This window comes from Sinohyriopsis cumingii, chromosome 3, assembly GCF_028554795.1.
Source record: "Sinohyriopsis cumingii isolate HCF-2022 chromosome 3, ASM2855479v2, whole genome shotgun sequence".
Classification (NCBI taxonomy): domain Eukaryota; kingdom Metazoa; phylum Mollusca; class Bivalvia; order Unionida; family Unionidae; genus Sinohyriopsis; species Sinohyriopsis cumingii.
This window is the reverse complement of record NC_142963.1, coordinates 1,542,710-1,831,067: the sequence shown is the minus strand read 5'-3', so window position 1 is coordinate 1,831,067 and position 288,358 is coordinate 1,542,710. Positions and strand designations below refer to the sequence as shown.

At 36.5% G+C, this 288,358-nt stretch overlaps 5 protein-coding genes and 1 pseudogene across 7 annotated transcripts; 3 read left to right on the top strand and 3 right to left on the bottom strand.

The window, feature by feature from the left end:
• Window positions 1-41,375: 41,375 nt before the first annotated feature.
• Window positions 41,376-46,525, top strand: LOC149802339 (alpha-protein kinase vwkA-like). Of its 2 annotated transcripts, XM_089951552.1 has the most exons (3): window positions 41,376-41,709; window positions 42,528-42,700; window positions 45,178-46,525. In XM_089951552.1, exon 3 carries the CDS (start codon window positions 45,191-45,193, stop codon window positions 45,917-45,919), a length of 729 nt encoding a protein of 242 aa, XP_089807678.1. In that variant the 5' UTR covers window positions 41,376-41,709; window positions 42,528-42,700; window positions 45,178-45,190; the 3' UTR covers window positions 45,920-46,525. The 2 variants fall into 2 exon arrangements, with proteins under 2 accessions (XP_089807678.1, XP_089807677.1); XM_089951551.1 differs by lacking the exon at window positions 42,528-42,700 and having other exon boundaries at window positions 41,378-41,709.
• A 31,634-nt stretch (window positions 46,526-78,159) lies between these two features.
• LOC149802338 (uncharacterized) lies at window positions 78,160-112,895 on the bottom strand. Its single transcript, XM_089951550.1, has 4 exons — window positions 112,801-112,895; window positions 107,355-107,525; window positions 100,196-100,349; window positions 78,160-83,570 (listed from the first exon to the last, which is right to left on the bottom strand). Exons 2-4 carry the CDS (start codon window positions 107,394-107,396, stop codon window positions 81,523-81,525), a joined length of 2,244 nt encoding a protein of 747 aa, XP_089807676.1. The 5' UTR covers window positions 107,397-107,525; window positions 112,801-112,895; the 3' UTR covers window positions 78,160-81,522.
• Window positions 112,896-128,553: 15,658 nt separating this feature from the next.
• On the bottom strand, window positions 128,554-201,806 carry LOC149802337 (serine/threonine-protein kinase 31-like). The gene is made up of 14 exons (XM_089951549.1): window positions 201,703-201,806; window positions 197,638-197,727; window positions 194,936-195,046; window positions 193,071-193,319; window positions 190,074-190,172; window positions 189,160-189,240; window positions 182,738-182,851; window positions 177,143-177,250; window positions 166,790-166,879; window positions 162,524-162,676; window positions 157,871-158,014; window positions 149,499-149,567; window positions 148,349-148,647; window positions 128,554-143,143 (listed from the first exon to the last, which is right to left on the bottom strand). The coding sequence occupies exons 1-14, from the start codon at window positions 201,802-201,804 to the stop codon at window positions 142,597-142,599; spliced, it is 2,256 nt and encodes a 751-aa protein (XP_089807675.1). The 5' UTR covers window positions 201,805-201,806; the 3' UTR covers window positions 128,554-142,596.
• Window positions 201,807-203,474: 1,668 nt separating this feature from the next.
• Window positions 203,475-264,955, bottom strand: LOC149802335 (serine/threonine-protein kinase 31-like). Its single transcript, XM_089951503.1, has 13 exons — window positions 264,857-264,955; window positions 261,099-261,187; window positions 254,737-254,847; window positions 250,462-250,535; window positions 241,257-241,330; window positions 225,610-225,768; window positions 222,687-222,761; window positions 218,351-218,500; window positions 215,491-215,771; window positions 210,532-210,655; window positions 208,771-208,877; window positions 206,936-207,101; window positions 203,475-203,687 (listed from the first exon to the last, which is right to left on the bottom strand). Exons 1-13 carry the CDS (start codon window positions 264,917-264,919, stop codon window positions 203,475-203,477), a joined length of 1,686 nt encoding a protein of 561 aa, XP_089807629.1. The 5' UTR covers window positions 264,920-264,955.
• Window positions 243,934-245,596, top strand: LOC149802336 (uncharacterized; annotated as a pseudogene).
• Window positions 264,956-265,037: 82 nt separating the features above from the next.
• Window positions 265,038-280,232, top strand: LOC149802334 (palmitoyltransferase ZDHHC4-like). 2 transcript variants are annotated; one of them, XM_089951546.1, is made up of 6 exons: window positions 265,038-265,154; window positions 267,251-267,435; window positions 272,953-273,026; window positions 274,142-274,446; window positions 279,045-279,289; window positions 279,894-280,232. In XM_089951546.1, the coding sequence occupies exons 2-6, from the start codon at window positions 267,307-267,309 to the stop codon at window positions 280,218-280,220; spliced, it is 1,080 nt and encodes a 359-aa protein (XP_089807672.1). In that variant the 5' UTR covers window positions 265,038-265,154; window positions 267,251-267,306; the 3' UTR covers window positions 280,221-280,232. The 2 variants fall into 2 exon arrangements, with proteins under 2 accessions (XP_089807672.1, XP_089807674.1); XM_089951548.1 differs by lacking the exon at window positions 265,038-265,154 and adding an exon at window positions 270,282-270,382 and having other exon boundaries at window positions 267,296-267,435.
• The last annotated feature ends 8,126 nt before the right edge of the window (window positions 280,233-288,358 follow it).

Genomic DNA, 288,358 nt, shown 5'->3' with positions numbered 1-288,358 from the left:
ATCCCATCTTAAGAGAGAGCGAATGATGACCCCTCCTAGAGTACCGCTCCCTCCAGGTTTCAAAATGATTTGTTTTTTGGTTTGAGTGTCGATGCGGGGATCGGCCAGTTGGACCAAAGCGACTTTGTTTCGATCGAAAAAGCGTTTGGTTTGATGAGGAATCTGAATGATTCCTTGGAGTAATTGACGTGCCGTCACCGTGAACCATCGTAAGACTTCTTTGAGACTAGCTTCTAAGACACGGGCTCGTGTTTGTGGATTTTTTTCTCGACTGATGCCATACAAGGCACGAATCAATTTGACGGGAAGATGCGACTGAAGGGACGTCATGTTCACACTGTGTGAGACAGACGAAAAAGGGTCTGAGGTTTTTATAGATTTTTTTTATGGGGAGTGAAATGAAGTCGAGGACGGAGACGTGTACAGGACAGGCCCTCCGTCTTGGCACCAGTGGTGAAACAAGTGGGTACGAAATCGCAAATCCTCGGGAGTCGTAGGTTTCAAATCGACGAGTAAATAGGCGTGTGGTGTTTGAGTGGCATCGTCGTACGCCTGAGTCAGCCAAGGCGTTCCTAACTGTTTGGCCAAGACTTGCACTTGCGATTTATCTCGAGGGCTTTTAAACAAGACCACGTAATGCGCATTGAGACTGATGGTGCGATGGGCTTTACTTTGTTGAAACAAATTTTGGGTGATGTAAACGACACTAGCATTACGGTGATGCCCTTTGCGCGTGAACCTCAATTTAATTTCTTCTTCGTCTTCTCCTAACATGTCGTCGAAAATGACCAAATGGGTTTGACGGGAGTCAGAGACGATGCTGTCGTCTTCTTTAGGAATGCCTTCCACAAACACGATGGAATCGCCTTGACTTTCTTGCAAGAGGTTGTACGCCGATTGCCACTCTTTGTAACACCACACGATTCGTTGAGGTGGCCGATCGATCAAATGATGTTTATGTTCGATCAAACGTTTGACGAATTCGGTTTTGCCTGAACCGCTAGGTCCAGCAATGAGCATGTTAAAGGGATGGCGAAGATACAAAGCCTCCCAACTGGCACGATCTAAGTGTTCGTCGATGACTTTGACAGTAGAGGAAGAGGGAGCAGAGACAGCAGAGGTAGCCATAGTGTGAGGAATGTCACTTGTGACACGAAAACAAAAAAAACAAGAGTTTATATACTTTTTTCAGAACACGTTTATTGAATGTTTCAAATATAAACACGAAAGACAAAAATACATAAAACCCAAATAGTGATGTACAGGAATAAAAAACACATCAAAACGATCAAAGTGGAATATAAACAAGTGTCTGTACAACATGTTTTGGGTAACCAAGATGTCCTAGGGACAGTGTGTAATGTTCTTACAGTCTCTACATGAGGTATTGTCACACAAGTGTCCTCCCGGAATGACCTTTCAGGCATGTCCATGACAGTCCTGTCCTGAAGCGAGTGGTTGTTCTCGGTGACGGGTTCTTCTGGCACCGTCACTAACACAGGTTGAAAAGTAACTTTTTTCCTTGAGCAACTCTTGTGCATACTGGGCCACTTCTTGGGTCCAAGCCTCAAAACCCCCCTTTTTCCAATCACGAACATCTGTCCAATGGGGGTGTAAGTCACAAGCTACACACACATCGTCATACACGTCTTGGGTAGCTAAAAGTTGACGAATCTTTTTTTCCTGTTGAGGTCGAGAAGTATCCAGATGAAAACGCAAGGCTTTGAGCAAAAGGAGTTTTTCGTGACCATTTAAGGCCATTGAGGTGGTAAGTACTGATCGTAAATAGTCCACAAAGAATCGGCTCGTAAAAGAAATCCCAGAAAACAAGTCACTAAGACACACACCACTTGTCGTCCCAAATTGAATGGATACAGTTCTTGTAATAATTGATGGTAATGATCCACGGTTTGAATATGATCATTGAGTACCTTCCACGGAATCTGTTCAATGATATGTGACATAATCCGTGGCATGGCAACTTGATTTTATAGTGTCTTTGTTTCGGAAGCAATAAAGGTAATTTCTAACGAAACATGTTCGTTCTCCATTAGGGAATTTAAATGTTACATACTGTAACTGAAACGTCAGAGTTTGTCTAGATGTTTCGTCTTTTTCTAAGCAGATTCCATGTAACAAATGTTGGTAATCCTTTAACTCGTCTTCCTCAATACGTTGCAGTAAGTGAATCTCGAAGTAACCAAAATTACGAACGTCTGGTCCATCATCATTCACAAACTGAAAGTGTTCAACAAGGTCTGACCACTGAAAAAATTTCTGACGAATCAGTCCTCTTATACCATTCAGGTACCAGTGGTTAAAGATCTGGTGACGTAACGGATGCAATTGTTCTTTACGTTTCACTTGTATTTTCACCAGCTCTCGGTAGATCCTTTCTCTCAACTCCTCAGGCAAGCCCAAAATGTTCTCTTGTAAAGTATCCATAAGTATATACACTGTTTTTGGAATCGTTGGGTGGTGGCCAATAGCCTCGTTTAACTTTGTGCCTAATGTAATATCCACTCATAATCAGTCTTCTTGTACTTTGGAACAAAGCATAATTTAAAAACGGATGAATCACTTTGAGTTTGCGTTTCACTTGTATTTTAATCAGTTCTCGGTAAATGCTTTCTCTCAACTCCACAGGCAAAGCACGAATGTTCTCTAGCAAAGTATCCATGAATAGGTCATACTAAATCCTCTTTGGTCTGACACAAGAAATGTACTGTTTGCACAAACATGGTTTTACTTCAGTGTCGAATTTAAATCGTTCAGTCACTAATTTGCACATTACAATTCGTTCAGAAGTTTCCTCTTTCACTAAGTTGACATTGTGTTCAAGATGTTGGTAATTCGTTAACTCTTCCTCTGGAATTCGATGCAGTACGTTTACAATGATGTAGGTAGAATCGCCCATACCAAACCAATCCTTTTTAAAACTAGAGGATCGTTGATCAATGTCTGTCCGATGGAACACTTTCAATTGAATCAATCCTTGTATAGCCTTCAGGTACCAGTGGTTCAAACACCGGTGACGTAACGGATGCAATTGTTCTTTACGTTTCACTTGTATTTTAACCAGCTCTCGGTAAATGCGTTCTCTCAACTCCACAGGCAAAGCACGAATGTTCTCTTGTAAAGTATCCATCAACAGATTATGGTAAGAAGTTATTTCAATGTCTCGGTCCCACTAAGGGTAAGTAATGACAATTCGGTGACCATCGAGCATGTTCTACGTAGGCCGAATCTTGCCGTTCCCAGTGGTGAAGTGACACACCGCAACTGAAGCACTTGACTTTATCTCTTTCGCCCAAGTAGAAAAATCCGGCTGTGGCTAATTCTTCGGGGGTCGGTCCTCCCAGATACTTAGGCCATTTTCCTTTGAACGATTGAAGACGATTTTCAAAGTCGCAGTATTCCGACAAACGCACAGGAAACGAATATTAGTCTTTCACAGGTTCGTTTCGATGAGGGTTGGTTGACATGAACAGGAGTTTGCTCAGGGCTGGATGACATCCGTAGGGAGGTAAACGTCAAGGTCGACATTCCCCTTTAAAACGAAACTCAGTAAAATGTCCAAGAGAACGAGCGGCATCCCTTTCGCATCCCACAGGTTTGACACGCACAGCATCACTTTCCATGATAGGGGTAGGGACACTAAAGTTCCCATGATGTTTTACGCCATCGCTCAGGTCACAAGGTACAGCATCGTATCCATCGCAAGGCTCACAATCGCATTCCACTTCCGAAGTCTCACACTTGAATTGTGCCTTTCTAAATAACTTGTTCTGTGTTTCTCTGAAAGTATTCATCTTGTTCGCTCGGTCTTGGTAGTCACAATGAACTATCGATCTTGCCTAGGGTTCCTTTTTATATACAGACCAATACCGAGGTGACCGTACGGCAACGTAAAGTGATTGGGAAGTCGCACTCGCTTCGGGTACACGATTTGATAGACTTTTTCCAAGGGTCGACTGACGATGTGGTGAGTGGGTAAACGTACAATCTTGTTCGGTTGATAGGTGGTCACTTTAAAGTTTCCATCCTCTCCCGATTGCAAGGCTTCTTTCAATACCCCAAAGTTGACCACTCGACTGGTACGATGATTCAGAGTCAGTCCTTTCACTTTGCACGTCGTGTGCACTTCTCCTTGTTTGTCACGGTATTCGTAGCCGTAATTTTTGGGACCGCCACTGACAAAACTTAGAATCTTGTCGTCGGGATGCTCGTCTGTCCAGGCTCCTAATCGGTCTCCTTCGATGTCAGGGTGATGTTGAATCGGGTGATGGATGTAAATGCAACTGTCCGTGTCAAAGTACAGGACGCGTTCCCCTAACAGTTCTAAAGCTTCGTACAATTTTAAGCCAGCATGAGCTGTCACGTAAGCCGCAATGATGACATTTCCAAAAGGGTCGTCTTGTACAAAGTCCAGATCTTCTTCGTAATTGACCAAGATCAAATCCTCGCGAACGACGTCCACGTGTTTCATGTATTTGGTTTTGTCGTGAATCATCTGAAAGTAGGGGAAAGGTTCTGTCAAATATTCCGTCTTGGGTAAACACGGTCGTTGTGCCATTTTACCCCACAAGCAATTTAACATCACTTTGGCAAACGATCGCCTGCCTTCGTTTTTTTCGATGTGGTCTAAAGAGATGCCTTCTTGTTCGTAGTATTTCTCTTTGAATTGTATTTGGTCTTCGGGAGTGTGACACCAGGAAGGATAGCCGCTGGCTTCTTGTTTCAGTTTCAAAAAGGCATCCACGTAGTCTGCGAAAATGCCTTTTTGACTGGGATCACCCTTGTGGTATTGTTGTGTCGTGGGAAAGTGGCAAATTTCGTACACTTCTAACAGTTGGTATCCCATGTCCAGAGCTTTGAACAATTCTACGCTGACCCAGGTTCCCGTCAAGGCCCGTTCTTCCTGGCTGTGATGGCAAGGTTGGTCTTGGTTGCACGTTTCGGCACAAGTACGGCACAAGGGAAACATCAGTTTGCCTTGACAATGGTGAGGTAAGACGGGATGGTATAGGTTCGTGGGAGGCAAAACTTTGCACTTGATCAAGCCGTCGTATTGTCGAACGTTTTTCAGGTCGATGTGTTTCGTCAGCAATTGTGGGTGCCCGACAGGAAAGCGACAATATTTGCACACGTAGGGATACAGCGAACACACGTCCAAGTATTTGATTTCTTCTCCTTTCTCTTCGTCGGCTTGGTACAGCAAACAGGTGGCATTGGTGCTATCTCCGTACAAACTATCGCTCGGATTCAGCGGGTCCATGAACTGGTAACTTTCCACGAGGCGTTTAAACTCGGAATCGGTTTTCATACGGTGATCGTACTCGTGTTCCCACATTTCCACCACTTGGTATCCTTCCTGTTCCAACTTTAGGCGTAGCTGACAAGTGTCCTGGTACAGGTCTTCCATGGTCCGTTGTAAAAACTGATTTTTAGTGTCACGGTCAGGGTAGCAGACGGGACATCCGTGAAATAAGCAACCGTTAAACTCGTACACGATCTTGGGGTTTTCTAAGTCCCAGCCATCGACCGAATACGTTCCGATGGTCTTTTCGCCTCCTCCGTTGCGGGCATGCTGAATACATTTATCTTCCTTGTCGCACAAGTAATGTAACCAACGTAGGGCTTTGACCGAGTATTGACGCTTGACATAGTGGGTCGTTTGAGGACTGATGACAGCCACGGTCTTTTCAGGCATGAATCGTTGTCGGTACACTAAGGAACACGCTTTGGCAATGGTGCAAGCTTCTTTCAAAGGATCGACGCCTCCGTGTTCCATGAACAGTTCTCGAAATTTTCCACAGCAACGTCGTAAAATGTCCACGTCGGAACGACAATACTTTAACATTTCTTCCTGAAAGTCGAAAGGGTCAGAGGCATGAGCCTGGTACCAAGCGTAGAAAGCTTCTCGTTGTTCGGTACGCATGTTGTCGGGGTCGTAATAGTGAGCCTCAGGCAAATGGGGTAGAACGGCATGTTGATTGGCTTCCGTATTGAAAAAGTGTGGAAAGTACCCTTTAGCCATTTCTGTCATTGCAAACGTTTTAGGCATTCGACTCAAAGGCATGGCCAAATAGCTCATCGAATCTTTAAACTTCACTTGTCCCACTTGCATGAAAATGATTTTGGCTCCGTTCAAAGTGACTTTAGGACGTTCGGTGCCTTGTTCCGTATAGTACCTCAAAAGAAACTGTCCATCGTATCCGGAAAAATTGTGAGCCATCACCGTGGCATGACGATGACAATCTCCGTAACGTTCGATGTCCTCTTGGCTCCACGTCTTGTTGATGGGGTCTAAAACCCATTGGGCAAAATCGGCTAACGTGTTCGGTCCCCGAAAGATTTTTTCACGCCCTCCAGGAATCTTGCTGCAGTGAGGGCAATGACTGAAGATAGGTTCTTGAATGCACTTCTCGCACGCTCGATGAGCCACGCAAAAATTAGGAATGTGAATGCCGGTCTATTGCATGCATTCGAAATCGAAAAAGATGAAATTGCCTTTCTTCTTGTAGCCGTCCTCTTTCTCTGGTGGGGGTTGGTATTTTTGCACGTAGCATTGGTGTTCCAAGTCCACGATGTGGTGACAAATGTGACATTTTTTATTTCCTCGACATACGTGTGCCTTGGCATTATTGGTAAGTATGCCTTGTCCACACGTAGGGCACAATCTCAGGAGTTGACAAGCACATTTCTTCTGTGAACCTTGCGTCTTCAGATGTTGTTGGTAACAGGTAGGGCTGACAAACGTGCGCAAACAAGTTGAACAAGGTACTGGTTCTTCGCTCAGACAGGGTGGAGAGGCCAAACATCCTCGGCATTTCTATCCACAAGACTTGTGTTGCTCTCAATTGTTATAACCATAATCACATTTCTCACAATAATAACCGTATCGCAGGAATGAAGTGATACTGGTAATGGTATCGAAATGGTCATCGTGATGATAAAGGTGAATGTATTTTCCGTCCTTAAAATCTTGCCCTCGAAACAACAGAGACCCACGCATTTCTTGAGGGTGCACTTTCAAGGTGTAGCGTGGAGCTAGGGCATCTTGCAATTTTTGCATCTCAGGAATGCCACAGGGTGTGTCTTTGGACAGGCCAGCTTGTTGCAACAGGAGTTCTGCTTCGTTTCGTTGTTTGGCTCGATCGGATCGTTGAATAGTTTTCCAGTCTCTTTTCCATTCTGCCGTGTCGTTCTTGTTGGCATAGGTTCGTCCCACCACGATGGCTCGGGCTAAACACATCTGGTCTTGAGGGTTGTTAATTCGGACGAGACTTGTTTTGGTGTTGCGAAGATCGTCCACCAATAACATCTTTTTGCGTCCAGTCCCTTCAGGAGGAGAGACGTGGGCCATTTTCAGTGTGGCTTTACCATCGGTGATGTCAAACTGGTCATTAGATTGTTGTACGTGTTGAATCTTGTCCATGACTTTGGAAGGGGTCAGTTCTGCGGGTCTGCTAAACTCGATCCAAACAGGGGATTTCAAACCGTCGTGATCTGTGGATAGTGTCAAGCGATCGTCTTCTTTGGGTTGACATTGTCGCTTGAGTGCAGTGAGCAAAGAATCCCACATCTCGGTGATGAACCCTTCTGCTTTCTCCAAGGGTACGTCGGCCTTGAAATCTTTAAGCTTCACCGTGTAGGTGTAAGCCGTGGTTCTAAATTTTCTAGAGGAGCGTTTTTCCGTCTCTCGAATGGAATAGTACTTTTCAGGGTTGACTAAGGGTGGTGAACTTGGTTTAGAGGTTTCAAATTCTGGTTCACTCATGTCCTCTTCAAAATCACTGGCATGAATTTGTGCCAAGATTTCAGCCCTGGTACGAGGCGATAGATCACGTTTCTGCCTCTTACTTTCTTCTTCTTTCTTCTCGAATGAATAGGATCGTTTCATCTTGAGTGCAAAACGTCAAATGACTCAAGTTTAAACACCATAGACTAATTTATAGTCATGGCAGACCAGCGTATATAAAAGGGTGTGTGTCTTGTCGTTTCACTATTCATTTCACTCTCAAGCTGAGCACAACGATGGAAGAGACTAACCAAATCGAACGTTTCGTCAGAGCTTTGCGAGGGGTCATTAGAAAATTCTCTTCAGACCAGCCTACGGACTACTCTCCTTCCTTTCGAGATAAAAGTCAAGATGCTTGCTATATCTGTCAGAAGAAAGGGCATTGGTCTTCAGAGTGTCCAGACCGTCAAAAAAGAACAAAAACAGGGACTAAAAAAGACAAAAGTCAAGATACCTGTTATTATTGTAAAGAAAAAGGACATTGGTCTCCAGATTGCCCAAAAAAGAAACAAGAGGAGTCAGAAGAAAAGAAGGATTCTTCAGGAGAGGGATTCTTCGGAAGAAGAGAGGGATTCTTCAGAGGAAGAAGAGGAAGAAAAAAGACAATTCTATTTACAAGAGGCAAAGAAACAGGAGAAGAAAAGAAGAAGGGAAGAAAATGAGGAAAAGACGGTCAAGAAATTTAAAAAACAGAGAGACTAAAGAAGAAGGAAGAAGAAGTCAATGAACTTTTTATTAAAGTTATGTGTTGTGAATTGTGAATTGGATTGTAACAATGGAGAAAAGAATAAATTAATGATATAAGGTAAGTGTCTTTGAGTTTTGATTTTAAAATAAGAACGTACACTCACGCACTCATACAAAGACACGTACTATAAGGGTAAAATGGGCTGTTTACTATTTTTTTTGAGTTATTGGCAAATTGAAATTGTATTTCTTTTCGAGAAATGTGGCTGGCCCTGAAAAGGGCCTTTTTTCTTTATGGTGTAGGGGTGAGTTTAAGCAATCAACTTTAACTGCCTTAAGCCTTTGCCACGGCCATGACCTACTTCTGGACTGCGTAATGTTGATGATGATGATGATTGGGTTGAAATCACTAAGGGTGGTACGGTAGGCTTAGTCACAGGGTTAACGTGTTTAGCTCGGGAAGGTCGTATTCTCTTCGGTCGTAATAAAGAAGTCTGATACATTTGTTTCAGACTTCTTAACTCCGCTAAAATGTCCAACAGTACCGTGACCGTTTGATTTTCACCCTCCTGTTTCTTTGCTGCTACTTCTTCTTGCTGTTGTTGCTGTTGTTTTTTTCTTACCTCTTCTTCTTGCTGCTGTTGCTGTAGGAGAAAAGCCTGTTCCGCTTCCTTTTGTCGTTGTATAAATTTCTCCAATTCTTCTTTCTGTCTCTGTCTAAAATTCTCCACTTGCGGTAATGAAGAAGGTAACGAAGGTTCCGGAACAAATTCTTGCGAGGAGAGAAAATCCACAAAATCCCAATTCACCTCTTCTGTAAGTAAGTCCGGGTTCACTTGGGCAGTCTCCCCTGTTGGTGCACCCCAATGGATCGTTTTCTGAGTTTCCGTCATGTTGAATCACTGTCGCATAGATTGACTGCACACAAGCGCTAGCGAATCTATATAGAGTCCGTGACGTTACAGACTGCTCTCTTCGGATTGGATGCAGGCTGACTGAATTTTGTAACGCGTGTTCGGATTGGTGAATGAACTCAATCCGTTTCAATCCTACCTCTACCTATAAATAAGCGCAGTTCACTGCATTGATTCACCTGTTCTCGTCGCTTCAAGATGTGGACCGATGTGCAATCTTCTACGCTTGTGTCTTCCATGATGTTCAGGACGGACATGCTCATGTATGTCCGATCCAAGTGGACCGTTGTCCACAGGACAAAAACCAGTCTGTGGATACGTAGGATCTACGTCGAAAGACAAGGATGCCTCAAAAGAGTGCTGATTTACGGACCAACAGTGAGACGCAGCCTAAGGACAAGAAGAAGACCAATGCGGTGCCCTTTATGTTAATAGATACATTAACATAAACCTAAAGGCCCTTTTCAGGGCCAGCCATATTTCTCGAAAAGAGAATGACTTTTCAATTGCCTACCCCTTTTTTAAATTTAAATTTAAATTTGAATTAAATTTTTTTTTTTTTTTAAAAAAAAAACCATGTTCAATTCCCCTTGAGGCTAGAGTGACCCAAGCCGCGAGTTGGACAGCACTGCACCAATCGATAGGTGAAAGAGCAGTTCTGAGGCAAGGGGTACGGAAGGATGTGGCACACTTCCCCAAGTTATGAATTTCTGGTGTAATTTGCTTTTTTCTTGGCATATGGCAATCATACATGTTGTAGTACTGGTGGTCGTGATAATTTTATTTTCCATATGGTATGACAAGCAATTACATATATGTTTACCTTGAATATGAAAATTTTGAGATACTCCGACAAAGATTTTATGCAGTTTATTTGATATTGGTATTGGTACAGACCTATCATGAGATGCAAGTAGTTAAGTGGGACGATCTGGCGACAATGGGAATTAGCATTACAAGACCCCTTGGGACTGTCTAGCGACAAGGGAAATTAACATGGGAATAGAGTTTGGAACTGTTGAGCGACAAGGGGATATTAACATGGGAATAAATCGTGGGACTGTTGAGCGACAATGGGAAATTAACATGGGATTTTAAAAAAAATGAAATAAAAAAGGGGGTTGGCAATTAAAAGTCGATCTCTTTTCGAGAAATTAGAGTGGCCCTGAAAAGGGCCTTTGGGTTTCTTCTTCTTCTTCTAACTCGTCCACTTCTTTATCCATCCCCTTATTTTTTCCATCATTCCTTTCTTCTTCTTTTCATTTTCCGGTATCCAGTCCGGGTGACCCATGGCTCGGAACTTCTGTTGGATTGGATTTTTATCCAGTTAGCGTTCAGTTTCTCTAGTTCTTCCTTTTTCTATCTATTTTCTTCTTCTTTTCTATCTTTTGCCCACCTGTCCTTTATTTTCTCCACTTCTTCATCTATCACCTTTCTCATCTTTTCTTCCCCTTTTTTCAATCTTTCAACACTCCTTTTGACAAAGGGCCACTCTGACCTTTTTTCTATCTCAACCAAAAATCTTCTTACTTCTTCTACCTTCTCCAGGGCCTCTTTTAATGTCCCCACTCTGACATAAAGGGGATTTATTAGCCATCTCAATCTCTTGACTTCTTCTTCAATTAATCCTTCTATTATCTCCCTGGCTAATTTTAGTTCGTTCACGTAGTGCACACTGGTTCTTAACCTCCAATCTCTTTCAATCCTTTCAACTCCATATTCACCATCCACCATCCAGAAATAAACATGCCTTAAATCATTAAACAGTTGGGACACTTCCATCTTCTTTTTTTTATTCCTTAGAATGGTGCGAACGACGAACTTTGTGGGTTGTCATAGTGAAAGCGCGGACGTGATGGAAAACATCCCCCAAAACAAAATTGATATTACCTAGATCATGACCAAACAACGCGCGGACGTGAAGGAAAACATTCTCTACTTTTCTCATTTTATATTATCTATTATCCACATACGTGAACCAGCAATAAACAAACCCCAAATCTACTATTTACACACAAATCATTAAAACTAAATCCATAATCTACTATCCACACAAACGTACGTGAGCGCTTACAAAACCCCATAATCTACCATTCACACAAACCTACCTGATCACTTACAAACACTAATACATACACTCGCAATTAGAAAAAAGAGTCAGTGTTTATATTCACACTACTCTACCTACACACATTAGCAAATCGATTACTATATCTTTTCTAGAGATTGGGGTAGCCCTGAAAAGGGCTGTTTGTTTTTTTGAACTCCATGACACCTGGTTAATGATGGCACCTTCCAGGCCTGGCACCACACACACATCTTCTTCCCCAGTCTTTTTTCACTCTTTTTTGGGAGCAGAGGCGGGATAAGTGGCTTCAGAATCCCAGTTTTCTGTCTCTGGGATTCTGAAATTTCCTCTCTCCTCTTCTTTGTTTCTTCTCTCCTCGTCTTTTTTGTTTCTTCTCTCCTCCTCTTTCATCCTTCCCTCTTCTACGATGGCCTCTGCAGCCAGCTCATTCACTATACGCCTGGCATATTCCAGGTGTACATGAAGTTCAAGCAGTTTAGCTAGTCTGGTGTTCATTCTGGTGGTGTTGATCAATCAACAAGGTAGCTAGACAACCGAACGATTTTTAATTTATACTGAAAGCGCGGACGTGATGGAAAACATCCCCTTAAACAAAATTGATATTACCTAGATTATAACCAAACAACGCGCGGACCTAAAAGAAACACTCACTCACTTTTTCATACTACCCATTACTAATTTCAAAATTTTCATTAATCACTTTAATATACTATCCACATACGCAAAGCAATAGACCCCAAATCTACTCTCCCCACACGTCAAACAGCAAAGAAACATTATCATAATCTACTATCCACACTAACTTACGTGAGCACTTACAAACACACAATCATATACACAAACACATACACTCACACTATGAAAAAGAATTAGTGTTTATATTTACACTACTCTACATACACACATTGGCAAATCGATTGTTATTTCTTTTCTAGAGTATTGGGTAGCCCTGAAAAGGGCTGTTGTTTTTTTTTTTTTTTTTTTTTTCTATGGCAATCTTCTAGTTTCTGAGAATGCGACGTCCTCTGAGGATAGACTTTCTGACGATAGGTCTGCTTCTTCGGAAAGAGAAGAAGAACTCTTTGGTGTCGATACGACAATCGACAAAGCCTCTGTCAGCTTCAGGTTCCTGCTGCTGTTGTTGCTGTTGCTGCTCTCTGCTGTTTCTGAAGTCTGTACTTCTGTACTTCTCTGTCCATTCTTCTTTCTCCCTGTTCACTTCTTCTCTGAAGAGCTCTTCTATCAGGTCTTCAGTGACTTTTAACATTCTCACATTCTCTATCTCTTCTGGCTTCGGTATCAGACTGTGTCTGACCCTATGCAAATTCACGTAGGCTTCGTTTAGCTTAGCTAGTTTGGAGGACATCTTCGTAGGAGGATGAGTCGACAATGGATGGTTAGACTGGAAACTACCCCGGCTTTTAAGTCAAAGCGCGGACGTGAAGGAAAACATCCCTCCACGGTTTTCGAGCCGGACCGTTCAATGAGTGTCATGAGAGGGATAGTAAGAAGTCAAAGACCATGAATCAAGATTCCTATAGCCAAACAAACCACAAAGGCATTTTTTTCTTCAAAACACAACATTTTTTATTCAAAATCACTTAGCACTAACAAACAACTCTAACATTTTTAACAATAACCCAACAATATAACATCAAAAATTTTTTTCAACTCACACATTATTTTGGACAGGGTTGACAACGTTGTGAATGAAATTGTGATTTTGTGATTTCCACTATTGGAAGTTATTAGACCATTGATGGACACTACGTTTCCTAGCTTGAGACAAAAGATAAGCATAATGGTCACAAAACCATTGATCTACTTTCACATCGTTTCCAGAAGAAGAACGAGGATCAAAATGAGTCACTAAATGTTCTAAGGAATAGCCCAGGCTGCGATGATGCAGAAAATACACACAATATTGTCCACACACCAAGGAATCTGTGCCTTGTAATTTCACATTATTGAATCGGGTGGTTTGAGCATTTCTTCTCATAAAGTCAATGATATCGTCTTCCAAAGGAGGCAATCCGTACGAATCGAAATATTCCACACATCCTTCTTGAGGAAAGTAGACGGCTACCCAGTGGGTTCCTGGGAGATGACTGTCGTCCGTGTTGATGACATAAGCTAGATGGTCTTGAGGTTTGCGATGAGGGAGTTCATCTTTAGCACAGACGACAGGATTCCAAGAACCCGTGTACGAACTGTGGTTCAAAAGATAATAAAGTTCCCAGGTATCCATTGATTTGTGGGTTTTTTTCTTCACAGGTAATGATAAGTTATCAATTCGATCCTGACTTTTTGCTTGAAAATGTCTGACAAGTAAAAGGCGTTTAGATCCGACTTCTTACTCTGGTCAAAGAGAGATTCGATGCGACAGCGCTCCAGAGACGTTAATGGAGGAGAAGAATGTTTATCCAAGCCTTTATACCACTCGTTCAACACGAATTCTATCTCGATGACACCCCAAGCTTTGTCCAGATATTCGTCCAATTTTTCTTCTTGGCTCAACATCAGACATTTGTCGTGTTGAATTTGACTGGGATGATCGTTGTGACATCCATAGCACTCTTCCTTGATCAATTCTTTCATTACCTCTGTCAGGAATGTAGCAAAACAGGAGACTAAATGGGCTTCTTGTTCTGGCCATCTTGACTTCATCATGATAACTTCTTCGTCTTGGGATTCTTCTTCTTCTTCCACGGTCTCTTCACATTCCATTTCCAAAGTTTCTCCACTAGGTAAAGAGGGATATCAGTCTTCCATGGCTTCTAATAGTCTAGAATGACTTCTCTCAAACTGTTGATTTCTATGGTATTATCGAATTCTGCATACAGGAGGACGTTCACCGTCTGTGCTGGATTTGTAGTAAACTGAATTTCCACACGAATTTGGCCAGATTTTATAGGGTGGAAATGTCCCTCGTCGCTGCCTTGGTCTGGAGTGAAATCGAAAGCCCACAAAGCGTAGCCTCCTGTGTAATCCTCGTACGTAATGCCGTGACTGGTGTTGGTTCCTAACTGACCGGTAGCTTCGTACAGGGACAAGTACGACCTCAAGTAATTCTTCGTGGCACCAAAGTTAGGTTCGAAAGGTCGGGTACACAAGGTTTTGCCATCGCGACTGACTTCAGTTTTGGACACATTGTAGGGTTGAAACTCAAAAGGGTTTTCGTTGTAGGCTCCGTTGAAGGCTGAATTCTTGACGATACCAACGATTAAACGCTTGGGTAAATGTCCTTGGAACAGATGATCTTGGATCATGGATCGCTGTCCAGTGGGAATCGTGAGCGTTTTCACTTCCACTCGTCGGATCGGATACTTGGCTGTCGTTCTGCTCAACGTCTGACTGATGTCGTTTCCCACTTTAGGCAACACTTCCACACATCGCACGTAGAGTCTGGCTTCTTGGATGATGGTTTTGTAAGTGGAACCATCAGCAGCCATCAGATGGAAAGCGGCACTGCTGCGATTCAGTCTCAGGCGGATACCCACCCCGTTCAACAAATATTTTTCTTGTAACCATATGTCTAGATGCAAGCGATCCATCAGTTCTAAACTACGACTTTGTGCAATTTTCGTTCGTCGTTCTACAAATCCCGTTGTATTTTGAGCATCCCCAGCAATTGTAAGGCTGCTGAACTTAGTCGCTTTGTCAGGTTTCCATACCACGCAAGCATCCAGATGAGTGTTCTTGGCTTCTTTTCCGTACGTCAAGAGATTTTCCAGGTAGGCCAGATAAGGGTAAGTATCCATGCTGCTGCTGACCAGTTTGTTATTCAAGTACAAGTCCACTTCGCTAAACAAGGAATGCATGAAATTATTGACGGGAGCTACTGCTTCATCAGCGTCTAGGTTAGCGTTGGGTGGTTCGATCACTTTAACTTTCAGGTACAGGTAACTGCTATTCAGATCGATGTAATCTTCGGGCTGTCCTTTGATTTCAAACTCGATGAGAGCGGAATCCGTCAAAGATGAGAGGGGATGAAATTCCACCCACTGGGATTCTTGCATGGTCATCATGGTGGGGGGCATGGCAAACATTTCGTTCCAGTTCTGACCTGGAACAAGCACAGGACTCTCGGTGCATCAATTTTTTCTGTTTTTCAATAAGTCTCGAACGGTTCTTCTTTTCTTTGTGTTTCTAGCTTTAGACGTGTGAAGTTTGGTGAAAGGGTGTTTTCTTCGTCGTCTCTTTCTGCCTTGTCCTTGCTGAATGCCTGACTCGGTAGCGTGCAGGGCATTTATAGGTGTGTCTCGTCGGCCCAAAAGGTCCTTACCCGTTTGCAGCAACACATTTTTGCCTGCCATCAAGAAAGCTTCTTTGGGGTTTTGTTTGTCGATGATGACATTTTGGAGAAATTCTTTGCCTTGTGTCAATGCCGCATCTTTCAAGGCGTGCAATCCGGGTGTCACCATCGGTTTCAAGACCGGGGCCACCGAACGAAAAGCCGATTTTAGCATATCTCCTAAACAATGTCCTCGCTGTCGGGCAACGCCTCGGTACAGTGGATATATGACTTAAAACTCGTGAGAGAACCGTTTTCGAAAAAGGAGTTTCACCGTGACTTTTCCTTTGGTGAATGGAATATTTTGTCCCAGATCTCCTTTTATAGCAATGTCGACCGTGTCCAAATACGACTTGCTGACCGGCAAATAGTGAGGATGTACAAATTCGCGGTGGACGTGGTAAGTGTTTCCACCTTCCTCGTCAGCGACCTTGGCAGAATCCACTTTGAAAGGAATGACACGCAGTAACGGTACGGAGGTGTGTCCCACCACGTTGTACTTCACCACATCGGAGTACACAAATATCAAATTCAGTCCTTGGTTCAGTTCTACCGGGGCACGAAAAAACTTGGCAAAAGAATCGTTGTCGTAAATGACTGATGATTCGGGTTTTTGTTCAACTATCTTCCTCAGCTCCATGTCCCCGCCCAACATGGCAAACAATTCAGGACAAAATAAAATGGACATGATTTTACCCCCTTCAGGAAATTCCATGAGGAACCGACGAGCTACTTTATGGTACTCCAGGGTGACACTTTTTTTGACAGTCTCCAAAGCTTTCAGAAACACGACATTAAATCTGGAAGCTATGGTGCTCACCAAATGTTGAACACTAAAATAACAGCCTGGGGGAATGAACAAGTGATAGGTGGTCCACTTTTGATTTTTTGTGCTAGGGGTTTTCTTGTCATATTTGACATGGGTATCCAAGAACTGTTGCAATGAATCGTCATGAACTTCCCCGTAAAAAAATTTTGATTGTTAAGGATATTGACGACTTGGGTTGGGTAAATGATTTCTACTAAAGCCACTTCCCAATGGGCTTCGTGATCTAATGGGATGGTCTGAGGTAATTTGGCCGTGTAACAGCACAACGTGTTGTGGGGAAACACCTTCATGGAACTGTCACTGGGTAAGGTTAAGTAAAATTGGTTTTGGTGACTCATAATTCCAGAGTTCTGTGGCTGTCCGAGGGGTTACTGGACGTCAGAGGCGTGTCTCCGCCTAAAATGGGGTTGTTGTTGTTGTTATTGGAGTGGAGACTGGCACTGGCACTGGACACAAGGTTCCCGTGGTTCCCGTTCGAGGAGAATTTCACGGAGGGATTGGGAAACAGGTAACCGATGCAACTGCTTAATAAAATGGTCCACAATTGTTTGTCTCCTTGTTGCAAATTGGCAATGGCTGCCCCGATGACACAATACACCACGAAGATTTGGCAGAAAAAGACGATTTGCGTTTTAGGCACACGTTCTCCACACCACACCCACAAGGGTTGTTTTTGTAAATCTTGCAGAGAAGAACTGGGTGAAGGAGGAGTGGTCGACGTAGCTGCGTCTGTGTGAAAGGGCATGATGGTCACTTCTTTTTATAGTCGATGACTTGCGAAGCGTCGATCCAAGAATCAAAACTGCGTGGATATCCTTTCCAACGTACTTTGACTTCTTTGACACGTCGTTTACCCACTTTACGGGTTCTGCGTTCGAGAATGCTTTCGATGTCGTACACGTCGTCTTCTTTTTTGGTGACACGTTGTAACTCGGGCAAATAAAACGTTCCTTTCAGCACTTCTCCGTTCATGTCTTCCAATTTATAGACGACAGGATGACGGCCATGCACTCGTCCAGTGACACGAAACAATTCGGTCGTCCAGTTAGGTAAGTAACCTTTGTCGAAAGTGCGTTTGGTTTTGCCAATGCGTACCGAATCTCCTACGGTCAACTCTCCACTTTTCTTGGGGGCAGCCCTCGTCGGGGACGTACCAAACAGGCGCTCAAACACCAGCACTTCGTTGTCGGGAGTCACTTCTTGCGGGGCACGTCAATTCTTCGATGGTAATATTCGTTGTACGCTTGCACCAGGTGCGGTAAGATGTCGATGTACTTCAGAGTGTAGTGATGCGTAAAATATTTCCACATGCGTTCTTTCAAAGTGCGTTGAAAACGTTCCACGATGCTGGCTTTGGTTTCGGGATTCTCGGTGGTAAAAAAATGAATGTCACGTTTCTTTAATTCTTTTTGGAAAGCTTGGTTCAGAAATTCGGTGCCTTTGTCCGTTTGCCATCGAAGAGGGTGACGACCGCTTTGTTTCAACACCCGTTGCAGGGCTCGCACTAACTCGCTGCTCGATTTGGAAGTCAAGGGTACGACCCAGGCAAATTTGGAAAAGACGTCGATGACACAAAACAAATATTTGTAGCCACGATTGTAGCTGGCCAAACGAGAGACATCGGCTAAATCGGCTTGCCATTGATGATCGATGCCTTCCACTCGGGTGCGACTTCTGGAAAACTTGCGTCGAATGGGTTTGTGTAAAGTGTAGGTAGCTTGTTCTTGTAACCATCGTTGCACTTGAGGTAAACGGAGACTTTTCAATCCAGTTTTGGCAGCGCGATACAATTTTTGAACTCCTGCGTAACCTGCAGGATGCGAGGGATCGTAGTAAATGCTGGCTAACACCTTCTTCATTTTTTTTTGGTGTGTTAATAAGTCACCCACTCTTCCGTGATGCTACTTTGGGTGGGACGAAAGGGTGGTTTAGAAACGGATTTACGTGTCCGATGGGCTACGGGAGTAGAAGTCGAAGGTACTGGTGGTGGAGGTGGCAATGGAATGGCTTTGGTCCTCTTTTCTTTTTTCACTTCTGACTTCCCTTCTTTCTTTTTCACTTCTGTCGAAGAAGGAGTGGACATCATCTTTTTAACCTAAGCTTTCATTTCTTCCCGTTGGGGTGTGGGGGACGGGGTCAACAAGGATGCTGCAATCTTACTTGAAATGGGTGCTGCTGACGGTGTTTGAAACACTTCTCGCATCTCTTCTTCCTCAGGTCTTCGTGGGGTAGCATCTCTGGTGACCCCTGGGGATGGTAGTAGTGGTGGTGGTGGTGGTAGTGATGATGGTGCTGGACTTTTCATCAAGGTCTTAAAATCTTTCAGAGTGGGTAGAGTTGTTTCGTCTAAAGCTTTCTGGTGAAAGAGTTGCAGTCGTTGCAAGAGTTGACCGTACTTTTGCGATTTTTCTGTTTCGGACAAATCTTGGCGATCCATCAAGGACAGCAATTCGTGTTGTAACTGGGACATCTCGCTCAAATCGGGATTGGGAGGTAAATGCGGGGTGTGTTGTTCTTGCCAACGATGGTATTCCATCCATCGTTTGTAAGGCACTAAAGCTAGTTTTCGTCCTTCCATGGGGTTGTCAGGGGTCGATTCTGAGATCTTGGGACTTCAGATGGCCTTTTTATCTTGCTCCCACCAGTCCTCCCAACATGGTTCCCAAGACTCCTTTCAGCAATGGACCTAACAAGAGGGGTAAAATACCTCCACGTTGGACCAACATCTTCTTCTTTTCACGAATGGGAATATTCTTTTGAACCATTTGGCGAAGAACGTGACGATGTTTGCCTAAGCATTGTTTCTGGTGTTTGGACAAAGGGATCGTTCCTTTCAAAACGTTCAAACAACATTCGCACACGGTATCGATGACCTCTTTGGAGGCCGATTGAATGAGTTTTTTTCGTAGGGTTGGAGAAGCTTTGGACAGGACAGATAACATATCCCCATGCTTGACTAAACGAGGAGGCAGTCCTTTCCTTTTCTTTCCTTGGGGTTGTTTAGAAGAGGGCTGTTTTCTGGAGGGTGACATTTTTGAGTCTTCAGCACCAAAAACACTGATACCCCGACTTGGTCACAGGCCTTTTTTATACTGGAACGCGTCGCCACTGGTTGTCTTTACGGCGTATCAATTTGAGGACAGGCATGACACGTCGTGCAGGGGTACGCAACGGACTAAATCGAGCCAGTTCTTGCTTGGACAAATCCAGTAAACTTTGTAACATGCCCGATCTTTCTTGAACTTTGATTTTGGGAGCAGGTACTTTGTGAGCAGCAGCCACTGCCACTAAATTGGAGGGTCCTGCCACTGGGGAAGTTCTTCGGGTCATCAACGGAGAAGTTCTTGGTGTGATCAACGTCTCCAAGTACTCTTCAGTTCTTGGTGTCATCAAGGGAGAAGTGGATGAACGTGAGGGTGCCGGAGACGCAGTCACCGTCGTGGCAGGTCGTGGTTTGCGAGTGTAAGGTTGCGTCCTGGCCGAAGTGCCTCTCTTGCGACTAGTTTTCTTCTGTGGACTTTTCTTTTTCTGGGGACTTTTTCTCTGTTTCTTTTTTTGGGGGCTTCTTTTCTTTTTCCGGGGTGGTGTCTGGTAAGAGGAGGGTCCCTCCACTGGAGAAGTTCTCCTTGGGGACCTGGTCTTTTTCTTCTTCTTGGAACCTCGTTTGACTTTTTTCTTGGGGAGAACTTTTGGGGGCATTAGGATCCCATCTTAAGAGAGAGCGAATGATGACCCCTCCTAGAGTACCGCTCCCTCCAGGTTTCAAAATGATTTTTTTTTTGGTTTGAGTGTCGATGGCACTCGGCACTCGACAGTTGGGTCAAAGCTGTCGGCCAGTTGGGTCAAAGCGACTTTGTTTCGATCAAAAAAGCGTTTGGTTTGATGAGGAATCTGAATGATCCCTTGGAGTAATTGACGTGCTGTCACCGTGAACCATCGTAAGACTTTTTTGAGACTAGCTTCTAAGACACGAGCTCGTGTTTGTGGATTTTCTTCTCGACTGATGCCATACAAGGCACGAATCAATTTGACGGGAAGATGCGACTGAAGGGACGTCATGTTCACACTGTGTGAGACAGACGAAAAGGGTCTGAGGTTTTTATAGATTTTTTTGTGGAATGAAGTTAAGTCGAGGACGGAGACGTATACAGGACAGGCCCTCCGTCTTGGCACCAGTGGTGAAACAAGTGGGTACGAAATCGCAAATCCCAATGGACCGTTTTCTGAGTTTCCGTCATGTTGAATCACTGTCGCATGGATTGACAGCACACAGGCGCTAGCGAATCTATATAGACCACGTGACGTCACAGACTGTTCTCTTTAGATTGGATGCGGATTGACTGAATTTTGTAACGCGTGTTTGGATTGGTCAATTAACTCAATCCGTTTCAATCCTTCCTCTACCTATAAATAAGTGCAGTTCACTGCATTGATTCACCTGTTCTCGTTGCCTCAAGATGTGGACCACAGTCGAATCATCCACCCTTGTTTCTTCAGTGATGTTCAGGACGGACATGCTAATGTATGTCCAATCCAAGTGGACAGTTGTCCACAGGTCAGACACCAGTCTGTGGATACGAAGAGTGTACTTGGAGAGACAAGGTTGCCTCAAGAGGACTCTGATTTATGGCCCTGCAGTGAGACGCAGCTTGAGGACAAGAAGATGCCGCAGATGCCCTTTATGTTAAGGGCATATTAACATAAATCCAAAGGCCCGTTTCAGGGCCACTCCAATTTCTCGAAAAGAGATCGACTTTTAATTGCCAACCCCCTTTTTTGTTTCATTTTTTTTTTAAAATCCCATGTTAATTTCCCATTGTCGCTCAACAGTCCCACGATTTATTCCCATGTTAATTTCCCCTTGTCGCTCAACATTCCCAAACTCTATTCCCATGTTAATTTCCCTTGTCGCTAGACAGTCCCACGAGTTTTCTCCATGTTAATTTTCTATTGTCGCTAGACAGTCCCAAGGGGTCTTGTAATGCTAATTCCCATTGTCGCCAGATCGTCCCACTTAACTACTGATGCGAAAGGTGTGAGGATTTATACAAGGTAATGTTGAAGTAGCTTCCATTCATTGTTAAAATAGTTAAAGCGCTAAAAAGGTTGTTGTTGTTGTTGTTGTAGGGTTTAACGCCATTTTTCAGCACAAGATAGGCTATACATGGCGGCCAGTATTAATGGTGGAGGAAGAACCCGGGAAAACCCCGGAAAGAACCACCGACCCACGAGAAGCTACTGGCAAGCTTTCTCACATGCTAAAAAGGTAAATAATTATATCGAAGATAAATATCATTACGTCTTAATCTACTATTTCAATTACTCAAAAATAAAGACTCAGCAGCTCTTAAATACCTAGGTCAAATTAGTATAATTATGTTCTTTTTATTTCTGTTATACTCTGCTAAAGAGTTGAATTGTAGAGAGTTCCACCTAAAATACTAGGACACTTAATAATTATTAAATATTGACAAAAAATGGTACATTTTAGCAGTAAGAACTATAGAAATTTTACATGATATTTTAAAGGCAGAATTTATTGTAACCCCCCCACCCCAAAAAAAAAAAAAAAAAAGAATTTCACGGATAGTAGGAATTAATGAACTTTTAGCAACGCAAGGTTTCGGAAACAACAAGATCAATGTTAATGTTACAATTAGTAACGGAACTCTTGAAAAACAAACTAAACAAACGAAGTCTAGGCTTGTTTCTTCTAGTAGAGCAGGGCGCAAAAGTAGCCTTCATAATAAAGAATGTCTACCTTTTAATACTATTAAGAATAGCACTCTATATTGCGAACACCATCTTAAAGATTCCGTGTTACATAAGCTAAGCCACAACTGGTATCATATAAAAATCAAACATGTCGTTTATGCAATGTGATGGAGAACGAATATTATTTCGCATTAAATTATCAGTGTTATATAGAATGTAGTCGTAAGATTATTCAAATCTAACAGGAGGAGTCCTAATGTGGTCGAATTAATCTGACTAATTCCATGTAATAATCAGAAGATTATACAAAATTTAGACAGTTTTATATTTAGGATTTAAGACTTCACAATAAATTATTGAATGCTGCGCCATCTCTCTCTCTCTCTCTCTCTCTCTCTCTCTCTCCACGCAAAAATACATTTTTCTGACATTTTGCTTTTGGAATAATATATGTTATTTTCTGTTATATAAGTAACAAGTGGATATTAATTCCGAACAAATAGATCTTAAGTCCCATGTCAATCAGAGAGGTGAATATGGTACGGATTGCACAGACATACCTAGCATTTCAATTTAAAAAAAAAGAGCAATAAGTAAATAAATCAGTTTGAAGTTTAGTTTTATGGACAGATTAAAAACACCAACAAATCAACCTGTACTCGGACTGATCGGTTTCTTCCGTATGTGTTTGGCTCTATATGTCTGCAACAATCAGGATGGTGAATGTTTTTCAAACAACATAATTTGTAAAGTGCAACGGATTACTTAACGTTACAACAAAGACCAATAGGAAGTTTAGTTTTAATCTGAGGTCAACATAATTTCAAACAACCACTCGAAATGTGTTTACTTCTAAATTCAGAGGAAGAGGGTTGCATATTTAGTGCGCTGTGAAGCAAACAAGTAGATCTGTAATGTGACCATCTTTGCAAGCCATTGGCAACAATTCGCTATACTCCTTTATTACCGTAGCTGCCTCTGCTAAAATTTCCTATTTTTCATGATTGTACGTACACAAAAATACGTCATCAACAGTACAATATAAGTCTCCTAAACATAAATGAAAGTACCCGTTTTATCGATCGGTAAGAGACTGTATTTGGATGAGAAACTTTGATGGGCTAGTCAAACGGCTTGAAAGGTGATATTGGTTAATACTGGCAAGAAAATTTTACTTGTGCTTAGGTCTCACTGGGTAAATTCTTATTTGACACCTATCTAATTATTTAAGGTAGAAGGCATGAGCCTAATTATCACAAGCATGGTGTTTATAAATTCACACATAAACTAAATCTGTAATGTGGTTTAGATTTACTTTGAGTTAGGCTCGAAAATGAGTTGGCTTGTCTAGTGACTGCCTGTCACAGTTAGACTAGCATCGCAGATCAAATGCGTAACTTCGGCTGCAAATGAACAGCCGACTTGACTTAGTATTCAAGTATGTCTGTTACAGAGGTAAATATCTTGAAATCGAGATGGTTTGAGGGGTGATGAAATGTATCGTAATTTGTTACAGTACTAGTGAACTTTAATTACGCATACGACATACACTAATTTTTTTTAGCCGTCATGTCACAGGATAATATTCAAAATAGATCTTTGCTGTCAAAAATGAATGAAACAAAAGGGGTTGGTGGTAGTGTCGGTTCAGTATCAAAGCCACCAGTTGTAAAAGGAATAAACCTGAATACCTCAGGCAAAATATCACAAGCATAATTTCTACAAAATCATTAGTTAGTTTTTATTTGTATCTTTATTGTAAAATTATTCTCATTTTTCTGCAATAGGTCATTGTCAGAAGAAATTTCACCTAAAAAAGTGTCCAGTGAGGCCTCAGAGCGGTACCACACTAGTGTCAATCAAAAGTGCATATTCACGGCACATATATATACGAGGACACACACACACACACACACACACACACACACACACACTGTACTAAAAGAACCCGGTGAGTATGATGAAATATGCACATAAGTTCGAACATGTTTTCTTGTGACAGCAAAGGACTCAAAGTTGGTATGGAAGAAATTGTCTGAAGTGATCCCCTTCTGTAAATCGTTGATGCATCATTTAAAAAAAATCATACTGCCAAGAAAGAACGAAATACTTTTGAATTTATAATTCATAGAGAAAGATGTGACAGCCAAGGGAGATTTATTATTTTAGATATTACAATTAATGGCAACAGAATAACCCTCGTGAATTTGTATGGTTATAATGATGATAATCCTAGCTTTTTTTAGAAAGTTAAAGGAGGAGACTTTATTTTTTGAGAACTCATCAATTATAATGTGCGGAGACTGGAATACAGTTCAAGACTTAGATTTGGATACTTATAATATTTTACATGACATACACCAACAGTCTAGGGCAGCGATTCAAGACCTGAAAAACGAATTGGAATTAATTGATCCCTGGCGAAATTCCAACCAAGACTTAAAGATGTATACCTGGAGGCAAAAATATCCCTTGAAACGAAGTAGACTAGATTACTTTCTTGTATCGGATGACATTTATATGAATACAGCTGATGCATGTATCTTACCAGGGTACAAGACGGATCATTCAGCTATTGTTTTGAGTGTGGCGTTTTCAACGTTTCCAAGGGGAAAAGGATATTGGAAATTTAATACCCAACTGTTGAGGAACATTGAGTATACTGATTTGGTCAAAAAGTGTATAACTAACACTGTAAATGAATTTTATGTAGGAAGAAATAAAGATGACTCTCTCCATGTTTCTCTTTCCTATAACGACCAAATGTTCTTTGAAATTTTGAAAATGAAAATAAGATCTGAAGCTATATGTTATTCTATTAGGAAATCAAAAGAGAAACGGGAAAAATTAAAGAAAATTGAGCAGGAAATAATAGAAATTCAGGGGGGACTGTCGAATAACATAAATGGGGAAATTCTGGAAAATTTAGAGAGAAAAAAAAGCAGAATTAGAGGAATCTAGGAAAAAATACAAAGAAGGTGTTATATTAAGATCTAAAGCTAGATGGTATGAATTTGGGAAAAAAAGCACAAAGTACTTTTTAAATCTTGAAAAAAGAAACTATGTTAATAAGACAATAAAGGAAATTATTTTAGATGATGGGACAAATATATCTGACCAAATAGATATTTTAGAAGCACAAAAACAGTTTTATATGGAATTGTTTAAAAGTAGAATTGCTCAGCTTGATGACGAGGCTACTCAAGAAACTCGAAATAGATTTTTTAATCACTATATTAAACTTAGTCGAGAGGAAAGAGAATCATGTGAGGGTCTGCTTACAATTAATGAATTCGGTATGTCTCTAAAACGGATGGAAAATGGAAAAAGTCCTGGCTCGGATGGATTCACTGTAGAGCTCTATAAATTCTTTTGGAAGTCTCTGGGGGGATTTATTTGTAGATCAATAAATTACGGATATACTGTAGGAAAACTTTCAGATTTTCAGACTCAAGGAGTCATCACATGTCTACCAAAGGAGGAAAAAGACAGAAGATATTTTAAAAACTGGAGACCTATATCACTTTTAAATACTGATTATAAGATTGCTTCGGGAGCAATTACAGCTAGGATTAAAAAGGTTCTTCTATCAATAATCAGCGATACTCAGAAAGGATATATGAAGGGTAGATTCATTGGAGAAAACACCAGACTATTATATGATATCATGGACCAGCTTGAGAATGAAAACAGATATGGTTTATTATTGTTAATAGATTTCGAAAAAGCATTTGACTCAATTAACTGGATCTTTGTGGAAGAAGCTCTACAATCTTTTAATTTTGGTGATTCCGTTTGTAAGTGGTTTAAGCTGTTTTGTAATGACTCTAATAGTTGTGTTATAAATAATGGACATATGTCATCTTTTTTTAGACTTGAAAGAGGATGTCGTCAAGGAGATCCCCTTGCACCTTATTTGTTTATCATTGGGGTTGAGATTTTAGCTATAACTTTAAAGCAAAACGTGGATGTACGGGGAGTAATCTTTGACGCCAGTGAATATAAATTGGGTCAGTATGCCGATGACGCTTTTATTCTTCTTGATGGATCTAGTTTTTCTCTTGAAGCAACTATGAATATCTTGCAAGGTTTCTCTCTATTATCGGGACTTAAATGTAACATAACAAAAACAAAAGCTATTTGGATTGGAAACAGGAAATTTTCTAATGAAAGAATATGTCCCGAAATGGGCCTAATTTGGTCCTCTTCTAACTTTACACTCCTTGGCATAGAATTTTCTCCAGATTTACAACAGATGGTGGAAATTAATTATATGAAGAAACTAACAAAGGCAAAACGAATACTGGCAAGCTGGAGTCAAAGACATCTGTCAATAGTTGGTAAAGTAATTGTTGTAAAGACTCTTGTTCTGCCCATATTCATACATCTTTTTTCAGTACTTCCTAACCCATCAGCAAAAGTTGAAGCAGAACTAAATCGCACGTTATTTAAATTTGTATGGGGTGGAAAAGTAGAGAGAATAAAACGTGATATACTAGTTTCCCCAGAAAACGAGGGAGGACTAAATATAATACACATATTTTCATTCATTAGGTATATTAAGATAAGATGGGTTAAAAGATTGCTGGAAAAGGAAGATGGAACGTGGCAGAACTTAGTCAATACAAATATACTCAGAAATAAAAAGAATATTTGGAATTTAGGGAGAAGGAAATTAGAAGAATTTAGTAAGTTCATTAAAAACAGTTTTTGGAGAGATGTAATTTTGGCAGTATCTAAATGGAAAGAAGAACCGCAAAGTCCTAACGAGTATCTATCCATGAGTATTTTAAATTTTGTCCCCCCTCCCCCTAAAATGATTTATCAATACAAATCCTGGACAGAAGCTGGTTTTGAAATTCTGAACGATCTAGTAGATGATCACGGTAATTTAATACCTTTTGAGATAATAAAACAAAAAAACTGGAAGCGATGATTTCTTGAAATACTTCTCCTTAATATCCAGAATTCCTAAAGCATGGAAAGATGCCATAAAAAACCACAGTACATAATAATTCTGATAAGCAGGAGGATAAAATAACCAACTTGCAAAAACAAGATTCACTCAAGTTTGTTTACAAAGATCTTTTACAGGAAACTAAAAGGCAACACACTGCGAAGCAAGAAACTTGGATGCAAGCATTTAATAAAAATATAAGCAGTGAGGAGTGGTCTGATATATATAGCCGGGCAAAATGCTGTACCAAGGATACCAAGTTGATCTCTTTTAACTTTAAATTAATCCATAGAATAATCGCTACTAATGATTTTCTTAAAAGAATTAACATATTTGATGACAACAAATGTACTTTCTGTAAGAGTGAAACTGAAAGTATTGAGCATCTCTTTTATGACTGCAGTATTACTTCACAGTTTTGGTACCGTTTTATTGAAGTTTTTGCACCTTTTTGCCCAAATATTGTACATCTGTAAAAAAAAGAAACATTTTTAGGAAGTGAACAACTGGACAGTTTGGGTAATTTTCTGCTTATTTTGGCAAAATATTATATTTATACTTGCAGATTCAATATGAAAAATCCTTCTATTTTTGCTTTTAAGCAAATAGTTGCAATGCATAAGAACATTGAAAAATACACTGCTAAGGTAAATAAAAAAGAGGACCAATTTCTTCAAAAATGGACCTCAACAATGAACATTTAACTTGTCTCTGACTTGATGGCAAACAGGAACAAAATATTGTAATATCACAAAGGCCATGTCACCTAGATTGTGTGCCATATGCATGTGTATATGTGTGTGTGTGTGTTTTCTTTTTTACTTTCTCTGTAGATTATATTTATTATCCCTAGATTATCTGATAACCAGAAATGTTTGATTGTAAGGTGACCCTGGGATGGTTCCCCGACCCATTGGTCAACCTATTACGGGGTTAATATAAAAAAAAGAAAGAAAGAACGAATCTATTCCTAAGTAGCGGAGATAAAAATGTATCGGCTATTCATTGTTCATAATCCGTGTAGAAGGTAAGCAACCTCATACAGTTGTAAAATATTGGGATTAAAATTCAATACAAATCGATATCGTTAGTATTCAGATTTTTCTTTTAATACTAATCAAGTAAGGTTGTAAGTTTATGGAATATACACAAACGTACGAACAGTCAGACAGAAATGAAATAATAGTTATAAGAACTAATATTAAAAATAACATCTTAGATAGTATATAACATTTACTTAATGCAAAAATACTTATTGGAGGCTAACCTGTAAACCAGTTATGCGAGTGTCAGTAACAGTTTCCAATAATTCTCAGTATATGGATTTATTTATAAATAAAATATAAAAGGTGCGCTCCACTCTTGTAATGAAGAGGTATAGGCACATATCTTGGTTCCCCACTGTTTACGACCGATTACCAAATAGGCACAGATCTTGGTTCCCCACTGCTTACGATCGATTGCCAAATAGGCACAGATCTTGGTTCGTACTGCTTACGACGGATTACCAAATAGGCACAGATCTTGGTATCCCACTGCTTAGGACGGATTACCAAATTAGCACATATCTTGATTCCCCACAGCTTGCGACGGATTACCAAATAGGCACAGATCTTGGTACCCCACTGCTTGCGACGGATTACCAAATAGGCATAGATCTTAGTTTCCCAGTGTTTGCGACGGATTACTAAATAAGCACAGATCTTGGTTCCCCACTGCTTGCGACGGATTACCAAATAGTCACAGATCTTGGTTCCCCACTGCTTGCGAAGGATTACCAAATAGGCACAAATCTTGGTACTCCACTGCTTGCGAAGGATTACCAAATAGGCACGGATATTGGTTCCCCACTGCTTGCGGGGATAGATCTTGAGTTAGTCCTGTATGTCCGTCTGGGAAGCGTGATAGCAATATTGCGCAAAAGCCGCTTAACGTAGACAAGTGAAATTTGTGAGGCATTGAATTCATATTTATGTGACCTCAGTAGATACTGAGACCTTTGTATCCATATGTAGATGACCTCAATCGATACTGAGGTCGCTGCCACAATTGTTCTGTTTGTTTTAAGCACTTTTTATTTACTTTTGGTGCTTGAACTTTTTAACAATAAAATCCATGTTAGCGTGATTAGGAGGAAAACACTCAGAATAGAGAAATAACATTTGGTAGACATATTTGCATTCAAAGTTAAATGGCCTGATTAGATTTTTCATGTCATTCAGTGGCGTAATAAGGGTAAATGGCGCCAAAAAGGGTTTGGGCGCCCTAATACCTCTCGCACGCGTGGTTTTGGTGCCCCAATCGCACCACCCCACCCCACCCCACCCCACCCCCGTTAGTACACTACTGATGCCATTGCATTAATTTTGAAACTTGTACAACACATTTCTTAACTATTTGGACCTGGACTTTCTGGAACCTGGACTTTCTGGTGACAAAATACTTCGAAGCTTGATTGTCAGATGTGAGGGATGTTTGATCTTCCCACTCCTTATGGTGTTTTGGTTATAGTTATCTAGGGGAATGATCGACCACGGTGTTATTGCCCGGATCGAGCAAACGATAAAGTACAATATGAAATTAATTGAGGGGAAAACGGAGATCTGAGCAAAGATATAGAATAGAACAACACGAACCCCCGTATATATATAATACGTATATATAATATAACAGTTTAATCGATTACATAAACAAAATGAAATTGAACAGGACATTTGAATTATTCCCTTTCTCTTAGAAATAGTTGCAAAAATTATGCGAAATTCAGATAACTGTTCTGTTATACCGATAAAATAAATTTCATCATATAATCGAGTGATTTACTGAACTCAAAGTGCTGGCATGTCAGCATCACCTGGTTGCTTCCGGTGTTTTCCAAATCACTGTTGGTGATGGGTCGGCGTTGCCCCCCCCCCCCCGTTTCTCTCTCTCTCTCTCTCTCTCTCCCCATGGTTGTAGACCGCGCTCTTTTCCACTGTGCAGTGCAGGTATGATGCTAGCTTTTTCCTTTGTGCTTCATGATCCCTCGCATGCTCATTATCAGCGAATTCTCTCTGTGTCTTCTCCGGTTTCGGGTCTCTCAAATATTCCCCTTTGGACAGTTTATAACGAGAGTACATTTCCTACTCCCGGAGTCAAGAAGTTCTTGCTTCGGCAGAAACATTTGGACAGCCTAAAACGTCATTATATGATAGTTAAACATGAAATTTCTCCAGGGGAACACCACCCTCCTCATTTAGCCCAGCCAACCAAGATTAACTTTCTTTAACCGTCAAAAATTTGATAACACTCCCATCGACGTCAGAATAATTCTCTCTAGACCGCCTGGCAAATTTAATTTTATGACACCTGTTTCTATGGCCCAAGATTTCCCAAACATTTTGTGTCTGGTTTGCCTTAGCTTTATCACTTCCAGCTATATGACCTTACGTTAATATATCTATCTCACTGTTATCGAGCGGATTCTAATTAAAATTCACTTATGGCTCTAAACAAGAGAGGCTAACTATTACAAGCTGCCAAGTTTTGGCGAGCCTAGTTCATACGTCCATCTTAAAGACTACATGTCACACTGACCACGACAGAATGTACTGCGAAATTATCTAAATACGTTTGCACCATTACATTGATTAAAGAAAAACTGGATGAGGTAGACCAATAAATTGGTTTGGGCATAATGTAGATGACCTGATTTCATTTTCAGGACATTGTATAATTCTTTCAAATTTGTAACACATTTTTTTATAACTTGGACATAGATGTTTCCAAAAATTGGTTAGCACGATTAAGCAAATCCCACTTGATGTAGACATCTGAGATTTGTTATGCGTTTTTGTATGCAGATGTAAATGGCTGGATTAAATTTTCAATCAATTATATAGATTTTTATAATTTGTTTGAAATTGTGAACATTTTGGACTTTGACGTTTGTGGTCTGGAGCGGGGGCATATATGCAAAATAAATCTTGGTCATTCCATTTTAATTTGTTTAGATAAGAATTGATTCATTTAGATTTGTTTTAACACCATAAAACAAGTTTGTTCGTAATCCTGAAAAATATTAGTTTCTACACATGAACTTTTTTGTTAAGATAATTTGAACATTATTACATGGAAGAAAAAATATCTCGCGAATTCAGATTGGACAGTAATTAAACTTTTACTCGTAAGCATAACATATTTCTATATGTACTTAATGTTGTTGTAGCAGCTTTAGAGGTGCATTGAATCAATGACAGGAATATAGTTTCAACCACAAATTGCTAAATTTTGTGAAAACTACAAATTAATAAATATTCACAATTACAATGTCGCTAATTTAAATATCAATTAATGTAGAGAGATTGCTAATTCGTTTTACAAATTTAAGCTATACCTTTATTTTCCTCTTTCTTTGGGTTGTTCAGCTTTGAAAGTTTACAGTTGTATCTCTTGCAGTCATTTCTGCGCGACAGTTAATACCTTGACGACATACAACATATTTGGATCCATGGGTACATGATTGTAACTATGAAAGGTCTTGTGAACTGTATTCAAAATAGAAAGGGAAGGGCACGAGGTATACAAAGTACATGTTTTTCACAAGAAACAACAAATCTGACAAGACGAGCTAGAATGTTTGTCCTGTGCGTTGGGAATCAAATGTTAAATATAGTCTGGATCGCCAGCCCCATATATAGGGAATCATATGTTCAATATAGTCTGGATCGTTTGCCCCATATATAGGGAATCATATGTTAAATATAGTCTGGATCGCTTGTCCCAAACGTTGAGAATCATATGCTAAATATAGTCTGGATCGCTTGTCCCATATGTTGGGAGTCATATGTTAAATATAGTCTGGACCGCTTATCCCATACGTTGGGAATCATGTTAAATATGGTATAGATCACTTGTCTCTAACTCTGGGAATCATATGTTAAATATAGTCTGGATCGCTTGTCCCATACGTTGGGAATCATATGCTAAATTTAGTCTGGATCGCTTATTCCATACGTTGGGAATCATATGCTAAATATAGTCTGGATCGCTTGTTCCAGACGTTGGGAATGATATGTTAAAAATAGTCTGGATCGTTTGTCCCATACGTTGGGAATCATATGTTAAATATAGTCTGGATCGCTTGTCTCATAAATTGGGAATCATATGTTAAATTTAGTCTGGATCGCTTATTCCATACGTTGGGAATCATATGCTAAATATAGTCTGGGTTGCTTGTTCCAGACGTTGGGAATGATATGTTAAAAATAGTCTGGATCGCTTGTCCCATACGTTGGGAATCATGTGCTAAGTATAGTCTGGATCGTTTGTCCCATACGTTGGGAATCATATGTTAAATGTAGTCTGGATCGCTTATTCCATACGTTGGGAATCATATGCTAAATATAGTCTGGATCGCTTGTCCCATACGTTGGGAATCATATGTTAAAAATAGTCTGGATCGCTTGCCCCGTATATTGGGAACTATATGTTAAATACAGTTTGGATCGTTTGTCCCATACGTTGGGAATCATATGTTAAATGTAGGCTGGATCGTTTGTTCCATACGTTGGGAATCATATGTTAAAGATAGTCTGGATCGCTTGTCACATTCCTTTGGGAATCATGTGTTAAATGTGGTAAAAGCTCGCCAAAGACGCAAATTTAACGTTTAATAAAATGAAGGTTCACATGTGTATTGCACTAATAATTTTAAAACCACGTTACTTAAAATAGAACAATCATGATATAACTTACAATGCGAATGAAATGCAGTTGTTTCAATTATAAGGTTTTAAGCAGTTGAGATATAGTGAACATAGCAGACATGAAATTTTAAAGAAAACTAAAAATGAGATGGAGAGATAAAGTTATAGTGAATATAAAGTAGCATGTGTGCTGGAAAATAAGGAAATGTATAATCTTGGAGTTAGATCTTCTATTTGTTTAAAAAATTAGTGATAATCGAATTTGTTTCTCTCTGGTAACGTCAGCCTGTGTCTTATATAACCAATCATATACAGTACTTTTTTTTTAATAACACCCTTGTCAGACCGTCACATCTCTGTTAAGTATTTAGTTTACTTCAGCTTCTCGTGCTTTTTCTCTAAGGTTGGAGGGGTGGTCTGTGGAGCTAACTTTGTGGGTGATTGTATTTGTCACTTTTGTCACAAAACAGGTAATTTTTCGCGAGTATGCTTCTCATCACAACAACATATCGCTGAAGTCACAACCCCTGAAAGGGGCCAGGATGTCATCATCTCTTTCTTCCTCTCTTTCGATCTCCATTAGTATCGTTAAAATTGGTGGAGATCCTTTTTAACTGGAAAAAAATGGCATGAAGTTATGTGTCACTCCGCAAAGACTGAGCTACTCTTCTGTGATTTTCGTACCTTTCGCCCACAAAAAGGGACAGTTCTTAACATCAGCACCAGGAACATCATTGCGACAAGTAACACAATTACCATTGAGAGGATTTCAAGTAGCAATAGATATATAGCCGGTGAGAATCTTCCCGCAGTAACACCTGAAATCTGCGACACTTCCAATGCATACAGTACCAACGTCTAACCACGCCCCGAATTCGAGCTACATGCAACCCAGACTGAATTACTTATATCCATGCAATAAATATAGATTTGCAGGGGTCTAACAGCGACATCTCCGTCAGGCCCCAAATCAACGACAGCCGCATTGACAGTTTCCTTTCCAGTAATAGTGACTTTAACTTTTACAGTTTGAACTCTTTCTAAATTACAGACAATACGTGTATTGTTTACCGTTTATTTAATACATAATTCGTTTCATAGGAAGAATATTTCTGGACTGTGGTAATTCTCACACAGGTCTGTCTTTGCTATGTCATATTTTGTTTCTTGAAATACAAAATTACAAAGAGGATAGTGCGTCAATTTAAAAATATTTCCAAATAACTGATCTAATTTATGCTGTATTTTTTATTCAGTAACTATAGTTTTTTTTTCTGTACCTATTACAGTAACATTCATCTCAGTTGCTAAGGTTTCTACTACCGAGAGTGTGAATGAACTTACAGATCTTGAATTGCATTTCATCGACCAAGCTTTTACATCAGAATTGTTCTTACTGAAATTTGAAACCACCGTAAGTGTGTTTCATTACTAACAATCATAACAAAGTCTTACCGTATTTGCCTATCTTAGCGGGAAAAGTGTAATTTCCGCCTAGCCGTCTCAAACATATTGATGCAGATGTTGTTTTGTTTTGTCAACCCAATAGAGTTCGATAATGTCAATGAGGGTTTTCTCTCACGTTTTCGCATGAGTCATATGAATGTCTCGGCGATAAGGCCATAGAAACGGCTCTAATTCCTTCAAACCAGTCAGAAGGGGTGTTTCCTTCTCTAGTTTGGCAACATCAATCGATGTTGTCGTGTTGTTCACTATATATGTGTGCTTAAATTATAGAATAGTCGCGTGTCGGAGCTCGACACTGAGTTGCATGAATCTTGCTATAGCTCTCATAAGGCATGAGCAGCTTTCGGCCAACAAACGTCCAATTTCTGTATCGAATTTGAGCAGCTATCGGCCAACAAACGTCCAATATCTGTGTCGAATTTGTTTGAAACGATAGGGCGATACATTTTCTTCCACGCATCAAGGTAGTTTCGGTGATACACGTCCATTTCAAGGTTATACTAGACCACACCGAACCAGTTTTACTATTTTAATGATATTTTCACTCGTTGCTCTCAGGTTAGTTTAAATGCAAGTATTTCCATCTAATATACACCCATGTCAAAGTTAGAATGAAAGTTAACTGACTTCATTGTTATTAGGGTAGCAACAACACAAAACTAAAATTCGTCCCTTTCTTCCTCGTCATTTATATTTGATACTACTCACTCTTTGAAAACATTTTAAGTCATTGCGTGCACGCACTTCAATTTATTGATATTATGTAATGCAATAGGAAGATACACTCAGTATCGGCTTATTAGTTACATCCATAAAAATGCGAATTTCTTTTTCCACAATGCGTTGAATCAAAACAATAACATCCGTAGTCACCCTAAAGATATGTTTCACTGATGTTATAGAAAGGAAAATAATATAAAAAAATAATTTTAAAAAATAGTAAAATAATATACAAAAGAAAAATAAAGACAACAAGATCATCATGCTTAGAATAGTTTCTTATAATCGTTTAACAGGCTTGTATATATGTATTTTGGTTCGTTTAAATTTCTGTTGAGCAGTTTATAGTCATACTGTATTTTTTATGACTTTTTTTATCTCAGTGTGATCCTCGAGGACTTGGCATAAGTATCCAGGAGGGTATTGTTACGATGTAATTTTTAGGAAGTTTTAGAATGTATGAATTTTGGAATGTATTTTGAATTCATATAATTTTAATAAAAGCGTGATTTTTGGAATTGTAATTTAAATTCACATAAGAAAGAATATATTGTTATAATTTTGGCATTATCTGATTCTTCTATGGAGAGTTTAATAAAGTCAACAGTACTAAAAATATGTATTGTAAAATAAGTAGATGCTATTATTCATTGTATATTGGGGTTCTACGCCAGCTTGATAAGACATCATATATATCTAATAAACTATATCCATTACAAACTATGATTCACGAATTCCTAGACATTGGTGTAAACAAAAGGTAGTCAGGGTCTGAGTGTACAGAGTGCTTCTGACCTAGCCAGGTTTCACTGTAGCATGAAGATCATGCGTGACCCAAGGGTAAAGAGAAAGTGGAGATTGTAAGGCATGCCCTATTATGGCAAAGTCGACGTCTCGCAGAATAGACAGCGACTATATATACTATATGCACCCACGGCTTCGTTAAGAATTGTCGTACACTTAGACCTCGACTTCCTGTTTTCCAGTTTGATCCCGTACCTCTATTAGCAATGTAACACCTATATCGCTAGAGTGACACCGACGCTTAAGGAAGTCAGAATGACACCTTCTATCCTCTCTTTCGATTTACGACCATAACAATAAAGCAATCAGAACTGTCAGCATTCCAATTTCCATTCTTTCATTAAAACTCTAAAAGAATGCAATATATCCCCACGAAAAGCGAGTCAGTCCACACCATCTAACAATATAGAATAGCGGTCACTCGTTGTACGATACGAGTTACCTTTGTTAACTGTCTGCACACGTAAGATCAAAAAGCGCAGCGATGATCAAGACTACCAAGTTAAATAACGAGCATTAAAAACAACTGGCAACTTAAACTTGGTTGAATCTGATGTCTTTAGAGAAAATTAATCTCATAGAAAAATACTGCGTGGAAACATGTCAAGAAAAGAATCAATGTTAAATATTCTGCAAGTTAGGTTCTGCCAGTTATAGAGCATTGTGTGTCTTATATTTGAAAATGTACAAGTATGATAAAAAGAGAAGATCGATGTCAATTACATCTTAACAATAAACGTATACGCAATTTAAATTTAAATGAAATTAATAGTAAAAGAATAATGTTTCAAATAGGTCTATTCAGAGCATCCAGTCATTTACAATATCTTTATAATCTGAGTAAAACCTAAGTATTTGGAAGGGTAAGATTTGCATTTCTCAGTTATATTGTAAACTGTCTGTTAATGTTTTAAACAATAAACGAAAAAAAAATAATTTTGAATTACGTACTAAAAACTACATCAGTCTACCCACCTATTTAATCTCTCTATCGATTTATGTATCTCTCTACTTAATACTCTCTCTCTCTTATTTACTTTATACAGTGAACTGTATTCTTCGTTCAACAGAGAAAATAAAGTTATTGATCAAAGATCCTCTCTGCTCTGCCTATATTTACTGTATATATAAATATCATGGGCGCCCGCGACGTAGGTCAAGGTGGGTCACGTGACCCCCTCCCTGGAAATCACACTGCATATATATATATATATATATATATATATATATATATATATATATATATATATATATATAATAATAATAATAATAATAATGAGGACTTTGTATAGCGCCTAATCATTAGAAGCTCTAAGCGCTTTCCAACATTAGACACCTATAAGGTAAAAAACATATAATAATATGATTACAAAAACAAACAACATGAAACTAGAAAACATTTTTAAAAAATATGCCGAGAATATTTCAGGTAGGAAACATTATTATGTCTTTAAGTTTGTTCTTGCAGTCGAAATAAGTGAGCTTTGAGAGCCCTCTTGAATGTGAACACTGTGTCTTTGTGTCTAAGTTCAGTGGGCAATTCATTCCACGTTGCTGGGCCCTGGTATGCAAAATAACGCTGTCCATATGACTTTGTTTTCATAGTGGGAATAATGAGTATACGATTGTCAGAAGAGAAGCGTAAGTATCTTGCTGGTGTCTACACATGAGTGAGGTCAGACAGGTATGTTAGACTAGAGTCTGACAGTGAAACGTAGGACAGAGAACAAATTTTGTGTTTGATTCTGGATCGAATGGATAGCCAGTGTAGGGTACAGAGCAGCGGGGAGGTGTGCTCTGATCGTGGTACTCGAAGTATGATCCGAGCAGCTGTGTTTTGAACTTTTTGAAGTTCTTGGAGCAGATATTGAGATGAACAAGACAGAATTGAGTTTCAATAGCCCAGTCTTGAAAGTACTAATGAACACACAAGTGTTTTAGTGGCATCAACTGAAAGATATTTGCGAATTGAGCTGATGCGTCTCAGCTCAAGATATGCAGCCTTGCATATGTTCATGACATGTTGGTGCAATGTGAGAGTACTATCCAGAGTAATACCTAGGTTTCGTACTGATTGTGTGAATTAAATGTTGGCGTTGGTGATATTTATTTTTTGCGGTAAAGGATGTGAATGAGAAAGTCTTTGTGTTGTGATCAGAATGGCCTCAGTTTTATCATCATTCATCTGCAGCGTGTTACATGTCATCCATGATTTCACATCAGAAATGCACCTCTCTGCACCTTGGATGGTAGCATCAACTTCAGTTGGGTGGCTAGATTTGTATATTTGGGTGTCATCAGCGTACAATTGGTGAGACACTGGATGATGATCTATGACACTTGAGAGCGACTGAGTGTACAGAATGAAGAGAACAGGTCCAAGAACAGACCCCTGTGGAACACCACAACATAGATCAACTGGGCTGGAGTGTATTCCATTTGCAGATACAATTTGTGTCCCGTTGACCAAGTAGGACTTGAACCACAGTAAGGCTGTATCATGAATGCCAAATACATGCTGGAGCCGGTGAAGTAATATGTCATGATCTATTGTGTTAAATGCTGCAGACAAATCAAGGAGGGTGAGGATTGTAATCTTTCCGCTATCCAACGCAGAGAGAATGTCATTAACTACTTTTAGAAGAGTAGTTTCAGTACTGTGGCAAGGGCGATATGCAGATTGTACACTGCTAAAAAGACTTTGAATAGTTTAGATGAGATACAAGCTGGGATAGAACAACCTTTTCTAAGATTTTTTATATGAATGGGAGATTACAAACTGGGTGGTAGTTCTTTAAATCATTATGGTCTACTGTTGGTTTCTTCAGCAGAGGCTTTACAATGGCAGTTTTGAAATATGATGGGAATTCCCCGGATGAGAGAGAGGTATTAATACCATCAGTTAGCGAAGGCAATGCTGGATCTAAGCACTCAAGCAGCAGTGATGTTGGAATTGGATCAAGTTCACATGACTTTGGTGCACTCTTCATCCCGATGGTACGTACGAAATCTATAGAGACAGGTTTAAATGCTTCTAATGGTTGCCGCTCAAATTCTGTATCCCAACTGTATGGTGACGACGAGTCAATTGAAATTGTGGTGTCAAGCTTATCTCTAATGGTATGTGCTTTGTCACGGAAGAAATTTGCAAACATGTCCAGAAGGTCGAACAGGAGAGAAGGTAGCTGGAAGTGGTGTAGATTTGTTCCTTGACATTAGCTTGTTAGTAATCTCGAAGAGCTCTTTGCAGCTGGGACTTTCCATGATCTTAGGCTGATTTCGCTGCATGGACTATAGTTGTGACATGTTAGTGGCTTCATAGATTAGCTTATGAATAGTGAGTCTGGTGGAAAGCCAGAGCCTCTCAGCTTTACGGCGGTCTCTTTTAGCAGTGCGAAGCTGGTTCCTAACACTGCTATACCATGGAGAACACTTTTGAATTGATACTCTGCACTTGGTAACTGGGACATGTTTATCAAGCAATGAACGCAGGCAGTTATCGATTTGTTCTGCTGTAGGAGGTTGTTAAGTTAGCTTGGATGTCATGCATTAGTTTGGTTCTACTTATCATACGGAGGTTTCTCTTAGTATCAGATAAAGGTGGAGGGTTAGGGACTGATACGTCAAGATGGCATATAATGCAGATGTGATGTGATGCAAAGTCATGGGATACCAAGGGGGACCGTAGAATGTTATCATCAGGTTTATGAAGAATCCAGTCTAGAATGTGACCATGTTTATGAGTGGGTTGGTTAACTGACTGTTTGAGGTTGAAAACATTAATGAAAGCTATGAGTTTTGATGTATTTGAGTTTCCGGGACAGTCAAAGTGAAAGTTGAAATCTCCGAGAATAATCAGGTTGCCACCTATCGAATTTCCCTAGTCCAGGAGATTCGGAAACTGCTCCAAAAGAGAGAGTCAGTCTGCTTGTTTTTTCTACTTGGAGGAGGGCGGTATAGGCAGAAAAAATGGACTGACCTTTGCTCCAGTGTGAGTGTGGTTTGGACTAGTTCAAACGATGTGTGGTCCAAATTTAATGTTTTGGTGTGGTTAAGACGTTTTATCATTGAGTTCTTTGTAATGACACCAATTCCACCTCCGCGAGAATTACGAGGGAACAACTTGATGGAGTAACCAGTGGGTGTTAGATTCGCACACTTGGGCTCATCGCCTGATGTTTTTAGCCATGTTTCTGTCAGGAAAAATACGTCAGTAGTCTGGTCGTTGATAAAATTAACTATTTCTGTGCGCTTTTCCGGTGGTCCTACTGACTGAGCATTGAATAATGCAATGCGCAGAGGTATTTCTTGGATAGTTGACACAAAGGTTGACGAATTAATAAGGATTTGAATTCAGTTATCTAAATTAACGGTCGAATTTTTTTTAAAATTGTTGAGCCGAAATAAGGGAGATAACTGGAATTCTTCTTCCTGTTCTACGCCGGCCAGCTTTGAAACAACGTTTCATTTTTCGCTTCTGTTTACATTTAGGTAATGATGAATGAAGTCCCAGTTCGTTTAGTCTAGAGCACAATGTAGTGTGGAGAGCCAAGGAGTGATCATTTAAAGCAATTAATGAGGGTCCATCGTAGCATAAATGGGTTGATTGGCGAGTATCACGTGATGGCGGTTTGTTCAAAAACAGTGGAGCAAGAGAGCTGAGAAAAAGTCTAATTTTTCTCATTTCCAAAAACAAGGAGATGAAGAAACACATACGAATTTAACAGCCAATGCATAATGAACACAATAACGACGATGAAAACAGGCAACAAGCACAAATATCATGAAAACGGCACTAAAAAACGTAACAGCTGTTTTTCAAGCCGGTTAAGCGATAGCGGCCATCTTGTTGGTTATATATATATATATATATATATATATATATATATATATATATATATATATATATATATATATATATATATATATATATATATATATATATATATATATGAATGAAGCTGACTAACTCTCCCGGCCGGGACTGACTGACCCTCCCCCTGCAAAATATACTGCGGGCGCCCATGATAAACATGCACATTGATTGTTCAGTTTATTTCCAGTCATTTTATGCCAGTATTTGAAAATGTCAATCAACCACTAAGTTAAATGTACAATCAAAACATTAAACCTGGCTTGGCGTGTTTACTGACATAACCGCGATAAATCTGTAACTGTTATTGCCTTCACAAGAGCTGTCCTTAATCCAATTTAAGTCTGTTTCACATTGGCTCTGACCTATACATAGGGATTTTCCCCCACATCTCCCACAAAACTATTTTTAAAAGCCGCAGACTATGATGAATTAGGTCACTAAGTGTAACTCCCATTACATACTGCTTACTTCCCACTTGATAAAAACTTTTAGAACTAAAACATGTAATGACTTGAAAAATAAACTCGTGAGGAAAGAGAAATTACTTCTTGTTTAATATGGGATCCCAAAGATGCATATTTACACACTTGATATCTTGAACGAATTATCTAGGAAGTGTTCAGGTTGGTAACAGATGCATGCGTTAGAGAATAAAATTAGAATGCACGTAATGATCCACAGGTTTAGTAACAAATCTGCTATAATGGATAAACCCATAAACCAAGTCATCCGAGTGTCAACAATGCAGTTTATAATCAAATGCAACGCGTGGCTTTATTTATAAACAAATTATAAACAGTGCGTCCAGTTGCTGGAATTCAGAGACAGAGGAAGTCCAACCAAGCAGTACTGTGAACATTTCATTGGTGAGTACTCATTTCTTCGTTTATTTATGCAAAATGTATTGTACTCTTCAACGAAATTTTAAAAACTTTATGACCCCAGTACTTGAAGCTGAGGTGTTTTGAGATGGTCATGTCCGTCCATCCATCCGTATGTAAGTCCGTTAAGAGACGATTGTTATCATGCTAGCCCTAAAAGAACTCAACTAAGACAAATTAAAATTTCCTAGGCATATTTGTATTCATATTCAATTAGATTTTAACCTTTTGGACATTTACTTTAATGTTACTAAAGCCTTGATATCGTAATTAAACAGAAAACACTTCAAGTAGGCGAACACCATTTGGTAGGCATATTTGCATTCATATTTAAATACAATGATTAAATTTTTCATGCCATTATATAATTTTCTTGTTAAAGTTTTAAAAATATTTTTTGTTTTTTGTATACTTTTGGGAGTATTTTTGGGCAAATGCAGCCTTTGCAATATATATATATATATATATATATATATATATATATATATATATATATATATATATATATATATATATATATATATTTATACCACATCCATTAACAATAACATGGCCTTTGAAGTGTTGGTATAAAGCAACTTGATATACCAATAGTATTGGTATATCAAATTGTGATTTGCCCATGGCGTATGAATACGCATAATGAAGATGTTTTTATAGCTATTATACTCTCTAAACATGGATATGAATTTCTTGTAATATTACATTTAAAAAGGAACAAATAACAAAATAATGGTTTTCTTGTAAAATATTTTATAGAAACTAACATTTTTATATAAAAAAAACAACAATACTCAATTCAGGAAATAAATATTATTGAGCTCCACCCTGTGTCGTCTGCTGTCATCTCTGTCAACACTGCTGTTTCAAGTCTCTCCCTCTGGCAAAAATCAAACACTGCAACTCTGTGGAAAAAAGAAAACAAAGACATCAGATAAGGAGCAAGATCAAGAAGCAACATTTACTCTACTAAACTGTGAGTTAATTGGAGAGGTTGATAGAGACATGGCTGAGACATTTGTAAATGAAAATGATCATTGTGTTAGGCAAGACAGATTTGTACACCAAGAGCCTGATGATATACTGAAATTTATAGAAAGTAAGCAGAATGAAAACACTTTAAAAAATACACTTTTTGATGTAAGGCTAGTGACAGAATTCTTGCAGTCAAAAAATGAATTCAGAAAGTTAGACAAGATAAACCCATCTGAAATGGATCAGTACCTGGCTTGTTTTATACTCAATGTTAGAAGAAAAGATGGATCTGAGTTTGAACCGAACAGCTTAAGAAACATCATCAGCTCCATTGATCGCCACCTTAAAATCAAGAAATATGCAAGTACAATCATGAGACGAACAGACACAAATTTTGCATTAACAAGGGAAGCTCTTCGGTCTAAGCAAAAAGATTTAAAATCTAAAGGAAAAGGAAATAATATATATATATTGATTGATTGGATTTACGTCGCGTGCGCCCAGAAGGGCATGTGTGATGTGTGACGGGATATATATATATATATATATATATATATATATATATATATATATATATATATATATATATATAGATTAGTACAATTTAATTCGCACATTTGTATTTGTATGTAGATGGAAAAAGTTTTCAGAGTTTATCATACATGAAGCTAATATCGTTAAAAAATGTAGCACCACTTAATATATGTGTATATTAATAGATTTATGCGTGTGTGTCTCCTTACATGTTTGTTAAGTATTATCCATTAATATACACATATTATATCTCTTATAACCTTTAAAAATGACTCATTACTGGTTAATTATTTTTTATATTCATAGAAGGGTAAAAAAAATAGAAGAAGACATTGTATATTATGCAAACATCTTTTAAATTAAAACATACAAATTTCTATAATTCATTATTCAAATGTGCACATTGAAAATCTCTGATATGTATTATTATCTTTTCGCAAAAAACAATACGCTAGGTTTATTGTCATATTTATTGGATGCACTTAACAAGACGCTAGGCTTCTTGTCATATTTATTTGATAAACTTAACAAGACGGTAGGTTTATTGTCGTATTTATTTAATACACTTAACAAGACAGTAGGTTTATTGTCGTATTGATTTGTTACACTTAACAAGCCGCTAGGTTTATTGTTGTATTTATTTAATACACTTAACAAGACGCTATGTTTATTGTCGTATTTATTTAATACACTTAACAAGACAGTAGGTTTATTGTCGTATTTATTTGCTACACTTAACAAGACGCTATGTTTATTGTCGTATTTTTTTGATACACTTAACTAGACACCATGTTTATTGTCGTATTTATTTGATCCACTTAACAAGTCGCTAGGTTTATTGTCCTATTTATTTGATACACTTAACAAGCCGCTAGGTTTATTGTTGTATGTATTTGATAGACTTAACACGTCGCTAGGTTTATTGTCGTATTTATTTGATACACGTAACAAGTCGCTAGGTTTATGGTCGTATTTATTTGATACACTTAACACGACGCTATGTTTATTGTCGTATTTATTTGATACACGTAACAAGACGCTATGTTTATGGTCGTATTTATTTGATACACGTAACAAGACGCTATGTTTATGGTCGTATTTATTTAATACACGTAACAAGACGCTATGTTTATGGTCGTATTTATTTAATACACGTAACAAGACGCTATGTTTATGGTCGTATTTATTTACTACACTTAGCAAGACGATAGGCTTCTTGTCATATTTATTTGATACACTTAACAAGAGAAAATGTCTCAGCAAAACAGCAATATAGTTATCACCACGACTGTTATATTTTATGAACACTATGAATAAATAAAACCACACAATTATATTGATAATAGTTCGAAATTTTATTCCATGTAGAGAGATTGCTAACTCATTTTCAAAGTTTTATTTATAACTTTTAATTTTTGTTCTGTCAATCTCACCTTGAGATCACAAAACTATTAAGAGTGAGTTTCAGCCCGAGATTTTGCTTTTAGCAATCACAAATGAGGTTACTTTTCAAAGCTCGTCTTTTTTTTTATTGGTAGATTGTAAAAAAAAATAAAGCTCATTGTTTATTGTTTATCTCCAGCCCTGGTACATTTCTCTGCATTTAGAAAACTCCCCACTATCGTCATTAAATTCATTATCATAGTTATCATGGTTAGGAAATGCAGCGTTTATTACAGTAAGAATTGAGAGTCGCGGTGGCACAGTGGTGATTGTGTCGGACTCAAGACCGAAATGATGCGGGTTAGAATCTTACACGCGGACCAACCTGGTTCAGCCACAGTAGTGTATCCTTGGGCAAGGCACCTTACTCCAGTTGTGTCGGCACTAATTAACCTACTTGTGTTGCTGTGCCATAAAGCACAAAAAACCCAGTAAGAATTATAAAATAAATGTTTGGTTTTTTTTAAACATATGATAAGAGTTCATCTTTATCTCTTGCAGTCATTTTGGCGCTATGGGCAATACATTGACGATAAACAACACGACATTTCCCACCAAGGAACCATTGATACACAATTGCCACTATCGGAGTTCGTTTGAGCTATACCCCAAATGGAAAGGGAGGCAGCACGAGGTTTTCAAAGGGCATGCTTTTCACAAGAGAAATTATATGACACGTACAAAGGTTGTGGTCAAAGCCATGATAAACTGTCATGCTCGTCCCGCACATTGGGAATCGTACGTGAAATGCAAGCAGGAGGCTGCAATCCTTGCCAGTGAATTTAATAAACGTTGCCATGATATTTCTGGCAAGATAGCATTTATCAATCCAGCAGTTGCAACCATGGATGACATATCAGACTTCATGAAAATCTTCAAAGTCGTCAAGAGATCAAAAAAATTGTTTCAGGAGGATGAGGCTGTTTTACTGGAGGAACATTTGCTAGGAGATTTCAGGCATTTCGTGTCTGCTACAGGACTGACCTTTGGGGAAGACTACGAGGAATTACATGCCTACTTGCATTTTACCTACCAGATGACAAACGGACAAATAGTGATAGCTGACTTGAAAGGTGTTGTTCATGACGGGGTCTTCAGTTTGACAAACCCAACTATTCATTCTCGTGACAGACGTTTTGGGCCAAAGGATGACGGGGAAGCTGGTATTTTAAGAGTATGCATAAATCATCAATGCAACAAGATCTGCCAGAGCATAGGACTTGCTCCAATATGCTTCGGTTGATTCTGACTAAGACCTTATAGAGTTATGGCTTTCGTATCAAGCCAGGAAAGCTGACATCCGCGATAGTGACGTGGTATCCACAAAAAAGCAAACGCCAGTTGCAAGGAAAATATCAGATACACATTGTCTCGTCATGTACTATTAAGTTATAAACTGCAACCGTGTCGTCAATATGTACGTAAGAAATAAAATATTTGGAGAACCACTTTTTCAGAGCGGACGACACATACAAAGAACAACTGTAAACACATCAAGGAAAACTGTTCTCGTAAGGTGAAACCAAAGTCACTCAATTTGCTACTAATATCAGGAGTAAAAAGTTTTGTTTGGCTGTTGTGGTGATTTACGGTACAACAATACAAATAGTGCATTTATTGCCTTGGCAACTGAACTAAAGTGCCTTGCTGAAGGACACGCCACGGTAGCTGACACAGGCTGGTCCGGCGGTAGGATTCGAATCCCCACCCTTTCGGTCGTGAGTCCTGCACTCTGAATCAAACTACTGAGCCACCACGGCTTCCGGATAAAGCGCGTGTGTGTGTGTGTGTGTGTGTGTGTTATACATGGTAAATTTCACAGTGAAATAAAGATAAATCAGAGGTTTAATCGGTCTTTGTTTTGAGGTATATATAAGAGTATGCAAAATTACACGTCTCATAGGCGTACCTTCCATTATAATTTCTTGAAATACGAAGTCTAACTAGTATGGGAGTGGCGACTGAGAGCTAATTAACAATGATATAAACGCCCAAAGGTTTATATGGGAGGGATACGATTGAGAGCCGATCGTGAATCTAAAATGCTGATTCATAGCTAATGGTAGCAGTGTCAAACGTGGTTGACGTCAATGGAAGTTACAGATCCAAAGTTTACAGAGCCAGTCGTGAATTAACATTATTCCGTAAGTTTACATTAATACGTCATTTGAGAGCCAAACGGAAAATCATCTTAAAATTCTCCAAAGGAGTAGCATTTAGCGTAAATGGTAACATTGTTAGAAGTTGTTTACCATAACCATGGATACATGGAAATCCTATTTTAACTTTGGGATAGTCATTGGAAGTTTCCTTATTTAAAACTTTCTAGAGCCGTATTGGAAACGTAATGTTAATATTTGTTGACATTCGATGTAACACACACACACACACACACACACACAGAGGCACACACGCCACATCACACACATGCACACGTGTGCACATGCATGCACACACATGTCACCACCACACCACACACACACGCATGTGCGTGCATGCATGCGCACTCAAATGGATGCATGCACACACATTCATACATGCACGCACTATCTAACAAGAGGCTTAGAAGTGTTTAGACATACACGTTGTACATACATACACACACACACACACACACACACACACACACATGCATGCATACATACATACATACATACATACATACATACATACATACATACATACATATGTACAAGCATAAGGGAAGGGATAAAGTTTTTTATGTTTGAGTCATAAACACAGACACACACACAGACACAGACACACACACACACACACACACATGAAGAATAAATTGGAAATAACTGAGTAGTATCTCCCTTTTAATGAAATCTGGATGGTCATGTAAAAGGCCGCGTGGTTTCTATCACAATTCGTCCTTGACGATCAAATCTCGAAGGTCGGGCACCATAGTCCACGCATTACATACTTCCATTAATTCCAACCCGAAGGATTAACGAATACGGGACAGGAAAGGCAAGAATGGTTAACCTCAATTTCCCAGTCCTCCATTGGTGGAATGAGGGGTTCCGGCTTATGATGTTGATGTTTGCTGTCGTGATTGAAGGAATAAATTGTATTATCCATTCTGTTATTCATCTTGGCCGTTTTTCTTTTTTCTATATTCTCTTCTTCCTCCAACAACGAGACTACTAACACCTTTGTTGTATGAAATGGCCCATCTTCCTCTTGAAAACTTTCCCATTGAGAGAGAGAGAGTTCCATACATTCCACTTGACCTAGGAGATGATGCACATACTTAAGTTTCTTTTATCCGTCCTTATATTCTGACAGCTCATCATTCGGCCTTGACAAGTACGGAAAGGCTGAATAAAGCATCGCTTTATATGTGCGGCTGTGATGGTAAACATCCCTTCGATTCGGTACTCGAACGCAAAAAAAAGCAAAAACATTGTACATGTGTTACGACTATATGGTCCTAAACTATGATGGATGAAATCCTAAATAGTCCTAAAGTTCTATCACAAGTCCAAAAGGATCGAGTGAACCATAAGAGTCCCAAAGGTAGTCTGAATGAAGTTCTATATATTGTGCCGATGTGCCAATTGTCTGGATGTATCACATCGATATAATTTCAAACGTCTTTAGATGAATTCACAGTAACTTAATATAGCTACTTAATCCAAAAGTCGAAACACTTTGTAATTCCAAAGAATATTTGAAATAAATAAATCCTTTAAACTGAATAGATCACAAATACTTGTCTCTTCTAAGATTGATGATTAAACTAGGAAAAACTAATTTTCCGAATAAATCATTTCGAAGTCACTGTCAACAAGGTCAAGTACCTTAACACCTACCCAATCAGGAATTAGGTCAGCTAGATTTCCCTAGGGGGAACCCCATTACCTAAACTCTTCTCATCAACATGTTTACTTCGAATGAAAATACATCCCATTATCTTGAAGCCATAATGTGTTTGCTAAACTCATGACCTCATTTTAAAGTATAAACAAAGTAAAAACATTAACTACTTAATATGTTATTTACTAAGTGACCCGTTCAATCAATAATCATGACAATTAATACACACACACACACACACACTATAGACATACATAACACAGGTAAAGAAGATCGGCATAAAGAATGTGAAGGAGCATGTTAAAAAATGATTATTTGTTGTATAAAAACAATAAAACACCATTTTCTCTAAATCAGCTTTAACTATGAAGAGAGAGAATTGTACCACCTTCCTTCGTCTTCGTTGGTGAACAAAATACAGACAATTTTGTCCACAAGCAATGGAATCTAATCCTTGTATTCTCACGTTATTGCGTTGAGTAGATACTCATGAAGTCCATGACGTCGTCTTTCAGAGGAGGTAACCCATACGAAACAAAATAGTCCACACTGTGATTGTTGGGAAAGTAGTCAGCTACCCAGTGAGTTCCTGGTCGATGACTGTCGTCTGAATTGACGAGACTTGAACATCTTTATATTTTTTTTATGTGGACGTTCTTCTTTAATACACATCGAGAGATTTCAATAACCTGTGTACGAAGTGTGAGTCAGAAGTGACGAAATTCCCAGGAATCCATTTTTGTTTTCACATCAGTTTACACTTTAATTTTTCCTTGTAAATATCTGTCAAGTCGAAGAAAAAGTAGCCTCCGTACTCTGTTGTAAGAGATGTTCAAAGGGGTGTGCTCTTAAGAGAGGTAAGTGGAGGTAAGAAATGGTTGCTTAAATATTTATACAAATGTTTTCAAAATCTGGTCTTCTGAGATGAGCGTCCATGCATCTTCAAGGTACTATACAACACGTCTTCTTTGCTCATTAGACGTTATTTTTCCTGTTGTTTCTGACTAGACTAATTTGCTTGACGTACATAACAATCTTCTCTAACTATGCGTTATAATTTGTTCAGTCACGTCAGGAGCGAAACAGGAGACCAAATGTTCTTGTTCTGGCCATCTTGGAATCATGACTACTTTTGTTTATTTCTTTAATTGTGCTTTGTGACTGGAGTGGTTGTTATTCTGAACAGCAGACACCCCATTCACCATCTCCACTGGTTCATGTTCCGTCTGTCCAAGTGATTGTAAACTTGTTTGTTGAATAGTTCGATGTGTAAAGTAGTTTAATCTCCAACCACCTTCTTTTCTTCCAATAATAAAGGCTCACTTACCTCGAACTGTTGATTTCTAGAAGATTGTAACATTTCGCATGTGAGATGACGTTCAATGTGCTAGTCAGAGCTAGTGCAAATTGATGTTTCACACATAGGTTTCCCTCTTTGGGCCGATTTTATAGGATGGATATAGCCCTCGTGGCTGTCTTGGTCTGGAGTGAAACCAAATCCCAATAAAGCATATTCTCCTGCATAATCATTGAACACAATGCCATGGGTGCAGTTGGTACCTAACTGTCCTGTGGCTATAAGCAGTGTCATGTAAGATCTCATGTACTATTTCTGGACAAAGGTTGGTTCGAATGGCGTGGTACACAACGTCCGGTCGTAACTAGGGTTACTATTATTTTAGACACTTTGAAGTGTTGGAACTCGAAAGGATTTTGAACGATTGCTCCGTTGAGGGCCACATTGCTGACGATGCTAGTGAAGACACGTTTTGGAAGCCTTCCTGGAAAAACACGATCTTCAGTCTAGGATATGAGTCCAAGGCAATGGTGAAGGCATTCAATTTCATTCGTCGTAGAGGAAACTTAGCTGTATTTCTACTCTGAGTTATACCGTTATCGTTTCACACTTTTGGCAAAACTTATACGCGTCGCATGTAAAGTCTCGCTTCTTTATACATTCTTTTTGAACTCATCAGCATCAGCCATCATATGGAACTCGGTGCTACTTCGATTCAATCTCAGGCGTACATCAGCTCCATTCAACAAATATTTGTCTTACAACCACATGTTAAAATGCAAACGATTCATCATGTCTTAACTGTGTTCTTGTTTGATTTGTTCAGAGGTCGTTGCAATGAACGCGGTGTCGCTTAACTTTTGCTCTTCTCTCGTTTCCATAAGTCATGATATCTTCAGGGTACGCTCGGTAAGGGTAGGTATGCAATTTGCTACTCACCAGTTTCTTCAAGCTCAACTCAACATCACTGAATCCATGAAATTGCTGACGGAGCTACTCTGGCATCGGAACCTTGATTGGTGTAATCTTCGGTTTGTTCTTTAATTTCAAATTTGATGGGCTCTGAGATGATCAAAGACGAAACATTAGGATTGTTGCATTGTCATCATCGTCGGTGGCATGGGAAGATCGCCTAGGAATATTTGCAACAATCTCAATGTATCATTTTCCAATTTTTAGTAATTGAAACATCAATTCTCTGACAGCAGTTGTTATTTTAGTATTCTATTCCAGGGCAGCTGCGTGTCTATGAGGTCCGTAAAGCTTTCGAAGTCTCTTTCTGTGGCGTGGAGGAGGAATTAATGTCATTATTAGAAGAGTGAATGTTGCTTTATGGTGAAGTTGCCTTTCGACAATAAAGTATTTTGTCGAAGATCTTCATTTATACTACCATTAGCACTGTCAACATATCATTTACTGACAAGAAGAATTCTTAGTGAACGTGGTACGTGTTCCCTTCTTCATCGCAAGTAGATGTGGTATAATCCGCCTTGAATGGAATGACTATCACCAATAAGGCAGCACGTGTTTCATACGACGTTTTACTCGACGAAATTACCTGTAGAATCGATTGTTGTTTTGAATATCTTTTGGCTGCAGTGCTTTGTGTTTCCACCCAGAATAGCAAACAAAACGGGAAAAAAATCTGATAGACAGCGTTTTACGATTGGATAAAAGACGGTGAGCAATTTAAAGGCAGTCGACCAGTAAGCTTCGGCGAGTTTTGTCCAGTACATTGCCAAGTTTGTCACTGAAAAAAGCTGAAATCGTCTCGACGAGATTCTCAGCATTAAAATTCAATCCTGATGGAACTTTAACGGTATAGATATTCAATCGCGAATTCTCTGGTGATCGTATTTTCGTTTCGTAATTGAGGGAATCATTTTGTGCAAGTGTCTTTAAACTTGTTCGCTGAATATTTCGACGAGGAAAGTCTTTTGATCTTGTCAAGCGCAAAGTATCGAAACTAGGTTAAGGTACTTTTCAACTAACTTTCGCTACTTGGAGCAGCAGAGAGGGTGAACAGACCATAGAATTCCGACAAAACAAATAAAACAAACAAATAAATCATCTCGTAGAAAGGTCAAGATTTTACAAATGAACTTTCCTTGAGATGTTTATTTTTGCAATGACCGATTGTGCTAATAAAACCTCAGTTCGAAATAGTAGCTGAAAAAATAAAGTACTCTACGTGTTTATTTATTTCTTGTTTATTTTTTTGACGACCAACGTTGGTAGGTACCCTCTCTGCTGCTATTAATTTACCACCATACCAAGTTTGATGAATATTTTTCAACGCGTTCTCGCTGTCGTTTTTCCTCATCTGTTTCATCTTCATCTGAATCTTCGGAATTTGTTCTATGTTTCAAGTAATATTCAAGTTCTGATGGTGGTTTTTCTTTTTTTGGATTTATGTTCTTTCTTTTTCTGTAATAGTTCATCAAACTTCTGTATTCCTCTTCTGCTGATATTAATTAAATTATTATGTTATAATAAAATGGTACATCCAGAATCTCATACTGCAAGAACAGCACGAGAACGATTAGAAACAATTTAAAAATTTCTTCCTGTCAGAGACTCATTTAGAAAAAATCTGCAAGCGCAGCAAGAATCAAAAGTTGAGTACGAAGAAGACACTAAAAAACTATTTAAACCCGTCACTGCAGCTACTAAGAAAGCTGCAGCGGCTGTTGAAAAAACTATATGGGGAGATATTGCGGAGGAAGATGAGAAGAGGAAAAAGGGTATTTTTCCGGTATTAGAACAAACTGCAGTGCAGGCTGAAAAAATAGCAGCGAGAACTAAAAAAACAAAGAAGATTTTACGAGACCTTCCAACTGACATAGCCGCAGCTCAACCTCCACCTGTTGATGAGGAAATACTTGAAGATATTGGAGAACTTCGTACTGAAGTCGCCGATGTGAGAAAAAAACTTGCATCTAAATCCAAACCAGCAGGAGAAAACGTAGAATTAATTGCAAAATTTAACGAAGGAGTTGTTGAGGAAATTAGAAAAACTGAAAGAGAGAGATTACCTGAAGCAATATTAAATAGTATATCTAATAAATCTAGTATTTTAAAACCCCGTTATGAAAAAACAAATGATGATAATTTCATTAAATGGATATATCGCGTATATTACAACAAAAAACAAGCTAGAGGTTCAGAATTTGAAGGACTTAAAGAAGAAGTAAAAAGACTTTATAGAGAGAGACGGGAACAACTAGAACAAGGAGAGTCCTCCCAGTATCAGCTTCCTCCACCTCTGCAACAAATAGAACAACAACAATCTTCTTCGCCACAGCAAAGGTTGAAGTCGGAAATTAAAAGGACTAAAGAGCTAATTAAATTACTACCCCCGAAGAAAATTTCTGCACCTTTACATAAAATTCCTTCACATTTACGTACAATTTCTGCACCGAAAATGACATTTACACCGACAGGTTCACCACATGGATTTCAAGAAGGTGACTCACCCCCGGCCACCGCTGAAGTACTTACTTCGGTAATGCAACCACCAGTATTTAAAACACCTCAAGATGAACCTAAAACAGGATCTGGTTTATGTCCTGATAATATCATCAATGACGTGTCACGGTTAGAAGTTCTCATAGGAGGAAAACGAGCTGGAAATAATTCACCAGAAATAACCAATGAAGCAGCTGATATTTGTCGGCGACTATTTCAAGGTGGTATCATGGATATCGGCGTTTACCGAGAACTTATTGATGAGCTCGTTGATGACTAGTTGTTAGATAAATGGTAAATAAAATAAGATGATTGTGCATGATAATCATCGTAAACCCACACAGGTTAGAGCGGTAAACTCACGATTACCAATCTATAGTGTTATTTACGGAAATGGACTTGGTGATGTCATTCAAGGATTATTCACGAGGATAGCTCCCAAAGTAGCACCTGTTGCAAAACAATTATCGATGAAGGCTATTGATATTGTTCGTGATAAAGCTCCTGGTGCAATTGTCAATGTTGCTGGTAAGGCGTTCTCGGCGATCAAAGAAAGACTAGCACGATTATTGCGACGAAAACAACAACCACCGGTGAAACTGGCAAGTACTGAGGTGATGCCTGCAGATGTTAGTAAAATAATAAATCAGGCTGCAAATCAAAAACTAGCGGCGTTAGCAGATCAAGGACTCGGTGAATCTGGAAATAATATCTCAAGTTTGATATCAGGAAGTGGAACTTCCCGAGGTGGAACTTTCCGGCGGCGGTGATCAACGTGTTAGACGAAAAATAATTATAATAAAATGTTCAAGCGCGTATCCGACACAGCATTTGACATGGAAGCACCCGTCCTTAAGGATGAATCTGTACGTGATTATCAATTTTATTCCTATGACGCAAAACAACCAGATCAACGTGGAAGAATTGAACTACAAGTTCATGATACAAGTAGATACTTTTTACCCGCTGATGCCTTTCTTGAGGTAGAAGGTACAATTATAAAAACGGATGATACTAATTACTTAGATCCAGTAAAAATTGGGTTTGTCAACAACGGGATCATAGCATTATTTAGTGGCGCCACATACATGATTGATGGAAAAAATATTGAATCAATTCAGAATGATGTCGACGTTGCTACAACAATAATTGGTCTGGCGAGATATTCTGATGATTATACAAGATCAGCAGGTCCCACAATGATGTTTGTGAAAGATAACTCCGATAACCCTGAAAGTGATCCGTACAATATAAGACAACCAAGAAACTTCGCCAATACGGGTGATGTTGATATGTGGCCAGTGGTTCATGGTTCTAATGACAATTTCAACTTGGGATTTGCAGCACGTAGAAATATGTTGCTAGGAGGCAATAGAGGTTTTTCATGTACAATTCCACTATCGCATATTTTTGGATTTTGCAGGAATGTTAAAAAGGTTATTTTTGGAGCTAGACACACGGTTGTTCTTGTAAGAAAGAACGATGATAATGATGCTCTGTGGAGACCCGTTGGTGATGCTGGTAAAGTAATATTATCAAAACTTTCATTGTGGATGCCGGTAATGACTCCAACGATCGCAGAAGAACAGCGATTAATTTCTTTCATGGATGCAGGTGGTAAATCCTTGTTGTCATGGTTAACAACAAGCACAGACAGTATGCAAACTAACGTTAACGGTCAGTTTACATGGCATATAGCATCACAACAGGGTGTTTCTGCACCACGACATATTTTTATTGCTTTTCAGAGAACTGATCGTTTAAACTCACAAGTTCACTCTCATATGATATTTGACCAACTAGGTCTCACAGATATTTCTTTACGGATAAACGGACAACAGGAACCAACAGAAAATGTACAACTAAATTATGCATTAAATCACATAGGACGTGCATATCATCGTTTGATGTCATTTATGGGACGTGATCAAAATGTTGATACCGGGTTGCAAATATCACAACTAGATTTTAAAAAATTGTATCCGATTTATTATTTTTCATTAGAACATCTTGATCTATCAAAACAATCTGTCGTTGATATACATCTCAAAGCAACATTAAATACCGGTGGTGTTGATTACAGAGCGATCGCGGTCATACTTAGCGACAAGGCCATGTTACTTGAAGGTGGTAGTGGTCGAATGAGGGTCGTTGATGCACCGGTGGAAAATCTTTAATCGTGCTATTTAGAAAAACATATTTTATATAAAAATGTCGTATAGTCATGTTAATGTTACTCTGACCCCGGGTCAGGTAAAAAAGCTTCAATCAAAAACCGCCAACAAATGCGGAACTAAAATATCACTAAAACGAGATCATATTAGTGGTGGTCCAAACAAATTATCGCTGACAAATAATCAGATTAAACATTTCAATAAAGCCCTAGAATCAAAAACTGGAGTTCAATTTCATCTCTCCCCGAGCGCCATCAAAGACATGGTTAAAACAGGTGGTATATTTCCACTTCTTGCGGCCATTCCGGCATTAATAGCTGCAGCTGCTCCAGCCGTAGCAAAAGCGGCCGCGTTAGGTGCTGTTGGAACAGCCGCTGGAATGGCACTAAAGAAAGCAACAGGGCGAGGATACAAAAAAAGGGGCGCGGTCTAAGATTACCGGGATCTCGTTGGGGGAGAGGCCTAAGGCTTCCAGGGTCATTTCGTTAGACGTTCCATCATCAAATTTTGATTTACTTGATGCTGCTAAAAAATTAAAAATATCCGCCTTTAGAGGTGTTTTTATGCGAGATCAATTACCGAAACAACCAAACAAACTAGAAACAGGTATTATTAATCTTGACAAACGTTCCGGACCCGGTACTCATTGGGTATCATACGCGGTTGACCCGCGTGGAATTGTTTATTTTGACTCGTACGGGTTAGCTCCACCTGTTGAATTTATCAAGTATGTCGCACCACTCCACGCAACAACTAGCGGTTATAAAGTTTGGTATTCAACGCTACCCACACAAACAATGACAGATCCGCCAATATGCGGCCGTGAAGTAATTAATGTACTCGACGCAATATCAAAATCATCCAAGCCGCCACATAAAGTCGTGCACGATTATACAAGCAACCGATATGTTGCGCGTAAAGCATTTTAAACAACGGATCTTATTATAATGGTTGACATTTACGGAAGATCTTCTACTGGTAAGAAAATAAAATCCGACGTTGATCTGTCAAAGTATGCGACTAAAGATGACCTCGCTGATATTATGAACCTTGCTGGAGTTGACCCAGATGAAGTTGTTATTTTTCAAGATCGATATGGTAAACTAAAAACCAGCAATATCAGATGGAATGATATAGTCCGGCGAGTACTCGGTGCAGTTACGGATAATATTCCCGTGTTTACTGACGGTGGTAGAATCAGAGATTCAAGTATGTCACTTAAAACCATCAGAGATGAAATTGCAAAAAGTGTTGCTAATCGCGTGAGAAACACCTGTGACACGATGACAGGTGAACTTAACATGAACGGGAACAAAATAGTAGCTGTAACAGCTCCAAAATCTGACAACGACGTCGCAAACAAACAATACGTCGACGACGTGGATGGAAAACTATCCACGCTACGGGCCGAGTATGACGTTCACACGGGCGCGTTTACAAGGCTTCGAAGAAATTTTCAGAAAACCGATGATGCCATAAATAAGTTCTTTGGAACTCCTTCCGTCATCGATATAAAACTCGTTGATATCAAAAGTAACCTAGACACGATCAAACGAACACAACTAGACATCGTAGCGGGAATTCCTGAGATTATCAATAAAATCAATCTGATTAAAATTCCAGCTGAAATACCTCCCGGGCATATCACAAACATCGTATACACGGTATCATCGGGATTTGCAACATGGTCAACGCAGAATAAAACTATTAAATATACCGCAACAACCACTGGCGTGTACAGGCTGTCTGTGTTTAGTGCTGCAAAATTTGAAATATTTACAACGTTTCCATGGCGTCATTCCACAGACAGGTTTTCCGGGGTTGTATCTGTTATATTAAATATCGGAACCGAAGAAGTATTTATGCTGGAAGCAGCTGATAAGAAATTAACCGCAACATCTTACTGGTGGTGTTTGGAATTTGTAGCTGAAACACCTCAATTGTTTACTGCATAAAAATATATGGACGGTGCACAATACAGATACAATCAAGCGCGTGAATGGCAGGCGGCGCTAAAAGATCAAGTCGATCAATATACAGTAAAAGTAAAAAAATATCGACGACGATTGGTTATCGTTGATGTGATTGTTTATTCAGTATCCGCTGTTGTTGCTGGAACCGGTGTAATATTATCAGCGTTGACAACGATGGCACCAGTAGCTGTAACTGTTTGTATTTCAGCAGCAACAACTATTGCAGGTGTGCTTGGTATCATCACAAAAAAAATATGTACTTGTACGAACGAAAAGTTATCCGATTACAAAATAAAATTACATACAGCGACGGTAGCATACTCGAAATTATCCTCGTTGTTATCAGCGAGTCTCAGTGATGGAATTATATCTGATTTCGAATTTTCAATGATGACCAAAATATACGATGAAGGTATTAAAGATACAAGTATCAATAATGACAGAATTACTCCAGCAGATCGTGACCAACACAACTCCGCCAAAGATAACGATGATCTCGGTAAGTTCAATTAATCCTGAATTTAGTGTTAATTTTCCTACTGCAATTCCAGTAAAAGAAATAGCACTAGCTCAATTACGAGTATATTACAGCTGGCCAAATATCAGATCAAAATCATTTAATGGTACACCAGCAAATAATTCGCTTGTATTTACTAACAAGAACAAACCCGATGGAACACCTGACTGGGTTGTTGTTGGAATACCAACCGGCAGTTACGAGGTCGAACAAATCAGTGAGGAATTTGCGCGTAGAATAAAATCAATAACGGGAAAGGAATCAAAAATATCAATTAATGTTCATGAGCCGACGTTGTCCTCGACGGTTGAAATAAACTCGCCTGATTATGCCGTTGATATTTATCAATCTTCAATCAGATCAGTGCTAGGTTGGCCTGAAATATCACCACCGATAACACCGATACCACCAGAACCGAAAAAGTCTGATTATGTCACGGATAGACAATCATATCATGAAATTAATCCATCATACGGGGAAACACTACGTATTATAAAAAATAAATCAATGCTTCACAATTTTACCTTCTTCGGTGAAATTGAGGCATGGACTTTTAAAAATCCGGGAGAAACAGGACATTTTAGGGGTTTTTATCGAGAAACGATTATTGAATATTTTCAGGAAATCAATCAAGAGTGTAAAAAACAACTAGATCAACTGAATCAATATTTTAACGAACATATGTTTGACATATCAGCGTCATCGCGTGAAAAAATCATCACGCGTGTGGAAATATTAAATCAGCTTATATCAGATATGGAATATATTAATAACCGAATAGTTCAGGAGATGGTTAGTCTTTTAAAATCACCTGAAAATCCTGATGTATATAAATGGTTAGAAAAATATAAATTAACAGAAGCCGATGTACCAAATTATAAATTTCCCGGGTATAGTGTAACCGAGTTAAGAAAATCTGTCAATGATGTCATTGATGAGTTTTTTCCTAAAATACTCGATGCGTGGAAAAAACTAGCACCATTAGCAGTTGTTCTTAGACATGATAATGATCCACATGGCGGCGGAAGACACGTATCTCCGCGGATCGTTAATATAACACCGACGGTCGCGGTCAATCTGGTTTGTGACGTAATCGATGGCAGCTATCAAATAGATCTCGGAAGATCAAATCAAGCTCAACAAGGATACATCCTGTACACGTTCACACCACAAGTTCCCCCTGGAAATTTAATCGTGCAAGAACCAACTAATCCCGTGTATTTGCGGTGTCACAATAATATGTTAACACGAATCAACTTTAAGCTCACAGACCACCTTAATCGCTTGATTGACATACGTGAAGAAGAGCTTGTAATAAATCTGTATGTAAAGTCGTAAAGACTTCCGTCGTAAGGACTTCCGTCGTAAGGATTTCTGTCTAAGGACTTTTGTCGTAGATCTTCAGACTCAAATTCGATCAACTTAAAAAAATATTTTATTATTACTGGCACAAATTTGTGTTTGGTACAAATTAATCGGCCTAGGCAACTAAGGCCTAGGCAACTAAGGCCTAGGCAACTAAAAAAGCTAGTCGATGAAAGTAAAATTAAAATTTCTATCACAAAAAAAAATAATATTTATTAATTTTACTGAAATTGTACAAATTACTTGATTTTGACTACCAACTACCCCCTCAGAAACATAAAAATGCACGAACTACTTGATTTTGACTACCAACTACCCCGTCAGAAACATAAAAATGCACGAACTACTTGATTTTGACTACCAACTACCCCATCAAAATCAAGAAAGTTCTAACCTTGTCAAATTGTTCCTAACAAATTTTATTTATTATAAATTAATTTTATTTATTAATAATATTATTTTTACTGAGATTTTTATTTTTTTTTTACTAAAATACAACGAAATTGCTCAATTTTCCTGATTTTGACTACCAACTACCCCATCAGAAATCAAGTAGTTCGTGCATTTTTCTTTGATTTTGACTACCAACTACCCCGTCAGAATCAAGTAATTTGTGCATTTTTCTTGATTTTAGTAAAAAAAAAAAAATTAATTCAGTAAATAAAAAAATTAATTCAGAAATAAATAATTTGTAAAATTAAGAAATTGTACAAATTTGTTAAATTTCAGTATAAAAAAAAACAAATTACTAACCCATCAAATTCAGAAATATTATTTCTGATCAAAGATCTCAGTCATCTTCAAAATTACTACTTTGGATCGTTTCACCAGTAACGAAGTTACCTTGGATCGTTTCACCAGTAACGAAGTTACCTTGGATCGTTTCACCAGTAACGAAGTTACCTTGGATCGTTTCACCAGTAACGAAGTTACTCGCTGACATAATTTTTCTTAATAGTCTTATGCGGGTACTAATCGTTTTCTTTGCCTCATACTCGTGGGATAATAACGACTTAATTCTTTCTACGGCGGTAGAAAGAGGAACGAACTCCTTCACATGATCATCTTCTACGGTAGCTAGCGACTGAAACATTGCCGATTGAATCCGTTTCATGAGACTGTATTCAGATGATAGTGTGTGTGTCCCCATGGTTTTACGTTCTTGTAAAATCTCAAAGTCAGAAACTATTTTTTCAGGATTAAGTTCATCAGATATATTAATTCCATCTTTTTTTAATTTTTTAATAGCGACAATTACATCATTGATATTTTCATGGTTCATTATATAATATATAAATCTTTAAAATAAAAAAAATATCCCTAGAACACCTATCGAGTGTATTAGCGAGTTCGTCGGGATGTTTCAGGGACAGCACAACCAAGAACTTGTAGCTTGCCACCGCAATCTACCAAGTTCATTAGGCAAATATTCCCTCTACGAGAGCCCCTAACCCGCCAAACAACGGTCTAGAGGCCCAAGAGGGAGGACAGCACAACCCTCATTAAACTCGTAGCTTGCCACCGCAATCTACCAAGTTTATCGGACATACATACAATGAAATGGTTATATACAATGAATGAAGAGCCCCTATCGAGTGTATTAGCGAGCTCAGATTATGAATGAAACGGCACTAACTAAGGACAGCACAGTCCTCATTAAACTCGTAGCTTGCCACCGCAATCTACCAAGTTTATCGGACATATATACAATGAAATGGTTATATACAATGAAATGGTTATATACAATGAATGAAGAGCCCCTATCGAGTGTATTAGCGAGCTCAGATTATGAATGAAACGGTACTAACTAAGGACAGTACAAACATATACGCTCAGCAAAATCACACCCACAATAATTAATCCAGTGGGTGATACGAAAATATGTATCAACCACAAGTCAATATTGTGGTTGTGAATTTGCTGAGCGGAGGGGTTCTTGCGGTTCCCCCCACTATTATAAAAATCGCAATTATGCGCACCACCGACAAATTGTCAGCCATGGGGATTCGATCCTGGACCGCGAGCGCCACAGTCCAATACCATACTGATCGAGCTATCAAACATTGTTACGAACATATGTTTCGGAAGTTAATATATAGCTAGCTATATAGCTAAGGAACCAATATTTACAGTAAACAGCGGTTTCTGAATAATAACGGTTTCTGTATTTATAACAGTTTCTGAATAATAACAGTTTCTGTATTTATAACAGTTTCTGAATAATAGTTTCTGTATTTATAACAGTTTCTGAATAATAGTTTCTGTATTTGTAGCTGGTTTCCTAAGCAGACCGAAAATCAATAATAACAGTAGCATTAATGCACCAGTCAAAGAACTTTCCAGAATTGTAAGTTCAGTGAACACACAACTGCAGGTCAATTACAATGACAAACGGTTTCTGTTTACACACAGCTTCCTACGGATCAATAATATTATCTTTTGTATGATGGGGAAATATTTAAAAACCATAAATAATACTTATGAGTCTAATGAGTTAGGTTCGTCGGCACTATACGATGTAATTAGTTAAACTGACTAATTACGATCATAAAAAACCAACCATCTACGAAGAAAACTATATATTACAAAGTAATCTCCCCTTAAATCAAAAATTCAGTAGTGTATGGAGGACCTACTGTGACATAAATTAAAAAATTAATTCAATGTGGTGATGATAGTTAATAATGTGGTGATGATAGTTAATAATGTGGTGATGATAGTTATTGATACTGAAATGTAATTTTCTGTTTATATTTTTTCGAGAAAGTAGATCTGGTTATATTATCTGCGACGTATTTTACCACACGCGAGTCAATATCAAAATATGTCGCAGCCGCGTTCATAGACTGAAACATAATTTCTTCACCGGTTTCTATGTTTGTAGAAATTACCGCCCTCTTTCCGATTGTCTTACATCTTCCTGTATTACCACATGCAGAGTTCACGCTTCGAGTGACAACACGAAGGTTGTGTAGGGAGTTATTTTGAGTGTCCCCGTCAATATGATCAATAACAAGACCGTCTTTGATCAAACCCTTGTGACACTCGTATGTGAAACGATGACAATGATAATTTTTCTTTCCAACTACAAATCTAAGATAGCCAGTATTAGAAACATAACCAACTGGTCTCTTCAACTTGCAGTGTCTGATGATACCATTAATATTTGATTCATAGTTTGTTATGACAGGATGTGGGACAAATATATTTTGCTCCATTATAATAATATTATATGTTTAAATCATTGTTTGTCTGAAATCTTGATATATAATCCTTCACGGATTTTATAGCGTTTTCACCGCTATTATTTTTTTTGTCATAATATCTTTTAAGTTCTCTGAACCGTTTCCCGCCACATTTTCCACATAATTCTGTCTTTCCTCGCACTCCAATACCACACCGTAGACATGGTATTGGTCCTAGACTTCCTCGTCGTATGTTTTGTGAGTGCATCCAACAAAATTCCTTTCTACAGGATTTGTTGCATCGATTTACTGAGCCGATCATCAACCATCTACATTGGGACATTGTATATATATATATAATTTTCTTTATTTAAATATTTGTTTTAATTATATGAACGAGTTTGAGAGATTATCCCAAACTAGGCCTGTTAAGTATAAATTCAACCTTGACAGATTATCTTCTGACTTGCCAGTACGAGATCTGGTTGATCCGAAAAATAAAAGTTTGATCTCGAAAATTCATGACGCTAAGAAAGAATTTTACACGGATGGTGCATCTCATACATGGTCAACGTTCAAGATTATACGCACTGACTCCGTCAAGGACGCTGTCACGGACGCCACAATGAACGACAAGCGAGCGGCAACTATCATTAACTACATCGCTGAATACGAGGGCAATCAAAAATATTTCTTCAGAGTAAAATTTATTGTATTAACAGAAACAGATAGTTGGATTATCCGTGACAAATATGATCCTGTCCTTGGTAATAATAAAACTATCATATTAAGTAAAAATTCCAGACCGGGTCTATTGACTGGTATTGATAAACCGTATTATGAGCGAGCATATCCTGTAACAGCAGTTATTTATGGAATTTATGAGATAAATAAAAAACCCAACGTTGATAAACTAGCGCCGATGAAATTTTCAAGGTTAAATTGTGTAGCTGAACGAGTAATAGAACACTTTACAAACGCGATGCGTGGAAATGGATTAACCGATTTAAGGCGTGAAAAAATAAACTCGTGGGCTGATTCAGTTAAGGATAAAGGTGCTACAATAAAAGATGTTGCTGAGTTAGGAAAAATATTAAAATTTCCAATAACTGTGGCGACAATAACGGGAGAAGTACTGTACCAGTCGAAATATAAATCGAAAGGAGCTCCAATAAATATTATCGATCATAACGCGCACGCATGGACTAACGCGGTAACAATATTTCCACGTGATCGAACTGTTAGATTTTACCCCACAGATAATTCTGTGGCAGATAATTCTGGGGCAGATAATTCTGGGGCAGATAATTCTGTGGCAGATAGTATGTTTGATTTTATCAACGAAATAAGTAAAACCGATCCTGTATCGGTATGGTTATTCAAAAGTAATGAGGAGGGTGAATTTGATCAGTTTGTCAAACCGAACGGTGAAATATATCGCACAGAATCCCTCCATGACGAGATGAAAAATCTTGCGACGTTTTTACAGTGCAAGCACGCGGAAAATACTGACAAATTACTAACTAATTGTTTTACCGTTCCATCTGTTGCGGCTCATTTCGCCAGAGAACGAAATTCATGGAAACCAACACGATTTGATTTACTCGAGGACGTACGTGCAAGTTGCGTCGAATATGGACATGGCGGATTATGGAATACCAAATACAATTACAATGATGTTATTTCGGTTGATATGGTTGCATGTTATCCAGGAAGTTTTCTGGGATACGGAGACTGTTCTACGTACTTTGAAAGATTTGGTCACCCTACAAACGAGATGACGCGAGTGGCAATTAATGGACCATTACCTGATTTTGATCTGACTGGATTCGCCTGTATTGAGTCGTTCGAGTTTAACGAAAATCTTCACAAGATTTGTTATGTTTGGTTTGGTAGACATTTTTGTGAAAAACGTTGGGCACCTATAGTTTTGTTGCGATATATGCTAGATTGTATGATACTGACATCGTTGGTGGTCAGTGAGGCAATTATATCATATCATGCACAGACCAAAGTTTGGTTGCCCATGTCAGATTCTGAAGTTATTAGCGAGTTTAAGGATGATATTCCTAATAAACTCAAAACCGCAAAAGATCTCGGTAGAAAAATTATAGGTAAATTTACTCAAGGTGGTGCATATGATTATAAAAGACATCACGCACGATTAATTTTAGATGATGCCGAGTACGATTTTATAATCGCTGATACAACGGCGAAAAATACATTTGTAAATCGAGAGAGTGTTTATTTATCCGACGGAACAAAATTAGGTACGATCGTTAGTTACATAAATGATGTATCCCCGCAATATACTCATCTAAGATCTTCCATGTTGGCTTATGTTTCTATAAATTTATTATCGATGATTAATAGATTTCCCAAGACCGCAGTCAGAGTCGCAACAGATTCGTTTTATATTTCAAGTAAATATTTAGAATCTGTTATGAAATTTACAAGTAATGATGAACGATGGGGTTCGTGGAGAATAAAAAAGGAACTATTACACAATTACACAGAATCAGCAGATGTTCCAGTGAGAGATGTTTATCGTGAGGGTAATAAAATATCAGAAATGTCGAAGGCACCATCGTTGAGTGATCCAATAACCAGATATAAGACAGTATATCTCAATGGACCTGGTGGATGCGGCAAAACAACTCGAACGATTAATGTTTTTAGAAATTCAGATATAATCGTGCTGACACCCACACATAGACTCGCACGTGAGATGAAACAGCGGCAAGTACAATCGTGTACGTATCATAGTTTCTTTCGGTGGCGCGGAGATACATGGACTCCTCAACGGATGGGGGAAAAATATATACCTAAAATAATTATTTGGGATGAGATATGCACGGTGTCATTAGATACATTAAAAATGTTTCTTGATTGGTTGTTGACGAAAAATACCGCTATAATAATGTGTGGCGATCATGGTCAACCGCCGCCTTTTGTTGGACCATCTCCACATGATTGGTTAAAAAATTTCGTTGATTATTACGAAGAAATAGATGATGATCATAGAGCTCTTGATGCAAATTTGAAGGAGTTTAAAAAATTAATCAGATTACAATCAAACAAAATTCAGTGTGAAATAATACGTGGAGTGATCTCAGAGACATCAATGAGTGATTTTTTGAACTCATGGAGACCCAACGATTTGATCGTAGCAAGTAGAAAAATAATCAGAGACGCTTTACAACAACAGTTATTTCAACTGCATAAAGAACAATATTCAGAACTACCCGTACCGTTGTGTTATAGACCATCAGATACACGAAAACAGAATATTAATGTTGATATTCCAGGACAGACAGAGTCAAGGAAACAGATTCTCGTATTAAATGATATTGTCGCCGTTGATATCAGTGTGGTCGAAGATGCATTACACGCTGACAAATCTCCATGGGTGTTGGGATACGCCATGACGATCCACTCGTCTCAGGGATTAACTATTTCTGATACACGAGTCTGGATTGTAGACGATCGCATCGAGTGGTCAAATTTAGTTTATTTAGCGGTATCGAGGGTCAGAAATATATCTCAATTACGTAGAATCATAATTCCTGAAATCGTTGATAAATTTAACATCATCGATGATGATATAATAAGAAAAAAATTAATCGGATACAAACAATCTGACAAAAAAAATAAACGCGACTTTGATTTTGATGTTGAATTTATTATTGAGTTAAAACAGCAGCAGAACAATCATTGCACCAGTTGTAATTGTATAATGTTATGGCGGTATTCGAGTAATGATTCAAGACAATTTACCGTAGATAGAAAAGATAATAGTCGCGGTCATACACGAGACAATACCATGTTAACCTGTCTTGAGTGTAATCGATGTAGAGGCGCTAGCGCCTTGGGTGCTGGCACTAGTGCTAGTTAAGTGATCGAAATCACCGGAGTGATCGCGGTGGTAGTTGTGTATCCGCGGGAATTATTTGTAGTTGTTCACGTGTAAATCCACGTTGAGGAGCAGCAGAATCTAATCTGTAGATTGCAGGTCTGGAAACGCCTACATTTCTTCCAGTGGATCTTGTCACGGTAGATATTTTGTGTGTGGTAACACTCCAAATAGGATCAGTTGCTCTCGCGCTACCACCTTCAAGTTCACCAGGCTCATATAAATATCTGACTGTAACATCACCTAATATTTTTTGTTTTCCAGCATCTTTTCGTTGTGTTGGTATATTTTTTTTTGTGACCGCGCTAATGGGTTTCATGTTGGTTGTTCGTGTGATTTCATTATTTAATGCAGCTATCACGATTGGTAATCTTGCAACCCATTCACGAGATCTCTTATCCTGAATAAATTCCCTCGCGTATTGATATCCAAATAACCGTTCAGCAAGTGTTCGATTAAATCGCTCAACAATTGCTTGATCACGGTGAATTGCAGTATGACCTCGTCGTATTTTGGTATTATGTTGTTTCATCAACGATGATACTGGACCAAGAAATTCCTTACCAGGATCAACCTGTAGTAGCTGTGGCCATCGTAGACCACCTTGTGGTCCAAGTCCTCGTTGATAAATTCGTTCAAACGAATCAGCTACTTCAGATGATGTTTTCGCCGATAGCGGCTCTGCTTCTTTATATCTACTTGCAACATCAACTACGGTTAGCGCGTACTTGTACGTTTTTCCACGCACAGTATCATGCGGTAAAAACAGAATATCAGCTTGATGAACTTCATTAGGAACACTGACATCGAAATACGAGTACTGAATTTGTTTAGGACGTGGTAGATAAATTTGCCATATTGCTTGTTTAGATAACCACGTTTTAGCAGTAGAATGTTTAACCGATGCTGCATCAGCGAGTTTACCAATTGCTGCTTTGCCTCTCCAGTATCCTCTCGGTGAATAATAAATTGATTCCATTATTAATTACCAGCCCCAATCGCTAATTTACCTTTCATCGAGGATCTTACTAACCAATTAGCTAATGATTCTCTAATATTTTTATTTTTTTATAGAATTTAATGAATGAATTAATTTTACATCTGCAATATGCCTATCTTGTAGATTTTGACTTTTATAAGCTACATCATGAGCATGACAAGCTCGATCAATAGCATTTATTGGTTTCTCGCCTGGTTTTGGTTGATCTTGATTATCGAGCCTGATATCAAGTCTGGTACCAGGACCGCAATAATTATATCCTGGTAGATGTTTTTCTCCGCTGTATTTAGCCCATGGAGCACCTGGAAACTTTGACATCAAATTAGCAATATCACCACCCCGCTTATTAGGTAAAAATGAAAATTTCTTTCTACAGCATACAGAACATTTTCCACCGTACGCTATTTTTTTATTTTTTGTTGTAACCGTAGCTAAATCAATAGTTGGAGTTTTAACTTTACAGCGTAAACAATATAAATTCATGTTATAATATATATGGATATAATTGATTTCTCAGCAACTCGGCAACGAGAGCCAGTTAAGCATCATCCTGCGCTACCGAACTCCATCAGAATGATTATCATAGGACCATCTGGATCGGGTAAGACGCAATTATTACTTAATCTGATAATGAGATGGTTGAAATGGGATAAGTTGTATTTAGTAGCACCATCCGTTGATGATCAACGATGTTATGATGTACTTAAAGATTTCAATGAAAACGCGCGATTACTGGATGAAGATAATGATATTATAGAGTTTATAACCGATATTGATGAAGCACCATCCGTAGATTCCATAGACGGATTTATTAATAATTTAGTTGTATACGACGATGTGATGCTAGATAAACAATCAAATCCAGCCAGAATATTTTCCCGAGGTAGACACAAAAATACAGACGTGATCTATGTTACTCAACGATATACACAAATTCCAAAGGTGATCAGAGACAACTGCAACATTTTAGTTGTGTTTAATGGCGTAGACACACACACGTTGCGAAATATTCATCAAACCTGGTGTGGTGGTGACATGGATATAATTAAATTCAAAAATTTCTTCTCACGAGCGCAAGCTACCCCGCATGGATTTATAACAATAAATTTACATGATCCAAGAACAAGATATCGTGTGGGTATTGATAAAATATTTGGGTAACGGGGGAGCAGCAGAGAGGGTACCTACCAACGTTGGTCGTCAAAAAAATAAACAAGAAATAAATAAACACGTAGAGTACTTTATTTTTTCAGCTACTATTTCGAACTGAGGTTTTATTAGCACAATCGGTCATTGCAAAAATAAACATCTCAAGGAAAGTTCATTTGTAAAATCTGGACCTTTCTACGAGATGATTTATTTGTTTGTTTTATTTGTTTTGTCGGAATTCTATGGTCTGTTCACCCTCTCTGCTGCTCTTGGAGTCAATGTTTTCCCACTTTACATTTTCTTCGATAGAAAATGCTTTCAACATTGTACGTGTCGTCTTCTTTCTTCGTCACTCTTTGTAAATCAGGCAAGTGAAAAGATCATTTTAACACTTCTTCGTTCATATCTTCCGTTTTCAAATTTTGTTTTACCAATGCGAACAAAATATCCCGTGTTTAATTTCTTTTCCTCAAAGATGAAAGAGACATCCAAAACGAAGGCAGTGCTTACACACAATACCCACAAACATACATTTACACTATCACTCAATAGGGCTAATTATAACAGGGATTTTTCTTTTGTTTCATTTGGCAATCATTTGAGACTGTAGAACGGGCTGTATATGTGTGTCTTTCACAAAATACTAAGCCTTGAAAACATAATGTTTCTATGATTAGATTGTGTAAGCATTGCTACCCTTCGTATTTTTACAGATAGGTGGACAAATCTTTTCTTAATACAAACGCTCTGTGTATCATGCTTAGCTTCCTTTCTCCCCATCCCGTTTAATGTCGATAGAAAACTATTTTACAACATTTTTTAAATACATTTTCAATCTTGAACATAAGAATTTACTTTCTCTCTGTCAATCTTTGGTGTGGCACCACAAAAAATTCTATCCTAATCCAAAAATTGGAAAAATAATACTGAAAATAAAAATCAAGAAAAATGAAATTCCAAAAGCCAAATATGAAAGGAAAAATTGAAAACGAAAAATTGAAAAAAGAACTTTGAAAAATTAATTTGGAAAGTAATTTTAAATAAAAATTTTAAAGAAAGAAATTTTAAAAACGAATGTAAAAATAAAATTAGAAATGAAAACTAGAAATGAAAAATTTTGAACAATGTAATTTGGGAACCAATTGAAATTGAAACTTTGTAAAACCTGTTCCAAGTTAATGCAAGCTTTACTTCTTGTTTAAAAACAAAATGGTTGACACCCTCTACGATGGGAAACAGACAAAAGGACCTAATTTCTTAACAAACATTATTCTCGTGTGATAGTATATGGGCATGTTTGTAGGTATAGTTGGGGTTTAAAAAAAAACCTATCCTTACTTGTTTGTGATAGTGTGTGTGTGTGATTTCAATCATATTCTTCTACATCCTAGCAGCTCCAGTGATAGCATATGTGTGTGTGTTTGTAAATATCGTTTGTGTATACTTCAACTCTATCATGTGATAGTAAACTGGATGTTGATTGCTCAAACAACATATTGGATAGTAAGTGTGCTTTACTGGTCATGCCAGTTAAAGATAGAGTGTGAGTGCTGAATAGTAGATAACTAGGTGATGGATGGTAAGTAACTGGATGGTGGTCACTCCAGAGGGAGTGTTGATGGTATAACATGGGTACTGGACGGTAGAGATAAATGTATATCGACTCTTTTCATAAACACCTAATAATGGAAACACTGTTTCTATTTTTGACTTAGTTCCCAACCTTGATTCAGAAATCACTGAGACAAGTAAACAACTTTCTATTTTTATCTTATTCTCGGAGTAAAATGATTGGTTTTTATCAAGGTCATACTGGGAGTATGTGATTTTAGATGTAAACAGCCTCTATTTTGCAATTCTGGGTTTTCCGAAATTGAACAGTAGTTAAATTTTACAGCGATATTTATAGATAGATATTTCTCAGTTTGGGCTTTACTTTGGACACTGGAAAGTACTTTATTGTGACCAGTTTGGAGTTACATTTTAAAATCTGTTAAATTTGGATTCTAAAAGATTAATTCTTTTTCCTGGAAATATCTGAGTACTCGTAAAGAATTCTTAGACAAAGACATTTATTTAAATTTTATTCGGAATTTAAACACCAGAATATTATTTTCTGTGGTTCACAAAGAACTGTAAACACATCAGCGCTTAACTGACTACAGTATACGTCATCGCCTTCCATTTTTGGATTTTTCGTTGGGACTCGAACTTAATTCATTAGAACATTTCATTACTACGACTTCTAAAATTTAATTTGTGGATTATTCTTGGATTATTTATGTATTTGATTCTTAAAACCTTAAGTTTTCATTGTTTCATTTTTACATTGTTTTTCCAGGAAAATAAATTGTTTCTTAAATTTTTAAAAACTTGTTGTTTTTAATCTTTCTTTTGCTACTTTTTATTAGAGCCTAAACATGTAACATAAGACATGTGAAATATATATAATGTGCCTTCAATAAAACAAAGACTCAAATATTTATTGCACCAAAGTTTTAAAACTACAATATTTAAACTAGGGAACTTGTGAGATATTTCAAAAAAATTATGAATGGAATGAAGTTACTTAATTTCCCCCGATTTAAAGCATTCAAAAAATGCAACAAAATATCGCATGTGTAATTCTAAAAAGGAAATGTATCATCTTGCATTTCATTTTTGGTCTTTTTTTTTCCTAGAGAAAATCTATTTCATCAATCTCTATTCAAGTTTGGGTTTTATATCCAGTCATGGTTGTGAAAGGTATGTTAAGTGCTACCCTCTGCTTCACGCAATTTAAATTTTGCATATAGGTCAGTTTCTCATGCTTTGGGAGGGGGGGATAGTAGGGGCTGTTCAGTGTGGTTAACTATGTGTGTGTATGTGTTGATCAGTGGGATTAACTTGTGTCTGCGTGTGGAGAGGTTGGTCCGTGGGGTTAACGTGTGTGCGTGTGTAGAGGCTGGTCAGTGGGGTTAACTTTGTATGTGTGGAAGGTATGCATCTTAGCAAATGCAACTCTCTCCACCAAAAATGACAGTGGCTATGGTAATGTTTTACTTTTTAGTTAGATTCCCATGTAGCAGGCTATTCATCTCATGCGAATGTGTCTTTGTGAGAACAATACCTTCCTGTGAAAAGATGACACTTGGGTTAATATCTTGTGAGCCGTTGATATTTATTAAGTTGTGTGTATAAATTGATTTCTCAAACAAAGGAGATATTCGTGTTCTGTACATACATTTCTAGTTATCTTTGTTGCATTGCACTCTCTCCTTTTTCGTACGTATTAATAAAAGATGTTAAATTTTTAATTTACCATCATGCACATTTCTCATGTAATAACTTTTTTATTCTTAGGGACACGGCTACAAAAGCTTCTTGTACTTGTTAGATCAGAATAGTTTTATATCTATGTTGCCAGTAAGGCAAGATCTCTTCTATATACAAAAAATTGGTAGATGATTAGGGAAGTGTACATTGTGTAATCAACTATTGATATAAATTATACTGGACATTGGATCTGTTTCAGACAAGTTGTACCAATTACACTGGAAATGGAACCTATTTCAGACAAGTTGTACACCTGTTCCTTCCGAAATAAATTTGACATTACCTGGCAAACATAAAAACTATCAATCATCAGCAGTCCTAAAAGACCAGGGGTATGCAAAATATGGCCTGGGACCTGCTTTTAGCTATTAATTAACATCATAAAAAAGGTTGCTTTAAAAATCACTTATCCAGCCAGAGCCATGGAGGATGTTGCCCATGCCTGAAATAGACGATCTAACAGTTTAGCTTAGCTAGTAGTGATCAATCATCATTTTTCAACATATACTACTGTCTTACCCACTTGATGTCCCAAAATCCAGTATTTGAATGGCAGTCTTACCAGTGTTACACACTTGATATCCGAATACCCAGTATTTCAATGGCAGTTAAACTGTTTTACCCACCTGCTGTCCCAAAACCCAGTATTTGAATGGCAGTCATACCAGTTTTACCCACTTGATGTCCCAATATCCAGTATTTGAATGGCAGTCATACCATTTTACCCACTTGATGTCCCAACACCCAGTATTTGAATGGAAGTCATACCATTTTACCCTCTTGATGCCCAAACACCCAGTATTTGAATGGCAGTCATACCATTTTACCCACTTGATGTCCCAACACCCAGTATTTGAATGGCAGTCATACCATTTTACCCACTTGATGTCCCAACACCCAGTATTTGAATGGCAGTCATACATTTTACCCACTTGATGTCCCAACACCCAGTATTTGAATGGCAGTCATACCATTTTACCCACTTGATGTCCCAACACCCAGTATTTGAATGGCAGTCATACATTTTACCCACTTGATGCCCCAACACCCAGTATTTGAATGGCAGTCATACCATTTTACCCTCTTGATGCCCCAACACCCAGTATTTGAATGGCAGTCATACATTTTACCCACTTGATGCCCCAACACCCAGTATTTGAATGGCAGTCATACCATTTTACCCTCTTGATGCCCCAACACCCAGTATTTGAATGGTAGTCATACCATTTTACCCACTTGATGACCCAGTACCCAGTATTTGAATGGCACTCATACCAGTTTTACACACTTGATGTCCCAACACCCAGCATTTGAATTGCATTTGAGGTAGGGTCACGGCTCTAAAAAATAACTATTTCAACTGACTTTTTTCACACGTGACATCTTAAGAGACAATTAATTTGATTTAAATACTGTTTTGCATGTCTGTACACAGAATACAGATACATACAGGTGTTATGCAAAAGTGAATAAAAATACCTAGTTTGCTATATTTATGACTTTAGGTATATATTTCAGGTAATTATTACATTGTGAGAACAAAGATTTGAAAATAGAAATAAAGCAAAGGGATGCAGAGAAGAACAAGGCTAAAGACATCTTAAAAATAAAAGTTGATACAGCTTAAACTTGTTAGATTAATAACAATTTTTTGTCAAAGTATCTGGTCATTTACACTCTAGACTAAATCCTAAATATTTGGAAACGTACAATTTATTAGGCATGGGTCATAATTATTACTTGTCAAGAGTATGTTATCTTATTTTGCAAATTAGAAGTGGAGCAGAGTCATGGACTGACATATAGTATTCCAAGCCTCTAAGTTCACCTCCTTATGCACCAGCCTATGTGTGCTATAACACATTTTCTCACCTAATGTTTTAACAACTGTTTTGTTGATACGATGTTTCACTTTTGACAATCATATCAAGTTAAGATCATGGGTAGCATCTCTGTGATGTGTGACTGGTGTGGGCCATAATATCATAGAATTTTGGGTAAAGGTGTGCTTAATTATTATGTATAATTCATATACCAACATGTTTGTTTTGTTTCACTGCAATTACAACATATTTTTCAGAGCTTAGTGCCTTTCCCAAGGTTACATGAAGTGTTGTTTGGATCTGAAATGTTGTGGCTGAGTTTTCTCTACAGAATTACACTTTTGTTCACACTTTAAAAATGACATACTACATGATCAGTTTTATCACATGGTATAAATGCAATTTATTATTATATAATATCAGTATCCAAATTAGTTTAACGTTGTTGCTATTGCAGGTGCTCGACGTGTACTTAATGTTTAAAAAAAAAGCAATAACCTTAAGGAAAATAATTACGAGTGACAGAATTTCCTCAGATTACTCCGATGACCTGTTCTGACAATGAACCATATCATACCATGCTGATAGCACCATGGACATAGATAACACACGCCTATATGTTTTGACAGCTGCCTCCATTAAGCACTATAATGGGGCTAGAGCAGCAGGTTAAATGAGATTTATAAAAACTGATCTGATTGTGAAGCTATGGTTACCAGTGATCTAGCCTTAAATTCTAAGGCTTGCAGTGTCTTAACTGGAAAACAGACCCATGTCACTGTGGAAATGCCCACTTGTGATGCCCCAGCCTTCCGCCATGGAAGGCGTATTGGCCAGGCAAGAGTGTCTGCAGCTAGCTGGTGAGACTGGATGTCTCAACTCGGTGGGATGGATGGGTGGGGACTTACTACCACTTGGGCTGCCTAAACTCTTGGCCCTTACTTAACCATTGAGAAAGATCCCTGACCATGACCCAAGTGAGGGAGCAACCAAAGATTGTGCTTGTGGAAATTGTACATGATCTAAGTACACAGCTAACTAAAATGACTGCTCCCTTGTGCTAAACAAAATCAGCCTGAATTAGTCTAAAGTACACTATCTTTAGCATTTATTAAACTAGGGATAATAAATGTTGTCAGACTAGACAATACCGGCTTCTGAAAGTCCAATGAATGAATTACCAAATACATAAATGTAAAAAAAATTATCAGCTCTTTTTCTCACAATTTATCTCTGAAGTCCAGGAAGTGGAAATGACCAAGTGGCGCTCACAGTTTCTTGAAAGGTGCACTTTTGAAGTAAGGCCAAGCTGTATACTCTATAACCCGTATTACACACATACATGGTACACCAAAATAAGTGAATTAAAAGTTATTTCTAAGATATACAAGGTCTTTTTTAAATAGCCAGTATAACCATTGAGATAAACCAGGGAAATTCTTTTTCTTTAAAACTCTAACCCTATGCAAAATAGAAAACTGTAGAGCACCACCTTATCAGTAGCCTGACCGGGGTTGGTGGGTAAGGCGGGTCCCAACCCAATCACTTTCCTTGTACTAAAGGGACTCCAATGACTGGTGACCAGTACTTGCAGTCTCGTGCCCTATGTACACTGAATGGTGAACAGTGGATGCTGTCTGGTGAAAGGTGCTGTCTCTGTGCTTTGGGCTTCGAGATAGTACTCATTGGGGTGGGGGGAATCCACTCTGCCGTGTTATTTCCTCCCGTACAGAAATCCATGGTCACTTGTACATCTGTGATTTATACAAGGCAGTTGGTGGGTATCACAAGTTGATTTCCTATCACGACATTTCCACACAATTTTGACATAATTTTCTGCCAAAAAAAGTCTGAAAACAAGAACAATAATCAAATATTGGTGATTTTAATTATTATGTATTAACATCAATAACTTACTTGTCCATAGGGTATAAAGATAATGAATGAGTGGTGTGCAACTTGTATTCAAACACTATTTTAAAATCCAATACCGTACCACAGGAGTACTGATGTCATGAAATGAAACCAGCAAAACATAATTATATATAAATTAACTGCAGGCCGAACATACTCTAGTTATGATTGGCTGTGTGTGCTACGTGTGGTCAAACATGATCTACTAACATCAGCAATACATAACCTGGCCATTGGCAGCCTTTACAAAAATAATATGGAATAACTTGAGTGGAATGCTATGCTGACTCACTTTAATCATGCACCAGAAGATCTGGATGTTTGTAAGGAGTAATCAGTAGAATAACAATAGACGCTGGATGTATACTGTTTGTTAAGAGTAATCAGTAGAATAATAATAGACACTGGATGTATACTGTTTGTTAGGAGTAATCAGTAGAATAGCAATAGACACTGGATGTACACTGTTTTTTAAGAGTAATCAGCAGAATAACAATAGACACTGGATGTATACTGTTTGTTAAGAGTAATCAGTAGAATAACAATAGACACTGGATGTATAATGTTTGTTAGAAGTAATCAGTAGAATAACAACAGACACTGGATGTATGCTGTTTCTTAGGAGTAATCAGTAGAATAACAAAGACTCTTATCTGCAATGGCAGATAAAGGTAAATGATTTTTGCAGTTGGACTCGACTTGTATGCGAGTATATAAAGTACCTTTGCAACAACAACAACAAATTTTAATTTATATATGGTACATTGGAAAGTGAAACATTTTTTATATCTTTTATTAAGCCTAAAGCTTTAATAGAAGTTTAAAACATGGCTGGAGTTTTTGTTTGAGTCTCTGAGTAAAAGAGAATGAAAGTTTTACATAAACTATCCTTCCACAATATTAAGAAATAACCAAAGAAAACTTTCATTCACGTATGTCTTGTACTACCTGTAATCCTTCTAAACTGTATTATCTTAGCACAAATCATACCTATACTTCTAAACTGTATTATCTTGGCACAAATCATAGCTATACTTCTAAACTGCATTATCCTGGCACAAATCATACCTATACTTCTAAACTGTACTATCTTGGCACAAATCATAGCTATACTTCTAAACTGTATTATCTTGGCACAAATCATAGCTATACTTCTAAACTGTACTATCTTGGCACAAATCATAGCTATACTTCTAAACTGTATGATCTTGGCACAAATCATAGCTATACTTCTAAACTGTATGATCTTAGCACAAAAATCATAGCTATACTTCTAAACTGTATTATCTTAGCACAAATCATAACTATAATTCTAAACTGTATGATCTTAGCACAAATCATAGCTATACTTCTAAACTGTATTACCTTGGCACAAATCATAGCTATGCTTCTAAACTGTATGATCTTAGCACAAATCATAGCAATAACATTTTCCAAATTCATGCAGATAATGATTCACATTTCTCATTATAAGACAGCAGATTATGACTGCCAATTGCATTATGACCCAAAAATCATCAAGAATGATCAAAACTGATGAATGCATACAAAAGCATCTTTGCACTAATGGTGGTGGTGGTGGTTGTTTTTTTGGTGGTGGTGGTGGGGCAAATAAACTAACATGAAACATACAAAACCTATAACAACAATATCAGTGTATGTCAATTACACTTCTTCACTTCACAGTATGTACATATTAAATTTTTTAAATAAAATTTTAAAAAGAAAGTAATGATATATTAAGACTGCTTTCTTTTGAGCCTTACTGTTGTACATCTGACAGATCAGACCATTTGAGCCATACTGTTGTACATCTGACAGATCAGACCATTCCAGCCATACTGTTGTACATCTGACAGATCAGACCATTTGAGCCATACTGTTGTACATCTGACAGATCAGACCATTTGAGCCATACTGTTGTACATCTGACAGATCAGACCATTCCAGCCATACTGTTGTACATCTGACAGATCAGACCATTCCAGCCATACTGTTGTACATCTGACAGATCAGACCATTTGAGCCATACTGTTGTACATCTAACAGATCAGACCATTCCAGCCATACTGTTGTACATTTGACAGATCAGACCATTTGAGCCATACTGTTGTACATCTGACAGATCAGACCATTTGAGCCATACTGTTGTACATCTGCCAGATCAGACCATTCGAGCAATACCTGCCTTGGATAGATATACTTGTCAAATCTTTATTTCTACTATACTGCTATGTTGTTATCACGTTTAAAGTGAATTAAAATAATAAAAATCAATATCTTGGGAAAAATGACTTTGATTTAATTCTGACCAATGCTAATGATTTATCTTTAAATTTAGACTTCCAAATCACATATTACTGCTTCCAAACACATTTTACAATTAAGTAAATGATCCAAAAAAGCACAGTGAATAAATAATGTAGAGGTTTTTTTAAATAAAAAAAATCAAATATTTTATTTCCAGTTCAAAGCACCAGAAACAATGTTGCTTAGTGACTGAGTGATACCACTGTACAGCACAATTTAAGCAATTCTTATACATAAAATAACAAAAATAACAAGTTCATGTGCATGAATGTAATTTATTTTAAACCCAGTGATGTGAAAAACAAGCACAGTTCTTCACAAAAAGTACTAATCCAAATATAATAAGCACTGTTCATTTGGCATGATATGAATTCCCAGGTTCCATTACCTAAATCACTTATAAATCTATTTGATTTTGCAACTATGTAATATAAACACAGAGTCCCTGATATCTGAATTTACCCTTAAATCAGTCTGATGTCACAATTAAGGAACATGTAATTGTTTTAAGGACCTTATTTGTGGTAAACTGCATAAATAAGAATCAATCACTGACTATCACTTTCTGCCTGGTGATAATGCAATCGGGGCTACATTGGAACACTTCATTTTTCATGAAAAATACAAAAGTCAAGCATATCATAGATCACTGACACATGGACAGCAACAGATCACAGGAAAGAGTGGCAGCTGCACTTCTGTAACGCACAGCTATGATTGGCAAGGTGTCCTTAATGTACAGGCATGATTAACAAGGTATCCTTGATGCACAGGCATGATTGGTGAGGTGTCCTTGATGCATAGGCATAATTGGTGAGGTGTCCTTGATGCACATACATGATTGGCATGGTGTCCTTAATGCACAGGCATGACTGGTGAGGTGTCCTTGATGCAGAGGCATGATTGGTGAGGTGTCCTTCATGCACAGACATGATTGGCAAGGTGTCCTTAATGCACAGGCATGACTGGTGAGGTGTCCTTGATGCATAGGCATGATTAGTAAGGTGTCCTTCATGCACAGGCATGACTGGTGAGGTGCCATTGATGCATAGGCATGATTGTTGAGGTGTCCTTAACGCACAGACATGATTGGCAAGGTGTCCTAAATGCACAAGCAAGATTGGTGAGGTGTCCTTGATGTACCAGCATAATAGGTGAGGTAACTACACAGCTTAAGCAGGTGACCTGCTGGATTTCTTTAATACTAGAGATAATTTCAGCTGTTCTGTTTTCTGTTATCAAGTGCAATAGCTGACATAGGTCAGTCAGAATTGTGGCTGATTCAAGACAGGTATTTCAGGTGTGTTATTGACTTTTGGAATACATTCTGGCACTGACTAAATATAACAGAATGGTTAATATGAGACAAAGACAGTTTTTTTAATGCATTTTGCTGATGTCTAACCTAAGTACAATGGGGCTGGACCTAAAACTTTTAACCTGAAAGATGTTAACATTTCAAAATGTTTTATATCTAGCTTTTAATTTTTATTTTTGTCAAAGATTCTAGAGCATTATTGTGTTATATGCAGCATGATATTTTAATGATATGCAATATAACAAAAAAAGCTGTATTTGGTAATATATTATCTTTCATTGAAATATAAACTGTTGCATGAGAACAGAATTCAAAAGTCTTTAATGCTTTCTATTTACAATAACTAACAAAACTGATCATGAACAAGACTGTTTTTTTCCAGTCTGATTGATGGTCTTGACTGGAATATTTCCCTGTAGATCCAATGGACTATATCCGATTTAACAATCTGGACTGGGTTGCACTGTGAGTAGAAATACTCAGGATCAATTTTAATGTAAAGAAATTTGGATTTGTTATATATAATTCTGTGTGACTTGCAATAGAAGCAGATCCAGACTATTCAACTGCTGTATTTGAGATGTTACATATTATTTTAATTTATCATTACAGATTTGGAAATATTCATACGACTGTTAATAGTTCTGAAAGATACTAAATGTCAATGCTTTCTGTCAATCTGTGTTGTAATGTTCTGTGAAAAATGAAAAAATATTTGCACTTTGTCATTCAGCCTGATACACATGAAATGTGTTCTCCTTTGGTGCTTTAGTTCATGAACAGGGATAACATAGATCATCATGTGTGCTGGAGGCACACACTTTGTTTACATGGTCATCATATCTGGTAGATACAAGGTCTGATCAAGTCTGTGGCTGTCACTGTGATCCCTGTTTACACTGCCATCATATATGGTAGATACAATGACTGATCAAGACTCTGGCTGTCACTGTCATCCATGTTTACATGGCCATCATATATGGTAGATACAAGGCCTGATCAAGACTCTGGCTGTCACTGTGATCCACATTTACATGGCCATCATATATGGTAGATACAAGGCCTGATCAAGACTCTGGCTGTCACTGTGATCCATATTTACATGGCCATCATATATGGTAGATACAAGGCCTGATCAAGACTCTGGCTGTCACTGTGATCCACATTTACATGGCCATCATATATGGTAGATACAAGGCCTGATCAAGACTCTGGCTGTCACTGTCATCCATGTTTACATGGCCATCATATATGGTAGATACAAGGCCTGATCAAGACTCTGTCATCCATGTTTACATGGCCATCATATATGGTAGATACAAGGCCTGATCAAGACTCTAGCTGTCACTGTGATCCCTGTTTACATTGCCATCATATATGGTAGATACAATGACTGATCAAGACTCTGGCTGTCACTGTCATCCATGTTTACATGGCCAACATATATGGTAGATACAAGGCCTGATCAAGACTCTGTCATCCATGTTTACATGGCCATCATATATGGTAGATACAAGGCCTGATCAAGACTCTGGCTGTCACTGTGATCCCTGTTTACATTGCCATCATATATGGTAGATACAATGACTGATCAAGACTCTGGCTGTCACTGTCATCCATGTTTACATGGCCATCATATATGGTAGATACAAGGCCTGATCAAGACTGGCTGTCACTGTGATCCACATTTACATGACCATCATATATGGTAGATACAAGGCCTGATCAAGACTCTGGCTGTCACTGTCATCCATGTTTACATGGCCATCATATATGGTAGATACAAGGCCTGATCAAGACTCTGGCTGTCACTGTGATCCACATTTACATGGCCATCATATATGGTAGATACAAGGCCTTATCAAGACTCTGGCTGTCACTGTGATCCATGTTTACATGGTCATCATATATGGTAGATACAAGGTCTGATCAAGTCTCTGGCTGTCACTGTGATCCACATTTACATGGCCATCATATCTGGTAAATACAAAGCCTGATCAAGACTCTGGCTGTCACTGTGATCCACATTTACATGGCCATCATATATGGTAGATACAAGGCCTGATCAAGACTCTGGCTGTCACTGTGATCCATGTTTACATGGCCATCATATATGGTAGATACAAGGCCTGATCAAGACTCTGGCTGTCACTGTCATCCATGTTTACATGGCCATCATATATGGTAGATACAAGGTCTGATCAAGTCTCTGGCTGTCACTGTGATCCACATTTACATGGCCATCATATCTGGTAAATACAAAGCCTGATCAAGACTCTGGCTGTCACTGTGATCCATGTTTATATGGTCATCATATCTGGCAGATACAAGGCCTGATCAAGACTCTGGCTGTCACTGTGATCCATGGGTGCCAAGATCAACTCAACTGTGCTTATCTGTTGTTGCTGATGATGGTGACCATGCTCAGATCTGTTAGGCCTTTCCTCCTCTGAATTTTCACTGGCAAGGGAGATAACTGCAGCTGTCACCTGTTCTAACTTACTTTGACTTGTCTGGTGTGTGTTCATGTGTTTGTTGAGTTCACGATTACGGGTGAATTCCTTACCGCACAATGTGCACTTGAAGGGACGGTAGTCTTGGTGTAGTTTTGTATGATATCTCAAGTTACTAAGGTCACTAAAAGATTTATTGCAGATTTTACAAGAAAATGGTCGCTCACCACTGTGGATTCTCATGTGTGGTTTGATGCCCTTTTCGCCTGTGCCAAGAAATTTCTTTCCACACACTTTGCATTCATCATATTTCAAATCCTCAATGCTCTCTCCTTCAGCAAAGTGACTGGTTCTCAATTTATGCACTTGCAGAGAAATTACTTTCTTGAAGCTTGCATCACACACTGAACACTTGTGACGCCTTATTCCTGAGTGAACTGATTTATGATAATTCAGGGTGCTAATCTGCGTAAACCCCTTACCACAAATTTCACACATATAGTGCTTTGTGTCATTATGTCTTCTAGTATGGCGTTCGAGGACATCTTTGGTTTTGAATTTCTCCCCACAAACCTGGCAAACATGTGGCCTTTTATCTGTGTGAATTGTCTTTTCATGATGGTTTAGTGCACCTTTACTTTTGCAAACTTTGCCACAGTATGTGCACATTACCTCCTTACTATAGTGGGACTTCATGTGGACCTGTCGATGATAGTCTGTAGTGAAATGTTCATTACATCCCTCAAAAGTACAAGGGTATTCGGGGTTGTGAACCTTCATATGGTTGTCTAGAGCCCTCTTACTCAGCAAACTTTTACCACAGACTGAACAGGAGTGCAATTTCACATCTTTCTTTTCATGTGAGAGTAGATGGCGCTTCAGATGTGGTCTGTCTGAAAAAACTTTAGCACACTGGTTACATCTGACCTCATCAGGTTCTCCTGATCCCTCAGTTCGGTTTAATGTTGTGATATCTTCTCCTGATCCCTCAGTTCCATTTAATGGCATATCTTCTTCAGCATTCAGATGTGTAGCTGAGTGTTTTCTGACTTGTGCAAGAGAGGTACACATGATCCCACACTTCTTACAAGTAAACTCTTTACTGTGTTCATCCACTATATGACGCTCCATTCTCCTCCGCCTATGCAATGTCTTCTTGCAAAGATGACAGACAAACTTTTCATAGTCCTTCCCAGGTCTTGCTCGAATAATTTCAATGTCCTTTTGAACATCAAGTCGTTTTACATGGTAATCCTTTGGATCTGGCTGATGTTCAAGCCTGACATGCAAATACAAGTGATTCACATTACTGAAGCTGTTCCCACAAGTTGAACAGGTCGATTTAGGTAGCATTTCATCAACCTTTTCTGGCTCTATCTTACACACTTTCAACAAATGTTTCCGTAATGAAAAAACAGAACAGAACTCTCTTTGACACTGTGGACATGAAGGCATTTTCCGAGATCCATCTGGTGCAACCAACTGAGCTTCAGCTGGTCGACTTCGGACTTTTTTCTTATGTGTACCTTTAAAAAGCACTACAGCCTTCCTTCGTTCTTGAGCTGAGTTCTTTGACTGTTTACATTTTTTCTTTGCTCTGCTGCAGGATTTATCTCTACTTCTCTGTGTTTTAGAAACAAATTTTACTTGTGTGGATGAATTTTCATCTTTAGAGTGAATATTTTCATAATTTTCAAACTGATCCACATTTGATTTAATGTCTACGCCTGTTCTATTTTGGGCCATATATTCTTCACTTTCACAGGTTGGAATATACTTTGAACTTTCCTCCAAAGTCCTCTTTTCATTTTCAAAATCAACTGCAGAATCTTTTGTGGTCGTAATGTCTGTTTCCAAATTTACAGTCTTATTCTTAGCAGAATCCTGTTGAATACCTACAAAAGAAAAACAAGTACTATAATTGGTATCACACCATCATTTGAGCCAATCAGATGTTATTGCATCCTACTCTAGTTTGTAAGAAAATCATTAATATCAGTTCTCTGACTTTTCCTGGAGATCTGCTCACCATTCAACAGAAAGCAGCATTAGAGCCTAAAGAAAAAATAATATTTTCATTGAATAAGCCTCTTCACTTTTAAAAAGGATGAAAAAGAGCAAACAGGTGTGATGCAGCCAGTTCCAGAAATTTCCCTTGCCCTAGACACTGCAGTAAATTTCTTTCAGATGGATTCTATTTTAAGATAATGTAAACTAGATATGCTGATTCTTTTAGTAATATATTGTGTTCAGATTAATGTAAGTCTTGGTGTGCCTGAATTAATAACTAATGCAAAGCATTAAAACAAGAATGAAAAAAGTTGGAGGTAATGTATTAGGAACGTTAATAAGTACTGTATTATCATCAATTTTCGTGGGAGGCCAATTTTCGTGGTTTTCGTTGTTGCCCTGAACCATAAAATTTAAATCCCCAACGAAAAACCAGCCACATAGGATGATGACCCCCCCATTTTCTTAGAGTGTTTCATTCCTAGAGATTAACACAGCTACTAGTATTTGATAAATCAAGGTCAATACTGTAATCTGGTATTAAATATTAGCTTCTAGATGTTTTTGTTTTATTTTTTATTTTAACCTTTTGAAACAAGAATTATAAATCATTTTATATTGTTTCAATGCACACATTCAATAAGGTATCCGATAGCACTCACTGCCTTAAATTGATATGTGAGGTAAGTAAGGATAGAGAGAAAATAGAGAAAATGCATAAGGTATTCAAACAACAGTAATGCCGAAAATGAAAGAAAAAAATAATACAAAATAACATTATATGAAAATTACATTTAATACTTATTCAAATCAATCCTTCATTCGAATACAACTGTTGCTGAAATATTTAAATCCTTCTGAAAGCACCTTTCATTTTATCCATACATTTTTAATCCAAAAAAATACCAATCTTGTAAAACACTAAAACTATTTCTTGAAACACTATTATTAATGAAACACAAAGCATATTCACATATACAGCAGAGTATTAAAGCTAACACTTCACAGACTTTTGGACAAAGCTGCTGTATCAACATCGTGTCAATCAAGTCTCGTGGTACTCACAAATGCTTCTCAGGTAAATAATCCCCAAATTGCTGAATTAAACAAGTCCATCTTTTTCAAAACCACTGATAATTAGGTCCTATCTTTCACTCATTGTCATGTGAGCTGCAATTATCCATTTCAGCGTGAATTGGCTTGATGAATGAGGTTGCAAGGTTTACTAATACTGTGCACTGATCATCACCAGTAACATCTTCGTCCTTAATGGCATCCATGACCTGCTTAGCATACTACTCGTGGAAGTGTGACTTTAATACTTCTTTAATAACTGATTGGCCTAGTGTTGTTGGTTGCGTTGGCTTCCTTTGATGTTTAGCACTCAAACAAAAACATGGCGAAAGTGACTAATCTTGACAGGTGTTTTATTTGTGTTCATAGAGATGGAAGTATTGTTTTAGTGTTTTTGGCTGTGTCGGCTTCGACTGATGTTATTCATTTGGTCGAAAACACGGTGTAAGTATTGAACTTGCCAGGTCTTTGATTTGTGCTCATACAGGTGGTAGTATTGCTTTAAACATTAAAGTGACCACCGCTTGCATTGGCATAGTTTTATTCTTTTGTATTCTTTATTCTGGGTATCTGTAGAGGTTAAACCATGAAATTAAATACCTACTAATATGCAAACTTTTACAGGCAAAACCATGAATATAAGTATCCACGAAAATGCCTTTTTTTAAATACAAAACCATGAAAATTGAGCCCAACAGAAATAAATGATACTCAGTATAGTGATACCAAAGTGTGCATGTAGCAAGAATATTATTGAAATTTTACGTAAATTATTAATTCAGATAAACACGTGTACATTTATACAATATTAAACTATTGCCACAATGAAAGCATACAGAGTTTGTATGATTAAGTTGGGTCAGTAAGGTAAATGACTTCATCACAGATACAAACTGCCTGACTGAGGATGGACAGCTGAAAAAATTCATTTGTAAGTATATTACCATGTGAAAGGTCATTCATTTAATTTATTCAAGACAACCATATCTTACTGATAAAAACAAACAAAAGAACCTGCATGATTAATATTTTTAACTTTTTTCCCTTTATGTGGTGCAGTCATGGAGTGGTCGTGAAGATCCAAAATAACCCATATAATTTTGTACAAATTAACCCAGAGTCAAATAAACAGTTTCCATCTGTACACAGATATCTTTCTCTCAAGATCACAAAATGACACAAGTATTAACACTTATAACATCTTTTCCAGATTATTTTATGATCTGACACTATAAGTTCAAGCTTTATATCACAATCTTCAGTGTAGAAACCAATAAGATTTCCAACATCTGAACTTAGAATAGGACCCATGAATAAAAACTGCATATATTCTTGTGGGAAAGATTTAAAGAAAACAGATGGACAGTGTAAATAGCATCCCTCACCATGGAAACCAAGATATTACAGAAAATTATGATAAATGTGTCTGGTATAATAAAAACATTTCATGTCCAACTGCAAGCTGCACAGACCCAGATCTGCAAACTGCATAATGGATCAGCATATGTGTCTATGCAGTCTGTAAGGAGTAATCAGTTGAACAAACTACAAAGACCCCGATCTGATGGTGCATTATTTAATGGGATTAGGGTCTGTCTTGTTTGCAGTTTACTCAACATATAGGCAAGTATGCATGGCATATGGCCATGTCAATAGTTCATCAAGCTTCAAACAAGCCTTTCTCGTGGGTCGGGGTTTTTCCCTGGTTCTTCCTCCACCATTACTACTGGCCGCCATGTATAGCCTATCAATTATACACAGTTAATGTGTTAATGTATGAAATGAATCAATACATTAAATATATAATGTTAACTCAATGATTTCAATTCAAGAAAACAAAGCTCGTCATCATGACCAAGTACAGTATATTTATAATAGTACTAGAGAAGGGGAGACAACTCTGCAAAATTATCGGCTAATTTTGTGTACCTAGAAAATACTTCTTATATTAAGAAAAGATCGACAAGCGACCTCATTTTAAATCTCAAAGTTAATGATGCATGAAGCATACACACCTTAAGATTCTAAAGATTATATCCTAATTAAACAAATCTCTCCTGTGATTCAGTAAGCAAAGGTTCCTATCCTTTTTGGCAGCATTTAAAACTACATTTTTGGCAGCAAATCATGCCAGGCAGCTTTCCTGCTGCAGCATCATAGAAATTTGGATATACACATACACTATGACTTGCTTTCATATCAAAGAATACAGAATTGCACACATGATCGCAGGGGCAAGGGCCACATTGTCCCCCACCCTCCAAATTTGGGGAACATGAAAAGTTTTAGAGGGACAAATGAAAATAGTAGTACATATGCACTAATAGTGCTATTAAAATGAGATAATCTTTTTTGCCACCTTAACTTTGTGGTCTATACTGTAATATCTATGAAGACTTACAATACAAGTTTCATCATATCTTCAAGTAACCCTAAAATGAGATACACCATAGAATTTTCCACTGCAGATCTCACTCTTTTGTAACTTAGTGTACACTCAATATCAAGCTACTAGCATTTATTACAAAAAATAAATACATTTTCTGAATTACTTTTCTTTTCAAACTAAGACATAATTAATTAAATGAAAATTTAAATTTAGTCTCTTTTTTCATTAATGATTCATTTTCACATCAAATTTTTTATGGATGAATGGTCTAATATTCCATGTTGGAAGATAACTGTCATTTTTCCTTTCCAAATATTGCTTGTCAGAGTATTGCTGTCATTATCTTGTAACACACATAATTAGATGTTTAACTGATGATTTCTTTTATTATCTGGATAATAATTAACATAACTTTATTACAAAATTATAATGAATAAAAGCAGTCTCGACATCTGTATGTTTAAGATCTGTATAAAATGTGTCCATTTATCATCTACTCATGAGCAATCAAGTAATGTGGGGGTGTGTGGTTGTCTAGGGGTGGGGTTCTTCTTATAGACTTTAACGAATTATGAGAAGTTCCCCTGGTCCTTATTCAGAAGGTTAATTCTGGACACTATATTATTTATTGACTAAATATATTTATGGCTACGAGCCCCCAGTCAGCAATGCCTACAGTTAAATTAAAAGAAATACAAAGATGAAATTTAAACAATAACAATTTAATAAATGAAATTTAAAAGAATTTAAAGTAATCAATGTCTCTCTTTCACCCAATGATCCCTTTGATCATCATTTGAGTTCACAGTGTGAGGAGATTTTTCCCTTCTTGAGTGCTACTCATCTAAATCTCTTCGTTCCCTTGTCTTTCTCTCCTTTCGTGATCTCCACTTCCGCTTCCTCTTCTATTATCCTTGTTCCTTGCCGTTATCTTGACTTCCGGTTCCTCTTCTAGTATCCGGAACCCTTGACGGTATCCCTTGAGGTCACCCGAAATTCACTCGGTATCTCTCACCGTCACCCGAAATTCTCTGAACTTCTCTCGTCCCCCGAAATTCTCTGAGATTCTTTCGTCCCCCGAAAGCTTCCTGATCGAAGCTATTTCATGAATTTCCTAAATTCCGCCAATTTTTACGAATGGCTAACGGAGTGTGTGTCACTGCGACTCTTAAACACCAACTGACGAATTTCAGGCTTGTACAAATCTTATTCCAGCTTCTCGAATCAAGTCCCACCTACGACGCATCCCGATTGGATGGCGACGGACTCTGGTCATTTGATCGAACTGTCAATCATAAAAATGTCAGTCTGTGTGTCCCCATGTACTGTCCAGCCTACCATTGTCGGCTTCCGGCTCTTTGAAGTTGTCTACGTCACGTGTTCCCATGTACAAAGATTCCCGCCAGATTTCCACTCAAGAGCTCAAACAAAGACTGGGTTACGTAAGAGGATTAGCCAACTTAGGCACTTGGAAAAACAAAGCTTACCTGGCTCCACTTACAGACTTATAAATACATGTATAATACAAGGGGTTGGGGTAAAACATCACATCCCCCCACGCTTGAGAATAAAATCAGGATTTTATTCACTCAAACTAAAAAAGCAAAAGTGTTACACGATATAAAGAACAAAATCAGCAAAATGAACTAAATGCTAAACTGAGTATGAACACGAAAATATAACAAATGATCTATATCATTTCGGCGCTTCTACTCATGAAATCTGCGCCTACGTTTTCAGATCCTTTCACGTATCTGATCTGCATCTGGTACTGCTGTAAAAACAGCGACCATCGCATCAATCGACCATTGGACAACTTTGCCTGCGCCAGATAGGCGAGTGGTTGGTGGTCGGTCTCCAATATGAACTTACGTCCATATAGGTATCGCTCGAACCGTGATATGCCGAACACGATTCCGAGACATTCCCTCTCCGATACTGAGTAATTCTTCTCGGCAGCAGACAACTTCCGGCTGCCGTATGCGACAGGAAAAAGCGTCTTGTCATGCTCCTGGAGCAGTACTGCTCCCAGTCCCGTGTCGCATGCATCGGTGCGCAGAACGAATTCTTTATCCAAGTCCGGTAGACGAACAACTGCGTCGGATGTAAGTCTATCCTTTAGCGTTTGGAATGCGTGCTCACACGCATCTGTCCAAACGAACTTACTCGGGGTCCGTTTCTTGGTTAGGTCAGACAACGGGCCCGCAATCGCGCTGAAATTAGCGACATACCTCCGGTAATATCCGGCCAGTCCCAGGAATGACCTCACTTCCGTTTTCGTGGTGGGGCGTGCGGCGTTTCTCAACTGCTCCACCTTCGACTTCTCTGGAGACAGCGTGCCTTGGCTCAGGGTATGTCCTAAATAGTCTAATGTCCTGAAACCAAGGTGACATTTGGAAGGGCGGGCTGTCAAGCCCTCCTGACGTAGCCGCTCCAAAACGTCAGCTAACAGAGCGAGGTGTTCACCCCATGTCTCTGTAGCTAACAAGAGGTCATCCATGAAGTTGTGGACACCCCTATCGCGCAAGGGCTCCAACAACTTCCGCATCATTCTGGTAAAGACGCTGGGCGCGTTTTGTACCCCGAACGGCATCACCAACCATTGGTATGTCCCGTCGGGAGTAGCAAAAGCAAGCTTCGGTCGGTCTTCTTTCCTTACCGGAATTTGCCAATACCCCTTGGACAAATCCAGTTTGGAAAAATATTTCGCTTTCGAGACCGAAGCGAAGATATGTTCGGGGTCAGGTAGCATTTCAACTTGAAATTCTGTCACCTGATTCAGCTTCCGGTAGTCGACGCAGAACCGATGGGTGCCGTCCTTCTTCTGCACTAAGACTACTGGTGAGCTGTACGGAGAGTCGGCAGGTTCGATTACTCCCAGAGCAATCATCTGCTCGATTTCTTCCCTTACAACTTGTCGTTTCGCGTGGGGCAAGGGGTAGGGTTTACGCTGAACTGGTCGGTCGTCCACCATCTTTAACCCGAACTCGACAAGCGTCGTCCTCCCGGGTTTTTCTGTTAGCACGTCGGAATATCCGGCCAGCAAGGTCTCTATCTCGTTCCGCTGCCCTTCAGTTAACATGGGGTCACACTCCACGTCCGACGGAGTCTCGGCCCTCGTTAATGGACAGCTCGGGACAGTGTTAGCACCTTCCGTATCGCCTTCGATATCCTCGGTGACTATCGCTGCGACAACAAAATCGCTGGCGGTCTCCCTTTCCCGGTACCTCTTGAGCAAATTGGCATGGTACAATTTCTCTTTCGTCGGTAGCTGTATCCGGTAGGTTTGACCTCCGACCTTCTTGGTGACGACGTATGGACCCCTCCAGGAAACTTGCAACTTGTTGTGTTCCTGGGGCAACAACAACAACACTTTGTCCCCTACCTCAAACTGACGTGGTTTTGCGCGCTTATTGTAATTTTTCGCCTGTTGCGCCCTAGCTCGTTTGAGATTTTCTTGCGCGAGAGAACAAACCTCTTCCAGTTTGTTGCGCAAGTCCGCGACGTACTGGTAGGTAGTGCGTACTTCCTCTACAGCGTGGTCGTCTGTCCACAGCTGTCTCAGTACGGCGATTGGGCCGCGTACGGTTCTCCCGTACAAGAGTTCAAAGGGAGAGAACCCCAAACTCGCTTGCGGTACTTCCCGGTATGCAAAAAGCATGGCCGGAATATACCGGTCCCAATCCTTGGGGCGGCCTTCGCACAATTTCTTGAGCGTGTTTTTCAAGGTCCCATTAAACCGTTCGACCAATCCGTTACATTGGGGGTGATACGGTGTAGTCGTGAGGTGTTTAATCGACATGAGACGATTCACCTCCGCCATCACACGACTCATAAATTGTGTTCCTTGATCGGTCAAGATCTCGTCGGGCACTCCGACTCTTGACCAGATCGCAAACAGAGCTTCCGCGACGGTTTCCGTGTCAATGTTACGCAACGCAACGGCCTCCGGATAGCGTGTAGCATAATCGACAACCGTTAAAATATATCGATTTCCGTGCGCAGACGCGGGTTTTATCGGTCCGATTAAATCCATGGCAACACGTCTAAATGGTTCATCGATAAGGGGCGTACTCCCCAAAGGGATGGGTCGCTGATCCGTTTTCGGTGCCATTCTCTGGCATTTGTCACAGGAGAGACAGAACCGTTTTACGTCTCCCTGGACCCCTGGCCAGTAAAACTCTTTTACAAGACGGTCACGCGTCTTAGCAATTCCCATGTGTCCACCCATGAGACTCTCGTGTGCAAGTTTCAGTACTTCGCAACGCTTTTCCTTTGGCACGACGACTTGCTTGAAGTGTTCGTTGTGTTTCCTGGCGTGGCGATACAAGATTCCCTTCTTGTAGACAAACTTCACCGCGCCGTTCGGAGTTTCCCTTTCTGTTCCCGCTTCTGCGTGTTTGTGCAACTGCGCCAGAGTTGCGTCCTCCTGTTGCAGCTTCCTTAACTCCGCTGGAATAACATTACTAACCGGTGTCGATGTAACTTGGATTGGCTTTTGTTTCGGCTGTCGACTCATGGCCCTGGTTTCAACAGCACTCACTGGCATAGGTGTGCAGGTTTCGGGGTTCGGCTGGGGTAACACATAACGGCAACCCAATATGACGTCATGTGATAGCCCCTCCAAGCAAGCAGCTTCAATTTTCCCCTTCACGTATGGTGAATCGAGGTCAATGACAGCTACTGGTAATGAGTCACGCGCGCAGTTCGCGTACTGAACTTCTATTACCTCCCCTGTATAGTCCTCCGGCTTGACATATTTCTTGTCGACAAGCGCGGGGACGCTGCACCCAGTGTCATACAAGATGGTGGCGCCTTCACCATTGACAGTTGCGGCCGCAAGGTTGGCTGGGTTGCGACTCGCTTCCGGCACACATTCCTTCTTAGCTACGACATTCACCTGGGTCTGCCTGCCCTTGGGACAGTCCCTGGCAAAATGCCCCAGGCGCTTGCAATTAAAACATGTCGGCGGCCCTCGCCGACTTGCAAGTCCTGGTTTCGTGGGTGAGGCCTGTCCAGGTCGATAGGCGGCAGCCCTACCTGTAGGTGCCCCTCCGACCTTCCCGTCGCCCTGACGGTTACGGACAGCCGGCTCAACCTCCCCCATACGACGCGACTCAGAGGGTCGGGGTCGGTCAGCAACCCCGGAACCTCCACTCTTCGAGTGCGCCTGCTCGTATCGCTCCGCCATGTTAGCGATCTCTTCGAGCGTCCGGTGTTCTCTTTCTGCTAAGAAAACTGTCAACTCGCGACGGTAAGTACCCAGGACATGTTCCTTGAGTATTACCTCGCGTAGCCCTTCGTACGTGCGTTCGACTTCGGCCATTTTCATCCACTTCTCAAATAAACCTCGAACACGGTTGTGGAATTGAGAGTGGGTCTCTGTTACCTTTTTCACCGAGTCCCGGAAAAGTTTCCGGTAAGTCTCGGCGGTCAGCCGATAATGGCAGAGAAGCGCCTTCTTGAGGGCAGTGTAGTCATCAGCCTCTTCTGCAGTTAAGCCGTGGTAGACTTCCCGAGCTGCACCTTGCAAAAAGGCTGAGACATTAATGGCCCAGTGCTGTTCAGGGACCTGATGAGCGCGTGCGAGTTTCTCAAACTGGACGAGAAAATCGTCAATAGCCTCCTCCCTATCATTGAAGCGTGACATGTTGATCTGGACTATCCGGTGGTCGATGAAAGGTCGGCCGGTTGTTCCAGAGCTTGTACTGGCGTCGTCCCGTCCGTTGGTCCTAGCTTCAACTCTGACCTTTTCCATCTCCAGAGCGTGAGCGAGTCTGGCTAGCTCCAGCTCTTTCTGGGCGTCTCGGTCCGCTGCTATCTTGGCTAACTCTTGGTCCGCTGCTATCTTGGCTAGTTCTCTCTGGGCTTCTCGGTCCGCTGCTATCTTGGCTAGTTCTCTCTGGGCTTCTCGGTCCGCGGCTATCTTGGCTAACTCTTGGTCCGCTGCTATCTTGGCTAGTTCTCTCTGGGCTTCTCTTTCCGCTGCTTTTTCGGCCTTCCATTCCTTGATCCTTTCTTCTACAAAGGTTGCCAGGCGATCTCCCTCGTATCCAAGATCTTCCGACCCCATGGCGCGGTATTCCTTTATCATTTGTCGTTCGGTAGCCATTATACTAATGTAAAGTGATACCTTGTCTCAAAATTCAAACAATATACAGATATTTGTAATACCAGTTTAAATACTTACCTGTCGACAACAACTAGTTTCGTTCAGGTAAGATATTTGTTCGATATCTGCTTCACACGTACTGCTATGAATGGAAGATCTACAAAGCCTGCACATATGACAATAAAAATACAAGATGAGAAAATCACAAAATTTCAAATACAAAGAATGGAAAATATCTCACACTGTTCACTAATACTTCTACCAATAACTTTAAGTCCCAAAATAATATATATGTCTAATTCATATCCCGGACGAAGCGCCCACTGTGGGGGTGTAGTGGTTGTCTAGGGGTGGGGTTCTTCTTATAGACTTTAACGAATTATGAGAAGTTCCCCTGGTCCTTATTCAGAAGGTTAATTCTGGACACTATATTATTTATTGACTAAATATATTTATGGCTACGAGCCCCCAGTCAGCAATGCCTACAGTTAAATTAAAAGAAATACAAAGATGAAATTTAAACAATAACAATTTAATAAATGAAATTTAAAAGAATTTAAAGTAATCAATGTCTCTCTTTCACCCAATGATCCCTTTGATCATCATTTGAGTTCACAGTGTGAGGAGATTTTTCCCTTCTTGAGTGCTACTCATCTAAATCTCTTCGTTCCCTTGTCTTTCTCTCCTTTCGTGATCTCCACTTCCGCTTCCTCTTCTATTATCCTTGTTCCTTGCCGTTATCTTGACTTCCGGTTCCTCTTCTAGTATCCGGAACCCTTGACGGTATCCCTTGAGGTCACCCGAAATTCACTCGGTATCTCTCACCGTCACCCGAAATTCTCTGAACTTCTCTCGTCCCCCGAAATTCTCTGAGATTCTTTCGTCCCCCGAAAGCTTCCTGATCGAAGCTATTTCATGAATTTCCTAAATTCCGCCAATTTTTACGAATGGCTAACGGAGTGTGTGTCACTGCGACTCTTAAACACCAACTGACGAATTTCAGGCTTGTACAAATCTTATTCCAGCTTCTCGAATCAAGTCCCACCTACGACGCATCCCGATTGGATGGCGACGGACTCTGGTCATTTGATCGAACTGTCAATCATAAAAATGTCAGTCTGTGTGTCCCCATGTACTGTCCAGCCTACCATTGTCGGCTTCCGGCTCTTTGAAGTTGTCTACGTCACGTGTTCCCATGTACAAAGATTCCCGCCAGATTTCCACTCAAGAGCTCAAACAAAGACTGGGTTACGTAAGAGGATTAGCCAACTTAGGCACTTGGAAAAACAAAGCTTACCTGGCTCCACTTACAGACTTATAAATACATGTATAATACAAGGGGTTGGGGTAAAACATCACAAGTAACAACTTCAAACATTACATTAGGAATTTACAAATATTCTCACGTGAAACATTTTCTAAGTATTTTTAAAGATGTTAGTGATCATTTGCAATTAGCACAAACAACAAATGATACACGATTGTTTCATGTGTGATTTAAATTGTTATTAAAACTTTATTTAGACAGAAAATGTAACTTACGTAACAAGGATGTACAAAACAAAATTTTATTTATTTAAAATTGATAAAAAATATTTGGGAGCCAGCGATTGACAAGTTTGATGCTGGAAGTAGCTGCACTACATCTGTTGATAATATTTTGTATTCAGCTTCTTCATTGTCCCTTACTTTGCCAACTTTCTTTAAAAATTTGGCCACCAATGCTATTTCTGATGTAATCTAAAAACAGAAATATTTATGTACAATGTATTATTTTGTATCTTGGATCTGTAATGTATTAGTACATGTACTTTCAAATATTGTTTTAGTCCTAAATTTATATTTTGGTTCCATTATTTTCATTTGTAATATATTATATTGAGTCTTAAATTTTTTATGCACCTCTTGGCTTTTAAACATGCTTGCTCAGACAATTAGTACAGGTTAGAAAATAAAATCCACAAGTTTGTAACAAATATACATAGTTTTATGCACTTGCAATGATTACAAAAAGTGATTTTGATATTTTTATGTGATGAGTAATGTCCCATTTTGATCTGTCTGGAATGAAATGTTTTGAAAATGGTGGATGGAGGAAATTAATAATTAACAAATGCATATTTTATATTAAAACTGTCTTTATTATTACAGTAGCAAATGAACATATATAATAAGTAATATTTATTAGAAATTAAAGTCTGAAATGCCATTCAAGTCTATTTTCAACAAATACTAGCATCAGACAGAAGACTGTACAAAAGCCAGTATTAATCCCAATGGAACCTTAAATTCCACTTGCACAGTCATCCATCAGTCTTCCTTTCTTCTCATCAATATAATTTTTTTTGCTGTCTGCACCTTTTTAATGCTTTTACTGATTCCTGTAAGTTTGATTTTGTCACCTCCAAAACACCACTGGTTACACAGATTTCCTTAAAGTTAGTGTTACTCCATAATTCAGTCTTTCACTGGCCTCTGCAAACAGATGGGGAATCTGCAAACAGAGGGGAGTCTTTTGTAGCTCTTCTTGAAGGGATCATTCACTTTTTCAGTTCTAAATCTTCTTCTGATAGCTTTCACTTTGTTTTTTCAATTTTTCAAGGCTTCTGTCAAGCTATTCTATTTGATTTTTCTGACTCAGCTGGTTCTTCCTCAACATGTTTTTGTATGTACTGTGTGATTTCTTCACAGCATCAAGTAAGCAGAGTTAATGGAATATCACTGTGTTTTTGATGTATATCATGACAGCATCTCTGGTAAATTTTAATCCATTACATAATAGACTTTAATACAAGGAGTGTTTGGTATTTAGTCAATATCTTTATATTTGCTGACAAACTTATTTCAACAGCTGCATTTCCATGTGCCAGAGAGCTGATTTGACAAACTTATTTCAACAGCTGCATTTCCATGTGCCAGAGAGCTGATTTGACAAACTGATTTCAACAGCTGCATTTCCATGTGCCAAACAGAGAGCTGATTTGACAAACTCCAGAGGTCTTGCTAGGATTTTAAAACTAGGAGTCCAGGACTCCCACTTTGGTAAAAATAGGAGTCCCACCATCAAAAGTTGCAGTCCCTTCTTTCCTACAGAATCAACACAGATGTGAGTGCATCTAATTTATGATGGAGAGGTTTTTGTAATGTAATCACTCACTTTAATATAGCTTCAATACAACAGTCCATTGACAGGATTGCAAATTTATGGTTTATTTATTTGTCTACGTACTTGTAGTAATTTTAGGCAATGGTTAAATAGTATCTGATTTGCTGTTTTTTCCATATTTTTGCAAATACATGTCAAGTCAGAAAACAGCTTAGACCTTAAAGCGCATCTGGCAAATTCCACAACATGGCATTGTCCCATACATTTCTGACCTACATAATATGTATTTTAAAGTTAAATCTTTAATAAAATAATACCTTGGCTTTGCTTTCAATGATTTGTATATTTTTCTGAATATATTTGCCCGATGATTTACGAAAACAGACAATCTAATAAACTGGTACATCCCAGACTTAGCGAAGTCTGCCATTATTTCCCATTAGGCGTACTGGCTCACTTACAGTTTCAAATTAATTTTATGACGAAACAGTGTACAAGAGGCAGTTAATATATATCCAGATCAACGATTCTGATCTTATAACACAAGTCTGTATGTTTTTATCATCAAAGGATATCATGCAGGAAACTGATAGTTGCTACCTTACTTGGAAAAGGGTTAATGGTCAATTAGCTATCAAAACATATGCTTGTGAATGGGCAAGAGTTTGTTTTTCAATGTAATTGATATCAAAACTAGGCCTAGCTACTGATGTCTTGATGAATACATTTCGCTGCAACACTAGAACTAACCGGGCTAAGGTGAGGGGCATTTTAAAAAAAGTATAGTCAGTCAATGTACCTCTTAAATAATCACAGGGCGAAGTTGTTTTCACTTTTCTAACAGAAGAAGGCGAAGTTTACATTTTTAGGTGACTTAGTCACCCACTTCACCTGGTAGCATGACCCTTGGCCCTCCCCAAAAAACTATGAAAATTAGAAGAACTATTGGTTGGCAATGAGTTTAATTTCTACATTCTTTATAACACAGACATAACTCTTGTTCGTCCATCAGAGTGAGACTGAATTTTGTCAATCCATGTAAGGACTTATTCCAAACACTAAGCTAGGCATCACATACTATTTTACACTTAGCTACTGTCCCATCTGAACTATCAATTCTAGCAGCTTTAACACTTCTGAATCTCGTTACAATCTTCGTAAGTTTGCCATTTAACCCCAAAATACTTATCCAAATTTATGAATGGCATTTTGTCTTAGTCTCAACATGTCTTGATTCTAAGGTCACATACACTGCTTTTTCCGCTACATTTGGAAATGAACACAATAATGAAAGCTAAGGTTATTTATTTGATGTACTTTTATAACTGACCACATGTACATCTCTGGGTCTTTCTGCCCCTGAATTCATTCACTGTAAATATCAGTACATTTTCCCACCCAATCCCAGTCAAAGCCTTTGAACTTGCTGCCCAGCTATTGTATCATGTTCTTTTTTATGTACTCTTATAATGGCAACATGTATGTACATCAAGGGGTCTTTCAGTCACTGAATTCTGTCATTGGAAATATCAGCACAGCTAATGATAAACACATTTTCCCCACAAAGCAGGTGGCTGAAGCAGGACTGGCAAGTCTTTGAAATTTGCAGCACACCTATTACATGTGTATGAAGGACTCCTGCCTCAGTGATTTTCTGCTTCCCAGATAAAAAATTGGTGTCCAAATACGTGGAATTAAGCATTTCCGAGACCTCTGAAACTCCTTTCAGCAGCTGAATCAAACAGAGAGCTGATTTGACAAACTTATTTCAACAGCTGCATTTCTATGTGCCAAACAGAGAACTGATTTGACAAACTCCTTTCAACAGTTGCATTTCTATGTGCCAAACAGAGAGCTGATTTGGCAAACTCCTTTCAACAGCTGCATTTCTATGTGCCAATCAGAGAGCTGATTTGACAAACTCCTTTCAACAGTTGCATTTCTATGTGCCAAACAGAGAGCTGATTTGACAAACTCCTTTCAACAGCTGCATTTCTATGTGCAAACAGTGAGCTGATTTGACAACATTCTCAAGATGAGGATACTTTAGTGTTCTTGTCAAACTTCTAATCTGCAACACTTTGTTCTAATAATGGTCAACCTGTAAGCTCTCCATTGTCATTTACATCAATTCTTCTGGGACAATGTCACTCATCCATTACATCATATTTCTGGTATTTGGCAAGCTTTCTACAAGCCTCCTCATGCATCTTGATGCCACTTCTTGATGTAAGCACTGTGCATTTTGAATAATGGACTATCAAGGCATATGCCAGGATATAATGAAATCTAGTGCATGAACGTCTTATTTCTAATACCAACACTTTCTGATTCCAGTCTTAACAATGCTTCTACATAAAACTCAATCTTTCCGATTCAAACTGTTTTCTGGCTTTGTGATATTCCTCCCATTAATCAACAATTATTATATGCTGACATAAAAGATCTACAAATTCGGTATAGTACGGCTATTTTGGAAAATATAGGGGGCCTAACAAAAATGTAGGAAAAACTATGACAAGTGGGAAAAGCAAGGGCTGCTGGAAAGACTGTTGAAATACAGTGTAAACAACAAGTTGATGACATTTATGAATATGCAGCCAGGTTTGTCAGATTCCACTTTATATACAAGACAAACCTGATTGATATTTGTGACACACATAGCACCAAGATGACCAAAAATGGTTGATGTCCAAAAATTAAAAAATTATGAAAATGTTAAATATGTTCATAATTGCATGAAAATCTGAACAGGGCATCTAAATTAAGCACACAAAAATGCACACCAAATTTCATCTGTCTACCTTGCATGTTTTTTGCTCAATCATGTTAACATGGGTTTTGTCAAGAAAGTATAAAAACTTAAGATATGCAACAAATGCCGTAATAACCTGAGAATCATATTGGGTCATCAACAAATGCAGTAATAACCTGAGAATCATATCGGATCATCAACAGATGCCGTAATAACCTTAGATTCATATCGGATCATCAACAAATGCCGTAATAACCTGAGATTCATATCGGATCATCAACAAATGCCGTAATAACCTCAGATTCATATCGGATTATCAACAAATGCCGTAATAACCTGAGAGTTATATCGAATCATCAATAAATGCCGTAATAACCTCAGATTCATATCGGATCATCAACAAATGCCATAATAACCTGAGATTCATATCGGATCATCAACAAATGCCATAATAACCTGAGATTCATATCGGATCAGGATCATCAACAAATGCCGTAATAACCTGAGATTCATATCGGATCATCAACAAATGCCGTAATAACCTGAGAGTTATATCGGATCATCAATAAATGCCGTAATAACCTCAGATTCATATCGGATCATCAACAAATGCCGTAATAACCTGAGATTCATATCGGATCATCAACAAATGCCGTAATAACCTGAGAGTTATATCGGATCATCAATAAATGCCGTAATAACCTCAGATTCATATCGGATCATCAACAAATGCCGTAATAACCTGAGATTCATATCGGATCATCAACAAATGCCGTAATAACCTGAGATTAATATCGGATCATCAATAAATGCCGTAATAACCTCAGATTCATATCGGATCATCAACAAATGCCATAATAACCTGAGATTCATATCAGATCATCAACAAACATGTCAGCCAAATTTCATCTGCCTATGTGAAGTGATTTTTGTGCAATCTTGCTAACAAACTTTTCAGGATGGACAGACTTAGGACCAAATCAAGTGCCTCACTGCAAGCAGGGATAGGACCAAATCAAGTGACCTCACTGCAAGCAGTAGGGGCATAAATAAAGAATGATTAACATATCTCACCTTTGCAAAACTGTGCAAACTTGAAAGCTACATCCTTCATATCAGTGAGAAACTTTATGCCATTTTCAGATCCTTTCACTTTCACATGGGGGTTGTCCACCAGATCTACAGTCACTAACAGAGATTCCACACCAACAGCATGCAATTCCAGGCACTGAAAATGAAAGATAATGTTCAACAGAAATTGTTTATTATATATAAATTGATCACAAGTGCTTAATAAAAAAATATGTTCAACAAACTACTTTATGAAATACTCTGTTCAACAAACTATTTTAAAAGAGATGCCAATTAGTACATATTCATGTATGTTTCACCTTGAAAAAGCTAAAGCGTATACAGTATTTCTATGACATCCACCACAATAAAATTTTCTAAAATAAAGTAGGTGATAATCTTATTTTCAGACAGTCAATAACATTGTCAGTATTTGCCAATATAGCATTCACACACATAGCAATACACATATAGCAAACACGAGACTAAGGAGACCTCTAGCAAAGGTCACAAACACGAACTAGGGGAGCAAATTCGAGCTAGGTGAAAGAAACTTTGCTCGGATGAACACCCCTATAGATAACACTAGGAAACTTCTTTCTATAAAAATAAAACAAACAACATACCTGAGGGATACATTTACACATAAAACACTTTTCACTTTTATTTTGGGAAATGGGGGGGGGGCATCTGTCTGGTGCCCCCCTCCCAAAAAAAGTATTTGTCCAAACATAATGTGGCTGAAAATTTCTTTATGTCTTAGCACTTGCTCGACTAGTTTTAAAACAGAAGAATAGGCACTTATCCCAGATAAGTGCCTCTGAAAACTTTACTTGTACAACTTTGAAAATGCATATTCCCAGGTGTTGGGCAATGGGATTTGATCAGCCCTGAAGTACATCCTAAACACTCCTAGAACACATTTTATTCAAAACAGATTTCAATGTGTGTACATATGTGTGGGTTTTTTTTGCTTTTACTTTCTAAGAAGTGTACAGGTTATTTTGAACCTCTGTTTTCTCATTAGCAATTTGTAATTGTTTGCATCCATTGCACTGGAATAAGTTTCTAATGATGATTATACAAGACAGTGTGTTATTTTTGTTCTACTGCATTTTTGTTTAGTATTCTACATTTTTTCAAACTAATCTTAAAAATCTTTTCTGAGAAATAAAAATGGTATTAGTAATTAAAGACACACTGCAACATACCTATATCTGGATTGGTAGAGTGGCATGTCAACAATATCAGACTTGTCAAAACAAAACATCTCAGCTGCCTACCATCCAGATATTATATAATACTTTTCTTCTGTCCAGATAATTTATAAGCTAAATAAAATTATCAAATATCCTGAACATCTGAAATTCTACTACCTCTATTGTCAGGATTGTGTACTGATATGTCTGGCAAGTTCGACACTGCTTGCTCAACCAAGCTGCAGTGTATCCTTGCTTGTCAGCAAAACAGACTTGCATGGTAATGTTTTGGTTTTATATTGTCCCTGTGTTTGTAAAACTATATCAGTCTGTTTGTGTACATATACTGCCATTGGTGATAAATCATACAGGACACAAATATCACAAGTGACTGGCCTCAATCATATCACTATTTCAAGCAAGTTCATGAACTGTGACTAGCCCTGAATGATAATGATAACACATGGCTGGTAGTGGAGAAAAACCAGTTCAGACTTGCTACTGAACTGCTGACAACCTGGTTTTATGAATATGGTATGAAGTTCACTTCTTGTCTAGTGGAAGCAAATGAGAACAAAGGTTCAAAGGGGGAGGTAGCAAAATAACACAAGACACACAAGATTCCATCTGGACAGTAGAAAGTGAGAAACTGATCTCTGCAGCTTGAAATACCTGATCAGGTTGGCAATATGAGAATCTGAACCAATGGCCAGGCCTTGTTAATATGTGTATTAAAAAAGGCTGCCCTATAGCCCTTGATAGCAGAAACTGAGCACTGACTCTTTTCAAAAAGAAAGAGAATAAAATCAGCCACTGTACTCTTTGAAGGTCAGCTTGGAAGATCTCACACAGGATCACTCCACTTGGCGGAGTCTCATCCATACTGGAGCTACAGATTTTGAATGGAGAATTTCTGAGGCAGTGCAGAAGAATGAAAAGCATAAATCACAGAAAAGCAGCACATCCTCTACTGATCAAGCAAACCCATGTGGCATCTCCTGCTAAGTGTGCCACAGACAATTCAAATTGGCTTGATCAGTCAGTGATGTCATGGTTGTTTTGAATGCAAAGGATGAACAACATGAATATGAAATTCAGCTAAAGAGATGAGGTCCTTACTTTTAAAGTACATGTGGAATCATGCTAAAGGGTGGGGAGGCATAAGTGAACTGATGATCAAATACATCAGCCTTGAAAGCATCCACTGCCAGGCTCTTTTGTCTGGGACTGGGGATATATAAAAGGGGAATTTGTTGTCTACCCTTGTTGCAAACAAGTTCACCAAAAGTGAAGCACTGGCAAGTAACATAGGGTATTTATTTGATCTTGCTGCATAACCGACGTGTTCATTTGCAACCTTTAACAGATTTTACAAACCATATGATCAAAGTTTTATATACAAAGCTCAAGCTGGGTCAAGCATCTACATATGACAGTGAAGCCAAGGAAAGGAGTCAGACAATATTTCTGATGACTATGTAGACCAAGATAATATTTCTGATGACTATGTAGACCAAGATGATATTTCTGATGCATATGTAGACCAAGACAATATTTCTGATGACTATGTAGACCAAGATAATATTTCTGATGACTATGTAGACCAAGATAATATTTCTGATGACTGTGTAGACCAAGACAATATTTCTGATGACTATGTAGACCAAGACAATATTTCTGATGACTATGTAGACCAAGACAATATTTCTGATGACTATATAGACCAAGACAATTTACTGGACAATGTTTGAGGATTTCAGAACTTTATCAAACAATGAGGATGAATTCCTGGACTTTGTATCAGATGACATTAGATCATATTAAATTGACTTGTGTGATTATGTGGAAAATTTTATGCAGTGTTTTTCTCCAGGCCATGACATCAGCCATTATCTAATTGCTCTAACACTGTCCTTCTTAATCAGTAGATCAGTAACAGTGTTTGTGTTCATTAGCATCGGAGGCATGACTGGATTTATACAGTTTCAGTCTCTGTTTACAGTTTTAACGTTGTTCATATGTGCTGCATAATTTGTTTAATTAATATTTCATTACAATAGAGTGAGCATAAACATGGGGCAGCTGAATTATTATTTATTCAACTTTAACTTCAAACATCTGGAATAATGCAATAGCAATTAAACAAGACCAACAAAAAATACGCAAGCATTTTTGTCAATCTCAACTTTGCCAAAGGTCAGCTGATTTTTATAATCAAAGACGACCACATTTGATCCCTTTATTACTTACAATACCTCAAACAAAACATCCGGCCAAAACTCCCCAGAATACAACAATAAAATATCCAATTAACAGCTTGTCATGTATACACACTGAACTTAAATATCATTATGTGGCCACATATCACTGCACTGGTTCAACTGGTTTCTGGTACATACATATCCAAAATGGTATTTTAGAATCACATGTACATGCTTGGTAACTTAAAACCATGTTAGTACTAGTTAATAGTAACCCAGGCAATCTGTTCCCCATTCATAGGTCACATGCTTTGCTATCTACACATAGTTTAGAGCTTTCAATAGAAGTATGATAAGTAGAGATCAGTGATCGCACTGGGCTTTGCCAATGTCACAAATTGTGATTTTGTTTCCTTATTGGTGACAAAATATACCATATGCAAAGTTTTTTGGTGACAATATTTTGGGCTGTTAAAAAATGTATATACAGTCTTGGATTTTGGAGTTGGAGAAAGTCAAATGCACCATGACAGTAAGCTGCAATCTTGGGTATAAAACTGAACTGGAATCTATTGTTACATAAACAAATCCTTTGTTTACATTGACAAACCAACCTAACACAGCATTGTTATATCATAATCTGCTTATGATGTGATGTGATATGATTTTGGATTTTCAACGTAGCTTTAACAATTTTTCAGTCATATCACTACGATGTCTGCAATGTGGCAGTTTATAGTGATGTCTAGCAATGGGGCATCATGCCGCAGACATGTAGCATGATGTCCCACCTAGTCACATTATCCTGACACCAGGCTGACCAGTCCTAACACTAACCTCTTAATGCTGAATGCCCAGCGAGGCAGCTGTTAGTACCATTTTTGCAAGTCTCTGGTATGACTCGGATGGGGATCAAACCTACGACCTCCCGCATCCGAGGTGGATGCTCTAACCAATAGGCCACCGGAGCTTATGATGATGTCTGGCCTTAGTACAGTATACTGTAATATAACCAAAATATTCATGCTACCTGACTAGCTACAATCGACCACCTCTGAAGGCTGGAACGGGAATGACCACAATCGACCAGATGACTGCATAATTTTTCCTTATTATTTGATGTTGATGTAGCAATAAAGAGCAAGCATTTGTTTGTTCCTTCAAAGAGGGCCTTTTGCAGTACCTTCAATAACACATGCACCTTCATCAAGGCAAGCCAAAGATCTTTGATCAAAGGAAGTAAGCAACAAACTTAAATAAAAGCATTGTTTCATTTTTCATAGTGAATGTAACATACTGACTGTACTGTGAAAGTTTCCTGCTTGCAACAAAAAGTTAATGCTTATGATTGCTACCAATGGCAGCATAAAACACAAATTAAAATTCGATTATTTTGAAAAAAATTTATATCTGGCCATCAAGTTAAATGAAGGTATGGCATCTCGCAATAATTTTTGTTAAACTTTTTAATTTGTTCATGCTTCCATTTCATTATGAACAGCCTCATCCCCTTGGTAGCCACGGCATCTGGCTGACCAAAATATAGGCCAATTTAAGTATATGTACATGTAACAAAAAAAACCAACTATATAGCCATGTGCTACTAGGATAATGAATATCAGAGTGAATTGTTTCACAATACATGTTTGTTGACAATGAAATATAGATCAAACGAGGACTACCATTTTTTATATATATATATATATACATGATAGGATTTGACTGATACATGAATTTTCTAATAGATGATCTAATACTCGATTTCATGGATTCTTCATAAGCATGTACATTATTTAACACACTGTGGTGTGAACTACACAAATGTAAGTTAATACACAAGTGTAATTCAGTTTAGTTGTCTTCATTTAATCAAAATCTCCATGTTTTTCCTATCTCTGAGTAAATCCTTGTAATTGATGACAGGTCACCTAAAATTTTTCACATGTATGCGAAAATTTCAATTTATTTTCAGCCCCCTCTCCCCCCTTACTTATCTAAACATCCGCTTATGTCAACAATATTACCTTGGTCCTAAGGGTGTTGAGATAAACCGATAGTACTGTATCATAAAAGTGGCAACATTTTATGAAAATTGGTGACAAAATATTGCGGTTGGCGAATTTTTTGGAGACAACTTTTTTTAAAGCCAATGCTAATCCTGGAGATCTTCATAGGTGTAAGGTGCATACATGCAGATAAATATGAATTTACTAGTCTTCAAGCAACTTCAAAATAAATTTCCGCATTTCATCACCGTGATCGATGTTTTCTCAGGCCAATTTATTGTTTATTGGTTGGTTTTTTTTGTTACATGCACGATGGGCACCTCTTTTAGAATACAGGAGGGGCCCGATCTGAAATTTGAATGGCCCCAGGCATCGAGCTATCAGACTTTTTCAGCACTGCAATTTCCCTTCGATTGGGTACTCGGGTAACAGATCATTAGGACTGATGGTACCCAGCAGAAGTTTTCTAAAATTTTGAGAGCTTCAAATTTTGTCAAAATTCCAGGACAGGCTAAGAACACTGCCCTATTCCCAAATTTTTCATGTGGAGGCAGCCTCTTTCCAGAACCACAAACTGTGAAGAATTAACCATCCTGGCTCTAAATGTAAACCCGACCCTAGAATGTGACATGTCTGTGCTCTAAAAACATTTTGTGGACCTAGACTGAATGCAAATTAAAACAGCAACACTTTACCTGCCCAGTGAGTCTCTATTTAATAGGAATTAAAACAACTATAAAATTTATGCTTCAATCACAATGATCAACAATAAAACTTATGCTTCAATCACAATGATGTCATTAATACTTAATGCTCAGTACTGGAATGAAGAAAAGCAAAAGATTCGCAAGGTAATGTGAGAATAAAAAGAAATACTATCCTTTAAAAACTACGTCAAATTTATGAGTGTGAGTTCATCTGAACTCAAATATATATGTATGCTGTAATGGGACCAACTTTCACAAGACGTGCTCTGCATAAATAACATATAACAGAATATAAATTTTGGAGATTTGTATCAACAAAAGAAAAGGAGGCCACAAATCAATCCAGCAAGGAGAAAGAGACTAAATACCAACCTAACATAAATTAAACAAGTCACAACAAAAACGTTACTCCCATGCACTGGGGGTGGGGGTGAAACTTAAAAAGCAAAGTTACAAATAAATGTAACCTAAAAGGTCATAAACTCTCAAAAGAGCTAATTCTAACTAAGGAAAACATTTGAACTATACTCAGTAAATACAATGTACATAACAAAAATGTCCAATTTGTGCTGTATGATGCAAAGCAAAAGAACATTGGAGCATAATTTGCATTCACTAAACACAGCGATATCTGAAAAAAAGGATGAGGACTACTATGTGTCACAGATGAGGGTAATTTCCCTTCTTGAAAGGGTAAATTATATAACAGCAACAAATTATCTATTATTGATGTTAAAATTTAGGCTGTCCAGAAATTGTATACACTTTAGAAAATTATATAGAAATGTGGAAAATTAAAAGCTCTGACTATTTGTGTTAATTATGCTAGTACTTAAATCAAATGCTGTCTTAACCCTTTTAAATTCTGTCTTAACCCTTTTAAATTCTGTCCCAACCCTTTTAAATTCTGTCTTAACCATTTTAAATTTTGTCTTAACCCTTTTAAATTCTGAAAAAGCTATATTTTCAAACAAAGTGCAAAACATGCACTGATTTCAATTAAACATTTTTCAAAAAAATGAATAGGTAAAAACAGTCAGCCAAATTACCAATGCTTGCATCATTGACTCAATATCATCTCTGAGCATCATGATAAAAAGAAATCCAGAAAATTCTTCAGCAACTTGTAGACACGATTCTTCATGCCCTATACTGATTTTGGTGTTTGGTGGCACAGCAACGTTTTCAGGTACCAACCCACATTCAACAGTCAATTCTACCTGAAGAAAGAAAAAAACTGTTTTCAGAACACATATTACAAAAGTTTATTGCCAACAGATATCAAAAGAAACCATTATATTAATATAATATTATTTTGTCTTAACTGAGAGAAACAAAAGAAAAAGAATGGATCTGAGTAGATTGAAATTTTCTATGGTACATGTACTTCCAAACTTATGTCTTAGTTTTTCCTTCTATTGTGTCTCCAACCTGCAACATGTACATGTAGTTTCTGCATGTTTGAATAACAATGAATATTGTTAAGCTTGGTGAAAAATACAGAAAATCGTATTTAATTTTATTAGTCCTAAATTTTGTGTGTGAATACAGTAATATCAGCATTAAAGCTGTAACGATTATTTGGCCATACTTATAATCGGGCCGATTATTAGAACAATCGGTATAATCGGTATCAGCAGAAATAATGGTTGCCGATGTAAACAGATTTCCAAAATATAAATTCAATCATAACATCGCTTGAATTTTAAATCAGAATTAAATAGTGGAAATTAAGGAATAAACGTTTGATTTCAGGGTTAAGTGAAAGAAATATATTCTTAAAAGTACATAATTTTTAATACACTTGATGTAAACTACTGCTGATTGTCTGCACAGAACAAATTATCAATACCATTCATGTACTTATCCCAATCACAGCAGCCAACCAGCTAATGAGGCCTTATGTGGCTATTGAACTTCCAGCATACACATTAGCAGATAAATAAGCAGATCCAACTACTACGAAACTATGACTTACTATAGTTAATCTGTTATTTAACCAGTCCTGCAATGCTGCTGATCAATGAATAGTGGTCGCACGCTGAAGCAGCTGAACGCTGATATACAAATATTATGCAGCATTGATATTGGCATGCCAGTGCCAGCGAGGTTACCCCTGGATACCCCAACTGCTGAGCTGCTTCAGCGAGTGACTCACAGCATGGTGTGTGCATCCATCCAGCCACATGGACAACTTAGTAGTAAATTACTTAATTTAAATAATTGTTTCAAGAGTGCGAATTGATTGGATTATTAATATTGACTAGCGATTGTACACTATTAAATATACTGCCAAGCCGATGCATAATGTCAAACCTGAAACACTCAAGCTTAGTCTGGAATTGCTCCAAAGTAAATGCAATCGACAAGTCCAAAGCAAACTGCACACTTTGCAAAGCATGCATTTCCAAAGGTGGAAAGGATTCTAAAAACTATACGACATTATATCTTGTCCAGCACTTGCGCTGCAAGCACATCATCGAACATGGCCTGTTTCTGGCAAATAGAAAAGAAAAGGATGCTACGCAGTTAACATCATCAGCTGCTGCAACTCCTCGTACTCTGACTGTTGGCGCCATGCTAGACCAGAAGCAGCCATTTGCATTTGATGACCCGAGAGGTATTAATTGGCACAAAGCTATTGCAGAGTTCATTGTAATAGATGTGCAACCATTTTCCATTATTGAAGACATTGGATTTCGACATCTGACGGCCATGGCAGAACCACGCTACAAAATTCCAAGTTGGAAGTACTTTTCCACATCTTTGGTACCTGACATGCATAAGGTGATACAAAGCAAGGTGCGTGATTTAGTTTTTGCCCAATCAGACCTTAGTTTGACCTCTGATGCATAGTCAGACCTGTCCATCGGCGTAGCCTTGTTGAGTCTTACGGCACACTGGCTGACAGAAAACTTTCAGTGGAAACGTGATTTTAGCAGCAACGGTTCTCGATGAATCACACACAGAAGAAAATTTGGCGAGCAAACTGAACAACATTCTCAAGACTCAAACCCATGTTCTTCTGTGTGACGGAGATGCAAACTTGGTTAAAGCAATGCGTCTGGCTGAAATCGACAGCATCAGCTATTTTGCACACATGCTGCAGCTCTTCAGTGATAGCATTCTGTCGCAATGAGCTGTCAAAGATGTTTTGGTGATCACGCAATCCATAGTCAGCAAGTTCTGGCACTCCATCCTGGCACAACAGCAGCTCGAAGAGCAGCAGGAAAAATTTGGCTTTGCCCATAAGAAACTCATCCAGGATGTCCAGACACACTGGAATTCTACATACAAATTGTTGGTTTCGTTATATGAACAAAACCAAGTCTTAGGGGCTTACGCTACTCTCTATGACCTACCTAGCCTAACAGCCTAACAGTGGGTCTTGATTAACAATATTGTGGACTTGTTAGGCCCATTTGCGGACATTATCATATGTTGAAAATGCTCCAAATTTCACAGGCTCAAGAGCATGAAGCAAGTCAAGGTATTTAGACAATGCGCCGTGATAAGTTGACATCAATGAACACAAGCTAGGCTCACATTTCCAGCAACAAGAAGCTTGTCTTGGCCACCATCTTGGATCCATGATTCAAACATTGCCTATTCAGCAAAGAATTGTTTGTGACCAGATCCAAAGAATGGCTTAGAGCAGAATGCATTATAGTTGTGTCAGCTGACAAGCACAAGGAATCCCCGACCCCAAAAAGAAGCCTGAAACTTAAACAAACACCACTGGACCATCAATGCTGCATCTCTGGGATTTGTTTTCTGTGGCTGTGATGAACCTGTCTGTATCATCAATGAAACAACCTAAGTGGATTACGCCGTTGATGTGATGCTTGAATTGTATCTGGCCAGCCCTCTGTTGTCACGAGAAGATATAAACGGCTGGTGGAGCGCTAACAGTTTCAGTTCCCCATCTTGGCCAAATTAGCAACATGCTATTTGTCTGCACCAGCTTCAAGTGTGCCAAGTGAGCAGCTGCTTAGTGGTGCAGGCCATACTTTTTGGATCGTTGTGGATCATTACTTGGCGAGAAGGAAGAAATGTTACTGTTGCTTAAATACAACCTACCTCAACTAGGCTTTCAGTATTAGCTGCATATGACGTCTAAATGTAGTCTTAAGGCATGCGTATTATTAATTTTAATTATTATTGGGCTATCGTTATTAACATATTTTAGTCATTTATTAAAATCTAGTAATGGCAACCTGCACCACTGAATGTAAGTTAAAAGACTAGCTTTATACATTTTCATTCATTTATATCTTGAATTGGCAAACCATTAGTTTTATCAGTGTTTGTTTTAAAGTTTTTGAAGCCCTATGTTTGTGTAATTGTTGTTTTCTATAAATAGCAATGTACTTCATATCCAGTTTCTATTTGTTTTTTTATAGAAGTTCAAATTCACTTGCCGCATAAACAACTTTGTTGTAACTCACACGGCAAAATACCTGCTTGCATTACACTAATAGGTTTAAGTTTCTGAACCAGTCATTGTTATAAAACAAATAATAATGAAATAATCGGTCTCATAATTGGTATCAGCAATTTTAATAATCGGCTATACGTGGTATCGGCATAATCGGCAAAAAGTGACATGGGTAAAGCTTTAATCAGCATCTTATTTAGAATAAATATGTCCACTAACAATAGCCGTGTCATAAAACATGTTATTGGTATGTCTATATTTTGCAAATGAAGATGCCTCACTTGTTTTTAAATTTATCTTAATCTTTACTAGTCCATGGAACAATCCAATCTTTACTAGTCCATGAAACAGTCCAATCTTTACTAGTTCATGGAACAGTCCAATCTTTACTAGTCCATGGAAAAGTCCAATCTTTACTAGTCCATGGAACAATCCAATCTTTACTAGTCCATGGAACAATCCTATCTTTACTAGTCTATGGAATAACCTTATCTTTACTAATCCATGGAACAATCCAATCTTTACTAGTCCATGGAACAATCCAATAATATTTGAACACAGCAATACTGTTCAACTGTTGTTGTACGATTCTGCATATACATTTTATATCATTTAAATTTGTTTGTATCAAATATTATTTTATGGTATCAAGCACGACTAATTAATAATCTACCACATACAGCATGATACCCTACCATCATAAGATGTTCTTTTCTTGTCCAGAATCTCAATATGTGATAAGTTTGAATTTATGATATCATAAAATGAATGTCTAATGCAAATAAATTAATTTTTTTTCATAAATTCAACAAAATAATTAAAAAAAATTTAACATAATAAATTTGATAATATGATAATCATAAAATAGATTTAATAATATCATCCTTTCAATTTAATAATTTTCATAAAATACCTAATAAAATAATTTAATGGCATCCTGTCCTACCAGTCTCCTATTTATGAACAATGCTTCATTGATTAAATCACGTAGTGTTTTGTGTGCTTTTTGAAGAAAAAAACCCACTGTATCCTGTATTTAATGTACATTTTCCCGCTTACTTCATAAAGCCCTTTATTCTCTACATTCGACCTCCTATCCTGTGGACTCGGGGATGTAGATCAGACCAAATGAACCCTCCTGTCATAAGAGGTTACTAATGCAGGCAACCTTTCTGAACTGTGATGGGTCTCATGACAGTGTTCAAGCCAAGTCTTTTAAAGGGTTTGGTAGCTATATAAATATATTACAGTAAAAGTCACATGGGACATATATGCGAATTTACTCATTTTAAACTGAATATAAATTGTTCTTTTAATATTTAACACTGATTTTCTTAAACAAAGTCTATTCAAACCTGATGAGTGAATGCTCTGCACCTTAAATGTCATCCAGACACTTCAGACGAAATATTACTGATCGCTATGGACTTCTACAATGGTGGCCATATACTAAACTTGGGTCAAAACACAGCACATTGAGTGGAATTTGTTTATCAATATGTGTAGCTCTCATTGTGGCATCACAGCACGCGACATTCAATCCGGATTGTTCTGGATCATACCTTTAGGTTCATTTTGTCCAAAAATATATATGTACTTTAACATTGATTTTGCTGTATGTACTTCTCTGGGCGTCTAAATAATAACATTCCAAAGGAATACGGATGTATAAGAATTCAAACGAAGTAAATATTTGTTACTTTAGAATCAAATTCTTAAAAATGACACCCATTAGGCATTACAGAGTCGGCGTTGAATGCCTACATGACCTGTGCGACTGTTACTGCAACTTTGAAGGATTTTACCCTCTCCTGCATTATATCTTTGCTTTTGCATAAATTAAAATGTGGGATACCCAAACTTATTCAGTACTATATGGATATATCCTGCTGTGACGTTAAACCCTATATACATACATATACTTTCACTACAAGATAAGTGAGAAGATGGGGGTGGGGGGTTTGGTAATTCAAACTTTCAGGTGTAAATTAAGTTTCATTCCGAAACAAAATTGATCATGTTTCCGTTAAAATGACGCTATATAGAATAAGCTCTACCCTTTAACCAAGATTTAATGTTCCAGTCTTTAGCTTTTATAGTGAACTGCCAATGGGAATAAAAAGACTCCGAGCGATCGCCTACCATGGGAGATAAATCTTACTTTCAACAAAGTAACAAGGTGTTAAAATAAAATTATTTGATCACTAATTTGGTCCGGAACACCATGTGGACCTTACTGTTGGGTCATCTGTATTTGTTTACTCTGACAGTCTCAACTAATTTTGGAAAATTTCACACTCTCATTTTATCAGTCCAGATCTGTCAAACAATAACACATGCTAAGATTGTTCTCAACAGATAAGCTGTATGTTGGAGTGAACAAACATGCAAATGAAAAATAAACAAGTTTGATTTCAGTCATGGTTGTGAGTAGTGTAGAGTTTCTGAAGTACAGGGCCGAAAAGGGCAGGGGGGGGGGGCAACCGAGAATATATCCCCAGGGCCCGGGCCGAACAACAGTTTTTTAAATTTTTTTAAAGAAAAATTTTGTTTGAACAAGAACTAGGAGAGGCCCGGGTGTTTCTTACTCCAGGGCCCGTGATCGCTCTCTATGGCCCTGCTGAAATAGCTAATATTTTAGTCTTACGATTTTGTATCCATTATACCTGAACACTAAGAAGCTAACATATTTTTTATATATAATTTTTTAAAAATTTGTATTAATTTTTTGGCGCAGTCAGTCTGGGACTATGGGGTAGGTAGTTAAGGGGGGCACTTCAGGCCAATATAAGTTTATATAGGGAAAAACAAGGGTTTGCAAGGGCAATATGGGAATTAGCATGGGCAATAAAGGCAATTATACTGTGCCACATGGCGGCAATATAAGAATTACATAGGGCCACTTGGGGGCAATAGGGGTATTAAATTGGGCCACTTGGGGCAATATAGGAATCACATATGGCCAATTGGGGCAATATGAGAATAGAACAGGGTGGGACTGTCTAGCCTCGAGGGGAAATGGAACAGGATGGGACTGTATAGCCTCAAACGGAGATTGAACAGGGCGGAACTCTCTGGCCTTAAGAGGAAACGAACATCGATGGGACTATTGAGATCCAAGACGTCACGGCAATTGAAACAGTGTTACAAGCGGCTGACCTCAATTTGGGATATATAGTAACATTGCTGGAAATAGATTACCTCAGTTTGCACACGTGTGTAGTATGTAACCGTTGTATAATGACTACATTCTCGTATCCGAGATTTTTTATATAAAGCATTACCTTGACCTGAAATTATGTTGGCGGTGTTCTTAAATTTGCATAGTTGTAATGATGCTATAAATATATATAATCAAGGAAAAAGACCAACGCCAAATGGATGTGACTAAAAGTAACGCTAAAATTACGAAATTGTCCCAGAATTTAACGGAGTCCAAACAAATCCCGGAACATTAGATTATATCGGTTTAGACTAAAATGGATAAACATAGTAACTATTTATAGCCACAACTTGAATCAAAATCCTATAAGGAAAAAAATAGTATCTATTTACAGCTATATCTTGTTGAAATTCCATTTCTGGAAAAACCCAGTATCTATTTATAGCTACAACTTGTGGTAAATCCTTTGGAAAAACGCAAGTATATATTTATAGTCCCATCTTTTAGTAAAATCCAATGGAAAAACCCAAGTCTATATTTAAAGCCTCAAAGTTTCAGGATCTCAATGATGTCACGGTACTGGACATTAGGGAAAAATTGCAACAGTGTTGCAAGTGGCTGATCTCAATTGGGCGGCTACCGAGTAAAAGTGTTGCAAGTGGCTGACTTCAATACGCGCTCCTGTAGGTAGGTAGGTGAAATGAATTTGACAAAGGGAGTTATATAGGGACAACCAAAGACCAACACACACACACACACACACACACACACTACAAGCGTCATGTGTTAGCTTAGAATTTAAACGAAGATGAAATTTCAGAAAATAGACTATCCCTTAAACCCCAAAAATACTGTCCATCACATAAACTATACCATTTATCACCCCCTAAACACACTATCCCAAAAGTGTTTTAGCTTAGAATGTAAACGAAGAAGATGAAATATCACAAAAAGGACTATCCCTTACACCACAAAAAGTAATATACATCACAATAATATGCTATCCAGCATATCATACTCAATATCCAAAATGGCGTGTGTTTGCTTAGAATGTAAGAGAAGGGGATGTAATTTCTCAAAATGTACTATCCCTTACACCACAAAAATATATCCATCACACCACTTTATCATCCAACTTCCCTATTATATTCAACATCCCACACATACACTATCACAAGGGGCAATTTTTAGCTTTGAGTTTAAGAGAGGAAGATGAAATTCCACAAAAATACTACTTTATATACCATCGAACATCCCATTACACACTCTATCCAAAACGCCATTTGTTAGCTTAGAATGTAAGAGAAGGAGAAGAAATCTCACACACATAATATCCAAAACATATATAGATTTTCCCTTTACTAATGGGGTATTTGAAATATCAAATTAAAAAGAAAACTATGTATATGTGTTAACAGAGGAAAATTAACGTTTAAATGCTAGATACAATTATATTAAAATTAATAGTGGAATACAAATAGAAGTAGCGAATGGAAATTAAAAGAAGATAACATACCCATGGCTAAATGCTGGCTAAAATGTTTTAGCTACGGTGTGTGGTAGCTGTTATAAAATGCTAGAGATAACAACCTCTTAACAGATATAGTGACTTACATTAATGGGCGTAACGATCTGATTAAAATCATATCTCCACTGTCCTACATGAAGATATGACAGCGATCGCTTAGGGGTCATGTTCTGGTGACTTTTGAATTAGCCAGTGGAAAAGACCTTTCAGAAATCGTTCGGCACACATTGACGCTATTCAGCCATACTGTTCAGTCTCTATTATACGACTTCGTGTGATTGGCTGTCAAAATTAGCGGTTATGATAAAAACATAGGTTACCAGAACATGACCCCTAAGCGGTCGCTGTCAGATCAAATAATTTATTTGCCTAGAATACAAGATGAAAATTTAAAAGTGACTTGCGGGACTGTGAATTAAATCCCAAATATGTGTAAACGTTGTATCACAAGTTCAAAAGTAAGGCTATAATCCAAAATTTGAAGAACTCAACCACGTACGAACTTGGAACACATGCTTTAATGTGCTTGCACTATCCCCACATACGCAATGCAAAAACTCGCATGGGTGGACTGCGGTTGATATGTTTTTGACTGGCGAAATGAATGGCTCGGAGTCGCATTATGGATAAAGAATATTTCCCAGTTGCTATACCGATGTAGTAAGTACCATGGTAAAGCATATACATGTCAACCCTGTCTGCACGTATTTACCATGCAACAGGTGCTTGACGGGCATGATTTTTACTGCAGTGGAAGCAGTGAAAAACTTCAGCGTGAAATTATGCCATAGCCTGGCACAAATATTCTAAAATACATCGCGGTGCAACGGAAAATGAATGTTTCGTAAGTTATTTATGTGGACTTGGAATGATTGAATATTACGTTTCCTGACACAACTGGCGACGTTCAGTCCAAGAAAATGCATATTGCTGAACAAGTACCATACGAGTTTTGTTGCACTTCAGTCAGATACGACGGAGCAAATGAGCCGTCAATGTTGTACCGCGGTAAGGGCACGGTAGAGTTAGTTATACAACAGCCCGATGTCACGGCGAAATGGACAAAGCAACAACTTGTCTCACCAGCAGACATGATTATGACCATCGATGACATTCGCGAGTTTTCCAAGGCAAGACAAACTGATGAGCAACAGACCTTTTAGCTCCACCAACCTTCATTAACAACTTCTATATGTAGGCAAAAACCCAGGCCACTTAAGCACGGTGACATGTTTCAAAACTCGGTGCGTTAATCATTGGTCCAACTGGATCAGAGAAAACCCTAGCTGGTGATCAACCTAATCATGTAATAGTTAACGTTGGATCGTCTGTACATGATCGCACCGTCGACGGACATCAACCATGTTTTGATGTACTCAGTGATTTTACGGAAGCGCCTCAGTCGTCGCCAAGAAGAAAAGCTTGCACCGTTGATTTCTTGTCCATAGTCGAGGAAGCTCCTGCTATGGACGACCTTATTCCGAGCGAGAATAATTTTGTCGTGTACGATGATGTAATGCTTGAACGCCAAGACAACCCCGAGTGAAAATTTTCCCGAGGTCAAAACAAAACACAGACATGATGTCTGTGACTCAACCATAGGCACACGTGCCTAAAGTGATTGGGGACAACTTCAACAGGCTAATGATATTTCGTGATATTTACTTGCATTGTCTAACAAACATTGATTCGACCTGGCATGCGCGTATCGACCACTCGTGGGATGAATGTCTGAATATCTGAGCAAAGGTCACCCAAGTACAATATAGTTGTATCACAACTGACATTGCTAGTGGACCGCAGAGCGGTCTCGGCTTTGGGGGCAAGTATTGCACGGGTTTGGGCTCAGCAATTTAAATACCATGATAAACATATACAATGACAAATCCGCGAACATAGCTATATCATAGGATTCAGATCGCGTCGCAAAGCCGCACTCGATTAATAAGAACTTCTACAGAAGTATATGGATACACGCACGCGTGTCAACGATACTTTACAGTCGCGACAATACGCATGGAAAGACTTTACAGGGGAATTCTAACATGCTTGCATCTGATCAAACCAACAAAGGAAATTTCAGTCAAGACTGCGAAAACCTCGAAAGGTGTCGATAATATTAAGGAAGCCATAAAAGAAACTATGAAACAGATGGAGCATTGACGGGAACAGAGGACGAACCGGATTTAATTCGTAACGGGTGAAAGACATTAAGAAATCCACGAGGGCAAACGCAGAGACCATCGAACACATGCCAACGCAGAAGGCCTATATGAACCCAAAGAAGACATCGGAGAAACTGGAGAGAGAGTTGGTGTAATTGCAAAAGGTACTCATGTACTTCATCAAGACGTTTAAAGGGTACTTGCGAATATTCGATAGCCACCACCACCCGCGTACATGACAATGATGGAATCAGCACAGCAATTTTTTTAGTGAACCAAGTCGTCAGCGGATTTTTGACAATCTCAGTCGTGCCATTAATTACAGACCACCAATCTGGGGCACCAAGGAATATTACTGAACTTCCCACTGACGCGTACAACATTTTATCAATCAAAGATGACATTCAACAGAGAATTTCAGTGGTGGCAGGAAAAGATTCTAAGATCTACATACGTGTACACATTCAGCTCTGCCATCTCGATCGAATCATCATTGTATGGTTGACATTAAACAGTCGTCGTTAAGAAAAGCTGTGGGTTGGCCAGAAGAAATATCCGACGACAATCTATTCTTAACCATTGGATGTTGATGTTGTTGTTGTTGTTGTTGTTGTAGGGTATAACGCCATTTTCCAGCACACGATAGGCTATACATGGCGGCCAGTATTAATGGTGGAGGAAGAACCCTGGAAAATCCCGGAAAGAACAACCGACCCACGAGAAACTACTGGCAAGCATTCTCACATACCCACATTAACCGAATCCGAGACTCTAACCCACGCGGACAGAGGTGAGATGGCAGTCATCCATAACGGAGAGCGCTTTATACCACTCGGCCACTCGTAACCATTGGATGTAATATCGCACCAAGTATAAACCAATATCACAACTACGATACAGACTAATCTAACACACGAGACTATCAGTAGCAACTATAGTTCATGTTCAGGAAGTGAACCTTCCACAAGTATTGCGTCGCATGGTTATACATTGCTTGGAATCTCCACTTATGTTTCAAACGATTTTCTGCTATCGAATACTCACACGCTTGTATATCTTTCATTCCACAATCCTCAGTTGACACAATGAGAGTAATTGATAACTTCCAAAACGTTGCTGAGGCTCGGTTGAAAAACCTGGGATTCCAAGCGGTACAATCGATTAGAGATTGATTAGGGGTCATCCATTTAGTACGTACGCTTTAAATCTGGCAAAGCTTGACCACTCCCCTCCCTGTACACATGCGTACTTTTTTCCACCACCCACCTGCGTACGTACGTTTGACGCACACCCACCCCCAATTATATAGAACGGCTATATTTAATCCATGCAGAAACGATCAAGGAATAATAATATTAACGCGTTTAATAAAACAGATAGTCCACCGACGTTGAATGTTTGGCTGCACCAAAAGAAATAAGCAGCGTAACTTTAAAAAGTTTGTCTACTGTCCGCTAAAGTTCAAACGCCAACTGAACCCAGTCGAACATGTTTCACCTCTCCATTTCCTATGCGTACGTACATTATCAGTAGCTCCCCTCCATATGCAAGCGTATGCATTTGGGTTACCCGCCTCCCCCTCCATGCGTACGTACTAAATGGACATCCCCTTACAGTGATTAGTGACTCGAGCACCATCAAAAGCGGTTACGCTTTGACGAACAGTTATACTTCCATCGACAACAATGCCAGTTCAGGTTGGTAAAATCATCTATGAAATCTAGCTGATTCAATTATTGAACATGTGGCAATGGGAAGCAGATTACGGATGTGAACGAGGCCTATGCGTCAGTGGTGTATTAGGCGAAACCGATAATGTACAACGATACTATAACATTTATTAATACATTGATATCACACCTCTGTTAGTAGATAAAATTATCCGAGATTTCCAGTATTATTCGTACCCAGCTAAGTATCCTAATGAACAAAGACTAGGATTACAAGTGTACATTTCTTTGTACTGTTTTTTTAAATTAATGGCAAACTTGTGCATGATGACGACGCTAGTACCAATTACGCTGTCTGTACCAATGTTGGATTTATCAGCAATATAATCATTGCGTTGTTTATCAGCGCACGATATTTCATGGATGGAAAAAAATCGAGGCATTCTCGACGAAGTTGACGTTGTCACGACAATTATCGAACTAGCCAGATGCAGCGATGATTACGCGAGATATCCTGGTCAGTATGATATTCACAAGGATGGACCCGACCATATGCAAATCATAACCCTTATATCAAACGTCAACTTGCGTCAATTTCTTTGGTAGACCCAAAAATTCCAAGTATGCCTGCTGCGCCTGATGTTGGTGGTGCCTCTCTGATGGGTTACACCAATGATAATTATAATCATGGATTCACACACCGTCGAGGACAACTTCGTGCACCCACCAGGAATGTTTCGTTTGCGATTGATCTCAGTCATATATTTGGGTTTTGCAGATAAGTTCTCACTATTATTTTCGCAGCCAAACATACATTCATGTTTTATCGCAAGGGCAACATCAACGATATATTTGGTACGATGAGGATTTTGATGATGATGGCAACGCTGTGTTGACATACTTAACATTGTGGATGCCTGTCCTAACCCCTTCAGTCGCTGTAGAAACGCGTTTGCTAGCGTTTATCGGCTCTGGAGGCACATTATCACTATCATTTCATATACCACAGACTCGCACGAAGCCAGCGCTCAAGAGTTTTCATGGCAAACAGCTACCCAACCAGGCATTAATGCACCAAGACGTGTTCGTGGCGCTTCAAGGTATGACTCGTGTAAATGGTGGACAGTTCCGTAGTAAAATGATTTTTAACAATTTAGGAGTGCCAAAAACTATGGCCATCAGAAACCCTCCCATTAAATATTGCTTGAGCTCATAAACAATTATGTCGCACGTGCATCTCAAAGGCTGTGGTAAGTAAAGGCCATACCAACAGATACAAACAGATACAGGTACCATACTATTCTTTGGGCACATAATAATTTCCTTTTCCCCCCACGGGCATCCGTCTTTGGAACAGCTTGCTAGAGATAGCCGTCACAGCGCCTTCCACTGAAACGTGAGGACTCCATTTCTTAGCATTGACACCGTGTGCTTTTTTTAAAACCCGTTTTTAACTTGTACAAGGAGCCTTCCATCACACAGGTACATAGTTTAGCACATTGCGGCTATTCAGTGCATATGGGCCAAGCACCTAATTAGGAGATGAAGATGAAGATGAATTCTGGAGTTATATCTTTTAGAAATACGTTTATACACGAGATCCTCTTTATTTGTTCAATTCCTTTATGAAATATAAAAACAAGATACCACAAATACTGGACGCAGACGACACAGTTTTTGCTGAAATGGACTGTTCTAGAAACCAGAAAAGGACAGTCGCAGTCAGTCTGCTTGTTTACCTCAAGAGCTTCCATTTGATTTGCAACAACAGTAAGTTTGACAGTGTTAGGGACCCTGGGCGACATTTCAGGTTATAGTCGGAATATACCTCCTCGTTTGTTTTACCCCCCCCCCCCCATCGATTTCCATAAAGGAAATCTTCATTGTGAGAAAAAGTGCATATAACTTAGTTAATTCCTTCATTGATTTTTAATTTCTAAGCTGACTGTGATCAGAGTGGCCCCAACACTAGCATCTTCTGTGCCTTTCATGCTTAACGGACTTTCCATACTAACACGGCGCCATATTGCGTACACAATGGGCTAGTCTCCTTTCCGCAGACAACATTGTGACGTAGTTCATCCTATTCGGTAACTGTCGGTAACTGCCGGATAATATATTATATTACCATAATGATGAGAGTTTAGAGTTATATCTCTTTGCACACATGAACATATCAATTACACCGCTTGTTAAATCCACGTGAAAGGTAAATTTGTAGTTGTCATTATATTCCTTGCTTTATTCGACATTTTAAATATCGGAAGCAGTCGACGTAGTATTTTCCATCTAATGACATAGATGTGTAGTCGTCCATATACCCATTCGCTAAGAATGGACTTGTCCGGGAACTGGAAATGACTGGCGAGCAGTGTCGTAATTTGCACTGTTCACTTAAGTTTCGAGTGAAACGCGCAGACAATAAGGGTGTTAGGGCCCCCTGTACACACTCAGGTTTGAAATTTTAAATCAATAAATGAAATGACTAAATTCTTTTCATCTTTTATCTCATGTGTCCTTTTCGTTTTCTAAATCGTTAATGGGTACAAACAAACGGGGAGGTATATTCAGACTCGAATAAATCAATGAAAGAAATAAGTAAGTTTTGTCTTTTTTTATATCCTTGCTGCTTTTTGTTTTTAAAATCAGTAGGGGGATAACAACAAACGGAAAGGTGTGCAACTACTATATACCACGGTTTGTAGAACAATAAAATACGGTCTTTCGAGTACAAATGCGTGGACAACCTATATTGCTGGCGGTACATTTTTAGGTGAGAGAAAATGACACTAACACCGTTTGTAACCAGAAGTTTTAAGAACCAGTTGTAAACAATCTTGGACGGTGTTCGTTGCTACAGAACCGATTCAACTTGTTTATTGCTCAGAAAAGGCAAATAATGCTACTCCTCAAAGTGTGATAAATAAATATTTTTAATTTAGTAATCTGGACTAAACTTGCTCAGGCTTCGTGGTTTTGCATTAAATTAGTGTGCAGCTTCCAGTTGTATCAATACTTCCAGTACTGTATATAGTAGGCATTATAACTTAACAAGTCATCGTCAAACATAGACACGTCCCCGAAAACTGACTGCTTATTAGTATAATTTTGATTGACAGGTATCAAATTGATACGTATTACGTGAGAAGAAGAAGCTGATAATGGGAACTTCCACTTCCAAAGACGAGAAGAATATGGGTGAATTAAAAGAAATTCGCAAAATTAGCAAAGAATGTGAAAAACGCATTAAGAAGTACTCACAGTCATCCATGGGCTGTACCTGTGCCCCTTTTGCGTTACAGCCTCACTGTCTATCAAACAGACATCTGCATGTTTTTCAAAAGAAAACTGGTCTGGTCATCCTAGATCTTACCTTTGGGAAGCAGTTTATTTTCCCTAGATTATTCCAGAATGTGAACAAGCAAAACCTACGTAACAAACTGCAATTTGATGGCACAGATCTACAAGTAATGAATGTTGTTGCATTTCAGTGGAATTTAGCAGTGATCCAAGTTTTCATAAGAGATGGGGTTACACTGTTTATACTGGATTGCCTGGAACAAAAGTGTTTGGCAACATACACTATGCGCACAAAATATACTGGACTTTATGAATGTTATCTCACAAATGATCAACAATACATGCTGATCAAACCAAACTTACTCTACTGGGTCAGCCATATGAAAAGAGTTGAGCAAATGAAAACCTTGGACCTGGTGAAGCTGAATTATCACCATAGGACTGGCAACTGTATTCAACAATTTAATCAAATTAATTCTGCAGTGGCTTTCAGTCCAGAGGATTCGTCACTTTACATTGCATCCCTGCCTGATGAGAATTCCACAGCACCATCAATTACTGCCTATAGTGTAATTTGTGATGGAACAGCAGGAATTCGGAACCAAAATATTATGTTAGACAGTCTTCGTCAGGATTTTGAAGGGAAATTCATCAACCTGCAGATTGCCAGATCAAGTGGCTATCTTTTACTGTCCATGTTAGGTCAGAGCCTTGACCAAACCCATTCAGGGACACCTAGAATTTGTAAGGACTACAGAGTTACTACATACCTGATAAGTAAAAAATCATTGGTAACTTCCAAAAAGTATGAGTATATTTCTCTTACTGGCCTAAGGAACTTTGCACCAGTTATTTCTCCCAGTGGGAAATATGTTTTCCTTGATAATAAGATGATGTATGTATCCTTAGAAACTGTCATGTCACTTAAACAGATTTGCTGTGAACTCTTAACAGAACTTGTACTTCCTGAGGATGCTAACCAGCTACCGATTCCAAAGACTCTCCAGCAATTAGTAGCATTTGGTTACAGTCCAAAAGACCCAATTTCAACTTAAGACACAAAATTACATATCCATGACAGACTTTGCATTTAAGTTTTTGCTTGTTTTTGTTTATCTTCTCATTTCAAACTGAAACCTTGTTAATTATACGTGTAAATGAATTATATTGATAACATAGAACAGAGTGATGTTCTAGACTTATCTATATTGATTCAATTTTCATCATTATTAGCATAACAGTTGCTTCATTTATTGTTGACCCTATCAACCCATTAATTATTTATGCAAGAGATGGTCAAACTAACTTTGTGTTGTAAAACACGAATTCCCCCACTGCAGACATATACACTAAAAAGGCAGAGTTTAAAAATAAAAAAAAAGATATATAAATATTAAAAATATTTCAATAATTGCATGAAAATTCAATCAAATCTTGTACTGTATATATCTGGGCAGACATACATACCAAATTTCATGTCTACCAGAAATTGCTTTTGCTCATCATGCCAACATATTGTTGTCAGAAAGTGAGAGCAAACAAGCTTAAAAATGTTTTAAAATATATTTAAAAATTGCTGAAATGGCCTGAAAATGTAATCAGGTTATCAAAATATAAACAAAAATATATCAAATTTAATTTGTCTCACCCAAGTGGAATTTGCTTAATTGTGGTAACTTTATTAATGTAGAATTCCAAGTCCCAAAAAAAGTATTAAAAAAATAAGTAATTTCTTTTGTTTTAAAAATTGCTCTGATTGCCCTGAAAATCTAATTAGGTCATCTGTATATGAAAACAGTTTTTCCTATAAATTTCCATTTGTCTGCCAGAGGTGTTGTTTACAGGCTGCAAACAAAGGTTTTGTCAACCCAAGGTTGTTGTGGCCTAATTGTCAAAATATGTATTCCTTGTCAATCTCATTCACAATCTAGATGTCATAAACCTAATTACAAAGTTGTATCATACTTCAGTGAGTAATAAATATGGTCTCTGGAACAGTTACAATCAGCTAATCCGATTCAAGACCACTTCATTAGATGTTCTTATGTAAAGTTCCATACCAAATAATTTGGTTTCAGTCAATGCAGTCTTTCAAAAGCTAAACAGAAATTGAAGAATAAAGTTCAAGTTTTAGAGCAGTGCAACTCTGTACAACTTTGCCAGAAAAAAAAGTGAAAACTATAGCTTTTTGCCAATTGTCTTGAAGGGTCCCACTCATTATTTATTTGCCTGGTTATGAGAACAGACTTTCAGGGGGTCACTGCTCTGATAAAGGATGACACAGAATGCAAAAATCCAGCTCATTCAATGTCTGTTGAACAGTCCTTTGTAAAGTTAAGTTGCAGAAATCATGTTAGGAGGACAGGCAATTGGAGCCACAACTTCTAATAATAAAGTTGTAGAACACTGGAAATTGAATTCGTTCTAGGTCTCATCATTTTGAAGCTGCATGCCAAAATTGACTGAAATTTAACAATCCTTGCTAAATTGTCAGAAGGACAGACAACTCTTGTAAAGGCTGTCACAGAACACTGGAATTCAAAACTTGTTTAAGAATTCATGACGCTGCAGAAACCAAAGTATGGAGGATCTGCAATACAAGGGTGCAAATACTGTAAACGAGGTCATGTAATGCTTGAGTTTGAATCTGTGCATGTTTTGTGATTTTTTAGCATAAAGAAGGATGCAAAATTTTGCTGAAATCCAGCATCTTTCATAAAAATAATGCAGAAACAAATGTCAGGAGGATGGAGAATCAGGGACATGAATCCTGTAAATGAAGTCATGGCATGCTGGAAATTTAAATCACTCATGGTCTCATCACTATGAAGCTACATGCCAGATTTCCTTGAAACCAAAGTCTGGACAATGGGCAGTCAGAGTGTAAAACTCTAATCAGTATTAATCTGCATGCCAAATTTGGTCAAAATCGATCAATCTTTGGCAACATTAGGTTGCAGAAATGAAGATTATGTAATCAGAGATCACAATCTCTCTAAATGAAGGCACTGAAGGCACAAATTTATCTATTTCAAGGTCTCAACAACATTTATATGCATATAAAATTTATTTTATTGAAAGCTGAAAACCAATATTCCCAGAATGTCAAGGATTGCAACAAAATGACATGGAATTCTGCCCAGCAGTGTTCTAATGTCACCTAACCTAGGTTTTCTTAATATCAAATATCATTCCAAATTTGGTTTGATTCCTTCAAATTTTACTGAGCAAAGTACTGTGAGTGGTCTAAAGTGCTCGCCTTTATAGATCATATGCACAAACTTGTGAGAAAGCTTGCCAGTAGCTTTCCGTAGTGCGTGTGTGTGAGTGATTTGGATTTTTAACGTAGCTTTAAGAATTTTTCAGTCATATCTCTATGATGTCTGCAGTGTGACAGTTTATAGTGATGTCTAACACTGGGGCATCATGCCGCAGACATGTAGCATGATGTCCCACCCAGTCACATTATCCTGACACCAGGCCAACCAGTCCTAGCATTAACCTCTTAAATGCTAAGCGCCAAGCGCGGCAGCTGTTAGTACCATTTTTGTAAGTCTTTGGTATGCCTCGACCGGGGATCGAACCCTTGACCTCCCGCATCCGAGGCAGATGCTCCAACCACTAAGCCACTGGAGCGGTCTGCTTTCCGTAGTCAGTGGTTCTTCCCAGGGTTTTCCTTGGTTCTTTCTCAAACCAAATATACTGGCTGCCATGTATATTATGTGCTGAAAATTGGGTTGAACCCTTATAAAACAACAAACAGGGCACACAAGACATAAAACAATGAAAAGAACATTCATTTAAACTTTCAAAATCAAGGAACTATAATTGAATTGATAGAAAACCGAAATCAGTTATTATTTTATTTTTTTAAAAATATGTGTTCTTAAAGACTACATCAGAAGTTATCATTGTCCATCACAAGAAGCCAAATCTATTGGCTGAAAGTCATAGGCTTTGTGTAACCTTGGAAATAGAACCAGCCTTTTAACCATTATTCATGCATCACCAATTACCTTGATTATCCACTAATGGAAAGACCTAACATGAAAAGCTTGCAGACCATTTATTTAATTCCTATATTTGGTCACATGTATAATATACTGAACATGCTGAGGATATGCAATGTATAATTATAATGTTAACTTTACCAGTAATTAAACCTATCTATTCCTACTACCAACTGTTAGAATGGACCATCTGTGTGGGCTAGGAAGCAGATAACATGAAATAATCTTTATGGTCATGAACTAAACACATATAACTTGCCTATGACTGTCAAGTTTCAAATGTAGGTCACAGTGACTATTGGTTGTAACTGTGTAGTACTAACACAGCCTACATCGAATTATCAAGTTTCATAAATGAAACGTAACAGCACCCAGTAAATGAATTTTAAACAAAATTTCAATAAAAGTCAATGAAGCTTAAAACATAGGTCACAGACACCATTATCTGCAATAAGGGTGTAAAGCTTATTAAAATACATCCCCTCACAAAGTTAATTTATTTTAGGCTTCCAACCAGCATGTCAAAACTTTGTGTGGTCATAGTAAACACAAAAACTTGGCCAGTAAAGGATGAAATATAGGTTAGGACAAGCTTTTGTTGCAACAACAGTGATGTATATCATCATCAGTTTCACAATTCAAACATGAACAGTGCCCAAGAAATGAAAACAAAGAACCTTTCCCAAATTGTGAAATAATAAAATATGAGCCATAATGGCTTGCTATTGGGTGTGGGAGTGGTGCTCAACAAGATGAATCCCCTGATTGCAGGATTGTTGATTTGGGCATGAGCTAAATGCAAAAACTTAACCCAAACCCGTAAAATGTCAAATGTAGGGCACAGTGGTAATTTTTTTTTGTACAGATTTAGTGCTAAGAGATCGATACAAAAACCAAGGTTAATGATTGAAGCATTCAAGCATGAACAGTAAAGATGCAAAATTGAACCCCAGGTCACTGAAGCATGACACGAGTCAGTGACCTACTTTTATGATGAGGGTTTAATACTCCTGCCAAAAACCAAAATGGTCACAAGCTAATGCAAGAACTTAAGTCACAAAAATGTGAAATGTATGTTGCAGTGACCTTCATTTGCTGCAAGGGTGTGGTACCAAAAGAGATGCATATAATCTAGTTTGGCGATTTAAGCATAATTTTGGTTGATAAATAAATTTAAGGCACAAAATATAGGCAAAAGTCAGTGAAGCATAATATATGGGTCACTGTGACCTACTTCTGTGATGTAGGTATAGTACTTGAGCTACATCCTATCAATAACTTTCATGATTGTGGGAGTAACAGCATGTAAGCAGTTTGCCAATAAACCCAAATCTGATGCAAAAATATAACCAATAATATTCAATTAATATACATTTACAATGTAAGCCCCACCTCCCCTGGGGCTATGTTATGATGGGACCCATTCCAAACTGTTGCCAAGGACCTAGGAAGAAAGAATTGTTGAAATGCAGTGAGGCAGTACTTGTGTATAGCCTTTGGTATGTGTGGACATTGATTTAGTTTAATAGTTTCTTGAGGTTAGCAAAAAAGAAAAATGTCAACTTTAACCACAATACCAAAGTCATTAATTTCAGAATATCCAGCTACTTCATGGTACTGTTGAGGTATAAGCACATGTCAGTGTCCATTGTTCTTCTTAGAGCTGTGACTTTTGACAACGAAATCAATAGTTGCCTTTTTATTCCAAATAAAAGTCATTCACAAAGTTTGATCAAGGTATACAAGTCATTATGTACGACAATTTTTCTTCTTTCAGTCCAGGTGATATTCATCTTTGAAAGTGTTTAACCCAGGATTGATATTTTTTCTTGTCTGATCCAAACATTGGTAGACTGTGGAGAACTCTAGCTAGTGTGCAGAAACAAAAACATGAAACTGACTGATGGAGAACATGAATAATGGTATAAGTCAGACATTTTGGATGGCATATAAAAAGCACCAATGAAACATCAGTCAACAGATAAAATGTTTATTTCCGAATGCAACTTCAATGCAAATATTAGTGTTGAACGTATCTGGTAACTCAATATTCTATATAACAAATTAAGAGAGTGAACAGTACTGAAAACAGAAGAATATGGCATACTGTTAATGAATAACATGAATGACATAAAATAAAAGTGGTGGACTACTTGTCTGACAAGTTCACAATATTCACCTTTGACTTAGGGACCATACAAAAACATTTACTGAGATGACTGACAAATGGTCTTCAGATTCAGCTCCAAGCTTTTATTTAGCTTGAAGAAACTGCGATACATATTTGTTCGTAAGACGAGCCCACCTGCAAACTGCAAAGACCCAGATCTGCCATCACATAATGCACAGGCTCTGTGCAGTTTCTTAGGAGCAATTAGTAGAAAAACAACACAGACCCTGAACTGCAAGCACATTATGCTACAGCGGATCAAGATCTTTGTTGGTTGCAGTCTGACTTGACTTGTAAGCAAGTGTATACAATAACCGAATCATGCATTATGTTACCAATGGCAACAATGAAGAAGGTATGAATATGGCAAGGTTTACAAAAAATACTAGCTAGTGGACCGCATTGTCAAGTATATGCAACTTTTGATACTTTCCTGGTAAACAAGACATTGTGCTGATGTAAATATACCCCTGCCTCTATTAAATTTCCCAACCCTATTCCACAATGGAGATGAATCTCAAGTCAAGAAAGGCACATATCTCTTTTGAAAACAGTCTAAGTTAAATGTCAAGATGCACATTTTCTGATGACCATAATGTGTCTGAAGTTTTATACACTAAAATTGCAGGAATTCACAAACACAGTCATGCAATGCGTCCAGTTAGATTGTGCAATGGCACTAACACAGTCATGCAATGCATCCAGATTGTGCAATGGCACTAACACAGTCATGCAATGCATCCAGTTAGATTGTGCAATGGCACAAACTTAAGTCATGCAATGCATCCAGTCAGATTGTGCAATGGCACTAACACAGTCATGCAATGCATCCAGTTAGATTGTGCAATGGCACAAACTTAAGTCATGCAATGCATCCAGTCAGATTGTGCAATGGCACTAACAGAGCATGCAGGAGCAAGTTTTGGGGTCAATATCTGCATCTTTAGATGATGATTATACTATGTAATAAATTTCACATAATCCATAAAAAAACTAGATAAACTGGGATTAGCTGTGCTAATAAGACTGTATCATACACTGCATCAAGATGCTAGACAAGATGGCCAGTAACTCTAAACACATGACAACCACTACAGGACTGATGCTCAACCGTCTGGAAAAAATTTCAAGGAGATAAAGATAACACCATTATTTCATTTTTTTGCTGCTGACCATATCTAATATGCAGCCATTTGTGGATGCAAGTTGGTCACCTTATTCATTCAGAGCAAACTAGACAGCATGAGCTGATGTTGGTGGAACACCGATGCTGACATATCTATTTAGGAGAATTAGCGAGTTTTAATATGTTTATTATGGCAGCCATATTTGAGGTCAGACTGGTATCATTTTCATTAAGAAATAATTAGATATCATAATTAGCCTTCTAGTGAAAATGTGTTGATAAGACTTTCCATTTAGGATGAGTAGCAGCAACAAGATAGCTGTCATGGTGGCCATACTGTTGCCAAATCATTACCATTTTATGAAGTACCAACAACACATTACAAGTCTTTGGCTGAAAACAAAATATTGATATAGCTTTCCCTCTAGGTGGAGTAGTGACAAAATTTTCAAAATGGTTGCTGTGGTGGCCATACTGGATACCATATTGACTAAATGTTTACTGAAGACCAACTAGAAACCATAAAATAGCTTTCTGGTGAAAACCCTATTTTTGATACTCCTCTTCTGCAGTTAAGATTTTAAAGATGGCTGCTGTGGTGACCATACTGGACCATCTAGACATCGTAAAAATTCTGGTGAAACCCAGTTTATATGATCATACATTCATGTGGAGAAATGATAAAATTTTCAAAGATACTCGATGTCCAGGTGATACCATATTTATTTAGGATCAACTAGACATAATAAAATGTCTTCTGGTGAAAACCCTATGTCAATATGACTTCCGTTTCAGTAGGGAAGCGATAACAAGATTTTCATGATGGCCAGTGGAGGCCTTATTTCATGTCCCAATGAAACCATTTTCATTCAGAATCAACAAAACATCATAAAAAGTCCTCTTGTGAAAACATGTTGATACAACTTTCTGTTCAAGATGTGAAGCCATAACGAGATTTTCAAAAAATGGCTGCTGTGTTGGACATAAGATCAGCAACACTTTCTTGAAGTATTTGTTGTTTGTTTTAATGCTATTTTTTCAGCACAACTGATTTTACATGGTGGTCAGTATATTTGGCAGATCAAGAGACCAGGAAGAACCATGATCCCATTGGAAGATACTGGAAAACGTTCTCATAAATGTTGTCTGAGCGAGGAACTGAACCAACGGAAACAGTGGTGAGATTTGAGTGATCTGTAAAGGCAAGTGTCTTAGACCACATGGCCACATGAGACCCTCACTTTCATTTTAAAACCAAGCAGATATCATAAATGTCTTTCAGTGAAAACCCCATATTCAAATATGAGCATCCATTCAGAAGGAGTGTCAATAATAAGATTTTCAAAATGGCTGCTCCAGTGGAACCATTTTAATATATGAACAACATGATGCCATAAGAAGTCTTCTGGTGAAAACCCCATCTTGATATGTCTTTCCATTCAGGAAGAGTAGTGCTTACAAGATGGCCACCACAGTAGTATCATTTTAGTTTAGGTCCAAGTGGACATCATAAAAAGTCTTTTGATGACCCCCCCCCCCCACCCCTTTGTTGATTTGAGCATCCAATTAGGAGAAGTAGCATTTACAATTTTTCAATGATTGCTGCTATGGCAGCAATACTGGTTGGCTGAGCAACACCATTTTTATTTATGATCCACTCAGCATCAAGAAGTCTTCTGGCAAAAAAACCCATGTCAATATCACTTTTCATTCAGGAAGAGTAGCAATATTAAGAATTTTGGAATCGCTTTGACGGTAACCATACTGGATGTCAGATCAGAACAAAATTTATTTGGGACCATCTAGTCATCATAAAAATTCATCATTTGGGACCATCTAGTCATCATAAGAAGTCAGTCATTTGGGGCCATCTAGTCCTTGTGAGAAGTCTAGTCATTTGGGTCTGTCTAGTCCTCATGAGAAGTCCAGTCATCTGGTTCCATCTAGTCATCATAAGAGGTCCAGTCATTTGGGACCATCTAGTCATCATATGTAGTAGTCATTTGGGACCATCTAGTCCTCGTAAGAAATCTAGTCATTTGGGACCATCTAGTCATCATAAGAAGTCTAGTCATTTGGGACCATCTAGTCATCATAAGAAGTCAAGTCATTTGGGACCATCTAGTCATCATAAGAAGTAATCATTTAGGACCATCTAATCATCATAAGAAGTCTAGTCATTTGGGACCATCTAGTCATCATAAGAAGTCAAGTCATCTGGGACCATCTGGTCATCACAAGAAGTCTTTAAGTGAAAAGCAGATGCTGATATGACCATTCATTCAGAAGGGAAAGGGATAACAAGGTTTTCAAGATGGCTGCTGTAGCGGCACTATCTGATACCTGGGCAGTACCATTTTCATTCAGAATGAACTAGATCTTCAGAAGACTACCAGATGTGTGTACAATAAAGTTTCATGGTAATCATCCAAGTAATTTCTGAAAAGTAATGATAACAAATCTGTACTAACAGACTGACATACAGCAGAACATGCGATGTCTGATGATGGACAATGGATGACAGACAACAGACCATCGCATAAGCTCTGGTTTACTGCCAGATAAACTAAGAATTGTGTAAGGAAAGTAATTTGTTAATATTTGCATCTTGAGATAATGACCATAATATTTATCAAGTTTTATGTCAATCCATCAAAAACTGCATGAAAAGTTAAAGTTCACAAGTGCCAGACATAAGGATGGGCATGAGGGATATAAAGAAAGAAATGGACAAACTTGTTTCTTGCTTTCCTAAAAATGGAAAGAAATTTGATGACTCTGTAGGCAGGTCATACTGCAGAGACAAAACAGAAGTTACAGAATTGTCTGATAGAATCTTGACAAGGTGACAGATGTGATTTTGTTCATCTCAGTGTTTAATGTGTGTAAAGTTAGAAATCCTAGAGGGTTGAAAACTTCTTCATCCTCCAGCCAATACAATTGTGAATCGGGGTGGCAATATGGAGTGTAACAGTTGCAGAATGCAACTTCAAACCATTTTAATCAGCATCTTCAAAACACCATAAAAAAAGAAACAACAACTTTGGAAAGAAAAATGTTCTACTACTGAAGAACTTCTACAACAATGTTCAGTAAAAAGCAATATAGTACATACAACAATATTTCCATGAAAATTGTTCAATGCTGTGACACGAATTTTTAAAAAAATCAGACATCTTGGGAACTTACACAATGCACAATATAAAATTAAAAAAAGACACTCATCGCACTTGAGCTAAATAAAATAAAGCAAGATAAAATGTGCCAATTTTTTCTACAGCACAGTTTATAAGATCCTTACATCATTCTCACAAATACTCAATATGCAAGGCTAGTGGACGAAAATCATTCTCACAAATACTCAATGTGCAAGGCTAGTGGACGAAAATCATTCTCACAAATACTCAATGTGCAGGGCTAGTGTACAAACATTCTCACAAGTACTCAATATGCAAGGCTAGTGGACGAAAATCATTCTCACAAGTACTCAATGTGCAGGTATGGTGCAAAAATGTCAATCTCACAAATACTCAATGTGCAGGGCTAGTGTACAAACATTCTCACAAATACTCAATATGCAAGGCTAGTGTACAAACATCATTCTCACAAATACTCAATATGCAAGGCTAGTGTACAAACATCATTCTCACAAGTACTCAATATGCAAGGCTAGTGTACAAACATCATTCTCACAAGTACTCAGTATGCAAGGCTAGTGTACAAACATCATTCTCACAAATACTCAATATGCAAGGCTAGTGTACAAACATTATTCTCACAAATACTCAATATGCAAGGCTAGTGTACAAAAATCATTCTCACAAATACTCAATATGCAAGGCTAGTGTACAAAAATCATTCTCACGAATACTCAATGTGCAGGGCTAGTGTACAAACATCATTCTCACAAATACTCAATATGCAAGGCTAGTGTACAAAAATCATTCTCACAAATACTCAATGTGCAGGGCTAGTGTACAAAAAGCATTCTCACTAATACTCGGTATGCAGGGCTTGTGTACAAAAATCATTCTCACTAATACTCAGTGTGCAGGTATGGTGCACAAAAGTCAATCTCACTAATACTCATTATGCAGGACCAGTGTACAAATGTCATTCTCACAAGTACTCAATGTGCAGGTCGAGTTTACAAAAATCATTCTCACTAATACTCAGTATGCAGGACCAGTGTACAAAAATCACCCACTAATATTCTATATGCAGATAGTGTACAATGTATAAAAATCATTCTCACTAACACTCAGTATACAGGACCAGTGTACAAAAATCACCCACTAATATTCTATATGCAGATAGTGTACAAAAATCATTCTTACTAATACTCAGTATGCAGGACCAGTGTACAAAAATCACCCACTAATATTCTATATGCAGATAGTGTACAAAAATCATTCTCACTAATACTCAGTATGCAGGACCAGTGTACAAAAATCATTCTCACTAATACTCAGTATGCAGGACCAGTGTACAAATGTCATTCTCACTAATATTCTATATGCAGATAGTGTACAAAAATCATTCTCACTAATACTCAGTATGCAGGACCAGTGTACAAATGTCATTCTCACTAATACTCAGTATGCAGGACCAGTGTACAAATGTCATTCTCACTAATACTCAGTATGCAGGACCAGTGTACAAATGTCATTCTCACTAATATTCTATATGCAGATAGTGTACAAAAATCATTCTCACTAATACTCAGTATGCAGGACCAGTGTACAAATGTCATTCTCACTAATACTCAGTATGCAGGACCAGTGTACAAATGTCATTCTCACTAATACTCAATATGCAGATAGTGTACAAAAATGATTCTCACTAATACTCAATATGCAGGATGAATGTACACAATCATTCTCCAGGTGCATATCGAGGAACCACAAAACCTGCTTCTGTGTATAACAATATTTGAGGAAATGTATTTTGATATCAAGAAATGCATGCGATAGGAATGCATACAACAAGAAGGCAATGGCTTTTGTATTAATCCAACATTAAAAGCAATGAAGTAAAACATGACCTTGACTACAAGGCCAAAAAGTAAAGTAAGCATTTTCCATAATGAATTGTCGTAGCTTCAAGATTCTTTCCAAGTATGAAGAAAAGCCATCGAGGGGTTTAGGAAACATATGCAAATGAATAAAACATTACCAAAATGCTAACACAAATTTCCTATGACTTCACCTTACCCCCAAGGTCAATGGATCTATTGAAAATGTAGCAGAATGAATTGCTTTAGGTTCATAATCATTCTTTCTAAGAATGAACAAATTCTGTCAAGAGCTTTATATAACATAAGCAAATGAATGAAATAACCAAATATGTTAATGTAAATTCTGACTGTGACCTTGACCCCAAAATACATAAATGGGTTTAGTATATATTGGTAAATAAAAAAACTTGAACCAAAACCTTTATGCAGAATCTGTTACAATGGTGTTCCGTACCACAAGGTCTAAGGGGGGAGTGAGCATGTTGAAGAATGAACCGTCTAATTCATGCCAAAAAAGATGAGAATCCATCAAGAGTTTAGGAAAAACTGCAGATAAAGAACTTTAACCAAAACCTTAATAGGCTGTTGAAATGCCCATACCAGAGCTGGAAAACTGACAGCTATGTCTCAGTTCCTAATAATACAATGCATTTGATAAATACAAAAATAAATTTTTTCCCATTAGGTAAATAATAAGACTGTAATGTGATTTGAAACAAGAGTTCCTCAAAGGGACTAATGCTCTACTGGTAAAAAAAAATGTCCAGGAATTTAAGATAGGACCATTTCTTCCTGTTAACTGTCAAGTATTGAGACCATCTAAGATATTCTTCAGCAGTAAATTTTTTTTCAAATTAGCTACTTTGGTGGACATACTGGATGTCAGACTGGTGTTTTATGGCACAGCAACACAAGTAGGTTATTTAGTGCCGAGGCAACTGGAATAAATTGCCTTCCAAGGACACACCATGGCAGCTGGCCCATGCTGTTCTGATGGTAGTGCACACCTTTTTGGTTTGGGAGTCCAGCACACTAACCAATGAGCCACCCGAGTCCATAAAGTCTTTTGATCAAAACCCAATTCTGACATAACTTTCTATCTTTGAGTAGTATCAAGATTTTCAAGATGGCAGCTGTAGCAACCACATTGGATATCAGATCAGTACAATATTTTTTACAAATGAACTAGACTCCATAAGAAGTCTTTTAGTGAAAATCTTATGTTGACAAGACGATCTATTCAGGTGGAATAGCAATAACAAGATTTTCAAGATGGCCATGGGGGTTCTTATATTGTATATCCATTGAGTACCTTTTTTCCTTTGTATCAACTAGGCACCTTAAGAGGTCTTCTGATGAAAACCCCATGTTGATTTCACTTTCCGTTTTACAAGTACCAATAACAAAGTTTTCAAGATGGCAGCCATGTTGTTTGTTAGATCAGCATCATCTTTAAGGAGGAGTAGTTGTTACAATTGTTTTCAAGATGGCTGCTGTGGTTGCAATATTGGATGCTTCAGAAGCACTATTTAATTTAGGACCAACTAGATCAAGCATGTGCAAACTGTGACCTGGTTTTATCTGCCTTATTACATAACAGAGTGTGGCTTTAAAAATCATTTGTCTGGCCTGCACCTGGAGGAACTTGCACATGTCTGAATTAGATCCTGGGATGAATGTATATGTCAAGTTTCATGGCAATTCTCAAATTAATTTAGAAGGAGTAGCAATTTCTTGTGCTAATGGAGGAGCATAAGTCAAACAAGAAAAGACAGGCCATTGCATAATCCCTTCTGATCTATGACCACTTGAGCTAACAATTCCACTGAAACCATCTTAAATGCAAAGAAATATATCATTCCTGTATTTCATGAATTGATACATGGATGATGTAACTATTCCAGATTACCAATTAAAACACATTCTATTTTTAATCCTTCCCTGAGCAATTATCATAACAACTGTATTTTCCTAGAAAGATACCCATGAAAATAATTATCTGTGCAATCAACAAATTCAGAATAAATCTCTATGTATATCAATCATGTGCAACTTCCTCCAGGGCATGGGCTGATTAAATGACTTTTGAAGACACACCCTACGATGTAAAAAAGCATGGGAAAAAACCAGGTTGCAAGCTAGATCTGGAGAGAAGGCCAAATATGTAAGGTTGCATATGCTTGATATATCTTAAACTTACAATCCACATATGAACATAACAACATGCCAACACAATCACTTTTTACTTTATTAGTACAGGAGTTATCTTGGATATAATTGATTTTATACTTTATATGTACATGAGTTATGGTGGATATAATCGCTGATTGGTGAATAAAAGCATTCAATTAAACACTTTAGATTCTGAACGAGAATGAATAATCTCACTGTTTGTACAAAAACTAGTTTTTTAAATTATTTCCAAAATTTTGTTAGTCAGGCAGTCCAACTACATGCCAAGTTACATTAACTGTCACTGGACTATCTTAAAATTCACTATCCTGTTTGTCAGTGAAAGAGATTTTAATGTCTGTAATAAAATGACAAGTTTCAGACTGAGCTATGCTGAAATTATGTTGAAATAATCATAGAAAATACTGATAAATGGTTCCTGTAATATGCAGATGGCAGTAAGTTAATTTGAAAACTAATTTATAGGGTTCATGTTTCCTGCATACACCACTCTACCGTAAATGACCCAAAGTTTGACATCCCAAATAAGCACACAAATTATAATGCATACACACCACAGACACATACATTAGAACTTTCAACAAATTTTTGATAAAATAATCCAAAATAAAACAAAGATTTGTATTTAACAATTACCTAGCCAGATGGGAAATGGACTGGAAAATGTAGCCAGCCTGAGAGAAGTCACTAGCCATGCAACAGATTAGTTCCAATGCTGGAAACTAAAGATGTCCAGAGATGACTTGAAAAGTTAACAAAATGAAAATAGCAGACAAGCAGCCAATGCACACAAAAACAGTCCTACATTCACCTATACATGCAGAACAAAAAGTGTGTACTGGTCATACATGTCTTCCTTATTAGAAACATTACTTGCAAGCTTTGTTATTGGATGAATTGTATTGTACACATTATTAATAAAAGTGAAATCGCAGTGTTTGCAGTGCTGGAAAACAGTGTTTGTAGCTAGATCCATTCACAGATATCTGGGAAGCTGAGCATTAAGTTGTTCCATTTTGTTCTGCAGCCTTCAGAAATCTCCTTAATGGGGAAGTGCAGTATGTTTTCTTCTCAAGTTTGAGGAAGGACTGTGGTCCTGTCATTGACTTCAGCACTACAGTGAGAATATTGAACACTGCAAGATTACAAAAATGAAACCAGCCCTACACCATGTGCATGCAAAACTCAGAGATCTGCTGACATGAGCATTGCATATATGTAGAAAAAGACAAGATAACACAAAAAGTTGCTCTTTAAAATACAAGCAAATATCACAAGGGTCAATCAAAACCATGCCTGCTTATTTTCTGCTTCTTTCATAATTAGAGAATGTTAATTATGCAAATTCCACAGCTGCCGAAACCATCAAAAGCAGTTATATTGTATAAGGAAACAAGTAACACCTAATTGTAATTTAATAATCAACATCAAAATTTTAAGTCTGCTTCAGATTTTTATTGGCCGAACAGTTTCTAAATTAGAAATATGAAATAAAGTAAGACTTAGGAGGGGAAAAAACATTCATACAGGGTTCTTGCATGCCAGTGTATACAGCAGGAATGGGCTGGACAAGTGATTTTTAAAGCCACCCCTATGATGTAAATTAATGGATAATCACGGGGATGCAGGCAGGATTTTGTCCACCCCAGGCAATATAAATAAATTTGTCCCAGAAAAGTACCTTTATCATATACTTTGCAAATGTTTTGCTTTGAATCATTACAAAAGCTGTTTACAAGTTACACCCATTGTACACATGTATGCCTATTGAAAATATTATAAACTACCGTGTCATACTCAAACTAATATATGTATATATATACACACACACACACTTGCATGAATTATTAAAAAAATAGTATACTGCATGCTACTATTGAAAAAATGGCAACATATATTACTGAAGATGATCACAATCACAAGTTTCTACTATGATTAGCATGTTTATTTGCATTGAAAAAGATTTAGCTGAACAAACAGCTGTGATTAGTCAAAGACATAAATGAATGAAAATAATGCAAGATTAGTAACTAAAACACAAGTGACTAATACAGCATGCACATAATATGCAGGTCTGATAGTTAGTATCTATTTTTAAACATGCTTCAAAAACTCATTAGTAAATGAATTTGGGAGTACAATGAAACTTGTCCACAATGGACAGCAAAAGGACAATAAAAGCAATTGAAGTAAATGACGCTGATCTGGCCAATTCAATGGTAGGATTCAAACCAGCACCCGTTTTGGTCCAGAGTCTGGCATGCTGACCACTGAGCTGTTGCAGCTCCAACAGTCACCTCATATGACTTGCAAGAGAGTGCATTGGGCCTATTTAATACAGCCTATTCATATTCAGTAGAGTTCCCTCCCCTGGTGAATACTTGTCATATCAAGGTCTCTTATAATAATTTTTGTTTCTTCCAAGTCCAGAGAAACAGTTTTTAGCATTAAGGATATTTTATTATTTGTGTAAATTGTGTATACATTAATGTAAATACACATTTTCAATTGCCAATATCCATGAAATCCATTCAAAATGTTTTTGGGTGCCATATATTTGTTCAATGATACTTATTATAAGGGCTTCATGATAACCCTGCATCTAGTTCACATTGGCTAAAAGATAGCAAAATTCCCCATTAAAACTACATCTCACCTGCCTTCCACAATACATTTTTCTTTGTTCCACAAATTTACATGGTTTATGATGTCCACACTCCTTAAGCAACCATATTTGCAACAAAATATTCTTTAATTCTGCCACATTGGCTCTTCCCCAAACTGCATATGCATTTCAGTTTCATCCTGAACTGCATAAGCATTTCAGTTTTATCCTAAACTGCACAAGCCATTCTGCGTTACCAGTTTTTACATTAAGAAAATCTCGATAATGCGCTGCATGTTATTAAATTTACATACTTATATATTTACAAACTGATAATATCAACAATAAAATGAAACAATTCAACAATAACATGAAAACTAGACTTGTCAAATTAACATGGATCCCAATGATACATGACAATAATGGGAACAGACAGGGTCTATATTAGAACTGAAAATATTGGTGGAGAATTCCCCCACCACACCCTTGAAACAAAATAGGTGGCGATTTTTTAAACATTGGAGAAATTTATAAAAAAAAACAACAAAAAAACCCCCCAAAATAAAATAAAGGAAGGGACTTGTGCTCTACTGTCTGAAAATTTACAGGAATTCAAGATATGACCATTTCTTCTTTTTAACTGCTGAATATCAAAACCATCTCTAATATTCATGAGTGATATCATTTTCAAATTAGCCATTATGACTGCCATACTGGATGTATGATCGGCACAATTTTCATTTAGGCAAACTGAACACCACTGACGAAAATCCAAAGTTGACCATCCAGGCAGGAGAATTAGTGACAAGATTTTCAATATGTTCATTGTGCCAGCCATATTGGATGTCAGATGGATATCATTTTCATTCATGACCAAATAGATATCATAATTAGTCAATATATCTTTTCATTTAAGAGGAGTAGCAATAAACATTTTCAAGATGGCTGTCGTGGTGGCCATACTGGATGTCAGATTTGCACCATTTTCATGTAGTACCAACTACAATACCCCAAGAAATCTACTGGTGAAAACCAAATGCTGACAAGAATTTCCACCCAGGGGAAGTAGAGATAAGAATTTCAATATGACAGCACCATTAACAAGAAGTCTTTTAGTGAAATTCCCATGCTAATATTACTTTCTATTTCTTCAGAGTTGCAATAACAAGATTTTCAGGATAGTTACTATTGTGGTCATACAAGTTTCATGGCAATCCTCAAAGTAGTTTAAAAGTAGTAGCGATAGCAAAATTGTTTTAAGGGATGGATGGATGCAGGATGAAAGACAACAGCCAACCCATAAGCTCTTCTGATCTGTGACCTGTAGAACTAATGATGCACAATTTTCACATGACTTTTGAGTAATTGGAGTGAATCCTGCAATCTACAATAGACCTTGTAAAGCTGACTGTTCATTGAATGTTTGCAAAGTCATAAGTAAAATCTGGATATAAGTGCACACATGACTTAAGCTCGTTATAAACTGACAACCCATTAATTCTGAAGCAAAATAAGAGCATAAATGTGTGATCAACAACAAAACAATTCCTAAGCATTATTCTTCTGAAGCTATTTTCCTCCTAATTTTGTGATCTGTATAATTATTAATGTATTTACTTTGTTCCAAGTTTGTCTGCTTGGTATCCAAAGTATAATCAACCAAATTTATATAATATGCCTCTAAGTTGAATAGCTAAGAATAAAACAGAAAACTTCATTAATGAAAAAAAGAAAGCATATATGCAGTATTTTCTTATGGATATGTGACTCGGTGAATCTCCAATAAATGTAATAAATCCCCTTTTAAATGTGTAAAAATTGCACAGATAAGTGACTGTGTACCTAGGGAAACTTGTAATATTCAATATTAAAAACTCGTGCTGATCATGTAAGCTTTTGATTAAAAAACCAACAAAATCAAGGATTTACACTTATATGTAGTTTCCAAATACAAACTGCAGAGACCAAAATCTGACTTCACATAATGCACTGGAAATCTGGGTCTATGCTGATTGTTAGGATTATTCAGTAATAATAATAATAATCATGAGGACTTTGTATAGCACCTAATCTTTAAAAGCTCTAAGCGCTTTACAACATTAGACAACACCTATAACATAAAAAAACATATAATGATGATTACAAAAAACAAACACCATGAAATTAGAAAACATAAAAAAACATGCTGAAAATATTTAAGGTAGGAAACATTATTAGGTCTTTAAGTTTGTTCTTGCAGTCAAAATCAGTGAATTTTAAGTAAAACAAATGACCACTGGTGATTTGCTGATGCATTGTACGATTGCAGACCAGAGTTTGTGTTGTTTAAAGTTTGACAGGACTTACAGGCAAGTATATACAGTACTTAAATGACATTTAGCAATTCAGCAATGAGATGAGTTCATCCCCTGAATTATTTTTAAAATCCTTTAAGTAGCTGCATTTTTCAAGGTTGCAAATGGCAGAGATATAATTTTTGGTACTGAATGGTAATGCAGTTTAGATTCATACAGTTAAGTATCGCTGTTGTACTATATGACTGATATCCATGTGTCAATAATACCATACACAGTCCAAAGATTTGAACCTTATCCCAAAAAAATATATCATGAACCCACATTTATTGAAACATTAGCAGTCTATTCATAATGTACTCATGTAAAACTGGCACCATTAAAAAACTGAAAATCCTCTTTACGTAAATGCCATAGCAGGAAATCACCTTCTGCATGAAAGTCCTGGAGAAATCATTGTGTACCCTTATTTTCCAGATGTTTACAATATCTGACTGTGTGAACAGTTTCATATTAATGAGACAAGGCTATATCAACAATGTCAGTAAAATATGAACAAAGTAAGTGAAGAATTAATGATGTGAGTAAAAATGCAAAGTTGATGGCTTGAAGTTACTGACTCTCAATGCTTTGAGTTAAGTTGAAGATGGCTCCAGTACCTTGATTGTTCGAGTTATCTGCCTCTGGTGATGGAGATGGAGCTGCCTGACGGGAAGTGTCTGCTGAACTGGATTCTGGCATTGAGAAGTACTGTGTACTAATGGATGTGGAGTCATTGGGAAGCACGTTGATGGAAGAACTGCCATGAGGGTCCAAACATTGTACAACACTGAAATTAGCACTACCAGTAGTCACACTTCCTGCTGAATTGTCATTGTCTCTCACTGGCTCGAATAAATGATTTTTATCAATGTAGGTTCCCTCTATTCCAGAGTTATCAAGATTCTGGTCAATTTGTTCTGCCTCTATTCCTTTCCATTCTCCAATTGGCATTTCAATATCCGGCTGTGAGACATGCTCTGCCCTACTGGTCTCCTCAACAACAGTGTCAAGGGGAGAGTCATTTCTGCTACTACCAGACGTAGACTTCGATGCTGTGGTCCAAGATGAATCATCTTCATCATCTACCTCTTCCTCTTCTACTACATCCTCCTGGACCCTAAAAGTGGAAACAAATCAAGTTAAATTAAGCTTCTAAAACATGTTTATTCACTTCATCAAGGCCAAATAAATATGGTTCAAATAAAGTGACCCTAACATCTGACCTTCTGACCATAAAATCAACATATCTCTTTCGTACCTGAAGTGAAAGTCCTCCACTAACTCTGGTTAAGGTATGTCATCTTGCAGTAAAGTGTTATACAAATACCATTTTTATTCTTTCAATGACCTCCCCTTTTGTCCCCAAAGTCAATAAGTTTCTTTCTTACTGAACATAAGTCATCCAAGAACTTTGTGGAAGGTGTATTGTCAAGAAATGAAATCTGCTCAAAAACCATTTTTCATTATTCAGTCAATGATTCTGGCCTTTGACCCATATGACCCCAACAGCTTGAGGATTCTTCATTACCCCAAGTCTTTGACCCATATGACCCCAACAGCTTGAGGATTCTTCATTACCCCAAGTGCAAGCCTTCCACAAGGTTAAGCCATGTGATATGGAATTAATGTTTTGCAGAAACTATTTTTATTCTTTCAGTCAGTGGCCTTGCCATTTGACCTTTAGCCACCAAATCGATAGGTTTCTTCCTTACCACAAGCAGAAGTCATTCATAAAGTGTGCTAACAGTGGACCTTGGAGAAATCAAAGTTACTGCCCAGAAACCACATTTCTTAGTTGAATCAAAGTAAACACGACCTTTGGATCCCCATATCCAGAGCATTTTACCCAAGTACAACCCAGCTACAAAGTTTGTTAACAACAGATGGTGAAGCTGGTATCAGGATGGGTGCCATGAGGACAACATCGACACTACACCTTCTGGTGGCATATAAAAACGTAAAAAGTGCCATGTATTAAACTTTCTAGGCATACAAAAATTAATGCAAGTATTTGAGTTGCCTAACAATATGCTGTGTAAATCTACCTGCTGTGCAAACTACAACTATGAGCTCATCACACCATCTGCCTGTTGTATAGTGTATAAATATGTCTGGTCAAGTCAGACTAAGTAACAGTGGACAGTGCAAGCTTTGACTATTGACCCTAAGTGGACAGATACACCTGGCTCCCTCTGGAAAGTCATTCCTGGTAGATCAGGTGGCCAAACAGATTTGCTCATCTGGCTCTGAAGGCAGCTAGCAAGAACTGTATCAACAGTGCAGGGCGTCTACTCAGGTGAAGTAGGAATGGATGGCCACCCAGTGTATTTGGACTTGTCTCCAGACATATCGACCTTGTACCACAAGATTCAGACAGGCCTGGACGAGAGAGTGTGGGTGACTAGGCAACTTCCTCCACTTAAGTTCAACTCATGTGCAAGTCATGACACAACTCCCTTCCCAACAACAGACACTTTTAAATCCTGTGGTGATGTGTGAGTTGCGATCAGCATGTGTGGATACACTGGGAGCTGTAGTTGAAGATCTGTACACAGGCAGCACAGGGTATAGGGTTGCTTTTCACTAGACCAACTTAGCAGTGGAACTCAGCAGCCCTTTTTAGGATCACACTGCTTACCTCTGTAGCATGAGGAAGGGCCAAAAGGGTGCTTTAAACATTGCCTGCATCACAACAATCTGGTCAGTATACCATGGCTGATGTGAATCCCAACTTGGCAGTCAAAAACCTAACAAGACAGGTGACACAATTCACCATCAGTGCCTGTAATGTATGCACACTAATGGACATTACATCATCCAAGCCAAACATCAACAGCAGCACACAGGTTAATGAAACCTTATGGACTCCGTATCAATAATCAGCCATACAGCTCAAAAACTGCTCCTGCAAAGCGGGTAGTTTCCTGACAAAACTCATTTTGTGATACTGTAACACAGTCTGACTTGACTCTATAAGTACCCTGGTTATGGTGAAATAAATATTCAAAGAGTTTATGGTAAACAGTTTTCTCATTGCAAGCTCTTTACTCATGCAGTAAAGGGTGAACCAAACTCAGAATTTTGAAATATCTTAAGATGTAAAAAAGACAACTCTTGGATAACACTGTATGCAGCAATGAAACCCAAGCACATTTAGATTAAGGTACACAATTCCATGTCAATACCTCTCCCTGTAACAAAAAATCATGGAAATGTCAGCACAGAAAAATACACACTGAAAAAGATAAGAAAAACATTCAAGACCCATCTAAAGTAATGTAAGTGCTCTGCCTAATATGATCCCACTTCTGACACCATTTGAACATTGACTGTTCTTATGGCTTGCACCCTTTTCTGACTGAAAATACCGAACTCTGATAATACCAGGTTTTTGGGGTTCTTTGGTCTTTAGATTAACTACTGGCCTTATTGTCTCTTGTCTGCCGGGCTTCAATGAAATAATCTGTCTGTGTAGACATGTCCAATATATTTGTGAAAGATATTTCCTTCAGAAACAGAAAACAAACTTACCACAGATAGTTAACATCTGCTGCCTAAGAAAAATATCGGTTAAGCTTTTCAATATTTTTCTATCTTGCCACATTCAACCCACCACTGTAAATAATTTTCTGTTCTGCTGATGAATTGAGTGAATGTCTTGATTCTCTCGGGTTTACTATACTTAAACTTCTTGTGGAACCCTTGCTCAGTTAACTCATAATGCAACAACAACGGACTCTTCCAACTAAGGAAATGTGCTGAACACAACCTCCTAATCACCAACACAGCCTTCTTCTTGCCAAAGCACAACAAAATATTTTGGATGCAGCCATGCTGCAAGCACTATCATCTTGTTTACTACATCATCATCAGGAGAAGAAACAGGCAGGATATCTAAGTAAAGGCCATGAAAAGTGCAGATTGCTAGACTGACCAGTTGCTCATTGTCTCCAAGCTCATTACCCAGATTCTGCCCAGCAGACAGCCACAAGACAAAAAAGCGCCCCAAAAGCTTAATGTCTCCAAATTTAAGCAGAATGTGAAACAGGCATTTGTCAAAGAACAGTGCAGCTAAATAAACACAATCAATATAAACTGAGAATGCAGAAGAAAATCTTCAGAGACTCTCTGTACTCAACTGCATCCAAAACCTGTCATTGCACCACATGAAAACATAAAATTGGTTGACGGGAATGATGCTACCATACACAGGCTTCTGAATGAGAAATATTCGCTTCAGATGGCATCTTTAGAAGACAGCACTTCATCATCCAAAACAGCAGCCTTCACTAACATCAAGAGATGGCCTACTGCATTTGCTGGCCTATAAGCCTTCACTAACATCAAGAGATGGCCTACTGCATTTGCTGGCCTATAAGTCCATGCAGAGTACAAGTCAAATTAGCAAATCTGGCAAATTTTCCGTCTTTCGTCCATATATAAGTCGATGCTGAGTATAAGACAAGGCCAGATCAATACCTTGATTTGTGTTTTTCACTTCGTTCCACATAGCATTGCGAATTTGATCCTATATGTAACTCAGTAACCTTTCCGGTAATGATCATTAAATGTAACTAAAAGTACCTAAATTGTTTCACACAAAGTATTTTAAATGTATTATGTATTTTTAGCTACATACAATGACACTGACTTGAAAAATTACTGAGTTACAGACAGGATAAAACTTGCAATGCTGCGTGGAATTCAACTATAATAACGTCTGGTTTCATAAATATTAAAAGTATCACTGTATGCTATTTCATATTACCAGCAATAGGGAAATTGCATCATTAATGCTAAAATGCTTTATCTAGATTTTTTTTGTGGGGGAAGAGAGATACAGAGAGAGAGGGATGCATATGTATTCCATCACATTTTTCTTCCTGCACCTCGTGATCAAAATAAAATATGGTCCAATATATGAGAGACAGGGAGAGTTTCTTTTATTAATTTTTTTGGCTTACCTTATTGCCTCTGTTTAGCTGAAGCTGAACTGAAGCTTTTGTCAAAGAGAGAAAACATTAATAAATGAAACAGTAAATGTAAACTATGAAAATACATACCATACTCTACTTAGGTTAAATCCCAAGAACGACAATTTCACATGCTCTCTAATTTTCTTTGCAAGTATAACGAACTCTCCATTCCTAACAAACAGGATTTTTTAAGTGCATGTACTCTTCCTGTACTTAGGTGGCACTTTTTTTTTATCTTTGCTCATGCTAGATGTTACTTTAAATTGCTGTCAGTTCCATTGGCAAGTTCAAATGATGTCACAGTCTAATAAATTTACACCAGTAACCACCTGTCATTTCCTTTCATTATATAATATGGTATTCAAAATACCCATGGGTAGCCTCATTTCCCTATTGATAGCCTCGCTAATCTGATCTGGTCCACCGAATCTTGACCTCAAACAGGTGTTAGGTTGGAATGACTGAACACAGCTGTAGCATATTTAATTAGCATGTAAATACCACCACCTCGCCATAAGATTGTTTGATAAGGAAGTGGTAACAAAATTGAGAAGGAATTGCTTACCTAGTGGTATTAACTGATAATGGAATATGGTATTGCACTTGTACATGAGGAAGATCAGTCATCAGGTAAGTGAACAATTCAGATTTACAACTGTGAAGACATCTCTCTCTCTCTCTCAAAGGGGCATAAGTTTTATTTGATACTAGGTGCAAGAAGAAAATTGTGATGGAATATGTCTTTGTTATGTTTATTCATCTTCTAACTTGTCAATTCTAATCCACATATATGTAATCAAATTTAAACAACATATATTACAAACAACGTACATTACTGGTGCATGCTGCTTTAATGCAAACACATCTGATGTATGTTAATTTTTAATACTGATGATCATGTAATTGTTTAAAATACTCAATGTGAGATCCTATATTTTTTCATACATAATCTCTTCCCCAAAATTAAATATTTTTTTGAAATAATTTTTCGTACTTTTGTAGAGTTATTTTCCATATGAAAAATACGATAAAGCGATTCAGATGACATAATCCATACATGAGTCAATTTGGAGTATAAGACATAGCTAACATTTTCTGGTAAAAATTATTGTCTTATAGGCCGGCAAATATGGTAAAGCAAACTCGGAGATTTGCAAGATTCATGGCTTAGCTGTAAGCAGATGAGATTCAGTTCCATGAAGACAAGAACGACAAAGAACTTTTTGATCTTGCACAGTCACACCCCCTCCCCCATTGGAACGTCAAAACACATTTTTTAAATCGCAAAACCCGCAACATTGTCTGGGAATATGACAAGTATGATTATACAGTGCTGACAATCTTACATGACATCCTCCACTCTGAAAACTCCAATTTCCATTGGTGTGGAGACTGGAATGATGGGGTGATGCTTTGGTGATGATTTGGGCACAGGTGTGGTGAGTTGAGTACTCTCTTGGAAACCCTGGCTGGGCTGCAAAACTGAGCTGCTTTTCTGGGCAGGTGCCCTCTCCTTTACCTCCTCCTCCTTCTTGTCCTGTACTGTTTTCACAAAGTATTCACAAGACAGAAGCTGCCTTGCTGTGATCTTCAGATTATGGGTACCAGACAAAAGGTTGGTCACAAGAACACAGAGAGAGGCATCCTGTGAAAAAAGCAGAACACATTGATTATTACCAATCACATATAACATTACTGAATGCAAATTTAAAATGAGAACTTAAAGTTGCAGGTACATCAATCTAATATTGCTTTATCTACCACTTACTTTTTATTAAACTGTACTAACACAGGTCCCCATGCCATGCCCTCCTGTATACCACTACATCTTGTACAACACAAGTATGATTATGAATCCCTTCAAAAAGTTTTTCATTTTTAATTACTTCCTTATTGTTAGTTCTTGGCTAATGAGAACAAATTATCATGTTATTTCATATCATTACATATTCTACTTCTGTGTTATTATTGTGTGGAAACTATTATCTTCTTTCAGTCATGGTGACCTTGAACTTTAACTTTTTGACCCCATTACAAATACAATTCTTTCAAACCCAATGTGTGCACAAGCCATCCACAAAATTTGGTCAAGGAATTGGATTTAGAACTAATGTTACTGTGCAGAAACCATCAAAGTGAAACACAAATATGTTTGATGAGAAATCTTTGCATAAATACATAGTAAGAGGTGAGGCGATTTTACAGTTTTGCCTTTACATATCGTTTTTTTTTTTTATATGGACTGTTTTGTCTTGATAGATCTTCTGCTATGACATCATGCAACAAACTTAATCGGATTTACATGTGCTTAACAACATCTAAAAAATGATTCATCCAACACAATGCAATTGCATTTTAAGTCTGGGCAAAATGTATAATAAAAAGCCTTATCTAGTGAGTTTGTGTTTTGAGAATTGACACACATCTCAGTCCTATCTGCATACAGATATGATTTAATAAATGCAAAATGTCCCATATGAAGGGAGCAGTGCTCACCATCTTGATACTTTTTGGGTCAGGTAAGCTATTAGCATGGAAGGAAACTCTCTCATTTGGAAAGTGAATCTGAAAATAAATAACAATGCTAATTTAAAGAAAATTACAACATATGCTCAACAGGGTCTCTGTTGATAAATATGGGCATTCAGGGGTAATCCCTTTTCAAAATTTGACCAGAAGCACTAGAATTCCAAGTCAATCAAGGTCTCATCAATATAATAACTTTTGTGAAAATGCAATATTCCTCAGTAAAGGTATGCTGCTTAAAGTGAAGCAAGGAGTATGAGCACTAATGGTCCATAACTCCTAAATGCTGATGTGGAGCAATAAGGGTTCATAACTTATCTAAATGATAATGTGGAGCAATAAGGGTCCATAACTCGTCTAAATAATAATGTGGAGCAATAAGGGTCCATAACTCTTCTAAATGATAATGTGGAGCAATAAGGGTCCATAACTCTTCTAAATAATAATGTGGAGTAATAAGGGTTCATAACTCTTCTAAATGAAAATGTGAAGGAAATAGGAGCCCATAACTCGTCTAAATTCTTAATTTCATTTTAAAAAATTCAAATATATTCAGTTTATTTGAACCCTTATAGGGCTTATATAGTTTGCTCACACAAATCCTACAGGGCCAATAGTTTGAGTAAGGAAAAAAAAAATTGCACTCTACTTTTACGTTGTATTTTTATTTATCTGACTTATTTATATTTCAAAATGCCTCTGAAAGGTGGGGAGTGACCAGTATGCCATCAATTTCTGTCCATCCAGCATGCATGTCTGACTCATTTAATACCATCCAGCATGAATGTCTGACTCATTTAATACCATCCAGCATGTATGTCTGACTCATTTAATACCATCCAGCATGCATGTCTGACTCATTTAATACCATCCAGCATGCATGTCTGACTCATTTAATACCATCCAGCATGAATGACTCATTTAATACCATCCAGCATGCATGTCTGACTCATTTAATAGCATCCAGCATGTATGTCTGACTCATTTAATAGCATCCAGCATGCATGTCTGATTCATTTAATACCATCCAGCATGAATGTCTGGCTCATTTAATACCATCCAACATGCATGTCTGATTCATTTAATACCATCCAGCATGAATGTCTGACTCATTTAATACCATCCAGCATGCATGTCTGACTCATGTAATACCATCCAGCATGCATGTCTGACTCATTTAATACCATCCAGCATGAATGTCTGACTCATTTAATACCATACAGCATGCATGTCTGACTCATTTAATACCATCCAGCATGCATGTCTGATTTATTTAATACCATCCAGCATGAATGTCTGACTCATTTAATACCATCCAGCATGCATATCTGACTCATTTAATACCATCCAGCATGCATGTCTGACTTATTTAATACCATCCAGCATGTATGTTGGACTCATTTAATACCATCCAGCATGCATGTCTGACTCATTTAATACCATCCAGCATGAATGACTCATTTAATACCATCCAGCATGCATGCCTGACTCATTTAATACCATCCAGCATGCATGTCTGACTCATTTAATACCATCCAGCATGTATGTCTGACTCATTTAATACCATCCAGCATGAATGTCTGACTCATTTAATACCATACAACATGCATATCTGACTCATTTAATACCATCCAGCATGAATGTCTGATTTATTTAATACCATCCAGCATGTATGTTGGACTCATTTAATACCATCCAGCATGCATGTCTGACTCATTTAATACCATCCAGCATGAACGTCTGACTCATTTAATACCATCCAGCATGCATGTCTGACTCATTTAATACCATCCAGCATGTATGTCTGACTCATTTAATACCATCCAGCATGAATGTCTGACTCATTTAATACCATACAACATACATATCTGACTCATTTAATACCATCCAGCATGAATGTCTGACTCATTTAATACCATCCAGCATGCATGTCTGACTTATTTAATACCATCCAGCATGTATGTTGGACTCATTTAATACCATCCAGCATGCATGTCTGATTCATTTAATACCATCCAGCATGAACATCTGACTCATTTAATACCATCCAGCATGCATGTCTGACTCATTTAATACCATCCAGCATGCATGCCTGACTCATTTAATACCATCCAGCATGCATGTCTGACTCATTTAATACCATCCAGCATGCATGTCTGACTCATTTAATACCATCCAGCATGAATGTCTGACTCATTTAATACCATACAACATGCATATCTGACTCATTTAATACCATCCAGCATGAATGTCTGACTCATTTAATACCATCCAGCATGCATGTCTGACTTATTTAATACCATCCAGCATGTATGTTGGACTCATTTAATACCATCCAGCATGCATGTCTGACTCATTTAATACCATCCAGCATGCATGTCTGACTCATTTAATACCATCCAGCATGCATGTCTGACTCATTTAATACCATCCAGCATGAATGTCTGACTCATTTAATACCATACAGCATGCATGTCTGACTCATTTAATACCATCCAGCATGCATGTCTGATTTATTTAATACCATCCAGCATGAATGTCTGACTCATTTAATACCATCCAGCATGCATATCTGACTCATTTAATACCATCCAGCATGCATGTCTGACTTATTTAATACCATACAACATGCATATCTGACTCATTTAATACCATCCAGCATGCATGTCTGACTCATTTAATACCATCCAGCATGAATGACTCATTTAATACCATCCAGCATGCATGCCTGACTCATTTAATACCATCCAGCATGCATGTCTGACTCATTTAATACCATCCAGCATTGCATGTCTGACTCATTTAATACCATCCAGCATGAATGTCTGACTCATTTAATATCATACAACATGCATATCTGACTCATTTAATACCATCCAGCATGAATGTCTGACTCATTTAATACCATCCAGCATGCATGTCTGACTCATTTAATACCATCCAGCATGCATGTCTGATTCATTTAATACCATCCAGCATGCATGTCTGACTCATTTAATACCATCCAGCATGAACGTCTGACTCATTTAATACCATCCAGCATGCATGTCTGATTTATTTAATACCATCCAGCATGAGTGTATGATTCATTTAATACCATCCAGCATGCATGTCTGACTCATTTAATACCATCCAGCATGAATGTCTGACTCATTTAATACCATACAACATGCATATCTGACTCATTTAATACCATCCAGCATGAATGTCTGACTCATTTAATACCATCCAGCATGCATGTCTGACTTATTTAATACCATCCAGCATGCATGTCTGACTTATTTAATACCATCCAGCATGTATGTTGGACTCATTTAATACCATCCAGCATGCATGTCTGACTCATTTAATACCATCCAGCATGCATGTCTGACTCATTTAATACCATCCAGCATGAATGTCTGACTCATTTAATACCATACAGCATGTATGTCTGACTCATTTAATACCATCCAGCATGCATGTCTGATTTATTTAATACCATCCAGCATGAATGTCTGACTCATTTAATACCATCCAGCATGCATATCTGACTCATTTAATACCATCCAGCATGCATGTCTGACTTATTTAATACCATCCAGCATGTATGTTGGACTCATTTAATACCATCCAGCATGCATGTCTGACTCATTTAATACCATCCAGCATGAATGACTCATTTAATACCATCCAGCATGCATGCCTGACTCATTTAATACCATCCAGCATGCATGTCTGACTCATTTAATACCATCCAGCATGCATGTCTGACTCATTTAATACCATCCAGCATTGCATGTCTGACTCATTTAATACCATCCAGCATGAATGTCTGACTCATTTAATACCATCCAGCATGCATGTCTGATTCATTTAATACCATCCAGCATGCATGTCTGACTCATTTAATACCATCCAGCATGAAAGTCTGACTCATTTAATACCATCCAGCATGCATGTCTGATTTATTTAATACCATCCAGCATGAATGTCTGATTCATTTAATACCATCCAGCATGCATGTCTGACTCATTTAATACCATCCAGCATGAATGTCTGACTCATTTAATACCATACAACATGCATATCTGACTAATTTAATACCATCCAGCATGAATGTCTGACTCATTTAATACCATCCAGCATGCATGTCTGACTCATTTAATACCATCCAGCATGCATGTCTGACTTATTTAATACCATCCAGCATGTATGTTGGACTCATTTAATACCATCCAGCATGTATATGTTGGACTTGTATTTCAGGCTCAAAACCACTCAATGGTATTTCCATTAGCACTTTCCCAGCTCCACAACTGTGATATACTTCATAACTTTAAAAATTACTTTCATCATCATTACCCAGTATTTGCCGAACTAAACATTGTCATTTGAAGAACTACATTTTGGTTTTACTAGTTAACCTGCATTTTATACATGCATTTGTAATACTTCCTTGATGCAGGATTCAAATTTATGAGAAAATGCTTGTTCCAGAGCACAATATAGCAATCAATTTTACTTTAACTATTCAAGTCTAGCTGTAGAACCTAGATGTGTCAACAGTTGCCAACCTAAGAAAAAGACAGATTTCATGACAAGCATAATGATACCTCTACTGACTTAAGTAGTGACAACCACTTTAAGGGTGAATGGTTAAAAAGAAAAGTGTATTTTGTGCCAAGTACATTTTCATATATGCAACTTTAAATTATTTTGTAGTGCAACTTTAAATTATTTTGTAGGAGTTCTCGCACATCATTGTTCTCCATGTGCAAAATGTGTACAAATTTTGCATGATTCATGCAAATGTGTGCTTTGAAAGCATCTCAAAATAAGCTGGTTACAAACAACATGCCGTGCAAAGATAAGAATTGTCAATAACCATAATTCTGTCAATATAAAGGTAAGGGCCTGCATGTTGGGCCTTTGATCACTCACCTAGATAAGCATAATTCTATCAACATAAAGGTAAGGGCCTGCATGTGGGGCCTTAGATCACTCACCTAGATAAGCATTAATTCTATCAACATAAAGGCAAGGGTATGCATGTTGTGCCTTACATCAGTCTGAAAGATGCTTTCCAAAGAAATTTCTTCCAATATTGCTGATTGCATATGTTTTGAAAATAACCATTTCAGAGTCTCTTCTGGTTTTTTTTAATGTATATAAATTCATGCATATTAGATGCATCATGCCATTGATCAAAGCATTGCTGCATAAGAGCCAAAAGTTTGGCCTAAGATCACTCATCTGGCAAACATGGCCCAAATCTGCAAAAGCAAGATCAGTTGGCTGGGTTTTCAAGGTTTCTCCAGTTCATTATCATTTAGTCAAATGCATTGAGGCCACTATACTAGGACACTTTTGTCAAGTCAAATTATCTTATGTAGGCTTACAAGATAAAGTCATGCAAAATTTGTTTACTACTTTTAATAACAGCAGACATATGTGACAGTGGTATAGAATTATTTCTGTGAATGAAAGAAGGCATTTCATGCAAGGACACTTTGTCAAATTTTGTCATTTTTTTGTACAAAACTTAAGCCCTCCATGCCAGTGTTTTTAGTGTCAAATTTTGTACATTTTTTTGTACAAAACTTAAAGCCCTCTATGCCAGCATGTTTTCTGTCCCATTTGTTCAAATCTGTTAAGCAGTTTGAGAAGTTTTTAGACTTTTCTACTTTTTGTAAATTATAGCTGTATCCTTATAGTGGATCAATTTGTGAAGAAAAAACCCACCAAACTAAAAACAATCTAAGCAAAGGATATTCTAAGTCAAATTTAGCACCCCAACAAAATGGTTAGGCAACTGTGAGAATGTGTTGTTCAAAGATATTCTATTTTTAGTAATGGCAGCATATTTTGATAGCTTACTGTCATCACTCTAACAAACTTCAAAGACTTCTATGCTAGAATGCTTCATGTCAAATTTGGTCAAATTCTGTAAAGCACTTTTTGCAAACTCATTTGTGTGGTTTTTCTAAGTAATTTAAATGGTGGCATCATTTTTAAAATCTGAAAGACCGCTTCATGCATGGATGCTTTCTCGCAAATTTATACAAATTTTGTTCAGCAGTTTTTGAGAAGATTTTCAAAGATTCTTTTATGTTTAGTCAAGGCTTGTATATTGAAAGATGGATCAGAATCATTTAAACAAATCTGGAAATGCCAGGAATTCTTCGGTCTAATTTGGTCCAAGTTTTTGAGAAGTCATTTAAACATTTTTCTATTAGTGACAGTGGCCATACTGGATAGTGACTACCATCGAATGAAGAAATTCAAAAGGGTTGATGCCAGACCACTCCCTGTCCAAAACTGGTCATGTTTTTGGTTAGCTGATATATGACAGAAGGACCATACTATTTTGGCCTCAAGGCAGGTCAAAAGCAACTGCTGGCAGAAAAGTGACTGCCATCTTTCACTTCCCACTAACATGTGCTTGAGAAAAACAGTTGACAAGACAAAAAGGATAAAAAAGACACAATTAGGTCTCTGAGACACAAAACTGCATTTTCATACTCATATGGTTCCTGGGCTATGCTGATTACAAGGATCTGCAGTAACACATAGGTAATAGAGAAAATGTGGCAACAACTTGATCAAAATCGGACTGGAAGAGACAAATCTTTTAAAAGTCACTTCTGTATGTAATATGCATTTCACCGCCAAATGTTGTTCATGTTTACTCTGAAGATTTTATCTTCAATAAGTTTAAAAAATTTTTAAAAAATTCGAAAGAATTTTTGTCTTACAGAAATTGAACCTTTACCATGTTACTTTGTTATATACCCAGGTCAATAACTACAACAAAAGGCACAAATCGGTCTTATGTTTCTCACCTTGATAGTTGACATCTCTCAGCTTGTGAATGCAAATTCACACAGACTGAAACTGTAGAGGGGAAGAAAACGTTTAGAGCACTGAGTTGATATTAATACAACTAGCATTCTCGCCGGGATCTCAACCATGCCCTGGAATCTAGGACTCAATTCATAACTTGGAAACTGTTAATAACCCTACCTTTAAATTACACTTACTTGGAAATTCCAAGGGGAGTTAATCTGAAGAGTTAGCATGAATAATTGGTTGGGTCTGTCCTTATTCCTCAGGGAATCTGATCTATGGAGTTTTATCTTGAAGACCATCAAGATCATCACCCTTGGGAGCTGCAGGGTACTCAGTGGTTAAAATGATGGACACATGACCAGAAGATTGTTATTTGGTTACACACTGTCAGCCTGAATCCCCCATTAGACTGCTTGCATCTCACTCATAATCAAACTCATCTGAAATCTTACAAGCTTACATACCAAATCTATCAGAAATATGGATCGCAGAGTGTTCACAATCTCAATCAATCAGATGAAAGATCATCTCTTTAATATGCATGGATGTTTTCTTAACTGAACTCATTTATGATCTTGATGAGATAAACCTGCATCACAAATCTGAATGAAATTTAATCAAAAATAAAGTTTCCAGCGTGTTTGTGAGGAACTGTAATGGATGGAAGGATGATATGAGGGACAAAAGATGGTACCATAAACTCACTTGGCCTTTGGTCAGGCTCGCTAAAACTGGAGCTGACATGACAAAACTGGTAAAAGGCACATCTAGGTCCATGAGACAACGTAGATACCATATATTAACTCATTACTAAACTATGCTGGTTACAAAGATCTGCTGATGTTGTTGTTATAGGGTTTTTAAAAAAATGCCAATGTTTCAGCACAAGGATCTGCTGTAGTAGTAAGTAATGTTGAAGGAAAATTGGAACGAAAATATAAAATCTTTACAACACATGTATATAAGTATTAAGCAATTCATCTACAAAATGACATCTAGGCATATGCATGGGATGCAGAGTTATGATGGATCAAAACGTGTGAACTGACAGATAGTTTGGTCTGACAGGTGGACAAAGGTGTTTGCTATAGCATCTTGATGTCGGAGTAAAACTTGTTTCTTTTTTCAATGTTTTAAACACTCATCGTGCCTTTGATTTTATAATTTGAAGAATGTTTTGTACAATTCTCATCAGTTAGTATCTATAAAAGTTATTTGAGCACTTCCATATTTTGTCGTTTTTAAATTAATATTGTCTTTGACATCAATTTCTGTAAATTCTAGTAATCTTGATCTTCAGCTCCAATCTTTATTTATACCGTTTAGTTACATGTTTAATAGCTTCCTATTAAAACAGAAACTGAATCATTAATGGACAAACTGCATGCTCTGAACTAATTTTTCAGAAGTATGAACAGCAACAATTTAGAAATCTAAATCATTAATGTATTGAACACTGGTTTTATTTCTGTATTCTATGGTAGCAGATAACCATTAACAAAAGAACTTACCCAAAAGAGTAACAAGGCCAGGTTGAAGAGGTCTACAGCAGCACTGACCCCTTCTGGCACTGCTGGTGCTGAGACCAAGAAAGGCTCGGGGCAGAAGAATTGAAAACCATTCTCTGTCTGGTATTTCTTATTAGCACGATCTCTCTGAAAGACATACTTTATTCTTCAACCATTCAAATTCATTCTGCTATTAACGCTAGTCTCAAAAACTAATTTGTATTTCTAAAACACTATTACCTCACTGCAGCCCCTATTAAAGGCAAGTCAAAAATAGATCCTAAAAACAATAAAATATTATATATTTCTTCAAATGACACCAAATATTTCATAAGGTCATCTACATATCCACATAAATGTAAAGATTATTTATAGGTAATCTGGGCTTAAAGACAATTTCTTTAGTACTACTGATTGCCGTCTCCCTGTTAGAAAGCAAGTTAAAAATTCAAGAGCAATATATATATATATATATATATATATATATATATATATATATATATATATATATATATTATATGCCATAATTACAGAAAACTGTATTAAAAACAGAAATTTATTTTTGATTCTTATCTGGATCTGCAGTTAAATTTTCACAAATCTGCAAAATACATATGGATTAGTAGTCGATATGAGAGTATAGACACAAAACAACTGATAAATTATTTATGCATAACACTTATTTTAACTGGTCTTCATGTCTAACTTATGCTGAATGGTTATGAAGTCCACAATGATGAATACTGTATTACATCACTGTTAAATTTTTCTTTCAAAATTTGTAAAGTGTTATTTGATTTGTCTTTTTCCCGATGTAACATGTCTTTAAGTTTAACAAAATCCCTCTCCTCTAACATTTCTCAGTCATATAACATGTACAAGTCACACTGATGAAGCCTGTTTCTCTTAATACGTGGTCCATTTTTTCGATTTAGACTGGTTCACTATGTACATGAGTATCAATATATAATGAATCTGTGACACGTGGTTTCACATTCAAGAAACCCATCCGTTTCCTTGGAACTGTACAGTTACTATAAATAGAAAATTAAGAAATTAGGCTGAGGTCTAACAATAGATAAATTCGCAGCAGCCAATAGTCACACAACATCAGCCTTGAACTGTAATCATTATTCTGTGTCTCACTTGCTTCTGATGTCTTTGATCATAACTTGGAAACAAATTTTTTTTATATAAATTTCTAACGGGTACCTCATTGCCTATTTTATAACCTGGGTTATCATGAACAGCAGGTACCCGTGTATCCACTGACAGCTTTACTGATTGGTCAGTGCTAATCAAAACAAGGGACTATGCTAGGAGACTAAAAGGGCTACAAGGTTACAGTGCACACTTCATGCATAATTACCTTGAATAGCTACTACAGTTGTGGCCTTGCATGAAAAGCATGCAGCATCCAGTCCAATAATCTAACATGAATATTCACATGCACAACACAAAGTCAACCTGATCAGGGTATCATATCACAACACAATGTACAGTCATTAGCATCGAAAGTTTGCAAACTAATGAACATCTTAACTTCCAAATGTATTGGTTAGAAACGGCCATCTTAAAAGGATAGCATGTACAAGTATGGAATATAAGCACAAATACTTTACCCTTGTTAGTAAAGAATGAAATGTAGGTCATAGTGACCATCTTTTGTCTTAATGGTGTATTAGTACCAATTGTTAAATTTCACGATGGGAACTTAACCAGCATCCAGTAAAAGGAACTTTTAATAAAAAATTTCAACAAAGTCACTAAAGCATGATATACATGTCACATGGACTTTTATGCCAAAAAGATGTATGTTGAAACGAATCCACTCACCATGTTTCAGCGCTCCGAGTAACTTAGTATGCATATACCATGCCATAAACTCATATGGTCATGAGCTGTACACAAAAACTTAACCAAAGTCAGTAAAAGCAATATAGGTCACAGTGAGCCTCTTCTGTTGAAAGGCTGTCGTAGTACAGAGATTAATTCACAAATCTAGCACAAACAATGGCTGAGAAATGAACATTAAATACAAAAAATAAGTCAGTGAAGTCTAAAAGAGGGTCCATAATTACCTACTACTAAAACAACAGTCCTCATCAAGATGTATGATTCTTAATAGGATGTATGCTGCATGCCAAAAACTTGTGTAATCATGAACTAATTGCAAAAGCTAACCCAAGCCAGTAAAATGTGGAATATAGGTCACTGTGACTTTCTCTGGTATTGTTATATTACTGAGAGAGATGTATACAATAATAAGGTTAATAATTAATGCATCAACAGTAAAAACATCAAACTGAACCAAAATCAGTGAAATATCAAACAAAGCTATTTTTGTTGTTGTTTTGTTGTGGGGTTTAACGCCATTTTTCAGCACACGATAGGCTATACATGATGGCCAGTAATAATGGTGGAGGAAGAACCCAGGAAAACCCCGGAAAGAACCACCAACCCACGAGAAGCTACTGGCAAGCTTTCTCACATATCCACATTGGCTGAATTTGAGACTCAAACCGGTGCAGACAGAGGTGAGATGGCAGTGATCCGTAACGGAGAGTGCTTTAGACCACTCGGCCACCAAACCTAATTTTTATATGGATAAAAATATATGGATACAGTACTTCTCAAGATACATAAGTATTACCAAGTTACATGTTTCCAGTTGTAACAGTTCTATACAATCATCTAGTTTGTTGATTCCAGCATGAATCGAGCTTCAGAAATAAACTTGAAACACGAATTAACCGAAGTCAGTGGAGCATAAAATATAGGTCATAGGTAATTGTGAATAATAAAATAATGGAGTTACTGAGTAGAAACTGTTTCTTTTTTTTCATTTAGTGACCTTGATCTTTGAACTTTGGAATCCAGAATTGCTAGGGTATTACATGGTCATCAAGAAAGCTTGGTAAGTCTGGAAGGTTGAGAGCTGAAGTTGTGCAAGAACAAAATTGGAAATGGATTGGTGGATAGAATGATAATATCAAAACGTTATAAATTCAGATTTACAGCAAACATATAAAAATATTTTGTTGGTTTTTCTGCTAGATCACAGTACCAACCTCTATATCTTATAACCATTGAGTCAATCTTTTATCACCAAAGTCATGTAACACTGCCTCTATAATTTACAACTGTTGTACTGTATCATATTTATACAAGAAATAAAATTTTATTTATTTAACTTTGTAATAAATTAAATTCTATTGCAAACTGGGTTTTCTTTCCTCTGCTTTTATATTCTCTTCTTATTTCCTCCATACTGTATTGTGTTACCTCTTGCTATGAGAAGCAGAGTTTCCAGAAAAAGTTGATCAATTTTAAATTTCAGATCCTGAAATGAAATTTTTTCAATATCTGTATTGTTTTCATTATTCTCTCATTGTTTCTATGTAATAAATACAACTTTTAAATTCTTTCAAATTGGCTGATGTATTCTTTCTCATTTTACAATAACATGCATCTCTTTATTATTCAGAATTATTGCTTTGAAATCCTGGAACAATGAATGTACCCCAGAAGTAAGGTACAAGGTTATCTTATCAGAAAAAAATAGTACAAGTATATGACGATATCAGAGAAACAAAAATAATAAAATCTTGCCTATAGAGAACAGTTGATGAACCAAAATCAAGCTGATCAATACATGCATATACACATACCTTCCAAATCGACTTCAAAAAATGTTCCTGTCTATTTGCAAGAAGAACATATTTTGGGAATTCAGATGGGTAGATGGACAGTAACAAATTTACTGAATAAAAAATACATGGAATGATGGACATGAGGACTACAAACTGAAAACAACTAATTCACACAAAATCCATGAACTTAGAGATGGATTGACAAACAGGTGCACCGTGCATAAGAAACAATATAGCACAAGATGAAATAATAATAATGAAGAAGTAGCCAAAACAATTTTTTCATTAAACAATTTATACAGCTTTTGCATTACTTAGGTTGCAACAACCTCCACTGCATGAGGTTAGCTAAGGTAAGATGGCAGTATCTATGAAGTGAAATCACAAGACTGAATGAGAGAACTATTATGGCAGAATTGCCAATATTTCGAGGCAGAGTTCCTAGTACTACTGAATGACACACCTATTAGGGCCAAATTGCCATGTTTTGAGGTGAAGTTGCCATAACTTGTTATCATGAAAATTTCTGGAAATTAATCTGTTAATATAAGTGGATTGGGGACAGAATACCCAAATTGCCATGTTTTGAAGTTAAGTTGCCATAACTTGTTATCATGAAAATTTCCTGGAAATTAATCTGTTAATATAAGTGGATTGGGGACATAATACCCAAATGATGCTGCAAGCTGAGATGAGAAAAACTTTAGTATACTGTTGACAGCCCCAAGTAACGGACTTACATGGAAGGTGGAGTATCAGCAGTTCTGTTGATATCTGAATGAAAAATGACACATTATACCCAAAAAATGAAAAGAAAACAGATCATGGATGATGAAGGTAGTAAACTAGCTTGAAGAACCAAATTTACATACACATGAACATGTAACTACATCACAATCACATTTAAGTATCTAAACACTGTCATGAATATATTTTATCAACAGAATGGGAATTTTTATATGACAGCATTATCAAATACATTCTTACAGATGACAATACTTACCAAAGAAATGGAGAAATCTGGCAGGAGAAACTCCACTTTAAGGGTCTGTGGATCCAGAAGAAAGACTTGTGGGTTGATATTTCCATAAATAAAATTATTATCATGTAGGTCTGCTAGACAGGTGAGGGCATTTTTGGCTATCTGCTGCAAAGCCTGAAGAACAATAATATACAAGATGTCTATTAGAAAGAATACCTTTTATACAAGACAAATTTAACTGCTCAGTGTCTATCCTATTGGTTCTACTGATTATTCAGTGTCTATCCTGTTGGTTCTACTGATTACTCAGTGTCTATCCTGTTGGTTCTACTGATTATTCCATGCAAACTGAATAGACTCAGATGTGCCAGTGCATTTGGCAACAATTAAGCATCAGTGCACTTTATGTCTACATATTTAACTTTAATTTCATTTAAGCATGTATGCCTCTAATGCAAACCAAAATGTACAAATATTAAAAATATATTTCACAGGTCATATAAAAGGACTGATGCTATACTTGGAAAAATAATTCCAGCAGTTCATGACAAGAACCTTTCTTCCTTTTAACTGCTGAGTGTTGAAACCCTCTCTCATATTCTTCACCAATAACAAGATTTTTCAAATCAGCTGCTGTGATGGACATCTTGGATATCTTTTGGTGACTATGTCAATATGAAAACCCATTTGGGGCAAGTAGCAACAACAAGATTTTCATGTTGTGGCAGCCATATTGATGCATGATTGGAAATATTTTCCTTTAGTAACAACTAGGTCTCATAGAAAGTATATTAGGGAAGACCCATGTTTATATAGCCTTCAGTTTGGGAGGAATAGGCATAAAATATTTCAAATATTGAGAGTTGATATTAATTTTTGTCATCTAGGACCAAGCAGACACCATGAAACTAATCTGATGCCAACCCCTTGCCAAAATTACTTTACGTTTTGGAGGAATGGTGACAAGATTTTCAAGATGGTTACTATGGTGGCCATACTGTACGTCAGATGAGCACCATTTTAATTTAGACCCAACAAGACGTTTTAACAAGTCTTCTGGTGAAAACCTAATGTTCATATAACTTTCCATTTTGAAGGCATAACAAGATTTTCAAGATGGTTCCTATGGTGGCCATATTGGATATCAGATGTGCACCATTTCCATTTAGGAAAAATTAGACATCATAAGAAGTCTTCTGGTGAATGCACAATGACTATGACCAGCCATCTAGGTGAAATAACTACGAGATTTTCCAGATTGCCAATGTGGAAGTCAGACTGGCACCATGTAAATTTGCTACCACCAAACCATCATAATCTTTCAGTCAGAACCCAATGTTGATATGATCATTCATTCAGAAGTAATAATATAATTTTAAAGATGGCCACTTTGATGGCCATATTGAATACCTGAGCATCATCATTATTCAATACCAGCTAGATATCATAACAAGCCTTTCTCTTTCAGTGAAAGCTCCATTCATTCAGAAGCAGACCTGCAAACCCTAACAAACCTTGTCAGTAAGACAACTGAATTTTTTCCACAAGTTAGACCATTTTTCAGTAAGATGTTACAAAATATCATGTTTTGCTATTGTCGACCTGGAAACATGCATTTAAAAGTCCAGAAGTATGATAAAAGACTGTTGTAGCGATGATAAACATTATGTTCAACTAAAAGGTTTGTCAAGTTTACTTGAACCTTAATTATCTTCAGTATAGTTTTACAAACTACAGTCTCAAATCCTAGTTCAATGGCTTTACTGCTATCTCTCAACCTGATGCAATCTTTAAAACAAAAATTAAAATTTGCATGGCAATGGCAATAATGTTTCCAACCATCTGGCATACTCAAATCAGCACTTAATGTCCACTAATTGTATTTTTTGCTGCTCCTGCTTTTTACTCAAGCAACTGATTATTCCCTTTATTTTTCTGTACCAGTAAAACTTTTTTGGGTTTAGTGTCCTGTTGTTCTAGTTGTTCTAGGGTTTGACGCCATTTTTTCAGCACAAGATAGGCTATACATGGCGGCCAGTATAACTGGTGGAGGAAGAACCCTGGAAAACCCAGGGAAGAACCACCGACCCACGAGAAGCTACTGGCAGGCTTTCCCACTAGTGTCCTGTCATGTGATCACTTGTTGGATGCAATTTTTAAAAAAACCTAAAGCAATAGCTTGATCATGCAGATGTTTTGCATCGTAAAATACAGTCAGTTTAAAGCATCTGAGGTACTTCTGTAGGGTTAGTCTGTTTCCCTAACTCCAATGACTCTAATATGAAACCTGGATACCAATCAAACAGGGACAAGGCAGTATCTGAATTAGACCACAAACAGCTTTAAGTTCCGTAATTTGTGAATAGTAGTGATAACAAGATTTTTCAAGATGTCTGCCATGGTGGCCTTATTGGATTTCAGACTGACACCATTTTCATTTAAGACCAACTAGACATCACAAAGAGTCTTCCAGTGAGAACAACATGTTGATGTGACCCACCCATTCAGGAACAGTAGCTACAAGATTTTCAAGATGGCATCATTTTCATTAGGGTCCAACTAGCCCATGGAATGAATGTTGTGTTTGTAAAATTTCATGGGAATCCTCCAAGGAGTTTAGGAGGCGTGGTGATAACAAACTTGTAATGACAGGTGATAGTAATGGACAAAAGACCATCTATATGCTCTCTTGTCTGTGACCAGTACAGCAAAAATGGAACAACTGTTATACTAGCAAAAATTGGAATCAGGTTCTATACATAGAAATAAAAATATAACAACTGGCACTCCCTGACTTAGGTAAATGTTCCATTCCATAAATCTTTCAGTAAGTCGATCTTTACGTAAGTCAGAATTTGACCCACCCAAGCTATCAGTCACACACTCTATAGACTGTACATGTATACATACTACACTGAATGTTAGATCTTAGTACTTTCCCTTAATATCTGCATAGAGATTTCTAGCCTTTGCTTGGATCATCATTAGGCTTAAAGGAACACACCTTTGTTATGGCCAATAAGCTTTGTCCACCATCACATTTCTTTATATTCATTGTCATCTCCAAATCAATTTTACTAGCATTAAAAAACCTTTGAAAAAATAAAAGAATTTTATGGGTATGTGTTCAATGGCAACTACAAGACAAGAATGAAAACAAACATGTGAACGCTGTGTAAGTTGCAGGAATCTCCTGCAAATGGGTTTTGGTAGATGAAATCTATACATGCATGAAAATCAAATGAAAAAAGGTTAGTAGCGTAACATAAAATTCTTCTAACTAAAGAATTTAATAAATGGACACTTCAGTATTGGGCTTATGGGAAAGGTTGTCCTAGTTTATGGAAGTCAGATACAAGATTATCTCATTAATATGAAGAGATCTTCCTCAAAACCAAACTCATCCAACCTCTTTATCATACAAGGCTGTTAATCAGCACCAAAACAGAAATGAAGCAAAGACATTTCTGGGAAGTGGATACATCATTTTACAAGAAAAGTATAACAGATAAAGGTAAACTAAAATCATTACTGAATGGGCCCCCTATATGATCTCTTGAAGTATAGCACATTTTGCTCCAAGGACTATATTAAGATATACTCTGCAATAAAATGTTCTTGGTGGCACCTTATATATTCAAAGTAGCTCATTTTCTTTCTTTTGCATTACCAAAATATGGAAATGAACCACTGACTTATCATAATGGACCATTGGTTTTCCTCCTATTTGCAATACTAAAATATGGAAATGAGCCATTGACTCATCATGATGGTCCACTGGTTTTCTTAGTTGCCCCTGTGCAGCTGCTAGAGTTGACAAATTCAACAGATGCAAGATCATGTCATTAATAGCCTGTATAGTTGCTAGAGTTGACAAATTCAACAGATGCAAGATCATGTCATTAATAGCCTGTATAGTTGCTAGAGTTGACAAATTCAACAGATGCAAGATCAAGTCATTAACAGCCTTGAATCTTACTCAAAATCAAATGCGGCTTGAATCCTCATGATATAAACTTATTTTCCAAAAGACTTCAGGCTCTACAGTGGCAAAAAAACTATCAATCATCCACAAGATCTATCACATAAATATACTCAGGTCTCACTCACAACAAAAACCATCCCACAAATGAATGATATTGGTATATTTACCCTGTCTGATTAAAATCTGAATAGAAATAGCTCTCAAATGGTAAGTTGTTAGGATTTTATTTCTTATTCTTGACAACAGAGTAGTCTGAACTTAGATATCTCAAACTTGTATTAAGATCCATCCTGACGACTTACCTTGGCATCATATTTCCGACTCCTGACAGCCGATTCCAAAATCTCTCTTCCATCTTGCCAAGGATACTGAATGTATGCCTGTCTTTCATTCTGAAAAACAAGAACAAATCATAGTCTTTATGATTTGATTTTTACTAAAGATACAAACCACTCATCTCCCAATCTGAAGAAACAATCCATAGCATCTAATGAAAAGGCAAACAATACAAGTTCATTACATCCAGTGTTTCCCTTTATGCACACGCACATTTGTGCGTCTGGGACTCAAGCTGGCAAAAACCAATGCACACAATTTGTTGTTGTGCATTTTTTTGACACAAAGGATTCACATAATGTGATCAGGATTTATTTAATATCCAATGCTTTGGATGAGGGACAGCATTGTGTATACTTCGAGCATAGGTATAGTCTGGTTCCCTGCTTCATATGCTCCCTGCATTGCACTCCACTATTCGTACAGTGGTGTGCAACACACGGAGCACATGAAACAGGGAACCAGACTAGCACAGGCAATGTTATGACAGAGTAGCTTCCCCTAATCTCGCAAGCTCTCATGTGATATCCATTGAGCTCATCAAGATGTCATCCAGATGTTCAACGTCAATGCTTGTCGCACTAGAAAGTGATTACCTACCAGATTAAAACGGCCTGGACTAAGAATAATGAGCGAAGAAAGTCAAAGAAGCAGAACACAAAAGAGTAACTGTGGATGTAACTTTAATGAAAAATTGAGAAAATAATTCCCTTGGCTGGAATACGGCATATTCATTAGGATTACCAGTGTGACTTCTGATCGCATGATTGCAAAGACTGCAAAAGTGAATAATCCTTTCGTGACAGGGTTTAAGAATTTTTAAAAATCTGCCCTTGTTCACCACAAGATATCTGGAGAACACATTATCACCCAAGACATTCTTTTACAACAAAGACATCAGTAAACTTATTGAGACAAATGCCTTATTTGGATTAAAAAGTCAGAGGGTCATTGCATATTTTGATGGTTTTTAACTTTGCTGCAATAAAAGAAAGCTCTTAAAGTTCAAGTGTAACTTATTAGAAAGAAGATTAATCATTAGCCATTTTGACTTTTGGATAAATGTGTTCTTGGACGCAGTACAATGAAACCAATATAGTACACATTTTATGGCAGGCAGTAAATAAACTGCCATTTGGTTAAAAAGATTTATCTGGTTTTTTGTATTGGCTTATATGTAATGTGTTGGTCTATAATATTGCTACAAACAGAATATAAGGAGACTGTTAAAAGTACGACTTTAAACTAAAAGAAAAATGAATAAAATTATTCTTAGAATGGACAATGTATTTATTTGTTAATTGTGCATGTTGGTTATTTGTATTTTTTTGAGAGAGTGAAAGAGAGGGAGAGAAAGAGAGTGTGTGTTATGCAAGTTGCAATATCCTATTTCAAGCTGAAAAAGTATGGGTAAGATGAAAATTTGTCAGTACATTTTTGACCCCCATATTTTTTATTTGACCCCCAGTTCTGACAACAAGGTTGTTTTTCTACCCTCAATTTTACACCCCTGGGGGATACACTGATTACATCAAAACAAAATGATAAAGTAAAACCTAATACTGAGTGACTTTGCTATAAGCATAGGTTATCTGTCATTTAAAAACCACAATCTTCATGACAAGATTATATCAATGAACTGTAATGACCAATCTCCTGCTGAACACAGTCTTCATGACAAGATTATACAAATGAACTGTAATGACCAATCTCCTGCTGAACACAATCTTCATGACAAGATTATATAAATGAACTGTAATGACCATTCTCCTGCTGGACATAATGAGCATGACAAGATTATATAAATGAACTGTAATGACCAATCTCCTGCTGGACACAATCAGCATGACAAGATTATATAAATGAACTGTAATGACCAATCTCCTGCTGAACACAATCATCATGACAAGGTTATATAAATGAACTGTAATGACCAATCTCCTGCTGAACACAATCATCATGACAAGGTTATATAAATGAACTATAATGACCAATCTCCTGCTGAACACAATCATCATGACAAGATTAAATAAATGAACTATAATGACCAATCTCCTGCTGAACACAGTCTTCATGACAAGATTATATAAATGATTTTTGTTGTTGTTGTTGTTGTGGGGTTTAACGCCATTTTTCAGCACGATAGGCTATACATGGCGGCCAGTATTAATGGTGGAGGAAGAACCCGGAAAACCCCGGAAAGAACCACCGACCCACGAGAAGCTACTAGCAAGCTTTCTCACATGCCCACATTGGCTGAATCTTAGACTCGAACTGCCGCAGACAGAGGTGAGATGGCAGTGATCTGTAACGAAGAGCGCTTTAGACCACTCGGCCACTCGGGGCCCCTTATATAAATGAACTATAATGACCAATCTCCTGCTGAACACAATCTTCATGACAAGATTATATAAATGAACTGTAATGACCAATCTCCTGCTGGACACAATCAGCATGACAAGATTATATAAATGAACTGTAATGACCAATCTCCTGCTGGACACAATCAGCATGACAAGATTATATAAATGAACTGTAATGACCATTCTCCTGCTGAACACAATCTTCATGACAAGATTATATAAATGAACTGTAATGACCAATCTCTTGCTGAACACAATCTTCATGACAAGATTATATAAATGAACTGTAATGACCAATCTCCTGCTGGACACAATCTTCATGACAAGATTATATAAATGAACTGTAATGACCAATCTCCTGCTGAACACAATCTTCATGACAAGATTATATAAATGAACTGTAATGACCATTCTCCTGCTGGACATAATGAGCATGACAAGATTATATAAATGAACTGTAATGACCAATCTCCTGCTGAACACAATCAGCATGACAAGATTATATAAATGAACTGTAATGACCAATCTCCTGCTGAACACAATCTTCATGACAAGATTATATAAATGAACTGTAATGGCCAATCTCCTGCTGAACACAATCAGCGTGACAAGATTATATAAATGAACTGTAATGACCAATCTCCTGCTGGACACAATCAGCATGACAAGATTATATAAATGAACTGTAATGACCAATCTCCTGCTGAACACAGTCTTCATGACAAGATTATATAAATGAACTGTAATGACCAATCTCCTGCTGAACACAATCTTCATGACAAGATTATATAAATGAACTGTAATGACCAATCTCCTGCTGAACACAATCTTCATGACAAGATTATATAAATGAACTGTAATGACCATTCTCCTGCTGGACATAATGAGCATGACAAGATTATATAAATGAACTGTAATGACCAATCTCCTGCTGGACACAATCAGCATGACAAGATTATATAAATGAACTGTAATGACCAATCTCCTGCTGAACACAATCATCATGACAAGGTTATATAAATGAACTGTAATGACCAATCTCCTGCTGAACACAATCATCATGACAAGGTTATATAAATGAACTATAATGACCAATCTCCTGCTGAACACAATCATCATGACAAGATTATATAAATGAACTGTAATGACCAATCTCCTGCTGAAAACAATCAGTGTGACAAGATTATATAAATGAACTGTAATGACCAATCTCCTGCTGAACACAATCATCATGACAAGGTTATATAAATGAACTGTAATGACCAATCTCCTCCTGAACACAATCATCATGACAAGATTATATAAATGAACTGTAATGACCAATCTCCTGCTGAACACAATCAGCATGACAAGATTATATAAATGAAATATAATGACCAATCTCCTGCTGAACACAATCATCATGACAAGATTATATAAATGAACTATAATGACCAATCTCCTGCTGAACACAGTCTTCATGACAAGATTATATAAATGAACTGTAATGACCAATCTCCTGCTGGACACAATCAGTGTTATATAGATTATATAAATGAACTATAATGACCAATCTCCTGCTGGACACAATCTTCATGACAAGATTATATAAATGAACTGTAATGACCAATCTCCTGCTGAACACAATCATCATGACAAGGTTATATAAATGAACTATAATGACCAATCTCCTGCTGAACACAATCATCATGACAAGATTATATAAATGAACTGTAATGACCAATCTCCTGCTGGACACAATCATCATGACAAGGTTATATAAATGAACTATAATGACCAATCTCCTGCTGAACACAATCAGCATGACAAGATTATATAAATGAACTGTAATGACCAATCTCCTGCTGAACACAATCATCATGACAAGGTTATATAAATGAACTATAATGACCAATCTCCTGCTGAACACAATCATCATGACAAGGTTATATAAATGAACTATAATGACCAATCTCCTGCTGGACACAATCAGCATGACAAGATTATATAAATGAACTGTAATGACCAATCTCCTGCTGAACACAATCATCATGACAAGATTATATAAATGAACTGTAATGACCAATCTCCTGCTGAAAACAATCATTATGACAAGATTATATAAATGAACAATAATGACCAATCTCCTCCTGAACACAATCATCATGACAAGATTATATAAATGAACTATAATGACCAATCTCCTGCTGGACACAATCAGCATGACAAGATTATATAAATGAACTGTAATGACCAAAATCTCCTGCTGAACACAATCATCATGACAAGATTATATAAATGAACTGTAATGACCAATCTCCTGCTGGACACAATCAGTGTTATATAGATTATATAAATGAACTATAATGACCAATCTCCTGCTGGACACAATCAGCATGACAAGATTATATAAATGAACTGTAATGACCAATCTCCTGCTGAACACAATCTTCATGACAAGATTATATAAATGAACTGTAATGACCAATCTCCTGCTGGTCACAATCAGCATGACAAGATTATATAAATGAACTGTAATGACCAATCTCCTGCTGGACACAATCAGCATGACAAGATTATATAAATGAACTGTAATGACCAATCTCCTGCTGAACACAATCATCATGACAAGATTATATAAATGAACTGTAATGACCAATCTCCTGCTGAACATAGTCAGTGTGACAAAATTATATAAATGAACTGTAATGACCAATCTTCTGCTGAACACAATCAGTGTGACAAGATTATATAAATGAACTGTAATGACCAATCACCTGCTGAACACAATCAGCATGACAAGATTATATAAATGAACTGTAATGACCAATCTTCTGCTGGACACAATCAGCCATGATTTTTAGGCACAATATGCATTTCAACACTGCTATGAATCATTGAACTACAAAAACATAAAAATATCACCAACTTTTGTAGCCATAATTACTGAGTAGAAAGTTTGCCGCCAATTTTTCCAAACAGAGATGCATACAAAGCATGGGGGAAAATGTGGAGTCTCTTGACTGGTTTCAATAGATTTGTAAGATATTCTTGTATGATGAAGATCATAAAGCTGACTACTGCAAACAACCCTTATAGTTCCAGAGTCATCAAAAACCAATTACAATTAACTCTCCCCCTCTAAAGTTTAGCTATTATGCTTTGATCTGGTTCACATATTTGTATTTGTTTGTTTTGTTGTGAAAATAGCACTATACCAATAATGTCATATTAAGATAACTAACTTCTCACTCCGCTTTCATTGTAAGGCAAAGAATACTGTCTTAAATCATTTGTATAGTATGTAGTGACCAGGGTTTATGAGATATTTTATCCTGTTCTACTTCATGTTCACATTTATTTAGAAGGGTTTATCTTGATAAATTGGTTCCAATTGTTTTCTTTTAACTTCTTTGAATGTTTTGATAATATTGCCACTATTGAGGTGCTGTGAAACTCTACTACAAACATCTTTTTTCTTCCCCAGACAAGTAAATTATTTCATTTGTAAAGGCTGGTTTTAGTTGTTGCTTTCCTAATGTTATGGTTACTGAAACCAACAAGTGGCCAAATGTGCCGTGGTCACAGATCTCAACATTTGTTCGTCTTATCAGATCTGTTACATCCTTCTGTTTACCAAGTTGATAACATTTATTATTTGTGTCATGGGTTTTGGATTTGGACTGTAAATAAATTTATTCAGTAATAGGTACCAAAGTTAATTTTACAATTTACAGACAGAAAAGGTGTTACCTTCTAGTTAACATCATAATTTATATGCCATAATGCCAACAAACTATAAGTAAAACTCTGATATAATCTGTAATGTTTACAATGATGTATTTTAGTGGCATATAATTTTTATACAAGTATGCATGTAATATTTTTAAAAGAACTATGAATAATGAACAAAATACCAACTTTTATGAAGTAAAATATTTCTTTAATAATAGTTATCTGATCATAGTATCTTAGGAGAACTACTACTACCTCACAAATCCAGCCCTTCCAAGCAAACCTTGCAACCAAAAGAGCTAAAAGTTACCTGTCAACATAGGTAGCAGTTAAATGTTACCTGATCCATTAACCTCATACTTAAAAAGTTAAGGGAGTTACATCCCCTTATCCAGGAGAGGTCATCTCTGATCCCCTAAGGTACATAAGGCAGCTTCTAGAGGTAACCTGGCTGGAGAACAGACTCCATACAGAGATGCTCCCAAGATTTTATCATAACGGGTGATTTACCCCCTTGTTACAAAAAAAAAAGCGGGGGGGAGCAGAACAAAAAGGAGGGGTAGGAGGAAACAGTCATAGTTCAATATTTACTCAATACTTTAACATCCATCTCTCTTCCTACTATACTCTGTAAGACCCCTAATGAAATTAAAATCTTTAAAAGATGTTGCCACTAGCATTGTTCAGTTGTGTGAACCCCTTTTCAGTCTGCTGACTGATGGGCATATACATAACTAGCTTATCCAGCTGCAACAAGTTCAAAAACTTTTCTTTGTGGTTGTTATGTAAAGTTTACCACAGTTGACAGGTATTGTCTTTTAGATCCAAAACAAGATTCTTGACTAACATGACAAAGTTTCACTTTCTTGAATCAGTATTTTGCTGACTACTATGCCAGATTTTGTATCTCTTCCATAATGATGTATTAGGATCTTTAGTAAATTAATACAATAATCCACTTGTTCAAATAAAGATCCTTACTTCTTAATTTCATTTTGGGATTCTTATTTAAATTGCAACCTACATTTAAACTGCCTGTATTTTAATTTGGCATGCTTGTCTGCCTTTTCTATATTAAATTTTAAAAACCCCACTGAAATGAGGATTTGATCAGCATGCAATCTGTTTTTGTCCCTACAGAATGTAAATCTGGCTCATATTTAACACTATTTTCGGGTTCAAAATTACTCCCTGTTATTTCCACTAACCAATTTCCTGATCCAATAATCTGATACACTTCCTAACTTTCAAAATAAATTGCCTTATCACTATGATCAGCTGGAATTTGCCAAATGAAATTGATATCTACTGATGAACCACGCTAAGATCCAGCCATTTTGGGTCTTCTAGAAGGTCCATTTCATAAACATGCATTTGTAAAACTTCCTTGATGCAAGGTTCAAACTATGACAAGAGTGATTGTTATGGGGCCCAATGTGGCAATCAAATTTCATTTAACAATCATTCAAGTCAAGTCAGAATACCCAGATGTGTAAACAGTTATGAAAAAAAATACGTTGCAACAAGCGCTATAATAATTCTTCTGGCTTGTGTTGTGACAAGCACTTTAAGGGTGAACAACTTAAAAATTGTATAATATGCATAGTACATTTTCGCATGTGACCTGAAGCTAATTTGCAGGAATTCTCACACATCACTGCTTTCCATGTACATAAATTCTAACAAAATGTGCATTTCTGCTCCATATGCACGGGTGTGGCTTCTGTAAGGAAAACATTTCCTTCCTGCAAACCCAGTGAAGTTGGGAAGCCATGTTCTTTCAATGCTGCCAAAAGACCAGGAAGATAACCTGTTGTGCAGAGGTGATAAGCCCCACAGGACTAGCTGAACTGTTTGTGAAGAAGGCTCCTGGAGGTAAATGTTGGAGGATGTCAACTCGGACCTTCATCCCATGGCTTGTATAAGATCAGCTAGGGAATAGTTTTGCTTGAATGCAATTCATGTTGTGACTGCCTAACTTCATTAGCCAAGAGGCACTGAAAGTGAAGCGAATAGTCTTTTTGATCCAGGATATGAGTGCCTGCATTGAAATGTGATCATTGCTCTCCTTGAGAGATAATAAGAGGTGGGATCTCACTCAATGCCCACCTTGAGATATAATAAGAGTTGGGATCTCCCTCAATGTACTACCCTGGATCTTTTCAGGGATCACTTCAGAGGGCTCATTGAGTCTTGTAAAATACCTTGAGATAAAGTGTCCAGAGTGGACAAGGGTTGCACCACAAATATTTGAGTGCAGTGAAAGCCAGGGCAATCATGAGTGACACTGACTCATTCTGTTGGAACTGCAAATAGTTCAGGTCAACGGATAAGGCATGTATCTTACTGATTCTGTCTGCCATCACTAACTAGTACGAGCAGTAGGAAGCAGGTCTTACGTGAGACCTAAAGTTCATACTGTCTTATGCAGCCTGGTGAACACCCATGATGGATTCTACTTTGGGCACAGGGGAAATGCCTCTGGATGCATGAAATCGAAATTTGACAGAAGATTAGATTGGTCATTGTTTTGTCTGACATCCTCTCTTCCATGGTAACTTCCATGCCATACACTTTAGTGTGCCTAGTACTGCAACCCACTGACTATGGGTCCATGATGGCATGAATATGAAGAATGACAACCTAAGCAAGCCACACGTCAAGTGGCTGTCAGTCCCATGGTTCCAGTGTTTACATAGCTTACACTTGGTCTTGCCAATGGTCTAAATCTGTAGGTAAAAAAAAAAGAGCAGACAATATATACAGGAGTAGCTCAGCATGCATCCTGCATTATGAACTCAGAGTGTACATGCAGAGCAATACACAATGACAATTTACCAGTAAAAGAGTGCACACGGCAGCTGAAAAAGGTAGAGTATTGAAGTGTCACAATTAATACTTATAAAGTCAATGCTAAAATATAAATTCTAATAAAAGTTCCCTGCAGGAAAGGTCAACAGATTACCTATACAGGTAAAATCATCAAAGTCTTCCTCATAGAAACTACAAAGCGGATGTTATGACTAAACTATGCACAGAAAACTGACCTGTATGTATCTGGCCAAAGCAGAAACTATACAGCAATATAAATGACTTTTCTATACCACATGCAATACCTGCACATAAAGCTATAGCAATGTGAGGGGATGCACTAGCGACACATGCAGGTATGTAAAAAGGGCATCTAAGTGTGAGAGGGTGGCAAAGTTATAATTCTGAATAAAGAAAGAAACCTTTGTCAATGAAGAAAGAAGCAAGAAAAGTTGGAAAGATGAGATGGAGCAAACTTCAAAGAGATCACTCCAACAATTTGCTTTAAGGTAGAAAATTAAAAGCATACTTGTATGTGGACTGCTAGGCCTCTCTGTCTGTAGAGAGCATGCTCCTTGGCAGTAACTTGATCATTTACAGTATTTGATGCCAATTCCTGTATCAAGGTTAGATCACTCTGTTTAAATGCCACCTATGTGAGGTGGAAACTTTTAGCTTTGAAAGTTTACGTTGGGAGGGCTGGATTTGTGAGGTAGTATTAGTTCTCTTAAGGTATTATGATCAGGTAATGTAATTTAAGAATATGTACAGTAATTATGAGTATTAATCCTGACTTGAATTTTGACCTTGAAAATGCACCCTCCTGCATATGCCTACAGTGACCACCTGTCTTCAGCAACCACTTTTTGATGGCAAAAGGCATGGTCCCTGAAGACAGGTTTTACTTATTTTATCACATCACCATCCAACCAAAATAAGATTACTACTTCATCTATGTAATTCAAGTGGCATGCTTGTGAAGATATTTTTTCAACATACAGAAAAGTTTCAATTATTAAAGTCTGTTTAACCATTCTACCATATGTTGCTGTATCAAACATATTTATTTTGAAGCAAAGGAGTAAACTGTTCCTTACTAAGCCGATAGTTTTTTTTCCCTTGAAAGTTAATTTTTAGTGTCCAAGTAGAATTTAATGTGAAACTCATCGGGCAATTTCAGTCCAAAGCACATTACTTGTACATAACACCTATTGACTAGGGTAAATTGTATACTTTCTATTATGCATACATGTTAATCATACCTAGTGAATAGGATAAATTATATCACACATATTGACTAGGTTAAGTTATACCACACCTACAGAATATGATAAATTATATCACACCTATTGACTAGGGTAGATTATATAGTCTTATTTTATGCAAAGACCACAGGAATCCATACACTCCTGAAAAAAATGCTTTTCTTACCTTGGAAAAAAATACAGCTTGCAAAGATTTTGTGGCATGATTGTAACGCATCACTTGGGCCATAAAATCCTCTTTTGAACAGCTTTCTTCACTTTTAATGGTAAATTCCTGTAAAAGAATGAATTAAAAGAAAAACTTACAGTAACTGTTGAAATATTAAGCAAACCTTGGATTCCACTTTGTGATTCAAAGTGAGCCAGTGTTACAGTTGTCAAATGCTTGCAGGTTCACGTCTTGTCAGACAAGCTGCTATGGTTTGTCTACAAGGAAAGGCAACTCACTGCCTCGCTACTACATAACCTTTAAAATGCTGGTGTGCCATTCAACCAAACACACACCAGAACATCAAGTAGGACAAAAGAGTGGGAGAAGTTACTTATCCCTCCAGAAAAACAAGGAAGAAAAGAAAGGGCTTGAGGGACAAAGTCTAAATATTATTTTCATTCACAAATATATAATGAATTGACATATCAATAAAAGTTTTATTGTGGGCAACTAAAATAAATACATTAGAATGCTTAACTTGTGATTTGATATTAAAAACACTGCTGCACATGTATTTTAAGATGTATTCATAAATACAGTCCTGTTGGTGGTAAAAACTGAGGTAATCCAAGCAGTATCAACAAACAGCCTATACAGAATTTTAAAGACAGCATTTTCCAAACAGCTTTACAAAAGTATTAAAATTTATATCTATTTATTTCTTTATGACTTATTAGCTTATCATTCTTTAGTTTCTTGGATTTATAATTCCTGAACATGTTCATACTGTTGACTCTGAGCAATATAACCAGATATACCATTCAGTTATTTCAACACTTTCACTGGCAAATTACTCAAATTAATCCTGTCTCAAATGTCAATTTGCCACACAAACCAACCCATACAACACACTGGATAATAATGTAATTACATTCAGCAGCACAGCTTCCAATCAGGCCATTTACACAGGACAGATAAAAGGATGTCTTTGAGCCATTTGCATGTGACAGATAAAAAGGTGTCTTTGAGCCAATTACATGTGACAGGTAAAAAGGTGTCTTTGAGCCATTTACACCGGACAGATAAAAGGGTGTCTTTGAGCCATTTACACCGGACAGATAAAAGGGTGTCTTTGAGCCATTTACACAGGGCAGATAAAAGGGTGTCTTTGAGCCATTTACACCAGACAGATAAAAGGGTGTCTTTGAGCCATTTACAAAGGACAGATAAAAGGGTGTCTTTGAGCCATTTAGATGTGACAGGTAAAAGGGTGTCTTTGAGCCAATTACATGTGACAGGTAAAAAGGTGTCTTTGAGCCATTTGCACTGGACAGATAAAAGGGTGTTTTTGAACCATTTACACTGGACAGATAAAAGGGTGTCTTTGAGCCATTTACACCAGACAGGTAAAAGGCTGTCTTTGAGCCATTTACACCGGACAGATAAAAGCGTGTCTTTGAGCCATTTACATGTGACAGGTAAAAGGGTGTCTTTGAACCACACAAGTTCATTCTATAAATCTGCTGCACTCTAGCACACTTGAGCCCAAGGGATATCTTCACTCATGTGTTAGAACCTAGATAATGTGCTTCATAGGATTAATGATAAACGTAAAGAATAAGGGTGGGACTCAAATCCATGTTTCATTCAAATTCAACAAAGGAATAACAAAATTGTTCACATGCATTGAAAAGGTGGCTTCTAGGTGCAACAATTCTAGTATTTCTAGTCACTTTTACATCTGCTAGTTTGAGCATGTGTGTGAGCTGGACTTTTAACATAACTTTAATAATTTTTTAGTCATATCGATATAATGTCTGCAGTTTGGCAGTTTAAAGTTATGTCTAGCACTTGGGTATCATGCAGCAGACATGTAGCATCATGTCCCACCCAGTCACATTATCCAGACACCAGGCCAATTAGTCCTAACACTAACCTCCTAATGCTGAGTGTCAAGTGAGGCAGCTCTTGGTACAGTTTTTATAAGTCTTTGGTATAACTCAGACAGGGTTCAAACCTGCGACTTCCCACATCAGAGGCAGATGCTCTAACCACTCAGGCCACCCAAGCAATTGTTAGTTTGAGCCCTGCATCCACAAACAATATGTAGATCAGATAAGTGTCCATTGGTAATATCACCCTATCAACAAGTATATGTCAGAGATGGCTCATGACATCATTTCACATAGTCTGACATATAGATAAGTGTCCATTGATAAAATCACCCTATCAGCAAGTAAATGTCAGAGATGGTTCATGACATCATTTCACATTGACTGACATATAGAGGGGTCCTGAGTGGCCGAGTGGTCTGAAGCGTTCTCTGTTACGGATCACTGACATCTCACCTCTGTCTGCGTAGGTTCAAGTTTCAGATTCGGCCAATGTGGGTATGTGAGAAAGCTTGCCAGTAGCTTCTCGAGGGTCGGTGGTTCTTTCCGTGGTTTTCCTGGGTTCTTCCTCCACCATTAATACTGGCCGCCATGTATAGCCTATCGTGTGCTGAAAAATGGCGTTAAACCCTACAACAACAACAACTGACATATAGATAAGTGTTCATTGATAATATCACCCTATCAACAAGTATATGTCACAGATGGCTCATGAAATCATTTCACATTGACTGACATAGAGATAAATGTCCATTGATAACATCACCCTATCAACAAGTATATACATAGCTGCCAACCTTCCAGGCTCACAATTAGTGAAAATAGGGATAAAAAGTCGTGAATTTGGACATGAATTAGTGAAAAATATCATGACTATAACTCCATCCACTCTGACTACTCCATCCATATTGACCGTCAATACCACACTATATCAAGTTCGCAATATAAAATTAAAACACTACATATATGCAGAAATATTTATTTATCAACACATGATACTGTGGCAGACTTCCTCAACTGCTTGATCGTAAATTTGTTTTCTAAACAGTTCAGACTTCTTGCCTGCTGGTTGATCTTGATGACTAAAATTGCTGACAAAGTTTCTGCAGCTAAGGAGGCTCTAAAGTCTGTCTTAATTTTCCTCAGTAGAGAAAATACTCTTTCACTGTCACTGTTGCTGTGAGGAATGCACAGGAACTGCAGCACTTTTGGTTCTTCCACAGGAAAATTTGGAAGCGATTTTCGAGTCCGGGAACATTTGTCAGAACAAATGTTTAGCATGGTCTCCAGGTAATAAAGGTAGATTGTGTTCGACAAAAAAACACACAAATAATGCTTCAGCGTTGGTAGCCTGCAGGTCTTCCTCTGCGATGGCACACTGAGTGCAAAAAGCATGATGAATATCAATGTATAATGGCAGAATATTCCAAATTAAACTTCACTTTCTGAGTAATACATTTCTTTTTCCTTGGTGGTGAAGACATTTTCAAGATCTTACATGCCATGCTGAACTGTAACTCAAATCAGTGTTGGTGATGCATGCGTGGAGCAAAATTCCGGTTAGGCCCCAGTTTCTCTCAAAAGCATTTGTAAAAGCATTTGTAAAACTGCTCTTATACATACAGATTAAAATAGGCTAAAATGCTTGCTACCGGGCCAACTGTACTAATCAGCTGTAGATCTACTAATATCACAGCCAGCAGTACTGGACAGTTTCAGCAACTGCGAATATCACGAGTAGCACTTAATGGGAAATCAGTTATTTTATTAAAGATTTAAAATAATTGAGGATTGGAGAATTCATGAATTTTTGGCTTGCAGAGTGAATCTGTGAATAGCTGAAAAAGTCGTGAAATTCACACCAAATTTCGTGAGGGCTGGCAGAAATGGCTCATGACATCATTTCACATTGACGGACATATAGATAAGTGTCCATTGGTAATATCACCCTATCAACAAGTATATGTCAGAGATGGCTCATGACATCATTTTACATTGACTGACATACACATTTATGGGTACTTAAAAAGTTTCGGTATAATGTATCATATCTATCATATCTTGGATAAACAAGAGTTGATAACAAAATTGATTAGACTGGCAATGTCTCACTTTTCCAATAATAAAAAATAAAATTGATTATATTGCTTGTTGCATGTCATTAAAACCCTTTAATGGGAGCCACAAATGTTTAATGCATTCTTTCATGCATTTTATTTTATCCACAATTAATAAAATGAAAGCATGTTAATTAAATAACATTTCAAATACTTTTAAGTGCATTATATTTACATAAATGCACATGTGCAACCTTACATTTCAAGCTTTTATTTATGTCCCAATTTGCCCATCAATGATTAAGATTTGCCTTCAAGAAATGGCTTTCGTTTTAATTTATCTTATTGGAGCAGCATAAAACAAAATATTCCATGAAAGAAAAGTTGCATATTTCTATTTTAGAATGCTTATGTCATTTAATATAGTTTGTCTCTGTATCAAGAAATGATCCTAATAAAGGTAGTAATCCACTTTAACATAAAACTGCAAGTTTTGGTTTCTAATGTTCTGTAAGATCCCTTTTTCTGCCTCCCCTCACTCTTTCTCAATTGCAGTTCAGCAAGGTGTACACACACACACACACCCTGAAACGTAATTTTACCAGTGAAAAAGTAAAAAAGAAATAATGCAAATGAAATACAGAATGAACACAAATGAAATGATGAATGCAATTTGAAGGAAATGAAGAATGCCAATGCAAAACACACCACACAGAATGACAAATGAAAACAAAATGAAAAAAGACAAATGCATTATATTCTTATTTATGGTAGATTCACTGGCATCTTTTGAACTGTACGCATTTTCTATTTTATTAAAGCACACTTATAATGAGACAAGGCATGTAAGCAACAGTTTTCTGTGTACTATTATCGAATATGGAAATCGCAACTTTGGTAAATGCATTCCAAATGACGAAAATCAAAGAAAGTGACAAACAAAAGTAAGAAATACAAAATCAGAATGCATTTCTGAAACCATAAATGAAAAATGAACAGACGATAGCTCAAACACAATTATGAATGGAACAAAAATGAAATACAAAAGAAATGTAGATTTGGTAAAATTGCTTGTTTCAGAGTATCTCTCCATATATTCCTTACATTTGTTGCAAAGTATTTATAATTCGTATTGTAATGATACATACAGATGCTAAATAATCCGTCTACTTGAACACTGTCCTTGTTATTAATCAGGTACAACAATATTGATGTATTCCCATTTCAGGTCTATGGGATAATAATAGTGATGTTTTCACACTCCAGGCCTTTGCTGAACACCGTATGGGATAATAATAGTGATGTATTCCCACTTCACGCCTTTGCTGAACACCATATGGGATAATAATAGTGATGTATTCCCACTTTAAACCTTCGCTGAACACTGTATGGGATAATAATAGTGATGTATTCCCACTTCAGGCCTTCGCTGAACACCGTATGGGATAATAATAGTGATGTTTTCACTCTCCAAACTTTTGCTGAACACATTACCTACACTTAATTTATATATTTCTGCTTTGCTGAAGGTAATAATCTAAAGTAAGTATCCACATCATCTGGTACAATATATTACTATTTATTACCATGAATAAGATCAGAATTATCAAACATCTGCATAACTGATTTGGGTAAATTTCTTCTGAAATGAAATTTCATACCTGTAGATTAACAATCATTCCATCAAACATGGTTTTGTATGTGCCTGATCTGTAGCCTTCTTGCAATGTGTAATGGTCTATCTCACGCCCAACTTTCACCAGGCCCTGCCACAACTGAAATAAAACAAGAGTTGTATGCATCACATAAATTTATGAGTACAGTTGTCCCCTGACACATGTGATTTCAACTTGTGCACCTACAACATTAATGTGATTTCATAAGAATTTTTTAATGTTATATTTATTTTAGTGAAGATTAATAAATAATGAAATTATTTGCCAAAACCACCAAATAATTATGATTCATAAATGGCTAAAATTAATGGCATTAAAATTAAATGAATTAGGTATTTTCAATGAAAACTGAAGGGCAGTTAAAATGAATGTACTTAAGTCAAATGAACTATTGTATATACTTGCACAAAAGCATTTTCATGCAAAAGCCAACTCCCCTCAAAATGAATAGGTAAAATATTAAAAAGTGCCTGACCTGCAAATAAGCAGACTCCAGCAGTATCGAAAATCTTGTTCCATCTGAATGAATAGTCTAAAATGGCTAAAATGAATGGTATTAAAGTTAATTGAATTACTGAATATACTTGTGTATAAGCCCATTCATATGGGGTTTCTGTAGAGAAGGACATGGGGTTCATGATAAGCAGGTAATCTTGTCTTTAGCTATTTAAAATAACAATATATACAGTATGTAGTCAACAAGAAAACTTAAAAATGTTTAGACCTTGTCCCACGGATAAGCCAACCACCCTTCTTCAAGGTTTTTATTTTTTTGTAAATTAATCAGCTTATATGCAAGTATATACAGTAGTCCCCCAAATGAACAGCCCTCTGACCAGCGGCCTCCCACTTTTTATGCCAGAATTCCTTGGCACTGATGCATTTATATTTAAAAGTACCCATCAAGAAAGGCCACCCCTCTAATGCAACCAGCATATTCGTGCAAAAATGTAAAATTTACCCCTCACAAGCGGTCACATTTTATTTTAAGGCCTGTGCAGTTTGCATCTGAACTTGATGCACGAAAGGAGTAAATATAGTACAAGAACGATGTTATCATTCCAATTATATTTACAAGTCTCAGATTTGATGAAGGAAATCTGACTGAACTTTGTACAGAATTCCAAGGATGTACAATTCTGGGTTCAAGTCTTGGATTTGGCAAATGTGGGTATGTGAGAAAGCCTGCAAGTAGCTTCTTGTGGGGCAGTGGTTCTTTCCAGGGGTTTCCTGGGCTCTTCCTCCACCATTAATATTGGCTGCCATGTTTAGGCTATCGTGTGCTGAAAAATGGCATTAAACCCCACAACAACAACAATTCTGGGAACATTAGACTTTCTTTCCTTAAACAGACAATTGTAATATTAACATCATTCAGTTTGTCACAAGACATGGATTTTGTTCTATTTTTAGTTTCTTGATGGCTGGTAATAGACCTGGTTTGTTATCACTGATATATAAATCAACAGTGATATATACTCTGGTGATAGTGTAATCAGATACATCCTCAAACTATCGAAACAGGACAATTGTAGAATGAACATATGAACTGTCCAAACGTAAACATTTTATTGCTGAGATTGTATCAGCTTGAATAAAGTAAACAAGACCTCTTACAATTAATCCTTTTGCAGATTTCTATTTGGAGATATCTTTTACTGGCTCTTCATTGTTCCCTCTCACAGAAATCTCTTTGCAGGTTGAAAAAGAAGGTGACATTGATCTGGTTAACATGTTGGATGATACATTTTTCTAAGAACTTCTTTCAATATCAATATTGTTCTTAAGTTTCTAACACTTATATCCCAAACTGAAACATCACTCTTGTAAAAGCTGACCTGTACCAGCAACTGTTTGTGAACAGACAAAGACTGGTCATGTGATCATGTAAAACTGGGTATAAATTTTCTAATGATTTCCATCATTATAAACAAGGCTGCTTTTAAAATTTTATTTGTGATTGTTAATTCTATTCTTATACAACACAATTTTGCTGGAAGCCAAAATATCAGTAAATGTCAGTTTGCAGCAGTCTGTACAACAGTACTATATATATATATATATATATATATATACACTAAAGCTGTTACCCAGTATTACATGATCACGTGACCAGTCTTAGTCTGCGTTCGAAACATTTGCAGTACATGTCTATCTTCATTACAAGGTTAAGTGACAAAAATGACAAAAAATGTTCAAAATTGAAACAATGTGTCCAAAAAATGTATCGTCCAACAGTAACTTTAGATCTTCTACATGCAGACTTTGCCACCTTTAAATTTTTAAAATAAGTTTACATACATGTGTTTCCACTAATGATAGGACAAAAATACCATTTTCATAGCTGACAACTGCATATCTTGTTTTGTTGCTGGAATCTACTGCTTTTGAGACACAAAGAATGTATTTTTGGAGAAAAAAGATCATGTTATTTTGCATTATATCCCCACATTACAGAAACTGGCGGAAATCAGTCAACTGGTGCAATGATCTGTGTAGCTGAATAACAGCATTTAGACAGCTGATATTTGTACACAAGCTGTTAATTTTTTAGCTTAAGGTGAAATTCAAGATGTGTTAGGAGGTGTTACAAGTAATAAAGGGATCAACAGTGGTCCATGGTGGCTTCTGAGCCTTTGAATAAAAACTGGCTAATCTTAGGCAGAGGCAAGATAAAAGGAAACCAAAAAATATTTTGGCAGAAACATTTGTGTAGAGATTTCAGTTTCTGGTATTGTTTAATTGTTATTTCATTGTTCAAGATGATTTTTGAGAAATATTTAAGGGCAGTTCATATGTTTTATCAAATTGCCAAAAACATGTGCTTTCTCCAAATGCAAAGAAAACCCTCCACAGACTAAGAAATACGAAATTTGCAAATGCATCTCAAGTCCAACTAAGAAATGTTTTTCTTGGGATCAAGTTAACTTAGTACTGGTGAGTAGTCAGCAGCCATACAAAAAATGAAGTTTGAACTTTCTTGCAGGCAAAGTGTTGTTGTTTTATCATTGACATGTTTATTATTGAAACAGAGAGGACATTCTCCATTCTTTGCAAAATAAAGTGGTTCATAGGAAAATCTAGTCCAAAAGACTATTGCTAGTCTGTTAAGTTGTTGTTGTTGTTGTGGGGTTTAACGCCATTTTTCAGCACGATAGGGCTATACATGGCGGCCAGTATTAATGGTGGAGGAAGAACCCGGAAAACCCCGGAAAGAACCACCGACCCACGAGAAGCTACTGGCAAGCTTTCTCACATGCCCACATTGGCTGAATCTTAGACTCGAGCCGCCGCAGACATAGGTGAGATGGCAGTGATCCGTAACGAAGAGCGCTTTAGACCACTCGGCCACTCGGGGCCCCTAGTCTGTTAAGTGTAAACTGCTTAATCCCAATTAATGTCATCAGTGGTATTCAGTCTGTGATCGTGCTAAGGAAACAAAAATTACTTTTGGATTTTAGTTATACGTCTTTGTAGTGATCAATGAGATATACAACTCTTCCTTTTTTATTTAACTGTCTCATACTGACCTGTATTAATTATTATCAACACATTTTCTTAATATGACTCATGTTCAAAACTGGCTCTTTTGTTGTAATATGAATAGAATAGTGTTGTCTTAAACAAAGTAACAGAGAAGATGGAAAATTAAAAAGTTTTTTTTACAAATTCAACAAATAATTCATCTCCCAAAAATTTAAAAAGAACTTACAATATTGTGAACTAAATGCCAAATAGTCCTAACAGTTCTATCACAAGTCTAAATTGAATTCCAGTGGTCTTCAGAGACATTCCAATAGTGAATCTGTTGATGTGCCTGTAGTTTTGAACGTGCTAATATGCCAATGGTCTGAAAAGTGGCTATGTGCTAACAGTCTTTTAATGTATCACAGTAACATAATCCAAAACGTCCTTGACTGAATTCACTATAATTCCAAATTAATGATTAATTCCAAGTAATAATAATGAGCTTCTTGTAATTCCAGTGAATAATTCAAAAAAACAAATCCACCCAAATTAAAAACTGAACAGTGCAAATAAGACTGATTCAGCTTTGGATGTTAAGGTAAGAATGAGCAATTTTTCAAGTAAATAACAGTAACATAAAAAGCTAAGACACAATAACTGAACCAGGATATAGGACAATCTCCTAAGACATTTCAACTTGTCAACAAGTTTTAGGAATTTCCAAGTGAAAAACTTAGTCTTCTAGACTCAGATTCAGATTCAAGTAAACATGTTTAATTCCAGTAATAATGATCTGAATATTAAATCTAAATTCATAGAGAAATATTATCTATGTATTATGCTGTTTATAAAATAAATGTCACTAGTCAGGTACACCATTAGCTTGATTTCTGACAAAGATTAATTACAAAGTACATATATAAATAACATATAATCACTGAGAAAAGCCAACAAATACAAATTAAATGTACATAACAGACATTAAGGCAAAAACGGAGCTTTTTTTTTAATCCCCTATAATACATATAATTTATGTTGATAAAAAATATACTGGTTTACTGGCTTGATGTTCTGGTTCTGTTACATGAGTGTTTCAATTAGTTTTCGGATGTAGACTTTTGTACCTACATTGAAATTTAATTAATCTTCCAAACACTTTCATTAGAACCTCTGTGTGTGTGTGTGTGTGTCTGATTTGGATTTTTAATGTAGCTTTAACAATTTTTCAGTCATATTGCTAAGTTGTCTACACTGTAGCATCAAGCTGCAGACATGTAGCATGATGTCCCACCTAGTCACATTATCCTGACACCAGGCCAATCAGTCCTAACTACCCTTTTAATGCTGAGCACCTAGTGAGGCAGCTCTTAGTACCAGTATCATTTTTATAAGTCTTTGGTATGACTCGGCTGGGGTTTGAACCCATGACTTCATGCATCTAAAGTAGATGCTCTAACCACTAGACCACCCAAGCGGTCTTCATTAGAACCTGCAATCAGATTTTGACAACAGTAAACAAAAATTAACTAAAATTAACCATGAATCAAAATCCCTGAACCGATTAACAAAAAACATACAAATTGGTCACTTCTAGCCACACTATCTACCTATGGATGCTCTTTAAAAATTCAAACAATTTTCAACTATTAAGTATGTGATAGCCTTTATTAACATTTGAGATCATTTCTTAAATAGCTGTATTCTACAACAGATTTATGCAGTGATATGAGCTGTTTGTTTTGTAAACAAAAGCTAACTTGTACATGTTCTGGTTTATTTGTATATGTGATAGTATCATATTATATACTGTACTGAGGGCAACTATTGTGATGTGTATTTTGATATAAAGTGGCTGACAATACCACCTCTATTTGCTACCAGAAAGAAGCCAAACTGCTTACTATGGATGTATGATAATCGATACCTGCACTCTGGATGTACGACAATTCCTTCACTGCATAAGCAATGCTTTTAATTATGATACTCATTTATAATTTGTAAATATAATCGTAACAATTGATACAATATATACTAATCAGCGGCCTGATCTTGACATGGGGCCCTCAGTAATGGACTGCTCTTAAGGCCCTAACCTTTAAAGATCACTGATATTTCATCTCTGTCTGTAAAGGCTTGAGACTCGGGCTTGGCCATTGTGGGTATATGAGAAAGATTGCCAGTAGATTCCTGTGGGTTGGTGGTTATGCCTGCGGTTTTCCTAGATTCTTCCTCCACCAAATATACTGGCAAACATGTATGGCCTATCATGTGCTGAAAATGGTGTTTAACTTGTAGCATCAACAAATATTCTTGGAATAATTTGTAAATGTAAACAACAAAATCTTTTTACATATATAATTATTACAGTGACCTATTACTGTTATAGTTGATATATATATATATATATATATATATATATATATATATATATATATATATATATATGTCAATGTTACTATGCATAATGATTGTAGTGGTCTACTCTTGGTGCAATTTATAAATGTAAATGTCAGAATCTTACTATATGCAGTGACATATTCCTAAAATGCGAACTGCTGGAAACAAGCAGACTGGCTGATTTATGGAGGTGGCCAAAAAAAGCTGTGGTTAATCAGCGTTTTAATGAATCGGCACCAGAACACCTGGAAAATATGGAGGTATCCTGGTTACAAAGAGGGTCAGTTTAGGAATTTTCACTCAATGATGAGTATAGAAGATAAACCTTGATATGATGGCTGACTTCTCCTTAGGATGTGTGCAGTGACCTTGTTTCATAATGGTCTAAATTATATCATCCATGACCCTGACCAAAAGATAAAAGGTAAAGGTCTACATTTATTAATGTTAGCAGGATAATACAGACAACAAATAAATCACTTGAGGGAAGCTATGTTCTTGCCCAACATAGACCCAAACTCCAGTAACAAATATCAACTTGCCACATATTGTTCCAATCCCAGATCTGGGTGCTGCAATTTCAACTCAGGGAAGTTGGAGTCTGCAATATCAGCTATCTCTGCCTGATAAATAGGAACAAACATTAATGAAGATTAAAACCAAAGTAACTCCAATCCTGAATGGTACAAGAATAGTAAGTAATTTGATTTTCAAAAACAATACGTGAACAGAAATACATGAACTAGAACTCTCAAAAAAACAACAAATAAACTTGTTACAAAGGTTAAATAGAAATACATAAGTAACACAGGTGATACTGACATTATATTCAAATTTTACCTTATAAATGAACATTTGACACAGAAGTGATTATTATTAATTGATTGTGCTAAATGGAGTCACTGCACAAAAACAACTCACGATTAATTAAATTTAGAAGTAAAATCTCCAAGTTTGACATTTTGCATAACAAAACTGAATTCATACTGTATGAATGCGCACATATACAGGCAAGGCCATGTATCTCTCTGTTCCTACAGCATGTCTCTCCACATGTCTATGCTTGATGCAAGGACAGTGTATGCATACCAATCAAATAAAAAACACAAAACACAGAAGGGGCATGAAAAGATGCAAATATTTACTGATCAATTAGTACACAATTTTAAAATGGCTGTGAAGTTACAAGTTTCATGCAACAATGTCTTAGTTATCAAACTATACTGGTTATTTCAGAATCTTTGTTATCTGCAATAAAATCGAGAGTGCATTCTTGAACTTGTTATCAGATACAATGTGATTTCTTTGCCCCTGGCAGTATGGTTGTTGTTCTTGTTAGACCACTGGCCACTCAGGGGCCCCCTGGCAGTATGGTTGCAAGACTCAATTCTTACACCTTTGTGCATATCCAATCAGTGTGTGTGTATAAATGTGGAGATTTTTCATAAAATCTTACCAAAAGATCATCAGCTGTTACTAGAGCTCCCTGGAGCTGGCCTTTCAAAGTTTCAACCTCTGCCAGAATAGTTTCCATTTCTGCCCCACTGGCATTGACCTAAAGTGGTACACAGGAAAAACACTTTATTAGCAAACATGCCCTTTAAATCATATCTGCATTCAAGAAGGAAAACAAGACAAGATCTGTGTTTGTGAACAATATACTCCTCCTTCCACTGCAGACAAAAATAATTTACAACTTAAAGCAGTAGAAAAATAAAAAACTGCATAACAGCATGCAAAAATCTAATCATTTATTTATGGCTACAAATTTGAATGTCTAACTCACAGGATTGTCCTAAACTGTACTCAGAAAACTTCTGTTACAAACAACCCAAAAGTTCAAAAATGTATTTTCTAATAAATACAAAAATTGCTAAACGATCTAAGCAGGTAATTTACATATCAATACAAATATGCCTATCAATTTAATTTGTCGAATTCATGTGGTTTTTGTTTAATTCAAGTGCAAATATATAAAAAAATGTTTACAATCTGAAAAACTGTTGTAACAGCCTGAAGTAGAGCCATTGATTCATTGCCATAGTATGTCCAATTTCACATCCTGAAAGGCCAATAGCTTTTTTGGTAAGTGTGTCCAATTTCACATCTTTAGAGGCCAATAGTTTCTATGGTCAGTGTGACTAATTTCGTATCTCTAAAATCCATTAGTCTTTTGAGCTGACAGGCAGGAACAAAGTAATATGCTCCCCGTCAGTGGGGGCATAAAAAGTGCTCAAATGGATGGACATTCTACTAGCCAAAAAAGAAAGTTCATAATAAGATTTTCATGGTGGTCATACTGGATATCAGATCAAAACATTTTCATTCAGGACCATTGAGACACCAAAAGAAGTCTTTGGGTGAAAACCTTGTGTTGATATGACCATCCATATAGAAGGAGTGGCAATGACAACATTTTCAAGATGGCCATAATTATAATTTATTTGGTTAATTGCAGTTTAAGTAATACACAATGCATCCTTCTCTGGCACAATGCTGGGACCCTCTTTGTCTACTATGGTTCTCTGCCCAGACATGTTGTCATTGCCTCCAATATATGTTAATAAGCTAGTAACTAAATTTAGATATGTTGTCATGTTGAACCAATCAGATGACTGAGTTGGAGCATGTGATCAAACATTGTGTCAGTTAGGGCATCAGTCATATAGCAGCCAGGATGCCTGTACAGATGCATTCCTTTCAGTGCAGATGCTGCATTTTAATCTTTAACATTAAATGCAGAAAGAACCACCCGCCTCGCTCCTTCACCATGTTATTTAGTTGGAACATTTCTTGCATGGCGTACTGTTCCAGCTCTGTTCAAGGAGGCCTTTGTCAAATCGACTAAAGTTATTCACGGCAACTTAGGATCAGACCTATCAAATTTTGGTTATCAGTGTCCCTATATACCTTGTATTGGCCCCATGCAGCTCCACATACAGGTGTCGGACATTCTTCAAACCTACGAACTCAAGTCTCTCTTCCTGAAGCATTGTCATTGCCAAGTTTCATGCATTCACAACTTTGCTTTTGACCACCAATTTGTGTCAGTAGTTAAATGTACTCAACAATTATGCACATATACTTCATAAATGCTTCCTACGGTGCATGCATGGAGTATTGGCTGATGTTTGTTATCATAGCAATCCTCAGGATCAGACCTGTCAAGTTTTGGTTATCAGTGTCCCTATATACCTCGTATCAGCCCTTTGTGGCTCCATATACATGTGTCAGACACTCATCACAACCCTACTAACACCCCCAGGTCTCTCCTCCTGAGGTATTCCTACAGAAACATTTCAGAGCTCGGCTGGTGCAGTGTGCTGTGACAGGATTTGCCCCCATTATGCCAAAGATAATTTATATTTACAATAAAGTTTAAATTAAACCTATGTATTGTGTGTTATTTAAATTGTGCCATATTGGTTGTAAGATCTGCACCATTTTTATATAGGACCAACTAGGTATCAGAAGTCTTTTGGAGAAAATCCAATTTGATATGACAATTTCTATTCAGGAGCAGTGATAATAAGATTTTCAAAATGGCCACCATGGTGAATGTATATTGGATGTCAGATTGGCACCATTTTCATTAAGGACAAGCAAACACCACCACAAATCTTCATTTGAAAATCCCATGTTGACATGACTTCTGTTTGGGAGTACTGAAAACAAGATTAGATTTTCAAGATGGTTGCCATGGTGACAGATTGCATGTTTTTCATTCAGGACAAAGTCGACATAAGAAGAATGTTTGGTTAAAACATTCCCACATCAGTATGACCAGAAGTAGTAGATATAACAAACTATTTTCCTTTAGGACTAACTAAATATCATAAAAAGTCCCACTTGCCAATATGACTATCCCCAGTAGTAGTGGTACCAATATTTTCAAGATGGCCACTGCAGTAGCCATATTGGGCATCCATTTGGCATTATTTTCATTTGGGACCAACCAAACCTTGAAAGACTTGGCAATCCTCCAAGTAGTTTAAGAGGAGTTGCATTAGCAGACAACTGGCTATACCACAGGCAATCTGGTCTTTGACCAGTAGACAACTAATAATGTTCTGGAAAAAGCAATCTGCTTTTTAAAACTACCAACCACTTGAAAGTTCTTTTCAACCAAAACAAGAGCTAATGGCTGGGAGAGGTAGCTTATCATGAAGAAGACTATGTATTGAAAGGCAAGTCAAATGATGTTAAGACTAAAACAATGTAAGAGGTCTTGTAATTTATCCAACCATAAATATTCTAACAATTATTCAAAATGTTTTACACAAGTGAGAATCTCTAAACTGAAGATAGTTTTATTATTTATTAATTTAGTGTTCAGTTTAAAATGTTGAAAACTTCAGGATCATGTTCCCCTGAATAAAGTAGGCCATCAATTTTAACAGATCTTGATTGTCTACAAACTCAATGATATGTGTAAATAACATAACTAGCTTACCTCCTCCAAATCCTGTTTGTCAGCAAGTTTGTGCCGGAGTTTGGACTTGAGTGCAAGAATGACTTTCCGACTCTCTTGCAGCTTGTCAAGGCTTGGCATGTCCTTGAGCCATGGTACAATGCTGTCTCGAAGCTGAGTGAATTCCTTCTGAAGCTGACAGAAATTGTCTAGTGTGGAAAATTCTGTCTTTAGTTCCTGTCGAACTGAAGCAAGTAATGTTGCCACTAGACTGCTGTCCTTTGTATGCTCCTAAATAAATAAATAAAAAAGTAAAAAAAAAATAAAAGAAAATTGCCTTTCTGACAGCATGTTTGGGGTAAAATTTAGTCAAATTTTGTTTGACAGTTTTGAAGAAGATCATGTTTAAACGTGTTTAAATGTTTAGCAACAGTTCTCAGATTTGACAGACTGGCAGTTGTACAAATTTAAGTGGGTTTAACATAACATACTTGCCAACCCCTAGATAAGTACCAGTGTAATCTAAATGGACAACAGACACAATCTAAGCATAACAATTTGAATCTACATATTACATGCCATAATTAAAATAAAGTTTATTTTTTCATTACAAACCTGGATTTATAGCTGGTTTTAAGTTCTTGTCAAACAAATGGACAAAATCCATGTAGTACTAAAATACAAATACACATCACAAACTCTACATACTACACACAATTTATCTGGTTTACATGACTAACTTTCCACTGACACTAATTATGACAAATTCTCTATACAACACAATTTACATTACTAACTTTCCAGTGACTGACCATCAAGGTGACTCTATAAATAATGATGTCCTTAACTTGACTGCTGCATTACATCGTCTGATTTCATCCAACATGTGTGTGTGATTTGGATTTTTAGTGTAGCTTTAACAATTTTTCAGTCATACTGCTACCATGTCTGCAGTGTGGTGGTTTATAGTGATGTCTAAAACTGGGGCATCATGACGCAGACAACGTAGCATGATGTCCCACCAAGTCATATTATCTTGATACCAGGCCAACCAGAAGAGGATATAAAACTGGGAAAGGTCCCTCTAATATTTTTAAAGTCATTTAACTCAGGAGTTGCACTGAATATGTCCATTTCACTTCATATCTTTTGCTGTTCTTTACTATATAGACTGGTTCTCCAAACAATTCTTGTAATTAAAACAATGAACTGATGAACACTTTTCAATCTGATGAAACAAGTCTCTTTTTGTGGAAATTTGTCATAAACAGCTGGTACAAACAGAATAAGTGAAGTAAAGTTACGATATGTGTATTGTACGATATGTGTATTGTTTCAAATATACAAGCATTACACTTGAATAATCTTTTCTAGAATTTTCTCATGCTTAAAATTTTTTGAGGATACTGGATTGTCAGAGGTAAATTGTACAATGTTATCAGTAAAGCAGTGAAGCTAAAAACTAGCGACAACTGGCAGTGGTAAGAGGAGGAAATGGGCAAGAGTAATTGCCCTCTGTCTACATGAGATAGACAGGAAATGATGATTTCATCTTTTTAGTAGGGCTAGACTCATGAGGTAGCCGGTTTATGATCCTAATGTAATGTGACTGGCAAATGTATTTGGAAGAGAAAATCAATTGTTGATGGTTATTGTATGACAGACACAGGGCCATTCTAAAAGTACACTTGGCTTTACAGTCAGGTGAACTCGACAACTTTTCAAAGAATGCACCTGATAATGAATAGATTTACAAATTCTACTAGTTTTCCATCAATAACAGACATTTTACTATGCACATTTTTAAACATTTTTATACTCTCTTTAATCTAGTGTTAACCATTTCAATATAACTCAGATAAGTAAAAGGATTACTAATGAAGAAATATTTTAAATAGTAGTTGTACCAGATCAGTGACAAGAAGCTCCCTTTGTAGAGCATGTTCATATGTAGTAAGAAGACCATCCATGTCCAAGTCCAGTTTCTCTGAGGTTTCTGTTACAGACAGAGACAGCATCTGAAATACAGACACAATTCAGATGTACAACTGTTTACACATCATTCTCAGCTTGGCTGACAAACACAAAGGATGACAGACTATATCAAAAATGTATTTTTCTGACAAAACAATATATATGTTCTTCATGAATTTACATACAATCTGCAAGTGTGGCAAAAGTACTGAAGCTTAGTAAACCAGAAGAGATTTTTATCTGACACAATAAAACCAGCACTGACCTTCCATTCTCCTTTTTCTCCACCATGATAATTAATGTCATTCTGTAAACCTGTTACTTGACAGAAAAGAGGAAACCTAGCATGGTGAATAACATGACAGAAAAGGGTAAACCTAGCAAGGTGAATTACATGACAGAAAAGGGGAAACCTAGCAAGGTGAACTACATGAAATTTTGTCTGGAGTCTGATACAGGAAGTCTCTGATTTGCAAGGTTCATGGCAACATCTTTTGCCTAGAAGATGCAGTCATTATTATATGGCAATGATATTTCTAGTATCATGGACTAAACCCAAACTAATGTTGGTTATGCTGACCTCAATCATATTTTCAAGGTTACTAGCTGATATTTTTTATATACAAAGGAATGGATGTTCATGTTCATTATGTGTAAGATATTTTAGAAGCCATTTATGATAGCAAATGATCATCTTTTGATGTAGTTACCTGTGTCAAGGTCAACATTACTACTTGCAATGAAACCTGTCTAAAAAGGATACACCTGACACTACTTAAATTTTATATTTATGGAGAGGTGTCATTTATGATGTTTAAATAAACAGAATTAAACTTAACACACTAATCCCTGGTGAAGAGTTTAAGTGGCAGGAGGTAGTAGCCTACTGCCGAGCTTTGTAGCGTCAAGGTCATGTATGATACACTAAAGTGGGTGGTATTATAGAAAGGTAGACAGATGTAGCTCTACAATGATACCAAATAATCTGGAAGTTCTCGCCACACTACAAAATACAGAGGGAAAAACCTCATTTTCTGGACCCGATTTTTTTTCTACCCAAAATTTGCCCATGGTCGGATTCTGATTTTGTGTCTGGATTTTAGACTTTTTGGTCTCAGATCTAAGGCAAACCAGTATGAACTGCAAACAGACAGATGAACCTAGGCAAAAAGTAGGATAAGACAGGCATCTGGGATAAAGAGTGGTCTCGATACAAAAATAATGGGTCCGTTAAGCAAAAAAAAATTCCAGCTTTTACCCTTCTGCTCATGCACGATCCAAATAGCCAATGAAAAACGATGTTTCTAACATAACTAGGCAGTATATTATTGGATAATCACGTGGAAGTTGCTGTTTTCGGATGTATTCAAAAAATAGCTTTCAAAATGTGTTTCCTACTCGAATTTCAGACAAAAACGACAAAAACCTCCAGGGTTTAATGTGTTAACAGTAAAATACAAGAATACTAAGAAATAACATCAATACAAGTAAAAAGTCGTATAACCTTGAAAATTCAGCCATGGTCACCAGACTCTAATAAGATTTTGTTATCTTTTAAAGGCATATAAACATCCAATGAAGTTAGGTCTGCTTCTATTGTTAGTGAGATATCTTGTGTGCAAACTAAGTAGAACTCCCTCAAACACATGATTCACAAATCATAACTGCATACAGAACATCACCCATTAGGCCTTTAAAGTTTACTCAAATTCATGAAAAGTTCATTCAGGTCTTGGGGCGGTTCAATATCTATTAATACAAAATTTTGCCCTTTGACCTTGAAAACAGAGTCAGTCACCTGAGCCAAATCATGTCTTGGGATTAAGTCAAGCAATCTTTCCAGCAACCTTCTGTGAAAAAGATCAAATGGGGCTACTTTTTTCAATACAAAAACAAAAACAGAGAATACATGGGAAAACAGTAATTATTTATAAAGAAAACTGTATGAAATATATGTAAATTACTCACAAAATATAACCTTAACTTTGTAAACTTGAACAATGCTATGCTCTTATTACATCCAAGAAGTCCATATTGCCTATATCTTCTTAACACCCAGTACACCATCAGAGACCCAGTAAGTTGCTCTCCTACAACCAACCATTCAATGCTAACAAGGTAGGTGTGATGGACAGGATGGTTAGACAGCATAAAACCAACAAAATCTCCCTCTTTTGAGTGTGTGTGGGAGAGATAGACATAATTCAAATGCGTAGTAAATATTGAAAACTTATGTTGTTGTTGTTGTTGTTGTGGGGTTTAACGCCATTTTTCAGCACGATAGGCTATACATGGCGGCCAGTATTAATGGTGGAGGAAGAACCCGGAAAAGCCCGGAAAGAACTACCGACCCACGAGAAGCTACTGGCAAGCTTTCTCACATGCCCACATTGGCTGAATCTTAGACTCGAACCGCCGCAGACAGAGGTGAGATGGCAGTGATCCGTAACGAAGAGCGCTTTAGACCACTCGGCTGAAAACTTATGGATCTAACATAGAAAAACAAATTGTGTGAATAATTACACTTGGATTTATCTTCCCCTTTAATTGTTTTAATACAATGGTAGCATCAGCAGTATTTATGTAACACATCTGAAACGAACAAATTCTCAGCCTGGCTGACAAAACAACCTACCTTCTTCACCTGCACAAAAGCTTCTTGGACTGCTCTTTCTGAAAAGTCTGTGGCCATTCTCACATCTTCAAATTCGGCATTCTTTTTGGCCTGAATTAAAGTAACAGTCTATTCACATGAACAGATTTTATAAATATAACAAACTTTTTTCAAAATGACCAAAGTTAAGAATGAAGGGATTTTCGAGGCATGTTTTGTATGCTTCCTTGATATCATGTTATTCTGACAGACATTTCATAAGCCTCTAACGTTCTGTGAGCTTTCTGCATAAAAACAAGGATTGAGCAGATAATATGAAATCTGGACAGGGTTGAAAATTCCTTACACCTTAAGTCTAGGACACATTTTTGTGACCTCTGGACCCTGCTAATAATACCCAATATAAATGTTAGGCTCATTCATTCTTAATTGAAACAATACAAGTATATTTAACCAATCAGATATTGGTAGAAATCACATAATGAGATCAAACACAAAAATATATTTATGATTGGAACCAAGTACTTCACAGAATAAATACTACATTGCATTCTAAGTTTGATGTCAATGAAATATTTGGACCAGAGTGCCATTTGACACGACCCAACACAAATTTAATTCAAATGTCCAGGACCCAAGGATCAAGAATAAGATGATATCTTTCCAAATAGGTGTGGAAAGCAAGCACATACTCACCTTCCTGCTTTATTAATACCAAAAATGACTGCATATATGCGTGCAAAAGAAAAACTAACTTTTTTTAACACTAAAGTTGACCCTTCTGACCAATTTGTTTCCACGTGTGCAGGGTTAATACAGATCAGGAGAACCAAAATTCAATTACCTTTTAAGGATTTTTTAAAAGACCAGTTCTCAGTTTTCATGGACTAATCTCATTATCAAGTGATCTAATTCCAGTAATAATTTTAAATATAAGAAATAAAAACAAAAGCAAAAAAGATGCAAAGAAATGTAATGAAATATGAAAGGCAAATGAGACCTCTACTACAGCATACAGTAGTACACAGTGCAAATTATACATAATGTCACTTATATTCTTGTTTATTCCCAAAAATATTAAATTTTGCTTTATTCATCGTTTTTACCAGATTGCATTTTTTTCCAAATTACATTTTAGCTATAAGTCCATCGCTCTTTTATTTACTTCAACCCATGCCCACAAGAGTTACGTTTTTTTTTATTATTATATAGATTTAAGCAATGCAACAAAGTGATGTCAATTATATTTAAAGACACATGTTTCATTATATAAGGAGCGTAACCAACATATAGTGATATAATTGATCATTGATCCATTTCAGGTTTGTGATCTGGCTAAACAGACCGCTCCGGTGGCCTAGTGGTTAGAGCGCCTGCCTCTGCTGCAGGAGGTTGTGGGTTTGATCCCCGGCCGAGTCATACCAAAGACTTACAAAAACGGTACTAAAAGCTGCCTCCCTTGGCACTCAGCATTAAGAGGTTAGTGTTAGGACTGGTCGGCCTGGTGTCAAGATAATGTGACTGGGTGGGACATAATGGGACATGTCTGCGGCATGATGCCCCAGTGCTAGACATCACTATAAACTGTCACACTGCAGACATCGTTGAGATATGACTGAAAAATTGTTAAAGCTATGTTAAAAATCCAAATCACACTGATTTGGCTAACAAAAAAATCTAAATTTTCCACAAAGTATTCATTCCACTTTTGATTTTGGTCAACTGGTTGTTTTTGGTGTTTCCTTTTATTTGTAATTGGCAGATTCAGATTTGCCTTTTATTTTCTGACACCAATCCAGGCAAGATATTTGTTTTCTGACACCAATCCAGGCCAGGTATTTGTTTTCTGACACCAATCCAGGCCAGGTATTTGCTTAACCCTTTACCTCATACAAGCGTCTTTGGACGCCTCTACTCCATTCGCATGGAAGCGCCTTTTGACGCCTCTGCATGATTCGCATATATGCGCCTTTTGACGCCTGCTGTAAACATCAGCCATTTTGAGCTAGTTTTCGTAGCGCCACCTTCGGGGAAAACCCCCCATTACATACTACATTCATTTCTGCGAATGACAATTACATCAGATCACGTGGTCGCTATTCATGCACTGGTCGATGTCTGCTATTTAAAGTAACTGGGTCGTAATATCCACTCTCCAAAATGGCAGCTGCGGATTTCATTCAGTACGTACGAAGTTTTCAAGATTAGAATAACAACCACGAAAGATTCAATAAATTAGGTAAAGGCTCTGATATTAATGTAGGCAGCAATTAGTTTTTATAAATCATCAAATTCAGATGACTTAGTGATATAGACGCACACGAAAACCTTGTAAATTTCGAGTATCGGAAATGGCAGCTACGGTTGGTCACGCGGCCTCACGGACATGACGGTGAACGAGTTCTCTCAAGATTTTGAAGCACATAAAAAAATTCTTCTGTGGAAAAAAATTACACAGCTATAACAATCAGACATTACTCTTAAATTTTTCCACATATAATATATGTGTACCAAAAATGTAAAATGATTAAAATTGTTGTTAAACATAACATACACTAAATTGCTTAACAGTTCACAGGCAGGATTTCATTCAGTACTGACGAAGTTTTCACGAGTAGAATCACAACCACGAAGGATTCAGTAACTAAGGTAAAGGCTCTGATATTTATGTAAGCAGCAATTAGTTTTTATTGATTATCAAATTCAGATGACTTAGTGATGTAGACGCAGACGAAAAACATGTAAATTTCGAGTATGGGAAATGGCAGCTACGGTCGGTCACACGGCCTCACGGACATGATGGTGAACGAGTTCTCTCATGATTTTGAAGCACATAGAATATTCTTCCGTGAAAAATAAGTACACAGCTATAACAATCGGACTTTACTCTTCAATTTTTCCATATATAATAGATGTCTACCTAAAACGTAAAATGGTTAAAACTGCTGTTAAACATTAACACCACTACACTGCTTAACAATTCACAGGCATGCCTATGCGGATGCGGTCTGCTAGGTAACAGGTGTTCTATTTATAGCATGCTGCACTTTGTCACTATGCTCTATGAGGTAAAGGGTTAAACCATGAAAATGGCTTGGGTAAAGAGGGATTTTGTCTGGCACTAATGCCGGTACCTGTCTGTTCTACAACATTAATCCATAGTAATTAACTGTTGTAAAATCTGAATTGAGTTGAACAGGATGTGATGCCATGCAATATAGCAGTACTAAAATAATTGGCCCCTAATATTAGACTGACCAACCATAAATATACATTGTCTATCATCTCTCGATCCCTCTCTCTCTGCTTTCTACTCCATAATATGGAAAAAAATCCAATGGTGGTATGACATCCAGTTGGACTAGCAATAACAAGATTTTCAAGATGGCTGCTGTGGAGGCCATATTGGATGTCAGTTCAGTGCCATTTTCATCAGGATGAATTAGACAGCATCAGAAGTCTTGTAGTAAAACCCCATGTTTCTATGACCATTCATGTGGAGCAGTTATAACAAGATTCTCAAGATGGCCACTGTGGTAGGCATACTGGATGTCCAGAATGTACCATTTTCATTTAGGACAAAATAAGCTTTATAGGAAGTCTTCTGGTGTAAATCCCATTCAGATAATACAAGATCTTCAAGATAGCTGCAGTGGCAGCCATAATGGATGTCTGAGCAGCACCATTTTCATTTAGGACCAACTGCACCTTGGGTTGAATGTGTTTGAAGTTTTGTGGCAATCTTCCAAGTAGTTTAGGAGTAGTGATGACAAACTTGTGCTAACAGATGGATAGAATTCATTCAACAGGCCATCCCATAAACTTCTGGTCTATGACTAGCAGAGTTAGAAAAAGCATATCCAAATTTTACAATAGTTTGACAACTCTGATCTTTCTTTAATGCTGACCAACAACAGTGCATCTCGAATCGACTGAACTGTATTAATTTCAATATGTAAGAATAATGACACAAGTTTTTAATAACTAAGTACATGTCAACAACTAAAAAGGGTGAAGAAAAAGCAGTGAATAAATCATGAGCACTATGAATGACTAAATTAAGACTGTCAATAAAAGCTGTTTTACCTTCCATGTTTTAAAGCCTGCTCGGAGGTTTTCCAGTGATGGACATTCATGTACAACAAACCTGCTGAACTGTGAGTAAGTGCGGTTCAATTTCTTCTCCATCATCTGCAAGCACATAGATTTGCAGTGTTGTAATCATCAGGGAGTAGCTGTCTACAACATCTACATCTGAATAAGACCTGTCTACATTTCAAACTTTGTTATATTAATTATAACGTTATACTGTTACTATAACGTTATGACTAAGACATGTCATTTTCATTTAGTTTCTGCAATTGTTAAATATGGTGAGATTGTGTTTATTCAAAACTTTTAATGATTTTGACTTATTTTGGAAGAAAATGATGTCTGACGATTCATTCTATTTTGTAAATGATGTAGGTAAAACTAAAAATTTGCACAAAAATTAGGGTGAAAATTTTATTAAAGTTTGTCAAAAGAGCAAATGATTGGAAATGAACTGAAAAACTAATAGATACATTATTAAGCTATATACCATGTATTCCCCCTATCAATATGATGCAGTTAAATGACAAAGTCTTAAGTCAAACAGGGACCATAAATATGATAAAATTTTGCAAGAAAAGGTTAAAAATCAAAAAGCTTTCAATCTCATGTTCTTCACTTAAGGTTTCAATCCATGAAGTACTTCAAAAGTTGCTGAGTGGAAACAAGACTAAGTTCTGAGTAAAAACTGTGCTGTAACTTCATACAATTTTGTAACACAAAAAATGGGGCAATCAAACTTTACCACTGTATTCTTAATGAAATGGCTCATACTAAATTTGATTTAAATTATAAATGTTTCCAAAGTTCTTGAGTGGAAACAAAATCAAGAGGAAAAGATGTCACACCTAAATTGACATGTGCTGTATTATGAATAAGAACTCACTGTATACCAAAATTGTCCTATGCTGTATTACGATTAAGACTTTCACTGTCGCATCCAAATTGTCATGTGTTGTATTATTATTAAGACTTTCACTGTCGCATCCAAATTGTCATGTCTCTGTTATGAAGACTTTCACTGTCACATCCAAAATTGTCCTATCTATATTACGAGTAAGAGTTTCACTGTCGCATCCAAAATGACATGTGCTGTATTATGAGTAAGACTTCCAGTCAGACCCAAATTGTGATGTGCTGTATTATGAGTAAGACTTAAACTGTAACCCAAATTGTCATGTGCTGTATTATGAGTAAGACTTCCAGTCACACCTGAATTGTCATGAGCTGTATTATGAGTAAGACTTCCAGTCACATCCGAATTGTCATGTGCTGTATTATGAGTAAGACTTAAACTGTTACATCCAAATTGTCATGTGCTGTATTATGAGTAAGACTTCCAGTCACACCCAAACTGTCATGTGCTGTATTATGAGTAATACTTTCACTGTCACACCCAAACTGTCATGTGCTGTATTATGAGCAAGACTTTCACTGTCACACCCAAACTGCCATGTGCTGTATTATGAGTAAGACTTTCACTGTCACACCCAAACTGCCATGTGCTGTATTATGAGTAATACTTTCACTGTCACACCCAAACTGCCATGTGCTGTATTATGAGTAATACTTTCACTGTCACACCCAAACTGTCATGTGCTGTATTATGAGTAATACTTTCACTGTCACACCCAAACTGTCATGTGCTGTATTATGAGTAATACTTTCACTGTCACACCCAAACTGTCATGTGCTGTATTATGAGTAAGACTTTCACTGTCACACCCAAACTGCCATGTGCTGTATTATGAGTAAGACTTTCACTGTCACACCCAAACTGCCATGTGCTGTATTATGAGTAAGACTTTCACTGTCACACCCAAACTGTCATGTGCTGTATTATGATTAACACTTGCCTCCACATTATTCTTCCTTTCCTGAAGAGGAATTTTGTCAAGCTCTTCCAGGCAGACTGTCAACTTGACATGAAGATCCTTCCTTGCCAAGTCCCTAGCATTGATCAGGTCCTGCAACTCATTCTGTGGTAATAGAAAATAAAAGAAAAAGGAAGAATGGTCCAGAACCAATAAATCTGGAATGTTTATTTTGAAATACTCCCAATTTCTTATAAACTTCAAAGATGAAGATCAATTTAAAATTATCATCAATAGTACCATCAACATTCTCATCAGCAGTGTTGCACATAGAATCCCAAGGGCTGGAAACATGGTGTCCCCCCCCCCCATTCCAAAAAGAGAATAGTAGTACATACCACACTAATACTACTAAAACACTGAAATAATCTCATTTGCCGTGCGAGTTTTGCCACCTTAACTTTGTGGTCTGTAATGTACTATCAGATTTTCTTTGGACACTTAAATTATTGAAATAAAAGTTTTATAATGTGACAGCTGTTTGAATATCTGGTTAACCTGAAATGAGCTGCAACATCAAATTTTACATCCTGCATCTTGCTCTTATTTTAACTTTAGTGTATATTCATTATTTACCAGCATTTATTATAATTAAAACTTGTTTTCTAAAGAAAAAAATCTTCAAACTAATAAATTATTAATTGAATGACAAATGGTGCATTTGCACAAACTGAGTCTTTTGTCATTATATCAACCTCAAAATAAATTTAACCTTCCTTGTTGTAGATGTGACTTTAATCTTGAAAATACAGTACACTAGTCGTTTTCAAACACTTTACATTGCAAGCATGCTGACTACCACAAACGATTCATGTTTTTTGTTGCTAGAAACATTGTTTTAAAATGGATATTCAATGCCATCTTAAAGATTTATCACCTTTTGTGACTTTGGTTATTGCTGCATCATTGATATGGATGGCCATCCATTAAATAAATGTTGCAGGCTGATTTTTCAATTTTTTTTCTGACACAAAAGCATGAACAAAGGGTGCGTAGAGGGTCAAGATGAAGGGTACACAAGACAAAAAGTTGCTGTTTGAGTCACTACCTGTACACCTCTGGAGTACCATAAAAGCAGCTTGGGAAGAAGAAAAAGTAAATCTCGCACATAGTTTTGGCAGTAAAAGAGACATATGAACACAATTTCCAGAAAAAATAATAAAATTAACAGGCCTGTAAGGCTTAATACAAAGGCTGGACATTTTGTCCATATCCTGTGAAACTTTACGTGAGAATAAACTTTCTGACAAAGAGCATACATATATTATTTGATTCTTCAAACGTCAATAGTAAACATTGTTATTTTAGTTACATCGTGAATATTCATGATAAAAATTTATCTAATTTGTAGAATCTTTAGTGTAGCTCTTCATAGCTCAACATACGAATTTAATAAATGGGGCATTTTACTCCCTGGTTTGGAATTGTTTTTTTAAAACAAATTTTATGGGATATTTTGTGAACATTGCAAACATGAATTGTTCAACTGGCCAAATGAAATGAGTCCACCAGATCTGATGTAGGTAGGATTTGCATGCCTTTAAACTGTTTTCAAGATTTACCCCCTTCACATAATTTGACAGAAAGGCATAATCAATATGATAATACAAAGCATGTATACATTTAATTGATGATAAAACAAACACTTCTGCAAGTCAGAGATCAAAACATAATTGGCTCCTAATTAGGTTCTCAAAGAAATGGTCATAGGCATTACTTACAGGCATTGCTTTGACAGTTGACTGACACTAATGGTCATAGGTATTGCTATGACAGTTGACTGACACTTATGGTCATAGGCACTGCTATGAAAGTTAACTGACACTTATGGGCATTGGCATTGCTATGACAGTTGACTGACACTTTCCACGTTTGAATATGAGAGAGCATATCGCATTTACAGACCTGCCAACCCAAACAAAACCATCTCAGTACGGCAGTTAATTTTATGCCACAGGTTTGACCAGTTTTCAGTAAGGTGTAACAAAGTATCATGTACTGCTGTTGTCAAGTTGGAAAATACGTATTTAAAAACTTCAGTATTTGAAACTGATGCTGTTGTTGTTGTTGTCATAGGTTTAATGCCCTTTTTCTGCACAAGTTAGGCTATACATGGCAGCCAGTATTAATGGTGGAGGAAGAACCCAGGAAAACCACGGAAAGAACCACCAATCCAAGGCAAGCTTTCTCACATATCCACATTGGCTGAGCCCGAGACTCGAACCCATGCAGACAGAGGTGAGATGGCAGTGATCCATAATGGTGAGCACTTTAGACCACTCATCCACTAAAGGCCCCCGAAACTGATGCTGTGACGGTAAACATTATGTTCAACTGAAAAGTTTGTAAAGTACACATAGACCTTATTTACCTCTAGTAAATTTGCACAAATTTCAGTTCCAAATTCTATGCTGCTCAATAGCTTGCTGCTATCTCTCAACCTGATGCAATTCTGAATATTTTTTTTTGATTTCACATGATGATAGCAATCATATCTCCCATCACAAGATATATATAAAACTACATGTGATGTCAAAAAAAAAAAAACAACGTAATTGTTGCTTTTCCTGCTTTTAATCCAAAGAATCTAAATATTTATTTTTATTTTTCCATGCTAATAACAAGCACTTCCCTTTCATCCTCAACATTTCCTGCTGGACAGAATTTTTAAAAAAATTCTATAATTAACAGTTAAATCATGCAGACATTTTGCGTAAAATATATGTACAGCTTAAAGCATCTGATATACTAATATGGTGATGATGTCTAATGTGCCCCTAATATGGTGATGATGTCTGTGACCTAATACAGTGATGATGTCTAATGTGCCCCTAATATGGTGATGATGTCTAATGTGCCCCTAATATGGTGATGGTGTCTAATGTGCCCCTAATACGGTGATTATGTCTAATGCACCCATAATATGGTGATGATGTCTAATGTGCCCCTTATAAGGTGATTATGTCTAATGCACCCCTAATATGGTGATGATGTCTAATGTGTCCCTAATATGGTGATGATGTCTAATGTGCTCCTAATATGGTGATGATGTCTAATGTGCTCCTAATATGGTAATGATGTCTAATGTGTCCCTAATATGGTGATGATGTCTAATGTGCCCCTAATATGGTAATGATGTCTAATGTGTCCCTAATATGGTGATGATGTCTAATGTGCACCTAATATGGTAATGATGTCTAATGTGCACCTAATATGGTGATGATGTCTAATGTGCGCCTAATATGGTGATGATGTCTAATAAGCCCCTACTCAAAGACAGGAAAGTCTCTATCACATGTTGCAAACAGCAAATGCAAGTCTTTCCATGATTATCTGCATTACATTCAACATACCATGCATTTACAAGTTGATATCTCCTTTTGAGCTGCCCTGTATGTGGACAGTGAGGATACAACTGCAGGAAGGGTCTTTGAGGATGTATTGTCCACTTTGTCAGTTGATTGGGCCAGGCTAATTGCCTCTTCTAGGGTGCTATTTTTTCCTGTAGGAAACTGTGATCTGGAAGAATAAAAGAATCCTTCATATGCACTGATGTTAGGTATGAAAATTCTGCCGATAGATCAGAATTTTGCATCAGAGATAAGGCAAAATTCTGATCCTGTGGGTGAAATTTTTCAATCCATCAGTGATGTATAATGAAGGGTAATTTTTCTTGCATTTCTGAGCAAAAAACAATGGGCACAAGTCTAAACTGCTTATTGTATTGTGAATACTAATGAAACTTTCAAACAGCAAAACTCCCAATGAAAATGTTCAACCCTTTACAAATGTAAACTTTACAAGACATTTAAACAAAAATCATTTGATCATAGATCATACACATACAATTAAAAAAGTTTTAATGTTACATATGCCAGGAACAGACACAGACATGATTTATGCTAAGTGAGGGTTAAAACTAAACTCAGATTTGAAAGAAAAGGGTCTGAGGAGACTATGAAATACCAAATTATTGGTCTCTGACCTGAAGTCAATAGCATATCATTTAATGTATTGGATAGGGTTCAAATATTTCTTGATATCAATAAAGATATCACATATATTCTCTTTTCTATTTTTACTATGGTATTTATTAAAATGCATCTAGTTAAAAGGTCACAAACCATCAGTCGATTTCGAAATATTTGCTAATTATGCATGCACTTAATTGAAAATGATGGAAAATGATGGAAATCAGTCACTGAGAGGAGAAAATTGTCTGAGAGACTGAAAACATTCTATCAACAGTGGCATCAAAATAACCAATGAAGACAGTGGCAGACCTGCCAACCCTGATGAGTCCGTCTCAGTAAGGCAGTTGAGTTTTTTATGTAAGGTTGACCAGTTTTCAGTAAGATGTAACAAAATATCAAAAACTGCTACTGTTTGAATTTTTTATACCTACATTATTGTCACATTTTAAACATTGCATAGATATACATCAACTGCAAGCATCAGGTTCTTTCAGGAATCATTATCAAAAACACTGGAATAAAAACAAAACCGGAAATCTTGTTTCTATGGAAATTTTGGTTCATTTGGAAATCATTACCAAAATTCCAGAATGAAACAAAACATGGAAAAGGATGTTTCTATGGAAACTTCACAGCCTTTTAATCTACGATACTTTGTCAACTTTGGCCAAATTCTTACCAGCCGTTTTTAAGTTGCTCAAGGTTTTTCTATAGTTAGTAACAGCAGCCAAATCTGATTGAATCTTTGACACCAAATATTACATTGTTGATGTCAACACTTTTGCCACTAGACATACTTATGTATTCCTTCCTTATATAGGCCAGACAAAAATAACTCCTGTAAAAAGGAGTAACAAGAAATGTGTTCACAACACAGATATAAACAGCAATGTTAGTTCTATGTAAAATGGGCACTGTAACTTAAATATTATTTAAAAAAGGTGAAAACTGAACTTGCCATAGGTTTTTACCTTGTAAATCCTAATAACCAAATCTCATCTCAATCCTTAAAAAGTTAATGAGTAGAAACAAAATTTGAAATGGTTGGGACATGACATGTAAGATGAGCACATTCAGAATTGAAAGCCCTCTTCATCGATATAGCAGGTCATACTATAACATGAAAACAGAACTGCTTGTGTTTAATTTATTTTTATTGCAAACACCACATATATTGATCTGCCATTAAAGCAAACATAAATTATATTACAAACCTAAACTGCCTGATTTTAGCTGCCAATCCAACTAGAACTTTGAGCCTATTGGAAATAGTGTTTTCTGCCATCTTCGTAGCCAGCCCCTGGAACTCATCCTGCATATTCTGAAAAATCCATTTTTTAAATCTATACTTTATTTTCTTTACAGCAGAAATGTACTTAACAGATACATATTAAAACAGAATGCTTTATTAAAAAAATTAACAAAATGTATTTCATTTTTTTTAGTGTAAAAACAAAGATATTTTAAAAAAGCAAAAGAAAGCAAAATAAGTCACACACTGATCAAAGCACAGCAAAACAAGTAATGTTAATGGTGCCTTATATATCTGCCCAAAATGCAATAGTCCTTTATGACTGTACTGTTGATGCTGGAGATTACTGACCAATGGATCACAATAATCTAGACCTTCTGGTATGCAGTCATGAACTTGCACTGTATTTTCCTATCAGACTTACCGTGAATATGAACTGTGACTGATACATCCCAGTCAAATGGTCTCTTAACTACTCTAAGTACTTGCAATTAACAAAATGTGGTAAAGGAACTTACTCTATGAGAAAAGGTGGGGTGATGAAGTAACTGTAGTTATATAATATTACTACTGTTTTAGGTCAGCCTTTCCACACATGCATCAATCTAGTCTGTCCCCACTTCACAGGCCCAGTTGCAATAGTGCATCCTCATTCTTTCCTAGGACCCTGACTAATTACCGACCGCAGAGCAGGGTGGGAGGGTCCAATAATGACAGGTAAGTACTGCATGATTAGTTTTTTCCTCCCAATACACACAACCACACTTTAATATCAGTAATGTGCTACCTCTCACTGTTTTTCAACTGAATTGTGTCAGTAAAGACGGAGGATGATGAACTGTAAACAGTGCAAAATTACTCATCTTGAGGTCTATCCACTACTGCCATTATACAGCATCAGACTGGTTCACTGTTTGTGCAGCAACAAATGGACCCATAAAAAATATCTTGGCTCTAGTTTCCCAAGGAATGAAGATGAAAGGAGATGGTCATGCGTCTTTATCAAATTGCAATCCTCATAATATCCTCTAAAGATAAGTGATTGAGATAGGCCTAGGAAGTAGTAATACTAATAGCCCTTACTTCATTGAATTTTATCCTCATCAATTAGGTATCTCTATCAGTGAAGCACCTGTGAAATGAACTTGAATGGTGGCAATGCATAAGTGAACAGTCAACCACACTTCAGGCTGAAGAAGTCACTGCTCATTCTCTTAGGTCAACAACAAAGTTTGGTAAATGTTGATGGCAGACAACTGCAGTTAATGTGCAGCAACCAGTTTTTGTCAGTCACAGTGACTTTGATCTTTGATCTTTTGACCCAAGTTTGTAGGGTTTTTCCATACTACACATGCAAACCATCAAAAAGGTTTGGCAACTGTAAATTGTAAAGTGGGGTTATTGTGCAGTTCATAATTGATATCACATAGACAACTGCTAACCAAAAATACAACACCATAATATAAGATGCCCTGCAAAATGGCCGAGGTGGGCAAATGAAAATGTTTCTTGCTAATTTTTTCGTGTCACCTTTGGAGTAATAAATTTCTTTTCTAACAGAAATTTTTTTTGCACAAAAAATCCTGTGATGGTGCATGCTGGAGGAAGCAATGGACAATATACATAAAAGGTATTGACAAATCTTTAATGGCAAATTAAATGACAGAATCTTGGTCTACCACACTAACACTGTCAAAATGCATCTGACTTCAATGAATCTTACCTTCAATTTTGATTTCAGAAATCCCATTTCCATAACAGCAACATCCTTATCATTTTTCACTCGCTCTAGCTCCCGCTTCTTTTTTGTCAACTCTGCTTTCAGTTCTTTTCCACCATCCTCTCTACTGAAAGAAGAAGAGTACAACGAATGGCACATTATATGCCCATCCCATGTTGAATAGTCCTCTATGCAGGCAATAGCTGGACATCACTGTTCTCAATGACCAAGACCTCAAGGCAAGGTATCTAACTTGAACTCATCTTACTGTGCAGATACGTATATTTTCCTATTAGATTTATCATGACTGTGACCTACGACCATTAGACCCAAAAAATCTAAGGTTTCTTTATTTACTTTAGTGAAAGCCATCCAATGTTTGGTCAAGGAACTTACTCAATAAAAAAGTTATTTGTGTGTATTCCTTTATTTCTTGGAGTCAAAGTCATCCTGACCTTTGAACTTTTGACCCTAATGTAAATATGGACTCTTACATACTGAAGGTGCAAGCCCTCCACAAACTTTGGCAATGGTACATCATCTAGAACTACAGCTATTGTGCAATACCAATTTTTTTCCCAAACAACCTTGACCTTTAGCCTTTTACCTGTAAACAATGAGCATCCTTCAGGTCCAAAAGGTAAGCCATCCACAACTTGGGTGAAGGTACATGGTCAAGAACTATGAGTCTTTCCATCATGTACATGAACTTGATTGGGAGACAAATCTTGCTAGAAACTTGTCTTTGAACATGACCCAGCTTAAATATCAATATCATTTATATTTTTGTTACTGAATCTATTCCTGTTAGTTTACATCTCAAAATCTTAAGGATAATTAATATTTTCCTTCAAAAATGCTTAAAGAGATCTCAACACTAAAATACCCAATATGGTGATGATTGCCCAAAAATATGTAAATGAGCCAATCACTTAGGCTGGTTCAGAAATTTAACTGTAGAATACCATTTGTACAGCTTTCACAGGCATGAAAACAGAACTGACTGCATCCAAAATGAGGTTATCAAGTGTAAGGATGCCAATGGGTAATCAAGTATTTGTCCATTGATAATAACCTAGGTAATAAAATAAACAACCAGGTACCCGTTAAAAAACAAAAGTATTCCAAGTTCAGATCAAGACACTGAATAACAGTTACAGTTTGAAGCTCGTGTCATGTTCACATTTATTCATCATCACAGGCGCTTGCATGGTTGCTTACAATTTATGTCATACGTGTACTATATAATAATATATAGGAGGACACTTCTCTCCTTTCTCATGTGACCCGTTGAAGAATCAATGCTGATATTTAAAGCTTGACCTTCCTAACTTCATGCCAGTCCATGGTTCATGCGCCATTTTTCTCATGACTTAAATGTGCTTGTTCTGAGATCCTGATGACATTAACTAGGTCAATACCTTTTGTCAACAGTGACAATATATATTGATTCAAAAATATTTGATAATTTTTTTTAAAAAAAAATACATACTACATTTCAAATAAAAGAAAGAACAACAAAAATGACTGGCTTAACTAATGCTATTTTTGCCTCAAGTTTGTGGCCCTGAAGCAAGTATTAGCTTTTCAAGTCACAGCCACTGTTCACATGTTCATTTACTGAACCTTTTTTATTAGCAGGAAAACCCAAAACAGATATTTGTTTTCATGGCAAAGGCAACACAAAAACTTGGTTACCATAACATGCATTTCTCATACCATGTCAGGAGAATATGAACAAAATTGATAACCATACACACTCAAATTTTTCCAGTGAAATATTTGAATATAAGGGAAATCTTTATTTAATAACACTGGGAAAAAATCTAATAAAAGTTGGCGTGTGTAAATACGGTAATTTTTGCATCAATTTTACACAAAACAGTTCCAAGATAACAGATGGGATTCTTGAATGTGAAACCACTTGTCATGGATTCATTCTATTTTGATACACCATACATAGCAGACAAGTCTAAATTGAAAATAAATGGTGCCAGATAATATTTTAAAAACACCAGGCTGTATCAATGTGACTGTTTGATGTTAAATGACTGAAAAATGTTAGAGGAGAGGGATTTTGTTAAACTTAAATGTGAACAATGCCAAGTAAATTTATGTGCAAAATGTTTCAAACCATATCACAGATTAAATTTCCCACGTTTATTTCAATGAAATTAAGAGCTGATGACATTTCTAAAAATGTTGCACATAATTTTGTAAATAGTGTATAAATAAGTTGTGAAAGACTTGGACAAACAGGAAACAAAATACATTACTATGTAGAAAAATTCATTTAGAATAATTGGTGAAAAATTTCGTGGATTTTTATTGGATATAAGAAGAGAAATTAAGGTAAGAATGAATGCATGTCCATGATGTTTCCAAAATTTTCCAAACAGGTAAAAACTCTGGGGCACAAACAGCTAGACACAGCTTAGTGCTGCTGGAGCATAGCAGCAGTGATACTGACAACAGTGCTGGGGCTGAATGAGTTAAAACAGAATTCACTTATTTTCAGACAAAACAACTGAATCAACATCAAGTCAATCAAATTTGCTGGTACACACAAATGTCAGGTAAATAATCCTGAAATTGTTGAATTAAGTCTTGCTTTTTCAAAACTTTTGTATAATTAGAACCAATCTTTCACAAATTTCCTGGTGAACTGGAATTATCCTTCCTGCAAGAATCAGCTTGATTGACAAGTTTTATGGTCCGACGATACAATATACTAATCTTAAGCAGTGAGTGACATCTTCCTTTCTCCTGATGGTCTCCATAACCTGTTTAGCATACCAGTTTGGGAAATGTGATCTTAATTCTTCTCTGTAGACTTTATTGATTGTAAAGACTGGTGGTTGAAGCTGGTTTGAACATAAAGCTGGCCAAAAAATAAAGATTCCATATTTTTTCAATTTAGTTAGCATCTTTGAATTTTGATAGGCTCTGAACACATCAAATGCTGACAATGTTTGCTAAATGCACTTTGCAAGGGACAGCTGGATATGTGTTTGGTTCACATGTTATCTAAAGTGACAGGGATCAATGTTGAATTTTACAGCTCTTTAGACACTGTGTTAATGCCATATTAAAATATTGATGGTGCAAATTATGGACAGTGTTTTAAGGATGAGATCAGATGCATGTACTTTAATAAACGAAAAGTCTAGTGTTGTTAGCTTTGTCAGCTCTATCTGATGTTGTTTGTATCTGATTGATATTATACAGTGTAAGATTTGTGTTATATTGCAATATTGTTTTAAAAACTGAGGCAACTGCAATTTGTCGTTGCCTGGGTGTTGGCATCCCAGTCCAAGTTTCCCTGCCTATTACATCAATAGTGTGGCTAGTAAACTGTAGTAAACTGTAGGCTTCTATGTCAGTACTTCCTATTTTTTATCAACAAGCTCTCTACTGGGGGAAACTTCTTGCCAGACATCTCTATAGTACAGACAAAATACACAAGAAAGGAAGATGGGACACTTATATCTCAAGAAGAGGAATGCATCTTTTTATAAAGTGATTGACATAAACAAGTTGTAAATCTCTGCTACTTCAGATGATCTAAAATTACTTTCAGCTCCAAGCATTGTGTGGGATGGGACCTTCTCCATGACTAGCTGGGACTATCAGCAACTGTACATATTGTTTGCATTAAATACACGGTTTGTGTTTTGCCTTTATTCTTCTGTCTCTTGGCAAGTAAGCTTGGTTATGGTTACAAGATCTTGTTGAATGTAATTATCACCAGAAGGAGAAAATAACCTTGACATTGATACTAAAATGAGTCAGATCTTGAATCAGTATTGCATAGGGTGATAATAGTTATGTTCCACAAACTGGATTTGAATGTTGCTTTTTTATTTGGCATACTGTCTCTGGCATCAGGTCGCCAACTTGGGTTTGCAATAAAAGTATGATGATTCTGTTGATTTGGCAACTTTTGTTTACATATTTGTTACTAGTGATTGTTGAGAAAGTACATTTACTTTTATTCAACTGAAAGAGATGGTACTGGTGAGCTTGTGGACATTTGCAAGTCAACTGTCAGATATAGAACATAAACATGGCTCACTTAGAAAGCATTAAATTCTTGTTATACATACTGACAGTCCAAATGGAATAAGGCTGAAAACCCCTTAACAAAAAATTCTCTGAAAGAGTGACACTTAAAGTTGAAATCAACTGTCAAATGTCCTTCACCTGGACATCTACAAATTCTTGCAAAAGGAAGACAACTCTGTACAGAGATTTAAATAGCCATCTTTCTCTGCATGGGAAAGATCAAAACCCACCACAGCCATGCCACAAATATGTTGCCAGAAATAATTCTTTTTAAATCAGCTAACTTGTATCTGTTAATGAATATGAAAAAGAAATAAGCTACAAGACTATTTGGACTACCTTAATGGCAAAGTCAATAATCACATATTAATACAATACAACAATGACATGAAGATAGTATCTCCCAATGTGACATGTCTTTAGTGATGTGGTATAATTATATAAAGTTTTCATACTTCAATATTAAATAGCGTCAGGTTACATAACAGAAGGAAAAGTGTGATTAAAATGTAAAATAATGACTCGTGAACTGACTTTGAACAAAGGACATCCAGTGTAAGCCATGACACACCTTCTTGCACTGACATACAAGTATACCAAATCCTTAATCAGTTTCAAACACCAGTCAAGTTACTGAGCTGAAGGAAAAGAGCAATGAAAAATTTAAAATGTGAACTGTGATCTGTACATTAAGATCCATCAAACTGGTACATCACAAACCTCCAAATGACAATGAATGAGTATAACAAATTCATTCCTTAACCACAAATGGCTTTAAATTAGAGTCAAAGAGAAAATGTGATGGATGGACAGAAAAATGAACACAAATGCAGATAATAAGCATTCCATCAAATATATAAAAAAGAAGAGCACAAAAATGAGAACAGACTGGCTTACCCAACTACAACATTTGATTTGCCTGACTGATGAAACACTGGTCTGTCTCCAGCCCCACCAGGTGGGCCTGTAAAGTCGACAGGAGCTGAGAAGGAGCCATCATGAGGTTTACTTCCCATCAACGGACGCCAGGTGGCAAATCCTTCCTGTACTACAAGTTCAGCCAGAGACTTGCCAGCAATGAAGACATGAGCATAGTAACCAGTTCCATCGGTCAGTTGTTTGGTCTTGATGACCTGAGTCATCTGTCCATCTGTCAAACACTTCAGGAATTCTATACCCTGAAAGAATGGGACTCTCAATTTGGTATGTGACACATATAAGAGATGTTATATATAATTTTACAAAATTTCATCCATTTAAAGTTATAAACAAATGAAAAAATATGACAGAAAATGCAATCTTGAGCAATGACCTTGACCATGAAGACAATCTCTATTGTGCTAAATATAAATGTTTCATCCCTTTATTTCAAATGGCTTTAAAGTTTAAGTGTATAAGAGAAAAGTGTGATGGAAAACAAAAAATACTGAGTCATTTACCTTGACCTTAAAGATAATAACCCAATGTTGTATATGACATTCCAGTGATGTTGTTTAAGTGTAACATGTTTCCTCCCTAAATCTCAAAGGCTGTAAAGTTATAGCATGAAAGGGAAAATGCAACTGTCAAATGGCTTGATGGACAGAAGCAAGGAGTTACCCCTTTTCTTTACAAAAGCAAAGGATAATAAAACAATAACTTGTTAACACCTTCATTCTATCATGTGTAAGATAGCTTTCTGAGACTCTTCTAGCATCAGACATAAGTAATTAAAAAGTAACCAATCTGCTGTCCCACTGGTAAGCACTTATAACAGTGAAGAGTGGGAGCAAAGTGTTTGTACAAGTGGGATCAAAATAAACTGAAAACAAAATTCCAGTAGAAAGAAGGAACTTTTGACGGAAAACAAACTTCTTGTTTAGTCTTTTAAAATCAAATTCCAGGACATTTTATGAGAAAAAGTAATTTTCAAGGAGGTTTCCAGGATATTTTTGTTGAATTCAAATTCCAGTTGGATACCAGTAACTCCCTAAAAAATCAAGAGGGTGTGGGAACCCTAGTAGCACATGTCCTGTGGAACATTCCAACAAAACCATCTTGGGTTTGGGAAGATACATCCAAAATACATTTTTACACCTTGTTTCTATTGATGCCACACAGGTGTTAAAAAAAAAAACACACAAAAAGCATAACTTTGTCATAAGACATAAGTTTCAAACGTTGATAAAAACGGACCAGCAGTTCTAAAGATGTCAAAATTTAGCCAGACAGACAATGCATAAAAAGGTCATAATATAAGATTACATGGCCTATAGCTAAGTGAACTCAGAAATGCAAAAGCAGAGCTCAGGCTCAATTTTGTAAGCAGAGTTGCAGCTGAAGTTCATTTTGGTAAGATGTGAGAAATAAAGAAACATATTTCATTTCTGCACATTTTCATTACTAATGATGATTTGTAATGAAGTACTGCATGTACCAGGAGCTGCAGTTTTTTCTTGGAGTATCGTTTTTCTCAAGATAAACACATGCCAACTCTGGGCGATGTATAAAGCACAAATTTTGCTAATGTAAGTGGCAAAAAAGTGCCACAAAATGCAGAATTTATACATTACTATTGCTAACATTAGTACCCTACTATGTTGAGGCTACAACACCATAGCTAATATACTGCATGCCATAATAACAGTACACTATGAAAAATGTAATTTATTTTTACTATGAACCTGGATTTGCAGGTCAAAATACTTGGTACAAATGAGCAAAATCCATGTGGATTAGAATCAGAACACACACAAAAAACATAGTGAAAAATTATTTATATTCAACACTCACTTTAATTGGTCTACACTTCTAACTTTTGCCGAAAGATTGTGAGTCCCATAGATTCTGTCCTCAATCCGATTTCTGTATTGCATCACTCTCATATTCTTCTTTACATATTTCTAAAGTGGTGCTGAATTGTCCTTTTCTGATTGGACATGTTTTGAAGTTAACAAAGACCCATCTGCTCTAAGAATTTTCATCCACAAGTCAACCTGTAAGTTTCATTTAGCTAAATATCTGATACCATTTTCATTAAAAGAACAGACTGGTTCACTACCTAAATTCATTATCAATATAATGAATCTATGAGGCAAAGTTTCAAATTAAAGAATCCTGTTTGTTTTCTTGGAAATGGATCATGTAGTTGCTATTAATAGAAAACTAGAAAGGTACACAGAGCTCTATGATGAGCAAATTAGCTCTTATGTTATTCTTATGCAGCAGTCTTTCTTTCTAGAATATTCTCAATTTTTTTTATGATGAGTATAATTAAAGAGATGATAGTATAAATTACAAACACAACTTTTATTGCTTAATTTTTATTTTATTTTTTTAATGTACTGGAAAAGCATAATCCACATACAGAGAGCATAAAATGTAATTCTGTGAAAAAAGTGTAATGATTAAGCCAAAAGCATAATGGTTGGCACGTATTAAGATATAGACTTATAATGAAGTACAGCATCTTCGATGAGTTGGAATTAGTTTCTTGGGATATTTCAAGACAGACTGAATTAAAACCTTCACAGATACTATTCTTGGGGGCTTTGCAAAACAACAAGGACATTTCATTAAGACAAAGAAATCACAGCTACATGTCATTCAATATTTTTCACAGACTGATCATTTTACACTGCGTATTCAAATCAACCAGAAGTAAAAAAGATCATTTTACACTGTGTATTCAAATCAACCAAGAAGTAAAAAAGATCATTGACTTACTCCTAAGAAATCAACGAAAATGCAGTGTTTTGAAGTCCTGGACAAACCATACCTTTTTGTCACTAAGGTCCTTTGGTCTGGTATTGTTGAGGATAACCTTTTCAGCCAAGCCTGGGATACAAGCCAGATTGTGTGGTATCTCAACCAAGCTGCCACTTAAAACCTCCTCCGTGTTCCCATAGTCTATGTACTGGATCTTGAACTGCACAAAGTGATAGTAACAATATAGTGTTTTATTCGGAAAAGGTATTTGAGTGGTCAATGTAACAAAGTGCTTAAAATTTTCAGTTAAATATTAATTATGGCCTAATCCAGGATTCATGCTGGGGGCCATCTTCACCAGCTAAGGTTCCACTATGTTGACCCGATCTACACCTTGATGGATCAATCAGATATTACAGTGCTTTTTCCTAGCAACATCCAATGAATTTCATGATTAACCTTCTTTAGTATGTAATGCTAATTAACCAATAGCGTGTAACTGTGGTACATTGTACAAAGGCCGAAAATGGTTGAGGCAAGTGACTTCTAAAGGATACTTTGTAAGTTTAACAATGAAAGTATGACTCGGTACCAGACAGAAGCCATTACAGGTATATTTGAGTGCAAGGATGTATTTGTGTGCGTGTGTGATTTGGATTTTTTATGTAGCTTTAACAATGTTTCAGTCATACTGCTATGATGTCTGCAATGTGGCAGTTTATAGTGATGTCTAACACTGGGGCATCATGCTACAGACATGTAGCATCATGTTCCACCCAGTCACATTATCCTGACACCAGGCCAACCAGTCTAAACACCAACCTCTCAAAGCTGAGTGCCTAGTGAGGCAGCTGTAAGTACCATTTTTTATAAGTCTTTGGTATGACTTGGCCATGGTTCAAACCCATGACCTATTGCATCAGAGGCAGACACTAACCACTAGGTCACTGGGTGTATTTGTAAAAACACTGACCAACATTGTTCAAATTGCTTATTATGAATCCATTCTAGTTGTGTGCTCCCCTTGCCTTGATCATGCAGGAACTGTGTTCAAATAAGAACAACTTGATTTTGATTGGATGCTGTGGCTTGCTGCCACATCCATAGAAATTCAAAGATCTGAAGCACAGAAATATCTAATCGATCCGCCAAGCTGTAGATAGGGTTATCATATCGGAACTTGGCTAGCAAAGATGGCTGGGGGCAATTCAGGAGGAGAAATAGTCACCACACTGCCTGTCATTGCACCCTGATACACAGAAGAAATGAAGTTAAATGCAACTTTTCTCAAGTTCATGTTTTCACATGCCCAATTTTGGTCAGTGAATGCAAAACTCATGTCTGTTTATTTCTGGTGACCATACCAAAGTAAAACAATTCAAACACATTATTTTCATCGTTTTGATCAGCATTTATGTCCGTTTAATGGCTAGTTATATTTTCAATCATGATTTAATGCAAAAGAAGAAAAAGTCAGTGAAATTCAACGCATTTGTAGCACAAACACAATTATTACCCAATGGAGGTTTATAGGTTGATATTTTTTTTTATCCTTTAAAGGCAGGAAGAGTGGGCATATACTATGATAGGAACTTGTGTGAGATTTTACTATCATTTGCAAAAACAAGGCTTGGTTTTGTGGGGTTTAATGCATTTTTCAGCACATGATGGGCTATATATGCTGGCTAGTATATCTTGAAGAGAAGATCCCAGAAAGTACCACCAATCCCATGGGAAGCTACTCATGTTGGTTAAGCCTAGACTAAAACTCGTATGAACTGAGGTGAGTTGTGCAAGTAAGCTGTAGAAACAAAATTGTGCAACATTTTGGTGGAAATGAAACTAAGACTTTTTTTAATATTTACATAAAAGTTCAATAAATATTTCTTTTGTCTGTATATTATCTGGCTCAAAGTTAAATAAAATGGCTGTTCTAGGTGACTAGCAGGGGAAGAGAAGTCGCTTTGTCCTAAAATTTTAGTCCAGCATGGAACCTCATAGTCCACTAGAAAAAATGGTATCCCGTATTTGCATCTTGCATGTGTGTGTGTGTGTGATTTGGATTTGTAACATAGCTTTAACAATTTTTCAGTGTGGCAGCTTATAATGATGTCTAGCACTGGGACATCATGCCGCAGACATCCCAGTCATATTCTCCTGACACCAGGCCGACCAATCCTAACACTAACCTCTTAATTCTAAGCGCCAAGCGAGGCAGCTGTTAGTACCATTTTTACAGGTCTTCAGTATGACTCGGCCAGGGATTGAACCCACGACCACCCCCATCCAAGGTGGATGCTCTAACCACTAGGCCACCAGAGCATTCTTCTTGCATGTGTGATGTGAACTTAACATCTTACTCATACCATGCACAACCAGGGATTATTTTTCAATGAAGTGTGGGGCACTGGGTTCATGAATTTAAGAAAATTGCACATTACTGGACATTGAACAGGCCTCAGTGGTAATATTTTCACAATGGCTGGGATTCAGGTCACTGGTCAGCATTCTGAATGAAGTTCCCATTGGAGAAGTACTCTTTTCTAGGTAAGAGAAAAATCCTATACCCTCCTGGGATTGAGGACTTAAAGATCCTATGCCCTCCTGGGATTGAGGACTTAAAGATCCCATACCCTCCTGGGATTGAGGACTTAAAGATCCCATATTCTCCAGGATTGAGGACTTAAAGATCCCATACCCTCCTGGGATTGAGGACTTAAAGATCCCATATTCTCCTGGGATATAAGAGTCTATTCCAAGTCCCACATGACTCAGAACATTCTTACCAATGTACATCACCTTTCCAGATACCAGTATTCAATGTATTAGGACTAGATTATGTTCTCAAAAGCTGTCCAACTATTTTATTGCAAACGAGACCCATCAAACTCCATCAAGACACCAACCTGAACAACACAAGTTCTGTCATGTATGACATGTTATAAATGACAGCTAAAATATCTAGAAAATTATAAGCCACAAAAAAAAAGACCGTTGATGAATAGACGATTCCTTTTAAAAGACCATTATTCTCTATGCAATATATGCAGCTACAAAATTAAATCTGGATTTTAAGACTGGGAATGGATTAAACCATACAATGACTATAGGCATGGGTTCCAAATTCAAAGTGGGAGACAAAATTGCCAGACTTGATGCCTGTGTGTCAGCAATCTTACTGACAAAATACAAGTCTCATGTAATTTTGTGGGAGACAAGATGACCAGATTGATGGCAGTGTTGACAGGGTCTCAATATGTGCAAAACAAATGGGAATGCCAGAGACAATGACATAAGCAAAATTACAAAACAGTGATGACACTGTAGATTTTCATTTAGGACAAACCAGACACCTTTAGACAATTTCTGTTGAAAAATCCATGTCAATTTGACCATCCATTTAGGAAAATTAATGACAAGAATTTCAATGTTTATTGTGGCAGCCATAATGGATGTTTGCATATTTTCATTTAGGACCAACAAGATATCATAAGAGATCTTTTGGTGAAAATCCTATATTGATATAACCATACATTCACAAGGAGCAGCTAGATTTTCAAGATGTTAGAACAGCATAATTTTCATACAAGACCAACTTGACACCATAAGAAGTCTTCTGATGAAAACCCCATTCTAATAAGCTTGCATTCAGGAGGTTTAGCGATAATAAGATGGCTGCAGTGGTGGCCATTTTGGACATCAGATAAGCACCATTTTCACTTAAGACTAAATAGACATCGTAAAAATCTTCTGGTGAAAACCTCATGACAATATGACACATCATCCATTTAGAAGTTGCAATAACAAGATTTGCAAGATGGCAGCTCTGGTGGCCAGAATGGATGCCTGAGCATCAGTTTTTTTATTTCAAACCAAACAGACCTTGGGATCAATATGTGTATAAAGTTTCATGGCAATCCGAGAAGTAGTTTCAGAGTAGCAATAACACTTGCGCTAATGGATGGATGGATGTCAGATGACAGACAATGGACAACAGGCAATGCCAGAAGATTTTCTGGACTATGAGTAGTAGAGTTAATAACCAATGCAATGTAAACACAATGAAAAATAAAAGATGGCATGAGTTATTATTTTCTTGTTGGACTTATCATAACCATGACCTATGACCTTTAAAAGTCAAAATCTCTTGGTTCCTTTATTACCCAACCATCAACACATTTTGGTCAAGGACCTTATTCCAGAACAAATGTTATTCTACAAAACCGATTTTATTTAGTTTTATTTAATGATCATGGCCTTTTGGACACTTAAAACAACAAGCCTATACCATGCTTTCAATGTCTCCACCAACTTCTGCTTAAGTACAGGAGAAATCGATATAAATCAGATTCAGCAAGAGTAAACTTTAAAAACAAAGTGGGAGCAAAACAGTGAAGGGAACCTACCCTGTCTGTTCCAAATAACTGCTTCACTTGACATCTATACCACAAGCCGTCCTCTGAGAAGTTAGCTGCATAAGTCTGCAAAGAAATAATCCAATTTAAGTAGACTAGAAAAATTTGGAAGAAGGTTTTAAGCTTTCCGAGTTATTTGAATAATTTTTAGCAGCAATTAAAATTTTAAATTCAAGGGTTTACATTAAATTTCTTGACATTTCAGCATTAGATCTGGCAGAACTTTTATGTATGTTAATGGACACATTAGAAATGTTATGCTAACTAAAAACATTTTCCAAATGAAGATTTGTCTTGTCCATTTTGCCAGAAAATTAAAATGAAATTTTTTAACAACTAAATTTAAACATCCATTTCTCTTTTTACAAGTAATATTTATTCTTTCCCAATTCCAATTTTTTTTTATTTGAAGATGAATAGTACAGTTGTTTGAAAGTTCCTTATCACATTGTAAAATACTCTAATACAATCTGTACCTCTGTAAACTATTGGTTTAAATCTCTTCTACATTGGCTTGAGGCATAAAGAATACACCGATGAAAATTTGTCTATGTTGATTGCACAGGACTATGCCTCATGCTCTACAGTTTATCTTCAGTACTGTACTGGACTCTTCATTTCCCTGTGATCACAGTAACACAAAATTTGGTTTGATGATACTCTCTAAATCACAAGCAATGATAAAAGAAATGTTTAATTCATGCATAAAGCTTTTTTAACTTTACAAATGATTCTTCCACAGGCATTATTATTGAGTTGTCTACATAATAGACACATTTTTTCTGTTGTAATAACATCTCTAGTTTATTGAAAACAAGCAGACATTTGTTACAAAAAGTACTTTCCAAAAATTCTATTTTGCTTATCTTGGAGTTTTTGATCAATGGGGAAAATGGCATCTAACCAGAGCACTTATCTGGAGACAAAAATATCTGGACAATATCATCTCTCCTAATGATTTGGAAAACTAACATTTTATTTTATATTTCAAAATGCTTTCAATAAACTTTGTGATATTCTGTTGCATGATATTTGAAGACACTTAAAAAGTTTCTCCATTTTTAGCAATTGTGGCCATACTCGATGGTGGATTGGCATCATTATGAGAACAATTTTGTGATATTATGTTGCATGATACCTGAAGACACTTAAATCGTTTTTCTATTTTTTAGTAATTGTGGCCGTATCTGATGGTTGATTGGCATCATTTTGAGACCTTCATGCTATGATGTTTTCAATCAAATTTGGCACAAAAAAATTGAGCAATTTTTCTTTTTTTCTTTTTTTAAAAGTCCTTTCAAGATTTTTCTTTTTTTCAGCAATGATGGCCATATCTTATGGCAATTCAGCAGCTTTTGAACAAATAGGAAAGCCCTTCATGTCAAGATGCTTTCCATCTAATCTGTTCAAATTCTGCTAAGTGTTTTTTTAAATTAAAAACAAGGTCTAACAGTTCTCTCCCATTTTAGTAACAGTGGCTATTTATGATTATGGAACAGCATCATTTGAATAAATTCATTCCAGGATGTTTTGTTTCTAATTTGTTCCACTTTCATTTTGTGAAAATAAACTGTTTGTTTTCTTCTTCTTCTATTTTTAGTAACTTGGTCAAATTCTGTCAAATGCTTTCTCAGAAAGTTGTAAACAGCAACTGTGAATGGTCAAAACATGGCAGAAAACACTTGCAGGACCAGGCTGTAAGCTTGCTTGGCTTTATGGCTGTGAGAGTTAAAAACTGCATTACTAGTACAGCTAACTAGATAGTGACATACGCTAAATTAAACTACAGGAGAAAAAGCGTAAAAACATTGATGCAAGAGCATCTTGATTTGCCAATACGAACATCTTTAGGTGATGACGGTAATACATACATAATTTCATGGCAATCTCTTAAAAACTGCAAGATTAGTTATATTAATTAGATTAGAAAGACACTGTATTAAGCTCTAAGACAAGATGGGCAATAACAATGGCAGAAAGAAAGCAGTGATTTGTCAATATGCCTATGTCAAGTAATGACCATAATGCTAACAAATTTTCATGACAATCCATTAAAACTGTGGAACTAGTTGCACTAAGAAAAGGACAAACAGAAGGATTGAAAGATGGAAAGATGGATAGAGAACAAGCTTTACTAAATATCCCTACTTGTAACATGTGATATTATAACAAGTTCTGCAAAACCTGGTGACTCACCTGTACCTATCTGCCTATCAGTATAACCACTGTCTCTGATTTTTAAGAACACAAAGCTTTTTAATATTGTTGATAACAGTGTCATCGGTCAGAAAATCAACATTACCATTTCAATGTGGTAACTCAACTCAGCACATTCTCATGCTTTTCACTGCATATTCCCATACCCATCCCCTACCCCTCAACAATGACCATGTGACCAAAATGCAATGGTTGCACTTTTCAAGCTGTATCAGAATATATTCTAAATGTTTTTATGACTGAAACTTTTGTTCATCTGACCTTTGTACACCTCTGAAGGACCCCAGACAGAAAGCCAGAAAGCCAATGACACTTTTCACAGATGGTAACAATAGGAGCAGTTACAAGGTATCATGAATTCCCAAAACAAAGCTAACAAGGTATTGTGGCAATGAACAGATAGAAGGGTCGATGAAAAGACAGGAGTGTATCACAATATCCATGACACCCTGAAACAGTGGCTCCTAGTCACATTTCAGATCCATATGAATTTTTCATGAAACCCTTCATTAAAACAGGATATTTGCTACACCCAAGTATTCAATATATAAACACTGAGTCTTTTATGGTTAAAGATTTGTGTTCTGTGTAACTGAGGTTTGTTCTAGTAAGAGACAATTTAACTCCTAACAAAGGAAACATGTCAAGAGCCTGCTATACCTGTGTGTATAGCCACAATATGCAGGCAGGTACCAACCTTATTTTGATCCGGTGTGTCAGTGATTTTTCTGGCTGCTGGACAAAGTGAACTCAGCTGTTCTGTAATGTTGTAAATCTTTTTGGTGTTTTCATCACTGACAATTTGTATCCATAATGTGATGGGGCTTTCCACGTGTGTTACCATTGCAGTCTCTCTCTGCAAGAGAATGAAACATACAGTTTGTATTATTACAAACACTGACTATTGAGTCACAAATCGACTTGCATTTAATAAGTCCCTGGAATAAAAGTAGGTCATAATGATCTCTAAGTTGAAGGCTATAGTGTCCTTTAAGCCTGGTCACAATAATGATCTAAACACAAATGCAAGAAAGTTTCTAGAATGAAACATGCGTCCTAAATACCCAATGTGGGTACATCTACATTTATATAGTACCTTTCAGAATGCATGCATTTATCAAATTTTATCAAAGTATAGGCAAGCATGTTGAAGGAAAAGGTGAAAACTTTAATTTATTAATGTCAATAACATGACACTAGGATATGACCTAAGCACCCTTCAGTAATCTTGTATAGAGAGTTAACAAATGTAGAACTGGATTGTGCTGCTCAGGCATGTACCTTACAATTTATCCAAGGAAGAAGGCAAAAATCTTTATTGCTATTAAAAAAGCATTGTACTGTCTATACTTGCTTATAAGTCCAACTGCAAACTGCAGACCCTAATCTGCCATCACATAATGTGCCAGCAGATCTAGATCCGTGCAGTATGTTTGGAGTAATCAGCAGGACAAACAACACAGACCCTGATCTGCAGGCACATTATGCTATGGCAGTTCAGGATTTGTTATGTTTGCAGTTTTATGAGACTGATATACATGTGTACATGATAAGTTGTTTTGTTTTTCTTGAAAGGGATTATACAAATTACCTAGTCAACAATATATTTAACAGTATTTATCTTTAATTTCCAATTTATTTTTTTTTGCAGTGAAAAGGTTGAAGCTAACTCCTCCAGTACGTCTTTAAAAGGAATAGCTTATAGCAGCACTTAAAATGTGCCCCTTGATGTTCCACATACAATGGATATATAATTAAAAAAAAGAACTAGTTAACTCTTATGCAGAAACCTCACATAAAGACAAAGTTAACAACAGTGTAAGACTATATTTATACAGTCCAACTTCATTACCATATGTGTCATGAAGAAATTAAATAAACAAAGAGCCCCAGTGAGTCTGATTAAAAATAGACCTGCAATATTCATATCTGATGACACATCTGGATCAAAATCTCTATGAACCAGAATGCTTTGGGTCAAAGTTGGTCAAATTCTGTTAAGTTGCCTTTTTTTGAAGATATGTTGTTTTGTTCTAATTTTGGCAACAGCAGCCATATTTAATGGCAGATTGGCAACATTTGTGCAAACATAAAACTTTTTTTAGAACAGGATGCTGTCAAATTTAGTTGAGAGATTTCTGACAAGTTATTTTAATGATTTTCTACTTTTAGTAATGGTGGCCATATCTGATGGTGAATCAATATCCGTTTACAAATTTGGTCAAATTCTCCCTAGCAGTTTCAGAATAGTTTAAGTTTCTCTTTAATCAATCTTTTAGTAATGGAGAACATGTTAAATGGTGGATTGGAAACATTTATACAAACTTGAAAGGCTGTTATACCAGGATGTTTTTTTTTCTTTTTCTAAATAAGAACTTAGATAACAAAGCAAATATGTACAATTGTTAAATGGCACCTTAGCATAGTAACTGTATATGGTGCCAATCAAAAGTAAAGTACAAGATGAAGAATAGCACACAAACTTCAGGAAGACAAGCCCTTCCAAACAAATTTATCATGAAGTATTACAACATAAAAGATTAATGGTCAAGCAGACCTGCCAACCCTGACAAGTCTGTCTCAGTATGGCAGTTGATTTGTTTCCATAAGTTTGACCAGTTTTCAGTAATGTGTAAAGATGGAAAACGTAATTAAAAGTTTGGTATTCAGAATGTGCAGCAATGATAAACATTAAGTTCAACTGAAAAGTTTGTAAAGTATGTGTAGACTTTATTTATCACTAGTACAGTTGCACAAATTTTAGTTCCAAAAACTATGAACCTCAGTGGCTTGTTGCTATCTCTCAACATTATTTGATTCTTGGAAATTCTTTTTTTCCATTTCACATGGTGATGGCAATCATATTTTCCGCCATGAGACATACTCAAATTGGCACCTGATGTCCAATAATCATAACTGTGTCCCTGCCAGCTTTTATTCACAAGAATCTGAATATTACTTTTTATTTTTCTGTGTTAATTATTAACACTTTTCAAGAGGCTTATTTCCCTTTTGTCTTAAACATGCATCTCTTGCTGGATGCCATTAAAAAAAAACTAATTATATGATCAACAGTTTTATCATGTAGATGCATCACATGAACAAATATGTGCTGTTTAAAGCATCTGATGTGCTGCTGTAAAGTTAGTCTGGTCCCGTCACCAATTTCACTCCTAATATGAAACCCGGACCCAAAACAAACATGGATGAACAAATTTTCCGGATTTTTTTGCAATTATAATTTGTCTGTTGTTTTGGCTTGTATGCCGTAAGTCTGTATTTTAATGGTAAATTTCTTAAGACTTACGATAAAATTGTAAGAGTTGGCAGGTCTGGTCAAGGTGTCAAAAATGAGTTAAGTATATACAAAACTACTATGCAACTGAAAAAAATCTGAAAACTCCTTAAAATATAGGTCAACATCTATCGTATAAATAAATTTCCAAACAATTTTCTACTTAAATGATTAAGTTACCATTAAAATACTCTTTTGAACTTTGCATTTTGTTAGTAGATTTCTCCCAATTTTGTGCTAACAATTTAAAACAAAACTTTTCAACCTTAAGACACTCCAGTGTTTAATGTACATACTATTGTAATCATGTTTGTTACAATTGTTTAATGTATCAATATGTGCAGGGGGGGGGGGTAAGACTATAAAGAAAACCCACTACATCAACTTAATGAAAACCAAAAAAGTTATTGTGGCTGTAGCACTGTTTTTTTATCATTGACAAACTAGGACAAAGTTGTGCAATATCAAACAGCCTAAGTTGTACAATGACATACAGGCAAAGTACAACAATATCATACAAGCCATCTACATTACACAGGAAGTTTTAACTTCTAACAACATCAACTTGACTGTACAAAATTACAATGAATGTTAAAACTAAAGGAGAATGTGTTCTGCATTCAATTAATCAAATGTGTTATCACTTGTTTAATCTGAAAGGTCTTCACTTGTTTAATCTTCAACCTAACAAATCTTCTGTCACATCTGGAAAAATTCTGTTGAGCTGTTTTCACTAAAAAAAAAAAAATTCTCCATTTTCAGTAATGCAGCCATGTTTATGGTGGCTCAGCATATTTTATTCAACATTTTAAATCTTTCGTGCCTGGATGGTCTCTGCCAAATTTGGTTGAAATCATATTTTTTTTTGGTGAAGAGTTAATTTAAAATGGCATATAAATGCATTAATAGACAGTGGATGAAGCATAACAGATGATACAAACCACATACAACGTTATAACATCAGCTCACTCACTTTTATGGTTGGTGAGCTAAAACATATGACAAATTGTCCTGTCTGCCCCAACCATGGCTATTTTTTCACACAAATTTGCATTATAAATCCATTTTCAATCTTTAGTATCAAATTAAATGCCTGCTGAGCCCCATATTAGATACCATACTTTCTGCAGTTACAAAAACAAGAACACTGCAAATAGCACATTAGATGTCCATACATTATAATTCCTATTAGACCTACCATGACCATGCCCTGACCCCTGACTTTTAAACCCCAGAATATTTTTTATTTTTCTTTATTACTTTAAGTGCAAGCCATCTAAGGTTTGGGCAAGGAACTAACTCTAGATCATAAGTTATTATTCAAAACTTAATCTTCTTTCAGCAACACCAACCTTGACCTTTAACCCAGAAATCAATAAGCCTCTTCCATACCCTTAATGCAAGCCCTCTACAAACTTTGCTGAAGGTTCTAAAACTATGATGCAGTAAAGTGACCCAGACCTCTGCCCTTCTCACCCTAACTTGAAAAAGCTTCTTCCCTACCAAAAATGCATGTCATTAATAAATGTAGAAGATATATGATCAATAACTACATTTTTTGTGCAGAAACCATTTTCCTTCTTTTACAGTGAAATTGACCTCTGGTCTTGAAACTCAGATCAAAAGGTTTCTTCCTTATATCCCCTATAAAGTTGGTCCAGGTATGTAATGTTGAATGAATCTTGTGTGAAAACCATTTGTCCTCTTTCAGTCAGTGACCTACATCGTCACCATATCATGCTGAAATCAATATGGTTATTCCTTATCCCCAAGAACCAGTCACGTAGAAAGTTTGGTAACTGTAGATGATGGAGAACTTTAGTCATTATACAAAAACCATTTTTCTTTTTTCATTAAATAATGTTGACCTCTCAGTGCATACGCTGTTAGTGTCCATTGACATTGGGATACATTATTGTCAACAGTGTGTGTGTTGAGTTTCACCAAGTGAGACTGAAGTTTCTTGACGTGAACTCAATGAAGAACCTTCACGATTATATACAATCATAGACAATCTTGTACTTTTGGAGAGAACATGGTTTGTATTAACAAATTTTAACCTGATGCTTTAAGGATTTTATGTTTTAACTTCATCTCAGTTTTGTTAGGTTCACCAGCTACTTCATCAGTCATTCAGTCTGTATTAATTTTTATGGCATTTCTGATTTGAGTGTAATAATGGGGTAATGAAATCAGTTATGTGATATTATATATCTGCCTCTTGGTGAAATTTTTTCGAGTTTACAAATGACAAATAGCTCTACATATATGACTGGAAGTGAGGTAACAAGCTCAATCACAAATATGGTCTCCATAGTGGTAACAAATTCAATTAGAAATATGGTCTCCGGCATTGTACCAAGCACAGTCAAACAGAAATATGGTCTCCAGAGTTGTAACAAGTGCAATAAGAAATATGGTCTCCAGCAATGTACCAAGCACAGTCAGACATAAATATAGTCTCCAGAGTTGTAACAAGTGCAATCAGAAATATTGTCTCCAGCACTGTTCCAAGCATAGTCAAACAGAAATATGGTCTCCAGAGTTGTAACAAGTGCAATAAGAAATATGGTCTCCAGCAATGTATCAAGCACAATCACAGAAACATGGTCTCCAGAGTGGTAACAAGTGCAATCAGAAATATGGTCTCCAGCAATGTACCAAGCAGTCAAACATAAATATGGTCTCCAGTATTGTACCAAGCACATTCAAACAGAAATATGGTCTCCAGAGTGGTAACAAGCTCAATCAGAAATATGGTCTTCAGAGTGGTACCAACCAGTCAAACATAAATATGGTCTCCAGAGAGGTAACAAGCTCAATCAGAAATATGGTCTCCAGTATTGTACCAAGCATAGTCAAACAGAAATATGGTCTCCAGAGTGGTAACAAGCTCAATCAGAAATATGGTCTCCAGTATTGTACCAAGCATAGTCAAACAGAAATATGGTCTCCAGAGTGGTAACAAGCTCAATCAGAAATATGGTCTTCAGAGTGGTACCAACCACAGTCAAACAGAAATATGTTCTCCAGAGTGGTAACAAGCTCAATCAGAAATATGGTCTCCAGAGTGGTAACAAGCTCAATCAGAAATATAGTCTCCAAAGTGGTAACAATCAGAGTCAATCAGATGAAGGTTAGCTTATTAGTCTGTATGGCTCCCACTGAAAACTGAACTCATCTGAGATTTGGATCATATTAGCCCATATTCCCACCTGGATCAGTAATAATGCCTTCAGAATGGAAACAGGCAATTGTGGATTAACAGATGATGGACCAGGGCTCGAAATTAGCGGTAGTCCGCAAGCCCAAGGCTAGCAGATTTCCCGTCAGACTAGTAACTTTCATAATGTTAATAGTCCGATGGGCTAGTAAGTTTCGGTTATCAATAGTCAGCGTTTGTTTACGCCATTCCCTAATATAGACTTGACTTAGCAGATGTTCTGTAGAATCAAAGCAGTGGCCATTGTAAACAGTCATAAAATATTAGCATGAGAAGATAAAGTCAATTTCTGCCTCGGAAAGGTGCGTTTCTATACCAAGAATCCGTCCAATTTTGTGCATTTCACTTAACAAATTATGGTCCCGTCGAAAACAATGGAAGTTTGGTAATTGATTGTAATTAATCTGATAACGAATTAAATGAAAAAAAAATGACGTGGTATCACACTTTATTCTCTCAACCACAGTAACAAACTACAAAGTGGTAAACAGCACAAATGAACATGGCAAAAGCTATTCAAAGAAATTAGTTTGCACTGTCACAAACAGGAAACTACATATTTTACATTTCCATCGAAATAATTATAAGAATTAGATCAATTTATTACGATTACGTTATTGACACATCCTTTCCATACAACTACTTTTTTATGATGATAAGAATAGTTTTTATATTTTTCCCTTACAAGAATGAACAAATAATTGAATACACATGGAGATATCCAAGCAGAATGCCGTACATTTGTTGGGAATTAAAATCTCTGAGCATGGGCATCTAAGATTTGAGAATTTTCCGCCTTATTATTAATTTCAACAATACATTGAGGTTCGATTAATTAGGAACAATTACCAAACTTACGACTTATGATACCGTAATTGGAGCTGTTAAATACAACAAGCCGAGTGTCAGATGGCATCTCATGATGGGAACACACCTTTTCCAAGCTGAAACTAACACTATCTTCTGATATTTTATAACAGTGCTATACATTATTGCTTTGATGATGTAGAACATCCACTGAAGTTAAGTCTTTGTTAGGGAGAGTCCTTTTAATTGTGAGAGGGGACAAAGACACGTGTTTTGAAACGTGTTTCTTGCTCTGACTTTCTTATATAAAGGACACTGTGCCATTCCTTTTCTTGCTTTAAATAATTCGCGTCAGCTATACTATAACATCTAATGTTTCAAAACAAGACACAATTCCCTCCTTATAAGACAAACAAAATGTGTCATTTGATAGGTGTTCAGCCACCGGAAAAAAAATCAAAAGTTGAATGAGAATGATGAGGAATAATTCTTATGACAGGGAAAAGCATAATAGAAAGTTTCAGAAGAAATGGACAAAAGACAGGGAATGGCTGAATTATGACGAGGAAAGGAACATTATGTGGTGTAACTGGTGTATGCAATTCGCAAAAACATACAAAAAACATCCAGTTTTGTTGGGGGTTGTTCGAACTTTAAAATTGAATCAGTAAACGTACATAAAAGCTGTGTGACATTGTTTTGTGAACAGGACTAGTAAAGATTTGGCAGGACTAGTAAATTTCTCAATATACTAGTCCTTCTGGCTACAAAGAAATATGTGTTAATTTCGAGCCCTGTGGACATAGGGCCATACCAAAGTTCTCCAAGTCTTATGACCAGGTAAGCTAAATAAAACAAGCATGTTCACATTTTAAAGGGTCAAAACAAAATGGCAGCAAAATTAATGTCAAGGACAGCTGTGCATTTATGTCTGTGGATCCAAATTTTGGGCTTTCAAAATGGACATACTGAGAGAGATGAATCTATCACTGCCTTGGTGGAAACTTTAGTTACCTCTTTAAACAATCATAACAATATGCAAATGATGGTGTTTAATTTTGGCAACATCTGCATTTTCTAGAAATACAGCTTAAATTAAACCCTATCTAATGTAAATGCTATAAAAAATTCATTTCATGACAAGTGCAAATAACTAAGAACTTGAGAGCTGATTGCAAGAAAATAATCTTGTGCAAGAATCTTTTATTAAATCACCATGTTAACCTTCACTATGGCATCTTGCTTCAGAGATGCTGCCAGGATTTTATCAAAAGGGGACAGCTCCTGCCTTGTCACAAAAATAAGGGGGAGTAGGACAAAAAGTGATGGGAGCAAGAAATGGCCACACTTCAATATTTACCTAACAAATGAATATCCCTCTCTCCTTCTTCATGCTCCATTCTGTTGATTATTTCTAAGCTTGATCCATTCCTTACTTGTGTATGAATATTGTTCTTTGCTCAAAAAACCCTATCACAGTTTGCTGTCTGAAGGGATATATACATAGCTAGCTAAGCCACCTTCAATAAGATGGGAAATGGTTCTTTAATGTTGCTAAATATAATTTTCCACAGCTCACAGGTACTGTCTTTTGGATACTTATGCTCCAAAATAAGATTTTTCCCAAACATAATCTCTGCTTTTTTAAAAATAGCGTTTCCATGACTACTATGCCAGACTTACTGTTCCATAATACTGTAACAGGATTTTAAGTCTATTAATGCCAGTCGCCTTGTTCAGAGGTATTCTCATTTGTATTTATTTAAATTTCTTTTAACCCTAGTACAGTACATGCATCTTGTTTCACGGACTGCCACTCGATCCGGTGGATGTGGACTGAGAGACTGAGAACAGTACCCACTATAATTAGTGGAAGTCCTACCTCCCAATTTCATAGTATCTTCCGACTTTTTGCAGAGAACTCCCAATTATTACATTATGTCTTCGATTTTCATTTCTTCTAAACAAGGAAAGTCCTACATGTTCTGTTGTAACACCTGTGAATTATTGTTGTTTTGAAATAATTGCTTTACTATAAAGAATTCACTTTTTCACTAAATAGAATGTCAAGTTTAAACATTATTCACGTAAACTAATGATTTTTTTTACCTCTAAAATAATACAAAAAAACTAAAATAAACCAGAACAAAAAGTGAACCACAACAATAAAATCGTCCACAATTAATTTCAATCCTAAGAATGATTACTACAAATGCTGTTAACTCCATATGCTATAGTGCCATTCCCACTAAGGAAACTTACACAAGTGAACACCTGACATTTGTATACTGTATATACCAATGTTAATGACCATCGTTAAATTAAAATAATGAAAATACATACCATGCACCAAATGTGTCCTTAAAAAACTAATTTAGAATACACGTTTTATAATAAACAATACTAAATGCTTTACAAGTTGACAATAAGGGAATAAGGTCGGATATACAAAGAGGGGAAATAGTTGCCACGTAAGGTACCATAAGGCTAACTATTTCAGTACCTTTAGTTCAACAAAATTGGGAATCTTTTATTTGCCAATCAACTGCTGGTGCTTGCATAACACACAATAGTGTAGAACATGGTTTTTTGAATTACGGCGGAGGGCCAATCAATTTCACAAAATAGTTGCATGGATAAAGATTAACTTAAATTAGTTGCACTGGCTTTCTTGCTTGTTTACGTAAGACTAATCTTTAGCTATTGCACAGTTTGACCACAGATGACCAGAATATGAAAATAGGGCACATCACAGGGAGAAACAGCAAGTCTTTTTGCAAATTTCAAGCATATTGGACCAGGAAACTTGATCAATATTTAGTGAAAACAAGGCTTTAAAAGTGCCATGAAAAACATCCTGATTTTAGGACCCCCATCTCTATTCTTTTTATTCAGTCTCCCTACTTGGCTTTTTCAAAGTTCATATGTATGCCTTACACACCGTTTTACAAAACTATTGTAATTGTGCTAATATTATGGAATAAAAGGCAATTATACATCAATGTACTGGTATAGTTACCAGTCAAAATTCCCTCTTATCACAAGCCAGTTTCAGGGTTTTAATGATTAACTGGCCTGTACTGCTGTCGCAAAACAAAAGAAATTTGCCAATTATCAACACAGGTGATGCCGAAACAACAGGCTTTCCATTGTGTGGAAAGTTATGTTTGTTCAGCTAAAACACAAAACTAAAATTGACTGATGTTGATCTTAGTTGATCTATATGAGAATTTTATCCTTTATTATTACCATTCTTCGTGAACATGAAAATTATGACGGTGATGTGCCTTGTACAATTAAACGTGCATACATTTTCAAAAATATTACCGCAATTTGTCAGATTTCTTATATCATTGATAATTAGTAACTCGTGAGCGCGTGATTCAACGTAAATGAAACAGCTATTAAGGACTAGCTGAAATGTTATCTGGAAGAATGCAATTTGGTCGAAACAATGAACAAAGAAAAATCTGCATCTAATATGTTTCGGAATAATTAAGGATTTAAGTCATGCTATGCACGCTTTGCACTGTGTAAGTACTGTACATTATAGTTCAGCAGGGTCTCCCTTGTAAACTCAACCAGCCCGTGGATTATGAAGTCTGTATTTACCTTTATTTAACTTCGTGTTGGAGAAATCAGAAAATATGCACATGCAAATTAATAACAAAATCAATCATAGTACTTTATAACAGTTTAATAATTGTCAGGTCACCAAAAGTTACGTTTTTATATGCCTATGTCTTAGGACATGGAAAAAAATATTGTTTCTTGTCCCAAGATTTACAGCCAGTACAGTAGTCAACAAGAAGACCTAAAAACTGTCAATTTTCGACATTGGCCCATGGATAGGCTGACCCCCCCCCTTCTTACAGGCCTTTATTTTTTCCTAAATATTCAGCTTATACGCGAGTATATATGGTAAACTGATAAACAATATTTAGTTAACATTCGCATACAGTTTGGGGTATCTCTCATGTGGATTGAAAGAATGCACTGTACCATATAAATAAAATCTGCAATAACTTAAAATAATAAAAGTCAATCTCCTACTGAAAATATTTAAGTGATTCCACTTTTATCATCACTACCTTTTGTCTGTTTGATAATATTACAAGTAAACTCGAAAGATGATGAAGCAAGCAATCCTAGGTATATTCATAGAGCTGGTATACAATTTTTCCTGATTAATTAAGGCCAAGCATTTAGACATAACAAGATGTAATGGTCCTGATTCAACAATAAGCAAAAGAGAGAGAAGCTGGGATTATGCACCTTCATTGCCTAATATAGGCCTTATAATTAATAAATATTGGTGTCTCCTAAATTTATCAAATAAAAAAGTGTTAAGACACTTTACAAAAATAAACCAATGCTTGCTTATAGAAGAATTTGCAAGATTTTTTAATTAGAACAGACAGAAATAAAAAAGATATTTTTCATCATCTAAATGTAACAGACAATGTACAAATATAAGAGATAGTACTTATTTTAGTAGCATCAATAAAAAAGAAGTATTTTCTTTACGTCATAACACTAACTGTGTATCAAATGATGTGATAGCAATCACACATCCTGGCATGCATCCCTGAACCTTATGTTTTTGTTTGCAAGATAACCATTTTTTCTGCAAATAAAATTCTTTGAAGGCATTTCTGAAAATCAAATTTGACAAATATGGACAAATATGGACAAAAGGAATATCTTGTATTAAAGATAAATTTTCTTTGGTCTGAAATCCAGATGTCTTTAAATGTTATGCTTAAATATGCCAAAAATTAATCTTTTTACTTCAAAAACAATTTTCAACAAATTTGACAACTACAATTAGAATCTATATTAAATACAAAACTTTTCAAACACCAATGAATCTCCTACATGTCAACACAATGGGGAAAAATGACAGGATACCTGATGTACAAAGTTAGCTGACAATTCAGCTAGTGAATGCTGATTACTAATACTTGAAATCTAAATATAGCCTTGAATACAAAGTATGGCCCTTCTTTAAGGTTATATGTAATATACAGAACTGATGTTTTGTGTTTGTCATATACAATTTTTTATGAAATGTAGCTGGTATTTATCAAATGCAGTTAGTTCACTTTTAAAGCATTCACTGTGTAATTTAACTGGGTTGCCCAAATCAAATCTTGTGTTGAAAAGCATTAGGTTTTGTTCATGGTGTTTTGTGTTGAAACATGCTCCATAAAATGCACTCACCACAATTTTCCCACTCATCTGTCGGTTCAAAGGCAAAGAAACTTCATGCACACCCGACTGCACATGACCAATCCTATTAAACTTTGTGGCAATAGATCATGCAAGTTTTAACCTTCTTCCTCTTACTCCTTTCTGCATGTTGTCGTAAAGTGAAGGTATGTTGCTACATCTCCACTACACTGACACTGAAGAAACTCATTGGTTCCCATTTTGCAAATGGTTCTTCAACTTTTTCCCGCATAGTTTGATTTTATTAAACAACTTTTCCAGCAGAACTTGCCAACTCAGCTGCATCAGTATGCTTGTCAGTAGAAACCCTGTATCTGACTTTCAGAAACTTTCATACAAAATTTGAACATTGTTAACCACAATCCTTAAGTCTGTGAGATATACAAGACAGGAACTCCAACGTGTCACATATAATCTACTGATAGTGACATTATAGAAAATTTTACGTTCAATGCCACAGCTTATGTTCCAGATATTAGTTTTTGAAAAATTTTAACAAAAATTTAAAATTGTTTACAATAATGAAACATGCTTTCTGCTGATGCAGGTGACACAAGCAAGACAGGAAATCAAAGTGTATAAACTTTAGGCCTCTAATACTAAACAAAATGTCAGTTGAACGCAGTAACCATGGGGATGACATGTGACTTTCAAGAACTGTACACAAATCTTTAACATTGTTCACAATGATGGACAAAGCCTTTTACTTAGCATATCAACATAAAAACTCAAAATCTATTCTAATATTATCCTCAAGTTTCAGTTGAATACAACCAGTGATACTGAAGATCTGGGACTGTCAGCAACTTATAACACATGTATCAGGCATCACCCTGGGCTTCGCCAATGACGCAAATTGCGAATTTGTTTCCTTATTGGCGAGAAAATATACCATCTGGGGATTTTTTTGGCGGTCTAATTTGTACATACAATCATGGATTCGGAGTGGAAACATTCAAAGGGTACACGAAAGAAAGCCACAAACTTGGATACACAATGCACTGGAATCTATCTGTTACAGATATACTTCTGTCATGGTTGAAACTGACCTTTTCATTGATGTCATCATTTTCTATAAATATGAATAAACCTTTGGACAGATGTGTGTGAAATTCTTATCCATGTGTGGGTGTGGGTGTGATTTGGATTTTTAACGTAGCTTTAACAAATTTTCAGTCATATCACTACGATGTCTGCAGTGTGGCAGTTTATAGTGATGTCTAGCACTTGGGCATCATGCCGCAGACATGCAGCATGATGTCCCACCCAATCACATTATCCTGACACCAGGCCGACCAGTCCTAACACTAACCTCTTAATGCTGAGCGCCAAGGGAGGCAGCTTTTAGTACCATTTTTATAAGTCTCTGGTATGACTCAGCTGGGGATTGAACCCATGACCTCCCGCATCTGAGGTAAAATGCTCAAACCACTAGGCCACCGGAGGGGTCAATCCATGTGTGTAAAAATGGACTGAAATTTAATACCACACATGAAACTGTTGTAAAGCTGAATGAAGGTAAGCAGCAATTCCTTGTTTAATGTCACACTCAATATATATTGGCTTGTGCTGGGATGAGACTGTTATTTAGATTCAATTTTGTGATCTGGTATTTTCAGGCTTTGTTTGCTTCATATAAATGCAGCTCGCTAAATGTAGAAAAACAATAGTAGTAGTAGTTTTGGCTTTATGAACCTTAAAACTCCTAGTTTTCTGAATCACATCATGCAATTTTTAAAAAATCCAAATGTTTACGACAACTGCTCGATAAAAATCATATTATTCTGAGAATGGAGCATTAAGATCGTGATGAACTCAGTTAAAATCAGAATCATGGAGAAATAAAGCATTTTTAAAATGAAATTTGTATGACTGTCTTTTAGAGTCCACCATGTTAAAAAATGTAACTAGCCAAAATACCATAAATTTACCCAGCGTGTGTTCATGATAAATAAATCAATCTGAATAATATACCTACCAACCAGGTTTGGTCAAAACCTTCAAAATAAAAACAGCTCATTGCAGTATCAACCTAAGCCAATTAGGTCTTGAGTTACATCATTAATATGCCATTTTCTTACACTATTACACTCTTTCAAGATGTTAAAATGAAAAAGCTTACATACCAATCTTGCAGAACATTTGTTAGAAAAAGGCACTTTAGGGAAATAACATTAACTTAGCCCATCAGATGCCAGGTCACCTCATTATTATATATATAGATATCACACTCAATCAAACTTCTGTAATAACTTGATGATTTAGACCTTGATCAAACTTAAAAACAGACTGAGACTCTAGCATGATAACAAGATCAGCTAATGAAATGCCAGAATATTTAAATCTTTTCCATATACGATTTATCTCCCATTGCAGGCCTGCTAACCCTAAAGAAACCATCTTAGGCAGTATACATTTTTCCAAAAGTTAAACCTATTTTCAGTGGAGTATAATGTGATATTATGTACTACCATTTTTAATGTGGAACACTTACATTTGAAAAGTTTAGAAGTGGGGCCTGCTACCACGAGGGCAAACTAAAAGTACAGTAAAGTACACTGAGGCCATAATGTCATCCAGTTCAGTTTCAAAAACTGCAGTTTAAAAAAAACGATACCAATTATTTCTTGCTAAATCTTTCAACTTGACATAATATTTGGATTTTGAGGCTGTGCTTGTTTTTAAACTCTTGTGGCGATGGCAGTACTGAAACTGACACAGCTGTCCAATAAATGCAATGGACTCCATGCAAGGCTAAGTATCTATAGTTCTGTGTTGATTGTTTGGACTTTTTAAAAGGCTTATTAATATTGTCCCATATGCCTCCAGTGTGTTTTCATTTTCAAGACGTTTCCATATAATATAATGTTAAAGCAAGAACTTTATCATATGACCATTTTACTGCTTGATTGTGCATTTGCATACACCTTTACATTTAGTCTCATTCCCCAAATCGAATAATCTAATGTGAAAATCTAAATCCAGGCAAAACACTATCTGTATACAATTATGACGATCAATTTTTGTAATGTTTGCTATTTTTCTGTACATCATAGCTTCAATAAGATAACCTATTACTGCTTCTTAATGCAAGTGCCTTTTGGCCCTTCCACCACATTTCAATGTAAGCACACTTGGATGACCATACTCTATCTCCATACAATTGCTTCCAGATGCCAATGGTAAACAAATGCCATTTGCAGGGTAAATGTAAGCAAGAATGCTGCTGTTTAGAAAGAAACAATGAACAACAGATACTGAATTTTAAAGCTTTAAATATATGTGCACTATTCAATGTAGCAAGAGACAGGTAAACTGATGTCTAGTTTAGTGGCAGACACTGAGGTAAAAGGTTAACTATATGCAAATATGTCGCTCATGACTGAACTCATCCAAAATCTTGATGATATATGACAAGTTTGATGAAATTTGATTAAGAATTCAGCCCCTGTAATGGTAGCAAGTAAAGCCAATTAGATGCCATTATACTAATGATGCTAATTACAGAACATGTCAAAATCTTGCTAATACAAGCCTATATATGGAATCTGATCAAAGCCTGATTAGAAATAATGTCTTGCAAAGCATTTCATAACACAGCACAGTAGTGCTAATGGGTGATGGAAAAATGATGAATGCTGAACAATATCATAAGATGACCTTGTCTTGTACAACTCCTACCTGCGTTTGGAATATCAATACAATCTAACAGTGCACATAATGCAAGTGCTGACAGGATAATCAACAAATTTAGGTAATTATGTATTTTTTCAAATGAATACATTACCTCTGCTTGGGACATCTGTTCTACTGATGACAAAATTGATGAAAAACCTCCACTGTTTCTATCCTCTGCTGGAACTAAAAAAGCAGATCAATTGATTACATTTATGTGTAAAGTTTCATTCTCATAACAAATATGCAAAAGCAATAAGGCTTGTGCCTGCATGTCAAGTCCACAATCAAAGCACTGCCATAAAACATGACCTTGATATCTAGGTCAAATGGTTGAGTAAGCATGCTGCTGAATAAACAGTCTTAGCTTCATAATGCTTTATCACTTGCATGAACAAAATCCATCAAGAGGCTTCAGAAATATATGGAAATGAAAACACCATGACCAAATCCTTAACATCAATGTTCTATGACAGTGACCTTGACCCTATGGTCAAAGGGGTAAGCAAGCATGGCAATGATTTTAGCTTCATTATGATTTATCCCAAACAGAAACAATCTCCCAAATAGGGTTTAGGAAATAATAAGCAAATGAAACAACTTTTTAGATCCACAAGACACATTTTCAATGGCAATACCCTGACACTAAGGTCAAAGGAAAAACATGCATGTCATCAGATCAATTGTCTTAGTATCATAATGATTCATTAGAAGTATGAAAATCCATTAGGGGTTTAGGAAACATAATCAAATGAAAAACCAAAAGTGTAATACATGTCCTGTGACTGACATTCATTAGCAACTCCAGAGAGCACCTATTCATTATCAGTAAACTGGGTGAAAATGGACTTTTTCTTACACTGTGTGCACTAAATTTTTATTAAAATCAATACTGATAACATTTTTATGAAAAAAACTTTATTTAAAATGGCTTCAAATTATCTACGAAAGCATATAAATGTCATTATTATGTACTTTTTATTGTATAACCATATGGTCATGTAATGATCAATCAGTTATCAAAATTGACAGCTCTCAGTTAATTGCTATTTTCTGTGTGCATGCGTTGACACCAGTGTGTATGTTATGCAAATGTGGGTCACTAGAACCTTATGAATATTAATGAGATATTTGTCAAAATAGGATTGGGGAACGAATGACGTTTCCGATGGTGTTTTGAAAATTTGCATATGATGACCCTGTGCTGAGAAAATAGTCCCTAAAGTCTCGTTTTTTCAACTCACAAACGTTATATTTCAATTTTCAATATACCGTTACAAAATACACATTAAAATCTTTCAATGCCAAATTTGATTTTGAGAACAAATTTGTAAGTACCCACATTTAATTTCAAAAGTACGCCTTTCACCAAGTTGACCTCCATAAGACACATGGGTGAAGTCACCATATTGGTTTCACAATATACATAACATCAATGTGAAAAATCGGCAATCGCAAATGCTGCAATTTATGTACAGTCAGAATGTTTTGTATCGGTAAGTAATTCTTTTGTATATTTATTATTAATTAAATATTTTGTGAAATATAGCATAAATTTTATCATACAAATGATCGTCCTCATGTTGACATGTATATGTAGATTTGACAGATTTACTCTCAAATTATTTTAGTTTACTTTTCTTCTTCAAAACTTGCATCTAAATACAAATTAATGCCAAATTCTTGTATGCAAATGATGATTAATAATAAAATGAAATCTCTGTAGACAAAATTTAACCAAATAACTTGCAAAGACTGATGGTATGAATAGAGTACGAAAACGTGATTTACCTTTCGATGTTTCGTACCATGATAAATTACTGCTCTGCAATTTTAGATGATGAAATATATATTTTTTTAACTGTACCTAGAACACTTTTTTGTTCACTTTCAGTGTAGAAATATGAGAGCAAGGATTTTCCTGGTCCTTACTGCCAAAAAGCAGGAATAAGTGTTGATATGTTATCTTCTGAATCTTGTAAAATAATAGACGAACTGTCAAATGGAATTGTGATTGAAATTTTCAACCTTTATAAGAAACTTTTGCTGAATTTTGCGACATCCTAACCTTACTTAATGATGGGTTTCAGTCAATTAACCAATCTACTCTTTCCAACAGAGTTAATAGCGTACTTCACCAGAAGAAAAAATTTGCGAGTAAAAAAAATAGTGCCAGGTGTAAAAAACATTAATGAACTTCTAGGGAAGGAATTAAAGACAATGGTGCTGATAAAAAATTCATATCATGTGACAGAAAACAAATGCTTCAACGAGAAAAAGTCAGACACAGTGTGTCAAAGCAATGAAGTTCAGTTGCCATGTATTACTTACAGCTCTAAAAATGTTGGCATACAAACTGAAAATGAAACAAAAAATGACGTCACAAAACAGTGGAACATGAAAAAGTATTTGTGCAACAAACACTCAAGAAAACTGTGCATATTAAAAAAGCAGGAAGCTTAATACCGACAAAAATTAGACTCAATTAATAATCAAATCAGTCAATATTCTGTAAGAAAATGTCAACAATGAGATTACACATCAAAAATCAATATTCATCGTTTTTGTGAACTTCAGCGACTTAACAAAAGAAACAACATCAAAGCTTCACAAAGTGGAAGTTGTCGGTTGCAAACACATTGAGGAAATAGAATTGTTAAGAAAAGACCTTGAGGAACTTCAAAAGCAGCATCAACTGCTCACAAAAAAAATGGAAAATAAAGTCTCGAAAAGTAACTGCCCACAAATCAAACAGTAATCAAAGTGTCTCTATTAAATATGATAACACAATGAAAAATATGACATTAAAAACAAGAGATGCAAATTTGAAACTAGCTACATTGACTCATAAGTTATCAGAAAGAGACCTAATGGTGTTCGAGTTACTGGATAAAATTGAAGACTTATTGGAAATGAAAGAAAGTAAAATCAAAACAAAACATACTGATGGAACTTACAGTAATAAACTAAGGTTGTGTGTGATACAGCTGGCAGGTCTGGAAGTTGCCACAGAGAAAGTGACACCTGTCATTGAAGTTGTATCGGAAATACTTTTTGAAAAATAGTTTGACAAAAAGGAGTTACCAAATAGCACAATGGTGCAACAATAATAGATGAAGAACATTTCATCGTGAAGGCATACATTGCTGAAAAAATTGACAATTGTGAAAATTGGGGTCTTAATCGGGATGGGATTATCAGGCATAAACAGAAAATAATTGACTCAGCAGTAACATTAGACAATGGTGGGATTGCCAATCTGGGATTTACCCATGTTTCAAGAGAAAATGCCAAAATCCTCACAGACGTAACAAAAAACCACCATTGAAAGAGCCAACATAAGAAGCAAATCATTCAAAAAACAACCTAATGAGGCTTTATTGTTAATTCCCTTGCTAAGCTTGCATTCACAATGAGTGATCACGCTAGTAATGAGAAGCTGGCAGATACACTTTTAAATGAGTGACAGTATGACATGTTAAAAAATTATATGAATAAAAATGACAAACAGTCTGTTAACAAATTTCCTTGTATGGCCTATGCGTTGTTGGGTTTTCATAGATATATATGTAATGACATTAAAGTACTGGAGAAATCTTTGGTAGACCAGTATGGCCCATTAGGACGAGACAGCCTGCAAATCGTTATAAATTCTGGTCCAAGGCAGGTACCATCATTGAGCAAGATGTCCGGATGATATCAGACACTTTTGGGTCGGCTGGCAACCATCTTGGACTGCATGATCAATGGGAAGCCTACTGTACTGAATAATGTATATAGTTTACTAATCAGAGTTGGAGAAAAGTTTTCATTTTAAACTTTAACTCACAGTCCACTGTGACCATATTATGCTTAATGGTACCACAGAACTTTTATTTCTAATTTAGTCATTTGAATGTTGAATGTATTATATATTTTGCAATTTTTGGAAAAATGCAACTGCGAAACTTGACATGCTGGGAATAATTGGCATCTATCGAGACAACAGATTCAGTGGTTTATTCCAAACAGCGGCTGAGATTCTAGCACATCACCTGGATTTCCAGACAGTCATCAAAACTGTACATGCACCGAACAAATAAATTCTATCTGTAGATGCAGATTTAAACTCTGACCATATTTTGACTATGTTGCTAACCCTATGGCTTATGTATGTTAGAGTAACTGGCCCGTACTGGGAACTAATTACATCGGGAAAAGTGCCATAGAATCATATATATACATTCAAAACTTGCATAAGTATTTAAAAGATTGTGCAAAAAAAAAAAAAAGACTGATTGAATGTGATGAACATTGGTTTGGAGAGGTTTATGACATTGCAATTGAGCAACACTTCTATGAAGTGACAAAATCTATCAAGATTGACAGAAAATTACTGAATCAAGTTACCGGTATTACTTCCATGTGTAAGTCAATGGTAGGAACTACTGAAAAACAATTCTCTGATTTCTTGCCCGCTGGACAGTACAGCGAAGCTGCTGATCCAAAGACAATTATGAGGACACAGTTCGCCCAAGTGACCAATCTTGGCTGTGAACACCACTTTGGAGACCTTGATAGCAGTCAGAAGCGTAGACCAAATGCCTCCTTGCATCACCACTCCTCCATTCAACTACTCAAGAGAAACCATCTCAGAATGAAAGAGTGGTATGACAGTACGACTCCCACAGAAAAAGAGTCATTGTGGAAGAGTGCACGTCATGGTGGAAAAGACTTGTGTCTTAAACATAAAGAACACCAGAAATGTGTGTGCAATGAAATATCGGACCAAACGAGTGAACTGCCACCAAAGAAGAGAAAGTGAAATCCGAATGACAATGATGAACTCTATGAAAGTGAAATAGATGAACTCAATACAGTATGTCAACGGTTGCCTATTCTAGACCAACTTAAGGAAAATGATTATGTTGTTGTAGCATACCAGGATGCTTGGCGCCCTGGTAGTGTTCATGAAATTAAAAGTGACAATAATAATAATTTGATAGTTATATTCATGGCACCATGTAGGAAAGCAGAGACGATGTTCAGGAAGTTACGGCTGAAATATTCATAGCGACTGAACTGCTCCCAGAATGTTTAAATTCTGGACGTCAGTGGGCATTCTCAGAGCGTAGAAAATTTGATGAACTGCTTACAGTGTATGCCAGTGTTTTCTTCTGAATTAAATGACTTGTTAAGAAATATGTTGTCCAGTATGTGAATTGTCTGGAAGAAGAAAATAAAGATTTTAACCCCTTATTTTTCTTCCCTACATTGAAATCTAGTGGACATCGTTTAATTTACTGTAGATATTTGAATTCTATAGGAAAAATGCTGTAAGACTGCCAAGTTGCATGGAGATATCTTTTTTAGATCAAAAGTTATGATGGAAATAGTTATTTTATTAAATGTGTTGGGGTCCGTGACTGAAAAGAATTAAATAGGCATTTAAATAAGGCAAAATTTCATTGAAAATCCAATTTTTTCCAATATTCAAATAGTCATAACTTCTTAACTAATCAACATATTTCAAAAGTTAAAACTGTTCTGAAAAGGTCTGAATGAGTTCTATAAGAATCCATCATTGAAACGCAAATATGAAGAATTTGTAATTGTCAGATAGGCAAAGTGTGCATGCCATCAAATGAAAAGTCTTAACTTCATAATGAATCATTCCATCTATCAAAAGGTTTAGGAAATGTAAGCCAATAAACATTTTTTTATTTAAAAGAGTAAATTGTACGACTGACCTTGACATCAATGTCATATGGGTGAGTGAGTCTGCTGTAGCATAAAGTGTCTTAGTTTCACAACGAATAATGTCAAGTACATGTATGACAAGAATCAGTCAAGGAGTTTCAGAACTATTAACAAATGGAACAACATGGACTAAAACTGTTATACAAATTTTCTATCAATGGGACCTTGATCCCAAAGAAAGAGGCAAGACAGCATAATAAAGAATGTACTGTCTCTGCTTCATAGAATGCCAAGTGTGATGGGCATCTATTATGGGATTTAGGAAATATACATAAATTAAAAATATGACTTAAACCATATAAAACTGTTAATTCATGCCACCACAATTGAAAAAAGTAACTATGTCTAACTTCCAACTAATGCTAGTTCAACAAAAATTAAGATACTGCCATTGAAAAAGTAAAAATTAAGATACTGCCATTGAAAAAGTAAAAATCAAGATACTGCCATTGAAAAAGTAAAAATTAAGATACTGCCATTGAAAATTAACAATGTCTAACTTCCAACTAATGCAAGTTCAACAAAAATCAAGATACTGCAGCAGATACATCACATTTTGATCACTAGTGGATCTGTGTGTGATGTCACAAAATCTGTGAACATCATTTTCACTCCCTCGCTAATTCACACCTGGATCACTAGTGGATCTGTGTGTGATGTCACAAAATCTGTAAACATCATTTTCACTCCATCGCTAATTCACACCTGGATCACTAGTGGATCTGCGTGTGATGTCACAAAATCTGTAAACATCATTTTCACTCCCTCGCTAATTCACACCTGGATCACTAGTGGATCTGTGTGTGATGTCACAAAATCTGTAAACATCATTTTCACTCCCTTGCTAATTGACACCTCAATCACTAGTGGGTCTGTGTATAAAGTCTTCACATTTTGATCTCTAGTGGTAGCAACCCGTCATTTTTCTGATATTTTAATAACTGCAAACACTTGATTTCTTCATATAGATCTGTTCAACAGCATTCCAAAACAGTTTAAATTTTTTAAATATCTCTATTAGAAAAAACGTTATGCAACTTTTAAGTTCCAAAATATTTAAAAATTTCTAGAATTTGAGTCTTTATAAATGTATTCAGATTATGTGGCAGTCATGGAACCAAAGTAAAATGTTCTTTCCATAAAAAATGTAATAACTTTCTTTTTTGTTGAGATATTATTATGAAATTTGATATTCTGATTGCATTTTTCCTGCTTAATTCATTGCTCTCATTAAATCTCTCGTCCGACTTCAATATTTTCATTTATAAATGAAAAGCATATAAATATTTCACAACTTTAACAACATTTAACTTAATACAAATATATCACATTAGCAATAGTCATATGTATGTAAAACAACTTCGAAAACAAAAAAATGCAACAGGATTCAAGTTGGTTTCATCTTCTAAATCCTGAGATGTTATATTTTTTAGCTCCTTGCAGAATGGACCAGAAATGCTGCCATCTTTCACTTAGAACTAACATTTCAATATCATATACCGGCAAAATAAGTTATTAATTTTAGACTTTGTATTTTTTGGCTTTGTATTTTGAAAACATTGATCCTATCAAATGTTACCAATACACTGGGAATTTAAGAACCCACTTTAAGTGTGCATGTAGTTACTTTGCTAAGCTCGTCAAAGTAAAAAATAAAAATACAAAGATTGTCATACCGAACCTTTGCATTTTTCTTATAGTGATGTGATTTTTTTATAATTATTTCATCAGACAGTGTTCCATTACAAAATTTAAATGCAATAACATAATGAATATAAGGCTAAACATATTTAAAACCAATGACTGTTTGTCAGTTCATATATTCAGAGCATCAACAACCTCAGCCTATTTATAAATTGGACAAAAATCTAAGCTTTGCGTGTTCATTTTGCGACTGTATACTGTCTAAACCATACAACAAGCATTAATACAACAAAAAGTATTTTAAAACTTCATCTTCCCATGTTCTTCTGGCACACCAGTCCGTACAAAATTTATAATAAGTTTAATTTTTGAACATCAGTTGTGGAAAAGTTAACATCGTTATCAGCTGTTCGAAAATTTAAATATGGCAGTCAATGTCAACACTGGGAGATCCAAATGTTGTACAAATTCAATGCTCGTTGCAGCTGGTTTATAAAGGTTTCCGATATATAAATTTGGTAGCAAAATAAAGTTTGGAATATGCCGATTTTGATGACATATGATGCATTTATTTAAACTGTCAAACTTTTGACCAAATCTGTGTAAAGTCTGAGGGACAAAACTCTACACTTTGCGTGTCCATTTTGCGACTGTATACTGTCTAAATCGTTTAACATGTGTTAATACGATAAAAACTCCATCTTAGTATGTTCTTCTGGCACACCAATTTGTATGAAATTAATAAGTTTAATTTTGGAGCTTCAGTTGTGGAAAAGTTAACATTGTTATCAGCTGTTCAAAAATTCAAATATGGCAGAGAGTGTAGACACTGGGCAATTCTATTGTTTTACAAATTCAATGCTCATTGCGGTTGGTTTATAAACATTTCCAATATATAAATTTGGTAATAAAATAAAACTTGGAATATGCCGATTTTGATGATATATAATGCATTTACTTAAACTGCCAAACTTTTGGCCAAATCTGCGTAAAGTTTGAGAGATTATTTCTTTGTTTTTGAATATCATACGAACGTGAAACAACCACTGACCGAATTGTTTACATCTCCTCTGACTGGATTGAAAATTTCATGAATATTCATGAGGTCTTAATAATCCGCATTTTTAAACAAAGAGAGGTATCACATGACTGTGGCATGATCAGCGCTTATTTCCAATGACGCATGAAATCTGTTACTTTTGATGATTATAAAGTAATAATTACATTAATATAGCGTCAAATAACAAAAGAAAACATGCCCATTATAGACAATTTTATTAGCTTTTACAATATATAAAATATGTTGCAATCAGATGACATGTACTGATGCTGCAATGAAAATTCTACACTTGGTCAACAGTTTCATCAGATTTCCAGGCAAACTGTCATTTTGTCCGTGTTATACTGGGGTACCTAACTAGTGGATCTGTGTTTAATGTCATAATATCTATGAACATCATTTCCACTCCCTTGCTAACTCACACTTGGATCAATAATGAATCTGTGTGTAATGTCATAAGTTTAAAGGACATCATTTTCACTCTCTCATTAATCCACACCTGGATCACAGGTGGATCTGTGTGTGATGTCATAAGATCTATGGATATCATTTTCACTCCCTCACTAATTCACACCTGGATCACTAGTGGATCTATATGTAATGTCCTCAGTTCTATGAAAAGGTCAGTCTTTCACAAAAATGTTACAACTGCACCATTTTGCATGTCATGTTACCCACTGGCCAGGGGATACTTGCAAAACTATTTAGCACAAATGATGCAATGGAAAATGGTCTTGTCTGAACCCCAAAATACCTCAGTCTGAATTCCTGGTCAGGAGCTCTCCAAAACTTGTTATGCAAATAAATTCTGACCCACTTAGATGGGATTTCTCTATCTCACACCCATGCATGCATTTGATTCTATAAGCCTTACCTATATCTGGGCCCTTAAATCCCTGGAATTTGGGTTTGGTAACAACTGGACCTCCAACTGAATCTGACACAAGTCTGAAATTACAAGGAAATTGTTAAAACTGACACGTCAAATGCATCACAGAAGACAAAATAAAATAATTATTTGCAATTTGATAAGGTAGTGTTTTGTGTTTTATGGTCCAGGAACAAAAGTTAATTATTTAGTGCCAAGGCAACTTAGGTCAAGTACCTTGTTAAAGAAAACACCACAGCAACCAAACTGCTGGTTTGACTGTGTTCTTTTTTTTTTTTGGGTGGGGTGGGGTGGTGTTTTTTTGAAAACTCTGATAAGGACTATCAACCCATGGCAAGTATTCTAACATACCCACATTGGCTGAGCCTGAATTTCACAAGTGGACAGAAGTGGGATGACAGTGACTGGTAAAGGTGGGTGCTTTAGTATATCCAAGTGCAATGTCTTTTTCCTTACTAAGTATATCCAAGTGCAATCTAATATCTTTTTCCTTACTAAGTATATCCAAGTGCAATCTAATGTCTTTTCCTTACCAAGTATATCCAAGTGCAATCTAATGTCTTTTTCCTTACCAAGTATATCCAAGTACAATGCCTTTTTCCTTACTAAGCATATCCAAGTGCAATGTCTTTTTCCTTACTAAGTATATCCAAGTGCAATCTAATGTCTTTTTCCTAAGTATATCCAAGTGCAATCTAATGTCTTTTCCTTACCAAGTATATCCAAGTGCAATCTAATGTCTTTTTCCTTACTAAGTATATCCAAGTACAATGCCTTTTTCCTTATTAAGCATATCCAAGTGCAATCTAATGTCTTTTTCCTTACTAAGTATATCCAAGTGCAATATAATTATTTCCTTGCTAAGTATACCCAAGATAAGTATGTCGAAGAGTGACTGCAGCTATGGATTGCTAAAGACATTAACATGCAGTTACTTTTCTTTAATCAAACAAATATGGCTAATCGCATTTGGCCAAATGTTCTCATTTTTGTTTTTTTAAAAGAAAATATACAAGTTGACCAACTTCAGTATTCTTTGACTAACATCACTCCTCAACCAACTGAAACATATCTCCATTGGAACACATGTTGCTATAAAATGTTCCTGTCGGCTACCATAGTTTTTCTTTGGTAGTCCATTGGACAACTACATACACGAGTGATTTGCCCATCCCTGCCCAAGAACCTTAAATGAGTCGTTATTGAACCATTGAGATCTCTTGGTGAGGAAGCCAAACCTAAAAGAAGAGCAATAAATTGGAAGAGCTCCTGTTCCAAAGAAAACCACAAGAATTGCAAGTTGTCTGGAAAGATGGGGATATGCTGAGAAACATCCTGGAGATCTAAGGAGACAGCAAATTGTTTAGCCAAATGGCATTCCTGACTGGCGTCTCCATCTTGAACTGCCCTTCCAGAAGAAATTTATTCCATGGGGAAAAATAGACGAAGAGCCAAAACTTTCCCACTCTCTTTGAAACTAAAAAGATCCTGGAATAAAATCCCAGACTTTGTATGCCCTTTCATGATCTCCACTATGTTATTCCTGTAGAAATTTAAGCTCACAGTGATGGAATGAAATCGGATCCTTCAAAGAAATGGAAGGTTCTAGAAATGCAGCTGGCAAGCCCCCCTTACTGTGGGAAGAATCTATGCATCATCCTTAAGGATATAAAATACCTTAAAAAAAAGGGGATTAATCTGGCATATACTGGGACATTGGGAACAGGGGACAAAAAAGGGAGAGAGGGTGAGTACTTAGAAATGACCGCATTCTGCATCCCTGATTAGGGAAGTATCCATACACTTCATCTTCCTCATCATTAGAATTTCAGTTCTGATGGTTGCCCTCTAAAATGCTTATGCATGGAAGCTGCTGACATTTTAATATTTCCGGGGGGGGGGGGGGGGGAGGGGGGGGGGCATTTCTTCACTATTTTAGTGAATCACTATTCTAAAATACTTAGGAAAGCAGTCAAATAATAGATCAGCATGAAAGGCTCTGATAACAAGCATCCAAAACTTCAGTTCCATGGCCTTTTAAAACCTTTACGGGAAGACTGGCACAAATCCCTGCCGAAATCCAAACCTGGAATGCTCCCGAGTCCAAGCGAGTTAATGGACTTTGTAACTCTTAGATGAGGCCAGGGTCCGAAGCAAGGAGACAGATTACCCCTTCTAATGTCTTGTCCATTCTTTGCCTTTAGACAGTTTCTGAGCCACCTCCCTCACCTTTGCTGAGTTAGGAACGGACTGCACATCTAACTTGGCTGCACCTCTGATGATCCTGAAGGTTTTAAGATACAGATCTGGAGTAAATATGCAGTAAACATCATGTACCACCTTAACAAACATCTGTACCTCATCATCCTTGCTCCCATGACCAACTAGGCAAGACAAAGGCAAACTTAACAGATGAGAAAAACCCAGTGTGAGGTATCTACAAAAATATATCTGGCCACAAATATCAACAGCTTATCATCCTGTCTTTGCTCTTGCAGCAAAGCAGAACAATTTCGTTTGATCTCCCTCATGACTCCAGTAAAATATTTCATCTGAGTACTAATGATCCTTGTCATTTTGTCAGTTGAGCTGACAGGGAGATTCAGGTTTTGTAATCAATTTACACATTATCACTTCAGCTCAAGTGATTTTTCTTTTTCTCTATTCTTCTAAATTTGGACTGCAGCTGTCATTTGTTCTAGTAATTTTGAACTACAAGATTTAAAAGACCTTGTGTGCCTTAGATAACACACATCACATACAGTCAACTCATCTGCCATTAGAACAAGAGAAATCTGATGAGCACAATGAACAATGTTCAATTAATTTCTCCTCCCCTTGCTGATCCAAGAAAGTTACATGTGTCTTCATATTTCTGTTTGGAAATGGATATTTTCTTTGTAGGCTTATGGTCATCAGCAGACTTAAAGAGCCTTTGTTTTTGCACTTTCTCTTCAATACTTGACTCGGACTAGCATTTTGCCTGTACTGTTTGTACTTGTCATGCCAGTGCAGAAATCACACATTTCTGGTAAAATTGTAATGCTGAATACATTTTCAAGAACAAAATCAGAATGGATTATCGAGATTTCTGAAACCTTTATGACAAAATGCATAAAATGTTAGCTCCATGCATATTCTGAGGCAAAAATTCATACAAATTATACTAAAATCAGGAGGTTGTCTGCATGCACACCATGCATGCTAGATGGGTGTGTCCCATGCTGCCTTTATGCACACTATTTACCAATTCCTTGAGGCATTTTTGAAGGCTAAAAGGAATATAAGAAATAAAGCAATAAACCAGAACAACAACTTTGTAGAAATTACTTAACCTGACACCAGTTACTAACAGACAATTAACACAAGAAGCACCCCATTGCTAACATTATATAGAAAACCATCAAAATCAACAACAAATAGGACAGAGATACACAAAAATAAAGGATCAATGATAAAATAACAAATACAACACAAAAACAGATCTGATTGATGAGAAAATGGTTAAAAAATGACTTAATGGATGAAGTGCTAAGTGTCCACTAGGTACATGTAGAAATGCACCAAATTGAATTCGTTCTTATTTTATTCCATAATATCAAGCATACTGTAAAACTACTTCCCCAATTAACTTGTATTCTTATGGGATTGCTTGCAGAATGGGGGTAATCCCACTATCACACAGCCTGGACGTCTTATCGACATCATTTTTCTTTAAGATCAACTAGGCATAACAAGTCTTCCAATGAAAATTCTATGTCGATATAACCTACCAATGAGGATTAACGAGATTTTCAAGATAAGTGCTATGGCAACCACATTGGGTATAAGATCTGCACACTTTTCCTTTAGATCCAAACTAGACATCATAATAATACCTACCAAGCTGATATGAACATCCATTCAGCAGCAAGTAACAAGATTTTCAAAATGGCAACTGTGGTGACCATACTGAATGTCCCATCAGCACCATTTTTATTTAGGACCAACTTCACCAAGAGATGAATATGTGTGTAACCTTTCATGGCAATCCTGCAAGTACCACAAGAGGAGCATTAATAACAAACTTAGCAATGGAAGGATGGACAATGAACAACTGGCCATCCCACACGTATTTCTGGTCTCTGCACATTTATAAAATGGTTACTTCAGTCCACTGATAATGTTTGTAGTTATTGGTTACATTTCCTTTGAAAAGGTATTGTTGTCACTGGTTACAAAGAAGTGGTATATCACTGCAAGTTACATATCAGGACTTACTTTTTCCTTCCCTCTGAACGCTTCACATTTATCTTTTTGCCTTCCACATCTATTCCATTCATCTCTGAACAGGCTCGATCTGCATCTGGCTCACACAAGTACTTTACATAACTAAAATGAAAACAGCATCTTTCAATTAGTACATAGGACCAAAGGGCACTGAAATCAGTATCTTTCAATTACAATGTAGTAAATAGACACAAAGGGCATATAAACCAGCATCTTTCAATTAGTACATAGGGCCAAAGGGCACTGAAATCAGTATCTTTCAATTACAATGTAGTAAATAGACACAAAGGGCATATAATCCAGCATATTTCAATTACTACATAGGGACAAAGAGCATTGAAACCAGAATAAAACAGTTGGACATGAATAGACCTGAAATGGAGATGGGGAGGTGGGATTTATGAATGACTATATTTTGGTCATGGTAATTTCCAAATATCCTAAAATCAGAAACAAATATTTGCGGGCAGAAGGGCTCTTAAGGTATCACCCAAATGAAAGGTAAACAGTTTTCTGTATTGCCAATTTTTACCATTGAGACTTATATTTGCTGTACGCACACTATGCTAATATTCTAAGTAATCTAGGTTTTTAATCACAATTATTAAGGTGTGATTTTGTTGCTGTTGGTAGTAATGTATGATTGCCACTGTAAGTGCATGCTTAAAGAATTTTCCTGAGGTTGCTACCCAGCAATAGCAGAACTTTCCCTGCCAGATTCAGAATTCTGCAGAATTCACAGGAAGCATAAAAGGGCTTGTCTGTATCTGTGCTAGGACTTGGCTGGATTTCAGAGGGTCGTGTTAAACACTCTTTGTGTTGATAATGTGTACGAGAAAATCTTCAGATACTATTTAGTAAGAAACCCATATTAGGAAGTGTGCAAAGGAAACTCTTTTGTTCATTATTTTCCAAAAACCAGCAATTTACAGTTATTTCGCATTGTCTATATAAATAATTGCCAGAAAAAAATAACATTTTCATAGTATATTTGGGACAGGTCTAAAACTAATTTTTCAAATCTACACCTGTATGATAAAAACCCTACAGGATATTTATTTATTCATTTTAATGTTTTAAATAAGCAACTTAAGCTTAAGTATCTGCTTCATCAGGTACATTGTAATCAGTATTTTTTATGACACTTTGACATCAAGTCAAGTTTCTTGCAGACCTTAGTAAAATACTACTACCTACAGTTCAACAGAAATAGGAAATCACAGATTAATAATAATAATAATAATAATAATAATAATAATAATTATAATAGTTTGAGTATGGAGCAACTGAGTGCTTCACGGGGCTCTATTTATAAGTTATTTGTTATTCATAAGTTATTTTGAAAAGCTATTAAATGTTTCTCAATGCTTTGTAAACAAGTTGTTAGTTACTATTGTTATAGCTACTGAGTGTTTCAAGGTCCTGTCTGAAGTCAACCCAGATGAATTTATCAATATGTTAGCCAGCGTTTCTAAGTCTATCACAAATAGTTTTAATATAAAATCTGAATGTTAAAACTTTGATATCTGTAAATGTTTACGTCAACTTCTATCCCAATAAACTGCTAAATTAAGGATGTTTGTTGAAATGCACACTACCGCTGTGATATAAAATGAAGTCATGCACCTGATTTAAGCCTAGTCATTCACAAATGTGATCGAAGATAGCAAGGCTAGCAAGTGAAAGGAGAGCCTGATGAATACAAAGCTTTGTTTCACATATATGGATCATTATGCAGAAGCAAGTTCCAGAGCTTACAATGAATTTCAAATTCCTGAATTGCCACTCAGATATTACCTCAAGGATGAGAAGTTGCACTATACCTTGCAATGAAATCACTGAATCAATATTTCACAAACAGAACAATTTTAAAAAAATCAAGTTTCAACATTGATTTTTTTTGGCAATGTCCAGTGGTGATGACATCCCCTTCTTAATTTCTGAAGGTACTTTAGTGACCTATTCCCTCACTAAAAGTGCAGTCTATGTTTTGGGGCAATATTTTGCATGTAACTATCGAGGGAAAGGTGTACCAAGTTTCCATGCAACAGATTATTGGCCAGTTTAAAGTCAGACACAAATTTAAGCAAATCAGATGACTGGATAGTAGGTTTACATTCAAGTCCAGCTGATGAAATCCAGGCTAGAACTCAAAAACTCTACTCATTCATTCATGACTTCCACTAGGATATTTTTCCAGTTGGCCAGTATGATAACTGCATATTTTCAACAAGGGAGACTTTCAAAGGCATAAAGTAGCACGACACATAGAAAGTAAATCAAAATGACAATTCTGTAATATTTGTGTCGTATACAGTATTTAATTATTTGCTGTATCAGAAAAGATGTCCCTCAAAAATTCACAGCAACATAAGTAAATAGAAAAGTGACAGGTCTTTAACACATCTAAATTTAGAATAAAGATTTCATGACATCTATTAAGAAGTCATATAATGACTTCCATCAAAGGTAATTTTAGCAGGTACAGCAGTTTTGTTTAATTCTGTTATCAGGGTTGTTTCTCAAAAAAAAACCAGTGCCTACTTCCAGCAGAACCAATCAATGCCATACTTGTACATCAGCCAATGAAAATCAATCTTTTAAAACATGTCAGAAGTCAAAAGATATATTCAAAGAAGAGTCCTCAAGGAAGATTGTGAAAAATTTTCAGGGAGATTTCAATTATTGCAGGGAAGATTTCATCAAGGGAGAAACATGTTGAACATGTTTACAAAAAGTGAATGGTTTTCAAATAAATGTACAAATTCAATTCTAAAACGGTTTATTTTTAGATAACAAATAACAATATATAAATAACAGACTGAACAAAACTTAACAGTGAAGAACATCAATTAACACTACTTCTGGCGAGACATGGTTGTTACTCGTTTGCATCTTTTAAGCATAACTTTGTCAAACTGTCTGAGTAAACAATACCTTCTTGTCTGTGTCTCAGTTTTCATACTGCTCCCAAAGTCAGTCCTATTCTTGCTCACAAAACTAAATATTCTTTCACAGGATGCAATGCTGTGAGGGATAGCGAGGATATGGCTCATCACTTTGGCAAGAAGTCCAAATTTTGCTTGACCCATGCTACCTCTGATCTCACCAATCTTCATCCAAGTTTGGTCCATGGCAGCTGCTGAATTAGGCTCCAGCATTCCAGGAGGTAGTTCTTCAACCTGGTATAGAGAAAACTGCACCTGCAGCTGATCCAGTGAAGCTCCTGCAGGCATGATTGCTGGAAACCGATTCACAAAGAAATCCAGCATTGGAAGCTGATGATGGGCCTCTTTGTCACATCTGCTACAATCGCAGTTTTAAGATGATGTTCTGAAATATTTCCATGCTTAATTAGATAGTTACATGCTGTTGTACAGAACGCTTTTATAGAGGTAAAGAACGAGTCAGCCTTTTCTTTAGGAAGTTTACATTCCTGCAAGAAGCTCTGAGCTGCTTAACCAATCATTATTTTTTCATCATTCTTGATTTTGTATCCAATCCAGAAGTCAACAGATTCTGTATCCTTGTAGATCATGGCAGAAGGTTTCAAAAACATGGCCATAATCTGCTTGATAAGCTCTTTTATTTGGGCAGCCTGTTTGTGGGTCATTGGTTCTTTTGACTGCAGCTCAAGAGTCGCCCTGTCAAAAAATAGAATGACGAAGTCCAAGAAGAATAGGTTCAACTTAAAAGTCCTGGACCTTAAATTTTCCAGAACTCGCTGATTCCTAGAGCGGCTGGCTTCCACACTCTGTCTTGCTTTGACTTTTTTACCAGCAGACTTCTCTCTGCAATCTGCCTTAAAGAAGTCTGTAAGTGGATCTCACTGCACGAGTACCCATTTTGTCATTTTTCCAAGAGACAGCCACCTAGTACTGCCAATCTTGCACACCTTGGTGATATCAACACCTGCTTCTTCTTGGCAATGTATGAATGCATGCATCCTATTGGTGCTCTTTTCCATGTACTAATAAATGTCACGAAAGACCGATTCTACATTAACAGTAAGCTCCTTGCAAGCCATTTACAAGCCAAGTGGAGTTGATGACCAATGCAACCAGTTGCTTTTGCAGCAAAAATCCATAGGTACCACTCTTTATTCCTATCATAACCTTGGCATTGTCTGTGGTGAATGCAATGCGATTCCTCCAAAGGATGCCTTTTTCCTCAAATTTGTTGTCAATTATTTTTGTGTGTTTTCCCCTGTTCCCTTTTCTGTGAACTCCAATAATATTAGAAGTTTCGTTCTTGTACTTCCATTTTCACTATAGCGAACAACAAGTGGGTATAGCTTGTCTCCCCATGTCATTGCTAGCATCTGTAGCAATGCTAAATGGCCCACTTTACATTGTCTGAACTAAAGTTTCTGTAGAAGCTGCCGCCAGTTCCTTAACAATACATGTTGTCTTTCTTCATCCACACTGGTATTTTTTTAATGATGTTGTATGCTGAAATGGGATGGATACAGCAACACAGCCTTGAAAAGGGCACCTGCATAATTGGCTGCAGGGATATTAGAGATATTATCTTCAACAAGAAACCAAGTAAAAAGTACTTCAGCTTTAGTCACAGCTTCCTGAAGGGATGAATCCACAAGTTTGAAAAAATTTAACACATCCTTGGTGTTTCTTTTTGTCTGTGCAGATATGAAGTGTACATTATGTGAAAAAAAGTACACGAAATTTTAAATACTGACTGAGAAACAAAAAATAACAAAATCTAAATTTCATTGATTCACAAAAATGAATTGCATTTAATGTTTCTTACTTTTTATTAAAACTTCAGGCACAATCAAGTATTTGTTTCTCTTCCCAATCTTACTACATATCTTAGGCAAGTAGATGTATTTCTTGGGTAAGCTGATAAATCTAAATTGTTCCTTTACAGATAAATAATAATAATAATAATAATAATAATAATAATAATAATAATATTAATGAAGTCTTAGTATTTGTATTACCTGCAGATGTATCGATTCAATTGTCATTTATTCAACTGTACCTGATTTAACTGATCTATCAGTGTATCCTAATTTCACTAAAGATCAGCATAATTTTAAAGGTGGCACTCAAATTACAATTTTCAGCATACAGTCAAGGTCATACAATAAACAGTCAGATTAAAAACTTACTTTTGTGACTAGAGATGTCAATGACAATTATCGCGACCACCACTGGCAACACTAAAATATGAATTGCACATCTTGCAAAACGCTGTATGATTATCACTTCCATGAGTCAGGCATGGAAATTCCAGGCTTTAAGAAGCTTGGAAAGAACTTATATATTTTTTTACTTTCCAGCTTCATCCTAATCTCCATTTCTTGTAGACACTGTAGAAGAAATCACCAAACATATGGATTCAAGTTTGCGCACTTTTCAAAAATCTTCTGCACACTTTTGGTCTTACACACTGGGGACTTTCCAAAACATATTTCGTTAAACGAAACAAAGGTTTCCTTTTTTTTTGTACGAAATGAATTTTTTCCAGGAGAAGAAAATAATGCGGGAGTGTGGGAGGTGCAGTTGAATTCAGGGAGTCTCCCACAAAAAACGGGAGGGTTGGCATGTATACACACAGTCTACCTAAAAGTTCAGCTAATTACATACTGAATTCTAAGGGGTCACTTCCTGAAAAAAGAAGTCCTTAGTGAAAAAAAAGTTTCAGTCGACTATGAAAGGGATTGAAATGGCAGATTTTCAATAATGGATCAGAATCAAATAGCATTGAAAAAACAGTAAATTTAAATAAGGGGTTGATGAAAAATGCCATTTACTGCATGAAATGAAGCCCTGTACACATATCCTTTTCTAACCATGGTTTGTACAGCCTGTTTTTTTCTCAAGAAGTTTTCACGTACATGTGGTACTTTTTTCTTATGGAAATAAAATGTTCTCTATATGTTACTTTGTTTATCACTCCATAAATTGGTACAAATACAAAGAGAAAAACACAAAATAACCTCACCACCACAGCAGTGGGATGCTAATCAATCTAAAACCTCCAGTGTTGTGTATCAATTAGTCCATCCAATAATATGCCATTATAATTATTTTTTAATACATAAATAACAAAAATAAATTTCATTTAAAAACTGACAAATTCAAAGAGCTTAGGCAACAATTCAAGATATTTTTCAATAAATTCAAAATCTTTTCAAAAACAAAACCAACTCTTTCAAAATTCAAATTTAACATTCAAATTCAATTTGTACAATTTACAAACCTTGTAAATAAAAAATAAAATCAAATTCACATCATGATCTTTTGGCACACAATACACCCAGACCTCATTGGACCATAAGAAACAATTTTAAAAACGAATGTTTTAATTTTTAAAACTATACTCACGCAATTTTCGTGTTGGGAATATTGTTTGCATCTCTAACAATTATCCCTTGGATCTCTCCATACTGAACAAAGAGCTTACCAATATTTTTCTGGAAAAGAAATGAAGTAAAAGAAGATAAAAGATTGCACAGACCCAGTCCAAATCTGATATTACTCCACCTATTATAAGATGGGTGATTTCTGGGTGCTAATGATAAAACACTTTTTTTAAAAGCATGCATGCATCGCTTTTTAGTGATGCTTATTTTAATGTTTATCCATCCAGTGATCTATTCATGCAAGCAGCTGTCCATCCGTTCATTTTATATGAAATTTATGCACACAAATTATCAGGGTAAGAAGAAAGGAACAGCTGCAAGAAGTTCAAAGTCGTAATAAAGCCTTCTATTAGCTGCTGGTAGACAACTCAAAACCTTATATATTTACAAATTTCAGCATTGTCACTGTACATTTAAACACTAAAACAAATTTTAACTATTTTTGCACTGACTTAGCCTTTGAACTTTAATTTTAAGCTGGCTACTTTAAAATATAACAAGGCTTTAACACAATAAAACAATTACTGACTTTTGATTTCTGTTGAAACTGAACAATTATTGGTTTTTATGATGAATATGACTTTTTATAAACCAATAAACCTTGAATTGAGAAGGGAGTCCATAATTGTTTTCTTACATAATTTAATGCACAATTTTTGGTTAAAACTTGTTCAGATTATTAAATGCCTTTCCAAGTTGCATGGTGTGACAGTCAATTGACAAATTCACAATGACATCATGTAAAAGTCCATGACATCATGGCAATTCAAAAATCCTGAATTAACACAAAACCAGAGCATCATGTCATCCAATGAAAAAAATCTCAAGCATTATTTAATAAAATGATCAATCAAACTCAGAATGATGACATTCACCTCAGCCTATGGTAAATAAGACTTTTCAGGAACCCTTGTATCAATCTCAAGAACAGAAAATAACTGTATATTATCAATGAAAGACCACTAAATCTTTGTAAATAAATTGTGTGTGTGATTTGGATTTTTAACATAGCTTTAAAAAAAATTTCAGTCATATCACTACAATGTTTGCAGTGTGGCAGTTTATAGTGATGTCTAGTACTGGGGCATCAAACACTAGAAATGTAGCATGATGTCCCACCCAGTCACATTATCACCAGGCCCACCACTAACCTCTTAACCCTTTACCTCATACAACCGTCTTTGGACGCCTCTACAAAAGTCGCATCAAAGCGACTTTTGATGCTTCTACAAAAGTCCCATGGAAGCACCTTTTGACGTCAGCTGTAAACATCAGCCATTTTAAGCTGGTTTTCGTAGCGCCAAATTCGGGGAAAACCCCTTATTAGATACTACATTCATTTCTGTGAATGACAATTACGTCAGATTACATGGTCACTGTTTATGTACTGGTCGATATCTGCTATTTAAAGTAACTGGGTCGTAATCTCCACTCCAAAATGGCGGTCGCGGATTTCATTCAGTACTTACGAAGTTTTCATGATTAGAATCACAACTATGAAAGATTCAATAACCTAGGTAAAGGCTCTGATATTGATATAGGCTGCAATTAGTTTTTATAAATTATCAAATTTAGATGACTTAGTGATGTAGACACAGACGAAAAACTTGTAAATTTCGAGTATGAGAAATGGCAGCAATGGATGGTCACATGGCCTCACTGACATGACGGTGAATGAGTTCTCTCCAGATTTTAAAGCACATAACAAATTCTTCTGTGATAAATAATTACACAGCTATAACAATCGGACTTTACTCTTAAATTGTTCCACATATAATAGATGTGTACCAAAAATGTAAAATTGCTGTTAAACGTAACATACACTTCATTGCTTAATATTCACAGGCAAGCTATGCGTATGCGGTCAACTAGGTAACATGTGTTCTATTTATAGCAAGCTGCACTTTGTCACTATGCTCTATGAGGTAAAGGGTTTATGCTGAACACCAAGCAAGGCAGCTGTTAGTACCATTTTTGTAAGTCTTAGGTATGACTCGACTGGGGATCGAACCCACGACCTCCCGCATCTGAGGTGGATGCTCTAACTACTAGGCCACCAGAGTGGTTTATAAGTAAAGAAGGAAATGTGAAAGTATGGCAGGGTTATGAGGATTCAATTGGTAAAGTTAACATAGTATAGTGAGGAAGATAATAATAGTGAAAAATTCTACTTAACAACTTCTAATAGCTTATTGTTAATTCAACTTCTGTGCAACATCTCTTCTGCACAGGCATTTCAAGGTAAAACTCAATTTTAAAAAAAAAGTCCCATCAGTCTATAATCCTGGGTAGATTGACATGTTCGACTAGGGTCTCTGAATTGTGCTTTGCTAGACGGACTGCTTTTTCATAAATGAACTTACTTACAGTCAAATGTAATCAATTAAATTATAATTACTACTTAAAATTTTCATTTCAATTACAATCCCTAACTTGTTACAGCCAAGGCTGCTGTCAAAATGCCGACTCTGTTTACTTCTCTAAAACAAGAAACCCACATTCTGGTTAATGCCAACAATCATGCAAGGAGTTGTAACATGATTTTCAAGACGGCCACAATGGTGCCATTTTGGAGGTTACAGTTGCTGTTGTTCTTGTATGGTTTAGGCTATAGATGGTGGCCAGTATCAATGGTGGAGGAAGAATCCGGGAAAACCCCGGAAAGAACCACCGACCCAAGAGAAGCTACTGGCAAGCTTTCTCACTTGCCCACACTGGCCAAGCCAAAGACTTGACCCCACACAGACAGAGGTGAAATGGCAGTGATCCATAATGGTGAGCGCTTTAGACCACTCGAGGCCCCTCTGAGGTTACAGTACACATATCATAGATAATGTAAAATCCACATTCCTTTACTGAACCATAATTTTTCACATAGGCACACAATGTCATAATTAAAACATGCTAAAAAGTAATCAATCACCAAAAGCAGAGAGATCATATTATCTAGAGTTGTCAACAACAAAAATTGAAAACTCATTTAGACATATAATGAAATATACCATTTTCTCTGGTAATCAAACTAACAGTTTATAAGACAACATTTCAAATACGATTTTTTTTCTGACTTTATAGTATTTCTGATTTTCGGTCATTTAATTCAGATTAATTATGCTGAAATATAGTCTTTTGGTTGAGTTAATTTATTCACGAGTATCATCTGCAATATAAACTCACTTTTCTGTCACGACTTTGCATGACTGTGGCTTTGTCAGGCGTAGCAGTGTTTGTCAGGGTCCATCTCACGCCTACTTGTTTAGCCCCCCACCCCCGCCAACATGTGACTATATTTATGTATTCCCCACTGCTCTCATGCAGCAAAATCACAACGATTTGAAGAACCTCAATACACCTGGTCAAAGCTGCAGTATGTTATTACTAAATTTGGCGGGAAAATACTGAGGTCTGCAACAATGTAAACCAGCATCATTGGTAACCCAATTTATGCACGTTAACTACTACGTCGAATGCATCACAGCAATTATGAAACCAGAAGCAGAACCTCCTTAAAACTTTTCGGAAACACTTACATATTTTCAAGTATCACATGTAAATTACACGTTCTTCTCTCTTACTTTAAAAATGTGAGAGTTACAACTATAGCTAAGAAATTGTTGATTCTACTCTTAAATCTGCTTGCAAATTGGGAACACCTTTCTTGGCAGATATATGCATAAAACAAAACATGGACACAAATACATGTTGCGTCAAGTTAGATACCTCATTTGCATCCTGTGGTAAATTGCCTACAAAAACGTCAAAAGTTGGGGTTCTTCTAGCCATTTTCTATTGACAGCTACCACATGGATTCTTCCTTTAGCCTGGTTTACAAAAACATTTATGTTCAAATACAGTTGAGTCTTTCCGAAGTGGTGATCACCAGTCTGCTGCCCTATTATAAATTTCATTAAAAAATAGGAACTTGTAAGAATATTTGTCGAAACCCAGTCTATATTGCTCATGACCGAAGGAGGTTTTATCCTTGGCTCCTGTTTGATGTCTTTGGTGGATAAAAAGTGTATGGATACTCCAAACGTTGAGTTATTTTTATGAAATGCTTGCTTTTGTATAGATAGTTGATGTGTGGTGTATTATTATGCTGTAACAAACGAGCACTCGTATTGGAAAAGAATGGGGAAAGGCCAAAATTAACTATTACAGGATAGGTTCATCATTTTGTACACTGTTACAACGTGTTTTGTCATTACAACTTAAAATGAACACAACAGAAAGCATACATTTTTAACATATTGTAGCTGCTAATAGTACCCAAATTAGACTATGCTAATTGTTTAAAATATAAAACTGCTATAGAACAATTATTTTGTTCTTAAGTTATTAAATTACCCTCCCGTTTGTTCCTAACCCCCTACCTGTTTTAAAAACAATGAGCATCGAAGATATTTAAAGAATGCACAAAACCTAGTCATGTCATTCATCAATTTAAATTATAACCTGATTGTAGTGTTGGTGAGGTGGGTTAATACTCCATGAATGCTGGCTTCTTCAGACCAAATTACGGGGTGATATGTGAAATATTATAAGAAAAACAATGAAACTTCCATAGCTGATATATTTTAGTAGTAATAAGGGACATTAAAGTAGATTTTTAGCTCATAAATTTACATCAGAATTTCTTGATCAAATATATTAGTGATGTGATATTAATTATTGCAGCATCGAACAATTCATTGTTAGTAACTTGCATGAAATAAAATTACACCGTATAAATTTAGAGGAAAAGAAACATCAACACACACTTCTTTAAGCAAAGATTAGTAAAACATATTTCATCTTTCAATAGATATAACAGCATTTTTTTAATGTTATTATTTCTTTGTGTAATTAATACTAGGTCAACAAGATTAGCTGGATAATATGCATGATATTGTATTGAATTCATAAATTTGATAGAACCGGGTTTTACTTTTTGGTATACAACTGTTAGCATTATTAGTATATAGTACAATATACAGGGTAAAGAGAAATTCTTCACAAGTCTAACAAAGGCATTACAAAACTCTGCTCAATATATATATATATATATATATATATATATATATATATATATATATATATATATATATATATATATATATATATATGAAATGTTACTGCATGGGCCCATTTTTTATGACAGTTTTCAGCATTGGAAATTGTATTATTTGTCAGTAAAATTAAATAAAAGCTGTTTCAGCTTGAACTGCTTTCATAATATTCCAGTATTAAATTGGGCAGTGCGAGATAAAGACTATTTCATTTGATCTATACATAGAGCATTGCTTGTAAAATATTGGTTTTATTTCCTTAAATTCAGTCTTGAACTGCTCAGTGTACCAGGCAGGTAATAAAAATATATTTGAAACAATTGGAAATGTCACAATTAAGTTTAAAAAAATATTTCACATGGTCCAAATCAGCCTATTATATAGTCCAAATCAGCCTGGCATTTGGTCAGAATTGGCCCGTAATTTAGTAAGGATCAGTCTGTCACTTTCCAGCTTGTTGGTGTTTTCAAGCAAAGGTGAGTTTCTTAAAAAACAAGGTCTCCACATTTGTTTGAGTGAGTCACTGATTTTCCAGCAAAAGAATTGATGAAGTTTGTTATGTTTGATATTGAATAATTCTGTAAATTTAGGAGTTACCTCATTTTGAATGCATGCCTACAAGAGATATTCCTTTTCATTGATTAATTTTTTTTATAGAATAATAAAAATAGTGCAAATATTGGATGTACATGATACAGTTTTTACTGGCGTGGACGTTTCTAGAAACTTGAAAAGGTACTTGAGCAGTTCCTCTGGTTGATCACAGTGACGGCTTCAGTTTGGTTTGAAATGACACAAAGGTGACAATGTTAGAGACCCCTGGCAAGAATGAAATGACTAATTTTTGTGCATTTTTATATACTTCATCTAGAAATAAACGTGCTGCACCTTATCATTACTATAGTCACAACAGTAATTTTGCTAATACATGTAATTTTCAGCCTTACTTGCAAATATACTAAAATAATGCCTTTTGTATGATGAGAAGAGTGTTCCAAAAAATAACTGCTGTTTAGACAACGATCTTAGATCATCCAGAATTGTAAAATTACAACTTTTTTTCCAGCTAATTGGATGGGAACTTTATGGATCTAAATCATCTTTTACTACCAAAACACCAAGATGGATTTTCTAATGTTGACAGCTATTTATGTACTCCTGTTTGGACTCTGTGTTGCCTTCTACCTCTACAAGGATCATAGGATCTTGTGTACTGGACCAGTAGGTTTTCTGAGAGAGATAATTACACAGGTAATTTGTGAATCCATAAACTCCACTTATTCACTGAAAATCTACCAATGTGATGAAAGAACAATTAGAACTGTCAGATAATTGTTGTTATATTTAATTCCAGTGGGCCACAAGAGTGCATCTGCAGGGTCTCTCTTAAAATACAGGGCTCAGTCTGATTTTTAAAAAAATCACATGCAAAAATCAATCATCATATTTTAAAGCCAGATTTTGATATTTTAATTATTTCCTTCCTATTTTCAGAACATTCTTCCCTTTCTTTATGGATGGTACTCCATCTCACACACACAGTTCAACAATATTCACTACATCTACTGCCCAGTTGGTTAGATATCTTGACAGTTTGCAATGTATAACATGTATAAATTTTATGTGTAATGACTTCATAATTTTGTGAGATTTTCTTTCCTGTTGTGTGAGATTTTCCCTATAAAGTAATATTCTCTCACAAGGGACTATTGTCTGTAATTATGTTTAAACTGAAATAGATTGGACAATTCTGCCAATAAGAAATAAATGGTTCACTCCAAATAATGTAATTTTTAAATACAGTGAAACTCCTCAAAACTGAAACCTTAGTTTACCAGAATCCCCTCAAGACTGAATTTAATTTTCAGTTCCGAATGTTTCCTTCTCAGATATCATTATTTTTCCCAAGTAAACTGAAACTCTTCAACTCTGAATACAGAAGCAATGTTCGATCCCAAATTTAAATTCTTTGCCTAAAACGGCCCCATAAACCCAAACTCAATTTCAACTTTGAAATATATTTTAGCTGCTAAATTCCTGACACATGCTGTAACAGATTATGTATGGTTACCGTTAGCAAGCACTGTAGTGGACTGATCTGTGAAACAAAGACCCAGAAAATGTCACTAAGGTACAAGAGATTAAAACAATACTTGACATGTGTGCAAATTCTTAAGTCTTTGCTCTGCACCATACAAAAGATTTGGCTTTTATGACAAATTATTAATAACTAAATGCTTGTAGGTAAGTCATTTAAGAATATGTTTATCTGTTTGTTTTCTAATTGTGATATATGCAGTTTATTTGTATGCATGATCAGTTGGACATTGTTTTCTTGCTTTTTAATTAATTATCAGGTTTTTATGAAGCAGGCACGTGGCCTACCATTTGATGTGTTGCTGATGGAGACTAACAACACAGTATTCTAAAGTCAGGTTCACTGAATGACGTACCCTGAAATTTTATATCCTATACAGAGATTAAAATACCTTGTGGTTGCTAAGGATGAGCATTATATGTCAATGACATAAGAAATTAAGTCATTAAAACAAGCCACATTAGTTAAAGATGTAAGAAAAAGCAGATGGTACGCTGCACCTTCATCAAGCCAGGCTCTTGAAATGTGAGCATTATGAATTATGTAGAGAATTTAAACGTGGAATATCATTCATTAAGTTATTAAAGTCTCTCATTCCTCAGATATTTATTGTGTCAAAAACTCTATTTCTTCGTGTCAAGAACTGTATTTCTTTGTGAAAGAACTGTTTGTGACCAGATATGGTTTTCGGAAGGAATGTATATTGTGAAGCTAATTCTTGATTGAAAAATTTACTGACCTGTCACTTGCCCTTAATTTCTCAAGATCATCACAAATTTTTGTTTAAAAAATCTGAAAATTCCAATTTTCCAATTTATTACCCAATATTCCGAGCTTTAAAAAATGTAAAAAATAATGCATTTTGATTCACAATGGTTGTGCCTCCTTTGAAGAGAGCAAAAATGATGCAGCAATTCCGTGAGAAATACACTACAGTACATTATTTCTATGAAGAATTATTCAAGTATGGTGTATGGTATCAAGATCTGGAAATATACAAGTTAGTACAAAAAAATGATGCACAAACTCAAATATTCCATTTTTGATCTAAATTTATGAAATGACGTTATATATAGAAATGATTTACTGTGTAGTTTCTTATTACTGGAAATTATACCTCCCCACCCCCCAAGCTAGTTTTTAATTAAACAAGACTGACTTTTCCATTGTTTGACACAAAACATTTTCAATACAAGGGAGGTAACTGCAACTACTAGAAGACTGTCAGTTGCATCTGCATAATCAGAAGTTGCAGCTAAGAGATTCACAGTGCACTGTAATCCAAATTTTGGTCAAAGGAATTGCATTTATGAGGTAATTCATTTCATATATGGGTGGCTGAGTGATCTAAAGCACTCTCCGTTACAGATCACTGCCATCTCACCTCTGTCTGTGAGGGTTTGAGTCTCGGATGCGGCTAATATGGATATGTGAGAAAGCTTGCCTGTAGCTTCTCATGGGTCAATGGTTCATTCTTGGGTTCTTCCTCCACCATTAATACTGGCCGCCATGTATAGCATATCGTGTGCTGAAAAATGGTGTTAAACCCTACAACAACATTTCATATATACAGGGTTTCAAAATGATCATAACATTACATAAAACCCTTGTAAAAATTGATGCACTCACATGTCTATGTTGATTCGGTTGGAAAGAAGGGTGTACTTCATATACCGACTATAAAGGAGCAATGTCTGTAATTTTAAGCATTTTAGTGTGTTATGTATGAATAGTTATGGTAATGTCTTATTCGCAACAAAGAAATGAGGACTAACAGTATGATTTGAAGACACGTGTGCATTTGCCCTCATGTACATAGTACAGGGGTTGTTTCAAATGCAATTAGAAATCTTTCAGTGTGCCATTATTGTGAACTTTTAGAAGTTATTTGTAAAAAATTGATTAAGGGTAGTTAATGACCATATTCAAATAGGGTAATACAATTAGCTAAGAACTAATCTACCTTGAGGCCCCATACAAAGGAATTTATTTATTTTAGCTGCATCTCTGAAGCCACTGGATATATTGGGTTTGGAAGAAGGAAATAGAATGGACATTTCTGATCTCAAGTGGAATACTATTCAAGAGCAGAGTTCCAGAGTATTGGAAACTTTTTTAAATAACTCCTTATTAGGTTTGGGAATTTTATACTGTTTGGTAGACATGGATCGCAGTTCATGGAGTATTACCATGAAGCCTATACTGGAATAGTAATTGTAAATATTTAGGAGCACAATTATGAGATATCCTGTACATTAATTTGGCTTTTCTCAAACAGATTCGGTCTTTAATAGGCAATATTTTTAACCTACCAGCTAAATTTTCTTTGCTTTCTTTCTGGATTGATATTAGCCATAATGCTCCTTTTTGAAGATGTGCCAGCTTTGCTATGTTTTGATTATTTGAATTACCCCATACTGTATTACGGTAGTCTAAATAGGGTTGTATGTAACTGTTATAAAATAGTTTTCTGTGCATTTCAGGGAGAAAATGTCTTATCCTACTGAGAAGCCATCAACTTTAATTGACTTTTTTACTGATATGTTTGATATGTTCAGTCCATGATATGTTAAAATCTACCAGAACACCAAGAAGTCTATCATGACAGACCATTTACAAATTTTTATTCTTCCATGTCAGACATAGTTCATCACTATCAAGATTTATCCTTCTTTGCCGTGTTGAGATAAGTAATATTTTAGTTTTACCAGTATTTACCACCATGCCATTACATGTGCACCAGTTTTCCAGTTTGTTTAGGGCATTCTGTAAAGAAATTTCAAGTTCATGCTTTGTGTTTTGGATGTCTGACAACAATATGTTATCTACATAGAGATCTGTAGATCATATTGAGTATCTTAGTAAAAGTGGTAAGTCATTAAGAAATAAAATAAATAGTAATGGACCTAGAATTGAGCCTTGTGGTACTCCATATCTAATTGTTCCAGGTTCAGACAGAACATTATTTATGTAAACATGTTGTGTTCTCTCACTTAAGTACGAAGTAAACCATCTATTTGTTCTTTCATCACATTGGTAGATTTTCAGTTTCTTCAAAAGGATTTCATGATCCACCATGTCAAAAGCTTTCCTGAAATCTACAAATACAGATCCTATTATTCTACCTTGGTCAAGTGCTTGAAACCATTTATCAGTTAGGGAGATCATGTCAGTCTCACAGGAATGTTTCTGTCTAAAGCCTGGTTGATTAGGGTGTAACAGCAAGTATTTTGTTAAATATGACATGAATGAGTCATGGAAACATTTTTCAATCAATTTTGACAAGTTTGGTAGTAATGAGATTGGTTGGTAGTTATCAGTTGATTAAGCATTTTTACTAACTTGCAATTTCAATAATATAATCTGGTTACTCAGTTAAAATTTGTTAAATGTAGTTTCTATTATTCTCTTTTCAAGTCATACGGCCAAAATAACTTGAAAATGCTAAAAGCAAATATGAATACTGGGAAATAGAGGGCATAAGCCAAATTTTATATATATATATATATATATATATATATATATATATATATATATATATATATATATATATATATATATATATATATATATATATATATATTGCGTTTCTTGCTTTGCATCCACCTCTCCCTGTTATGTCCAAAATGAGAAGTCACTTCTCCCCAAAATTCAAGTCTAGCTTGACCCTGATATTTTATATAATTAGTCATGCTTCTGTATAGAAGTGAAATATATTTCATATTTGATCCTCTCTAACATTACTGTACGTCATTCTGTTATTGATTATATTACATATAAAGATGACGATGCAGAGGAACACATTTTTTTATATTTCTTGTTTAAATGTGAGCATGAGACTGTGACTAAAGACTGAAAATGAACACTGTTCAAACAAAATAGCCACTCCTTCAGAATGCATACAAAAATTCAGGGATGCATGGAAGAAAGAGTTTTTCAGATCGAATTGTCTGTCAATAAAAATGAACTGATAGTTGTGTTTTGTTGTTGTTGTAGGGTTTAACGCCATTTTTCAACACACAATAGGTTATACATGGTGGCCAGTATTAATGGTGGAGGAAGAACCCGGGAAATCCCCAGAAAAGAACCACCGACCCTCGAGAAGCTACTGGCAAGCTTTCTCACATACCCATATTGGCTGAATCCAAGACTCGAACCCATGCAGACAGAGGTGAGATGGCAGTGATCCGTAACAGAGAGCGCTTTAGACCACTCGGGGCCCCAGTTGTGTTTTGCACATGGTGCCAAGATGCACAAATTAAAAATCCATTAGCCACTGTGGGAGTACAAATCTACAACAGAGCACATTTGGTAGACATTCTGGAGGAGGTTCCCAATACAAGTGTAAAGAAAATTTTCAAGCAATTTAAATTGCAAAATAGTGAGGTAATTTTTCTCATGATTCTCACTCAGGTTAATGATATAGACTTTCAGTCTTCATATTTTCACTATAGAAAATCTCAGCCCATGAGACAATGCCCCTTCAGGTTCAAGCTATTTTGGAAACCCTGAATGGTTACCACTATTTATCAACCAGTAATATTCATATCATTCACAACTGAATACTTCAAACAGCAAACATACACCTGCCATAAATAATCTTAAATATGGATTGATATAGACTAAAATATATTTAATTATGTTCATACATGTTTTTCTGTATCTTTCAGGCATTTTACAGAGTGGTTCCAAGTGTCATTATTCACTGGTCCAAAACTGTGGGACATTATGTTCTCTTTAAGAGGTGTGTAGCTGCAGTTTTCATCCTGAATATCGTCATTATTATTCACCAATTTTTTTATAGAATATGCACATTTAAAGAGGTGATGATATATAGTACCATTTTCTGCAGAATGAATGTACATGAAAATCATTTAAGAGGTCCCTCAACAGCTCAAGTATATTGTTTTCTCTTCATGCACTATTAGGTACTTTACAGTTCCAAGTTATTGATGTGGTTCACTTAAGAGAAAAATAAATCACTTGAGCTTGAGGAACTACACACAACACACATCATCATTTTCCAGTCAAAATATTCATGTGTATTGAGTAGAATTCCAAAGAACCATGTGTTATGGATGTGCAATTGATGTTTTGCTTTGAATTCATCTCTCCCTGGTTGTCTTTGTAAAATTTCACTCTTTAAAGTTGTGACTGTCACTCTCTTGATTCATTACCCTGTCAATAAACCTTGCTTATTGGCTGAAGCAACATTGTTCCAACTTCTTCAGCAATTTTAAAGCCAGTGAAAGAAACGGTTCTTGACTAGCCTGAAGGTTTTGCCATCAAGTTGTTCCCAGCCACATATAGCACAGGTGCATGTAGTAAATCTAGCATCTCTTTTTGTAAAATGTGGACATGTATGTCAGAGTGGTAGCAATAATAATTACAAAAAACAACAAATAAATCCAAGTTTGTTTGCCCCTTTGACCTAAGTGTCAAGGTCACAGACTGAAAATTTGCATTAAGGTTTTGGTTCAGGATGTTTCATATGCATATATTTAAAAATTCCCTTATGTTTCCTAAACCCTTTGATGGATTTTCTTCATGCTTTGGATGAATTGGTTTGAGACTAAGGCAGTTCATTCTGAAACATTCTCACTCCAAGATTAACAATTGAAAAGTAAAGTGAAAGACATTACATTTTTTCTTCAAACTGCATCTCAAGAATGTATAAATTATATTCTTACCATCTCAGAAGTTTAATAGTGCCAATATGTTTTTATTCCCAGATGTTGGTGCAGAAATGGCTTTTAATGAAGATATCTGAAATTATAGCTGTATAGAATAATAGTATATTCCGTAATAATATATCATGCAACACATTCATTCATCACTTTTTTTTATACTTTGAAACAGGAACCCATTGTTTCAGCTGGTGTTTGTGGTGCTGGTGTTGTTAGGACATGGTGTCTTTATTTATGATATGTTGCCAATTCTTGAGATATTTGAAACTGAGAAGAACCACACATTTCTTCCACTTCTTGTTCTTTTCACCAATGGCTTAATGTTCCACTGGAGCTGCATTGCTGATCCAGGGGAAATAACTCAGAAAAACCTGCAACGTTACTCTTCAGTGTATGAATATGATGGGAATCTTTACCAGCAAAATCTGATATGTTCAACTTGTAAATTTCAAAAGCCTGCACGATCCAAACATTGCAGTAAGTATAATTTGTTTATATATAATCATACTGAGGAAAAATATGATTTCAAACCCTGAAAATCTCACTACGGTCCCACATGAAGATTTGAAAGCCTTTCAGTACTTACTGTTTCCTTTCATCTGTCAGCCTCAGGAGACATGGTAGTGCAGTGGTTAGCGTAATGGACTTGTGTCCGAAAGGGTGAAAATTGGAATCTTGCCATAGACTAAGCTCATGGTTGTGCCCTTGAGCAAGGTACTAAACTCAAATTCCGTTGGCATTAAATAACCTACCTGTGTTACTATGCCATAAAATGTCAATCTAATCAAAACCCAGCCAACCATCTATCCATCTGCCAACTCTTATACATAATTGGATCTCATTTAGTTGGTGAGTTGCTTATTATGTGTTAATGTGCTTTTCAGAGGTTTCATCTTTCAAGGTAAAATTTTGATGGAGTTTTTGCATTTAATCAATATCTTTTCAGCATTTTAGCAGATCCTTGTAACCAGCATAGCTCAAGAACTATACATCTTCTGATACAATTTTGTGTGTGTACATTGTTTCAAAAACCTAGCTGTCCCATTTATTAGTTTTTGTTCCTGCCAAGGTCCTTGACAGTTAACTTCACGTCTTTATGTTGGATGCTGCTTGTAAGCAGCATTGTTCTGCAACTTTTACACGTAATTGGATGCAGTATAATAGGTCAACGACCTATTACTATTAAAGGTTTCTTATCTAGTCTGATTTTGACAAAATTATTGCCCCTATTCCATCAATAGTGCATCTCCATAACAATAAATCCTTGTAACCAGCATAGCTCAGGGTCCATTCAACGCATTCTGATATAATTGTATGTGCATCCATTTATATGAAATGGTCTCACTGAGAAGAGAACTGAATCTTGTTGGTTTAATGGTAGGGATCTTTCATGCATGTATGTAAACTAATCGTCTCTTGTTGTGTCAAACTGACATTAGAAGTGTACCTTTTTAGTAAAGCAGTCATGCTCCTACTGGGTGACAGGTGGAAGTAGGATTATCATCATTTTCTCCCCCTCTCACCTATTCTCCTGTTGTAATATGATCAGGTAATGCATTTGATGGAGAAAGCAAACTTTTTAATAAATAATGTTTTTCCGATAATATTTGCCCAAGCACATTACAAATAATCCATTCCACCCTTCCCTACAATGTGAGCATCCTTTCAAGTTTCAATTAAGCAGTACAAAATGGCACATCCTGGTATAGTGGAGGCCACCTAGCAGTTAGAAGGGGGACTTAACCTGTAAGAATTGCTTCCCTTTGTATAATATGTAGACAGATATACATTTTTTTTTGTCTTTCTAGTAGGGCTGGATTCAAAGGTAGCAGAAAGTTATCCTAATGTAATGTGATCAGGTAATTATTATCAGAGAAACAATGTACTACAAATTTGCTTTCTGCTTGCTCTAGTTTTCTGTTGTGCTAAAATATCCCATATACTAAAATCCTGGTACCAAAAATTGACTGTTTTTGACATGTTGTATTATGTTTTCTGCTGAAGCCTTGGAATTTTAGATATATTTTATTAATTGTATTTGGCTCAAAAATCATTTAATCCTTTTTATCATAAGACTGATATCTGCTTTGCATTTTTAAAATCTTCTAAAATAAAACAAAAATGTCAAGTCAAGCAGGGTATTGCTATCTTGGTTGCAATATGATACACATCATGACAGTGGGTGCAATACCATACATGAATCATACATTTAGAAGGCAATACAACATGTACTACGATACAGGAGTGACAACACAATACATTTAAAGATAACACACTCTTACCATGTCAAATTGTCTTTGTATTTCTTTGTAGCTGTGTTTGCATTTTAAGTGTTTTGTTAGGCTACAGTAAAGCCTGTCATGAAAGACCACCCCTTCTGCATATTAAAAGTGGTTTCTCAAGACAGGTGGTCATCATAATAGATTTGTGCAAAGGACCAGTTTTCATGATCGAAATTCAACACTATGAAAGGAGAAACGCCCACAATCAGTGTTAATGTATTGTTTTCATTCATAGTTCTTGTTAAAATATTATATACATTTTTACCTTTTGAATTACAGAATTAAGTAAGGTTATATTTACTTATCCTGTCCATAAATTAACATCACTTCTTTGAATTACAAATATTTTCTCATCTGCTATAATGTTTCTCATTTTCATTGGTTCTTCTGCCATTGTGATAAAGGTATTAATGTTATCAGTGTTAATTCTAATAATGACAGTAGCGATATTGATAAGGCTTTCGGCATATCTGGAAGGTGTGTGTGTGTACCTTTGAATGAAATGAAAAGACAAAATTAACCCATCAAGAAACAAAAAAATTTTATGTAAACAGCCACCTCTTCATTGTCAACATAAATGGATTAACTTTATAAACAAACTGTGTAACTGGTTGCACTTTGGTGGACAGATGATGGCTTGGTTTTGGGGTTGTAATCACTGTAACTTTAAAAAAAAGGAAAAACAACACAACCCTTTAACAATGACAGTCAAATTCAGAAAATGATTATCACTTATTAGTATTAAAGATGAAGACTGACTTCATGCACCCCCAGAATTACAGATTAATGGCAATGAGAAATGATTTGCTTGACCACTACAATGAAGCGCTTTAGAATGATTTATCGTTAAGACATTATTAGTATTGTGTGAGTTTTCACAAAATATAAAGAAAAAATATAAACTTTGAACCAACTGTGTATGTCTGCAACTATTTGCTTGAAGAAAGAATGGTTAATCTGAGTTGGTATTCACATGACTTTGACACTACAGCAGACCTGCCAACCCTTACGATTTTGCCAACAGTATTATGAAAATGACCCATAAAATATGGACTTGCAGAATAAAAGCAAAACATACAGAAAAAAAGATTGTTGCTGTAAAATCTAGATAATTGGCTCATACATGTTTGATTTGGATCTGGATTTTATATTAGATTTAGTGGCGTTAATCAGGGAACCAGACTAACTTTACAGTAGTACCTCAGATGCTATAAACTGCACACATTTGTCATGCAAAGCATCTTCATGATCAAACTGTTGATCATAGAATTTTTTTAAAATGGTGTCCACAAGCACTATGTGTTGAAGACTAAAGGGCAAATAAGCCTCTTAGAACGTTTTAATATTCAGTACAGAAGAATAAAAAGGAATATTAAGATTCTTATGAATAAAAGCAAGATGGGACATAATTGCATTAATTGGACATCGCATGTCAATTTGAGTATGTCTCATGGTGGGAGATATGATTGCTGTCTTGTGAAATCCAAAAGAAAATTCCACGAATTATGTAAAGTTGAGAGATAGTAACAAGCAGTTTTGCTGCATAGGGTTTGTGCAACTGTACTAGGGTTAAATAAGGTCTATGTGTACTTCACAAACTTTTCAGCTGAAAATCATCTTTATAGTATCATCACTGCATTGGTTTCAAGTAGTGAACATTCTAAATTATATGTTTTCCAACTTTACAATAGGAGTACAATAGCAGTACATAATATTTTGTTAACCTTACTGAAAACTGGTCAGACTTAAAGAAATAATTCAACTACTTTATTGAGAGGGTCTTGTTAGGGTTGGCAAGTCTGCTAGAGTGGCAGTTAGTGACATGTACTTCAGTCTGGTGTACATTCTATAACACATGACACTACCTGCATGACTTTGGAAACTGTTGAGCAGCCTCATTTTTCCCCCCAATTTTAACTGATGTATATTGGGCTAGATAAACTTGAGCCATCAGTGTATTGTTCCACTTACACTGTGGTATGTATTGGAATATTCCAGCAATAGTGCAGATATCAATGCAGTATATCATCACAAAAAGTGTTGCATTGCCGATATGTATCAATGTATTGTTACGCCTCTAATGCTGAATATTCTTTTGAACTTATATTAAGCTACATGGATGTGTTTGTTTCGAATTTGTTGGTCTTAACAGCACTTTAAACATGTTAATGGCTACTGTATATCATGGAGTGGAAATGGGAGTTATGTAGCTCTCCCAAAGACACACAGGCAGCTGAAATCAGGCTGACATGGACAGATATCAAACATGCAACCCTTTGATTATAATTCTGATGCATCTCCAACTGAGTTGCATGATAATGCTGAATGGAAAATGTTGACATTCTCATTGGTATTATCTAAAATGCCTAACATGTGGGGGCCCTGAGTGGCCGAGTGGTCTAAAGCACTCACCATTCCAGATCACTGCCATCTCACCTGTCTGCAAGGGTTCAAGTCTCAGGCTTGGCTAACGTGGGTACACGAGAAAGTTTGCCTGTAGCTTCTCGTGGGTTAGTGGTTCTTCCCAAGGTTTTCCAAGGCTATTTCTCCACCAGTTATACAGGCCACCATGTTTAGCCTATCTTGTGCTGAAAAATGGCGTTAAATCCTACAACAACATCAAGTTGATATTTGTAATCATTGTTTACATACAAATCTCCCACAAGTTATATCTGATCAATTGGTCTAACTCTCACACTGTCAAGATGCTATCATTGTGATTGTTGACTGTATATCATTTAAATTAGCTAATATTTCTATCAGTGATGTTAATACTATTTTTTTTTATTGCAGGTGTATGTAACAGATGTGTTCACAGGTTTGATCACCACTGTGTCTGGACTAATAACTGTGTTGGTGGTTTGAACCATCGCTTTTTCCTTTTATACTTGATGACTCTTACATTAATGTTTGCCCAGGGAGTCTACGTAGGGTCCCATTGCCTGATTCTGTACATCAAGCACTTCAACCTCTGGAACGCTTCTTATGTTGACCACAATGGAATCATACGACCAGTCACAATTTTAATAGTTTTTCAGGTTTGTAAAGTGTACCAATCCTTCCTAATAATCCTAGAGGGAAACAAAATTACTCCATACAATATGTGCATGTGTGGTTGTTGTTATTCAGCTGAAAATATCCTTTGCTACACAATACAATATACTATTTTTCACCAGGAAAGAAAACTTTTGTAATCATTCTGCTTTGCCTCAATTTATTTACTACCCATAATGTTATTACCTTTGTCTTTGTATGACGTTCTCATGGTTCCATTAATGTTTAGACACCCACTTTCTGGGAGGTAACTTTCATATTAATAATAAAAAGTAACTAGCCAAACAGTTTACTAAACATGATTATACAGTGATAAAATGTTTCATAAAATCAGAAGATCTTACTTATAGCTATTCTAATAACAACAAAATTTAACGAATCTGATGCTATATTTGGAAAAGTTGAATCCTTTAAATATCTTTCCAGATTTTCTATTCATTAGACATTTCATATCTAATTCATGTGAGAAATTTCTACTTACAAAAGAGACATCTTTGTTGACTGGAAATATTTGGGTTTTATTTGGTAACAATTGTACCTGTAAATTGTTTTGAAAAAATTCTACTCTTTTTTTTTTTTTTTTTACAGCACTTGTTTTTCCAAGTCCCAAGGTTAGTTTTCCTGGTTGTGTCCCTTGTCTTGCTGACATTCCTGGTTGGTGGCTTTATGGTCTACCAATTCTATCTAGTGTGCATTAATTACACTACCAATGAGACATATAAAATCAAGGAACTGAAGAATAGGCATTCGCATGTGCAGTCAAATGGGACTGACAACGGTGATACAGTTTCACCAAAGAAACGATCAAAATCTGCAAAATTGATGTTGAAGTCTTATCAAAGAAGTGCAATAGAAAATTTATATGAAGTTTTTGTACCATATTCATTTATTAAATGGAAAAATAAAGAAAATTGATTCTAAACCTAAGGACATGTAGTTTTCTTTCATGTTCATGTATGTGTTACTGTTGACCTATTTGTTACAATCATCTAGCTAGTGTTCACACTATATAAAAAAAGTACAATTAAGATCAATTGTAGGGTGTATAAAAGTAGTGATTTGTTTAAGACATGTTATGGTATGCATTTATGAGTTAGGCTTTGTATTTACAAAGCTTCTCAGTTTAAATGCACACTCCAATTCCAAGTATCAAAGGACACCTCTACACAATTTACTTGACATGTGTACTAAGTTCAGTTGAAGTATCTTAAATGGGAATGAGAATATTTTTAGAAAGATAAACATGGTACAGGTAGACACTGTATTTCCCAATATTTTTTATATTTTCCATACCATCAGGATAAAAACAAGCGAAGAAGATGGATTAGAATTAGGATTTTTTTAAACGTATCTTTAACAATTTTTCAGTAATATCGCTATGATGTCTGCAGTGTGGCAGTTTATAGTGATGTCTAGCACTGGGGCATCATGCTGCAGACATGTAGCATGATGTCCCACCTAGTCACAAGATCCTGACACCAGGCCGACCAGTCCTAACACTAACCTCTTAATGCTGAGCGCCTAGCGAGGCAGCTGTTCGTACCATTTTTGTAAGTCTTTGTTATGACTCGGCCAGGGTTCAAACCCATGACCTCCCACTTCCGAGGCAGATGCTCTAACCACTAGGCCACTGGAACGGTCAAGATGGATTAACATGTGTACCAAGTTTCATAGAAGTGTCCTAAATGGTTTTGGAGTTTTGTCCTGGAAAAGAAAGTGTGAATGGATGGTCAGACAGAAAAAAGACACAAGTAAAAATTATATAACTAAAGAAATATAACTAGTACAACTGGACCACTGGTTCATTAAGTGTATCCAGTCTCAAAGAGATACCTTGAATGGTTTGAGCTGAGGATTAGTTATTTTTATATTACACTGCAAGATCTCATCTGATGAAAACACTATGTCAGAATGACTTTCCATTTAAAAGGAGTGGTGAAAACAAGATTTTCAAGATGGCCACACATTGGGAGTTGGATCAGCATCGTTTTAAGTTAGGATATATGACCATTCATTCAGGAAAAGTAGTGATACCAAGATTTTCTGATGGCTACTTACAACACTATCGTTTCTGTATATTTAATCACAAGATTTGTCAGGTATACAATATTATATTAAAATTCATGTTTAGGTATGAACCTTCAATGTCTAGGATACTGTACGAGTGATACAGCAACAGGTAATGCAAGTTCAGTTGCAGGCAGTTTCAATGATTCATGCAGAAAATGAATAAAAAATGTAATACTTAAAGTCTACTAAATAATGTTGATACTTGAAGCCTACCTTTTGCTGTCTGAAATTCTTTTTATAAAGTATTGATGGCAACTTTCTGATTGCATAAATGTTCACTTGCGGGCCAATAAATGACATTTTAAGATCTGTACATCCTGATGTAAAGGGAGATAGAGGAAAGGTTAGAGAGTAAGAGAAGAAGTATAAATAAAATGAAATAGGCTTTAATATGGAAACATGGGTCTAATAACACAAGTAAGGCCAAAATGGAAAGAGAAATTAGTTCCAAAAGTGACGTGGCCACTGTAGCAGTAAAAGTGGTATTGTCACTGTGGTGATATCCTCCTTCTCCCACTGATCCATTTCAGTATCTCATTATGAATAATAAAATAAAGAATACGAATCACTTAGTTAACAGCACTCCTTTCAAGTGCACTGGATCCAGCAAGAGATCACACATGTCAGAGGTTGATTAAGGGCTGTTCCATTTAAACATGAACTGTACCCAGGGAAGGCAGTGCTTTAAAAATATATGCAAAGGTTTGTATTATTCGCAGACTTCATATTAAAATGATACAAAATTCTAAATAGTATGGCGAGCAGTCCATACTAAAACTGCCTTCCCTTGGCCCCAAGCATGTTTTACTGCAACAGCCCAAAGATGAATAAAAACAAACTGTGCACAATGGGTTTTTAACTAGCCAAGTATTTTTGACTGTCAATGAATCGTCAAAGGCCAACAAAAGAGAGACATGGCAAAAAATAACCTCCAGAGAAAGCATTGCAATTACAAAGGCTTACATGACTATAGCTTACGGAGGTACATGTACTGTGAAAATGTTTAGTGCTGTACCTATTTGGTTTCAAATAAGATAAAAATGGCAAGCTACTTGGTATTGACTTGTCTTTTTTATGTGTTGACAAAAGCTAATTGAGAGTCAAAAGTGCTTAAGCTAGTTATAAATTATATAGATACAGTGACACAGTGCAATGATACAATTGAATCGGGCAGATTTTGCATGTTTTATTTTAAAAAATATGTGTTGACAAAAGCTAATTGAGAGTCAAAAGTGCTTAAGCTAGTTATAAATTATATAGATACAGTGACACAGTGCAATGATACAATTGAATCGGGCAGATTTTGCATGTTTTATTTTAAAAAATACAGACTTTCTGTAACCAAAATTATGTTGTGAAAGGCATCTATAAAAGATGTGCCAGTACAAGGACACTATTGTTGGCTATTGTAAGAATATATCTACACTAGAGTCCAAGTAATGAAAGGTCTCAGAGTCGGCAAAGTTTTCTTAAAATGTGAATATTTAATTAATATTCATTTGTCAGATGATAAAAAAACACTAAATTTTTAATTTGCCTATCATGACATTTTGTGCACAATAATCATTTTAACACACTAACACTGCAGACAAACCTATGCAAATTGGTATTCTCCTAGTTACTGTTTGGTTAATCTCAATATCTACTTCAAAAACTTCATAAAGTTCAAAACACAGCTGCTCGGATCACACTTAGAGTACCACGATCAGAGCACACCTCCCCGCTGCTCTGTACCCTACATTTGCTATTCCTTCGATCCAGAATCAAACACAACATTTGTTCTCTGTGCTACGTTTCATTGACGGACTCCAGTCCTACATACCTATTCTACCTTACCATGTGTACACACCAGCAAGATACTTACACTCCTTTTCTGACAATCGTATACTCATTATTTCCACTACAAAAACGAAGTCATATGGACAACGTTCTTTTGCATACCAGAGCCCAGCAACATGGAATGAATTGCCCACTGAACTTAGACACAAAGACACTGTGAACCCATTCAAGAGTGCTCTTAAAACTCACTTATTTTTACTGCAAGAACAAAGAGTGCTCTTAAAACTCACTTATTTTGACTGCAAGAACAAACTTAAAGACCTAATAATGTTCCCTACCTTAAATATTTACAGCATGTATTTATGTTTTCTAATTTCATGGTGAGTTTTCTGTAATAATATCATTATATATGTTTTTTATGTTACCGGTGTTGTCTAATGTTGTAAAGCGCTTAGAGCTTCTAAAAATTTGGTGCAATACAAAGTAATCATTATTATTATATATATATATATATACATATACATATATCGATTCAACAAAACAATCTGGTTTTATGTGGATTTTATTAGACTATAATGACTTTCTAGCAGGACTGAACTGGTCACCACCATCATATCTAAAGTGTTGCTTTTAAGATTTTTCAAAAAAGGAGCCTATTCTCCCACTGCAACTTTCAAAGGGGGTCAAACTTGCAGATAAGTGGGTCAAATGGTTATACAACTTAGGGTCTAAATAGTCTGGTACAATTTTTATTTAGACTTTGGAATATCTGACATATAATAAAAAGGGATAAAATGCCTGTTTTCTACTTGCATGACATTTTTAATGATAGAGAGACTTTGTCACTGTACTTTGATTCCCTTTCTTTTATTTGTACCCATTATAGCAGTAGGTGACTTGCACATTGTATAAAGTATGGATGTGCTAACTTTTACTTTTAGCTGCAAGAGCACCTGCTTCACAACCATGCATCTTGCAATGTACGTTAAGCTGTTTCGTCTCCTAAAAAGTGTATGGCTTCAACATTTACATTTGCCATTGATGACAGCATTTTTCCAAATTCCACAAGTTTGCACTGACAAAACCAGGTAAGGAGTTAAATTTTTAAGAAACAAAGGAATTAAACAATCCTAAGCAACACTGTAATTATGCCAAATAAATACCTTCAAAGACAGGTGGTGGGGTACAGTTTGTAATGGACTGGAGGAAGAGAATAGCCAAGATATTACCCATTAAAACTTATAATTAATGAAACTATTCAGTACACAATTCCTTAATGAATTCAAGTCACATTAAAATCTGAGATTGTTTTCCTTTGATTTTGTTTACATAACCTTTTACCAGAAATAATTACCTCATTAAATATAAATGACATACAAAATATACATTGTGCTGGTAATTGCTTGATGGGTGACTCTCCACCTGTCAACAGATGCACAAAAGTCAAGGGTACCTACTCGACTATGACTTCTATACAACAAAGTTCTCATTTGCATGAATAAATTCCTTAATGTTTACAACAAAAGGGGCAGAATGCTGGATCTGCACGCAGAAAATTGGGACAATACAGTGGTCCGCCTCTGCAACTGGAAAGTGGCTTATAAGAGCGGTGGTCTTACATACATGTCAACCATTACGCTTTTTTCCACTAAATTATGCCGTACGCGTAACTATTTGGATTATGCATTTTCATTATATCCCTCTCCAAAAAAATTAAGTTTGTTTTCTCTTTTTTATTAACATCCCATTATTCCCACAGACCGTATTCTAGAAAAGACGGCTTCTATGTAACTAAGACATAAGAGTATGCATGTCCGAAGACTTGCATGCACTTTCCCATAGTATTATGTTCTATTTATAGCAGTTGCCCTACTTCAAGCAACATTTTGGTTTCTACTTTCAACTTTTGACCTTGGTTTCTATTTATAGCAGCTGTATGGCTTAGTTAGGAAAGAACAGACTGGTTTTAATCTTTGCTCACAGATTCTTTATTCTAATTCAGAACAGAACCAGTCTGTAGGTATTTGGCACTAAAAGTCATGTCAGATTTATTTTAGTTGATGCGTGTTAGAGCAAAAATATTTTTCAAATAAATATAAATACATGAATTACACAATACAGCATTCCATTCTAGGGATCTTCATGCCCCTTGAAGGCTGCATGGAAAGGATTTTAATATTGGTTATGGTGGTAAAACAAGAAACCTTGAATTAGCTCATTTACTAACTCCAGTACTGAGGTAACTTGTTTTTATACAGCAGAACTAAATTGTGGACACGAATTTTATAAATGCAGATGCGTTATCTACTGAGTTCTTAATAAAACACAGACAACTTCTAGTGGTCCTTTGTTCGGACAGACGTATTCCGATTCCAAAATTGCAGAAAATATGTATGTGCAAGAACAAAATCGTCTAATACTGTTAGGTGTTTAGCAGAAGATACTTCACTTAAAATTGCAGAAGCCATGAAAATTGGGCCATTTAATACTGCAACAGACAGGAATAGTGATTGTGACAAAAAGTTGTACCCAGTCTGTAAGAGACTTTGACAATGAAAAGGGCACAGTCAGAATGCTCTTCTTTCATTACCAGAATTAACAGTAGATTCCACTGGAGAAAACATTTTATTTATTTGCTTGATAATAATTTGAATAAACTTGAGCTGGCATAATTGTATGGGGTTTTAAGCTGATACAGCATCAGTGATGACTGGAATTCATTAAGGAGTTGCATTTTATGTTTTGAAAAATGTCTCAATCATTGTACATATCAGGTTATCTCTGTCATATGATGCACCATGCTGCAGGAAAGGTTGCTGATAAATTAGAAAGAGAACTCCTGAAGTATCATGTTGGCACTCTACCTGACAATGTACTTCATATGGATAGAGTTGATTTTTTCATCTTATTTCCCAGCTAAAAGACCCAATCACTGGAAGATATCAATTTCCTCTTCTTTGTCATGTTATGAAAGGAATATTGGTTATTTGCCATTCTAATGCTGACTGTGAGAGACTGGTCAGTATTGTTAACAAAACTAAAGCTGAATTCAGATCCAGGCTCTCTAACCCAGCACTTGGTTCTCTACTGGTGTGCAAAACATTCATAATCTCAGCTGTACAAAGTGTTTTGAAATGTAATATGAGTCGGTTGATTTTTAAAGCTCAAAGTGTTACATACAAAAACTTGAAGCAGTAAATGATGTCAAAATTCCAAAGGGATAAATAAATCATTTTGTACGTATGCTCATTAAATTTTATCATGTTATATGTGGATTACTCTTTTTGTCCACTTGGATTACACGTTTTCCTCGTCAGGGGTTGCCATGTATGGTCTTATTGAGAGGGATCATACTGATGTGATCAGTAATTTTTAAATATTTCTCCTTGTTAGCAGGTTATGGACTTAATGTGAGAAAATTTGTATCGGTATGTTTTAAAATAATTAAAAATCACCTTGCCACTAATATCTGGGCACAACAGCTGGCTGCAACTATCCCTGTCCATTGATTCCATTTTCCCACTAACTGCAGTTGAAAATACATTGACAATGTTTATTTGAATCTTACATCAAATTTCTCAGTAGTGATCAAAAGACTCTCCCTCACTTTAAAAAAAAAAGGAGAATACTTGAGAATTTTAAACACTTTTTGCAGTATCTTATTCCATTGCTGGCAACTTTTGTTTATTATGTTTAGTATTTACAAAGGATGTGAAGTTGTCATGTGGTGATCAACATTTTTTAGTATATTTTATAATCTGAGGCAGAGAAGCCACATCAGCTAACATAACGTTTTACTCTCTGGCGACCAAATTTCCTACTAACTAAAGCTGAACAACACTGTACTTCTCAGCGGTTAGCTTTTGACATTTTGAAAATTATCGGTGGTAATAATAGCCAGTATTTAGTAAGTAATAAAACCTAACATCGAAAGGAAGACAAAGCACTAAGGATAATTGGATTACTTACCTCTATACAGATAAAGTTACTTTATCAGTTTGTTTGTTTGTTTGAACAACTGTCAATGTGTAAAGTTTCAAAATCAACAAATATCTATAAACAGCCATTATGTGGCTATTCATGAAGGAAAAATTTGACAAATTTTGGACTTTTGGCTACTGGCTGTGTTAGGAGTGGCCATACTTGAGGGGTACTTTTGAATAGAAACTCCTCAGTGCCATGGGACTCTAACTGTATAAAGTGAGTGGCCACTAGTAGTGGTGGTGGGTGCATTCAAGAGGGGGATCTTTATTTATCAACATGATGGGAAAGAGAACATACTCAGCCGTTTTTATCAAGATGACCTCCCCTTACAGCCACCCAATCCACCCACTTTAACATGACAGACTGACAAGCAAATAAAGGCAATTTTAAATTTTAGGCCAGTTTACATGACTCTTCAATGAAAATATTTTCCATTACTTTTCATGAAAAATTTTCTTCATGATTTTTCTATTTTCATGAAAAAAATTCCCATGACTTTTCCATTACATTCCATGAGAAGAAAAAAAAATCTACCCAGGACCAGTGCATTGTATGATTATAAGGTGAATTTGCTTAAGGGCTAGAGAAGATAATTCATGGTACATATTTTGTAAAACCACAATGCTCCTATATTTCCTCATCAACATAAGAAATAAAGGTAACTGTTTATTGGCAAACAATGAGTGTGCATTGGTGTAATTTATTTGGATATTTAGACAAAATTTGGAAAGGGAGAGGTAAAAGATAAACTTCAATTTTTCTTGTGAAGTTTGCACTGTGGCTTTTTTATAAACCACTCTGCATAATTTGTTGCAAGATAAACAAATAAAATTATACTCTCAGTACATTGACAAATGCATTGCTACTTATTTAGACTACAAAATGTATTTCTTTTACCCATTTTGATCCTTTAAAACTGAAAATCTGGGGTAGCAAAGAGATACTTTTTAACAAACATTGTAACTATGATAAAAAAATTTTTTTAAAGATATCAGAATGTACAAGAACAGTTGGCGATTCTTTCTGTATTTGTATTAGCAAAATATTAAATCTCAGGTTCAAAATGGAAAGGTCATGACTGCTTTCCAAAACATAATACTGCATAGCTAACTTAAACAACCAATTGCCTGAGTAAGCATCAAGCCAGACATCTGCTGTGCCTTCGACGTTCCTGCTCACCAATAACTGGGAACTTCATTTGCATATCGAAAGGGGATGGA

Excerpts from the sequence above, each read along its gene's own strand:
- LOC149802335 (XM_089951503.1), bottom strand. The coding sequence starts at position 264,919 with ATGGCTAGAAGAACCCCAACTTTTGACGTTTTTGTAGGCAATTTACCA. Across the intron at positions 254,848-261,098 it reads ATTCCCAACACGAAAATTGC|TTATGTAAAGTACTTGTGTG; the intron begins GTGAGTATAGTT and ends TTTTCATTTTAG. Across the intron at positions 215,772-218,350 it reads AGGACCTTAGTGACAAAAAG|GGTATAGAATTCCTGAAGTG; the intron begins GTATGGTTTGTC and ends CCATTCTTTCAG.
- LOC149802334 (XM_089951546.1), top strand. The coding sequence starts at position 267,307 with ATGGATTTTCTAATGTTGACAGCTATTTATGTACTCCTGTTTGGACTC. Across the intron at positions 267,436-272,952 it reads TGAGAGAGATAATTACACAG|GCATTTTACAGAGTGGTTCC; the intron begins GTAATTTGTGAA and ends TGTATCTTTCAG. Across the intron at positions 279,290-279,893 it reads CAATTTTAATAGTTTTTCAG|CACTTGTTTTTCCAAGTCCC; the intron begins GTTTGTAAAGTG and ends TTTTTTTTACAG.
- LOC149802339 (XM_089951552.1), top strand. The coding sequence starts at position 45,191 with ATGGGCAATACATTGACGATAAACAACACGACATTTCCCACCAAGGAA.
- LOC149802338 (XM_089951550.1), bottom strand. The coding sequence starts at position 107,396 with ATGATGCTCAGAGATGATATTGAGTCAATGATGCAAGCATTG. Across the intron at positions 100,350-107,354 it reads AGTCAATGATGCAAGCATTG|TGCCTGGAATTGCATGCTGT; the intron begins GTAATTTGGCTG and ends TTTCATTTTCAG. Across the intron at positions 83,571-100,195 it reads GTTTGCACAGTTTTGCAAAG|GTATTCAACAGGATTCTGCT; the intron begins GTGAGATATGTT and ends TTTCTTTTGTAG.
- LOC149802337 (XM_089951549.1), bottom strand. The coding sequence starts at position 201,804 with ATGGAGAAGAAATTGAACCGCACTTACTCACAGTTCAGCAGGTTTGTT. Across the intron at positions 162,677-166,789 it reads GTCGGAAATATGATGCCAAG|GCTTTGCAGCAGATAGCCAA; the intron begins GTAAGTCGTCAG and ends ATTGTTCTTCAG. Across the intron at positions 158,015-162,523 it reads CAGATTTCTCCATTTCTTTG|AGAGATCGTGCTAATAAGAA; the intron begins GTAAGTATTGTC and ends TATGTCTTTCAG.